This window comes from Antedon bifida, chromosome 2, assembly GCF_963402885.1.
Source record: "Antedon bifida chromosome 2, ecAntBifi1.1, whole genome shotgun sequence".
Lineage (NCBI taxonomy): Eukaryota > Metazoa > Echinodermata > Crinoidea > Comatulida > Antedonidae > Antedon > Antedon bifida.
The window spans coordinates 35,094,380-35,373,345 of NC_136227.1; the positions used below are offsets into that span (position 1 = coordinate 35,094,380).

At 34.2% G+C, this 278,966-nt stretch overlaps 16 protein-coding genes, 1 non-coding gene and 2 pseudogenes across 25 annotated transcripts; 7 read left to right on the forward strand and 12 right to left on the reverse strand.

Moving 5' to 3' along the window:
• Positions 1 to 11,403: 11,403 nt before the first annotated feature.
• On the reverse strand, positions 11,404 to 16,726 carry LOC144835676 (lymphocyte-specific helicase-like; annotated as a pseudogene).
• Positions 16,727 to 21,685: 4,959 nt separating this feature from the next.
• LOC144835677 (uncharacterized) lies at positions 21,686 to 86,550 on the forward strand. The gene is made up of 7 exons (XM_078690743.1): positions 21,686 to 21,695; positions 21,874 to 22,380; positions 22,489 to 22,554; positions 22,670 to 22,735; positions 83,118 to 83,174; positions 84,970 to 86,343; positions 86,513 to 86,550. The coding sequence occupies exons 1-7, from the start codon at positions 21,686 to 21,688 to the stop codon at positions 86,548 to 86,550; spliced, it is 2,118 nt and encodes a 705-aa protein (XP_078546869.1).
• On the reverse strand, positions 27,416 to 33,911 carry LOC144834693 (lymphoid-specific helicase-like; annotated as a pseudogene). The gene is made up of 10 exons (XR_013610997.1): positions 33,869 to 33,911; positions 33,394 to 33,519; positions 33,010 to 33,112; positions 32,617 to 32,775; positions 32,170 to 32,381; positions 31,561 to 31,782; positions 30,826 to 30,950; positions 30,419 to 30,530; positions 29,975 to 30,134; positions 27,416 to 29,264 (listed from the first exon to the last, which is right to left on the reverse strand). The product of XR_013610997.1 is annotated as a lymphoid-specific helicase-like (transcript).
• On the reverse strand, positions 62,218 to 69,422 carry LOC144834695 (lymphoid-specific helicase-like). Its single transcript, XM_078689588.1, has 12 exons — positions 69,366 to 69,422; positions 68,829 to 68,989; positions 67,717 to 67,831; positions 67,241 to 67,366; positions 66,856 to 66,958; positions 66,463 to 66,621; positions 66,010 to 66,155; positions 65,493 to 65,724; positions 64,994 to 65,113; positions 64,570 to 64,689; positions 63,668 to 63,827; positions 62,218 to 63,484 (listed from the first exon to the last, which is right to left on the reverse strand). Exons 3-12 carry the CDS (start codon positions 67,728 to 67,730, stop codon positions 63,198 to 63,200), a joined length of 1,467 nt encoding a protein of 488 aa, XP_078545714.1. The 5' UTR covers positions 67,731 to 67,831; positions 68,829 to 68,989; positions 69,366 to 69,422; the 3' UTR covers positions 62,218 to 63,197.
• Positions 72,282 to 73,350, reverse strand: LOC144836287 (uncharacterized). 2 transcript variants are annotated; one of them, XM_078691540.1, is made up of 2 exons: positions 73,255 to 73,350; positions 72,282 to 72,878 (listed from the first exon to the last, which is right to left on the reverse strand). In XM_078691540.1, the coding sequence occupies exon 2, from the start codon at positions 72,865 to 72,867 to the stop codon at positions 72,298 to 72,300; it is 570 nt and encodes a 189-aa protein (XP_078547666.1). In that variant the 5' UTR covers positions 72,868 to 72,878; positions 73,255 to 73,350; the 3' UTR covers positions 72,282 to 72,297. The 2 variants fall into 2 exon arrangements, with proteins under 2 accessions (XP_078547666.1, XP_078547667.1); XM_078691541.1 differs by having other exon boundaries at positions 72,282 to 72,875; positions 73,255 to 73,281.
• Positions 86,551 to 88,510: 1,960 nt separating the features above from the next.
• LOC144835678 (lymphocyte-specific helicase-like) lies at positions 88,511 to 90,318 on the reverse strand. The gene is made up of 5 exons (XM_078690744.1): positions 90,310 to 90,318; positions 89,942 to 90,100; positions 89,421 to 89,501; positions 88,977 to 89,136; positions 88,511 to 88,797 (listed from the first exon to the last, which is right to left on the reverse strand). Exons 1-5 carry the CDS (start codon positions 90,316 to 90,318, stop codon positions 88,511 to 88,513), a joined length of 696 nt encoding a protein of 231 aa, XP_078546870.1.
• A 71-nt stretch (positions 90,319 to 90,389) lies between these two features.
• Positions 90,390 to 97,627, reverse strand: LOC144835679 (lymphoid-specific helicase-like). The gene is made up of 10 exons (XM_078690745.1): positions 97,614 to 97,627; positions 96,571 to 96,696; positions 96,198 to 96,306; positions 93,630 to 93,788; positions 93,182 to 93,327; positions 92,729 to 92,960; positions 92,202 to 92,321; positions 91,812 to 91,892; positions 91,368 to 91,527; positions 90,390 to 91,188 (listed from the first exon to the last, which is right to left on the reverse strand). Exons 1-10 carry the CDS (start codon positions 97,625 to 97,627, stop codon positions 90,902 to 90,904), a joined length of 1,434 nt encoding a protein of 477 aa, XP_078546871.1. The 3' UTR covers positions 90,390 to 90,901.
• Positions 97,628 to 103,459: 5,832 nt separating this feature from the next.
• On the forward strand, positions 103,460 to 110,648 carry LOC144835680 (uncharacterized). Its single transcript, XM_078690746.1, has 7 exons — positions 103,460 to 103,708; positions 104,160 to 104,340; positions 104,749 to 105,249; positions 105,358 to 105,423; positions 105,538 to 105,603; positions 105,844 to 105,900; positions 107,654 to 110,648. The coding sequence occupies exons 1-7, from the start codon at positions 103,460 to 103,462 to the stop codon at positions 109,990 to 109,992; spliced, it is 3,459 nt and encodes a 1,152-aa protein (XP_078546872.1). The 3' UTR covers positions 109,993 to 110,648.
• Positions 110,649 to 110,667: 19 nt separating this feature from the next.
• LOC144835681 (lymphocyte-specific helicase-like) lies at positions 110,668 to 121,470 on the reverse strand. Its single transcript, XM_078690747.1, has 19 exons — positions 121,329 to 121,470; positions 120,638 to 120,795; positions 119,152 to 119,462; positions 118,723 to 118,902; positions 118,127 to 118,334; positions 117,876 to 117,940; positions 117,612 to 117,722; positions 117,127 to 117,246; positions 116,703 to 116,885; positions 115,996 to 116,210; positions 115,480 to 115,605; positions 115,098 to 115,200; positions 114,705 to 114,863; positions 114,259 to 114,404; positions 113,742 to 113,973; positions 113,305 to 113,424; positions 112,882 to 112,998; positions 111,946 to 112,105; positions 110,668 to 111,760 (listed from the first exon to the last, which is right to left on the reverse strand). Exons 2-19 carry the CDS (start codon positions 120,744 to 120,746, stop codon positions 111,474 to 111,476), a joined length of 2,952 nt encoding a protein of 983 aa, XP_078546873.1. The 5' UTR covers positions 120,747 to 120,795; positions 121,329 to 121,470; the 3' UTR covers positions 110,668 to 111,473.
• A 1,658-nt stretch (positions 121,471 to 123,128) lies between these two features.
• On the reverse strand, positions 123,129 to 137,167 carry LOC144834859 (neuralized-like protein 4). Its single transcript, XM_078689823.1, has 27 exons — positions 136,856 to 137,167; positions 136,087 to 136,435; positions 135,615 to 135,931; positions 135,180 to 135,291; positions 134,685 to 134,773; positions 133,840 to 134,113; positions 133,221 to 133,401; positions 132,899 to 133,047; positions 132,471 to 132,589; positions 131,854 to 132,016; positions 131,028 to 131,294; positions 130,785 to 130,863; positions 130,240 to 130,409; positions 129,821 to 129,925; positions 129,157 to 129,296; positions 128,545 to 128,754; positions 127,711 to 127,809; positions 127,316 to 127,450; positions 127,012 to 127,176; positions 126,670 to 126,828; positions 125,921 to 126,100; positions 125,741 to 125,813; positions 125,448 to 125,549; positions 125,137 to 125,281; positions 124,712 to 124,827; positions 123,925 to 124,066; positions 123,129 to 123,469 (listed from the first exon to the last, which is right to left on the reverse strand). The coding sequence occupies exons 1-27, from the start codon at positions 137,048 to 137,050 to the stop codon at positions 123,265 to 123,267; spliced, it is 4,440 nt and encodes a 1,479-aa protein (XP_078545949.1). The 5' UTR covers positions 137,051 to 137,167; the 3' UTR covers positions 123,129 to 123,264.
• A 266-nt stretch (positions 137,168 to 137,433) lies between these two features.
• Trnap-ugg (transfer RNA proline (anticodon UGG)) lies at positions 137,434 to 137,505 on the forward strand. Its single transcript has one exon. It is a non-coding gene; the product is annotated as a tRNA-Pro (tRNA).
• A 282-nt stretch (positions 137,506 to 137,787) lies between these two features.
• On the reverse strand, positions 137,788 to 142,178 carry LOC144834861 (inhibitor of growth protein 4-like). Of its 2 annotated transcripts, XR_013611014.1 has the most exons (9): positions 142,098 to 142,178; positions 140,995 to 141,066; positions 140,664 to 140,830; positions 140,247 to 140,361; positions 139,956 to 140,052; positions 139,690 to 139,840; positions 139,284 to 139,345; positions 138,088 to 138,787; positions 137,788 to 138,009 (listed from the first exon to the last, which is right to left on the reverse strand). XR_013611014.1 is itself a non-coding variant. In XM_078689827.1 (8 exons), exons 1-8 carry the CDS (start codon positions 142,132 to 142,134, stop codon positions 138,748 to 138,750), a joined length of 741 nt encoding a protein of 246 aa, XP_078545953.1. In that variant the 5' UTR covers positions 142,135 to 142,178; the 3' UTR covers positions 137,788 to 138,747. The 2 variants fall into 2 exon arrangements, 1 of the variants encoding a protein (XP_078545953.1); XM_078689827.1 differs by having other exon boundaries at positions 137,788 to 138,787.
• Positions 142,179 to 142,276: 98 nt separating this feature from the next.
• On the reverse strand, positions 142,277 to 161,850 carry LOC144834860 (phosphatidylinositol 4,5-bisphosphate 3-kinase catalytic subunit beta isoform-like). 2 transcript variants are annotated; one of them, XM_078689825.1, is made up of 18 exons: positions 161,836 to 161,850; positions 155,005 to 155,175; positions 153,563 to 153,791; positions 152,923 to 153,158; positions 152,127 to 152,294; positions 151,295 to 151,528; positions 150,808 to 151,050; positions 150,110 to 150,391; positions 149,764 to 149,940; positions 149,427 to 149,548; positions 148,798 to 148,941; positions 148,451 to 148,550; positions 147,857 to 148,035; positions 147,167 to 147,276; positions 146,671 to 146,749; positions 146,034 to 146,325; positions 145,622 to 145,770; positions 142,277 to 145,227 (listed from the first exon to the last, which is right to left on the reverse strand). In XM_078689825.1, exons 2-18 carry the CDS (start codon positions 155,149 to 155,151, stop codon positions 144,972 to 144,974), a joined length of 3,147 nt encoding a protein of 1,048 aa, XP_078545951.1. In that variant the 5' UTR covers positions 155,152 to 155,175; positions 161,836 to 161,850; the 3' UTR covers positions 142,277 to 144,971. The 2 variants fall into 2 exon arrangements, with proteins under 2 accessions (XP_078545951.1, XP_078545950.1); XM_078689824.1 differs by lacking the exon at positions 161,836 to 161,850 and adding an exon at positions 160,455 to 160,619.
• Positions 161,851 to 164,455: 2,605 nt separating this feature from the next.
• Positions 164,456 to 173,749, reverse strand: LOC144836288 (putative oxidoreductase YteT). 2 transcript variants are annotated; one of them, XM_078691543.1, is made up of 12 exons: positions 173,719 to 173,749; positions 173,096 to 173,284; positions 172,786 to 172,870; positions 172,585 to 172,658; positions 171,491 to 171,550; positions 171,086 to 171,250; positions 168,061 to 168,191; positions 167,742 to 167,796; positions 167,309 to 167,401; positions 166,880 to 167,107; positions 166,071 to 166,226; positions 164,456 to 165,514 (listed from the first exon to the last, which is right to left on the reverse strand). In XM_078691543.1, exons 1-12 carry the CDS (start codon positions 173,719 to 173,721, stop codon positions 165,389 to 165,391), a joined length of 1,365 nt encoding a protein of 454 aa, XP_078547669.1. In that variant the 5' UTR covers positions 173,722 to 173,749; the 3' UTR covers positions 164,456 to 165,388. The 2 variants fall into 2 exon arrangements, with proteins under 2 accessions (XP_078547669.1, XP_078547668.1); XM_078691542.1 differs by lacking the exon at positions 173,719 to 173,749 and adding an exon at positions 173,473 to 173,692.
• A 2,086-nt stretch (positions 173,750 to 175,835) lies between these two features.
• Positions 175,836 to 183,869, forward strand: LOC144834862 (uncharacterized). Its single transcript, XM_078689828.1, has 5 exons — positions 175,836 to 176,011; positions 179,829 to 179,957; positions 180,479 to 180,619; positions 182,369 to 182,557; positions 182,866 to 183,869. Exons 1-5 carry the CDS (start codon positions 175,955 to 175,957, stop codon positions 182,941 to 182,943), a joined length of 594 nt encoding a protein of 197 aa, XP_078545954.1. The 5' UTR covers positions 175,836 to 175,954; the 3' UTR covers positions 182,944 to 183,869.
• Positions 183,870 to 199,155: 15,286 nt separating this feature from the next.
• LOC144834863 (chordin-like) lies at positions 199,156 to 243,997 on the forward strand. Of its 2 annotated transcripts, XM_078689829.1 has the most exons (21): positions 199,156 to 199,413; positions 207,591 to 207,694; positions 223,257 to 223,395; positions 229,432 to 229,530; positions 229,892 to 230,003; positions 230,801 to 230,891; positions 232,326 to 232,467; positions 232,941 to 233,182; positions 235,630 to 235,777; positions 235,888 to 235,997; positions 236,401 to 236,514; positions 236,798 to 236,954; positions 237,594 to 237,820; positions 238,608 to 238,721; positions 239,078 to 239,257; positions 239,391 to 239,493; positions 240,020 to 240,073; positions 240,343 to 240,446; positions 240,762 to 240,927; positions 241,098 to 241,195; positions 241,450 to 243,997. In XM_078689829.1, exons 1-21 carry the CDS (start codon positions 199,263 to 199,265, stop codon positions 241,630 to 241,632), a joined length of 2,838 nt encoding a protein of 945 aa, XP_078545955.1. In that variant the 5' UTR covers positions 199,156 to 199,262; the 3' UTR covers positions 241,633 to 243,997. The 2 variants fall into 2 exon arrangements, with proteins under 2 accessions (XP_078545955.1, XP_078545956.1); XM_078689830.1 differs by lacking the exon at positions 240,020 to 240,073.
• Positions 243,998 to 245,566: 1,569 nt separating this feature from the next.
• On the forward strand, positions 245,567 to 253,584 carry LOC144836289 (uncharacterized). 2 transcript variants are annotated; one of them, XM_078691544.1, is made up of 10 exons: positions 245,567 to 245,609; positions 245,945 to 246,181; positions 246,616 to 247,595; positions 248,902 to 248,971; positions 249,449 to 249,529; positions 249,862 to 249,955; positions 250,239 to 250,460; positions 250,740 to 250,863; positions 251,023 to 251,123; positions 251,247 to 253,584. In XM_078691544.1, exons 3-10 carry the CDS (start codon positions 246,855 to 246,857, stop codon positions 251,476 to 251,478), a joined length of 1,665 nt encoding a protein of 554 aa, XP_078547670.1. In that variant the 5' UTR covers positions 245,567 to 245,609; positions 245,945 to 246,181; positions 246,616 to 246,854; the 3' UTR covers positions 251,479 to 253,584. The 2 variants fall into 2 exon arrangements, with proteins under 2 accessions (XP_078547670.1, XP_078547671.1); XM_078691545.1 differs by having other exon boundaries at positions 245,585 to 245,609; positions 245,990 to 246,181.
• Positions 253,585 to 254,705: 1,121 nt separating this feature from the next.
• On the forward strand, positions 254,706 to 262,374 carry LOC144836290 (guanine nucleotide-binding protein G(s) subunit alpha-like). Its single transcript, XM_078691546.1, has 13 exons — positions 254,706 to 254,726; positions 254,843 to 255,165; positions 255,598 to 255,670; positions 256,115 to 256,169; positions 256,833 to 256,952; positions 257,602 to 257,699; positions 258,028 to 258,082; positions 258,655 to 258,728; positions 259,281 to 259,339; positions 259,439 to 259,556; positions 259,798 to 260,024; positions 260,444 to 260,517; positions 261,020 to 262,374. The coding sequence occupies exons 2-13, from the start codon at positions 255,042 to 255,044 to the stop codon at positions 261,176 to 261,178; spliced, it is 1,236 nt and encodes a 411-aa protein (XP_078547672.1). The 5' UTR covers positions 254,706 to 254,726; positions 254,843 to 255,041; the 3' UTR covers positions 261,179 to 262,374.
• Positions 262,375 to 264,028: 1,654 nt separating this feature from the next.
• LOC144836292 (COP9 signalosome complex subunit 7b-like) lies at positions 264,029 to 267,514 on the reverse strand. Of its 2 annotated transcripts, none has more exons than XM_078691548.1 (8): positions 267,342 to 267,514; positions 266,800 to 266,986; positions 266,417 to 266,492; positions 265,990 to 266,138; positions 265,518 to 265,660; positions 265,109 to 265,214; positions 264,665 to 264,792; positions 264,029 to 264,430 (listed from the first exon to the last, which is right to left on the reverse strand). In XM_078691548.1, exons 2-8 carry the CDS (start codon positions 266,971 to 266,973, stop codon positions 264,397 to 264,399), a joined length of 810 nt encoding a protein of 269 aa, XP_078547674.1. In that variant the 5' UTR covers positions 266,974 to 266,986; positions 267,342 to 267,514; the 3' UTR covers positions 264,029 to 264,396. The 2 variants fall into 2 exon arrangements, with proteins under 2 accessions (XP_078547674.1, XP_078547673.1); XM_078691547.1 differs by having other exon boundaries at positions 266,800 to 266,990.
• Between the last annotated feature and the right edge of the window lie 11,452 nt (positions 267,515 to 278,966).

Below are 278,966 nucleotides of genomic sequence, written 5' to 3' on the forward strand. Positions count from 1 at the left end.
CTGAAATTACTAATCTGACAAAGATAATAACACAACTTTCTTCCACTAATTTTCAATCATTGAAAAACAAATATATATAACTGATATATTGTATTAACAAGATAATTATTATTAATTGCTTTTGGACGTGTAAAAATGAAGACAAACACATTTGCCAACTGAATTAAGTTTTCTCTTAACTCTGACGTATTCTTGAATGCTTGTTGTCTATCAGTAAGAACATTCTTGCACTCATTCTAAAAAAGAAACCAGAAACGTAATAATATACAGCATGCAGTAGGCCTAGTTGCTGCTAAAATCAGAATGTGAAATGTCTATATCAACTGGCCATTCTTCATTGTGCATTCACTATAATTTACATTTACAAATTGGTAAAAACAACATATAGTTGTTTCTTTACTCTGTATCCATGAGTGCTTACCTGTCAACAGCCATCTAGACGACAGTAGTTCTGTCTCTGTACATGGAGGTATATGTAGGTCTACATGGTCGTGGTGGAGGTATTATTATAATATAATAACTCTATGGTCTGTGTAGCAGCTGTTATCTTCACGTATTCAATTCAATTCAATTCAACTAAACATTTATTTCTTCCTTCAATAAAATTAGGTAATCATAACAAATTCAAGTAGAATATAAAACATGTCAATTGATAAAATTGATAAAAAAAAAAAGTATACAGGTATCAAAAAAAAAAAGTATACAGGTATGTCACGCACTGTCATCCTGCTGTGAGAAGAGGAGGAAAATTTAGATCAGACATTTCATGAGGTCATCTAGGTAGGGCCAGGCCTAGATAGTAGTAGGCTACTAAACTAGGCTAGTTCGAATTCACACTCCTCTCTGACTCTCCAGTTTTTGTGGGCTAGAAAAGGGAGAAAAGTGTGGTGGCTGGCTGCTGTGTGTTGGAGGGATAATTGATGAGTTCATAATTTTCACGTTAGTTAGGTGCCAGGCAGGCAGGCACCAGTAGAGTCTAGCGCAATACCAAATAAGAAACAAACTATAAACACCCAGCTTACCTAAGTTTTGTGTGTCTACTACAAACTACAAACGGCCTAGGCCTCCTACACCTTTTATATTAATTAATTATTATTCATAAAGGCCGCGCTGTGTGGATACCAAACCATTAACCACCTGCTCTATAGAAACCAAAGAGCGCCTTCAACGGACAACATGAGACCGTACTAGTTTTTGAAAAATAATTTATTTTACCAATTTAATTTTTCCTCACTATGTCGATGTGTCAAAATATAACCCAATTCGTTTAATTTTTTTCTACCAGCATTAAATACAATACAACAATAATTGTTTTGTAATATTGTCGGCAGTGAGATGCGATAATGCTGAGTCATCATGAGGACGGTACAAAGATGCATCAGCATAGCAAATAAAAACACTATAGCAAAAATATGTAAAAGGTATAAAAATGATGAATGCCGACTGGACAAAGAAAGACAATGGAAGAATATGAGAATTGTTTGAAGGTTTGCATGAGAAATCAAATGTTTATATAAAGTTTGCAGTACATCTCCAATTAGTTCTGAAATTAATGAATTGAGTTTCATCGACGTTTCAATCAATAGGCCTAATTTACTTTGATGATCGTCCTCTGAGAAAACAAACTCCTCACTCCTAAGGACGATCATAATAGTTATCATATGGATGGGACGATAAAAACATATAATTGATCAAAACGTCAGTTATTTTTAGAAGCAAACGTTTTATTTAAAAATTATATTACATATATTTATCCTCTTATACATTTAAACCGAGGGTTCTGTGTGTTTTTCTAAAAATAGTTTCTGTGTAATTTTGAGTGAATAAGTATAGACTTCAGTAATCCTATTGTGCTTCTACAGAAAGACCTGCACTAAACCGTGGAACAGCTTTTGTGACGTCACGGCCAAAGTCAATAGCGGCATGTGAATGTGATATTAAAATTGACCTAAAACGGTGCAGTTGCTTCCAAATGAATATTGGAATAATTGATAGTTCTTTTGCAAATTATATTTGTATAAGTGTGTTTGAGTAAAATAATCAATATACCTACCAGAAAAATCACAAATTGCAATTTTAATATTAGTGTAAGTCGGACGGATACATTTGTTTGTTTGTTTTATTCGGTACAATCAACATATTACCAAGGATTACCCTTAGATCTAGAAAAGCTTTCCAATGGGATCTTATAACAAAAACATAGAAACATTCACAAAAATATAACAACCGTTCACAATACATCAGTCTGGCTATGCACATTACTAACATAAAGCTTTATAACCCGTTTATACTCATTAGGTGTTTTTATACCTTTTATGTTTGATGGAAGATTATTCCAATCTTTAATATAGTATGGTAATAAAATGTTTTCGAAGCTAACACTTTTATATTAGGAATTACAAAATGTTCATTAATTTCCTCGTACAGTACATTATGTTGTTGTTTAGAAATATTTGTAAAATTGTCTGCTAAAAAAGTGGAATCTACATCATGGTATATCTAATAGGCGTGGGCCTATAATACCTGAAGTCTATTTTTGAAATTTAACTCTGTTGTTTATGTTCAAATAACCAACAGCTTTTAGTTGTTCGTGCCAATGTGTGCCCTAGGGACAATGTGTGCCCTAGGGGCAATGTGTACCCTAGGGGAAATGTGTGCCCTAGGGGAAATGTGTGCCCTAGGGTCACTGTGCGCCCTAGGGGCAATGTCGAGAATAAACTGTACAATTTTGTTTAGGGTTACCTGGAGTTTATTTTGAAGGAATGACGTTATACCAGAATACCAGTCTGTATACACAGAGCATAAAAGTTACTACTAGCCTACCTGTTGTACAGAAATTTCAATCTGGTGGTCGAATTTGCTTTTTTCATAATACATGTAAAGTATTCTTCATTTGAAATACAGTTATCAATTTGTAAACCAAGGTGCTTATGGAATCATGACTAAGGATATATCATTATAAAAGTGATTTTGAAATTCTCAATATTTTAAACTTTTCTTTCAACAAAATGCATTCTGTTTTTTGTGGGTGCATGGACAACTTATTTTGAACTACCACTTGTAACATAATTCCATACCATGACCTAGTTAATGTGAAATGATAATGGATCACGATGAGCCACCAATAAGGCACTGTCATTGGCATATAATAATAGTTTGCAATCATTATCAATACAAATAGACATATCGATAATATAACAAATAAAAAGAAGCGGGCCTAAAATACTGCCCTGTGAGTACATTGTAATGTTGGGGTAAAGTGTTATCAATACAACGTCATGAGGTAATTTCCCGATTGATCGTAATCAAAACGGTACTGGAGTCTGGGTTTGGTCTACTAGCGTTCCTGCGCCTAACTCGTCATCCATTCATAGAAGCCTTGATCAGGGAGGTATTATACCTCCCTGCCTTGATGAAGTAAGCCTACGTGGTGGTAACCATAGAACGGTCCCGAGATAACGACTATACTTCGGCTTTACAGTAGTCGATAGAAGATTGAAATATTGTTAGAGTAAAGTATACGATGTTTGATTATGTGTAGATGTGTGACTTGTTCTTGTTCTATTATTCAAATGATGTTCCGCATATAGGAGATGAAGATAGTAGTTGGGTGTAATGATTTTGTATATCATTTAATTATCCTAGACTGTATATTATGCGATAAATATTACTTTATATATATTTTTTAAATATTTATTGTTATGATTATAATATTAATAAAAAGATATTTGTTAGTAAAAATTAAAAAGCTAAAAAAAAAAAAAAAAAATTAAAAATAAATAGATATAAGAGGTGTAAAATGATTAAATAAATTTAGAGTCAGTATATGAATTATTGCACAAATGTAGTTCAGATACCAGATCAGAAGCAATATTACAAAAATAGTTATTAAAATGATTAGATATAGTACAAATATTAAAACAGTTAATGCCGTCTATATTTATACACAAATGTGAATTGTGTTTAAACCAATTCCCTTTAGGTGCTTCCATAACATTCATTTTGCAGTTTTTGAATATTATTTAAAAAGATTTTAACTGGTAATTTTCTAAAAATACTTTATATGGAATTTTGAATTGAACATTTATAGACGTCGTACGACGACGATATAATCGTGTACATTGATGTTTCAACAGAAAGACAGTTGGACCGTGGAAAAGTTTTTGTGACGTCACGGCCAAAGTCAATATAGCATACATATACCAGATTATGAATAATAATTACACAGAAGTTGACGTCAAAGGGAGTGGCGCAGTTGGTGGTACAAATCGTCACATTTAACTGTATCGGTATATTGATAGTTCAGATACGAGATCCAGTTACAGTCCAGTCTTAAGCTAATTTGTAAGTTTACACTAATTACACTAGTTGACGTCAAAGGGAGTGGCGCAGTTGCTGCTACAAATCGTCACATTTAACTGTATCGGTTTATATTGATAGTCCAGATACGAGATCCAGTTAAAGTCCAGTCTTAAGCCAATTGTAAGTTTGCACTAATTATACAGTAGTTGACGTCAAAGGGAGTGGCGCAGTTGCTGCTACAAATCGTCACATTTGACTGTATCGGTATATTGATCCAGTTACAGTCCTGTCTTAAGTTTACAATTTCAATTTAATTTGTTCGGAACATTTATTTGCAAAACAATAATATGAGAATGTAGGCATAATTTTGCTTCCATGGTTATTTGAAGTAGAGTGTGGGTTGTAGTAAATGTCTTGTTAATATCACTGAACGTACTATTCTGTGTACCACACATAGTCGTCAACAAACTTTCTCTGAGTAACAGAAGAATGCCATCACAATAAACAATATCATATTATAAGATAATTATATACTTGTAATTTTGACTAATATTCCATTAATGTGTGAAGTTACTTTGTGTTCAGTTTGTCACTGATGGTCAACCTGTCCTGTCTAATCCTAAAGTACGCGTGTTACTCACACGTGTTCAGTTTGTCACTGATGGTCAACCTGTCCTGTCTAATCCTAAAGTACGCGTGTTACTCACGTGTTCAGTTTGTCACTGATGGTCAACCTGTCCTGTCTAATCCTAAAGTACGCGCGGGTAGCAAGACATAAAGAACATTATATAAATTGCCCGGATGCTCCACACTTATTGACTATAAACAAACTGCAGACAGTTCAATCATTGATCTTATCGTTACATTGAACTTAGTAGGCCTATATGAAACGATCAGATATATATTTAGATATATTTGTGAATTATGATCCGATTTAACACTTATTTTTCAGAATTGAAGACAGAAATTTAAAAAAATGGCAACAGGTACACTGATAATGTATTCACTTTTAAAGACTACAATATTATAAACATATTAGTATAATAAGTACCGACATAAAAAAAGATTGGTCCGCTTTACATATATGATTATATACAGTAATCCTTGTGTTGCTATAAATAATAATACACCTTTTTAAATTGTTCTGTTTCCACCATTTCATAGATTTTGATCTGGATTTAGTACATTTTTCAACTTGGTATGATGAACGTAATCTCGTCACAAGGCTGAAAGTTTTGTACCAAGATTTGATTGCAGTAACGAACATAGACAGCGCCACCAAAACGATACATTTACTACAGGAATTAAGGACAAATGGACGTTTAAGTTCAGAAAATCGTACATTGCTAGACGATACAATAAAAGTAACTGAACAGTTTGGTGTCATAGATCGTCTCAAACATTCTTTTCTTGAAGTTCAAGAAATTACTAAGTTCACTCGATATCGATTACAAATTGTAGCATTCGGAAATGGACTTAGACAGGCTGATGTGGACAGAATCGATGCATTGTACAATGGTAGTGCGTTAAAGAATTACAAAGATGCCTGGAGTATGATTCTGGATTTGGAAGAGAGACGAATAATCTGTGAAGAAAAAATTGAAGAATTCATTAGCAATTTAAGACAAGTTGGACTGGAATCAAGAGTAACACTTCTGGCTGAAGGTAAGTTAGTGCGAAAAGCTAAAGAAACATTAATTAATTTTTAAAGAATTACCAGTATAGAATATCATTGTAGCCTAAATTCATGTTTTTCCTGTCATTTATTACAGGGCAAGTGGCGACCAGACGTAGTAATGAAGATCAGGGAATGCGAAAAAGATTTAAATCAGAAACAGGTCAGTTACTAATAATGAACCGTATAATTTTGCTCCCAATCGGTAGTTATTTAGGTAAAATAATAATAATTGTCTTTAATTTGTTTTTCGTATTATTATTATTTGATTATTACAGGACGAGTGGCGACTTGTAGTAATAATGAAGAACAAGGAATGCGAAAAAGATTTAAATCAGAAACAGGTCAGTTACTAATAATGAACCGTATAATTTTGCTCCCCATCGGTAGTTTTTTAGGTAAAATAAGTATTTCATTTTGTTTCTTATTATTCTGTTATTAAAATAGGGCAAGTGGCAACCAGTAGTAATGAAGGACAAGGAATGCCAAAAGAGGATAAATCAGAAACAGGTTAGTTGCATTCAGAATAATAATACAGTATTTAAACAAAATCCTTTTTGATGTTTAATTCCAATCCTGACCCACACAGAGAACGATATAATAATTAAGAAGCTTCATTGTTTTAAAAACGATATGTTGTTAACATCATAATAAGTAAGACTCGTATTACACATATTCTTATTCTTTGAGATCCAATAAGCTTAATTCTAATCCGCATTACAAAGTTTGTTTACTGAATACAAATAAAAATAGGTCTTCTAAAAAGTTAGATTTCAGAGTAGGCCCTAAATAATATGTTTTATCAATTTAGATGAATTAAAAATTGTGTTTGCCGCCCTCTATATTTCCGCCTGCGCTACAATTCAAAGAAAAACCGAAAGTTGCAACAATAACTTCATTAACCATAAAGTGTGTGATTAAAGTTTCTGATACTGGCGAAAAAATAAACAACAATAATATATATATATACATTGGCAAATTTGAAGGTGTATACTTGGCCTCGTACTACATTTCTGTAACAATCAAACATTCTTAAAGCATTACAAATATGAGATAAGTAGTAGTAATTAGTACGGTCTATTTTTTTAAATTTTTAATTCATTTATATGTAATTTTACTTTCTATGGACCAGAGATTCCAAGATAAGAGATTGAATGAATGATAAAATCACATCGTCTTACTTTAATTTTGCTCATTTAATAATAGTTAATTTGATAAAATGTCTTCGTAAAACAATTGATGAGATTTTGTAATCAAATTCAAAAATAGTAATTCACCGTAATATTTCATGTACTGTAGTTACAATCATCTTAGTTCAAATAACATTGTTAAAATTAATGCTATATTCTGTTTGCCGCCTTCTATAATCCCTTTTATTTTCATGGATACAGCATTAAGGCCTATAAATGCACAATTGTGTATGCCAATTGGCATAAAATTGAGGATAATCATAAATAAATGTGATTATGACGTAGATAATTGTTAATTCAGTTTCAATCATAAACATCTTACGTAACCTTTTAACCTAATAATAATTATAAATAAAAAACATGTCACACGCAGTGGTGGTGTATTCTCTTTTCACGAAAAACCAAAGAATAGAATACGTAAAATCAATACATTTAATATTGCAAACGCGTGTTTACAACAGCAGCTCCCCGATATTACCAGTTAGTTTTAATTTAGGATAAATGACAAGGTTTTAAATTAAATTATTTGTACACGAGTGCATGATTTCAATTTTGAATAAAAGAAAATTTATTTACAGTTTTAACTTTTCCTATTAAAATTAATTGTCAACACTATCACTTTGAACGCAATTTATATTATTTCTGTTATTTGTTATTGCTTTCGTATTAAGAAAAAAAGTTGTACTGAGATGCCTAAAAAGTCTTTAATTTGTTATACTAGTAGTATTTGTAATACTTTTTTATTTCACCTACAAAAAAGTGAATACATGCGTGTTACAAAGCTAATGTCGTAAAAGTGAATGTATAAAAATCAGCTTTCATCATCAATGACCACATTAGCACGTCACATTAGGTTTTACCATAATATAAGCGGTGGATTGCTCTACATTGAAACGGTTGTTACAATATGCTGGCGACCACCAGTCGTTCAACCGAGTTTTCTTTCTGATTGATAATAAATTGTGTTTGTCGCCCTCTATATTATTTACTCGGTTACTACTTCGGCGCGGCTCCAGTACTACCTATTGTATTACAGTATTAGAAATTGCAAGGCTCTTATTAAATTAAATTTAATTTACTAAATATTGTTTTTGCCATTTTTCTTCGCATCTAGACAAAATTGAAGAATATCTGGTTCAAAGACAAAGGGAATTGTGTATTCAGGCCAGTATATTTACACCAGCAACAATGCGTGATAGATACAGTGTTGACATTTCGCAGATGTTCACTGATTTGGAACTACGCAAAGAAGCTAAAAAGAATAATGGAAACAAACCAACAACATTAACAGAAGTGGTAGATGTTATCAGTTCCACACCTGGATGTAGAGCTCTTATAGATGGCGAGGGTGGGATAGGTAAAACTACCTTATTAAGGCATTTATCATACAACTGGGCTACGGCTACTCAATCAATTAAATCATTTGAAGGTAAAATTGTATTTCTTTTAAGTGTACGGGATTTAGATAAAGATGAAAACATCTTTGATTTATTTGTAAAGCAAATTGATATGACAGATTTCAATTTAGATACAGATCTCCCAAATGATCCACGATTAATTAAGAAATTCATAAAGAAACATGACGATAAAGTTGTACTGCTACTAGATGGGTTAGATGAATTAAGGTTTAATAATCCAAGCGTACTTAGTCTTTTCAAAAAGAACAACTTAAAAAACAGTACTGTGATACTTACTTCACGATCAGAAAACATAGATGAATTCGTAAAAACATGTGACGTACATGTAAGAGTTAATGGGTTTAACAACGAGAGCATAGGAAAGTATATTGACAAACATTTTGATTATTTTGAAAAACAACAATTGGGAAAATCCCTTAGACAAGAGTTAGATATTGACACTTATGAGTCGTCGTCGGAGGAGGAGGATTGCAAACATCCTGAAGCGTATGCAATGTGCAAAAACCCGATGCTACTTCTTTCACTCTGTATATTGTGGGAAGATAATCAAAGTCTCCCCGAAGATAAATCTGACCTATTTAAAGAACTATTTCGTAGTATTTTAAATCAGTTCAACAAACGAGAAAACATAACAAAGATTTCTGATTTTGAAAAAACACCAGTGAAGTATGTAAATGCTATGATTTTATTAGGGAAATTTATGTATGATAGCTTAAAAGTAAACCAACTTTCAATAAACAAAACAGATTTGACTGAACATTCGAACAAAGATATGGTTGATATGGCCTTAAAACTCGGGTTTGTTTATGAAGAAGCACCAACTTCAAAATCTAAATTTAATAAAATTTTTATGCCTCCTCACAAGTTGATAGTAGAGTCATTGGTGGGATTTTACTTGTGCAAATTTGGTGAAAAGGATGGTATGGAGAATGAGTGCTCAGATGTACGAACATTACTTACACCATTGGATGATGATGAGTGGGAGGTGATAGGAGAGAGTGAGCATTTATACAGAGCGAGAGAGTTTGCAATTGGTTTCCTTGGTGATAAAGCTGGCGATTTCCTCAAGCACTGGGTTACAGATCGTTTGTCAACATATCGCTATCTGCCGAGAAATGTAAACTTTGTTAAAAAACAACATAGAGATGCTGTGGTAAATGAATTAATTAATTACATGACAAGCAAAGATTTAGAAATAAATAATCATTTGGATGATATATCTACCTCTATAAGAATGTTTATTGATCACATTAGTCCAGGTGTACAATGTGATGGGCATTTTATACGTCTAATTATGCAATTGTATTGTATGCAATATGATGGTGATAGTGTCCGTGACTTTTGTAGTAAGATGGCATTGGAGCAAAAGGGAAGAGTTATTGCACATATTTTAGGCATTGAAGCTAAATGTTACTATGTTAGGATTCGGAATCTATCACGTGATGTATTTCATGACTTTGTATCAGAATGTTCTCTCAAACAAGTTCAATTACCATTAGAATATCTCGATATCTCTGGTAATAACCTTCACAACATTGATGTTAATTCAATGTCTTCATTTCTCATTATGTCTCCTAAGCTGGGGTGGCTTGACATGATGGATTGCAATCTATCAGGTGACGTCATCAATCACTTGGGTACAGAATGTTCTCTCAAACAAGTTCAATTAGCATTAGAATATCTCTCTATCTCTGGTAATAACCTTCACAACATTGATATTAATTCAATGTCTTCATTACTCATTATGTGTCCTAAGCTGTGGCAGCTTGGCATGAGGGATTGCAATCTATCAGGTGACGTCATCGATCACTTGGGTAGCAAGCAAGTTCAATTAGCATTAGATACTCTTGATATCTCTGGTAATAACTTTCACAACATTGATGTTAATTCAATGTCTTCATTTCTCCATATGTGTCCTGAGCTGAGGTACCTTTACATGAATGATTGCAATCTATCAGGTGACGTCATCAATCACGTGGCTGAAGAGTGTTCAAAGAGAAATATTATATTTAATCATAGTTAGTTTTCACTGATAACGTATGTTACTTCTACTATATAACAAACACATTTTTAAATCTCGCAGCAAGCAGGTGTCAATTTTTAATATCGCAAATAATTGTATTTCTAACATTAAATTTGTATTCAATATAAATACGACCTTTTTAACATAAATCGTATAGTAGATTAAATCAATATGATAATCTAAAACATTAGCTTTTATAAAATGTTTTTAAACATTTTATTTTGACATACTTACCTACCTTCATCGACGGAGCGCGCGCGCGTACTTCTGCCACACGCGGCACACTAGCAACGCAAGTAATAATTATTAACAGCTGTAGCATGGAGATAAACAAGAATGTTTGTTTCTTATTCATTATAATCTTTATATGAAAATTATTCTTTTATAATAATGCAATGTTTTTTACTTGATATATTGTATAGAATTGGTTGTGCGTGTTTTAAAGTAATTATGTGATAATATTATATTAAATGTAATTAATACAACTCTTTATAATTAGGTTGGATGGTTAAATACTAAAAGTAAAGTGGTACAACTTGAAACTATAAAACATAACATGAACATAATGATGAAACGTAATTTGTTATCAAAAGCAGTTTTATTAAATGAAAACGTAATTAGAAATATATTAACAAATAAAGACATTATGAGATGTCTTTGGCACAGTAACAACAACAGAACAAAGTTGTAGTAGAATTTGTAAAACTAAAACTAAAAATTACAAAAATCAAACAATGAAGACATTATATAATATAGTTTGACTTTATGATTTTTACATTTAGTTTCATTGGTGTGTTTTTAGATAATATTTTTTTAAGTAGAATTGTTTTTTCTATATGATGTAGAAATAGTGAAATATAATTCTGTATAAAATAAATTTAAAGTTGATAAATTATGAATTACCATTTTTGTTATTATATTAAAAGTTCTACTTAATGTTGAGATATATTTGTGTACAGTCTTTGATTTTCTTTATGTTGTAAGAGTAATAACACTTGGTGTTAACAATAGTTTAAACCTGAACACTGTGCTGACTTGTAATAACACTTGGTGTTAACAATAGTTTAAACCTGAACACTTTGCTGACTTGTAATAACACTTGGTGTTAACAATAGTTTAAACCTGAACACTGTGCCAACTTGTAATAACACTTGGTGTTAACAATAGTTTAAACCTGAACACTGTGCTGACTTGTAATAACACTTGGTGTTAACAATAGTTTAAACCTGAACACTGTGCTGTGCAGAAAACAACAGTAACTACTTGCATAGAAATAAATGTCATAAATACCATTAACAATCCCAGATTTCAATTGGTGCAATATTGGGTATACAGTATGTGAACCCAGTACTGTAGTAAATTTAAAGCCAGGAGCCATGGATTTGATGTGGATATTTTGATGGAGAATTGAATGAATATGCAGAGATCAAACTTGCAATAGATTGTTGAAGACAGGTTTAGTTATCCTTCTCTAGCTGAGATCTTTAACTCCATGACATTCTCATCGCAGGATTCCAGAACCTTAAACACTTCATTCTCCTTTACTGGTTTCAATTTCTTTCCCGCGTTATTCCCAACAAGGTCGCTGCGATCCAATAGGAGCTCAAGATCGGCGTCGCTGATGACTTGTTCTTTACAGTTTTTGATAATGCCAGAGTGATCAGTGGAGCGTAACACTTTTAGTAGTTCCATGGGATCCATCACAGCTTTTGAGTCTCTCACCATAGTTTTACTGCCTTTGAATTTACCTAAAGAACAAAATAAGATAATGAATTTTTTAAATGAATGAGAACAATCAATGCCTAGAAGTTTGCATACTACTGTAGAAGTGTATAAAACAATATGATTAATTTAACGTATTTATTTGAATAAAACGCCCCGGGCGTTTATTGTTCAGGAGGGTTTTTAGGGAGGTGTGAAAGACAAAACTGACCTTGATGAATGACCATCTTCTCCAGCTTCCTCTTTGCAGCTGCTCTCTCCACTATCTTCTGGTCAATGGTGTTAATGGTCACTAACCTGTACACAATCACTGGCTTTTCTTGACCAATTCTGTGGCATCTATCTTAGGCTTGTAGATCTAACTGTGGATTCTATAATACAACTATAAATGCTACTTTACAATGCATTGAAAGTCACTACACTAAAACATACATTACACCACCACAAGCTTGTGACTAATTATTAAAACATGGGTTCACGGATGTAGCCAATCAGACGTGCTGAAATGAGTCACGTGTGCGCTCTTTATTTTTTCACTATCATGCACTTGAGTGCAAAAAGTGCGCAGTAAAAAAAGCATATTGCACTCTGTGTGTAAATCGTCTGGCAGATTATTGATCACGCTGTAATAAAATGTAGTAATTATTTATTTAACTTGCCCAATCACTGTCATATATAATGACTGTGTCAGCTGTTGTCAAGTTGATGCCTAACCCACCAGCTCTTGTTGAAAGCAGAAAGATGAAATAATCAGGATCATTGCTGAAATTACTAATCTGAGAAAGATAATAACACAACTTTCTTCCACTAATTTTGAATAATTGAGAAAAACAAACATGATTTGTGGCTGCTACAAGCAACTGATAATAAAGATAATTAGCATTAGGTGGACATTTGGTAAAAATTAAGACAAACACATTTTCCATCTTTTCTCAGTAAAAACATTCATAATACTAATTAACATAATACAGCAGTAGTTGCTAAAATCAGAATGTGTGTATCAACTTAATTCAGTATCATTTATATTTACAAGTTCTTCCAAATAATTCTAAATTTCTTCTTCTTCACCATGCGGGTGCTTACCTGTTGTTGTCTCTCAGCAAAAGCCATGCTGCCATCTAGTTGTGGTTTCTTAAGTGGCAGTAATCTTCAAGTATGTCAAGCATTGAGGTCATCTGGGAAAAGATGAGGACCTATAGACAAACATATCAGACATTGAGTTCATCTGGGAAAAGATAAGGACCTACAAACAAACAGACAAACATATCAGACATTGAGGTCATCTGGGAAAAGATGAGGACCTACAAACAGACAAACAAATATATCAGACATTGAGGTCATCTGGGAAAAGATCAGGACCTACAGACAAACATTTCAGACATTAAGGTCATCTGCGAAAAAGATGAGGACCTACAGACAAACAGACATATAATTCAGATGTTTTTAAAAAATAAGCTGGTGCCAATTGCCAATTTCATTAACTTATTACATTCTTTTAAACTAACATGAATATTTAAGATTGATACCTTGTGTCCACGCTTCTTTAGTTCAGGTAACATTCTCTCCAACACTAAAAGCTTTCCGCATGACTTGACAAGATCCTCGTCAACTTTGAACTGTTGCGTGACCGGGTCAAGTGGATATTCCAGTAGGTAAGGATGGTTACAGCATTTTCTTAGTTGCATTACAATGTTTTGAAGCTTAATATTAACTACTGATTCTGTATTTGACGGGGTCTCACCTGGTGCAGTTGGTTCTCTGAAATAAATAATAAAAGGGGTATAAAGTAATGTACTCATGGATGTTGTACTGGTGGAGGTGGACATGGACACCCTCTCACCAGGTGCAGTCGCTTCTCTGAAATAAATAATAAAAGGGGCATAAAGTAATGTACTCATAGATGTTGTACTGGTGGAGGTGGACAGGGACACCCTCTTACAAAATAAGTGCTAAGCATCTGTTCAGACTACAGGATATTATAAGATATAACACTAACCAACACCATACTACTAAGACGAATTTCAACAAGGCACCCACCTAAAACCCTATGCCACCTGATTACAACAAAATATTTTTCCCATTCAATCTTAACTTGTTGGTACTCACGCCTAGACTTCTCTACTACAACTATTGTAAACTCACTTGGCAAATGTGTCTCTAATCTTTTTGTACCAATCTTCAACATCATCAGATTCCTCATTTTCATTAAATACAATGGAGTAGTCAACCTTTTTAGAGCATCCTCTCTTGGGTCGACCTTTTGGGGTCAATGTTACCTCTTCTTTTTTCTGTGGAACAAAAGGATGGCAGGTGACAACAACATTCTTTTTATATACATTTCAATAGTTTGGAACTTAATAACATAAGGCAGCTAAACAAACTATAGAAAGTGTGGCACTCAGGACTCGATTTTTTAACTTTTAGTTATCAACCAATCATTGGTTAATTCTTACTGCAATTTCTCAGCTGCAGAATCACGCCTCATTTATTTTAGCATGTGTTTCTAATTTCATGTTAACTAACACTCTGGCTTGTAGGCAGCTAGGTTGATTATAACAGAGCCATGGCACGTGATGCACTGTTCTTACCTTGGGTTTGACCTTATCAATAATTGACCTGTCTAGAGTTGATGCGTAGAATTCTTGTTGAATACTCGTCATTAGTGCGTTTATAATGATCTCTTTCTTTGGAGGTATTGTCAGGTCAACATCTGTCTTTAAGCATCGTAATAAAAATGGCGTCAAGATCTATAAGATACAAACAGTTTTAATACAGAATAAAATTATGCACAGAAAATATCAACATTAATCTGTGCATGCATTTAAGCCCAGTATAATCTGTTCCATTCTCATCGGAACTATAATTGATCGATTTAACGTTCGGTCTGATAGATGGAGCAATTAACGTTCCCTTCGTTTTTGATCTAAGAAACTGTTAACTGATTTGTTGGCAGTACCTGGTGCATCATGGATATAACATGTTGTTCTCTCTCCTTCTTCATCTTCGTTACTTGAAAATGAATTAAAATCAAACCAGGATTCAAACCTGAAAAATAAGATAAAGGAAATTTATATCCACAGCAGCTTTGTTCTTATACAGGGAAATTGCTTGGAAAATTGTGGGCAGTGATTGACATGTTTGCCTTTCACACCTGCTCCGGTTCCGGAAAACAAAAATCATGTCGCATTGTGTTTTGTTTTCACGACGCGCCATGTGCCAATCTTTTTTCTCGATATGCGTGTAGCTGCATGACGCGTCATGAAAACGCTAATTGATGAATGAAGTCGCTAATGCTAATACGACAGACAATTTGTTGCGAGCCTCAACTGGAGCAGGACCGGATCCAAATTGATAACAATTAATACTTACGTTTGTAGATCATCAAACACTTCTGGTAGTAAGAAGTTTAGCATAGACCACAACTCAGACAGGTTGTTTTGAAGTGGGGTACCAGTAAGTAGAAGTCTGTTGGCAGATTGGTACGTCTTTAGTTCTCTAAAATAAACATAGTTGCATACAAAATCAAACAATTTATCTTACCACCTTATAATTTAAATAGCTTGTATCAAGTTGGAGGCTAAGTTGTACTGCTATAAATTCATTACGAACATGTTAGGAAATTTCTCTAAACATGATGGTGTGTTCCAAACAGTGAAAGTGGTAGGTAAGACTAGGTTAAGAACAGACTTAAGTTGGTATGTGAAATATAAGCTGGGTAGAATCAATTTAGGTTAGGCTCAACTTCACTCAGCACAAATACTTCTTTACATATGACACTCTGTGTGTAAATCGTATGGCAGATTATTGATCACGCTGTAATAAAATGTAGTAATTATTTATTTAACTTACCCAATCACTGTCATATATAGTGACTATGTCAGCTGTTATCAAGTTGATGCCTAACCCACCAGCTCTTGTTGAAAGCAGAAAGATAAAATAATCAGGATAATTCCTGAAATTACTAATCTGACAAAGATAGTAACACAACTTTCTTCCACTAATTTTTAATCATTGAAAAACAAATATATATAACTGATATATTGTATTAAAAAGATAATTATTCTTAATTGCTTTTGGACGTGTAAAACTTAAGACAAACACATTTGCCAACTGAATTAAGTTTTCTCTTTACTCTGTCGTATTCTTGAATGCTTACATGTTGTCTATCAGTAAGAACATTCTTGCACTCATTCTTAAAAAAAAAACCAGAAACGTAATAATACAGCATGCAGTAGGCCTAGTTGCTGCTAAAATCAGAATGTGAAATGTCTATATCAACTGGCCATTCTTCATTGTGCATTCACTATAATTCACATTTACAAATTGGTAAAAACAACATAGGCCTATAGTTGTTTCTTTACTCTGTATCCATGAGTGCTTACCTGTCAACAGCCATCTAGACGACACAGTAGTTCTGTTTCTGTACACAAGGAGGTATATGTAGGTCTACATGGTCGTGGTGGAAGTATCTCCATGGATGGTTTGTGTAGCAGCTGTTATCTTCACGTATGTCACGCACTGTCATCCTGCTGTGAGAAGATGAGGAAAATTCAGATCAGACATTGCATGAGGTCATCTAGGTAAGGCCAGGCCTAGATAGTAGTATGCTAAACTAGGCTAGGCCTAGTTAGAATTCACACTCCTCTGACTCCAGTTTTTGTGGGCTAGAAAAGGGAGAAAAGTGTGCCGCTGTGTGGTGGAGGGATAATTGATGAGTTTATAATTGTCACGTTAGTTAGGTGCCAGGCGGCGCAATACCAAATAAGAAACAAACTATAAACACCCAGCTTACCTAAGTTTTGTGTGTCTTAGAAGAAACTACAACAGGCCTAGGCCTTGGCCTCCTACACCTTTTATATTAATTATTATTCATAAAGGCCGCGCTGTGTGGATTGATACCAAACCATTAACCACCTGCTCTATAGAAACCAAAGAGCGCCCTCAACGGACAACATGAGACCGTACTAGTTTTTGAAAAATAATTTATTTTACCAATTTAATTTTTCCTCACTATGTCGATGTGTCAAAATATAACTCAATTCGTTTATTTTTTGTTCAACCAGCATTAAATACAATGCAACAACAATTTTTTTCTAATATTGTCGGCACAGTGACGATGCGATAATGCTGAGTCATCATGAGGACGGTACACAAAGATGCAACAGCATAGCATAAAAACAATATCAAATGTAAAAGGTATAAAAATGATAAATGCCGACAGGACAAAGAAAGACAATGGAAGAATATGAGAATTGTTTGAAGGTTTGCATGAGAAATCAAATGTTTATATAAAGTTTGCAGTACATCTCCAATTAGATCTGAAGTGAATGAATTGAGTTTCTCGACGTTTCAATCAATATGCCGAATTTACTTTGATGATCGTCCTCTGAGAAAACAAATTCCTCACTCCTAAGGACGATCATAATATTTATGGATGGGACGATAAAAGCATATAATTGATCGAAACGTCAGTTATTTTCAGAAGCAAACGTTTTATTTAAAAATTCTATTACATGTATTTATCCCCTTAAACCGAGGATTCTGACGTGTGTTTTTCTAAAAATAGTTTCTGTGTAATTTTGAGTGAATAAGTATAGACTTCAGTAATCCTATTGTGTATCTACAGAAAGACCTACACTAAACTGTTGAACAGCTTTTGTGACGTCACGGCCAAAGTCAATAGAGGCATGTGAATGTGATATTAAAATTGACCTAAAAGGGTGCAGTTGTCCAAATGAATATTGGAATAATTTATAGTTCTTTTGCAATTTATATTTGTATAAGTGTGTTTGGGTAAAATCATCAATATATCTACCAGAAAAATCACAAATTGCAATTTTAATATTAGTAGAAGTCGGACGGCTACATTTGTTTGTTTTAATCAACATACCAAGGATTACCCATAGAGCTAAGCTATCCAATGGGGTCCTTATAACAAAAACATAGAAACATTCACAAAAATATAACAACAGTTCACAATACATCAGTCTGGCTATGCACATTACTAACATAAAGCTTTTTAACACTTTTATACTCATTGGGTGTTTTTATACCTTTTATGTTTAATGGAAGATTATTCCAATCGTTAATAGTATGATAATAAAATATTTTCGAAGCTAACACTTTTATATTAGGAATTACAAAATGTTCATTAATTTCCTCGTACAGTACATATGTTGTTGTTTAGAAATATTTGTAAAATTGTCTGCTAAAAAAGTGGAATCTACATCATGGTATATCTTATAGGCGTGGACCAATACCTGAAGTCTATCTTAGAAATTTAACTCTGTTGTTTATGTTCAGATACGGTAACCAACAGCTTTTAGCTGTTCGTGACCAATGTGTGCCCTAGGGGCAATGTGTGCCCTAGGGCCAATGTGTTCCCTAGGGGCAATGTGTGCCCTAGGGGCAATGTGTGCCTTAGGGGACAATGTGTGCCCTAGGAGCAATGTGTGCCCTAGGGTAAATGTGTGCCCTAGGGGCAATGTGTGCCCTAGGGCCAATGTGTTCCCTAGGGGCAATGTGTGCCCTAGGGGCAATGTGTGCCTTAGGGGACAATGTGTGCCCTAGGGGCAATGTGTGCCCTAGGGTAAATGTGTGCCCTAGGGGCAATGTGTGCCCTAGGGGCAATGTGTGCCCTAGGGGCAATGTGTGCCCTAGGGTAAATGTGTGCCCTAGGGTCACTGTGTGCCCTAGGGGCAATGTCGAGAATAAACTGTACAATTTTGTTTAGGGTTACCTGGAGTTTATTTTGAAGGAATGACGTTATACCAGAATACCTGTCTGTATACACTGAATTAATTAATGCAGAGCATAAAAGTTTCCTACTAGCCTACCTGTTGTACAGAAATTTCAATCTGGTGGTCGAATTTGCTTTTTTCATAATACATGTAAAGTATTCTTCATTTGAAATACAGTTATCAATTTGTAAACCAAGGTGCTTATGGAATCATGACTAAGGATATATCATTATAAAAGTGATTTTGAAATTCTCAATATTTTAAACATTTCTTTCAACAAAATGCATTCTGTTTTTTGTGGGTGCACGGACAACTTATTTTGAACTACCACTTGTAACATAATTCCATACCATGACCTAGTTAATGTGAAATGTATAATGGATCACGATGAGCCACCAATAAGGCACTGTCATTGGCATATAATAATAGTTTGCAATAATTATCAATACAAATAGACATATCGATAACATAACAAATAAAAAGAAGCGGGCCTAAAATACTGCCCTGTGAGTACATTGGGAAAAAGGTGTTATCAATACAACGTCATGAGGTAATTTCCCGATTGATCGTAATCAAAACGGTAAAGGAGTTTGGTCTACTAGCTTTCCTGCGCCTAACTCGTCATCCATTCATAGAAGCCTTGATCAGGGAGGTATTATACCTCCCTGCCTTGATGAAGTAAGCCTACGTGGTGGTAGCCATAGAACGGTCCCGAGATAACGACTATACTTCGGCTTTACAGTAGTCGATAGAAGATTGAAATATTGTTAGAGATAGAGTATACGATGTTTGATTATGTGTAGATGTGTAGACTTGTTCTTGTTCTATTATTCAAATGATGTTCCGTATAAGGAGATGAAGATAGTAGTTGGGTGTAATGATTTTGTATATCATTTAATTATCCTAGACTGTATATTATGCGATAAATATTACTTTATATATATTTTTTTAATATGTATTGTTATGATTATAATATTAATAAAAAGATATTTGTTAGTAAAAATTAAAAAGCTAAAAAAAAAAAAAAAAATTTTTTTAAAATAGATATAAAAGGTGTAAAATGATTAAATAAATTTAGAGTCAGTATATGAATTATTGCACAAATGTAGTTCAGATACCAGATCAGAAGCAATATTACAAAAATAGTTATTAAAATGATTAGATATAGTACAAATATTATAACAGTTAATGCCGTCTATATTTATACACAAAAAATGTGAATTGTGTTTAAACCAATTCCCTTTAGGTGTTTCCATAACATTCATTTTGCAGTTTTTGAATATTATTTAAAAAGATTTTAGCTGGTAATTTTCTAAAAATACTTTCTATGGAATTTTGAATTGAATATTTATAGACGTCGTACGACGGTGCCGATATAATCGTGTACATTGTGTTTCAACAGAAAGACAGTTGGACCGTGGAAAAGTTTTTGTGAAGTCACGGCCAAAGTCAATATAGCATACATATACCAGATTATGAATAATAATTACACAGAAGTTGACGTCAAAGGGAGTGGCGCAGTTGGTGGTACAAATCGTCACATTTAACTGTATCGGTATATTGATAGTTCAGATACGAGATCCAGTTACAGTCCAGTCTGAAGCTAATTTGTAAGTTTACACTAATTACACAGTAGTTGACGTCAAAGGGAGTGGCGCAGTTGCTGCTACAAATCGTCACATTTAACTGTATCGGTTTATATTGATAGTCCAGATACGAGATCCAGTTAAAGTCCAGTCTTAAGCCAATTGTAAGTTTGCACTAATTATACAGTAGTTGACGTCAAAGGGAGTGGCGCAGTTGCTGCTACAAATCGTCACATTTGACTGTATCGGTATATTGATCCAGTTACAGTCCTGTCTTAAGTTTACAATTTCAATTTAATTTGTTCGGAACATTTATTTGCAAAACAATAATATGAGAATGTAGGCATAATTTTGCTTCCATGGTTATTTGAAGTAGAGTGTGGGTTGTGGTAAATGTCTTGTTAATATCACTGAACGTACTATTCTGTGTACCACACACTAATCGTCAACAAACAGCGAGTTTCTCTGAGTAACAGAAGAATGCCATCACAATAAACAATATCATATTATAAGATAATTATATACTTGTAATTTTGACTAATATTCCATTAATGTGTGAAGTTACTTTGTGTTCAGTTTGTCACTGATGCCCAACCTGTTCTGTCCAATCCTAAAGTACGCGTGTTACTCACGTGTTCAGTTTGTCACTGATGGTCAACCTGTTCTGTCCAATCCTAAAGTACGCGTGTTACTCACGTGTTCAGTTTGTCACTGATGGTCAACCTGTCCTGTCTAATCCTAAAGTACGCGTGTTACTCACGTGTTCAGTTTGTCACTGATGGTCAACCTGTCCTGTCTAATCCTAAAGTACGCGCGGGTAGCAAGACACAAAGAACATTATATAAATTGCCCGGATGCTCCACACTTATTGACTATAAACAAACTGCAGACAGTTCAATCATTGATCTTATCGTTACATTGAACTTAGTAGGCCTATATGAAACGATCAGATATATATTTAGATATATTTGTGAATTATGATCCGATTTAACACTTATTTTTCAGAATTGAAGACAGAAATTTGAAAAAATGGCAACAGGTACACTGATAATGTATTCACTTTTAAAGACTACAATATTATAAACATATTAGTATAATAAGTACCGACATAAAAAAAGATTGGTCCGCTTTACATATATGATTATATACAGTAATTCTTGTGTTGCTATAAATAATAATACACCTTTTTAAATTGTTCTGTTTCCACCATTTCATAGATTTTGATCTGGATTTAGTACATTTTTCAACTTGGTATGATGAACGTAATCTCGTCACAAAGCTGAAAGTTTTGTACCAAGATTTGATTGCAGTAGGCCTAACGAACATAGACAGCGCCACCAAAACGATACACTTACTACAGGAATTAAGGACAAATGGACGTTTAAGTTCAGAAAATCGTACATTGCTAGACGATACAATAAAAGTAACTGAACAGTTTGGTGTCATAGATCGTCTCAAACATTCTTTTCTTGAAGTTCAAGAAATTACTAAGTTCACTCGATATCGATTACAAATTGTAGCATTCGGAAATGGACTTAGACAGGCTGATGTGGACAGAATCGATGCATTGTACAATGGTAGTGCGTTAAAGAATTACAAAGATGCCTGGAGTATGATTCTGGATTTGGAAGAGAGACGAATAATCTGTGAAGAAAAAATTGAAGAATTCATTAACAATTTAAGACAAGTTGGACTGGAATCAAGAGTAACACTTCTGACTGAAGGTAAGTTAGTGCGAAAAGCTAAAGAAACATTAATTAATTTTTAAAGAATTACCAGTATAGAATATCATTGTAGCCTAAATTCATGTTTTGTCCTGTCATTTATTACAGGGCAAGTGGCGACCAGACGTAGTAATGAAGAACAGGGAATGCGAAAAAGATTTATATCAGAAACAGGTCAGTTACTAATAATGAACCGTATACTTTTGCTCCCAATCGGTAGTTATTTAGGTAAAATAATAATAATTGTCTTTAATTTGTTTTTCGTATTATTATTATTTGATTATTACAGGACGAGTGGCGACTTGTAGTAATAATGAAGAACAAGGAATGCGAAAAAGATTTAAATCAGAAACAGGTCAGTTACTAATAATGAACCGTATAATTTTGCTCCCAATCGGTAGTTTTTTAGGTAAAATAAGTATTTCATTTTGTTTCTTATTATTCTGTTATTAAAATAGGGCAAGTGGCAACCAGTAGTAATGAAGGACAAGGAATGCCAAAAGAGGATAAATCAGAAACAGGTTAGTTGCATTCAGAATAATAATACAGTATTTAAACAAAATCCTTTTTGATGTTTAATTCCAATCCTGACCCACACAGAGAACGATATAATAATTAAGAAGCTTCATTGTTTTAAAAACGATATGTTGTTAACATCATAATAAGTAAGACTCGTATTACACATATTCTTATTCTTTGAGATCCAATAAGCTTAATTCTAATCCGCATTACAAAGTTTGTTTACTGAATACAAATAAAAATAGGTCTTCTAAAAAGTTAGATTTCAGAGTAGGCCCTAAATAATATGTTTTATCAATTTAGATGAATTAAAAATTGTGTTTGCCGCCCTCTATATTTCCGCCCGCGCTACAATTCAATGAAAAACCGAAAGTTGCAACAATAACTTCATTAACCATCAAGTGTGTGATTAAAGTTTATGATATTGGCGAAAAAAATAAACAACAATAATATATATATACATTGGCCAATTTGAAGGTGTATACTTGGCCTCGTACTACATTTCTGTAACAATCAAACATTCTTAAAGCATTAAAAACATTAGATGAGTAGTAGTAATTAGTACGGTCTATTTGTTTTAATTTTTAATTCATTTATATGTAATTTTACTTTCTATGGACCAGAGATTCCGAGATAAAAGATTGAAGGAATGATAAAATCACATCGTCTTACTTTAATTTTGCTCATTTAATAATAATTAATTTGATAAAATGTCTTCGTAAAACAATTGATGAGATTTTCAAATTCAAAAATAGTAATTCACCGTAATATTTCATGTACTGTAGTTATAATCAGCTTTAGTTCAAATAACATTGTTAAAATTTCGTTCTGATTAATGCTATATTCTGTTTGCCGCCTTCTATAATCCCTTTTATTTTCATAGATACAGCATTAAGGCCTATAAATGCACAATTGTGTATGCCAATTGGCATAAAATTGAGGATAATCATAAATAAATGTGATTATGACGTAGATAATTGTTAATTCAGTTTCAATCATAAACATCTTACGTAACCTTTTAACCTAATAATAATTATAAATAAAAAACATGTCACACGCAGTGGTGGTGTATTCTCTTTTCACGAAAAACCAAAGAATAGAATACGTAAAATCAATACATTTAATATTGCAAACGCGTGTTTACAACAGCAGCTCCCCGATATTACCAGTTAGTTTTAATTTAGGATAAATGACAAGGTTTTAAATTAAATTATTTGTACACGAGTGCATGATTTCAATTTTGAATAAAAGAAAATTTATTTACAGTTTTAACTTTTCCTATTAAAATTAATTGTCAACACTATCACTTTGAACGCAATTTATATTATTTCTGTTATTTGTTATTGCTTTCGTATTAAGAAAAAAAGTTGTACTGAGATGCCTAAAAAGTCTTTAATTTGTTATACTAGTAGTATTTGTAATACTTTTTTATTTCACCTACAAAAAAGTGAATACATGCGTGTTACAAAGCTAATGTCGTAAAAGTGAATGTATAAAAATCAGCTTTCATCATCAATGACCACATTAGCACGTCACATTAGGTTTTACCATAATATAAGCGGTGGATTGCTCTACATTGAAACGGTTGTTACGATTTGCTGGCGACCACCAGTCGTTCAACCGAGTTTTCTTTCTGATTGATAAACAATTGTATTTGTCGCCCTCTATATTATTTACTCGGTTACTACTTCGGCGCGGCTCCAGTACTACCTATTGTATTACAGTATTAGAAATTGCAAGGCTCTTATTAAGTAAAATTTAATTTACTAAATATTGTTTTTGCCATTTTTCTTCGCATCTAGACAAAATTGAAGAATATCTGGTTCAAAGACAAAGGGAATTGTGTAGTCAGGCCAGTATATTTACACCAGCAACAATGCGTGATAGATACAGTGTTGACATTTCGCAGATGTTCACTGATTTGGAACTACGCAAAGAAGCTAAAAAGAATAATGGAAGCAAACCAACAACATTAACAGAAGTGGTAGATGTTATCAGTTCCACACCTGGATGTAGAGCTCTTATAGATGGCGAAGGTGGGATAGGTAAAACTACCATATTAAGGCATTTATCATACAACTGGGCTACGGCTACTCAATCAATTAAATCATTTGGAGGTAAAATTGTATTTCTTTTAAGTGTACGGGATTTAGATAAAGATGAAAACATCTTTGATTTATTTGTAAAGCAAATTGATATGACAGATTTCAATTTAGATACAGATCTCCCAAATGATCCACGATTAATTAAGAAATTCATAAAGAAACATGACGATAAAGTTGTACTGCTACTAGATGGTTTAGATGAATTAAGGTTTAATAATCCAAGCGTACTTAGTCTTTTCAAAAAGAACAACTTAAAAAACAGTACTGTGATACTTACTTCACGATCAGAAAACGTAGACGAATTCGTAAAAGCATGTGACGTACATGTAAGAGTTAATGGGTTTAACAACGAGAACATAGGAAAGTATATTGACAAACATTTTGAGTATTTTGAAAAACCACAATTGGGAAAATCCCTTAGACAAGAGTTAGATATTGACACATATGAGTCGTCGTCGTCGGAGGAGGAGGAGGAGGAGGAGGAGGAGGAGGAGGAAAAGGATGAGGGGTTGGAGGAGGAGGAGGATGAGGATGAGGAGGAGGAGGATGAGGACGAGGATGAGGAGGAGGAGGAGGATGAGGAGTTGGAGGAGGAGGAGGAGGATCCAAAACATCCTGAAGCGTATGCAATGTGCAAAAACCCGATGCTACTTCTTTCACTTTGTATATTGTGGGAAGATAATCAAAGTCTCCCCGAAGATAAATCTGACCTATTTAAAGAACTATTTCGTAGTATTTTAAATCAGTTCAACAAACGAGAAAATATAACAAAGATTTCTGATTTTGAAAAAACACCAGTGAAGTATGTAAATGCTATGATTTTATTAGGGAAATTTATGTATGATAGCTTAAAAGTAAACCAACTTTCAATAAACAAAACGGATTTGACTGAACATTCGAACAAAGATATGGTTGATATGGCCTTAAAACTCGGGTTCGTTTATGAAGACGCACACATTTCAAAATCAAATTTTGATAACATTTTTATGCCTCCTCACAAATTGATAGTAGAGTCATTGGTGGGATTTTACTTGTTCAAATTATGTGAAAGTGAAGGTATTGAGAATGAGTGCTCAGATGTACGAACATTACTTACACCATTGGATGATGATGAGTGGGAGGTGATACGAGAGAGTGAGCATTTATACAGAGCGAGAGAGTTTGCAATTGGTTTCCTTGGTGATAAAGCTGGCGGTTTCCTCAAGCACTGGGTTACAAATAGTTTGTCAACATATCGCTCTCTGCCGAGAAATTTAAACTTTGTTAAAAAACAACATAGAGATGCTGTGGTAAATGAATTAATTAATCACATGACAAGCAAAGATTTAGAAATAAATAATCATTTGGATGATATATCTACCTCCATAAGAATGTTTATTGATTACATTAGTCCAGGTGTACAATGTGACGGGCATTTCATACGTCTAATTATGCAATTGTATTGTATGCAATATGATGGTGGTAGTGTCCGTGCCTTTTGTTGTAAGATGGCATTGGAGCGAAAGGGAAGAGTTATTGCACACATTTTAGGCATTGAAGATAAATATAGCAATGTTTGGATTGGGAATCTATCACGTGATGTATTTAATGACTTTGTATCAGAATGTTCTCTCAAACAAGTTCAATTAGCATTACGTCATCTCTTTATCTCTGATAGTAAACTTCACAACATTGATGTTAATACATTTTCTTCATTACTCATTATGTGTCCTAAGCTGTGGGTGCTTGGCATGAAGGATTGCAATCTATCAGCTGACGACATTCGTCACGTGTCTGAAAAGTGTTCAATAAGAAATATTACATTTATTCATCGTTAGTTTTCACTGATAACGTATGTTACTTCTACTATATAACAGACACATTTTTAAATCTCGCAGCAAGCAGGTGTCAATTTTTAATATCGCAAATAATTGCATTTCTAACATTAAATTTGTATTCAATATAATAACGACCTTTTATATATAAATCGTATAGTAGATTAAATCAATATGATAATCTAAAACATTATACAATGTTTTTAAACATTTTATTTTGACATACTTACCTTTATCGACGGAGCGCGCGCGCGTACTTCCGCACGCGGCACACTAGCAACGGAAGTAATAATTATTAACAGCTGTAGCATGCAGATAAACAAGAATGTTTGTTTCTTATTCATTATAATCTTTATAAGCTGTGCTGCCATGTTTAATGACAATGATTCTTTTATAATAATGTAATGTTTTTTACTTGATATATTGTATAGAATTGGTTGTGCGTGTTTTAAGGTAATTATGTGATAATATTATATTAAATGTAATTAATACAACTCTTTATAGGCCTAATTAGGTTGGATGGTTAAATACTAAAAGTAAAGTGGTACAACTTGAAACTACAAAAAATAGCATGAACATGATCAAACGTAATTTGTTATCAAAAGCAGTTTTATTAAATGAAAACGTAATTAGAAATTATATTAACAAATAAACACATTATGAGATGTCTTTGGCACAGTAACAACAACAGAACAAAGTTGAAGTAGAATTTGTAAAACTAAAAATGACAAAAATCAAACAATGAAGACATTATATAATATAGTTTGATATCAATGAATTTTGCATTTAGTTTCATTGCTGTGCTTTTAAATATATTTTTTGATGTAGAAATATTTTTTCTATATGATGTAGAAATAGTGAAATATAATTCTGTATAAAATAAATTTAAAGTTGATAAGTTATGGATTACCATTTATAGATTGGAATAATTAAAGGTTCTACTTAATTTTGAGATATATTTGTGTACAGTCTTTGATTTTCTTTTGTTGTAAGAGTAATAACACTTTGGTGCTAACAATAGTTTAAACCTGAACACTGTTAACTTGTAATAACACTTGGTGTTAACAATAGTTTAAACCTGAACACTGTGCTGACTTGTAATAACACTTGGTGCTAACAATAGTTTAAACCTGAACACTGTGCTGACTTGTAATAACACTTTGGTGCTAACAATAGTTTAAACCTGAACACTGTGTTAACTTGTAATAACACTTGGTGTTAACAATAGTTTAAACCTGAACACTGTGCTGACTTGTAATAACACTTGGTGTTAACAATAGTTTAAACCTGAACACTGTGTTGACTTGTAATAACACTTGGTGTTAACAATAGTTTAAACCTGAACACTGTGTTGACTTGTAATAACACTTGGTGTTAACAATAGTTTAAACCTGAACACTGTGCTGACTTGTAATAACACTTGGTGTTAACAATAGTTTAAACCTGAACACTGTGTTGACTTGTAATAACACTTGGTGTTAACAATAGTTTAAACCTGAACACTGTGTTGACTTGTAATAACACTTGGTGTTAACAATAGTTTAAACCTGAACACTGTGCTGACTTGTAATAACACTTGGTGTTAACAATAGTTTAAACCTGAACACTGTGCTGACTTGTAATAACACTTGGTGTTAACAATAGTTTAAACCTGAACACTGTGCTGACTTGTAATAACACTTGGTGTTAACAATAGTTTAAACCTGAACACTGTGCTGACTTGTAATAACACTTGGTGTTAACAATAGTTTAAACCTGAACACTGTGCTGACTTGTAATAACACTTGGTGTTAACAATAGTTTAAACCTGAACACTGTGCTGACTTGTAATAACACTTGGTGTTAACAATAGTTTAAACCTGAACACTGTGCTGACTTGTAATAACACTTGGTGTTAACAATAGTTTAAACCTGAACACTGTGCTGACTTGTAATAACACTTGGTGTTAACAATAGTTTAAACCTGAACACTGTGCTGTGCAGAAAACAACAGTAACTACTTGCATAGAAATAAATGTCATAAATACCATTAACAATCCCAGATTTCAATTGGTGCAATATTGGGTATACAGTATGTGAACCCAGTACTGTAGTAAATTTAAAGCCAGGAGCCATGGATTTGATGTGGATATCTTGATGGAGAATTGAATGAATATGCAGAGATCAAACTTGTAATAGATTGTTGAAGACAGGTTAGTTATCCTTCTCTAGCTGAGATCTTTAACTCCATGACATTCTCATCGCAGGATTCCAGAACCTTAAACGCTTCATTCTCCTTTACTGGTTTCAATTTCTTTCCCGCGTTATTCTTAACAAGGTCGCTGCGATCCAATAGTGTCGCTGATGACTTGTTCTTTACAATTTTTGATAATGCCAGAGTGATCAGTGGAGCGTAACACTTTTAGTAATTCTTCTCTCACCATAGTTTTACTGCCTTTGAATTTACCTAAAAACAAAATAAGATAATGAATTTTTTAAATGAATGAGAACAATCAATGCCTAGAAGTTTGCATACCACTGTACAAGTCTATAAAACAATATGATTAATTTAAAGATGTATTGTCCCTTGAAACACAAAAAATGAAAAAAAAAATTCTAAATTTAAATTGGCCATATCAAAGTAATATTAAAGTTATTCACTTTAAGTCGAAAATTCGAGCCAAAAACAACAAGTTTACGTAATTAACAGGTAAATTAATTTGATTACATTTCGTCTGGAAAATCATCACAAGCAAAAGTAAACAAAGATTTCAAACCATTAGTATGCATTATGCATGATGCTAATTAGGATTGTTTACAACTTGTCGCAGTTGAGAAGGTTTTTTCACACAGATCGCGAAGAAGTTTTATGAATATGCATACAGAGTAGCCAAATAAGCGCGTTGTATTATGAGATATGTTTTGATCGAAGTCAAACAAAGTTATTTTTTTAACAAACAAAAAAACGTCTGTATTTTGGTTAAATTATTTTTTTTCCGACTAATTTTTTGTGAAAGTTAATAACTATTATGATACTTCAAAATGACCCACTTTTTTCGAAATATTAAAAAAAAATTTGTTTTTGAATTAGTCAAAGGGACAATACATCTTTAATGTATTTATCCGGCGTTTATTGTTCATGAGGGATTTTAGGGAGGTGTGAAAGACAAAACTGACCTTGATGAATGACCATCTTCTCCAGCTTCTTCTTTGCAGCTGCTCTCTCCACTATCTTCTGGTCAATGGTGTTAATGGTCACTAACCTGTACACAATCACTGGCTTTTCTTGACCAATTCTGTGGCATCTATCTTGGGCTTCTAGATCTGACTGTGGATTCTATAATATAACTATAAATGCTACTTTACAATGTATTGAAAGTCACTACACTAAAACAAACATTACACCACAAGCCTGTGACTAATTATTATAACATGGGTTGAAGGATGTAGCCAATTAGACGCGCTGAAATGAGTTACGTGTGTGCTCTTTATTTTGTCACTATCATGCACTTGAGTGCAAAAAGTGTGCAGCAAAAAAGCATATTGCACTCTGTGTGTAAATCGTATGGCAGATTATTGATCACGCTGTAATAAAATGTAGTAATTATTTATTTAACTTACCCAATCACTGTCATATATAATGACTGTGTCAGCTGTTGTCAAGTTGATGCCTAACCCACCAGCTCTTGTTGAAAGCAGAAAGATGAAATAATCAGGATCATTGCTAAAATTACTAATCTGAGAAAGATAATAACACAACTTTCTTCCACTAATTTTGAATAATTGAGAAAAACAAACATGATTTGTGGCTGCTACAAGCAACTGATATTAAAGATAATTTGGTAAAAATTAAGACAAACACATTTTCCATCTTTTCTCTATCAGCAAAAATATTCATAATACTAATTAACATAATACAGCAGTAGTTGCTAAAATCAGAATGTGTGTATCATCTTAATTCAGTATCATTTATATTTACAAGTTCTTCCAAATAATTCTAAATTTCTTCATCTTCACCATGCGGGTGCTTACCTGGTTGTTGTCTCTCAGCAAAAGCCATGCTGCCATCTAGACGACAGTAGTTGTGGTTTCTTAAGTGGCAGTAATCTTCAAGTATGTCAAGCATTGAGGTCATCTGGAAAAAGATGAGGACCTACAGACAAACATATCAGACATTGAGGTCATCTGGGAAAAGATGAGGACCTACAGACAAACAAATATATCAGACATTGAGGTCATCTGGGGAAAGATGAGGACCTACAAACAAACAAACATATCAGACATTGAGGTCATCTGGGAAAAGATCAGGACCTACAGACAAACATATCAGACATTGAGGTCATCTGGGAAAAGATAAGGACCTACAAACAAACAGACAAACATATCAGACATTGAAGTCATCTGGGAAAAGATCAGGACCTACAGACAAACAGACAAACATATCAGACATTGAGGTCATCTGGGAAAAGATCAGGATCTACAGACAAACAGACAAACATATCAGACATTGAGGTCATCTGGGGAAAGATGAGGACCTACAGACAAACAGATCAGACATTGAGGTCATCTGGGAAAAGATGAGGACCTACAACAGACAAACAAACAAATATATCAGACATTGAGGTCATCTGGGAAAAGATCAGGACCTACAGACAAACAGACATATAATTCAGATGGTTTCATAAAATAATTCTGGTACCAATTGCCAATTTCATTAACTTATTACATTCTTTTAAACTAACATGAATATTTACGATTGATACCTTGTGTCCACGCTTCTTTAGTTAACATTCTCTCCAACACTAAAAGCTTTCCGCATGACTTGACAAGATCCTCATCAACTTTGAACTGTTGCGTGACCGGGTCAATATTCCAGTAGGTAAGGATGGTTACAGCATTTTCTTAGTTGCATTACAATGTTTTGAAGCTTAATATTAACTACTGATTCTGTATTTGATGGGGTCTCACCTGGTGCAGTTGGTTCTCTGAAATAAATAATAAAAGGGGCATAAAGTAATGTACTCATGGATGTCGTGCTGTTGGAGGTGGACATGGACACCCTCTCACCAGGTGCAGTCGCTTCTCTGAAATAAATAATAAAAGGGGCATAAAGTAATGTACTCATGGATGTTGTACTGGTGGAGGTGGACAGGGACACCCTCTTACAAAATAAGTGCTAAGCATCTGTTCAGACTACAGGATATTATAAGATATAACACTAACCAACACCATACTACTAAGACGAATTTCAACAAGGCACCCACCTAAAACCCCATGCCACCTGATTACAACAAAATATTTTTCCCATTCAATCTTAACTTTTTGGTACTCACGCCTAGACTTCTTCTCTACTACAACTATTGTAAACTCACTTGGCAAATGTGTCTCTAATCTTTTTGTACCAATCTTCAACATCATCAGATTCCTCATTTTCATTAAATACAATGGAGTAGTCAACCTTTTTAGAGCATCCTCTCTTGGGTCGACCTTTTGGGGTCAATGTTACCTCTTCTTTTTTTCTGTGGAACAAAAGGATGGCAGGTGACAACAACATTCTTTTTATATACGTTTCAATAGTTTGGAACTTAATAACATAAGGCAGCTAAACAAACTATAGAAAGTGTGGCACTCAGGACTCGACTTTTTAACTTTTAGTTATCAACCAATCATTGGTTAATTCTTACTGCAATTTCTCAGCTGCAGAATCACGCCTCATTTATTTTAGCAGGTGTTTCTAATTTAATGTTAACTAACACTCTGGCTTGTAGGCAGCTAGGTTGATTATAACAGAGCCATGGCACATGATACACTGTTCTTACCTTGGGTTTGACCTTATCAATAATTGACCTGTCTAGAGTTGATGCGTAGAATTCTTGTTGAATACTCGTCATTGGTGCGTTTACAATGATCTCTTTCTTTGGAGGTATTGTCAGGTCAACATCTGTCTTTAAGCGTCGTAATAAAAATGGCGTAAGAATCTATAAGATACCAACAGTTTTAATACAGAATAAAATTACTCACAGAAAATATCAACATGAATCTGTGCATGCATTAAAGCCCAGTATAATCTGTTCCGTTCTCATCGGGACTATAATTGGTTGATTTAACGTTTGGTCCGATAGACGGAGCAAAGTTTATGACGCCTCGCTCGGTTAATTACCGTTCCCTTCGTTTTTGATCTAAGAAACTGTTAACTGATTTGTTGGCAGTACCTGGTGCATCATGGATATAACATGTTGTTCTCTCTCCTTATCTACAATGGCTTCTTCATCTTCATAACTTGTAAAGGAATTAAAATCAAACCAGGATTCAAACCTGAAAAATAAGATAAAGGAAATTTATATCTACATCAGTTTTGTTCTTATACAGAGGGAAATTGTTTGGTGGGCAGTGATTGACATGTTTGCCTTTCACACCTGCTCCAGAAAATAAAAATTGCGTTGCATTTTGTTTTCACAACACGCCATGTGCCAATCTTATGTAACTGCATGACGCATCATGAAAACAAAAAGTAACTAATGCTGTATGACGAACAATCTGTTGCGAACCTCAACTGGAGCAGGACCGGATTCAAATTGATAACAATTAATACTTACGTTTGTAGATCATCAAACACTTCTGGTAGTAAGAAGTTTAGCATAGACCACAACTCAGACAGGTTGTTTTGAAGTGGGGTACCAGTAAGTAGAAGTCTGTTGGCAGATTGGTACGTCTTTAGTTCTCTAAAATAAACATAGTTGAATACAAAATCAAACAATTTATCTTACCACCTTATAATTTAAATAGCTTGTATCAAGTTGGAGGCTAAGTTGTACTGCTATAAATTCATTACAAACATGTTAGGATATTTCTCTAAACATGATGGTGTGTTCCAAACAGTGAAAGTGGTAGGTAAGTCTAGGTTAAGAACAGACTTAAGTTGGTATGTGAAATATAAGCTGGGTAGAATTAGATTAGGCTCAACTTCACTCAGCACAAATACTTCTTTACATATGACACTCTGTGTGTAAATCGTATGGCAGATTATTGATCACGCTGTAATAAAATGTAGTAATTATTTATTTAACTTACCCAATCACTGTCATATATAGTGACTATGTCAGCTGTTGTCAAGTTGATGCCTAACCCACCAGCTCTTGTTGAAAGCAGAAAGATAAAATAATCAGGATAATTCCTGAAATTACTAATCTGACAAAGATAACACAACTTTCTTCCACTAATTTTTAATCATTGAAAAACAAATATATATAACTGATATATTGTATTAAAAAGATAATTATTATTAATTGCTTTTGGACGTGTAAAAATTAAGACAAACACATTTGCCAACTGAATTAAGTTTTCTCTTTACTCTGACGTATTCTTGAATGCTTACATGTTGTCTATTAGTAAGAACATTCTTGCACTCACTCTTAAAAAGAAAACAGAAACGTAATAATACAGCATGCAGTAGGCCTAGTTGCTGCTAAAATCAGAATGTGAAATGTCTATATCAACTGGCCATTCTTCATTGTGCATTCACTATAATATAATTTACATTTACAAATTGGTAAAAACAACATATAGTTGTTTCTTTACTCTGTATCCATGAGTGCTTACCTGTCAACAGCCATCTAGACGACAGTAGTTCTGTCTATGTACACAAGGAGGTATCTATAATCTGTAGGTCTACATGGTCGTATTGGAGGTATTATATTATAATATAATAAGTCTATGGTCTGTGTAGCAGCTGTTATCTTCACGTATGTCACGCACTGTCATCCTGCTCTGAGAAGATGAGGAAAATTTCGATCAGACATTGAGAGGTCATCTAGGTAGGGCCAGGCCTAGATAGTAATAGGCTACTAAACTAGGCTAGTTAGAATTCACACTCCTCTGACTCTCCAGTTTTTGTGGGCTAGAAAAGGGAGAAAAGTGTGCCGCTGTGTGGTGGAGGGATATTGATGAGTTCATATTGTCACGTTAGTTAGGTGCCAGGCAGGGATTACGGTCGAAGCGGCCGCCAACCAAAGCGGCCGCTAGTTCAATAACGGTAATTTGTATGGAACGCCGTGTGCTCTTTGATTGTTGTTGGTTTGTAATGTAATCTTTGATTGTCATTGTTTCGACAGGTTTTCTTTACTCGGACGTAAATAACAATCTACATTATTGTAATGTAATTTATTCTCTTTATTTTACAGATTGAATGTGATACGTTCTTTTTAAACGAAATGGTGAATCGATGATTAGCCTACTTATTTTAACTAAATGATTTTAAATAAATGAAATATATGTTTAATAATAAAGTCAATAACATTCATTGTGGTGTTTGTATTGTATATTAATATAATATATAATAAGCCAATTATTAAGAATTATATACATTTTTTCAATAAAGTATATCACAATATATAGTTTTGTTATTGTAGCCTATATTAATTAATCAGTAAAGTAACTATACTTTAGTAGTTTCTTCTTCTTTCTAATTTTTTTTACAATATACATGATTTTATACCTTCAGATATATAAATCAATTTAAAATGAGTTTTAAATACTAATATAAGATGCAAGTGTCTGTACGGTACGGTAATTAATTACGCGAATTTTTGCTAATAACTCGACTGGCGGCCAGCAATAGTGCTGTAGAAGGTGCGCGTTCCTCTGGCGTTTTCGTCCCCACGTGGCTTTATTGAAAACACAAACAATGTATTACAATGGAATAACACTTAATGTAGAACACACCCTATTACTAATAATAAAAACCAAGATTCGACAATACCGTACGTAAATTATTAACGCAATACTGTATAACGATTCGATAGTAGGTAAATGAGATACAAAGATTCGGCAATACCGTACATAAATTATTATTGCAATACTGTATAAAGATTCGATAGTAGGTAAACGAGATATAAAGATTCGGCAATACCGTACGTAAATTATTAATGCAATACTGTATAACGATTCAATAGTATGTAAATGAGATATAAAGATTCGGCAATACCGTACGTAAATTATTAATTCAATACTGTATAACGATTCGATAGTATGTAAATGAGGTATAAAGATTCGGCAATACCGTACGTAAATTATTAATGCAATACTGTATGAAGATTCGGCAATACCGTACGTAAATTATTAATGCAATACTGTATAACGATTCAATAGTATGTAAATGAGATATAAAGATTCGACAATACCGTACGTAAATTATTAATGTATAGATTCGATAGGAGAGGGTCGAGAAACGTCGTGTCAGTTCAACGTTATATTTTCCCTTCACTACCAATATAATGAGATATACAAAGTACGTAAATTATTAAATGATTCGATAGTATGTAAATATTAAAAATAGAATATAAGATTCGATAGCATGTAAGTTAATATTAAAATACATATAAAATATACATTGATTTAACGGCCGGCAAACTTATTATACAACTTGTTATAGAAATATAAAGAAGAGCTGTAACTCAACTCGCTATAGGCCATGGCGTTGACAACATCAATCCAAGATTAAAGCGCACACGGCGTTCCATACAAATGACGATATTAAACTGGCGGCCGCTTTGGTTGGCGGCCGCTTCGACCATACTCCCCAGGCAGGCTGCGGCACCAGTAGAGTCTAGCGTAATACCAAAACAGAAACAAACTATAAACACCCAGCTTACCTAAGTTTTGTGTGTCTTAGAAGAAACAAACTACAAACGGCCTAGGCCTAGGCCTTCTACACCTTTTATATTAATTAATATTCATAAAGGCCGCGCTGTGTGGATTGATACCAAACCATTAACCACCTGCTGCTCTATAGAAACCAAAGAGCGCCTTCAACGGACAACATTAGACCGTACTAGTTTTTGAAAAATAATTTATTTTACCAATTTAATTTTTCCTCACTATGTCGATCGATGTGTCAAAATATAACCCAATTCGTTTATTTTTTGTTCAATCAGCATTAAATACAATGCAACAACAATTGTTTTGTAATATTGTCGGCACAGTGACGATGCGATAATGCTGAGTCATCATGAGGACGGTACAAAGATGCAACAGCATAGCATAAAAACAATATCAAATGTAAAAGGTATAAAAATGATGAATGCCGACTGGACAAAGAAAGACAATGGAAGAATATGAGAATTGTTTGAAGGTTTGCATGAAGAAATCAAATGTTTATATAAAGTTTGCAGTACATCTCCAATTAGTTCTGAATGAATGAATTGAGTTTTTCGACGTTTCAATCAATAATTTACTTTGATGATCGTCCAGTCTGAGAAAACAAACTCCTCACTCCTAAGGACGATCATAATATTTATGGATGGGACGATAAAAGCATACAGTCGGAAAGCCGCGTTGGTAACGCATCACTGATTTCATTCATTGTGAGGGCGCGCTTCGTGGAAAATGTTGGAATTTTTGCTATTTTAGTACACTTAGAAAATGGTATAATTTTGATATTAAATGAAATCAATAAACGTATTTCAATAGTTGAACTACAAGCGTAAATAATGAAAAAAACTGTGATCTAAATTCCACAGATTTTTTGTTTCAAGAAATATCATTATTTCATGTATAAACTTTTTTACTTTAATTTTTTTTTAAATGATGGTAAAAAATCATTAAATTTCATATTTTCTAGATAAGGTTTCAAAGCGAATTTAAAATCCTTTCAAGATAAACTATTAAGCTATCTATTAAAATAAAAATCTAATTTTAAGCTTTCTTGGGATGCAACTCCCACTAATCAAACCAAACCTACTACATTTCTGTTCTGTTTCGATCGAAAAATCGCCATTTTGAAACTTTGTTTACGTTTTACGAAGCTGGTACGAATCGTCCCGGACTGAATCGTGTCTGTGTTCAATACGGTTTTCATGCAGGCGTATTACGTCATAGGCCTAAGATTTCAATTTGCTCCCCGATTATTGTTCTATTTGGTTTCTGAGCTAGGAAAGGCTACCTACTATAATTACTTACTTGATTTCTAGCCTAGCTAGGCCTAAAAATAGTATTTTCTAGGCCTAGCTAGGCTGAGTAATTCTGATATAATAATACTAATATTAGATACACCCTAGTGAGTGTTAATAATAGTAGCTGGGTATTCTATAGTCTAGGCTGGTGGTAGGTCTATCCCAGCTCTGCTCATATACCAAGCAAGAAGAAGCCTGAAGGAGAAACTAGGCCCAGAACAAATAAAAAACTGTTAAAAAAACAATAAATGGAAAAATAAAAAAAAATAACCCATTTTCAATTTATATATGGGGAATGTTTTATAAAATCGGGCATGTTTGTTTCAGAGACTCAAACGTGTATTTTTATATGGTCATGTTTTTAAAAAAGATAATTATGGGCCCAGCTGAAACCAAGATATAAAAATATAAGTCCATCATTTACTTGAGTATTGTTACAGTGATTGGTTGGTACTCAGTATTTCAGTATCTGGCAGTAAATGTCACACTTGTATATAAATATTACTTTATTAGATACAACTTGCATTTCACACAAGCAACCAATTTTTTTTTTACGTATACAGAATGTGAAAAAGCAGTTTTTAATACAAATATCTTTCAAACAATACTGATATAAATAGTAAATACTACTACTGTATATATTATTTAAATAGCACCTTGTTCATCAAACATAACAAACTAGCTAGGCCTATATCATATTAACTTATGTGAGTCTTACGGTTGTACTGATTTTATGATTGTTTTATATGTTTATATTGTATGTATCTGTGTGACTCTGGTTAATAAAGTAAATCAATCAATCAATTGCAACTTAATTTATATCTTATCATTGACTGATCTGAAACGCTTCTAAAACTTGAATGCGTATGAATGTATATGTTATATTATTATTAGCGAATAAAATGAAAAACTATCAGCTGCAGCAATGATATTGAAATCGAAAAAACCATTACAGCTTCCACCGTCCAACCTCATATTGAAGAACGAGACAGAAAATCGTCGAGTCTTGATACCAACAAAAAACCTAAAATGAAAATGAAGAGCTGAAATGTAATGAATGAAACTATTTAAATAATTGTCACTATGATATGAACAAAACATTGCATCGTTATACAGTATAATTATTCAACAACCTGAAAACATTTTCAGATATAGGCCTACCATGAAAAAGCAGCAAATACAACATTTCCTTATGTCTGTTTATTGTAATAATTAATAATATTATAAATAAATTGTATCCCTCAGTTGTCAATAATTTTACTATAAATAAATATTTAACTATATAGAATAGGTAGGCCTATACCTGTATCAGGCTGCGATTTGCTTAATTATCTTTTTAAAACTTCCCAATGCATCTTCAATATAGAGTAGGATTGTAACGATACTTTAATAAAACTAAATTGTAACTAAAGTATTTAAATTATTAACAGAACATGTTACTAGGCCTAGGCCGATATAATACGACAACGATCCACCAGGTCGTGCATATACTCACCTACAACAACCACAATCAACACACCATGCACCACACACGACGGAACTAGTGCCGCGAGACGTAACAATATATGACATGAGGACCTTTTTTAAAATGTTCGCTATAGGAAGCTTAAATAGGGTTTCAAGCCAATTTTAACGTAAAACAGACTATTGATACTTACTCTATCCATATACGTCGGTTTTTTGGTAATTCACTGTATGGGATGCAAATCCCACTAATGGAAAATTTGTAAACAAACACCTGTTAGAAAACTTCAGTTTTGACGGACGCACACGAACTTTGGAAAGAAATTGTCGCTGACAACAAATCCAACAAATTATTCAGAAAATTAGGTGACCTGCGACATCTTAAACATATAAGGAACTGATCTTACCATATATGGTTAATTTTTCGCCTACTAATGTTTATTAAACAGCTATTAAATAACGTATACTTTATGCTAATGTTTTCGCGCGAAACGTTGATGCTTCTGTGCCGAGAGAGGGCTTCTAAAATTTATGACGTCATGCGAAGTCGAAAATTCAGCGATAACGGTCATATTTCCCAACGCGGCTCTCCGACTGCATATAATTGATCGAAACGTCAGTTATTTTCAGAAGCAAAAATTATTTAAAAATTCTATTACATGTATTTATCCTCTTATACATTTAAACCGAGGGTTAATTCTGTGTGTTTTTCTAAAAATAGTATCTATGTAATTTTGAGTGAATAAGTATAGACTTCAGTAATCCTATTGTGCTTCTACAGAAAGACCTACACTAAACTGTTGAACAGCTTTTGTGACGTCACGGCCAAAGTCAATAGCGGCATGTGATCGTGATATTAACGTTGACCTAAGTAAAAGGGTGAAGTTGCTTCCAAATGAATATTGGAATAATTGATAGTTCTTTTGCAATTTATATTTATATAAGTGTGTTTGGGTAAAATCATCAGAATACCTACCAGAAAAATCACAAATTGCAATTTTAATATTAGTATAAGTCGGACGGATACATTTGTTTGTTTGTTTGTTTTATTTGGTGCAATCAACATACCAAGGATTACCCATAGAGCTAAGCTTTCCAATGGGGTACAATCAACATACCAAGGATTACCCTTAGATCTAGAAGAGCTTTCCAATGGGGTACAATCTACATACCAAGGATTACCCTTAGATCTAGAAGAGCTTTCCAATGGGGTACAATCTACATACCAAGGATTACCCTTAGATCTAGAAGAGCTTTCCAATGGGGTACAATCAACATACCAAGGATTACCCTTAGATCTAGAAGAGCTTTCCAATGGGGTACACTCAACATACCAAGGATTACCCTTAGATCTAGAAGAGCTATCCAATGGGGTACAATCAACATACCAAGGATTACCCATAGAGCTAGAAGAGCTATCCAATGGGGTACAATCAACATACCAAGGATTACCCATAGAGCTAAGCTATTCAATGGGGTCCTTATAACAAAAACATAGAAACATTCACAAAAATATAACAACCGTTCACAATACATCAGTCTGGCTATGCACATTACTAATATAAAGCTTTATATATAGCACGGTTATACTCATTAGGTGTTTTTATACCTTTTATGTTTGATGGAACATTATTCCAATCTTGAATAGTATGATAATAAAATGTTTTTGAAGCTAACACTTTGATATTAGGAATTACAAAATGTTCATTAATTTCCTTTCTTTCAACAAAATGCACTCCGTGTTTTGTGGGTGCACGGACAACTTATTTTGAACTACCACTTGTAACATAATTCCATACCATGACCTAGTTAATGTGAAATGTATAATGGATCACGATGAGCCACCAATAAGGCACTGTCATTGGCATATAATAATAGTTTGCAATCATTATCAATACAAATAGACATATCGATAATATAACAAATAAAAAGAAGCGGACCTAAAATACTGCCCTGTGAGTACATTGTAATGTTGGGGAAAAAGTGTTATCAATACAACGTCATGAGGTAATTTCCCGATTGATCGTAATCAAAACGGTACTGGAGTCTGGGTTTGGTCAACTAGCGTTCCTGCGCCTAACTCGTCATCCATTCATAGAAGCCTTGGTGAAGTAAGCCTACGTGGTGGTAACGATAGAACGGTCCCGAGATAACGCCCTATACTTCGGCTTTAGTTGATAGAGGATTGAAATATTGTTAGAGATAGATGTTTGATTATGTGTAGATGTGTGACTTGTTCTATTATCCAAAATGATGTTCCGCATTTAGGAGATGAAGATAGTAGTTGGGTGTAATGATTTTGTATATCATTTAATTATCATAGACTGTATATTATGCGATAAATATTATTTTATATATATTTTTTAAATATTTATTGTTATGATTATAATAATAATAAAAAGATATTTGTTAGTATAAATTTAAAAAGCTAAAAAAAAAATAGATATAAGAGGTGTAAAATGATTAAATATATTTAGAGTTAGTATATGAATTATTGCACAAAGGGAGTTCAGATACCAGATCAGAAGCAATATTACAAAAATAGTTATTAAAATGATTAGATATAGTACAAGTTTTAAAACATTTATTGCCGTCTATATTTATACAAAAATGTGAATTCTCATTTCTTTTAGTATTTAATTAATTAATTAGGTGTTTCAATAACATTCATTTTGCAGTTTTTAAATATTATTTAAAAAGATTCTAGGTAATTTTCTAAAAATACTTTCTATGGAATTTTGAATTGGATATTTATAGACGTCGTACGACGCTGCCGATATAATCGTGTACATTGTGTTTCAACAGAAAGACAGTTAGACCGTGGAAAAGTTTTTGTGACGTCACGGACAAAGTAAATATAGCATACATATTATACGTGGATTATGAATAACAATTACACAGTAGTTGACGTCAAAGGGAGTGGGTGCAGTTGCTGCTACAAATCGTCACATTTGACTGTATCGGAATATTGATAGTCCAGATACGAGGAGATCCATGAGTTACAGTCCAGTCTTAAGCCAATTGTAAGTTTACAATATTTCATTAATATAGTTCGGAACAAGAATAGAGAAGTATAATTCTGATGGTTATGCTTCCATGGTTATTTGGAGGAGGGTGTGGGTTGTGGTAAATGTCTTGTTAATATCACTGAACGTACTATTCTGTGTGCCACACACTAATCGTCAACAAACAACGAGTTCTCTGTCAGTAATTGCCGAACCTAATCATAATCTTAAATGTAGCAGGACAGTATTGTTAATTGAAATTGGTTTCTAGACAAATCGTTGTGCAAGATAATTGACGTTTTTCGAGTCTCGAAAACGAAAAAAAAAATGAATCAATTTGGAATGGCGGAATTCCATGATATTTATCTTGGCAATTTTATGATGTTTGAACTTGCCTGTTTGCAGCCGGTTGTATAAATTGACGATCACTTTAAGCTTCCGTAGGTATGCATAAATTGGTAGTAACTTTAAGCTTCCGTAGGTATGCATAAATTGATGGTAACTTTAAGCTTCCGTAGGTATGCATAAATTGGTGGTAACTTTAAGCTTCCGTAGGTATGCATAAATTGGTGGTAACTTTAAGCTTCCGTAGGTATGCATAAATTGGTGGTAACTTTAAGCTTCCGTAGGTATGCATAAATTGGTGGTAACTTTAAGGTTCCGTAGGTATGCATAAATTGGTGGTCACTTTAAGCTTCCGTAGGTATGCATAAATTGGTGGTCACTTTAAGCTTCCGTAGGTATGCATAAATTGGTGGTAACTTTAAGCTTCCGTAGGTATGCATAAATTGGTGGTAACTTTAAGCTTCCGTAGGTATGCATAAATTGGTGGTAACTTTAAGCTTCCGTAGGTATGCATAAATTGGTGGTAACTTTAAGCTTCCGTAGGTATGCATAAATTGGTGGTCACTTTAAGCTTCCGTAGGTATGCATAAATTGGTGGTAACTTTAAGCTTCCGTAGGTATGCATAAATTGGTGGTAACTTTAAGCTTCCGTAGGTATGCATAAATTGGTGGTAACTTTAAGCTTCCGTAGGTATGCATAAATTGGTGGTCACTTTAAGCTTCCGTAGGTATGCATAAATTGGTGGTCACTTTAAGCTTCCGTAGGTATGCATAAATTGGTGGTAACTTTAAGCTTCCGTAGGTATGCATAAATTGGTGGTAACTTTAAGCTTCCGTAGGTATGCATAAATTGATGGTCACTTTAAGCTTCCGTAGGTATGCATAAATTGGTGGTCACTTTAAGCTTCCGTAGGTATGCATAAATTGGTGGTCACTTTAAGCTTCCGTAGGTATGCATAAATTGGTGGTAACTTTAAGCTTCCGTAGGTATGCATAAATTGATGGTCACTTTAAGCTTCCGTAGGTATGCATAAATTGGTGGTCACTTTAAGCTTCCGTAGGTATGCATAAATTGGTGGTAACTTTAAGCTTCCGTAGGTATGCATAAATTGGTGGTAACTTTAAGCTTCCGTAGGTATGCATAAATTGGTGGTAACTTTAAGCTTCCGTAGGTATGCATAAATTGGTGGTAACTTTAAGCTTCCGTAGGTATACATAAATTGGTGGTAACTTTAAGCTTCCGTAGGTATGCATAAATTGGTGGTAACTTTAAGCTTCCGTAGGTATGCATAAATTGGTGGTCACTTTAAGCTTCCGTAGGTATGCATAAATTGGTGGTCACTTTAAGCTTCCGTAGGTATGCATAAATTGGTGGTAACTTTAAGCTTCCGTAGGTATGCATAAATTGGTGGTAACTTTAAGCTTCCGTAGGTATGCATAAATTGATGGTCACTTTAAGCTTCCGTAGGTATGCATAAATTGGTGGTCACTTTAAGCTTCCGTAGGTATGCATAAATTGGTGGTCACTTTAAGCTTCCGTAGGTATGCATAAATTGGTGGTAACTTTAAGCTTCCGTAGGTATGCATAAATTGATGGTCACTTTAAGCTTCCGTAGGTATGCATAAATTGGTGGTCACTTTAAGCTTCCGTAGGTATGCATAAATTGGTGGTAACTTTAAGCTTCCGTAGGTATGCATAAATTGGTGGTAACTTTAAGCTTCCGTAGGTATGCATAAATTGGTGGTCACTTTAAGCTTCCGTAGGTATGCATAAATTGGTGGTCACTTTAAGCTTCCGTAGGTATGCATAAATTGGTGGTAACTTTAAGCTTCCGTAGGTATGCATAAATTGATGGTCACTTTAAGCTTCCGTAGGTATGCATAAATTGATGGTCACTTTAAGCTTCCGTAGGTATGCATAAATTGGTGGTCACTTTAAGCTTCCGTAGGTATGCATAAATTGGTGGTCACTTTAAGCTTCCGTAGGTATGCATTAAACTTTATTTTAGTGTACCATTATACAAACTACAGTACTCCAAATGTCTCCTTTTACCTCTAGAGGGCTCACTTCCGTGTGACAAACCCATCACAGGTTATTTCAAATAAAATAATGAACTACGCTCTTTTTTTTGGTTTACTTTATTTAAACTAACAGTATGAAAACCAACTGTTAATGTAATACATTACTCGTATAGGAGTTGATTATTCAATGAATAATTTTTACCCAAATGTAGTAATGCGTTGAACCATTGACAATCTTAAAAGAGTCGGCTTTGTAGTAATGCGTTGCACCATTGACAATCTTAAAAGAGTCGGCTTTGTAGTAATGCGTTGCACCATTGACAATCTTAAAAGAGTCGGCTTTGTAGTAATGCGTTGAACCATTGACAATCTTAAAAGAGTCGGCTTTGTAGTAATGCGTTGAACCATTGACAATCTTAAAAGAGTCGGCTTTGTAGTAATGCGTTGAACCATTGACAATCTTAAAAGAGTCGGCTTTGTAGTAATGCGTTGCACCATTGACAATCTTAAAAGAGTCTGCTTTGTAGTAATGCGTTGCACCATTGACAATCTTAAAAGAGTCGGCTTTGTAGTAATGCGTTGCACCATTGACAATCTTAAAAGAGTCGGCGTTGTAGTAATGCGTTGCACCATTGACAATCTTAAAAGAGTCGGCGTTGTAGTAATGCGTTGCAACATTGACAATCTTAAAAGAGTCGGCTTTGTAGTAATGCGTTGCACCATTGACAATCTTAAAAGAGTCGGCTTTGTAGTAATGCGTTGCACCATTGACAATCTTAAAAGAGTCGGCGTTGTAGTAATGCGTTGCAACATTGACAATCTTAAAAGAGTCTGCTTTGTAGTAATGCGTTGAACCATTGACAATCTTAAAAGAGTCGGCGTTGTAGTAATGCGTTGAACCATTGACAATCCTAAAAGAGTCTGCTTTGTAGTAATGCGTTGCACCATTGACAATCTTAAAAGAGTCGGCGTTGTAGTAATGCGTTGAACCATTGACAATCTTAAAAGAGTCGGCTTTGTAGTAATGCGTTGCAACATTGACAATCCTAAAAGAGTCTGCTTTGTAGTAATGCGTTGCACCATTGACAATCCTAAAAGAGTCGGCTTTGTAGTAATGCGTTGCACCATTGACAATCTTAAAAGAGTCGGCTTTGTAGTAATGCGTTGCACCATTGACAATCTTAAAAGAGTCTGCTTTGTAGTAATGCGTTGCAACATTGACAATCCTAAAAGAGTCTGCTTTGTAGTAATGCGTTGCACCATTGACAATCTTAAAAGAGTCGGCTTTGTAGTAATGCGTTGAACCATTGACAATCTTAAAAGAGTCTGCTTTGTAGTAATGCGTTGAACCATTGACAATCTTAAAAGAGTCTGCTTTGTAGTAATGCGTTGCAACATTGACAATCCTAAAAGAGTCTGCTTTGTAGTAATGCGTTGCACCATTGACAATCTTAAAAGAGTCGGCTTTGTAGTAATGCGTTGCACCATTGACAATCTTAAAAGAGTCGGCGTTGTAGTAATGCGTTGAACCATTGACAATCTTAAAAGAGTCGGCTTTGTAGTAATGCGTTGCACCATTGACAATCCTAAAAGAGTCGGCTTTGTAGTAATGCGTTGCAACATTGACAATCTTAAAAGAGTCTGCTTTGTAGTAATGCGTTGCACCATTGGCAATCTTAAAAGAGTCGGCTTTGTAGTAATGCGTTGAACCATTGACAATCTTAAAAGAGTCGGCGTTGTAGTAATGCGTTGCACCATTGACAATCTTAAAACAGTCGGCTTTGTAGTAATGCGTTGCACCATTGACAATCTTAAAAGAGTCGGCTTTGTAGTAATGCGTTGCACCATTGACAATCTTAAAAGAGTCGGCTTTGTAGTAATGCGTTGCACCATTGACAATCCTAAAAGAGTCGGCTTTGTAGTAATGCGTTGAACCATTGACAATCTTAAAAGAGTCGGCTTTGTAGTAATGCGTTGCAACATTGACAATCTTAAAAGAGTCGGCTTTGTAGTAATGCGTTGCACCATTGACAATCCTAAAAGAGTCGGCTTTGTAGTAATGCGTTGAACCATTGACAATCTTAAAAGAGTCGGCTTTGTAGTAATGCGTTGCAACATTGACAATCTTAAAAGAGTCGGCTTTGTAGTAATGCGTTGCACCATTGACAATCCTAAAAGAGTCGGCTTTGTAGTAAATGCGTTGCACCATTGACAATCCTAAAAGAGTCTGCTTTGTAGTAACGCGTTGCAACATTGACAATCCTAAAAGAGTCGGCTTTGTAGTAAATGCGTTGCACCATTGACAATCCTAAAAGAGTCTGCTTTGTAGTAACGCGTTGCAACATTGACAATCTTAAAAGAGTCGGCTTTGTAGTAAATGCGTTGCACCATTGACAATCCTAAAAGAGTCGGCTTTGTAGTAATGCGTTGAACCATTGACAATCTTAAAAGAGTCTGCTTTGTAGTAATGCGTTGCACCATTGACAATCTTAAAAGAGTCGGCTTTGTAGTAATGCGTTGCACCATTGACAATCTTAAAAGAGTCGGCTTTGTAGTAATGCGTTGCACCATTGACAATCTTAAAAGAGTCGGCTTTGTAGAATGGTAAAGAGTCGCTTGAGAATGGTAAAGAGTCGCTTTCCAATCGAGTTCGAACAATACCATGAAAGCCCCAGTGGTCTAATGGTTGGGACATCTGCATATCAAGCAGGCGGTCCGAGTTCGAGTCTCGGTTGTGGCGACTTTTTCTCATTCTCACTGATTTCCTCATCTTTATCGTTTCAAATTAATTAATTAAATTTCAGTATATCACCGGGCGGTTTAGAATTAATGTTCTTTGCCTGTTCTGTTTATATATATATATATATGCATGGGCGATTTTTTTTTTTTTTTCTCATTTTCACATATTTCCTCGCCTTTTATCGTTTCTAATTAATTAAATTTCTGTATATCACAGAGCGGTTTAGAATTAATGTTCTATGTCTGATGTGTTTATGCATATATGTATATATGCACATATTACTATGACTAATGTCTTTTACTTATTCACTTGATCGTAATATTTGATATTGAAATCAAGTTATTTGATAATTGGTATATCTTTCTTCATTTTAATACCTTATTATGTTATTACGACTACTATTCAAAAATTGTGACAATTGACTGCTCCAGGAGCAGCCCAGTTGGCTCTATCGTATACTGTATATTTCCTCTATGTTTATACAAATACTTTATTATATATTATTCTCTTTGATTTTCCACCTCCGTTGCGTTTATATATTTGGCTCTATATAATATAGCCTATATATATATACTCCATACTTTTATTTTATCATTACTATTTTTTACATTTTTGTTTTAATTTGTTGTTAAAACAAGTAGTACTATTATTATTCGACTAGTACTATCTTTAATGACTTTTCCAACATTTTGTTACTATTTTGTATTGCAATATTGCATTTGATCGTATTATTTAATACTCGTAGTAACTGGATATTGAAACTAAGGTAAATAATTGATTGTACTAATAGTATATATCTATTTATTGTTGACTATCAAGGCCCTACATAGCAATATTTACTACTATCAATATCAATATTTTACTCTATGAAACACGTACACCGTATTACAATTATTACTACTACGATATTTGTTTCATTGTAATTTAATTAATTTTTATTCACTGTACTACAAATATATAAATAAATAGTATAATTAATAGTAAACAACCAACCTAGATGCCTAAATTCAAAACTTCCATATTATGCAATTTAATGTATTGAATGTGCGATTATAGCAATATTACTCATTCTTCTGATAACTCGTACATTTAAAATCTTCAATATATTTTATGTGTGTACATGCATATGCATTAATTTAGTAATTACTATTTTTTTTCCTTTTACAATATCAACGTATATCAATGTTATGTATGTTTTGTAATAAGTGTTTAAGGGTAAACGACACACAAATCAACTGCGCTATTTGTAACATGCCCGCCCACTCAATTTGTTCTCCAACATCTCAACCAAATAGACATATCCCAAACGATTTTTATTGCTATAAGTGTCTCAGTGAAATATTTCCTTTCAATCACATAATCGAGGAAGACGAATTCAAACACGAAGTAAATCAACTTAAAAATGATCACATCATAAATTTCTTAAAGCTCCAAAATTTAAAAATTAATCCATTTGAAATAAACAACGATACTGACTATGATAATGATACAACAAACTCCAACGAAAAATGTGAATACTATCTAAGCGATACATTCAATGCCAAAACAAGTAACATAGATAACAATCTAAGTATAATACATATGAATTCCCGCAGTCTAACTAAAAACATAAACTCTATAACAAATTATCTTCATACATTAAACCATAAATTCTCAATCATCGCCTTCAGTGAAACATGGTTTGACAATAATAATACTCCCCCTCCCCTCACTCATATCAATGGCTATACTACTGTACAATCCGATCGCCTGCACGGTAAAGGTGGAGGTGTTGCCTTTTACATTTCAAACGAATTAAATTATAAAGTTAGAAATGACATAAGCCTACCATCTAGCCCAACATATGAATCTCTTTTTATAGAAGTCGATACGAAACCAAAAAACAGTATAGTAGGCATTGTATATAGACCACCAAGTAGCCCCACCCATCCATTCCTTGATAACCTCTCCAAATCTATAGACACTCTAAATAAAGAAAACAAGTATTCATTTATTTGTGGTGACTTCAATCTCGATCTTATGAAGCACAATATACATGGTCCCACAAACGAATTTCTAAACATTATGTACTCAGCTTCCTTCTACCCCCTTATTGACAAGCCAACTAGAATCACAACTAAATCGTCTACCCTAATCGACAATATTTTTTCAAACGTCCTCGACCAACAAATCACCCCAGGCATCCTTTACAATGACATTACCGATCATTTTCCAGTTTTCCAAATACTAAAAAACTCCCACCAACCAAATAGTAAAAAACAAAACATCACAAAAGAAAATTACTATTCTAGGAAAATCAACGAAAAATCTATTGCATCATTGGGAGTCGATTTGATTTCCACAAATTGGAATGAGGTGTACCGTAGTGATTCTGCTAACGAATCATATGATATTTTTTTTGACAAATTTTCCTCACTATATAATGCAAACCTGCCTATGACCAAAAAGAAAATTAACAATCGGAAACTAAACAAACCTTGGATTACAACAGGAATAATAAAATCAATTAAAACTCGAAATAAACTATATAAAAAATACATCAAATTACCTAATATAACTAATAAAACCAATTATGTTACATATCGAAACAAACTCACTAGATTGATCAAGGTATCTTGCAAACAGCATTTTGCTAACAAATTTAACAATTATAAAAGTAATATAAAAAAAACTTGGCAAACAATAAACAATATTCTTGGCAAAAACATCCACAAAAAAACCCCTAGTTTCTTCTTACATAATAACACTAAATTCACTGATCCTCTAGTCATTGCATCCAAATTTAACCATTACTTTGCAGAAATCGGCCCAAACCTCGCTTCTAATATTCATGCTCACTCTGGTAACTTTTCAGACTATCTTAAGAACCCAATTAAGAACTCAATCTTTTTCTCTCCTACATCTTGTAAAGAAATTCTTGAAATCACTTCCAAATTTAAAAACGGAAAAAGCCCCGGTCCTGATGACATCGATCCCAAAGTTATCAAAGATATTGCTCCTTTCATTATCAAACCCCTCTCCCATATTTTCAATCTTTCTTTGTCTTCTGGTACATTCCCGTCATCTCTTAAAACTGCCAAAGTCATTCCAATCTTCAAAAAGGACGATCCCCATTATTTTGCCAACTACCGCCCAATATCTTTATTATCTTGTTTTTCTAAAATTCTTGAACGGCTAATTTATAACAGACTCTACAACTTCCTCTCTTCTCACAACATTCTTCAAAGCAATCAATACGGCTTCAGGCCTAATCATTCTACTGAATTTGCACTTTTAGATACCCAAAACACAATTTCTTCCGCTTTGTCTAAAAACTACCACACCATTGGCTTATTTCTTGATCTGTCTAAGGCATTCGATACAATTGACCATACAATCCTCCTATCAAAACTTAAATATTATGGCATCCGAGGCATACCACTTTCTCTTCTTACGAACTACCTGAATAATAGAACGCAATTTACTTCCTATAACTCCCACTTTTCTGAACTTCTTCCTGTTACATGCGGCGTTCCTCAAGGATCCATTCTGGGCCCCCTTCTCTTCTTAATCTATGTTAATGACTTAATTCATGCTTCAAACTCTTTTTCATATGTTCAATTTGCTGATGATACCAATATCTTCCTTTCCCATCCTGATTTCAACACTCTTACAAGAACCTTCAACAATGAAATCAGCAATGTTTCAAACTGGTTCAAACTAAATAAGTTATCCCTTAACATCAGTAAAACAAACTACATTCACTTCTCCACTAACAAAAAAACTAATAACAATCCGAATGCAAATATATACATCGATCACACCCCTATCAAACAAGTTGAAAGCACATCATTTCTTGGCGTTCAAATAGACAACAAATTAAACTGGAAGCTTCATATAGCTAAAATCTCCAATAATATCTCCAAAACCATTGGTGTACTAAATAAACTGAAATCTACATTACCTCCTAAAATCATCACTTCTTTGTACAACACACTCATCTTGCCTCACCTCTTCTATTGTAACACTGTCTGGGCAGCAACAGATTCAAAGCATCAAACTCTTTGTCCATGGCTTAGTACTGAAACAACTAAACTTGACAGACTATTCAAACTCCAAAAGAAGGCAGTCCGTATATGTACCCAATCAAATTATCTCTCTCATACTAAACCACTTTTCCATGATCTAAACACCCTAAATATCTTTGACATAAACAAATTACAGACAGCCCTTTTCATGTATCGACTTTCCAATAACACACTTCCTAATACCTTAAAAAGATTTTTTCAAAAAAATAACGAGCTTCACAAATATAATACCCGAAATTCAAACAAATACGTCCAATCTAACCTAAATCGAAACTCTTCCCGAAATTCAATTATCCACACAGGCCCCTTAATATGGAACTCCCTTAACAAGTCTTTATTTGATTATAGTTTCATCATATTTAAATCAAAATACAAAAAATACCTAATATCAAAATACAAACCAACTTAATATTTCACCTAAATTTTGACCTATTTCAAACACCTCTTTTACCCTTATTTTTTTATTTTTTTGTTTGTTTGTCTTGTCTTCGTCCATACTTTGTCTCTTGCGTAGTGTATGTACCGTCTGTAACCCCTGTTTGTCTCTGTCTATGAACATTGATCCAAATTTTTTTATATAACTTTTTTCCTGGTGGAACCTGTCGTAAAGCTCTTTGAGCTTATTTGTGTTTTCTCCAGATACAATGCATTTATATTAACTTGATTCATATTTTGTCAACATATTTTGAAATTTGCTTTGTATAAATAAAATGAATGAATGAATGAATGAATGTAGTAACGCGTTGCACCATTGACAATCCTAAAAGAGTCGGCTTTGTAGTAACGCGTTGCACCATTGACAATCTTAAAAGAGTCGGCTTTGTAGTAATGCGTTGCAACATTGACAATCCTAAAAGAGTCGGCTTTGTAGTAAATGCGTTGAACCATTGACAATCTTAAAAGAGTCGGCTTTGTAGTAATGCGTTGCACCATTGACAATCTTAAAAGAGTCGGCTTTGTAGTAATGCGTTGCACCATTGGCAATCTTAAAAGAGTCGGCTTTGTAGTAAATGCGTTGCACCATTGACAATCTTAAAAGAGTCGGCTTTGTAGTAATGCGTTGAACCATTGACAATCTTAAAAGAGTCGGCTTTGTAGTAATGCGTTGAACCATTGGCAATCTTAAAAGAGTCGGCTTTGTAGTAATGCGTTGCACCATTGACAATCTTAAAAGAGTCGGCTTTGTAGTAATGCGTTGCACCATTGACAATCTTAAAACAGTCGGCGTTGTAGTAATGCGTTGAACCATTGGCAATCTTAAAAGAGTCGGCTTTGTAGTAAATGCGTTGCAACATTGACAATCCTAAAAGAGTCGGCTTTGTAGTAATGCGTTGAACCATTGACAATCTTAAAAGAGTCGGCTTTGTAGTAATGCGTTGCACCATTGACAATCTTAAAACAGTCGGCGTTGTAGTAATGCGTTGCACCATTGACAATCTTAAAAGAGTCGGCTTTGTAGTAATGCGTTGCAACATTGACAATCTTAAAAGAGTCGGCTTTGTAGTAAATGCGTTGAACCATTGACAATCTTAAAAGAGTCGGCTTTGTAGTAATGCGTTGCACCATTGGCAATCTTAAAAGAGTCGGCTTTGTAGTAAATGCGTTGAACCATTGACAATCTTAAAAGAGTCGGCTTTGTAGTAATGCGTTGAACCATTGACAATCTTAAAAGAGTCGGCTTTGTAGTAATGCGTTGCACCATTGGCAATCTTAAAAGAGTCGGCTTTGTAGTAAATGCGTTGCACCATTGACAATCTTAAAAGAGTCGGCTTTGTAGTAATGCGTTGAACCATTGACAATCTTAAAAGAGTCGGCTTTGTAGTAATGCGTTGCACCATTGGCAATCTTAAAAGAGTCGGCTTTGTAGTAAATGCGTTGCAACATTGACAATCCTAAAAGAGTCTGCTTTGTAGTAACGCGTTGCACCATTGACAATCCTAAAAGAGTCGGCTTTGTAGTAATGCGTTGCAACATTGACAATCTTAAAAGAGTCGGCTTTGTAGTAATGCGTTGCACCATTGACAATCTTAAAAGAGTCGGCTTTGTAGTAATGCGTTGCACCATTGACAATCTTAAAAGAGTCGGCTTTGTAGTAATGCGTTGCACCATTGACAATCTTAAAACAGTCGGCTTTGTAGTAATGCGTTGAACCATTGACAATCTTAAAAGAGTCGGCTTTGTAGTAATGCGTTGAACCATTGACAATCTTAAAACAGTCGGCTTTGTAGTAATGCGTTGCACCATTGACAATCTTAAAAGAGTCGGCTTTGTAGTAAATGCGTTGCACCATTGACAATCTTAAAAGAGTCGGCTTTGTAGTAAATGCGTTGCACCATTGACAATCCTAAAAGAGTCTGCTTTGTAGTAACGCGTTGCACCATTGACAATCTTAAAAGAGTCGGCTTTGTAGTAATGCGTTGAACCATTGACAATCTTAAAAGAGTCGGCTTTGTAGTAATGCGTTGCACCATTGACAATCCTAAAAGAGTCTGCTTTGTAGTAACGCGTTGCACCATTGACAATCCTAAAAGAGTCGGCGTTGTAGTAATGCGTTGCACCATTGACAATCTTAAAAGAGTCGGCTTTGTAGTAATGCGTTGCACCATTGACAATCCTAAAAGAGTCTGCTTTGTAGTAACGCGTTGCACCATTGACAATCCTAAAAGAGTCTGCTTTGTAGTAACGCGTTGCACCATTGACAATCCTAAAAGAGTCTGCTTTGTAGTAACGCGTTGCACCATTGACAATCCTAAAAGAGTCGGCTTTGTAGTAACGCGTTGCACCATTGACAATCCTAAAAGAGTCGGCTTTGTAGTAATGCGTTGCACCATTGACAATCTTAAAAGAGTCGGCTTTGTAGTAATGCGTTGCACCATTGACAATCTTAAAAGAGTCGGCTTTGTAGTAATGCGTTGAACCATTGACAATCTTAAAAGAGTCGGCTTTGTAGTAATGCGTTGCACCATTGACAATCTTAAAAGAGTCGGCTTTGTAGTAATGCGTTGAACCATTGGCAATCTTAAAAGAGTCGGCTTTGTAGTAATGCGTTGCACCATTGACAATCTTAAAAGAGTCGGCTTTGTAGTAATGCGTTGAACCATTGGCAATCTTAAAAGAGTCGGCTTTGTAGTAATGCGTTGCACCATTGACAATCTTAAAAGAGTCGGCTTTGTAGTAATGCGTTGCACCATTGACAATCTTAAAACAGTCGGCGTTGTAGTAATGCGTTGAACCATTGGCAATCTTAAAAGAGTCGGCTTTGTAGTAAATGCGTTGCACCATTGACAATCCTAAAAGAGTCGGCTTTGTAGTAATGCGTTGAACCATTGACAATCTTAAAAGAGTCGGCTTTGTAGTAATGCGTTGCACCATTGACAATCTTAAAAGAGTCGGCTTTGTAGTAATGCGTTGCACCATTGACAATCTTAAAACAGTCGGCGTTGTAGTAATGCGTTGAACCATTGGCAATCTTAAAAGAGTCGGCTTTGTAGTAAATGCGTTGCACCATTGACAATCCTAAAAGAGTCGGCTTTGTAGTAATGCGTTGAACCATTGACAATCTTAAAAGAGTCGGCTTTGTAGTAATGCGTTGCACCATTGACAATCTTAAAACAGTCGGCGTTGTAGTAATGCGTTGAACCATTGGCAATCTTAAAAGAGTCGGCTTTGTAGTAAATGCGTTGCAACATTGACAATCAATGTTTATATTTCTATTTGTTTGCAACCTTTGGGCTCAACAACAAAAGAAGCTATCAATATCAACGTTATGGTGTTCTACTCAATTGTTTAACTTCATTGTTATAAGCTGTTCATACGTATCTAGACTATGAACCCACGCCATGACTAACGCGTTTTAAAACTCACCTATGAAAAACAAATGTACTGGTTTAATGAACTGTGCCACAAGACGTTGCTGGGTATGGTAGATAATGTACGCCATTTATTTATTTATTTATTTATTTATTGACTTTTGACATTGGTACTGGTTTAATGAACTGTGTGAAATCAAATGACTTTTGACATTGGTCGAACCAAATAAAACATACAATGTGAGCATTTTCTATAAAACAATTTTTTAATCAAATAATGGTCTATTATGTTTATTAATAACATTCTGACATTGTCTACAATTCAATGTATGAAATAGGTAATAGTGACATTACAATTGAGTAAGTTATTAAGGAACTCATTCACTCTTCCTGGTATAATAGGGAATAGTGACATTACAATTTAGTAAGTTATTAAGGAACTCATTCACTCTTCCTGGTATAATCTAAAGCTTCTCTGTTTGAGTGGGTTAGTCGAAGATGGCGTCTCGAAGGCAAAAATTCATATTTTATTTAAAAAAAAAAGATTTGTGTAAAAACTAGCATGCTATCGAAGTTGCTAAATCAGTAAGAAGATAAGAAGGAAATTCGATAAAATTAAATTTATTCAGATTGCAAAATAAGAATTTTGTTTTATTGTTTAACAGATTCATAATGGATGGAAAAGATGTAAAATTCCAAACATTTCTGGGAGAACTAAGTGAACACTATTCTGGTGTAAAGATGCGATGGCTGAGAATGCTTCTATTTGGTATTTTACCCATTGGAACTCTTGATGAAAAATCAGCCCTAGATTTATTTAACCAACTGACTGAACGTGGATTGATTTCCAAAACTGATTTGAAGCTGTTGTCGGACATTGCTGAAGTAACCGAGAGGGCCTTAGCAACAGAACGCATAGACAAATATAAGAACACTATCCAAAGTAGCGATACAGCAGGTGTAGGATTAACAGCATATCGCAGAGCAATGTTTAATGTTCTAACTAACACTGACAACGACGATTTGATGAAGGTTATTGGTTTCTACACATTGAGTGACTACAACTATGACAATATATGGGATGTTGTATATCACATTGAGAAAGCCGGACGCTTGAAATCACAAAACGACCGTGACACTTTTGCAAAGCTTATAAACCAACATGCACAAAGTTTTCTAAAAGGTAGATCGCCACATTATTATGCATAATACACTTACTTGAGATCATTTAAATAGAACCTAATTTAATTACGTAATTTTGAAATGTGTATTTAACTATATTTCTCATTCTCACAGATTTCCTCATCTTTATTAAACAATAAACAAAATAACATAAAAAAAAGTCCGATTCCGAATAAAAATATATAATATATATATATACACAGTAGGCAACGAACATTAATTCTAAACCGCCCGGTGATATATACTGAAATTTAATTAATTAATTTGAAACGATAAAGATGAGGAAATCTGTGAGAATGAGAAAAAGTCGCCCCAACCGAGACTCGAACTCGGACCGCCTGCTTGATATGCAGATGTCCTAACCATTAGACCACTGGGGCTTTCATGGTATTGTTCGAACTCGATTGGATAGCGACTCTTTAACATTCTCGGCGTGGTACGGCGGAACAGCACTAGTCCTCAGTTGTACACACGCGCAACAGAGATCAAATTGATACGCCCTCATCTTACAGTATTTTTATTCACGAGGCGGGATCTCCGAAGAGATACTTTTATATATATAAACACAGTAGGCAACGAACATTAATTCTAAACCGCCCGGTGATATATACTGAAATTTAATTAATTAATTTGAAACGATATATATATATATATATATATTTAGAATTAATGTTCATTGCCTGATGAGTTTATATATATATATATATATATTTGAATTATTTGATGTATAGAACATTCATTGTAAATTCAGGTTTTTTATTTATATTTATTAAAACAGGTCAAGTGACAATAAGTAGTAGGCCTAATGAAGAACAAGGAATGCGAAAAGAGGTTAAATCAGAAACAGGTTAGTTGCTTTCAGAATAATAATATTTAAACAAAATTCTTTTTGATGTTTAATTCCAATCCTGACCACATGTAGAACGATATATAATTAGGAAGCTTCATTATTTTAAAAACGAAATGTTGTTAACATCATAATAAGTAAGACTTGTATTACACATGTTATTATTCTTTGAGATGCAATAAGCTTAATTCTAATCCGCATTACAAAGTTTGTTTACTGAATACAAATATAGGATTTTCAGAGTAAATATGTATGTTTTATTAGTATTTTAATACACTAACACTCGACCGCACGGTGTACGGCTCTGAAAATGTTTATTTTTCTGTTTGCTGCCCTCTGTTGAGCATATTTCGACAACCCCTGATGGATTAAAAAGTGTGTTTGCCGCCCTCTATAATTCCGCCTATACTTATACAATCAATGGAAAAACGAAGTTTCTGTAACAACAAAACATTCTTGCATTAACAACAATCATGATATTATCTAGCCCTGAAAAAACATAAATAAATAGTTTAATTTAGTAAAAATAATGCCTAATGGATCAATTGATAATCGGCAATGTAATAATATTAATAATGTTTTCCAAATAAAATATATTCAGAAAAGATAGAAGTAGTTATTTTTCCTTAAACAGATGAGGAAGTGTCGACGACTCTTAAAGAAGAACAAGGAAAGCGAAGAGAATATAATGACTCCGCCTCACGACGAAACAGAAAATCTTGGTTTGTTATCACTCTCGAAAGATTGGGCTTGAAAACTTCAGATTCAAGTGAGTTACTTTAGTTATGTCGTATGCATTACATAATAATATGGTATTTAAAATTAATAATAGCACAAAAAAAAGATCTCCTATTCAGAAAGTATATTAAGTAAAACTTAGTTTGATGGGTTTAGATAGATATAATTTATGTTTGAAGAAATGTTTATCAAACAAAATCACATCGTCTTACTTTAATTTTGCTCATTTAATCATAATTAATTTGAAAATAAAATGTATTCATAAAATAATTGATAAGATTTTGTAATCAAATTCAAATTAATAGTAATTGACCGTAATATATATATTTTATTTGCCGCCCTCTATAATCCCCTTTACTGTACAGATTAATTAGGGCCTATAACGCACAAGTGTATGTCATTTGGCATACAATATTGTGGACGATCATTAATTAATTTAATTATGACGTAGATAATTGTGAGTTTAGTTTCAATCATAAACGTCCTCCGCAATAATTAATGGCCTTTTAACCTAATAACTTAAATACACGACAGCAATAACAATAATATATTATATTATTGTTATTGTTGTCGTGTATAAGCAAAAGTTGTATTATACTGATATACCTGAAAAATATTTAATTTAATTCTTATACTACAATTAAATTTTTAATTCACCGTCTCACAACCGCTAATGTGAAACCCTTAATGTAGAAAATCCGCTTTACCTCCAGCTAACGTAGAAACACAGCTTATGTAGTAAATACAAAATCAACACCACCAGCGCGCTCGACATATGAGGTTTACTACTAAAGCGGTGGATTGCTACATAACGGCTACAATCAATCAGTTCTGGCGACCCAGTCGTTTCACTTTTCTTCCTTTTTGATTGATAATATATTGAGTTTTTCGCCCTCTATATAATTTACTTGGGTGTACTTCGGCTCTATTTTAACCACTACACAATTTGTATTACAGTTGAACCTCTCGTAAGAGGCCACCCTCAGGACCGGAAAAAGAGGCCGCTTACGGGGTGACCGTTCACGGGAGGTTCTGCCGATAGAAGGCCAATGTCACGTATTATGGCTATGCACGATATTTTTCGGCGTTCTTAACGCAACGGGCCTCTAAATTCTCCAGATATTAATTGTATTTTATTGTGTATGATCAGGTGGTTTAGTATTATTTATGATTTTCAAGACAAATTTTAAAAGCTTTTATCATATGAAAATGGTCGGTCAAAATCTGTATAGATTTCTCATCTCATCTAAAAAACACAGGAATGTTCTTCACAGACATGTTTTTAAAATCGCTTTGAAATAAAGCTAATAATATATAACGCACGTAATATATCAAAATCAAACACAATTGTATTTTTGGTGTCAAAAAAAGTCAATACGAATTTTTCGGGTGGCCGTGTACGGGAGGTAAAAAACATTTCATTTTTAGTAAAAAAAAAGTGGCCGCGGCCGTTTACGGGAGGTGGCCGCTTACGAGGGGTACCAATTAATGCACTAATTAGATAGGAAGAACAAACGGGCTTTGAAAGTGCGGCCGATAACGGAGGTGGCCGTTTACAGGAGGTGGTCGCTCACGGAGGAAATTGTAGGCCTTCTTAATTAAAAGTAACTTAAATCAAATAACTTTATCTTGAAAATATTTTCTTATTTTTTTCATTAGAAAAAATTAAAAAATACCTGCTTCAAAGACAAAAGAAATTGTGTAGAGAGGCCAGTATATTTACACCAGCAACAATGCGTGGTAGATACACAGTTGACATTTCACAGATGTTTACCGATATGGAACTACTGAAAGAACGTGAAAACAATAAAGGAAGCAAACCAACAACATTAACAGAAGTGGTAGATGTTATCAGCTCCACACCTGGATGTAGAGCTCTTATAGATGGGGAGGGTGGGATAGGTAAATCTACCATATTAAGGCATTTATCGTACAATTGGGCTACTGGTCTATCAATTAAAGTATTTCAAGGTAAAATTGTATTTCTTTTAAGTTTAAGAGATTTAAAACAAGATGACGACATCTTGGATATGATTGTAAAGGAAATTGATATGAAAGATTTTAATAGGCACACAAAACTTCCACAAAATTCAGAGTTAATTCAAGATTTTCTAATAACCCATGACGATACACTTGTATTTTTATTAGACGGATTGGATGAATTGCGATTTAATAATCCAAGCGTAATTAGTCTTTTCAGAAATAACTATTTAGAGAAAAGTAAAGTAATACTTACTTCACGATTAGAAAACATTCATGAATTCGTAAAAAAATGTAACGTACATGTAAGAGTTAATGGGTTTAACAACGAGAGCATAGGAAAGTACATTGACAAACATTTTGAGTATTTTGAAAAACCAGAATTGGGAAAATCCCTTAGACAAGAGTTAGATATTAACACAAATGAGTCGTCGTCGTCGTCGTGGGTCCAGGATGAGGAGGAACGAAAACATCCCGAAGCGTATGCAATGTGCAAAAACCCGATGCTACTTCTTTCACTCTGTATATTGTGGGAAGATAATCAAAGCCTCCCCGACGATAAAACGGACCTCTTTAAAGAACTATTTCGTAGTATTTTAAATCAGTGTATCAAACAAGAAAATGAACCAAAGATTTCTGATTTTGAAAAAACACCAGTGAAGTATGTAAATGCTATGGTTTTATTAGGGAAATGTATGTATGATAGCTTAAAAGAAAATCAACTTTCAATCAACAAAACGGATTTGACTGAACATTCGAACAAAGATAATAATATGGTTGATATGGCCTTAAAACTCGGGTTTGTTTACGAAGAAGCGCCAATTTCAAAATCTAAATTTGATAACATTTTTATGCCTCCTCACAAGTTGATAGTAGAGTCATTGGTGGGATTTTACTTGTGCAAATTATGTGAAAGTGAAGGTATTGAGAATGAGTGCTCAGATGTACGAACATTACTTACACCATTGGATGATGATGAGTGGAAGGTGATACGAGAGAGTGAGCATTTATACAGAGCGACAGAGTTTGCAACTGGTTTCCTTGGTGATAAAGCTGGCGGTTTCCTCAAGCACTGGGTTACAGATCGTTTGTCAACATATCGCTATCTGTTGAGAAATTTAAACTTTGTTAAAAAACAACATAAAGATGCTGTGGTAAATGAATTAATTAATTACATGACAAGCAAAGATTTAGAAATAAATAATCATTTGGATGATATATCTACCTCCATAAGAATGTTTATTGATCACATTAGTCCAGGTGTACAATGTCACGGGCATTTCATACGTTTAATTATGCAATTGTATTGTATGCAATATGATGGTGTTAGTGTCCGTGACTTTTGTAGTAAGATGGCATTGGAGCGAAAGGGAAGAGTTATTGCACACATTTTAGGCATTGAAGATAAATGTGACTGGGTTGGGATTTGGAATCTATCACGTGATGTATTTCATGACTTTGTGTCAGAATGTTCTCTCAAACAAGTTCAATTAGCATTACGTGATCTCATTATCGCTCGTAGTAAACTTCACAACATTGATGTTAATACATTTTCTTCATTTCTCATTATGTGTCCTAAGCTGAGGCAGCTTAACATGTTGTATTGCAATCTATCAGCTGACGTCATTGATCACGTGTCTGAAAAGTGTTCAATAAGAAATATTAGATTTAATCATCGTTAGTTTTCACTGATAACGTATGTTACTTCTACTATATAACAGACACATTTTTAAATCTCGCAGCAAGCAGGTGTCAATTTTTAATATCGCAAATAATTGCATTTCTAACATTAAATTTATATTCAATATAAAAACGACCTTTTATATATAAATCGTATAGTAGATTAAATCAATATGATGATCTAAAACATTATACAATGTTTTTGAACATTTTATTTTGACATACTTACCTACCTTCATCGACGGAGCGCGCGCGCGTACTTCCGCACGCGGCACACTAGCAACGGAAGTAATAATTATTAACAGCTGTAGCATGCAGATAAACAAGAATGTTTGTTTCTTATTCATTATAATCTTTATAAGCTGTGCTGCCATGTTTAATGACAATGATTCTTTTATAATAATGTTTTTTACTTGATATATTGTATAGAATTGGTTGTGCGTGTTTTAAAGTAATTATGTGATAATATTATATTAAATGTAATTAATACAACTCTTTATAATTAGGTTGGATGGTTAAATACTAAAAGTAAAGTGGTACAACTTCAAACTACAAAAAATAGCATGAACATGATCAAACGTAATTTGTTATCAAAAGCAATTTTATTAAATGAAAACGTAATTAGAAATTATAATAACAAATAAACACATTATGATATGTCTTTGGCACAGTAACAACAACAGAACAAAGTTGTACTTGTAGTAGAATTTGTAAAACTAAAAATGACAAAAATCAAACAATGAAGACATTATATAATATAGTTTGATATCAATGAATTTTGCATTTAGTTTCATTGCTGTGTTTTTAAATATATTTTTTGATGTAGAAATATTTTTTCTATATGATGTAGAAATAGTGAAATATAATTCTGTATAAAATAAATTTAAAGTTGATAAGTTATGGATTACCATTTATAGATTGGAATAATTAAAGGTTCTACTTAATTTTGAGATATATTTGTGTACAGTCTTTGATTTTCTTTTGTTGTAAGAGTAATAACACTTTGGTGCTAACAATAGTTTAAACCTGAACACTGTGCTGACTTGTAATAACACTTGGTGTTAACAATAGTTTAAACCTGAACACTGTGCTGACTTGTAATAACACTTGGTGTTAACAATAGTTTAAATCTGAACACTGTGCTGACTTGAAATAACACTTGGTGTTAACAATAGTTTAAACCTGAACACTGTGCTGACTTGTAATAACACTTGGTGTTAACAATAGTTTAAACCTGAACACTGTGCTGACTTGAAATAACACTTGGTGTTAACAATAGTTTAAACCTGAACACTGTGCTGACTTGTAATAACACTTGGTGTTAACAATAGTTTAAACCTGAACACTGTGCTGTGCAGAAAACAACAGTAACTACTTGCATAGAAATAAATGTCATAAATACCATTAACAATCCCAGATTTCAATTTGTGCAATATTGGGTATACAGTATGTGAACCCAGTACTGTAGTAAATTTAAAGCCAGGAGCCATGGATTTGATGTGGATATCTTGATAGAGAATTAAATGAATATGCAGAGATCAAACTTGCAATAGATTGTTGAAGACAGGTTAGTTATCCTTCTCTAGCTGAGATCTTTAACTCCATGACATTTTCATCGCAGGATTCCAGAACCTTAAACGCTTCATTCTCCTTTACTGGTTTTAATTTCTTTCCCGCATTATTCCCAACAAGGTCGCTGCGATCCAATAGGAGCTCAAGATCGGCGTCGCTGATGACTTGTTCTTTACAGTTTTTGATAATGCCAGAGTGATCAGTGGAGCGTAACACTTTTAGTGGTTCCATGGGATCCATCACAGCTTTTGAGTCTCTCACCATAGTTTTACTGCCTTTGAATTTACCTAAGAAAAAAATAAGATAATGAATTTTTGAAATGAATGAGAACAATCAATGCCTAGAAGTTTGCATACTACTGTAGAAGTCTATAAAACAATATGATTAATTTAACGTATTTATTTGAATAAATGCCACGGGTGTTTATTGTTCAGGAGGGTTTTTAGGGAGGTGTGAAAGACAAAACTGACCTTGATGAATGACCATCTTCTCCAGCTTCCTCTTTGCAGCTGCTCTCTCCACTATCTTCTGGTCAATGGTGTTAATAGTCACTAACCTGTACACAATCACTGGCTTTTCTTGACCAATTCTGTGGCATCTATCTTGGGCTTGTAGATCTGACTGTGGATTCTATAATATAACTATAAATGCTACTTTACAATGTATTGAAAGTCACTACACTAAAACAAACATTACACCACAAGCTTGTGAATAATTATTATAACATGGGTTAACGGATGTAGCCAATCAGACGCGCTGAAATGAGTCACATGTGCGCTCTTTATTTTTTCACTATCATGCACTCGAGTGCACAAAGTGCGCAGCAAAAAAGCATATTGCACTCTGTGTGTAAATCATATGGCAGATTATTGTTCATGCTGTAATAAAATGTAGTAACTAGAGGGTACTCCGAGAGTACAAACCTCCGTCTACTGTAAAATTCCCCGGAAAATATATATATATATTTTCTATTAGTTCTAAGTGTAAATAGTGTAAAATCTCAATAAACTGCACACTACAAAGTTGTGGATGAGAGTTTGGTGTAATGGTTATTTTTTGTGGACCTTGATCTTTGACCCTGACACTTCAAAATTTAACCACAATTATATCATGAGTCATTGATCATTGTGGCTAAGTTTGGGGAGAATCAGATAAAAATGTGGTCTCTAGGCAGTAAAATAGTTTTTTTGTTAGTTTTTCCCCTCAAAGTCAAACTCGTCCAAGCTTTTGGGGCATAGATCATTGTGGCCAAATTTGGGGAGAATCGGATGAAAACTGTGGCCTCCAGGCTTTCACAGACACACACACAAACACACACTACAGTGGTGAAAATATAACCTCCTTGGCGTAGGTAATTATTTATTTAACTTACCCAATCACTGTCATATATAATGACTGTGTCAGCAGCTGTTGTCAAGTTGATACCTAACCCACCAGCTCTTGTTGAAAGCAGAAAGATGAAATAATCAGGATTATTGCTAAAATTACTAATCTGAGAAAGATAATAACACAACCTTCTTCCACTAATTTTGAATAATTGAGACAAACAAACATGATTTGTGGCTGCTACAATCAACTGATATTAAAGATAATTATCATTAGGTGGACATTTGGTAAAAATTAAGACAAACACATTTTCCATCTTTTCTCAGTAAAAACATTCATAATACTAATTAACATAATACAGCAGTAGTTGCTAAAATCAGAATGTGTGTATCAACTTAATTCAGTATCATTTATATTTACAAGTTATTCCAAATAATTTTAAATTTCTTCTTCACCATGCAGGTGCTTACCTGTTGTTGTCTCTCAACAAAAGCCATGCTGCCATCTAGACGACAGTAGTTGTGGTTTCTTAAGTGGCAGTAATCTTCAAGTATGTCAAGCATTGAGGTCATCTGGGAAAAGATGAGGACCTACAGACAAACAGACAAGCATATCAGACATTGATGTCATCTGGGAAAAGATGAGGACCTACAGACAAACAGACAAGCATATCAGACATTAAGGTCATCTGGGGAAAGATGAGGACCTACAAACAGACAAACATATCAGACATTGAGGTCATCTGGGGAAAGATGAGGACCTACAAACAGACAAACATACCAGACATTGAGGTTATCTGGGAAAAGACAAGGACCTACAAACAAACATATCAGACATTGAGGTCATCTGGGGAAAGATTAGGACCTACAGACAAACAGACATATAATTCAGATGTTTTTATAAACCAATTGCCAATTTCATTAACTTATTACATTCTTTTAAACTAACATGAATATTTAAGATTGATACCTTGTGTCCACGCTTCTTTAGTTCAGGTAACATTCTCTCCAACACTAAAAGCTTTCCGCATGACTTGACAAGATCCTCGTCAACTTTGAACTGTTGCGTGACCGGGTCAAGTGGATATTCCAGTAGGTAAGGATGGTTACAGCATTTTCTTAGTTGCATTACAATGTTTTGAAGCTTAATATTAACTACTGATTCTGTATTTGACGGGGTCTCACCTGGTGCAGTTGGTTCTCTGAAATAAATAATAAAAGGGGTATAAAGTAATGTACTCATGGATGTTGTACTGGTGGAGGTGGACAGGGACACCCTCTTACAAAATAGGTGCTAAGCATCTGTTCAGACTACAGGATATTATAAGATATAACACTAACCAACACCATACTACTAAGACGAATTTCAACAAGGCACCCACCTAAAACCCCATGCCACCTGATTACAACAAAATATTTTTCCCATTCAATCTTAACTTTTTGGTACTCACGCCTAGACTTCTCTACTACAACTATTGTAAACTCACTTGGCAAATGTGTCTCTAATCTTTTTGTACCAATCTTCAACATCATCAGATTCCTCATTTTCATTAAATACAATGGAGTAGTCAACCTTTTTAGAGCATCCTCTCTTGGGTCGACCTTTTGGGGTCAATGTTACATCTTCTTTTTTCTGTGGAACAAAAGAATGGCAGGTGACAACAACATTCTTTTTATATACGTTTCAATACTTTGGAACTTAATAACATAAGGCAGCTAAACAAACTATAGAAAGTGTGGCACTCAGGACTCAATTTTTTAACTTTTAGTTATCAACCAATCATTGGCTAATTCTTACTGCAATTTCTCAGCTGCAGAATCACGTCTCATTTATTTTAGCAGGTGTTTCTAACTTCATGTTAACTAACCCTAGATACTCTGGCTTGTAGGCAGCTAGGTTGATTATAACAGAGCCATGGCACATGATGCACTGTTCTTACCTTGGGTTTGACCTTATCAATAATTGACCTGTCTAGAGTTGATGCGTAGAATTCTTGTTGAATACTCATCATTGGTGCGTTTACAATGATCTCTTTCTTTGGAGGTATTGTCAGGTCAACATCTGTCTTTAAGCGTCGTAATAAAAATGGCGTAAGAATCTATAAGATACCAACAGTTTTAATACAGAATAAAATTACCCACAGAAAATATCAACATTAATCTGTGCATGCATTAAAGCCCAGTATAATCTGTTCCGTTCTCATCGGGACTATAATTGGTTGATTTAACGTTCGGTCCGATAGACGGAGCAAAGTTTATGACGTCTTGCTCTGTTAATTACCGTTCCCTTCGTTTTTGATTTAAGAAACTGTTAACTGATTTGTTGGCAGTACCTGGTGCATCATGGATATAACATTTTGTTGTCTCTCCTTAGCTACAATGGCTTCTTCATCTTCGTGACTTGAAAATGAATTAAAATCAAACCAGGATTCAAACCTGAAAACTAAGATAGGAAAGGAAATTTATATCCACATCAGTTTTGTTCTTATACAGAGAAATTGTTTGGTGGGCAGTGATTGACATGTTTGCCTTTCACACCTGCTCCGGAAAATAAAAATTGCGTTGCATTTTGTTTTCACAACACGCCACGTGCCAATCTTATGTAACTGCATGACGCATCATGAAAACAAAAGGTAACTAATGCTGTATGACGAACAATCTGTTGCGAACCTCAACTGGAGCAGGACCGGATTCAAATTGATAACAATTAATACTTACGTTTGTAGATCATCAAACACTTCTGGTAGTAAGAAGTTTAGCATAGACCACAACTCAGACAGGTTGTTTTGAAGTGGGGTACCAGTAAGTAGAAGTCTGTTGGCAGATTGGTACGTCTTCAGTTCTCTAAAATAAACATAGTTGAATACAAATCAAACAATTTATCTTACCACCTTATTATTTTAATAGCTTGTATAAAGTTGGAGGCAAATTTGCACTGCTATAAATTTATTACAAACATGTTGGGATATTTCTCTAAACATGATGGTGTGTTCTAAACAGTGAAAGTAGCAGGTAAGTCTAGGTTAACAGACTTAAGTTGGTATGTGAAATATAAGCTGGGTAGAATCAATTTAGGTTAGGCTCAACTTCACTCAGCACAAATACTTCTTTACATATGACACTCTGTGTGTAAATCGTATGGCAGATTATTGATCACGCTGTAATAAAATGTAGTAATTATTTATTTAACTTACCCAATCACTGTCATATATAATGACTGTCAGCTGTTGTCAAGTTGATGCTTAACCCACCAGCTCTTGTTGAAAGCAGAAAGATGAAATAATCAGGATCATTGCTGAAATTACTAATCTGAGAAAGATAATAACACAACTTTCTTCCACTAATTTTTAATCACTGAAAACAAATTAACATGATTCGTGGCTGCTATAACTGATATATTAAAAAGATAATGATTTACCTCCGCCAAGGAGGTATATGTAATCGGTAGCGTGTGTTTGTTTGTTTTGATTACCCAAAAAGTACTTACAAGATCTTTACCAAAATGAATATACATGGTCCCAATTCTGGACCACTTTTTAGCATACTTTTCAGACCTGCTAGTGTTAAAAGATAGGACAGAATTTTTCAAAAGCCAGCGAGCAGTCTTAAAGTAACAAGTAAACTGAAATTGCATTTTCTTGAGAACTACTTGTCCAAAAAACTTCATTTTTGTACAAGAGGCAAGAGTTTTAATTTGTGATTTGTAATTTTAAAACATAATTTGATTTAATGTGCACGTTTTTTGATGCGAGTAGTTTAAAAAACCTATTTCTTTTCAAACTCGTTTGATTTTCGCGTTGCTGTTCTATTGTTAGTCAACTAAGCTATTGTTAATTGAAAGGCTTGTTATATAACCATTACACCAAACTCGCATGCACATGCTTGTAGTGAAATTAGCCTAAATCACAAACAGCATTAAGACATATATATATTTTTTTTTTTACCGGAGAAATCTTATGTAGGAGAATTTTACAGTAGGCCGAGGTATGCACTCTCGGAGTGGCTTTCTAGTTATTACTTTCTTTTGGACGTGTAAAAATTAAGACAAACACATTTGCCAACTGAATTAAGTTTTCTCTGTACTCTGTCGTATTCTTGAATGCTTACATGTTGTTTATCAGTAAGAACATTCTTGCACTCATTCTTAAAAAGAAAACAGAAACGTAACAGTAGGCCTAGTTGCTGCTAAAATCAGAATGTGAAATGTCTATATCAACTGGCCATTAATTGTGCATTCACTATAATTTACATTTACAAATTGGCAAACACATAGCTGTTTCTTTACTCTGTATCCATGGATGCTTACCTGTCAACAGCCATCTAGACGACAGTTAGTAGTTCTGTCTCTGTACAACATGGAGGTATGTGTAGTAGGTCTAGGCCATGTTCGTGTTGGAGGTACAGTATTATAATAACTACATGGTCTGTGTAGCAGCTGTAATCTTCACGTATGTCACGCACTGTCATCTGTGAGAAGAAGAAATGAGGACAATTCTGATCAGACATTGAGGTCATTTAGGTAGTGCCAGGCCTAGATAGTAGTAGTAGTAAGTAGGGGCCTAGATATCCTACTACTACAGACTACAGTACTAAACTAGACCAACAACTAGGACTAGCTAGGCCTAGTTACTAGTAGTTAGAAGTACAGTAGAGAAGTAACTCGGCGGCCCTCTCCTCCGACCCTGCCCGATCATGGAGGTACCCGGCAATTCTGAGCTGCTAGAAATAGGAAAAAGGTAAGGGATGCTCAGTACTACCTCCTCTAGTAGTTAGTACCACCCTGGGAAACATCTAGCTTACCTACTACTGTACTATTCTACTAACTGTACTACCAGTACCATACCTCCAGGCCATCCATGCTATAGAGAGTACCAGTACTACCTACTACCACCAAAAAAGAAAAGATTGTATAGCGGCGTATGAAACGCCATATGTGCCAAAATATATTTATTTTTTAACTTTTTGACATGGCGCCCTCCTTTAAAGATGTATTGTCCCTTTGACTAATTAAAAAAAAAATTTTTTTAATATTTCGAAAAAAGGTGGGTAATTTTGACGTATCATAATAGTTATTAACTTTCACCAAAAATTAGTCGAAAAAAAAATAATTTAACCAAAATACAGACGATTTTTTGTTCAAAAAATAACTTTGACTTCCAGTCAAAGTTTTCGATCAAAACATATCTCATAATACAACGCGCTTGTTTGGCTACTCGTATGCATAATCATAAAACTTCCTCGCGATCTGTGTGAAAACACCTTCCCAACCGCGACGAGTTGTAAACAATCCTAATTAGCATCATGCATAATGCCGCTACTCGTGGTTTGAAATCTTTGCTTACTTTCGCTCGTGACGATTTTCAAGACGAAATGTAATCAAATTAATTTACCTGTTAATTACGTAAACTTGTTGTGTTTGGCTCGAATTTTCGACTTAAAGTGAATAACTTTAATATTACTTTGATATGGCCAATTTAAATTTATAATATTTTTTTTCATTTTTTGTGTTTCAAGGGACAATACATCTTTAACTAAAGCTCTGTCTGCACTGTCAAACTTTATGTGACAAAAAATGTGATGTGCCCATATATGGACACGATAATGTCATAATTATCACTACCATATTTGGGCATATCACTACCATATTTGGGCACATCACACTCTTTTTGTCAAACTAGTTTGATAGTGCAGTAGACAGAGTTTAGCGAGTATTTTATCGTTTTAGTACAGTTTTTAATAATTACAGTCCACTCTCTCCAAACCTGGACTCCATTAAATTCTCATGTTGCCATGGTTTTATTTGTTTTTTTTAAGTAAATAACTATTTTTAGTATTCTTCATTATCTTATTTTATGTTTAAATTTCAGATGAAAATAGCAAAGAACCAAGTACATAATACCAAACATAATACCTGGACGCCATATTGTTTCTATAGAGATTGATGACCAAACATAATACCTGGACGCCATATTGTTTCTATAGAGATTGATGACCAAACATAATACATGGACGCCATATTGTTTCTATAGAGATTGATGACCAAACATAATACATAGACGCCATATTGTTTCCATTAATGACCGAAACATGGTTAATTTTACTTGAATACTACTGAGGATCTTAAAGGGACATTCATGTTAGCAGGGGCGGATTCAGGGGTGCGGGGGGCGCCCTCTAAATTTCACAAATTGTAATGCAAAAGATAGGACATCAAATTAAGTTCAGCACTTCATTTCCCTACTTTAAGCCCCTCCCCCCTATTTCAAAATCCTGGATCCACAATTGTGTACCTTTATACCAAGTTGCTTCTAAGTACAATGATTTAAATTTGTTTTTACATTTAATAAAATTAAGACGTTATCAGTGGATTTGCCCTTATTTATTCTACAAAATTAATATAAGGCAGGACATGAACCATCTTAGCTTGCTGTATTACAGTACATCAAATAATGTGAAAAAAATTAAACAAAACTATAGTGCTGTGTATTATTTAATAACTTTTTTTTTTGTAACAGCAGTTGGCTAAATTTAATACTAATTAAAACAAGTTGTAAGTATAATTTATACGCTTAATTTTATTGCAACACACTTTGTGTTCAGGTAGCTAGCTTGTGGCACCGTAGCTTGATTACTGGCATGCATGCCTATCCATTCAAAAGCTCTTGGTTTGGTCCTGACCCTGATCAGGTCGGACTAGAATTGTTTTATGCCCATTATGTTTAAGACTATGGGTTATAATACTGAATATTATTGGTGACCAACAGAAACATATGAGCGTACGCGACCAGATTTACTTGCTTACTCGATAGGCGTTAGTTTAGATACGCGCTAGTTTAGATACGCGCTAGTTTAGATACGCGCTAGTTTAGATACGCGCTAGTTTAGATACGCGCTAGTTTAGATACGCGCTAGTTTAGATACGCGCTAGTTTAGATACGCGCTAGTTTAGATACGCGCTAGTTTAGATACGCGCTAGTTTAGATACGCGCTAGTTTAGATACGCGCTAGTTTAGATACGCGCTAGTTTAGAAAACAAATATTCAACCATAGGACGCAACCTTTCAATTAAAACACATATCCCGCAAACACTTATAATGCGAAGATTATTGCCATGATACATAGGACAGTGATGCTTACTGATGCAAAATGTGTCGTTGGTGTTGAAGAAACCGGGGTGTTTAGGTCAAAGGGCAAGTGAGATGAATCTTTGACACACCGCTCAATTTCATCGTCTGCTTGCTTCCTTGTAAATGAACAAACAACTGGTATCAGCTCATCAAATATTTTCATACTTTTCGTCGATTCTTTCTTCCAACAACCAGTTGACCTCAGACATGTTTTGGTGACGTTGTACACAACTTGACTCAGTTTTCCACTCATTTCAGTGACGTCAGATAAAGATACACCAAAAGCAGACAACCGGCACTTGTCTGTGATGAAGTCGCTGGCGCATTTTTGTAACGAACCCTGGAAAGTGTCGCAGTTAAGGCCGTTGTAGATTTCTCCAGGAACCTGGAAGGGTTGAATAAGTGGACAGCCGTCTCTGACGTACATCTTTGGCCTTCCCATTCCATACTTTGATATCATTCTGTAACTACTCTTCTTGGGCATGTTCGAAAAGTAACTACAACGTCCGCATACTTTGATTACTATGATACCGTTGTCAAGAAGTGGTTGAATGTGTGTAAACAAGTTTTGTACGTCTCCATCTTGTTCAACGAGATAAGCAAGAAAGAATGTTACAGATGCGCGACTGCCGTGACTCACAAAGTTAACTAATTTCTTAATTGATGCCTTGGTTGGAAGGTTACGTGAGAAGAAATGAATATTGGTTGGTACTTGTCCGTCATTATATTGAGAGTACCGACGCCACATTGTTGGTGTAAAGCTCGACTTGCTTTTAAGTCTGACGACGCCGAAGCATCACCGGACGTGTAAATAAAATTGAATGGTCTTGATGTCTCATCTACTGGTTCGCAAGGATCGAACTTTATTTCATATCCAGCATAATCAAACGTGATGACAGAGAAGTCTGACCCGTCTTCATCCAGGTCCATAAACTGACCGCATAGGTACAAATCCATATAGGTCCGGTTTGCATCTAGTCCAGGCAGACTATCGGGAACGTCTTGCAAGTGGACATTGCGAACCTGCTGCTGGGGATCAGACGAAACATCAGAAGACGGTTCTGCCGTACCGATGCTGTAAGATTCATCTTCGGAATATTCTAACCACGAAAACAGGTTCTGGTCGGAATCTGATGAGTAAAAGCTATCGGGAAATTGTTGAATACTAGTTGATTGATGGACGGCTAAAAGCAGTACCAACAAGTGTTTCACCATCATAGCAAACTCTGCTGAAAAATATATAACGTTATTTAACAATATTAAATATTAATATTAACAAAATAAATTAAACTGAAGCCGTGGCCATCATTTTGAGGATCAATTAAATTCCTTTCAACATTTCATTAGAAAGATACAGTAGCAATGACATAAATGTAATGTCAAATTTATATAGCGCTTTTAACAGATTGTTCCAAAGCGCTTAACAATAAAGATGATGAAAAACGGATAAATACACTGAAACAGAACGAATCGACACCAATACCTAGTTAAAGCGAAAACAACAGCAAATTGTGATTTGTACAACAATCTACATTTTTTGAAGAAAGATGAATAAACAGTATAAACTTTGTATACTTTTTCAGATTGTAACCATCTAGTACTTACCACTCGACTACTTACGCTCCACAGTACGTTATTACGGTATAGTGTGTATATAATAAATTATAGTATTACAAAAACAAGACTTCGTTATACTGCAATCATCGAAGGTTAAGGAACTGAAAACGGAAATATTAAGATTATCTGACTCGGCAGATTTGCCCCTATGACTTCACAAGTTTCCAAACTCAATTACAAAAGAGACAGTTGATTATTACAGTATAAATGGCAATTGACACAGACGAGCGGTAACGGTAAGCGGAATACCGCGTAGCTTGTTCCACGTAGAATCTGATGATCCTCAGCGGAAACCGCCCGTCCGCTCCGCGCTTTGTGTAAATGGTCATAAGAAATAAAATAGATTCTATATTTATATTTAACCGTTACCGTTCGTGTGTGTAAATGGTCACTAATAACAAGATTCTATTTGTATTTAACCGTTACCGCTCGTCTGTGTAAATTGGCCTTTAAGGCCCGTTTATACTATTGACGATAAAAAACGACGGTAAATAGATAAACATACATTTTCAAAGAAATTAGAAAATTGTTCATCTTAGAACATAATAGTTCATGACAAACAAAAGAACACAAAACAATAGGTTAAATTGAACAATGCGGAGGGTTAAAAACAAATCAACTGAATAACTGACCATAATATGCAAATAAATAGAATGCAATAAACAGAGTAATAAGTACAGGTGTTACCATGATGGGGAAAATAATTATAATCTATTTATTATTATTGTATAACTAATGTGGATTAAAAATTTAACACCATTTAAATGCATCAAAATACTGTATAACAAATACATGTTAGCCTGACAAAGCTTGGTATTTCTATCTGGCTGTTTTCTTTTACGTTTTGATGATTAGCTATTTTTATATATCTCAATTGAGATCCAGCCACTGTTACTCGTAGCATAGTAAATTGTCTTTGGATAATATATAACAAATATGAATAAATAATATGACAGTACTTTTTAAATTATTTATGGTATTAGTCAACGTTTTACATCAGGTATAATAATACTAGCCCAGCATTGCCTACCTACTTTTATAATGGAAGAGTCAATAAACACCGCAAAACTCACGCTGGTGGTTATGAAACAAACAAGTGTTTTTAAACTACTCATATATAAAAACACAAACCTTATTCTAAAATATATTTACAAATTACAAATAAGTAATCATAACTCTTATCTCTCGTACAAAAATGAAATGTTTTGGACTGGTAGTTCTTGAGTAAATAAAAAAATTCTTTAGAACTAGCTGATTTCGGTCAAGCCAAGTCACTGTCTCATTAAAAGGGGTGTTCCAACGAGCACTCTGAACCAATCAAATTACATTTTATGTTATTAGAAAGCTTGATTGGTCAGTTATTGCACAGTGAAACAGCCATCGTAATCGGACAATGATATCAGAAGTTAGAGACGATTCAGTAACCCTATCTAAAGATTTTATAAACAGGCCTATACTTAAACCATAGGACGATTTTAAATGGTGTTACTTTAAAAAATCCCTCCGACGACGTTTTGAGAAATTACAAATTAAAAAATAACATGAGGTTGTAGGTTAATAATTAAGGAGAGCGTTGCAAAAACAGCCATAAGAATCGGTCAAATATTTTTTGAAATACACTAAAAAACTACCGTAAAATGGCTATTTTTTCCATCGATTTCGTGCCGTTTAGCGCTTTCCTCACACTTTCAACATGTTTTTATTTTTTGTTTTTTTTTCTTATGCAGTAGGCCTAAATTAAGTTAATTGCATCGTTTTGTACGATTAATTTTAATCTTTGTACAAACAACAAACTATTTTTGTTACAAAAACGGTTTGTTGAAAAAACGAATACAAAAGTTGGATAATGTCAAAATAAAAACGTAACCGTAACAAATTGAGTGCGACACCAGGCCTCTAGTTGTGATTGAAGTAGCCTAGTAAGTCAATGATATGCGATCGTTCAGGCCTAGATGTGATTGAAGTAGTAAGTCAATTATATGCGATCGTTCAGGCCTAGATGTTATTCAAAGTACTAAGTCAATTATATGCGATCGTTCAGGCCTAGATGTTATTTGTGTGGTGGGACAGACAGAAGTGGGGGAACAATAGAACTGACTACGTGCAGTCCTCAGTCATCCATACAATGGTGCATTTGGCCTACTAAAAGATAACATGTTATTTATTCAGTGATTATCTATTTTATTCAAACAATATCACGTCAGGTATGAATGTCATACTTTGCTTGTGACCAGCACAGCGCCCTCTGTATCGGATATACCTGGATATACCTCGTTAATTGAGCTCATCATACGACCGCCGAGTTTTGAATACTTAATACTTAATTAAAGACACGATTACGATATCTAAAAAGCTAACATAAATATCAATATTCTTTGTTGGCATAGGCCTGACACTATGACATTATAAATAATATTATAATATACAATTACAATTACGGACTAATTACACTGTAAAACGGGTTTGATTCTAAATAGTAGACTGTACTTCCCACTTTTCCAACACGTTTAGCCCGGGGTTTAGCCTGATAGGCCTACATGTTTTTTGTTAATTAAAAGTTTACTTTTCTCCAAGTACAGTAAATTAAATGCATCGTTCTGTACGAGTAATATATATTTATTGTACAACAATCTAAATGATTAATTTGTTACAATGTTTTGCAGACAAAATGAATACAATTGGAAGTTTTTTAACAGAAACTTCCAAAGTAACTTTCACAGATTGAGTCTAACACCAGGAATTATACTGTAGTTGTGATTTGTGTGGCGGGACAGCAGAAGTGGGGGAACAATAGAACTGACTACGTGCAGCTTACAGACAAATTGGTACATTTGGCCTACTAAAAGATAACATGTTATTTATTCAGTGATTATTTTATTCAAACAATATCACGTCAGGTATGAATGTCATACTTTGCTTGTGACCAGCACAGCGCCCTCTGTGTATCGGATATACCTGGATATCCTCGTGATTGAGCTCATTCGAACGCCGAGTTTTGAATACTTGTTAGAAAATTAAAGACACGAAATTTAACAGAAACTGCCAAAGTAACTTTCACAGATTGAGTCAAACACCAGGAATTATACTGTAGTTGTGATTTGTGTGGCGGGACATAAGTGGGGGAACAATAGAACTGACTACGTGCAGGCCTCAGTCATACAATGGTGCATTTGGCCTACTAAAAGATAACATGTTATTTATTCAGCAGTGATTATCTATTTTATTCAAACAATATCACGTCAGGTATGAATGTAACCTTTGGTCGTATTTTGCTCGTGACCAGCACAACGCCCTGTGTATCTATTATACCTGGATATACCTCGTGATTTAGCTCACTCGTTCCTCAGCTTTCAATAACTGCTGTAGCTCATCACTTAACTACAGACGAAGTTTGGCTTTGTCTAAAGAGTGGGACTCAACACCGAAAGTGTAATATCATCGCCGCATGAGTGGTAAACTGCATTATCATTGTCCAATCAGAAGAAACTGTAAAGAATTGTAAAGCAACGCTGGGAACTGAGTTAAGAAAACTGTTCACTCTACCAGATGACGTCACCGTATACGCCAGATAGCAGAAGACGTCACCGTTAAAAACCGTGAGTTGCATATAAAAATTGAAATAATAATAGTACCATTAGTATATTACTTGCATTGGTTCCTATAGTTACAGCGCAGTCGTTGATAGATGCGATTAAGGCGTAGACTGCAGAATGTAAAACAGGTATATTTTACCTGATTGTGAAATGTTGTTAACATGATTATGTAGTAACAAGAATGTCAGCAGTTCATGTTCCGGGTCCTTTGAAATTCTATTAAAAATATGGCATATAAAAATAATGAATGACCAACCATACAGGCGATACAGTACATGACGTCACATAATTGATGGAAAAATCCTGCTGACTACATTCATTTTTGTTGCATCGCGGCGCGGTCACTATACTGATGTTTAACGCTCGTATTCTTAAACCGAACTTTAGTCGTAGTTCAAACTTCGACTTCAAAAAGTGCTAGTTCCAGCTATTACTTCAAATTCTATTCATAGAAGTAGTCGAAGTTTGCAGTTCGACTTAATGAAGTCGAGCTTTTATAGTCTATTTGTTACAACTAAACTTTTTCAGCATCAGGACTACACTGTATAGGCCTATACATGAAAATTTATTGTAATCGTTTAATATTGGAACAAGATCAGTATTAATTTAACAACAACAAAAAACTTCAAATTGTGTAAAGGAACCATGGCGATACGGTAACTTTCATATTTTCTAGGCCTCCAACAAAGTATGATCGCGTCGAACCACGTATTTCATAGCGTGAACGGCCAGAAAGAGCTAGGCCCCCTAAAAATTATATCGCGTGGTGAATTTCCGCATTTTCCATATTGTCGCTATGACATGACGTAGTCCAAGTCGGACTTGCTTCAACATGTTTAAGGCAGTGGTGGCGCCAGGATTTGCCCGACGGGGGGGCCGAATTCCCCGACGGGGGGGCCGAATTCCCCGACGGGGAGGGGGGGCGGGGCCGTACGCGCGAAAGAGGGGGTGGGTTTGGGAGGGGGTATCCCCCTCCTGAGCCTCAGAAAATTTTGAAAAAATAGATGCTTACACACTGTTTAATAGGCTAGAGCAACTAGTTTCCATTACATTTAATAACAATGTCACATAATGTAAATTTAAATAAATCCTTCCTAAATACTCCAATACGGATCTTTTTCGACGAACTAATAATAAACTTTGATCGAAAAACACTTCAAACAAAATGAACATTTAGTAATGCGGCACTCCGCAAATGCCTCGATAGTGCATGTGTTTAGTGTACGACTGTGCTTTGGTGGTCTGTTAACCTCAGATAAATACCCTATAGCCGGGTGAATAACTCAATGTAATTTAGTATACAATGATTGCCGTAATCGCCGTGTCTATAACACAAATCAATAAAATGCCAAATACGCCACACACGTTTTTTTCGGCCGTGTACATAGAACAAGACATTTCATGTTTATGTTATGCCTATGAAATAATAATAAAAGAACATCATGTTTCTCGTTTTTTATCGTTTATACTGCATACCATTATATAAAAAACCTTCATACGCGAGAAAAAAGTTCACGATATTACACTCTACTCTGTACAGGGGTGTAAATATACAGGTCCACGCTAACGCTTGCACACGGACCAGGGCGGAAAATGGTGTATTTTTGGAGAGTGATGACGTCAGCATTCACGCGAGGAGCGAGCTAAGACAACGTGATGCTGGTAGTGGGAGTGCATGTGTTTTGAAAATAACTCGGTTGTGGGTATTTTCCGAAGATTTTAAATCACGTTTTCTTTTTAAACTCTTGAATTCATAAATAGTAATTAAACTCTTAGCTCTTTCACTCAAGTAGGCCTATTTACACAACTATTGCCTACTCTTCTTAATTAAAAGAGTCAAGTGCGTCGAATCCGCGTTTAGCGACGGTCGCGGGTTTGGTGCATCTTTATTTTCCCTTTAGAATTAAGGTGGGTGGCTAGCCACCCCCCTAGATCGAGATTTATGCACGAAAAGAAACGTGATCAGACCCTGTTTTATGGTTCGGGCCAACCGCTTCCTCTTTCCCAATCGAACCCCCACCCAAACCCCTTTAATCGACAGCGAACATACACGCGGTACACCAATGGTTATTGGTAAATTGAAACAATTCGTAAACTCAACCGTGAGAACATAACATGTAACTTTATCCCTGTATGAACGTACGTCGATGCGTAGTTGCAAATGAATCTCCGATTTTCGCCTGGAATCTGGAAAATACACATTTTGGTCCCTGGATGCAATATGATACAGCCCAGATATGTCGACGCGTATACCGCAGTGAGCCGGCCGGGCCATGAAAGATTCGTACAAAGAGACACCGCCAGACAAATGCGTACCACATACTGTTTACTTCGCTGTCAGTGTATCGTATGTACGTCAAAAATAGAATGCCGCAGTTACTTAAAATATATAGTAGTACACTTAATAATGGTTTTATTTTTTACCAGAAAAGAAATAATCATATTTTTCTCCCCGACAATTTGGCCAATACTCCCCGACGGGGGGGCCAGCTTTCCCCGACGGGGGGGCCCTGGCCCCCCGGCCCCCCCGCTGGCGCCACCACTGGTTTAAGGGCCTTTCACTCCTGTTCCGACACGGTTCCGGCGAATCGAACGCCAATGTTTGTTTTCACGACTCTCCACGCGGCTATGCACCGATCGATATGCGCGTATCCGGATATTCACCCCATGGACATTTACCCCCCGGAAAACTACCCCCCGGACAACCACCACCTGGACAACTACCCCCTTAAGACAACTACCCCTTTAAGACAACTACCCCCCGGACAAATACCCCCCGGACAACTACCCCCTTAGGACAACAACCCCCTTAGGACAACTACCCCCTGGACAACTACCCCCGGACAATTACCCCCTAGGAACAACCTGACTCTGCAACAGTGTATAATAGGTAGTTGACCGGGGGGTAGTTATCCTAAGGGGGTAGTTGTCCTAGGGGGTAGTTGTCCGGGGGGTAGTTGTCCGGGGGGTTGTTATCCTAAGGGGGTAGTTGTCCTAAGGGGGTTGTTGTCCGGGGAGTAGTTGTCCGGGGGGTAGTTGTCCTAAGGGGGTAGTTGTCCGGGTGGTAAACATCCGGGGGGTAACTGTCTAGGGGGTAGGTGTCCTAGAACCCGATATGCGCGTACAAACAAAACATTGACGTTCGATTGGATTTGCCATCGCCGGACCGGAACCGTGCCGGATCAGGTGTGAAAGGCTCTTTAACCATGATATTTATGCCCTCTACGGCGAATAAGTAACTAGCTTTTACGAACGCTATAAAACTTGACCTACTTAATTTTTTTTTAAATATTTTGGTATGGATCGATGACCCTTGACCTACTCTACCATTTTCCACCGTAGTTCCGCGAACATTTTTTGCATATACGCCCTCTACGGCAAATAAGTAACTATCTTTACGAACGTTATAACACTTGACCTACTTAATTTTTTAAAAATATTTTGGTATGGATCGATGACCCTTGACCTACTCTACCATTTGCCATCCTAGTTCCACGAACTTGTTTACATCTACGCCCTCCACGGCGAATAAGTAACTAGCTTTACGAACGTTATAACAAGACATACCTAAGACCTACTTAATGTTTTTTTTTGTTGAGTCGATGACCCTTGACCTATTTTACCATTTGCCACCCTATTTCCGCGAACTTTTTTGCGTCTACACCCTCTTCGGCGAATAAGTAACTAGCTTTACAAATGTTTTAACAATTGACCTACTTTCAAAATATTTGGGCATGGATCGATGACCCTTGACCTACTCTACCATTTGCCACCCTAGTTCCGCGAATTTGTTTGCGTCTACGCCCTCTTCGGAACAATTGACCTACTTTCAAAATATTTTGGTATGGATCGATGACTCTTGACCTACTTTACCATTTGCCACCCTAGTTCCGCGAACTGTTTTACATCTACACCCTCTACGGCGAATAAGGAACTAGCTTTACAAACGTTATAACAATTGACCTATTTATTTTTTCAAAATATTTTGGCATGCATCGATGACCCTTGACCTACTATACCATTTGCCACCCTAGTTCTGCAAACTTGATGGCGTCTACGCCCTCTACGGCGAATAAGTAACTGGCATTACAAACGTTATTACAATTGACCTACTTAATATTTTCAAAATATTTTGGTATAGATCGATGACCCTTGACCTACTTTACCATTTGCCACCCAAGAACTTTTTTGGCATCTACGCCCTCTACGGCGACTAAGTAACTAGCTTTACAAAAGTTATAACACTTGACCTACTTACCTACTTATTTTTTTCAAAATATTTTGCTATGGATCGATGATTCTTGACCTACTCTACGATTTTCCACCCCAGTTCCGCGAACTTTTTTGCATCTACGCCAACTACAGCGAAAGTAACTATAGCTTTAAGAACGTTATAGCACTTGACCTACTTAATATTTTCAAAATATTTTGGTAGAAGACAAGATTGTCTACTCTAACGTTAGAAATCAAGTGTTCGCGCTGCCGTCGTGATCGTTTTCAAACGAATGTCGTTGAACTTTTAACGATCAACGATGATAGCGTCGAATAACGTCGACTGAAAAACAGTTTTTACACAAAGACAAACATTCAATTAAATTCTTTTAACATTATAATTAATTTAGTTTGACTTACACTTGTTATTTTGTAATATCAGACCTAAAAAGTGTACAAAAAAGGTGAAAAACATCATCGCGTTGTAAAAATTCAAGAATTGTCAGCGCGTACATATTTTTTCACAAACTGCAATGACGTAATTTGTGAACCATTTGGTTCGTCAGTTTTAACGATCGTTGAAGTTAAAGTCGGTTCAACTTCAACGATTTTTAACGTTGATTTTTACCCCATTTCCCTGTAAAATCGTTGAACCTGTCAACTCAACTCGCTGTAACGTTACGTCGACAGGAAAACAGGTTTTATATTTGTTGTTTGTGCCACTAATTTGTTGATTGTTGATATCCACTAAATTAAAAAAGCATTATATTATATGAATCATTTGTTTTATTTTCATATTTACAGCAGGTCGAGACGAAGCTGATTGTGGAGATATTGTACATTTTTGGTCGAACCGAATAAAACATAAAATGTGAGCATTTTCTATAAGACATTTTTTAATCGAATAATGGTCTATTAGGCTTATTAATAACATTCTAGCATTGTGTACAATTCAATATATGAATAGGGACTAAGTTATTAAGGAAGTAATTCACTCTTCCTGGTATAATCTAAAGCTTCTCTGTTTGAGTGGGTTAGTCGAAGATGGCATCTCGAAGGCAAATTTTAATATCTTTACTTTAAAAAAAAGATTTGTTTAAAAACTAGCATGCTATTGAGGTTGCTAAATCAGTAAGAAGATAAGAAGGAAATTCGATAAAATTAAATTTATTCAGATTGAAAAATAACAATTTTGTTTTATTATTTAACAGATTTAAAATGGATGAACAAGATGTAGAATTCCAAACATTTCTGAGAGAACTAAGTGAACACTATCCTGGTGTAAAGATGCGATGGTTGAGAATGCTTCTATTTGGTATTATACCCATTGGAACTCTTGATGAACTTGATGAAAAATCAGCCCTAGATTTATTTAATCATCTGACTGACCATGGATTTATTTCCAAAACTGATGTGAAGCTGTTGTCGGACATTGCTGAAGCAACCACGATGGCCTCAGCAACAAAACGCATAGACACATATAAGAACACTATCCAAAGTAGCGATACAGCAGGTGTAGGATTAATAGCATATCGCAGAGTAATGTTTAATGTGCTAACTAACACTGACAAGGATGATTTGAAGACGGTTATTGGTTTCTACACACTGAGTGACTACAACTATAACAACATATGGGATGCTGTATATCACATTGAGAAAGCCGGACGCTTGAAATCACAAGACGACCGTGACACTTTTGTAAAGCTTACAAACCAACATGCACAAAGTTTTCTAAAAGGTAGATCGCCACATTATTATGCATAATACACTTACTTGAGATCATTTGTTTTCAATAGAACCTAATTAATTACGTAATATTTTGAAATGTGTATTTAACTATATAACGAAGTTATTAGTTATAATATTATTATAAAACGGGTTTATAAATATTTGATTTACATATACAGTACACAATATAAAGATGTTAAATCAGAAACAGGTTAGTTTACTAAAAATATACCGTATAATTTTGCTCCCAATCGGTAGATTTTTATTAGGTAGAATAATTGTCTTTTATCTATTATTCTGTTAATAAAATAGGTCAAGAGGCAACCAGTAGTAATGAAGGACAAGGAATGCGAAAAGAGGGTAAATCAGAAACAGGTTAGTTCCTTCAGAATAACAATAATATTTAAACAAAATCTTTTTTGATGTTTAATTTCAATCCTGACCACAGTACGTACAACGATATAATAATTAGGAAGCTTCATTGTTTTAAAAACGAAATGTTGTTAACATCATAATAAGTAAGACTCTATTACACATATTATTATTCTTTGAGATCCAATAAGTTTAATTCCAATCCTGACCACATGTAGAATGATATGAAAAGCCTCATTGTTTTAAAAACGAAATGTTTTTAACATCATAATACGTAAGACTTATATTACACATATTAATTATTATTATTCTTTGAGATCCAATAAGTTTAATTCTAATCCGCATTACAAAGTTTGTTTACTGAATACAAATTAAAAAAGGTCTATAGGCCTATACTACTACTTCAAAAGTTAGATTTTCAGAGTAATATGTTTTATTAGGACTGCACTTCTGTATCATTTAGTGGCGATTTTTGTGGTTGTATCTTTGATATTTAAATAAGAGATGAGGCTCAGACAAGAATAGCCACATAGCGCGGCGACCCGCATATTATTTTCAGAGGCCAAGTTACTTACAGTCACATGGACATACTTTTTGCATTAAAACGTTCTAGATTAGCCTATTATATATATCGTAAATATATAAATATATAAAAATATAATATATAAATCTTAAAAAAGATTGAATGATTAATACAATCTCATCGTCTTGCTCATTATAAAACCATAATCAATTTGAAAATAAAATGTCTTCATAAAACATTTAATGAGATTTTGTAATCACATTCAAAAATAGTAATTCACCGTCAAATATATTATAACATTGTTAAAATTTCTTTCTGATTAATAATATATTATGTATGCCGCCCTCTATAATCCCTTTGATTTTCATGGATACAGCATTTATTAAGGCCTATAAATGCACAATGGTATATGCCATGGAGGTATTTTTATACCTCCATGGTAATAGTATTACGTAATATCAATGATATTATTGCAAACGTGTGTTTACAACAGCAGCTCCACGATAATTACCAGTTATTTTAATTTAGGATAAATGGCAAGGTTTTAAATTATATTAATTCGTACACGCGTGCAATATTTAAATTTTCAATAAAAGCAAATTTATTTAATTTTTACTTTTCCTATTAAAATTAAATGTTAAAACTATAACTTTGAACGCATTTTCTATTATTTGTTATTGCTTTCGTATTAAGAACAAAAGTTGTACTGAGATGCCTGAAAATATTATTTTGTTATACTGTACAACTCATTTTTTATTTCACCTACAAAAAAAATGAATACATGCGTGTTACAACGCTAATGTCGTAAACAGTGAATCTAGAAAAATCAGCTTTAGTAAAACTTCCAGCTAGCAGAAACACACACAGCTTATGTAGAACAGTCAACAGTTAATGGAGAAACGAAATTGCCTCACGCTAATGTGTTTTACTATCGACAGCATAGAATTATTATATTTTTTACAAAATTGAACCTTTGTTTAAAAAAAAGCGACCGCCTTGCTTTCTTCCTATAAGCGGCCATCATCAATGACCACATTAGCTGGAGGTTTTAGCATAAGCGGTGGATTGCTCTACATTTTAACGGTTGTTACGATTTAACCGAGTTTTCTTTCTGATTGATAATAAATTATGTTTGTCGCCCTCTATATTATTTACTTGGTTTATTACACTTCGGCGCGGCTCCAGCACTACTTTATTGTATTACTATTGCAAGGCCCTTATTAAATAAAAGAAATGTATTAACTAAATATTGTTGCCATTTTTCTTCGTATCTAGACAAGATTGAAGAATATCTGCTTCAAAGACAAAAGGAATTGTGCGGCCAGGCCAGTATATTTACACCAGCAACAATGCGTGATAGATACCGTGTTGACATTTCGCAGATGTTCACTGATTTGGAACTACGCAAAGAATCTAAAAAGAATAAAGACTGCAAACCAACAACATTAACAGAAGTGGTAGATGTTATCAGTTCCACACCTGGATGTAAAGCTCTTATAGATGGGGAGGGTGGGATAGGTAAAACTACCTTATTAAGGCATTTATCATACAACTGGGCTACGGCTACTCAATCGATTAAAGCATTTGAAGGTAAAATTGTATTTCTTTTAAGTGTACGGGATTTAGACAAAGATGTCTTAGGTTTAATTGTAGAGCAAATTGATATGACAGAGTTTAGCATGCACACGAAACTTCCACAAAATCCAGAGTTAATTAAAAATTTTCTAAAGACCCATGACGATAAAATTGTACTGCTTCTAGATGGGTTAGATGAATTAAGATTTAATAATCCAAGCGTACTTAGTCTGTTCAAAAAGAACAACTTAAAAAACAGTTCCGTAATACTTACTTCACGATCAGAAAATATAGATAAATTCGTAGAAGCATGTGACGTACATGTAAGAGTTAATGGGTTCAACAACGAGAGCATAGGAAAGTACATTGACAGACATTTTGAGTATTTTGAACAACCACAATTGGCAAAATCCCTTAGAAACGAATTGTGTATTGACACTTATTATTGGGCTTGGAGAAAACATCGTGAAGCGTATGAAATGTGCAAAAACCCAATGCTGCTTTGTTCAATCTGTTTGCTGTGGGAAGGCAGTCAAAGCCTTCCTACAGATAAAGCTGAACTTTTTAAAGAAATATTTCGTAATATTTTAAATCAGTTCAACAAACAAGAACAATTCGCCAAGCTTTCTAAATTTGAAGACACACCAGCAAAGCATGTAAATGCTATGATTTTGTTGGGCAAATGTATGTATTATAGCTTGAAAGTAAACCAACTTTCAATAAACATGAAAGATTTGAATGATAAACATACGACTAAAGATTTGGTTGATATGTCCGTGAAACTTGGATTTGTTTACGAAGAACCACCGATTTTAAAATCGAATTTTGATAACATTTTTATGCCTCCTCACAAGTTGATAGTAGAGTCATTGGTGGGATTTTACTTGTGCAAATTATGTGAAAGTGAAGGTATGGATAATGACTGCTCAGATGTACAAACATTACTTACACCATTGGATGATGATGAGTGGAAGGTGATACGAGAGAGTAAGCATTTACACAGAGCGACAGAGTTTGCAATTGGTTTCCTTGGTGATAAAGCTGGCGGTTTCCTCAAGCACTGGGTTACAGATCGTTTGTCAACATATCGCTATCTGCCGAGAAATTTAAACTTTGTTAAAAAAGAACATAATGATGATGTGGTAAATGAATTAATTAATCACATGACAAGCAAAGATTTAGAAATAAATAATCATTTGGATGATATATCTACCTCCATAAGAATGTTTATTGATCACATTAGTCCAGGTGTACAATGTGACGGGCATTTCATACGTCTAATTATGCAATTGTATTGTATGCCATATGATTATGGTAGTGTCAGTGACTTTTGTAGTAAGATGGCATTGAAGCGAAAGGGAAGAGTTATTGCACACATTTTAGGCATTGAAGATAAATGTGACTGGGTTGGGATTTGGAATCTATCACGTGATGTATTTAATGACTTTGTGTCAGAATGTTCTCTCAAACAAGTTCAATTAGCATTACATACTCTCTATATCCGTGATAGTAAACTTCACAACATTGATGTTAATACATTTTCTTCATTTCTCATTATGTGTCCTAAGCTGAGGGAGCTTGACATGAGGCATTGCAATCTATCAGCTGACGTCATTCGTTACGTGTCTGCTGAAAAGTGTTCAATAAGAAATATTAGATTTTATCATTAGTTAGTTTTCACTGATAACGTATGTTACTTCTACTATATAACAGACATATTTTTAAATCTCGCAGCAAGCAGGTGTCAATTTTTAATATCGCAAATAATTGCATTTCTAACATTAAATTTGTATTCAATATAAAACGAACTTTTATATATAAATCGTATAGTAGATTAAATCAATATGATAATCTAAAACATTATAAAATGTTTTTAAACATTTTATTTTGACATACTTTACCTTCATCGACGGAGCGCGCGCGCGTACTTCCGCACGCGGCACACTAGCAACGCAAGTAATAATTATTAACAGCTGTAGCATGCAGATAAACAAGAATGTTTGTTTCTTATTCATTATAATCTTTATAAGCTGTGCTGCCATATTTAATGAAAATTATTCTTTTATAATAATGCAATGTTTTTTACTTGGTATATTGTATAGAATTGGTTGTGCGTGTTTTAAAGTAATTATGTGATAATATTATATTAAATGTAATTAATACAACTAATTATAGTTAGGTTGGATGGTTAAATACTAAAAGTAAAGTGGTACAACTTGAAACTACAAAACATAACATGAACATAATGATGAAACGTAATTTGTTATCAAAAGCAGTTTTATTAAATGAAAACGTAATTAGAAATTATATTAACAAATAAACACATTATGAGATGTCTTTGGCACAGTAACAACAACAGAACAAAGTTGTAGTAGAATTTGTAAAACTAAAAATGACAAAAATCAAAGAATGAAGACATTATATAATATAGTTTGATATCAATGAATTTTGCATTTAGTTTCATTGCTGTGTTTTTAAATATATTTTTTGATGTAGAAATATTTTTTCTATATGATGTAGAAATAGTGAAATATAATTCTGTATAAAATAAATTTAAAGTTGATAAGTTATGGATTACCATTTATAGATTGGAATAATTAAAGGTTCTACTTAATTTTGAGATATATTTGTGTACAGTCTTTGATTTTCTTTTGTTGTAAGAGTAATAACACTTGGTGCTAACAATAGTTTAAACCTGAACACTGTGTTAACTTGTAATAACACTTGGTGTTAACAATAGTTTAAACCTGAACACTGTGCTGACTTGTAATAACACTTGGTGTTAACAATAGTTTAAACCTGAACACTGTGCCGACTTGTAATAACACTTGGTGTTAACAATAGTTTAAACCTGAACACTGTGCTGACTTGTAATAACACTTGGTGTTAACAATAGTTTAAACCTGAACACTGTGCTGACTTGTAATAACACTTGGTGTTAACAATAGTTTAAACCTTAACACTGTGCTGACTTGTAATAACACTTGGTGTTAACAATAGTTTAAACCTGAACACTGTGCTGTGCAGAAAATAACAGTAACTACTTGCATAGAAATAAATGTCATAAATACCATTAACAATCCCAGATGTCAATTTGTGCAATATTGGGTATACAGTATGTGAACCCAGTACTGTAGTAAATTTGAAGCCAGGAGCCATGGATTTGATGTGGATATCTTGATGGAGAATTTAATGAATATGCAGAGATCAAACTTGCAATAGAGTGTTGAAGACAGGTTAGTTATCCTTCTCTCGCTGAGATCTTTAACTCCATGACATTCTCATCGCAGGATTCCAGAACCTTAAACGCTTCATTCTCCTTTACTGGTTTCAATTTCTTTCCCGCGTTATTCCCAACAAGGTCGCTGCGATCCAATAGGAGCTCAAGATCGGCGTCGCTGATGACTTGTTCTTTACAGTTTTTGATAATGCCAGAGTGATCAGTGGAGCGCAATACTTTTAGTGGTTCCATGGGATCCATCACAGCTTTTGAGTCTCTCACCATAGTTTTACTGCCTTTGAATTTACCTAAAAAAAATAAGATAATGAATTTTTTAAATGAATGAGAACAATCAATGCCTAAAAGTTTGCATATTACTGTAGAAGTCTATAAAACAATGATTATTTTAACGTTTTTATTTGAATAAAAGCCCCGGGCGTTTATTGTTGAGGAGGGTTTTTAGGGAGGTGTGAAAGACAAAACTGACCTTGATGAATGACCATCTTCTCCAGCTTCCTCTTTGCAGCTGCTCTCTCCACTATCTTCTGGTCAATGGTGTTAATGGTCACTAACCTGTACACAATCACTGGCTTTTCTTGACCAATTCTGTGGCATCTATCTTGGGCTTGTAGATCTGACTGTGGATTCTATAATACAACTATAAATGCTACTTTACAATGTATTGAAAGTCACTACACTAAAACAAACATTACACCACAAGCTTGTGACTAATTATTATAACATGGGTTAACGGATGTAGCCAATCAGACGCGCTGAAATGAGTCACATGTGCGCTCTTTAATTTTTCACTATCATGCACTCGAGTGCACAAAGTGCGCAGCAAAAAAGCTTATTGCACTCTGTGTGTAAATCGTATGGCAGATTATTGTTCACGCTGTAATAAAATGTAGTAATTATTTATTTAACTTACCCAATCACTGTCATATATAATGACTGTGTCAGCTGTTGTCAAGTTGATGGTGATGTCAGGATCATTGCTGAAATTACTAATCTGAGAAAGATAATAACACAACTTTCTTCCACTAATTTTGAATAATTGAGAAAAACAAACATGATTTGTGGCTGCTACACAACCAACTGATATTAAAGATAATTATCATTAGGTGGACCTTTGGTAAAAATTAAGACAAACACATTTTCCATCTTTTCTCAGTAAAAATTTTCATAATACTAATTAACATAATACAGCAGAAGTTGCTAAAATCAGAATGTGTGTATCAACTTAATTCAGTATCATTTATATTTACAAGTTCTTCCAAATAATTCTAAATTTCTTCTTCTTCACCATGCGGGTGCTTACCTGTTGCTGTCTCTCAGCAAAAGCCATGCTGCCATCTAGACGACAGTAGTTGTGGTTTCTTAGGTGGCAGTAATCTTCAAGTATGTCAAGCATTGAGGTCATCTGGGAAAAGATGAGGACACTGTTCTTACCTTGGGTTTGACCTTATCAATAATTAACCTGTCTAGAGTTGATGCGTAGAATTCTTGTTGAATACTCGTCATTGGTGCGTTTACAATGATCTCTTTCTTTGGAGGTATTGTCAGGTCAACATCTGTCTTTAAGCGTCGTAATAAAAATGGCGTCAAGATCTATAAGATACAAACAGTTTTAATACAGAATAAAATTACGCACAGAAAATATCAACATTAATCTGTGCATGCATTTAAGCCCAGTATAATCTGTTCCATTCTAATAGGAACTATAATTGGTCAATTTAACGTTCGGTCTGATAGACGGAGCAATTACCGTTCCCTTCGTTTTTGATCTAAGAAACTGTTAACTGATTTGTTGGCAGTACCTGGTGCATCATGGATATAACATGTTGTTCTAACAATAGTTTAAACCTGAACACTGTGTTAACTTGTAATAACACTTGGTGTTAACAATAGTTTAAACCTGAACACTGTGCTGACTTGTAATAACACTTGGTGTTAACAATAGTTTAAACCTGAACACTGTGCTGACTTGTAATAACACTTGGTGTTAACAATAGTTTAAACCTGAACACTGTGCTGACTTGTAATAACACTTGGTGTTAACAATAGTTTAAACCTGAACACTGTGCTGACTTGTAATAACACTTGGTGTTAACAATAGTTTAAACCTTAACACTGTGCTGACTTGTAATAACACTTGGTGTTAACAATAGTTTAAACCTGAACACTGTGCTGTGCAGAAAATAACAGTAACTACTTGCATAGAAATAAATGTCATAAATACCATTAACAATCCCAGATTTCAATTTGTGCAATATTGGGTATACAGTATGTGAACCCAGTACTGTAGTAAATTTGAAGCCAGGAGCCATGGATTTGATGTGGATATCTTGATGGAGAATTTAATGAATATGCAGAGATCAAACTTGCAATAGATTGTTGAAGACAGGTTAGTTATCCTTCTCTCGCTGAGATCTTTAACTCCATGACATTCTCATCGCAGGATTCCAGAACCTTAAACGCTTCATTCTCCTTTACTGGTTTCAATTTCTTTCCCGCGTTATTCCCAACAAGGTCGCTGCGATCCAATAGGAGCTCAAGATCGGCGTCGCTGATGACTTGTTCTTTACAGTTTTTGATAATGCCAGAGTGATTAGTGGAGCGCAATACTTTTAGTGGTTCCATGGGATCCATCACAGCTTTTGAGTCTCTCACCATAGTTTTACTGCCTTTGAATTTACCTAAAAAAAATAAGATAATGAATTTTTTAAATGAATGAGAACAATCAATGCCTAGAAGTTTGCATATTACTGTAGAAGTCTATAAAACAATGATTATTTTAACGTTTTTATTTGAATAAAAGCCCCGGGCGTTTATTGTTCAGGAGGGTTTTTAGGGAGGTGTGAAAGACAAAACTGACCTTGATGAATGACCATCTTCTCCAGCTTCCTTTTTGCAGCTGCTCTCTCCACTATCTTCTGGTCAATGGTGTTAATGGTCACTAACCTGTACACAATCACTGGCTTTTCTTGACCAATTCTGTGGCATCTATCTTGGGCTTGTAGATCTGACTGTGGATTCTATAATACAACTATAAATGCTACTTTACAATGTATTGAAAGTCACTACACTAAAACAAACATTACACCACAAGCTTGTGACTAATTATTATAACATGGGTTAACGGATGTAGCCAATCAGACGCGCTGAAATGAGTCACATGTGCGCTCTTTAATTTTTCACTATCATGCACTCGAGTGCACAAAGTGCGCAGCAAAAAAGCTTATTGCACTCTGTGTGTAAATCGTATGGCAGATTATTGTTCACGCTGTAATAAAATGTAGTAATTATTTATTTAACTTACCCAATCACTGTCATATATAATGACTGTGTCAGCTGTTGTCAAGTTGATGGTGATGTCAGGATCATTGCTGAAATTACTAATCTGAGAAAGATAATAACACAACTTTCTTCCACTAATTTTGAATAATTGAGAAAAACAAACATGATTTGTGGCTGCTACACAACCAACTGATATTAAAGATAATTATCATTAGGTGGACATTTGGTAAAAATTAAGACAAACACATTTTCCATCTTTTCTCAGTAAAAATATTCATAATACTAATTAACATAATACAGCAGAAGTTGCTAAAATCAGAATGTGTGTATCAACTTAATTCAGTATCATTTATATTTACAAGTTCTTCCAAATAATTCTAAATTTCTTCTTCTTCACCATGCGGGTGCTTACCTGTTGCTGTCTCTCAGCAAAAGCCATGCTGCCATCTAGACGACAGTAGTTGTGGTTTCTTAGGTGGCAGTAATCTTCAAGTATGTCAAGCATTGAGGTCATCTGGGAAAAGATGAGGACCTACAGACAAACAGATCAGACATTGAGGTCATCTGGGAAAAGATGAGGACCTACAGACAAACATATCAGACATTGAGGTCATCTGGGAAAGATGAGGACCTACAGACAAACAGATCAGACATTGAGGTCATCTGGGGAAAGATGAGGACCTACAAACAGACAAACATATCAGACATTGAGGTCATCTGGGGAAAGATGAGGACCTACAGACAGACAAACATATCAGACATTGAGGTCATCTGGGGAAAGATGAGGACCTACAGACAAACATATCAGACATTGAGGTCATCTGGGAAAAGATCAGGACCTACAGACAAACAGACAAATAATTCAGATGTTTTTATAATTGCCAATTTCATTAACTTATTACATTCTTTTAAACTAACATGAATATTTAAGATTGATACCTTGTGTCCACGCTTCTTTAGTTCAGGTAACATTCTCTCCAACACTAAAAGCTTTCCGCATGACTTGACAAGATCCTCGTCAACTTTGAACTGTTGCGTGACCGGGTCAAGTGGATATTCCAGTAGGTAAGGATGGTTACAGCATTTTCTTAGTTGCATTACAATGTTTTGAAGCTTGATATTAACTACTGATTCTGTATTTGATGGGGTCTCACCAGGTGCAGTTGGTTCTCTGAAATAAATAATAAAAGGGGTATAAAGTAATGTACTCATGGATGTTGTACTGGTGGAGGTGGACAGGGACACCCTCTCACCAGGTGCAGTTGGTTCTCTGAAATAAATAATAACCCAAAACCCCATTCCACCTGAATACAACGAAATATTTTCCCCATTTAATCTTAACTTGTTGGTACTCACGCCTAGACTTCTCTACTACAACTATTGTAAACTCACTTGGCAAATGTGTCTCTAATCTTTTTGTACCAATCTTCAACATCATCAGATTCCTCAGTTTCATTAAATACAATGGAGTAGTCAACCTTTTTAGAGCATCCTCTTTTGGGTTGACCTTTTGTGGTCAATGCTACCTCTTCTTTTTTCTGTTATAAACAAAAGGATGGCAAGATGAGTAACGACAACATTCTGTTTATAAACACTTCAATAGTTTGGAATTTAATAACATAAGGCTCCTAAACAAACTATAGAAAGTATGGCTACAGGACTCGATTTTTTAACTTTTAGTTATCAACCAATCATTGGCTAATTCTTACTGCAATTTCTCAGCTGCAGAATCACGCCTCATTTATTTTCTAATTTCATGTTAACTACCCCTAGACACTCTGGCTTGTAGGCAGCTAGGTTGATTATAACAGAGCCATGGCACGTGATACACTGTTCTTACCTTGGGTTTGACCTTATCAATAATTGACCTGTCTAGAGTTGATGCGTAGAATTCTTGTTGAATACTCGTCATTGGTGCGTTTACAATGATCTCTTTCTTTGGAGGTATTGTCAGGTCAACATCTGTCTTTAAGCGTCGTAATAAAAATGGCGTCAAGATCTATAAGATACAAACAGTTTTAATACAGAATAAAATTACGCACAGAAAATATCAACATTAATCTGTGCATGCATTTAAGCCCAGTATAATCTGTTCCATTCTCATATAGTCTAGGACCTGGGTCAGATTTGTATGCATTTAATTTAGGAGAGAATATCTCAACTATAGGATAATTTGACCCCAACGAACAACATGGAATGTGTGCCAAATTCGCTATCCGGGACGAACATGCCCAAAATCGGGGTCAAAGGTTAAAAATGTGTGGTTCTTATATCTTGACAACCACTTGTCGTACAGATTTGCTTTTGGTGGCAAATTGTTCAGAATATACATATTTATATTCGGTCTAAACAACATTTAGCGAAAAAATGACCGGAAATGCTTTTACTGACCTTTGACCCAAAAATGACCAAAAAACACATTTTCGGGTTAAATTATTCTTTAAAATGCCAATGGACAAACTGTATGGTATCAAATGAAAGCATACACAATATGCTACCTATTGCTACCCAACTTGTATTGAACATTTTTAATTATGAAGCTAATTGTATGGAAAATGTGCATATTTTGATTATTTTTATATAAAAAATGAATATTTGGTAGCGTAATTGTTATGTTTATTTATATAATATTAAATAATTTAAGTGTTTGGAAAAACTATTTGGTATCAAATGAAAGCCCATAAAATATTCTATCCATTGCTACCCAATTTGTATTAAGAATCTGTAATTATGATCCTAATTTTGTTTAAAATGTGCATATTTTATAATTTTTTTACAAAAATGAGAATATTAAATAGTGTAAATTTATTTTGGTTTATTTATAATATTAAATAATTCAAGTGTTTGGAAGATCTTGGTAAATTTACCAAGCATTTTGAACCAATTTTTAATGTTTTATCACTTTTAGATATTAATTATGTTGTATTTTTTTATATCTAGGCTGAGGGTAGTCTAGATCAAATTATCCTATAACAGTTGAGATATTCTCTCCTAAATTAATGCATACAAATCTGACCCATGTCCTAGACTATATGACATTAATTTTAACTAAAAATATTATTCATATTGGGTGTTTGTCCAATATGTTACATTTTTAAATAAATAAAATATGCACATTTTGAACAAAATTAGCATCATAATTACAGATTTTTTAGGGTAGGTTGGGTAGCAATGGATAGAATATTTTATGGGCTTTCATTTGATACCAAATAGTTTTTCCAAACACTTAAATTATTTAATATTATATAAATAAACATAACAATTACGCTACCAAATATTCATTTTTTGTATAAAAATAATCAAAATATGCACATTTTCCATACAATTAGCTTCATAATTAAATACAAGTTGGGTAGCAATGGGAGCATATTGTGTATGCTTTCATTTGATACCATACAGTTTGTCCATTGGCATTTTAAAGAATAATTTAACCCGAAAATGTGTTTTTTTGTCATTTTTGGGTCAAAGGTCAGTAAAAGCATTTCCGGTCATTTTTTCGCTAAAAGTTGTGTTAGACCGAATATAAATATGTATATTCTGAACAATTTGACACCAAAAGAACACATGAATTATTTAATGTTATAAATAAACCAAAATAAATTTACACTATTTAATATACTCATTTTAGTAAAAAAATAATAAAATATGCACATTTATAACAAAATTAGCATCATAATTACAGATTTTTAATACAAGTTGGGTAGCAATGGATAGAATATTTTATGGGCTTTCATTTGATACCAAATAGTTTTCCAAACACTTAAATTATTTAATATTATATAAATAAACATAACAATTACGCTACCAAATATTCATTTTTTGTATAAAAATAACCAAAATATGCACATTTTCCATACAATTAGCTTCATAATTAAAAATGTTCAATACAAGTTGGGTAGAAATGGGTAGCATATTGTGTATGCTTTCATTTGATACCATACAGTTTGTTCATTGGCATTTTAAAGAATAATTTAACCTGAAAATGTATTTTTTTGTCATTTTTGGGTCAAAGGTCAGTAAAAGCATTTCCGGTAATTTTTTTGCTAAAAGTTGTGTTAGACCGAATATAAATATGTATATTCTGAACAATTTGACACCAAAAGCAAATCTGTATGACAAGTGGTTGTCGAGATACAAGAACCACACATTTTTAACCTTTGACCCCGATTTTGGGCATGTTCGTCCCGGATAGCGAATTTGGCACACATTCCATGTTGTTCGTTGGGGTCAAATTATCCTATAACAGTTGAGATATTCTCTCCTAAATTAAATGCATACAAATCTGACCCAGGTCCTAGACTAATAGGAACTATAATTGGTCAATTTAACGTTCGGTCTGATAGACGGAGCAATTACCGTTCCCTTCGTTTTTGATCTAAGCAACTGTTAACTGATTTGTTGGCAGTACCTGGTGCATCATGGATATAACATGTTGTTCTCTCTCCTTCGCTACAATGGCTTTTTCATCTTCGTGACTTGAAAATGAATTAAAATCAAACCAGGATTCAAACCTGAAAAATAAGATAAAGGAAATTTATATCCGTTTTGTTCTTATACAGAGGGAAATTGTTTGGTGGGCAGTGATTGACATGTTTGCCTTTCACACCTGCTCCGGAAAATGAAAATTGCGTTGCATTTTGTTTTCACAACACGCCATGTGCCAATCTTTTTGATCGATATGCGTGTAACTGCATGATGCACTAATGCTGTATGATGAACAATCTGTTGCGAACCTCAACTGGAGCAGGACCGGATCCAAATTGATAAAAATTAATACTTACGTTTGTAGATCATCAAACACTTCTGGTAGTAAGAAGTTTAGCATAGACCACAACTCAGACAGGTTGTTTTGAAGTGGGGTACCAGTAAGTAGAAGTCTGTTGGCAGATTGGTACGTCTTTAGTTCTCTAAAATAAACATAGTTGAATACAAAAAAATTTATCTTACCACCTTATTATTTAAATAGCTTGTATCAAGTTGGTGGCAAAGTTGCACTGCTATAAATTCATTATAAACATGTTAGGATATTTCTATAAACATGATGGTGTGTTCCAAACAGTGAAAGTGGTAGGTAAGACTAGGTTAAGAACAGACTTAAGTTGGTATGTGAAATATAAGCTGGGTAGAATCAATTTAGGTTAGGCTCAACTTCACTCAGCACAAATACTTCTTTACATATGATTATTGATTATTGATCACGCTGTAATAAAATGTAGTAATTATTTATTTAACTTACCCAATCACTGTCATATATAATGACTGTGTCAGCTGTTGTCAAGTTGATGCCTAACCTACCAGCTCTTGTTGAAAGCAGAAAGATGAAATAATCAGGATCATTGCTAAAATTACTAATCTGAGAAGATAAGAAAACAATCTTCCACTATTTTTGAATCATTAAAAAACAAATTAACGTGATTCATGGCTGCTATTATTATGAAAAAAACAAAAAACCAAACATGGTCTGTGGACTTCCACAAGTCCAACTGATATTATTGTATTAAAGATAATTATCATTAATTGGATGTGTAAAAATTAAGACAAACACATTTGCCAACGGAATTAAGTTTTCTCTTTACTCTGACCTATTCTGAAATAATTACATGTTGTCTATAAGTAAGAACATTCTTGCACTCATTCTTCTTTTAAAAAAAACACAGAAACGTAATAATACAGCATGCAGTAGGCCTAGTTGCTGCTAAAATCAGAATGTGAAATGTCTATATCAACTGGCCATTCTTCATTGTGCATTCACTATAATTTACATTTACAAATTGGTAAAAACAACATATAGTTGTTTCTTTACTCTGTATCCATGAGTGCTTACCTGTCAACAGCCATCTAGACGACAGTAGTTCTGTCTCTGTACACAAGGAGGTATCTATAATCTGTAGGTCTACATGGTCGTATTGGAGGTATTATATTATAATATAATAACTCTATGGTCTGTGTAGCAGCTGTTATCTTCACGTATGTCACGCACTGTCATCCTGCTGTGAGAAGAGGAGGAAAATTCAGATCAGACATTGAGGTCATCTAGGTAGGGCCAGGCCTAGATAGTAGTAGGCTACTAAACTAGGCTAGTTAAAATTCACACTCCTCCAATAGGGTTGGTGAAATCTGTCCACTCCACTCCTCTGACTCTCCAGTTTTTGTGGGCTAGAAATAAGGGAGAAAAGTGTGGTGGCTGGCTGCTGTGGTGGAGGGATAATTGATGCGCCCGCGTAATTGATGAGTTCATAATTGTCACGTTAGTTAGGTGCCAGGCAGGCTGCGGCACCAGTAGAGTCTAGCGCAATACCAAATAAGAAACAAACTATAAACACCCAGCTTACCTACGTTTTGTGTGTCTTAGAAGAAACTACAACAGGCCTAGGCCTCCTACACCTTTAATATTAATTATTATTCACAAAGGCCGCGCTGTGTGGATTGATACCAAACCATTAATCACCTGCTCTATAGAAACCAAAGAGCGCCCTCAACGGACAACATGAGACCGTACTAGTTTTTGAAAAATAATTTATTTTACCAATTTAATTTTTCCTCACTATGTCGATGTGTCAAAATATAACTCAATTCGTTTATTTTTTGTTCAACCAGCATTAAATACAATGCAACAACAATTGTTTTGTAATATTGTCGGCACAGTGACGATGCGATAATGCTGAGTCATCATGAGGACGGTACACAAAGATGCAACAGCATAGCATAAAAACAATATCAAATGTAAAAGGTATAAAAATAATGAATGCCGACAGGACAAAGAAAGACAATGGAAGAATATGAGAATTGTTTGAAGGTTTGCATGAGAAATCAAATGTTTATATAAAGTTTGCAGTACATCTCCAATTAGTTCTGAAATGAATGAATTGAGTTTCTCGACGTTTCAATCAATAGGCCTATTTTCAACTTTGATGATCGTCCAGTCTGAGAAAACAAACTCCTCACTCCTAAGGACGATCATAATATTTATGGATGGACGATAAAAGCATATAATTGATCGAAACGTCAGTTATTTTCAGAAGCAAACGTTTTATTTAAAAATTCTATTACATGTATTTATCCCCTTAAACCGAGGATTCTGACGTGTGTTTTTCTAAAAATAGTTTCTGTGTAATTTTGAGTGAATAAGTATAGACTTCAGTAATCCTATTGTGTATCTACAGAAAGACCTACACTAAACTGTTGAACAGCTTTTGTGACGTCACGGCCAAAGTCAATAGAGGCATGTGAATGTGATATTAAAATTGACCTAAAAGGGTGCAGTTGTCCAAATGAATATTGGAATAATTTATAGTTCTTTTGCAATTTATATTTGTATAAGTGTGTTTGGGTAAAATCATCAATATATCTACCAGAAAAATCACAAATTGCAATTTTAATATTAGTAGAAGTCGGACGGCTACATTTGTTTGTTTTAATCAACATACCAAGGATTACCCATAGAGCTAAGCTATCCAATGGGGTCCTTATAACAAAAACATAGAAACATTCACAAAAATATAACAACAGTTCACAATACATCAGTCTGGCTATGCACATTACTAACATAAAGCTTTATAACACGTTTATACTCATTAGGTGTTTTTATACCTTTTATGTTTGATGGAAGATTATTCCAATCTTTAATAGTATTATATAAAATGTTTTCGAAGCACTTTGATCTTAGGAATTACAAAATGTTCATTTAATTTCCTCGTACAGTACGTATGTTGTTTAGAAATATTTGTAAAATTGTCTGCTAAAAAAGTGGAATCTACATCATGGTATATCTTATAGGCGTGGACCTATAATAGTGTAATCTACATCATGGTATATCTTATAGGCGTGGACCTATAATAGTGTAATCTACATCATGGTATATCTTATAGGCGTGGACCTATAATAGTGGAATCTACATCATGGTATATCTTATAGGCGTGGACCTATAATAGTGTAATCTACATCATGGTATACCTTAAGGCGTGGACCTATAATAGTGTAATCTACATCATGGTATATCTTATAGGCGTGGACCTATAATAGTGTAATCTACATCATGGTATATATCTTATAGGCGTGGACCTATAATAGTGTAATCTACATCCTGGTATATCTTATAAGCGTGGACCTATAATACCTGAAGTCTATCTTAGAAATGTAACTCTGTTGTTTATGTTCAGATAACCAACAGCTTTGAGTTGTTCCTGACCAATATGTGCCCTAGGGGCAATGTGTGCGCTAGGGGAAATGTGTGCCCTAGGGGCAATGTGTGCCCTAGGGGCAATGTGTGCCCTAGGGTCAATGTGTGCCCTAGGAGCAATGTGTGCCCTAGGGTCAATGTGTGCCCTAGGGTCAATGTGTGCCCTAGGGGCAATGTCGAGAATAAACTGTACAATTTTGTTTAGGGTTACCTGGAGTTTATTTTGAAGGAATGATGTTATACCAGAATACCAGTCTGTATACACTAAATTAATTAATGCAGAGCATAACAGTTTCCTACTAGCCTACCTGTTGTACAGAAATTTCAATCTGGTGGTCGAATTTGCTTTTTTCATAATACATGTAAAGTATTCTTCATTTGAAATACAGTTATCAATTTGTAAACCAAGGTGCTTATGGAATCATGACTAAGGATATATCATTATAAAAGTGATTTTGAAATTCTCAATATTTTAAACTTTTCTTTCAACAAAATGCATTTTTGTGGGTGCATGGACAACTTATTTTGAACTACCACTTGTAACATAATTCCATACCATGACCTAGTTAATGTGAAATGTATAATGGATCACAATGAGCCACCAATAAGGCACTGTCATTGGCATATAATAATAGTTTGCAATCATTATCAATACAAATAGACATATCGATAATATAACAAATATAAAGGAGCGGGCCTAAAATACTGCCCTGTGAGTACATTGTAATGTTGGGGTAAAGTGTTATCAATACAACGTCATGAGGTAATTTCCCGATTGCTCGTAATCAAAACGGTACTGGAGTCTGGGTTTGGTCTACTAGCGTTCCTGCGCCTAACTCGTCATCCATTCATAGAAGCCTTGATCAGGGAGGTATTATACCTCCCTGCCTTGATGAAGTAAGCCTACCTGGTGGTGGCCATAGAACGGTCCCGAGATAACGACTATACTTCGGCTTTACAGTAGTCGATAGAAGATTGAATTATTGTTAGAGTAAAGTATACGATGTTTGATTATGTGTAGATGTGTGACTTGTTCTTGTTCTATTATTCAAATGATGTTCCGTATAAGGAGATGAAGATAGTAGTTGGGTGTAATGATTTTGTATATCATTTAATTATCCTAGACTGTATATTATGCGATAAATATTACTTTATATATATTTTTTAAATATTTATTGTTATGATTATAATATTAATAAAAAGATATTTGTTAGTAAAAATTAAAAAGCTAAAAAAAAAAAAAAAATTAAAAAAAAATAGATATAAGAGGTGTAAAATGATTAAATAAATTTAGAGTCAGTATATGAATTATTGCACAAATGTAGTTCAGATACCAGATCAGAAGCAATATTACAAAAATAGTTATTAAAATGATTAGATATAGTACAAATATTAAAACATTTATTGCCGTCTATATTTATACAAAAATGTGAATTGTGTTTAAACCAATTCCCTTTAGGTGTTTCCATAACATTCATTTTGCAGTTTTTGAATATTATTTAAAAAGATTTTAGCTGGTAATTTTCTAAAAATACTTTATATGGAATTTTGAATTGAATATTTATAGACGTCGTACGACGACGATATAATCGTGTACATTGATGTTTCAACAGAAAGACAGTTGGACCGTGGAAAAGTTTTTGTGACGTCACGGCCAAAGTCAATACAGCATACATATACCAGATTATGAATAATAATTACACAGAAGTTGACGTCAAAGGGAGTGGCGCAGTTGGTGGTACAAATCGTCACATTTAACTGTATCGGTATATTGATAGTTCAGATACGAGATCCAGTTACAGTCCAGTCTTAAGCTAATTTGTAAGTTTACACTAATTACACAGTAGTTGACGTCAAAGGGAGTGGCGCAGTTGCTGCTACAAATCGTCACATTTAACTGTATCGGTATATTGATAGTTCAGATACGAGATCCAGTTACAGTCCAGTCTTAAGCTAATTTGTAAGTTTACACTAATTACACAGTAGTTGACGTCAAAGGGAGTGGCGCAGTTGCTGCTACAAATCGTCACATTTAACTGTATCGGTATATTGATAGTTCAGATACGAGATCCAGTTACAGTCCAGTCTTAAGCTAATTTGTAAGTTTACACTAATTACACCGTAGTTGACGTCAAAGGGAGTGGCGCAGTTGCTGCTACAAATCGTCACATTTAACTGTATCGGTATATTGATAGTTCAGATACGAGATCCAGTTACAGTCCAGTCTTAAGCTAATTTGTAAGTTTACACTAATTACACAGTAGTTGACGTCAAAGGGAGTGGCGCAGTTGCTGCTACAAATCGTCACATTTAACTGTATCGGTTTATATTGATAGTCCAGATACGAGATCCAGTTAAAGTCCAGTCTTAAGCCAATTGTAAGTTTGCACTAATTATACAGTAGTTGACGTCAAAGGGAGTGGCGCAGTTGCTGCTACTCCAGTTACAGTCCTGTCTTAAGTTTACAATTTCAATTTAATTTGTTCGGAACATTTATTTGCAAAACAATAATATGAGAATGTAGGCATAATTTTGCTTTCATGGTTATTTGGAGGAGAGTGTGGGTTGTGGTAAATGTCTTGTTAATATCACTGAACGTACTATTCTGTGTACCACACAGTCGTCAACAAACAGCGAGTTTCTCTGAGTCAGAGCCATATATAGAGAGAGTTACGACTTCGAATGGATTAGAAGCCATGTTTGTGTCCAACTAAGGCTATGTAGCGTATGGAGTTGAGTCTTTTGTTTTGAAAATGTATAACGTTCAAAAGGCTTTAATTATCGAATTTAATATCAAAACAATCAATTTGTTTAAAGGTTTTTGTTAAAATAATAAAAAAATTATAAAGTTACTGCGAACATGATTTTAAACAACAAAAATAGCAATTTCGGAACGGCTCTGGTTGTGCGCTCCATGCACGCTCTACGCGTGCGCGTTTAGTTTGTACAGCGATTCTCTATAGTAATGCATTGTTTTTACATTTTGTTGTTTAAAATCATGTTCGCAGTAACTTTATGATTGCGTTATTATCTTAACAAAAACCTTTAAACAAATTGATTGTTTTGATATTAAATTCGATTTTTAAAGCCTTGTGAATGTTATACATTTTTTAAGCAAATGACTCGACTCCATACGCTACATAGGCATAGTTGGACACAAACATGGCCGGCGTGCACACCACGTGACTTTCTAAAATCCGTGAACGCAATGCCGTAACTCTCTCTATATATATGGCTCTGCTCTGAGTAACAGAAGAATGCCATCACAATAAACAATATCATATTATAAGATAATTATATACTTGTAATTTTGACTAATATTCCATTAATGTGTGAAGTTACTTTGTGTTCAGTTTGTCACTGATGCCCAACCTGTCCTGTCCAATCCTAAAGTACGTGTGTTACTCACGTGTTCAGTTTGTCACTGATGGTCAACCTGTCCTGTCTAATCCTAAAGTACGCGTGTTACTCACGTGTTCAGTTTGTCACTGATGGTCAACCTGTCCTGTCTAATCCTAAAGTACGCGTGTTACTCACGTGTTCAGTTTGTCACTGATGGTCAACCTGTCCTGTTTAATCCTAAAGTACGCGTGTTACTCACACGTGTTCAGTTTGTCACTGATGGTCAACCTGTCCTGGCCAATCCTAAAGTACGCGTGTTACTCACACGTGTTCAGTTTGTCACTGATGCCCAACCTGTCCTGGCCAATCCTAAAGTACGCGTGTTACTCACGTGTTCAGTTTGTCACTGATGGTCAACCTGTCCTGTCTAATCCTAAAGTACGCGTGTTACTCACGTGTTCAGTTTGTCACTGATGGTCAACCTGTCCTGTTTAATCCTAAAGTACGCGTGTTACTCACACGTGTTCAGTTTGTCACTGATGCCCAACCTGTCCTGTCCAATCCTAAAGTACGCGTGTTACTCACGTGTTCAGTTTGTCACTGATGGTCAACCTGTCCTGTCTAATCCTAAAGTACGCGTGTTACTCACGTGTTCAGTTTGTCACTGATGGTCAACCTGTCCTGTTTAATCCTAAAGTACGCGTGTTACTCACGTGTTCAGTTTGTCACTGATGGTCAACCTGTCCTGTTTAATCCTAAAGTACGCGTGTTACTCACGTGTTCAGTTTGTCACTGATGGTCAACCTGTCCTGTCTAATCCTAAAGTACGCGTGTTACTCACGTGTTCAGTTTGTCACTGATGGTCAACCTGTCCTGTCTAATCCTAAAGTACGCGTGTTACTCACACGTGTTCAGTTTGTCACTGATGGTCAACCTGTCCTGTCTAATCCTAAAGTACGCGTGTTACTCACACGTGTTCAGTTTGTCACTGATGCCCAACCTGTCCTGGCCAATCCTAAAGTACGCGCGGGTAGCAAGACATAAAGAACATTATATAAATTGCCCGGATGCTCCACACTTATTGACTATAAACAAACTGCAGACAGTTCAATCATTGATCTTATCGTTACATTGAACTTAGTAGGCCTATATGAAACGATCAGATATATATTTAGATATAATTATTTGTGAATTATGATCCGATTTAACACTTATTTTTCAGAATTGAAGACAGAAATTTGAAAAAATGGCAACAGGTACACTGATAATGTATTCACTTTTAAAGACTACAATATTATAAACATAATTATTAGTATAATAAGTACCGACATCAAAAAAGATTGGTCCGCTTTACATATATGATTATATACAGTAATCCTTGTGTTGCTATAAATAATAATACACCTTTTTAAATTGTTCTGTTTCCACCATTTCATAGATTTTGATCTGGATTTAGTACATTTTTCAACTTGGTATGATGAACGTAATCTCGTCACAAAGCTGAAAGTTTTGTACCAAGATTTGATTGCAGTAACGAACATAGACAGCGCCACCAAAACGATACACTTACTACAGGAATTAAGGACAAATGGACGTTTAAGTTCAGAAAATCGTACATTGCTAGACGATACAATAAAAGTAACTGAACAGTTTGGTGTCATAGATCGTCTCAAACATTCTTTTCTTGAAGTTCAAGAAATTACTAAGTTCACTCGATATCGATTACAAATTGTAGCATTCGGAAATGGACTTAGACAGGCTGATGTGGACAGAATCGATGCATTGTACAATGGTAGTGCGTTAAAGAATTACAAAGATGCCTGGAGTATGATTCTGGATTTGGAAGAGAGACGAATAATCTGTGAAGAAAAAATTGAAGAATTCATTAACATTTTAAAACAAGTTGGACTGGAATCAAGAGTAACACTTCTGACTGAAGGTAAGTTAGTGCGAAAAGCTAAAAAAACATTAATTAATTTTTAAAGAATTACCAGTATAGAATATCATTGTAGCCTAAATTCATGTTTTGTCCTGTCATTTATTACAGGGCAAGTGGCGACCAGACGTAGTAATGAAGAACAGGGAATGCGAAAAAGATTTAAATCAGAAACAGGTCAGTTACTAATAATGAACCGTATAATTTTGCTCCCAATCGGTAGTTATTTAGGTAAAATAATAATAATTGTCTTTAATTTGTTTTCGTATTATTATCATTTGATTATTACAGGACGAGTGGCGACTTGTAGTAATAATGAAGAACAAGGAATGCGAAAAAGATTTAAATCAGAAACAGGTCAGTTACTAAGTTTTATTTATTTTAAAAGGCCAAAACTCGATAAGCGAAAGCTTTTTTTTTGGTCTTTTGTCTTTAGTTTTGATTTTATGTATATGAAAATGAACAAACAAGAAAGAAAGACAATAAAGATTATATACTAATAATGAACCGTATAATTTTGCTCCCAATCGGTAGTTTTTTAGGTAAAATAAGTATTTCATTTTGTTTCTTATTATTCTGTTATTAAAATAGGGCAAGTGGCAACCAGTAGTAATGAAGGACAAGGAATGCCAAAAGAGGATAAATCAGAAACAGGTTAGTTGCATTCAGAATAATAATACAGTATTTAAACAAAATCCTTTTTGATGTTTAATTCCAATCCTGACCCACACAGAGAACGATATAATAATTAAGAAGCTTCATTGTTTTAAAAACGATATGTTGTTAACATCATAATAAGTAAGACTCGTATTACACATATTCTTATTCTTTGAGATCCAATAAGCTTAATTCTAATCCGCATTACAAAGTTTGTTTACTGAATACAAATAAAAATAGGTCTTCTAAAAAGTTAGATTTCAGAGTAGGCCCTAAATAATATGTTTTATCAATTTAGATGAATTAAAAATTGTGTTTGCCGCCCTCTATATTTCCGCCCGCGCTACAATTCAATGAAAAACCGAAAGTATAATAACTTCATTAACCATCAAGTGTGTGATTAAAGTTTATGATACTGGCGAAAAAATAAACAACAATAATATAATATACATTGGCAAATTTGAAGGTGTATACTTGGCCTCGTACTACATTTCTGTAACAATCAAACATTCTTAAAGCATTAAAAATATGAGATAAGTAGTAGTAATTAGTACGGTCTATTTTTTTTAATTTTTAATTCATTTATATGTAATTTTACTTTCTATGGACCAGAGATTCCGAGATAAAAGATTGAATGAATGATAAAATCACATCGTCTTACTTTAATTTTGCTCATTTAATAATAGTTAATTTGATAAAATGTCTTCGTAAAACAATTGATGAGATTTTGTAATCAAATTCAAAAATAGTAATTCACCGTAATATTTCATGTACTGTAGTTACAATCACCTTAGTTCAAATAACATTGTTAAAATTAATGCTATATTCTGTTTGCCGCCTTCTATAATCCCTTTTATTTTCATGGATACAGCATTAAGGCCTATAAATGCACAATTGTGTATGCCAATTGGCATAAAATTGAGGATAATCATAAATAAATGTGATTATGACGTAGATAATTGTTAATTCAGTTTCAATCATAAACATCTTACGTAACCTTTTAACCTAATAATAATTATAAATAAAAAACATGTCACACGCAGTGGTGGTGTATTCTCTTTTCACGAAAAACCAAAGAATAGAATACGTAAAATCAATACATTTAATATTGCAAACGCGTGTTTACAACAGCAGCTCCCCGATATTACCAGTTAGTTTTAATTTAGGATAAATGACAAGGTTTTAAATTAAATTATTTGTACACGAGTGCATGATTTCAATTTTGAATAAAAGAAAATTTATTTACAGTTTTAACTTTTCCTATTAAAATTAATTGTCAACACTATCACTTTGAACGCAATTTATATTATTTCTGTTATTTGTTATTGCTTTCGTATTAAGAAAAAAAGTTGTACTGAGATGCCTAAAAAGTCTTTAATTTGTTATACTAGTAGTATTTGTAATACTTTTTTATTTCACCTACAAAAAAGTGAATACATGCGTGTTACAAAGCTAATGTCGTAAAAGTGAATGTATAAAAATCAGCTTTCATCATCAATGACCACATTAGCATGTCACATTAGGTTTTACCATAATATAAGCGGTGGATTGCTCTACATTGAAACGGTTGTTACAATTTGCTGGCGTCGTCGTTCAACCGAGTTTTCTTTCTGATTGATAATAAATTGTGTTTGTCGCCCTCTATATTATTTACTCGGTTTACTACTTCGGCGCGGCTCCATTGCAAGGCTCTTATTAAATAAAATTTAATTTACTAAATATTGTTTTTGTCATTTTTCTTCGCATCTAGACAAAATTGAAGAATATCTGCTTCAAAGACAAAGGGAATTGTGTATTCAGGCCAGTATATTTACACCAGCAACAATGCGTGATAGATACAGTGTTGACATTTCGCAGATGTTCACTGATTTGGAACTACGCAAAGAAGCTAAAAAGAATAATGGAAGCAAACCAACAACATTAACAGAAGTGGTAGATGTTATCAAATCCACACCTGGATGTAGAGCTCTTATAGATGGCGAGGGTGGGATAGGTAAAACTACCTTATTAAGGCATTTATCATACAACTGGGCTACGGCTACTCAATCAATTAAATCATTTGAAGGTAAAATTGTATTTCTTTTAAGTGTACGGGACTTAGATAAAGATGAAAACATCTTTGATTTATTTGTAAAGAAAATTGATATGACAGATTTCAATTTAGATACAGATCTCCCAAATGATCCACGATTAATTAAGAAATTCATAAAGAAACATGACGATAAAGTTGTACTGCTACTAGATGGGTTAGATGAATTAAGGTTTAATAATCCAAGCGTACTTAGTCTTTTCAAAAAGAACAACTTAAAAAACAGTACTGTGATACTTACTTCACGATCAGAAAACATAGATGAATTCGTAAAAGCATGTGACGTACATGTAAGAGTTAATGGGTTTAACAACGAGAGCATAGGAAAGTATATAGACAAACATTTTGATTATTTTGAAAAACAACAATTGGGAAAATCCCTTAGACAAGAGTTAGATATTGACACTTATGAGTCGTCGTCGTCGGAGGAGGATTGCAAACATCCTGAAGCGTATGCAATGTGCAAAAACCCGATGCTACTTCTTTCACTCTGTATATTGTGGGAAGATAATCAAAGTCTCCCCGAAGATAAATCTGACCTATTTAAAGAACTATTTCGTAGTATTTTAAATCAGTTCAACAAACGAGAAAACATAACAAAGATTTCTGATTTTGAAAAAACACCAGTGAAGTATGTAAATGCTATGATTTTATTAGGGAAATTTATGTATGATAGCTTAAAAGTAAACCAACTTTCAATAAACAAAACAGATTTGACTGAACATTCGAACAAAGATATGGTTGATATGGCCTTAAAACTCGGGTTTGTTTATGAAGAAGCACCAACTTCAAAATCTAAATTTAATAAAATTTTTATGCCTCCTCACAAGTTGATAGTAGAGTCATTGGTGGGATTTTACTTGTGCAAATTTGGTGAAAAGGATGGTATGGAGAATGAGTGCTCAGATGTACGAACATTACTTACACCATTGGATGATGATGAGTGGGAGGTGATAGGAGAGAGTGAGCATTTATACAGAGCGAGAGAGTTTGCAATTGGTTTCCTTGGTGATAAAGCTGGCGGTTTCCTCAAGCACTGGGTTACAGATCGTTTGTCAACATATCGCTATCTGCCGAGAAATTTAAACTTTGTTAAAAAACAAAATAGAGATGCTGTGGTAAATGAATTAATTAATTACATGACAAGCAAAGATTTAGAAATAAATAATCATTTGGATGATATATCTACCTCTATAAGAATGTTTATTGATCACATTAGTCCAGGTGTACAATGTGATGGGCATTTTATACGTCTAATTATGCAATTGTATTGTATGCAATATGATGGTGATAGTGTCCGTGACTTTTGTAGTAAGATGGCATTGGAGCGAAAGGGAAGAGTTATTGCACATATTTTAGGCATTGAAGCTAAATGTTACTATGTTAGGATTCGGAATCTATCACGTGATGTATTTCATGACTTTGTATCAGAATGTTCTCTCAAACAAGTGCAATTACCATTAGAATATCTCGATATCTCTGGTAATAACCTTCACAACATTGATGTTAATTCAATGTCTTCATTTCTCATTATGTCTCCTAAGCTGGGGTGGCTTGACATGATGGATTGCAATCTATCAAGTGACGTCATCAATCACTTGGGTACAGAATGTTCTCTCAAACAAGTGCAATTAGCATTAGAATATCTCGATATCTCTGGTAATAACCTTCACAACATTGATATTAATTCAATGTCTTCATTACTCATTATGTGTCCTAAGCTGTGGCAGCTTGGCATGAGGGATTGCAATCTATCAGGTGACGTCATCGATCACTTGGGTACAGAATGCTCTCTCAAGCAAGTTCAATTAGCATTAGATACTCTCGATATCTCTGGTAATAACTTTCACAACATTGATGTTAATTCAATGTCTTCATTTCTCCATATGTGTCCTGAGCTGAGGTACCTTTACATGATTGATTGCAATCTATCAGGTGATGTCATCAATCACGTGGCTGAAGAGTGTTCAAAGAGAAATATTATATTTAATCATAGTTAGTTTTCACTGATAACGTATGTTACTTCTACTACACTATATAACAAACACATTTTTAAATCTCGCAGCAAGCAGGTGTCAATTTTTAATATCGCAAATAATTGTATTTCTAACATTAAATTTGTATTCAATATAAATACGACCTTTTTAACATAAATCGTATAGTAGATTAAATCAATATGATAATCTAAAACATTAGCTTTTATAAAATGTTTTTAAACATTTTATTTTGACATACTTACCTACCTTCATCGACGGAGCGCGCGCGCGTACTTCTGCCACACGCGGCACACTAGCAACGCAAGTAATAATTATTAACAGCTGTAGCATGGAGATAAACAAGAATGTTTGTTTCTTATTCATTATAATCTTTATAAGCTGTGCTGCCATATTTAATGAAAATTATTCTTTTATAATAATGCAATGTTTTTTACTTGATATATTGTATAGAATTGGTTGTGCGTGTTTTAAAGTAATTATGTGATAATATTATATTAAATGTAATTAATACAACTCTTTATAATTAGGTTGGATGGTTAAATACTAAAAGTAAAGTGGTACAACTTGAAACTATAAAACATAACATGAACATAATGATGAAACGTAATTTGTTATCAAAAGCAGTTTTATTAAATGAAAACGTAATTAGAAATATATTAACAAATAAACACATTATGAGATGTCTTTGGCACAGTAACAACAACAGAACAAAGTTGTAGTAGAATTTGTAAAACTAAAAATTACAAAAATCAAACAATGAAGACATTATATAATATAGTTTGACTTTAATGATTTTTACATTTAGTTTCATTGGTGTGTTTTTAGATAATATTTTTTTAAGTAGAATTGTTTTTTCTATATGATGTAGAAATAGTGAAATATAATTCTGTATAAAATAAATTTAAAGTTGATAAATTATGAATTACCATTTTTGTTATTATATTAAAAGTTCTACTTAATGTTGAGATATATTTGTGTACAGTCTTTGATTTTCTTTATGTTGTAAGAGTAATAACACTTGGTGTTAACAATAGTTTAAACCTGAACACTGTGCTGACTTGTAATAACACTTGGTGTTAACAATAGTTTAAACCTGAACACTGTGCTGACTTGTAATAACACTTGGTGTTAACAATAGTTTAAACCTGAACACTGTGCCAACTTGTAATAACACTTGGTGTTAACAATAGTTTAAACCTGAACACTGTGCTGACTTGTAATAACACTTGGTGTTAACAATAGTTTAAACCTGAACACTGTGCTGTGCAGAAAACAACAGTAACTACTTGCATAGAAATAAATGTCATAAATACCATTAACAATCCCAGATTTCAATTGGTGCAATATTGGGTATACAGTATGTGAACCCAGTACTGTAGTAAATTTAAAGCCATGAGCTATGGATTTGATGTGGATATTTTGATGGAGAATTGAATGAATATGCAGAGATCAAACTTGCAATAGATTGTTGAAGACAGGTTTAGTTATCCTTCTCTAGCTGAGATCTTTAACTCCATGACATTCTCATCACAGGATTCCAGAACCTTAAACACTTCATTCTCCTTTACTGGTTTCAATTTCTTTCCCGCGTTATTCCCAACAAGGTCGCTGCGATCCAATAGGAGCTCAAGATCGGCGTCGCTTATGATTTGTTCTTTACAGTTTTTGATAATGCCAGAGTGATCAGTGGAGCGTAACACTTTTAGTAGTTCCATGGGATCCATCACAGCTTTTGAGTCTCTCACCATAGTTTTACTGCCTTTGAATTTACCTAAAGAACAAAATAAGATAATGAATTTTTTAAATGAATGAGAACAATCAATGCCTAGAAGTTTGCATACTACTGTAGAAGTGTATAAAACAATATGATTAATTTAACGTATTTATTTGAATAAAACGCCCCGGGCGTTTATTGTTCAGGAGGGTTTTTAGGGAGGTGTGAAAGACAAAACTGACCTTGATGAATGACCATCTTCTCCAGCTTCCTCTTTGCAGCTGCTCTCTCCACTATCTTCTGGTCAATGGTGTTAATGGTCACTAACCTGTACACAATCACTGGCTTTTCTTGACCAATTCTGTGGCATCTATCTTGGGCTTGTAGATCTGACTGTGGATTCTATAATATAACTTTAAATGCTACTTTACAATGTATTGAAAGTTACTACACTAAAACAAAATTTACACCACAAGCTTGTGACTAATTATTATAACATGGGTTAAGGGATGTAGCCAATCAGACGCGCTGAAATGAGTCACATGTGCGCTCTTTATTTTTTCACTATCATGCACTCGAGTGCAAAAAGTGCGCAGCAAAAAAGCATATTGCACTCTGTGTGTAAATCGTATGGCAGATTATTGTTCACGCTGTAATAAAATGTAGTAACTAGAGGGTACTCCGAGAGTACAAACCTCCGCCTACTGTAAAATTCCCCGGAAAATATATATATATATTTTTTATTAGTTCTACGTGTAAATAGTGTAAAACCTTAATAAAATGCACACTACAAAGTTGTGGATGAGAGTTTGGTGTAATGGTTATGTATCAAGCCTCTCACAGTTGAGATCGCTGGTTCAATTTGTGGACCTTGATCTTTGACCCTGACCCTTCAAAATTTAACCACAATTATATCATGAGTCATTGATCATTGTGGCTAAGTTTGGGGAGAATCAGATAAAAATGTGGTCTCTAGGCAGTAAAATAGTTTTTTTGTTAGTTTTTCCCCTCAAAGTCGAACTCGTCCAAGCTTTTGTGGCATAGATCATTGTGGCCAAATTTGGGGAGAATCGGATGAAAACTGTGGCCTCCAGGCTTTCACAGACACACACACAAACACACACTACAGTGGTGAAAATATAACCTCCTTGGCGTAGGTAATTATTTATTTAACTTACCCAATCACTGTCATATATAATGACTGTGTCAGCTGTTGTCAAGTTGATACCTAACCCACCAGCTCTTGTTGAAAGCAGAAAGATGAAATAATCAGGATCATTGCTAAAATTACTAATCTGAGAAAGATAATAACACAACCTTCTTCCACTAATTTTGAATAATTGAGACAAACAAACATGATTTGTGGCTGCTACAATCAACTGATATTAAAGATAATTATCATTAGGTGGACATTTGGTAAAAATTAAGACAAACACATTTTCCATCTTTTCTCAGTAAAAACATTCATAATACTAATTAACATAATACAGCAGTAGTTGCTAAAATCAGAATGTGTGTATCAACTTCAAATTCAGTATCATTTATATTTACAAGTTCTTCCAAATAATTTTAAATTTCTTCTTCACCATGCCGGTGCTTACCTGTTGCTGTCTCTCAGCAAAAGCCATGCTGCCATCTAGACGACAGTAGTTGTGGTTTCTTAAGTGGCAGTAATCTTCAAGTATGTCAAGCATTGAGGTCATCTGGGAAAAGATGAGGACCTACAGACAAACAGACAAGCATATCAGACATTGAGGTCATCTGGGAAAAGATGAGGACCTACAGCCAAACATATCAGACATTGAGGTCATCTGGGGAAAGATGAGGACCTACAAACAGACAAACATATCAGACATTGAGGTCATTTGGGAAAAGACGAGGACCTACAAACAAACATATCAGACATTGAGGTCATCTGGGAAATGATTAGGACCTACAGACAGACAGACATATAATTCAGATGTTTTTATAAACCAATTGCCAATTTCATTAACTTATTACATTCTTTTAAACTAACATGAATATTTAAGATTGATACCTTGTGTCCACGCTTCTTTAGTTCAGGTAACATTCTCTCCAACACTAAAAGCTTTCCACATGACTTGACAAGATCCTCGTCAACTTTGAACTGTTGCGTGACCGGGTCAAGTGGATATTCCAGTAGGTAAGGATGGTTACAGCATTTTCTTAGTTGCATTACAATGTTTTGAAGCTTAATATTAACTACTGATTCTGTATTTGACGGGGTCTCACCTGGTGCAGTTGGTTCTCTGAAATAAATAATAAAAGGGGTATAAAGTAATGTACTCATGGATGTTGTACTGGTGGAGGTGGACAGGGACACCCTCTTACAAAATAGGTGCTAAGCATCTGTTCAGACTACAGGATATTATAAGATATAACACTAACCAACACCATACTACAAAGACGAATTTCAACAAGACACCCACCTAAAACCCCATGCCACCTGATTACAACAAAATATTTTTCCCATTCAATCTTAACTTTTTGGTACTCACGCCTAGACTTCTCTACTACAACTATTGTAAACTCACTTGGCAAATGTGTCTCTAATCTTTTTGTACCAATCTTCAACATCATCAGATTCCTCATTTTCATTAAATACAATGGAGTAGTCAACCTTTTTAGAGCATCCTCTCTTGGGTCGACCTTTTGGGGTCAATGTTACCTCTTCTTTTTTCTGTGGAACAAAAGGATGGCAGGTGACAACAACATTCTTTTTATATACGTTTCAATAGTTTGGAACTTAATAACATAAGGCAGCTAAACAAACTATAGAAAGTGTGGCACTCAGGACTCGATTTTTTAACTTTTAGTTATCAACCAATCATTGGTTGATTCTTACTGCAATTTCTCAGCTGCAGAATCACGCCTCATTTATTTTAGCAGGTGTTTCTAATTTAATGTTAACTAACACTCTAGCTTGTAGGCAGCTAGGTTGATTATAACAGAGCCATGGCACATGATGCACTGTTCTTACCTTGGGTTTGACCTTATCAATAATTGACCTGTCTAGAGTTGATGCGTAGAATTCTTGTTGAATACTCGTCATTGGTGCGTTTACAATGATCTCTTTCTTTGGAGGTATTGTCAGGTCAACATCTGTCTTTAAGCGTCGTAATAAAAATGGCGTAAGAATCTATAAGATACCAACAATTTTAATACAGAATAAAATTACTCACAGAAAATATCAACATTAATCTGTGCATGCATTTAAGCCCAGTATAATCTGTTCCGCTCTCATCGGGACTATAATTGGTTGATTTAACGTTCGATCCGATAGACGGAGCAAAGTTTATGACGTCTCGCTCTGTTATTTACCGTTCCCTTCGTTTTTGATCTAAGACACTGTTAACTGATTTGTTGGCAGTACCTGGTGCATCATGGATATAACATGTTGTTCTCTCTCCTTAGCTACAATGGCTTCTTCATCTTCATGACTTGTAAAGGAATTAAAATCAAACCAGGATTCAAACCTGAAAAATAAGATAAGGGAAATTTATATCCACATCAGTTTTGTTCTTATACAGAGAAATTGTTTGGTGGGCAGTGATTGACATGTTTGCCTTTCACACCTGCTCCGGAAAATAAAAATTGCGTTGCATTTTGTTTTCACAACACGCCATGTGCCAATCTTATGTAACTGCATGACGCATTATGAAAACAAAAAGTAACTAATGCTGTATGACGAACAATCTGTTGCAAACCTCAACTGGAGCAGGACCGGATTCAAATTGATAACAATTAATACTTACGTTTGTAGATCATCAAACACTTCTGGTAGTAAGAAGTTTAGCATAGACCACAACTCAGACAGGTTGTTTTGAAGTGGGGTACCAGTAAGTAGAAGTCTGTTGGCAGATTGGTACGTCTTCAGTTCTCTAAAATAAACATAGTTGAATACAAAATCAAACAATTTATCTTACCACCTTATAATTTAAATAGCTTGTATCAAGTTGGAGGCTAAGTTGTACTGCTATAAATTCATTACGAACATGTTAGGATATTTCTCTAAACATGATGGTGTGTTCCAAACAGTGAAAGTGGTAGGTAAGACTAGGTTAAGAACAGACTTAAGTTGGCATGTGAAATATAAGCTGGGTAGAATCAATTTAGGTTAGGCTCAACTTCACTCGGCACAAATACTTCTTTACATATTCCACTCAAAAGTTTGATTGCAGTGGGTGATATTGTAGCTGGGTAGAAGGAAGGGTACTGTGGTATGAAACTAAGCTTAAACAACTATATTTGCAGATTTTCAAAGAACTCACTTGATCAAACGACAGTTCATATTCTTGATTCTGTGACCTTCGTCCACTATTATATATTTCCAGAGGTAATGGTTCAGGTACTTGGAATCTCGCATTGCAATCTCAAATGACGTAATCACAACAGGCTGTGTACCAAACTCATTCTTTTGTTTACGAATATAATGGCGCTTCTGCTCACGCTCTTGTATTGATCCGTGGTATAGAATAACAGGGACCTGGGAGGAATATACCAAAGTTATAATAACAGGGACCTAGGAGGAGCATACCAAAGTTATAATAACAGGAATCTGGGAGGAGTATGGAAACAAAAAGTTAAAAGGGACCTGGGAGGAGTATGGAAACAAAAGTTAACAGGGACCTGGGAGGAATACAAAAGTTAACAGGGACCTGGGAGGAATACAAAAGTTAACAGGGACCTGGGAGGAATATACAAAAGTTAAAAGGGACCTGAGAGGAGTGTGGAAACAAAAAGTTAAAAGGGACCTGGGAGGAATACAAAAGTTAACAGGGACCTGGGAGGAATATACAAAAGTTAAAAGGGACCTGAGAGGAGTGTGGAAACAAAAAGTTAAAAGGGACCTGGGAGGAATATACAAAAGTTAACAGGGACCTGGGAGGAGTATGGAAACAAAAAGTTATATGGAGGAGTATAACAGAAAGTTACAATTCAATCAAAAACCTTTTCCAAACAATTTCCTAAATCTTACCTTTGGTGCAAACCTTGAAAACTCGGAGACCCAATTTGGCAGGGTTGACAGAGGGGCACATACCATATAAGGACCTGGAACACCCATCTCCAACATGTGACTAAAGAGGGCGATGCACTGGATGGTCTTGCCCAACCCCATCTCATCACCAAGGATACCGTTGACACCATTCTCATACAAAATCTAAAATAAAAAATGATGTTTCTGATGTTTTTTTAGTCAATTGCAGTATTAACTGATGAACTAGGTGAGCGCCTTGTCTGCCAGATGCTGGATACGGCTGTGCAACAGTTATTTTTATAATTTTGTTTATTTCAACCATGTTTAAAGAGGGTAATTGGTTTAGCCCAGTGAGTTACTGATATTCAGTGGCCCTTGTTTTCTGTCACTAACTGTACATATTTCTTTATTATTTTTGTCTTACCTTTAGCCATTCCAAGCCGTCCAATTGATAAGTTCTCATAACACCACCTGTAAACAGCTTTGGTTGTCTGTCCGACACTTTCTGACCATTTATTCTTCTTTTAAATGTGTCTTTGTAGTCCTGAAACATAAAAATCATACAACCAATTTTTTTCACTACTTGACCCTCAATGGGGGTAAATACAACCGGTTTATGAAATTGACGCATTCAAATGAGGGAGTTTTCTATTATAAAATGTTTCTCCGTTGAGGATATTTAGTAAACATAATATTAAAAACTGACTGACAACAAGCTTGCATTAACAAGTGCTATTCATATAAAAAAAAAATGCAAATGACTCATGTGACTAAAGGTCAAGGAACTACATTTTCAGCCAATTTATTCAAATTCTTTATGTGATGGCTTATAGCCACACCAGTATATTTATATATGACAAAATCAAATAGATTATTTTGTTTATATAAATTGAATATATTCAGACTTACTTTAGTATCAATGTTTTCCTCATTTTTCATCAACTCTTCCTTATTTGCTTCTGTTTGTGTTTCATTTTTCAAGACAGATGGATCAGGTTTCAGTTTCTTTGCTGCCAGTTTCTTAAGAGAAAAACAATTTTATTACAAAACATTCTAATCTACAATATGTATATTTGAGAAATCATTGGCTGGTTTCTTATTTTGGGGTAATTCTACATTTGACGTAAGGTAAAAATACAGTAGTATAAACACATTTAAACAAAGCATGTTTACCTGCTTGTCCAGGTAGTCTGATATATTATAACTTTCATTCTTTCTCTTTCTACCTCTTTTTGCTGCTGAAAAGCCCAAAGAAATAAATAATACCAATATTTCTCTTCACATTAAAAAATGAATCACAAATTGTCTTCTTTTAGTTTAATATTAGTACTTATCTTTCTATTGTATGAAGAACATAGGTGTATATTATCTAAAACAATTTTAATTAAGAGGAGACAAATTTTAAAATGTGCTGTGAAACTTACGTTTTTGATTTTCAGCTTGTTCTGCTTGAGTAGGTTCAGTTGACCTTTGACCTCTTTTAGATTTTCTTACATGAGTTGTCTCTGTTTTTGCACTAGGACTATCTGTTTCAGATTGACTACTGTTGGCAGAATCTGTTTGTTGTTTTTCTTTCCTCCTGGATTTTCTGGTTGTCGGGGACAACACTTCTGTGGTGGCAGCAGTAGCAGTCTAAAAAAGATTACATTAGAAAAACTGATGTGTTAGCAAAACTGTATGCCATTATTAAAAATAAAATGTAAAAACATAACACAACATGATTAATAAAAATGGCATAAAAAACATTGCAATAAACACTACTAACCCTGTCAGTTTTGTGCTATTTTGTATGATTTCTGTATAAAATAAATACTCTCCAAATACTCTCTGAAAACCAGAAACGTTCCCAAACCAGACTTTTTTTTATGTCCAAAAGAACCCAATTTTTTTTTTACCATGAACATTTGGAATACCAGAATTTACAGAAAACTAGATATATTAGGCCGTCACACAGTGTCACAGGTGTCCAGTATTGGGACAGTTGACTGTATCTTTTTATAAATGTATCAACGTTTAGTACCTTTGCTTGCGTTTCAAGTGCCTTTTTCTTTGCTTGTTTTTGTAGACGTAGTTGTTCTTGTTTTTGCTGTTGTTCCATCTTTGCTAACAGAAACTTTGAGTAAATATTGCTTTTTTGTAGTAAATGTTGTAGTCGCTTGTATCGTTGCTCCTCCACATCTTGTTGCCATTCACTCATAGCCTGATGATAATCAACAGGAAAACATTAGTAAGACTCTTAACTTATTTGCTTAAGACAGCATTTCATCTATTACTGGAAGCTATATTTTAATATACTTTCTTTTGTACGTTAAAAGTTAATTTGTAAATGACTCTCAAACAAATCATATTACTCAAGAACACTTAGAACAAGGCAGTCATTATTAAGAATAAGGTCAAAGTTCAACAGGCAGATAAATATAATGATCAATACATTTGTTTATTCTTTTACCTCTTCTCGTCTTTTTTTCTCTTCATTCTTGGTCTCATTGTGTAATTTCTTTTCTTCTTCTAGCATGTCTTTTGTTATAAGTCCAGAATCTGGCTGTACATCCTCCAGGTAGTTATCATAATGGTCCCCTCCATCTTCATCTTTCATCTCAACTTTGACCTCAGGCTTTGAATTGACCTCTGGCTTGCAATTGACCTCAGGCTTCGAGTTGACCTCAGAGTTCAAATCAACCTCCATTTCAGTTTCTTCTTTTACTTTTTCAGAAGTAGCTCCAGCTTCATTTGACCTCAGATTGACCTCTTCATTCTTTTCTAGAAAGTAAATTTTAAAAGTGTATTAACACAACAGTTAAACTGAGCAAAATTGGTGAGCTAAGCTTAAAGATCTTCCTGGACACCGTCGAACAATGTAATCAATAAAGCATTTTTTAAAATAATTAAATTTAGTGATTTTCAATGAATGCTAGCCAGATAACTATTTCTTATAAACATAGTAATTTCTGTGTCGAACTGAATGTTCTTTCAATCCTCAAATTGACATGACAGTCACTTTTGGTGAACCTTATACCATTAGAAAAAATTCCTGCAGCATATTACTATAAAGTATTTTTTATGATACTTGTTCTGCTTTAGCACTGACAATAAATAAGTGGAATTTTTATCAAAGTTTTTTCAAACGGTTTGTAATAAATAATAGACATTTTAAATGCAAAGCTCTGGGAATAAACATGATAATGTGTAAACTCATTTTGATTTAATTTTTAGCAGAGTTTATTTAACCTCGATCATAAAAAGTTAAAAGAATTACATTTTATGACCAGCCCTGACCTGTGAAAGTTTAGCTTGTTTTGCTCAATAGACATGTCAATAATGCATTCCTTTAAATTATCTTAATTTGTGTGCACAACAATTCCTGAATATTTGTGCAAATCTGTTCTGTTGTAAATTACAATATACTGGTTAGTAGGCCTACTGCATATTTTTCAGAGATCAGGCCTTGTCTTTTAAGGCGAGCGAGTGGGATCACTCACCTAACACACTCCTAAACTGCACTTGAGGAGTGCGATTTACAACACGCTTAAATTTGGTAAACTTTTACACACGAAAATACAAACAGCACACCTACAGCACCCCTGAATATATTGAGGAGTGCAATTTGTAGCACACCTATGATTTTCAAAAGACAATTAGGCCTGAGAGATGACCTATCATCATCATATTATTGATCTTATGCTTATAATACTGTGTGTAACAGTAAAAATTAATATCTTAATAACCATGAAAACAAATTAAAGTACAAAAATAACTATAAGAGACATTTGTCACTGACTTTTTATACTACTGACTGAATTAAAAAGATGAGGTGGTGGTCAGCTGTCTGGGCTTAGGATTTTGTAACTGTGAGACCTTTTTATGCATCTACCACAATTAGAACATTTGAGATAACAAATAAATGTGATAATAAAAATGTATTGGTATAGGCCTACCCAGAGGAGGTTTCTTGAGTGTGCAAGCTGCAGTCTCCGATGGCTCTGTGGAATCCATCACATCTGGTTTTACAGGTGAATCAGAACGATTACCATCAGAATTACCCATTACTTTTTTCTTCAAAAAATAGTTGAAGCAATGTTGACTTGGTGGAGGTCTTGAAATTGAATATATTTAAAAACAAAAATGTTCTTACTAACTAGGGCTTTAGTTTCTTACTAGGTTTAGCTACACAACATTATTAGGCCTGGGTTAGGCCTAGGCTATAATAATAATATCCTGGGCCTAGCCTAGGCCTAGGCTAGTAGTACAGTAGCCTTAGTTAGGCCTAAAAAACTAGGCCAGCTAGCTAGGCCTAGCTATTAGTAGGGCCTAGAGGCCTAGTAGCCTATATTATAATCCTAGCCTAGCTAGCCTTAAACTTAGCGCCTACTACACAGTAGGTCTAGCCTAGGCCGATATAGGTAGGCCTACTACTATAGCCTAGCTAGGGGCCTAGGCTAGGCCTAAGCCTATAGGCTAGCCTACTACTATTTCTACTAGGCCTAGGCCTTACTCTAGGCTAGCCTAGCCTAGGCCTAGGCTAGTACTACTAGCTAGAGAGGCCTAGCTTTGTAGTAGCTAGCATGTACAACAACAAAAATGGGTAATTGTATTTAGCCTAGGGCAAAACAGTATAATTATAGCTACCAAATCCAAATGTGTTCAAAACGATAAACTAGGTAGCCTAGGCTAGGTAGTGACACTAACATCACACGCAACCAAACGCATGCAGACACCGCCGCGGCAAAATCACAGCTGTATCTCATCAACTTTCCCGCGCTAAGGTTGTCTGCGTCCACTGGTCTTTAACTATCACGTGATCATAATAAATGGGCGGAGTCTAATCTGAAAAATGTGTACACTCTGGGCACTCGATCTGGGACAATCTTCACAGGTCACCGATGGAGAATACTATTTAAATAATATTTTATCATTATATTTTAAGTCATTTTTATATGTGGTTTTTATATTGTAAATGTTGTTTGATAATGTAATAATATCTTTTATCCTTGCTTGATCACCATGGAGGTAAATAAGAAATACAGGTAGTAGGATTTACGTAGCCTACTAGGGAGTATTGTAAAATGATAAGATCATTCCAGCTTTTTCAAGTAGAAAAAAAAGTTATTAATTGTTAAAAAAATAGCTGAAGTTGCATGACTTTTTGACAGAACCACACACATTGCAATCACTACAATTAAATACGATTTGCGATCAGTAACCATAGACCATTTAATACATATACATTTCAATATTAACATTGTATTTTTATAAACACGTCACTTGCCTCATTTTGTATGCGTTATTATAAATATGCTCCCAGGAAAATATTCATTCAATACCTGACATAGTAATGATAAGTTGAAGAGCTAAAGCATAGAAATGAGTAGCTTTGTGAGATCTATTACTGTAGTGTCATACTGGGTAGTATGAGACTATGCTACCAATTTGGTACATATCTTTAGATAGTATGAGACTGATCTATGCTACCAATTTGGTACATATCTTTAGATAGTATGAGACTGATCTATGCTACCAATTTGGTACATATCTTTAGATAGTATGAGACTGATCTATGCTACCAATTTGGTACATATCTTTAGATAGTATGAGACTGATCTATGCTACCAATTTGCTACATATCTTTAGATAGTATGAGACTGATCTATGCTACCAATTTGGTACATATCTTTTACTAAACTAATTGCTTGTTTGATTTTACTTGACTTAAAAATTTGTTTAAAATTACTTACTAGTATGATTGATTTAGAAAACAATACATTGTTCATAATTACATGATTCAATAGAAGTTAAAGCAAGAATGGTTTTAATAATAGTAACAGGCAAAAATAGAGTTAAAGCAAGAATAGTTTTAATAATAGTAACAGGCAAAAATTAACTTAATGCTTTTTTAAAAGACTCAAGGCAGCTAACTCTGTCTACACTATCAAACCTTATGAGACAAAAAAATGTGATATGCCCATATTATATAGACATGATGATGTCACGTCACTACCATATTTGGGCATATCACTACCATATTTGGACACATAACACTTTGTCAAACTAGTTTGATAGTGTAGACAGAGCTTAAGAAGAAAAAAAACATGTTTTAAATAACTTTGTAGAAGACTGTTAAACAGATTTGTGATCTGGCATCACACACACAGAAAGGAAAAAAAAAACCAGAAAGACAAGGTAACATTAATTACGCCATAATTTATCTTTTACTTTTATTATAAAAAAATCTTTCCATGATTGAGAGTTCATAGGTAATGGCAGAAATATTGAAACGTAGCAGAAATATTGGAACATGGCAGAAATATTTTAATTGTAACAGGGTAGAAATATTGCAACAGGGCAGAATTGTAAAAAAAAAAAATTAAAATAACGCATTGCGTTGCAATTTATTTTTGTTAATTTTTTATTTTTCGCTAAAATAAATCTGCCAGCACCTACGAGTTTAGACTTATTATGGCGTTTAATTTATAATTTCAATAGTTTTAAATATATTCTATCTTTATTGGTCATTGTTTAGACTGACCAATTAAACTATCAATCGATACCAATAAATAATAATCAATCAATCAATCTTAATCAATAATGCATATGGAACAACAACAGACTTCTCTTTGCAAATCCATTGTATTTCTTTATTGTCAAAATGTGCGTCTATCTGTTGATTTGCGCCGATTCGTTCTGGGCCGACATCGTAGCTGTCGGGCTGAACACGAACTTGAAATGCAACTTGTGAATACTGTGTTGTGCCACTGATGACATCATGATACCTGAGAAAACATTAACAAGAAAGAAAAACTGAGATACAAGAAAGATACAAATTGTCTCAAAACTAAACAACTTTGGGATTGCCCAAAAAGTTTGTGGAAAGTTTTTCGAATTTAAAACATTTGGGACCATGGTTTTAGGAGTTTTCAGGTCATCTGGTGATGGGAGACAGGATTGTATACAGACTAAATTGGCCCTTATTTAAGTCATGTGACGACTACTATAGTATAGGTATAGCATAGTTACAGAAATATGAGATTTAATGGCATTGCACTCAAGGCTGCCCCCTGCTACATAAGGGTAAAGAGAGACAGTACATAAGCATTGACCACATGAGGGGGTAGTTTTTATCTCTTTAAATATAAACTAGCATTGACCACATGAGGGGGTAGTTTTCATCTCTTTAATACAGTACAACATATAGAGTGTCACGCATCTCTTTTAATGTAATACTTACTCCATCCTCCTAATGTTGCCATGACTAACACAATATTTCATGCTTGGAGACAGCAATATCTGATCTATCGTTGTATCTTTGAACTTTAACCTTTCACTTGATAACATTTCTTTACTTAATATTCCACCAATCATCGAGTCACCTTGAAACATAAAAAAAAAAAGATTTACATCAAGCGAATCTGTACTAAGACACCTTTCACATTGCCATGCAAAACGACACAAACGCTGGACTGTAGTAGTTGTAGTGTGTGTAGTTTTGTTGATCGATGTGATAGGGGTATAAGACAGTTATCAATTGTGTGCCAACATTTACAATGCTCACTCATCAGAACTTTAATCTAAAGAGCATAGAAACCATCATAGTAATGGCATGTGACAATAGTTGCAGCAAGATTTGTCATTCCTCAACAAGATCAGCATACTATTATATTAGGTGTTGCCATCAGTAAATACATCAATTCCATCAATTTATAGTATCTCTTTAATATGCATATTTTAAGATTTGTGCAGAGAACTTTAAGCTAACATGCCTTATCCTAATTACAAGTAAAAGACTTAAGCACTGGTGTACAAGTAAAAGACTTAAGCACTGGTGTACAAGTAAATGACTTAAGCACTGGTGTACAAGTAAAAGACTTAAGCACTGGTGTACAAGTAAATGACTTAAGCACTGGTGTACAAGTAAAAGACTTAAGCACTGGTGTACAAGTAAAAGACTTAAGCACTGGTGTACAAGTAAATGACTTAAGCACTGGTGTACAAGTAAAAGAATTAAGCCACCTTACCTTTACATAATAAAGATCCTGAATCTAAGACTTTCCTGACTGTGTTTATATCAGTTGTATGATATGCGACGTGACAGTTCTCAAATAAACGCTGTGTGTCAACTCTAGGTGGCAGCCTTAAGTGAAGAAAAACAAACATTAATATCAAGATGGTCAAGAGGTATCAAAATGTTTAAAATCTAAAGCGTGCAAAGTGCTGTCTTGTGTAATCACAAGTGGGAACCGACGATGCAACAGTGCTCCAAACATCACAGGTTTGATTTCACGCAGGTGGGGGCAAACACAATTATTGGAAGAGCATTTTCTTACATTGTTGTAGGTTGTGTTATGTTACATGATTAGTGGGAACCATGCTTAAGGTTTGAGTAAGCCACAGGTCGCATGATGGTTATTTGTAACAATCAATAATTGTTTTTGTAACTTACCTGAGAGCAAATTTACACCATCCTAAAGGTCGTGCGTATTCCTTCGGTGGTTCTCCATGCGAATTGTACGCTTCATCGCCTCGGTGTTTGTAGCAAGAATCACAATAGCATTTATTGTATTTAGGATTAACTTCAAAATATCCACCTGAAAAAATTTGTTGAATAGAAATAATTTTGAAAATTGTTTTTTTTTTAATTGTTTTTGACCCCCAGCTCTATGACGTAGAAGAGGATCCCATATGTATATATTGAATGTTTTAATCTATTTTTAAATACAGAAAAAAAAAATTAAATGTTTGACATAAACGTACGTGGTAGGGCTAGCATGGTTTGAAACCGCCGACACATTTCCTGATACTCGCACCGCGGTGTCAAGCTCAACTCTGACGGCAGACGGCAATTCTCTTTCAAACCTACAAATAACAAACAAAATGGCTTTTAAATCCAAAGAAAATGATGTTTCTAATTAAAGACCAAAATTACTGAAGATAACTAAACCTAAGTCAAAATTATATTAGATATTTTAATTAATCTTTCACAACTTATAATATTTTCTTGTCTTATTTTGTTTTATATAAATAATAATAATAATAAACAAACTAACCATTTTCAAAATCAGCTTTCTCTCTTTCCTCTTGTATTCCACCACTTGCAAGATCACCTCCAATTATCGAAACCTACAAATAATATTTGGTTTATTAGACTTCAAACTAAAAAATGTTTTTCTTCAAAATTCATAATAATTTGTTTAAATTGTTTAATCAACAATTAATCTAAAACTCACTTGTTCACACTGTCCGTAAAGGTCAACGACCGCATGACAGTGATGTGGAATATCTTCTGCCACAATGCCATGGTCTATTCCATTTACCAACAGGTGAAGACAGCTTTTGTCATCTATCAGAATGCCCACTGTACAGCCTGTCTGTAGCTTGTTTAAATCAGGACCTATCTTGTCTTGTACCTATTAAACAAGGTTTAAGGTTAGATAGTACAGTATTTTAACTAATAGTAGAAACTCTATTCAGGGGACACCCATATTAAGTGGTAATATATGTTGATCAAAGTCTAGGTTGTTACCACCTATATTGTCACACCTATTGAAACAATGGTACAGTCTAGGTTAGATAGTATTCTAATTAATTGCATTGTATCATAGCTACTGATCATAACTGGGACCTCTGGTTGACCATTCTTTGACAGAAGAGGTCACCCAGTATTTCCTGGTGTACTAGCACATCATAGCTACTGATCATAACTGCGCCCTCTGGGAGACCAATTTTTGACTGAAGAGGTCACCCAGTGTAAATAACTAATACAAATATTGCACAAAATGAATAGTACACTTATGACTAATAAGCTATAGCACATGGGTTTAGCTATAGCACATGGGTTTAGCTACAGCACATGGGTTTAGCTATAGCACATGGGTTTAGCTATAGCACATGGGTTTAGCTATAGCACATGGGTTTAGCTATAGCACATGGGTTTAGCTATAGCACATGGGTTTACAGAAATCATCCTTGTGTTTACCTTTATTGTGTTATGGAATAAGGAGTCACCTGATATTATCCACACATTCTTTTTTATTGATGTTCCAGACACAGGAAATATAAACTTCTCAGGTGACTGACCTATGACCCCAATCTGTATAGAAGATGTCCAGCGAGAACAGAGCCTTTCTAACTTGACCTTAAGATAAAAATAAAAAGATATGATAGAAAATAATTATATCAACTGTGATTTTTCATGTAAATTATTTTAATTCAATCTAGAAATTTAAAAGTTAGAAATAAAAAAAAAAAAAAAAATTAAATGTAATGATGACAATCTTGCCCAAAACAGCACCACCGTAAAGTTCTGTGGTTCACTAACCTCAAACTTCTGTTGCCGTGCCAAAGGATGCAGTGATATCGTAATTCCTTGATTGTAACTCCCAGTCCGTCTTGCCGTAACATTCCCACATGAAAGACTAATATTTTTACCATGATTTTGATGGAATTCTGTTGAGTAGTAGGTATGGGAGGCCACAGATTCTTCCTGTCAAAAAATAATGAATAGTTTGATAATCCACAACAATTATTTGATTTATTCAAATTAGTCTTCTAATCTTAATAAATACAATTTAAAATAAATATTATATTGGACAAAAAATAGTAAACATTTAAATATAAAATACCTCTCTATCTGAGCTTGCTTCACTACAGGATGAGATCGAGGGCGCTCTAATTATTCCGCCAATGTCTGGTTCTTTGCTAACAGCAGTTACACTTTCTACTGACCCACAGAGGTCAATTATTGCATAAACATCCTCCTAAAACAATACAAAAATGCAATATTTGTTATGGATTTTCAAAACTATCCTACTGCAGTTTACAGTAGTAGCTACATACTGCAGTACAGTAACTACATACTGCAGTACAGTAACTACATACTGCAGTACAGTAACTACATTTTGTTCACTACTGTTTATTTCAATATCTAATAACATCAACCTCAAATCACCGAAGAGAATACTTCTACTAAAAGTAGCCAAAAGAAAATGGTGAATACAGAATGATTTGAACCAGTCACCTTGGGTATATTGGTAGCAGCAACACCAGCATCTTCACCATTAATAATAATATGCATACTGTTGTCAGCTTGCCTCTGAACACCAATTGTATTGCCAACCTGCAAGACAAAGGTTGTTTTGTTTTTTCTTTCTGTAGGTTTGTTGTGACAATGTCAATTAGTTTTTACATTCATCTGAATGATGGACGAAACTAAGCCAGTACTTTGATTGGTCGTAACATTGATCAAGGCATGGGCAAATACGTCTGAGGCAGATACTAGATGCAGGGGCTGCCATAAGAGTCAGCAGTGCTGATTTAAAATGCCCAGCTCCATATACAGCACCCGATATTCCCAGATATTCATCCAAGCTCTAACCAGGCCCAACGTTTCTTAACTTTGGTGATCAGACGAGAACCAGTGTTTCAATGTGGTAAAGTCGTATAAGAGAAAGGTAAACAATACAAAACTACTGTATACAGTAACAGATAAACAAAATAGCAATTTACTGTTTATTTTCAATAGCAATGCTGCCATTTGGTTAAACTGTAATTGTTCTTTGACGACAGAAAGAAAATTAAACAGCTACAATTTAGCAGTTTTTATTTTTGCTTTGCTATTCAAGCATGTTTCTTGCACTGGAAGTTCATAAATAACAATTTATTTTCAGTTGATTTCCAGATAAAATAATAAATATAAAAATAATAATCCCTGTTTTCAGTTGTACTGTAATTATGATGTACTGTAATTGATGACTAAATAAATGTGGAATAAATGAAATGAAATTAGTAATTTTGTTTAGCTGTCTAGCTTTGATGACAGAAAAAACAATTAGACAGACTTCATTTCTCTTACCTCTAGTCTCATGACAGATCCTGTGTAGTTCTCCTTGACAACCACTCCATTCCTTTTGACATCTGTTGCCTGTAGCAACCAAGTGACACTAGACCTCATGTCAACTGCAAAGCTTGGTAAAATGTGAGATGACGGCATCTCGGGAAGAAATGATGTTAAACCAATAACAAGACAACCTGACCACTTCTGATCAACACTTTCAACCTCAACCTAAGGAAAAGAATTAGAATTAGTAGAAAAAGGATGAGAAATTGACTGAGTAAAGCTCTGTCTACACTATCAAACTCGTTTGACAAAAACAAGTGTGATGTGCCCAAATATGGCAGTGATATGACATCATATGTGCATATATGGGCACATCTCACCTTTTTGTCACATAAAATTTGCAATCTATTTTTGCAATGTGATATTCTCAAAACTTTCTACTCATATTAAGCTCTGTCTACACTATCAAATGTGATGTGCCCATATATGCACATGATGATGTCATATCACTACCATATTTGGGAATATCACTACCATATTTGGGCACATGACACTCTTGATAGTGTAGACAGAGCTTAAGGTTTACAGTAAATCTATTACATTGAATCTTAGAATAAGCAGAAATACCTCAAAAGTTTCACCAACTTTCAACGGCTTAGAACTAAACAAAATTGAATCCAAACAACCTTTCTGGCGACAAGCTGTACTTCCCAAATTCTTTATCGTAACATTCTTACCGCAACATTCACTAAAAAAATGTTTCATTCCTGAAAAATGGTAACATTAAAAACTAAAAAATACATTGTAAACAAATTGTGTAGAGAATGTGATCAAAGGGTAAACAGAGAGAATGGTAAGTCATTTGTATAATCTTTTCAAGGAAAAGGAAGCACAGACAGACAAAGAAAAGATAAAAGAATCTATCTGCATAAGAAAAAGACTACATAACATCAACAGAGACATTGGTGGGTATGACCTCCGGAGACGGTCTACCATCAATACCAACCAGACGGCTGGTGGCGCTGTTCAGCATCACTTACACAAAACCAGACCATTCCAACCCAGGCTTTAGTCTGAAGCAGCTGACAGATTGTCGACGAAACGTCACGAAGGTAATTTTTTCCTTATCGTTTCTTTGGTTCAACATAAAAGTAAAATCCACAAAAATAAAAAAAGTTGATGATCTGGTTTTCAATGATGCTTTTTGTTTTATTAAAATGATTCATAATTGTATTCCTGTTTTTAATCTGTCTTTGTTTGTTTTAATCAGTAAAAGAAAGAAAGAACTCACTAAATTGCACTGAACTTCCATTGTTTGAAGCTTTGCTTTCCACGACAGAATGGGCAAGAGAAACACGGGAACACTGTCCATACAAATCAATAATAGCATATACATCTAAGAAAATATATACAAAATTTATTACTCAACTTTATTATTTATAATATTGTATATAAGAATGCATTATTGGTTGAAAGTAAGCCCCATGAAAATGCAAATTTTTTAAGTACTCACTAGGACTGATGTTGGAGCAGGCCACGCCCTGGTCAACACCATTATTGTAGAAGTGAAGTGTATTACACTATTTAAGTACTTACTATTACTAAACTTACTAGGACTGACGTTGGAGCAGGCCACGCCCTGGTCAACACCATTATAGTAGAAGTGAAGTGTGTTACACTATTTTAAGTACTTAGTATTACTAAACTTACTAGGACTGACGTTGGAGCAGGCCACGCCCTGGTCCACACCATTATAGTAGAAGTGAAGTGTGCCATCTGCCTTCCTCATAATGCCGACCTTCTGAGTGACCTCTAGGACATCTAGGTCCATGGCATAACCATTTTTTATAGTGTTCCCATTTGTGAGAACAGACGAACCACTAAATCAGAATGAAATTACAATTTTTATTTGTGGCCAATCACAGTAGATATTATTCATATTCCAAGTTTGCAACAATACACATTACAAATTAAATTATGATAGGAGAAAACACCACCACCTATCACATACAGGTGTTAATATCAGGGATTATAGTAAAAAACACCACCACTTATCACATACAGGAGTTAATATCAAGAATTGTAGTAAAAACACCACCACCTATCACGTACAGGAGTTAATATCGAGAATTGTAGTAAAAAATACCACCACTTATCACATACAGGAGTTAGTATTAAGAATTTTAGTAAAAAACAATTAAAGAATCACAACGTTTCTTTTGAAAAGTGCAATAGTGTTTAGCTTTTACACCGACCTTAACATCCAGGTGTCATGGTCCAAATCCGTCATTGTGCCTGGAAATGACATTTCTTCTGGTGGAATAACCGTCACACCTAAACAAAATGCAAATTTAGATTTACATATTTGGTTACATACAACTACTTACTGGTTTTGAATATAATCCCATTGAGGGAGTGGGCTTATATACCTGGATTAAGTGTAGTATGTTATTGTTTTCATTCATATAGATGACTGTTACTTTTAACCTATGACCTACCTGCTTCTATTGACCCAGACCATCTGTCAACCATTTCTTCAATTCTTATCTCAAAAAGTTCATCATCCCTCAACGGACGATTGCTCATAATAACGGCATCATTAAATTCTCCACGAGCATTTGGACGCATTGCCGACTGACCCTGGCTTAAGATACGGACATTACGACCATGAAGATGGTGGAATCGGAGGTCAGAGTTCATGTCAATTTCTGAGTGTACTTTGTTAACAGTTGCATTGTCTACTTGAACTGTAGATTCACCATTGTCTAAGAAGAAAAATAATAAGAATGTAATTGTGCTTGTAAGCATAAATGGTTGGTGAATTGCAAAATCTACTCATTGCTACTTATGTATGCCATATGTTTATAGAGTTCTGCGGTGTGACGTCACAATGATAGATGGCGCTGTATGGTTGCTAGCCAACCAAAAAATGCGTTCAACGCTACTATGTTGATAAACTGTAAAAACCTGTATTTCTATCAGATTATGTATCTTAGCTTGATTTTTTTTAACTTAAACTGTAGTTGAAGAATAAATAGATTATTAAAAACAAATATTTAGTAATCTTTTGAAATTTTAGTTTGTTTTTATTGAAAATGTTTAAGTTTTAAAATGACTACTTCAATAAGCCTATTCCAAACCATTGGTGACCTTGGAGTCACTCAGGCAGGTTGAATGAATGTTTTGGTTGGCTAGCAACCATGCAGCACCACCTACCGTTGTGACGTATTCCAAAGGCAAAAGAAAATAACACAATTTAAATTTCCATTCCAATCTTAACATTTAGAAACTACAGTAAATTCAAATGATTGAAAACAAATTAACCTGATTGGTCCAGTATTGTTGCCTGGGCAGCTTGTCCATATAAGTCAACAACAGCAAAAACTTTTGGAGGTACGTTCGGGACGGCCATACCCTGATCCTCACCGTTGATAAAAAAGTTAAGGTTGCCATTTTCTTTACGCATCACACCGATACGATCACCCTCCTGAGGTCATGAAAAAGATGACACAAGAACAAAGAATAAACAAGTAAACTAAACATTGCAACACTGTCTATTATAGAAAAATGAAATGTATAAAGCTATGCTACACTATCAAACTAGTTTGACAAAAAAGTGTGATGTGCCCAAATATGGTACTGATATGTCCAAATATGGTAGTGATATGACAAACATGTCCATATATGGCATGGCACATCACATTTTTTTGTCACATAAAGTTTTGTTGTGCAAAAACATTTTTAGTCATCCTAGTATGTACATACTTTTAACTGTAAAATTGAAGAAAAAAAATAGATAAGCAGAGAAAGATAAAAAAAAATAGGATTGATGCAGACGACACCAGGGAACACTACATGTTTTCATTACATTAGATAATAGGCAAACAGACCTGGAAATGACAATAAGTCAACGTTTAAGACAAGACGCAAGAACAACATACCTTTAAACGATCTAAGTTGTATCCATAGTTGTCCATGATTGTCGTACCATTATGCATCACCCCTGTACCCGTCATCATCCATGTCCCACTCCTCACGTTTGTCATTGTCGTAGGAAAATCTACGAATGAGTTTGTAGTTTGAAAAAAATATGTTTTTTTTCCCTAATATATGCAATACTACAAAGTTTTTTGGAAGTGGAGTAGATTTATTTCAAAAATAAAACTTTAAAAATAGCTGGTATCATACAGAATTTGGATCTAGAATCCGGAGGATTGTACTATAAATTAAACTTAATCTTTAACCTTTGTGGAAAATTACCATGCAAATTACAATGTGTAAATACAGTAGTTGATATGATGTAATATTTACAACAAATGAAGAACAACAGAAAGTTTTAAGATTTTGTGAAAATAGCAGCAAATGTTACCTAGTTCAAACGGTGAGTGTGTAGTGACTCCTATCTCTATTGATCCTGCCCACTTATCAACAACTTTATCAATTCTAATTTCAAACAGTTCACCGGATTTAATATGACGATTGCTAATGACAACACCATTGTTGAAATCTCCAAGAGCACTGAAAAAAATATAATACCTGTGATATGAAGATTGCCTTTTCAGTAATATTTATTTTAATGTGTAGAATTTGGCACCTAATATTGTTAGAATATACCATTTCTCATATTTGGAAACCAACTATATTTGAATATTAAGTGTAGGCCTACTAATTTAAATTTACTCCGAACTCACTCTGGTCTGAGAGCTGTTTTCCCTGAATTAACCACTTCAGCGTGTGCCCCGCATCTAGGGTAGAATCTTAAAGGCTCGTTGGGAGGGGCTGGCACCGACGTTAATGTTCCAAGTTCCGGCACACTTTCTACCGACAAGTTCTGAGAAGGTTCAGGGGGAAAATCCAACTCTTCTGTGATTTCTAAATAGAAATGAAAACTGTAATAAGAATGTACAAAAGTCTGGATACCTTAAGAAATCTGGTCAAAGTACAACAATGTTCATAATAATTTGAATATTCAAAATTTATACCTTAAAGATTGTCCCCCTGAAAACAATTTTTAAAAAGACATATTTGTTTTTAATATGTCAATTTAATGTCTCATAATAGTTATTCACTTTGACCAAAAATTGGTTTAAAAAAATGTACTTACCTGAAAAAAATGTTATTTAAAGAAAAAAAAATTGAATTTAACCGTTTATTTTAATAACCATCTTACATTTTTTGTTTATAGAAGTGATTAACTTTAATAAAACTATAAAATCCAATTTTATCAATCTTCATATTTTTTTTGGGGGGGGGGGGATACATCTTGAAAGTTTCATAAAAGGTTTAAAAGCTTGATCTTAAAATAATTACCATTATACATGTTAGGAAACTGTCTAATGGCTAAAGCACGTAGCAAATTGAGATGAGCTAATCGCCGATCCAGGTAATCAATCCCAAGCATGTTTGAAACGTGTGGATCTTGTGCCAACGGTACAATAGTTACTCTGACGGCCATCCCGTAAAGGTCAACGACACCGTATACATCCGCGGGCATGCTGGACGCAGCCAGACCCTGGTCAACGTTGTTGATGTAGAAGTGGAGATCTCCATTTGATTTCTTCATTACTGCTATTATATCTCCTTTCTATAAGAATAATTAACAAATCATAATATCACATATCAACAAAAGCAATGAATTTCAAACAAAAGCATGGATGAAATTGTACTGGTGAGAGGTGCATGGGGACACCCAGTCTAAAGCCCTGTCTACACTATCAAACTAGTTTGACAAAAAAAAGTGTGATGTACCCACATATGGTTAGTGATATTCCCATGGTAGTGGTATGACATCATCATGTCCACATATGGGCACATCACATTTTTTTTGTCACATAAAGTTTCATAGTGTAGACAGGGCTTAAGGGTTGCTTTAAGATATTCCACCCAGTCTATTACAACATATCATTCATCCATGAAACCTCTGGGTACCTCAAAGATTTTACCCACCAACCTTTGACTTTTTGCCACCCACCAATATTAGTGCAATAGAACAAATAATTTTATTCGCTAAGAAATATTTGATCTATTTTCATCTTTCACCTCATGAAATTATTTGTACCAATGCACTCAAAAACATTCATTATTTATATACTATAGTATTACCCACCATGTGCTAATAAATCATGTTGTATAAATAAATTGAAATAAAATCTTACTTGTAATTCATCTAGGTTGAATTGACCATATTCCCTGCGAGTTCCTTTACCATTCGTCAGAATACCGCAGCCACTCATCATTGTCGTACCTACATAACAAGAAGTCAACTAAAGTTAAAAAAAAAAACAATGTAGCGAATGAATGTTATATGCCTCACGCTTTTGGGAAATTAAAAAAAATATGCCTTGCATGTCTCGCACTTTTAGAAATGATAAAACGATGCCTCTCTTAGATATTGCCTCGCTGCCTTGAAGGATCACTTTAATTCGTCTAGAGTAATCTTGTTGCATTCATGTAGTTAATGTGGAACTGAAATGAATACTCTATAAAACTCTGTCTACACTATCATTATCAAAAGTGTGATGTGCACAAATATGGTAGTGATGTTCCCAAATATGTTAGTGATATGACATCATCATGTCCATTATATAGGCACATCACATTTTTTTGTCACATAAAGTTTGATAGTGTAGACAGAGCTTAAGACATCTTACCAGATCGTAAGTTAGTCATCGTAGCTGGGAAGTCTATGTTGTCAGGATTGTGTGTTGTGATTCCAATCTCAATAGATCCTGACCATTTATCTATTAATTTATCAAGTCGAATCTGTGATACAAATAATAGAAAATAATAATAATTACAAAAATAAAAATATTATTTCAAATATAAATGCTATTTACATTACTACATTATTATTTATTGTTCATTAAAAATATTTTTAATTGCACTGTGCCAGCAATAAACACTAAAGATGTAAGCAGTAGAGGAGAAACAAAATGTCTGTTGTGATAGCTTCTGCAACAACCACAATTTCCAATTTTGGTTACTGAAAACCATCACAATGATTAGAGTACACGAAAGATGTTTGCACTGCTCTGTTAAAACTGCTTTTATTTTCAGATGACTTACTGCAACATCGCTTTACTTACTTGAAAATATTCATCATTTTGAAGAGGTCGATTGGTCATAACAATCCCGTTATTAAACTCGTCCATCGCATGCATTCGTTCGGCCGTTCTCCTTCCGTTACTCAACTTTATCAACGTTCCATGCTTCGTATGGAAACAGAGGTCATCTGAGCTAGCAGTATTGTTGTCATTGTAATTAACCGAAGCATCCGCGCCATTAACGGAGCAATTGTCATTAAAAGTGGCTGCTAGTGCGCTTACTAGCAATGAGTTGTTGTCTATATTGTTATCTAGAATTGGCAATGGTATAACTGGGTTGTTTTCCATTGTTGGTGTACCTAAAAAAGTGATTTTAAACTATGTATTATATTTTGTAGTAGATATAAAGAAAACGCTTTAAAGGCACTGAAAAGTAGAGAATGTAAGTGGTTGCAGTTTTAAGTTTAAACATAATAATAAAAAATTAAAATTAAAATCAGGAGATTTTGCTTACAATTTCTATCTACAGCACTAATCTGGGCACACTTGCCGTACAAATCAATAACCGCATGTATCGGTCTATCAGGCGGAATCCCTGTAGCGGCCACTCCCTGGTCGTTATCGTTTAAATAAATGTGCAATTCCCCGTTAGCACGTCGCTGAACACCAATCACATCGCCTTCGTCGCAGAGTTCAAGGTCACACGCGTAGTCATCACGAATGGATGCCCCATTATGTAGCACGCTACAACCATTTAGGATCCAGCACCCATTGTGAAGCTCTGTGGCGCTACTTGGTAAGGCCATGTTGGACACATCGCAGCTTGTTATGCCAACCTCAATAGAGCCACTCCATGAATGTACCTAAACGGAAAAATAAATAATGATAAATATTAATAAACATAATTATAAACATAAACAATGACATATTTGAAATTTAGTTCAGTTCTAGTATTAAGTGTGCACATTTTTATTATTATGCGTCGCATGGTGAAAAATCATTACTTTGATATATTTACATTTCTCTTATTTAGCCATGATGCATGATAAATTGGCTACCTACTATTTACACAAACAGAACATGACAGAAAAATATTTTGAATGTGATTTGAAGAATGGCTTGCTACACTGTCAGTGTCAGTCTGACTGGTGTATTCTTGTTTTATATTTAGTTGTCATACAGTATTACTAGGCCAACTACTCAAGATCTAGACTAGCTATGTAAAGGCTCTAGGTCCTAAGGTAAGCAGAAAATAAGAATAATAAGGGCTGTTATCTTCTGACCTTCTTGTCGATTTTTATTTCGAATATTTGATCGTCTTCAAGAGGCTCACAACTCAAAACGAGTCCATTGTCAAACTCAGCAGAAGGCAGGTTTCTCCGAGCTGTCCTTCTGTCATTTTCTAGAATAATTAAAGAACCACATCGTCTATGAAATTTTGGTTTTTTACTTCTAGACCTTCCTCCAGTTGTCGCCATTTGTAAAAATAGACAATATACTGCAATTTACTTTAATAATTGGCAATTTACTAGCCTAGTTGGCCTGGCCTAGCCCCACCAGAAAAGAGGATCATGTTTTTCTTTCTTGTTTATTGAAGCGCGCCACCTACAGTATTACCTTCTTCAATGAACAACAAAAGAAAATAAGAAGCATTTAATTAGACTCTTAGCAGTCGTTTGTGTTATCTGAAATACAATTTCTACAATTAAAACACAAAAGTAAACACTATTTCAACATAAAATATTAGATTAAAGGCAATAATGACATGATATATTGAAGTTATTCATAATTTTACTCGTTATCACAAATATTTAATTTTTATCACAAACAATATTATAAATTTCAGTTCTTTACTCATATCGGCTCGTTGGTCTAGTGGCATGATTCTCGCTTTGGGTGCGAGAGGCCCCGGGTTCAATTCCCGGACGAGCCCCGTTGTTTTTTTTTTTTTTGTAATGTGATATATCTAAGAAGGAACACAGTTTATATTAATATTTATTGCTTTATTTACCGTATTACTTAAAGTTTTAATAAAGTTAATCATATCGACCAAAAACTCATTGACTGGCAGCCTATTTTGAAATTAGTTTTTCAAAAACATTTTTCCAAATTTGAATTTTTAGTCAAATTGAAATACAGAGTACCTAGTTGACAGTAAAATGGCATCAACAACAAAAATTATAAAAAAATATTATTAAAAAATAAAACAACCATCTTCAATGTTTCAATACTAAAACCTTTATTTACATTTAACTTGCTCTTTATTAAATAAAAGCATATTAATTATTTACGATGTACAAAAGTAATTTGAAAGTTTTCACTATAAACAACATACGGACAGGGGTACAAGCAGCGCCCTCACAATACGGACAGGGGTACAAGCAGCGCCCTCACAATACGGACAGGGGTACAAGCAGCACCCTCACAACATATATCACTACATACTGACAAGGGTACAAGCAGCACCGTCACAATACAGACAGGGGTACAAGCAGCGCCCTCACAACATACGGACATGGGTACAAGCAGCGCCCTTACAACATACGGACGTGGGTACAAGCAGTAGCAGTGCCCGCCACATTTAGGAACAGAGAGGTGACCGCCAATATAAGTACCCATCGAAATATTCCTGAATTTCCTAAAATGTAGAGTGAGTTCACACCCCTGTCAGTCAGTGTGGTAAAACACATGATATTTACTAACAGTGGTACATCTAAGATTCTGAAAAGTGATAGGAGCAGCCAGCAGGTAGTTATAGAAATACTTTTAAATACGATTTTATTTTACTTTATGACATTACAACACAAGGAATTCCTTAAACAATACCTTAAATACATTTGATATTAAACAGTAATAAAATGTAAATGTTAGCAGTAACATTTCACTGTTTAATTATTCGTTATTTATATTATTTATACAGAATTATATTAGGTGTAATTTGCCATTTATCTTCAGAAAAAAAAATGACAGAAAATGTATTTTGTTTAACTCTCAAAAAGAGTAGTTAGCAGTCACATACTGAATATAGCCAGTGACATCACAAAAAGTGTTTGTTCACAGGAGAAAATATACTTTACATAACCAAGAAATGGGAATAAGATTTGTTCAGCCCTCTAATCGTACATTTTGTTTATACATCTATTCACACACACTGTTGATTCTTTTTCACTGAATGCTATTTCTTCTTTTTCTCTGGCATACATCGAGGACAGAACCTGTCAATTTGAAAATGTGGTATATTTAATATAATAAAATAAAGATATAGGCGTGGCACTGAAGGAGGTTAGGAATAAGCAATTGGGTATAGGCGTGGCACTGAAGGAGGTTAGGAATAAGCAATTGGGTATAGGCGTGGCACTGAAGGTTAGGAATAAGCAATTGGGTATGGGCATGGCACTGAAGGAGGTTGGGACTAAGCAATTGGGTCAGTTATTTTTCATCAGAAATATACGATACTGGTTGCTCTTTTTTTTTTTTTTTTGGCACAAAAACATTCCAACAGGAACAAAGTTCCCTCTTACAGGCAATGTTTTACAACAATATTTTTACAAAATAAAACAAAATTGCAAATTACAGTGTAATAAATAATATTTCATTTCTATTGAAGAGTTTGAACATACTGTATACTAATAAATAAACAAAAAAATCTTCAGTAAAGATATTTTAAATATTATTAAGTGACATTAATTATAAACTATTTTAAAGAATTACCATTTTCCTTTTGGCTTTGTTGTCAATCCAACACAGGCAAAATGAAACCATTCAATTGGACACTGAAAAATAAATAATAACAATTAACACTTGTATTCCAACGATCACTGTTGACTTAGATGACCCCCACAGCCTTCTCCCTAAAGGTCACATCATGTCTGCCAATTCAGGCGTGTTGTCATCTGTCCACAACAGTGGCTCTGTTAACAAGTACACCAGGATAACCCCCTACTCGTTTCAAAATACGTACTAGGTTCTTTAAAGTACTTTGAAGCCTTGCCACAAGGCTATGGATTACGGTTCATTGTTTTAACTACTTGGCTCATAATTATAGGTTAAACACATTCCTAGAAATAGTTTGAACATTTTGAGACTATTTATTCATTCATGTTAAACAAGCACTTACATCTGGGTTATCACATCCTATCATCTCTCCATAAGAAACTTGATGACACAAACAATATGTTGGTTCGTTTGGATCCACGGGCATGTCAAGCACATCAGAGGGGGTGGTGATAACAGATGGAAGAATTAGTGTTGGTGTCACAGCTTCAACTCTGTTTGAAAAACAAAAACATTTGTTAAACTGTTGTACATGAATATAAGAGGGGGTAATGATGAATGACGTAAGAATTAGTATTAAAATACAAACTGTTTGGAATTTCAACTTACAGCTGTGTTTTCATTTTCTTTCGCGACGTTTTTGGTATTTCATCATCGGATATTGAACCTTTTTTCAGTTTTTTCTTTTCTTTTTTCCTTCCCTTTTCTGAAAGTCAAAAGGAGATTTAATAAAAATAACAAGTACTTTTCATTAAGATTTGCTAGGATTTCTGTGGATTTGTAGAGTAAACATGTCATAGGTCAAATAAAATGTGCAGAAGGGTTAATGTATAGCCTAGGTCATAGGTCACTATCAATTAAACAGTGTATGTGAAACGAGAATAATAACTAATAACTCACTATTTTTTTCTGCTGAGCTGTCAATGTGATCAGGTGTTTGGTCCATTTGTCTTTCTTTCAACTCCATTTCAAATCTAGCAAGATCAGAATCTAACCTCCGAATGTGCTTGTCCACCTTAAAGATAATTTGTTTTGTTCTTAAGCCTACACTATCAAACTTTATGTGAAAAAAAGTGATGTGCCCATATATGGACATGATGATGTTACATCACTACCATATTTGGAAACATCACTACCACATTTGGGCACATCACACATTGTTTGTCAAACTAGTTTGGCAGTGTAGACAGAGCTTTACCAAAGGGACTGCTAGAAAATGAAAGAAACTACCAGCAGGAACTGAAGTTTAATTCTACAAGTTGAGTGTGGCAATTATAAATGGAATGATAACTAAATCTTTTAAAATAAACTTCATACCATTTCATAGGTTTGCATAGCTAGCTGAACTTTATCATCCCCGAATTCACGACTCTTGGAAAATGCATCGTCGATCTTATTCAGGAGGTCGTTGCGTTTAGTTGGTGTCAAGGACTTCACCGATGTAATGTACTCTTTTGTCATGCCATCAATCTCCTTTGATAAGTCTAAAATAAAAAATTAAAATAAATATAATTTAAAACAGAAGTCAGATTGAAAAATACAATTTAAATTGTTTGTATGTACGGTACAAGCGGGGAGATGTAATTAAATTATCCAACTCCCTGGTACAAGTAACAAGAAATAATATAAAAATCTGTTAAATTCATACCTTGAGATCTCTGGTCCAAATCTCGCATTAAAGTGAAGTTTCTCTGTAATTCAAATGGCAGGTTCTCAATACCTGTGAAAAGGAAAACACACAAACACATGCACTGTATAATCATAAATAAACTATATTTATTTATTTTTATTTGAACCAATATTTAATGAGGGTGATCCATCCAGCAATTGCTAATCTACCACTCACTGTTTTCCGTAAAAATATTTGAATAAGGAAGAGAGCCTTAATAATATTTAATATTATTATTAAAACGTCAATAATGTTTATCGCAAATAGCTTGTAACGTCATGCATGATGGGAAAGGTTTGGGAGCAAACTTCATGACGTGTACATACAAACAACAAATTACGTACATGCGCGTTGTGACGTTTGCTCCCAAACCCGTCCCAGCATACGTGCGTCGCGCACGCTATTTGCGATAAACTTTATGACCATACCAAGTAGGCCTATCATTATCATAATAGCCTATTATTTATATTAATTATGTATACTATAGTGACATGCCATTATTTATCATGACATTATAGGCCTAGGCCTAGTTTCTACTTACTAGGCTAGGCCTAGTAGTATAGTATATATATGGTGGCGGGATGGAATTCCCTAATACCACCCTGCATTCCATTTGGCAAATGGAATGGGGATCCTATTGTTTTCTGTTCAGTGTACACTTTCTCCATTCGCGCCACCAGCAAACTGAGTTGATGAATATGCAACATATGATAATTAGTCGTGCCCTTATGGTAGGCCTATGCAAATTCAGCAAAAATGTTTACATTGTAACAATGCTCTAGTTTGCGGGACAAATATTACGCTCGGCTAGACCTAGTATAGGCCTACCTAGGCCAAAAACTAAAGCGGACTTCAATCACCCGCGAAACCATTCAAACGTTCACACGTCACACAGCGGCCTTCGAAAACTCAGTCAGGCGTGAAAAGATACCTAGCCAAAACCGGAGTGAAAATAAGCATATTTTGATTACAGAGAGACAATTAAACTGCATTTGACAAACACCTAAGTAATTAAGGAGTATTATAAATTAGTATTAATATCTTTTAAATGCTTAATAAATTGATTAATCTATGTTTCTTACTGTCTAAGTATTGCTCAAGGTAAAGTGCCATCGCCATCTTTGCAGGTTCGGTATCTTCTTCTTAGCGTACTGAGCATAGATGTCAAAGGGCACGACTAATTATCATATGTTGCATATTCATGAACTCAGTTTGCTGGTGGCGCGAATGGAGAAAGTGTACACTGGAACAGAAAACAATATTCAATATTTATTCATATAATTTATTTACGAAGAAAAAAACAGAAAATACAATATTGTCTATAATAAGAAAATGATTCTAAATAATACAAAATAAGTTTATCTGCAAGTTAAAATTAAAATCAAACAAAACATTCACATATTTTATAAAAAACTAATAGTGACAAAAATCACACAAACAGAAAAATGTCTTATTTTCCATTAATACATACATTTTCTTCATGATTTGGTCCAAAAATATTAAATTAAGATTTAATCAATTAAATATAAATTAAATTCAAGAGCTGCAAATATAAATTAAAGCGTTTAGACACACACGAGGAGAAAGACAATCGTCTTACTCAGGTATAAGCCCACCCTGGTGTATACACTCTAAATATCTTTTAATAGTAATACTACACACATCAGTAGTTGTGACATTTTACATGTTTTTACACACAACTAGACAATACACTATAAATTAACTATGTCATTCTTAATTGTTTATAAACACATATTACCAAATCAAATTATTTGTTATAAATTTCTTTTTACCAATCAAATTCTAATACATTCTTATAAAAATAATAAGTTATGTTTTCATGTCGTAGACTTGTACTGCAACATTTGTACTGTTTTATCAAGTTGGTTATATAATTTGTTATGCATGATAACAATGATCATTAGTGTATTTATATTAGTCCTTCCTCCCAATGTTTTATGTTACAAGTGGAATTATGTATATTGGCATTGCAATCTATTTATATAAACGTTTAAAATTCTACAATTTTACTTAGGCTCTGTCCACACTATCAAACTAGTTTGTGACGTTCCCATATATGGACACAATGATGTCATATAACTACCATATTTGGGCACATCACACTTTTTTTTAGGCAGAAATAATTAAAAAATAAACACTTCTGAAATGAAATGTTTTTTCCAAGAAAAAATATGATTACACACAAATTATTTTCTTTAAATTATAGTTATATCAGGTAGATATTTTAATTTTTTAATTTTAGTGAAAGAGAATAACTATTATGTGACAATAGAATGGCATATTCAACTGAAAAAAAAACACCCCATATTTTTTTAAGGGGACAATATCTTAACCATCTCATCAGTTTTTTAATTGATACAGTCAAACACTTGATTTTAGAAACACACAGTCACTCTACGTTAATTGAAACATGTTTCTTACCAAATACGTCTACAAATACACCGTAATGGTCTACTTTATGTTACAGCCATGTCTGCATAGCCGTCAAATGCATAGCAATGTTTTGGTCCTGACAACACATAGTACTATATTTACATAACACAAGTACTCCATTTAATATCATAAAATTCAGTCTTTTTTGCATAAGCGTGGAATTGTGAAGCATTCTTTACGATACTTATTAGAAGTTGAAAAAAGAAAAATACAATTTTTTGTGGAAAAAAAAATATTTTGAAAAAAAAATTCCAAATTTAATCTACATAAATTATATAAAATTCTTCAAATACTAAAAAAAGCAGAGCAATTATAATTTTCTTTAAATACACTTATTTAGGCAAACAAAAATACAGTATATAAAACTGAAAATGAAATGACAAAACAATGTATTAAGCACATTTAATCTTGATAAAAAACAAGTTTGTGGTACAGCACGTTATATAGTTCTGAAAAGAACTGTTGAGTTTCCCTGAAAAAACAGTTGAGTTTCTTTTCAGAACAATTTGTGGTGCACCGCAGACTTTATAATTATCATCAACATATTGATTTCGCCAAGCAAACCTTCAAACAAATATATAATTTTAATCTTAATACCATATAGAAAAAAAGTATTCTTGAAATTTAAAATAAAAAATGCTGCTAATTTAGACACATTATTAAAATATAGTAATGAAGCACGCTTACGAAAATACAATTATCTAAACAATTTAATACTTGTATACAAATAATAATAAGCAAATTATCATGAATATAAAATAAATAATTACCTAATTTACTAAGAGTTTGTCACTCCCCTACTGTACCACCAACCAGTGGTCACAATTACATTTTGTAACGGTCAGAAACTAAATGCCCCTTTGTCTGAGAGTCAATGTTGTTAATCCGAGCAATAAGAATCACTCCATGTTTTACACAATTTAAAATTAATCAGAAATTATGCTAATAAATATAATTCGATTCATTGAGCTATCTCGGAGCATATATACAAAGTATACATAGAATGATATAGAAACCAGATTGTGTGTATTACACTCCATAACTTGGAGTTGTAATAACGTTATTTATAGGTGTATTGATAGGTGTAAACAGATTACTGTACACAAATGAGTATTTCATTATAAAAACAATATATTTCACAATTATTATACATTAATTAATTGGCATAAAGATAATTTCATCTGTGCAATAATCAGTTTACATTAATATTCATGAGATAAATGTGTATATTCATATCCATTCATTGTATACCTAATACACTGCATATTCATAAGATATACATAAAATATTCATTCATTGAATATCTAATCCACTGAATATTCATAAGGTATACATAAAATATCCATTCATTGTATATCTAATTCACTGCATATTCATAATATATGTTAATATTCATTGAATATCTAATCCACTGAATGTTCATAAGATATACATGAAATATCCATTCATTGTATATCTAATTCACTGCATATTCATAATATATGTTAATATTCATTGAATATTTAATTAGCCATCACATGGGCCCACCAATTGACACTTGTTTTCCACGAATTCTTCAAAGATTCGTCAAATTTATTTTGAAAGTGTTTAAGTGCTTCTTCCTCAGACTTATCGAGTAAAAGCGTGTCTCGCAGGTATGTGAGCGTTTCAGCCGTCAGTTCGGGGATTCCGCTCGATAACATCATGGCAAACAAACTGATTAGTAATTTACCTTGACGACGAAGAACAAGATATGCATCCTCGCAGCAACGTCTAAATCTGTGTACGAAAAGAACATTTTTTATTAGTGAAATAGATCAAAAGGAATGAAATACAGAGATTTCATGAAGTCTTCTCGGATAAGGACTATAAACCAGAGGTTCAGTGTACACATCTAGCTCATGTGAACTTTAAAGAACCTAGTACATCTTTCAAAATGTGTAGGGTGTTACCTCGGTGTACACACACAACCCGCTGATCATATCTGGGCCAACTGGGAGACTGAAAAGGTTACCCAGTATAAATAAATAACAAATTCTTTGATTTAGACGACCATTTAAGAAACATTTAATTTTAATTAAATGGTCTCATAAAGCATAATTACAATTTTTGAAATTATTGTTAAAAAAAATAATCAATAATTTAGATTTTTTAAAAATAAACGTCTACTTACTTTCCAAAATCAGTGCTGCCACTTTGCTGTTTGCCTCGGTTAATCACGTGAACGAAATCAGTTGCGAGAACAAAAGGTACGCGCTCTCGTTTAACGCCAAACTTAACTTTAAATTTTCCAAGAAAATGTCCAAAATCAACATGGAATAACTGAAAGAGAAAGAAAATGTATTATTTGTTGGCAAAACGTTACATAAAAAATGTCATCAAAGTAGCACATTGGGAGAGTTTGAATCCAACATTCTATTAGTCAAGACACAACTTTGCGCTGATTACTAGCTGCATTATGGGAGTATATTTCCATTCGCGTTTGATCAAAAAAGGACTGGGGTAATTATGTGAAGCACTTTGTACATTAAACGCTATATCAGAACAACGTATTATTAAGAAATATGTTCTAAATATAAACCTACTTGGCCATTTTGTTTAACCATAATATTGTCGTTATGACGATCCCCGATTCCTAGTACATAGGTGGCGACACAGTACCCAGCGCATGAGTATGTAAAATTATTAATTGCTTCGTTGAATTTCATTGGTCCTGTGTTCTGGTCTTCGAGCCATTGGTACAACGATGCCTTGCGGAATGTGGCACCGATTCTCCTGGCGTACATCTTCTGTATATTAGCTATAGTCTTTGCTTCTTGCACTATCTCAATAACTCCAACTTTGTGGCCGGTTGATAATGTTTTGTATGGAATCACTCTGAATAAACAAACAATCATTTATATCAAATACAGATATGATTTAATTTTTCTATTCAAATAAAAATTTAAACTTAATTTTCATTCATACACACTGCCTGATATAGCATCAATTTTTAAACTTTGTGTAAAGCTCTGTCAACACTATCACACTTTATGGGACAAAAAATGTCATGTGCCCATATATGGACATGATGATGTCATATCAATACCATATTTGGGCATATCACTTCCATATTTGGGCATATCACTACCATATTTGGGCACATCACACTTTTTTTTTTCAAACTAGTTAGATAGTGTAGACAGATCTTTAGTAAGCAGAAGTCATTGTAAATCAACTAACTTGAGATCTAATCCTTCTGCTTGCCATAAATTATCCATGATCTGTATAACTTGTAACGTCAACATATCTTGCCTTAAATCTGAAAAAAAAAAAAACATTTGTAAGTACAGTTTGGTCAAATATTATTTTATTTATGAAACTGTCCCGTAACTATCTACATGATTGCATCAAACAAGATAACAATAAATCATGATGTATGCTAACAAGTCATAATATCTTTATTGATGCATTTTCCAGAATGAAGTAAAATAACAAAACAGGACTCGGTGTGGTTAACAAGTCATGTGGTATAGTAACAAGTCATGTGGTATGGTAACAAGTCATAATATTGTTTTGAGGTATTTTTCAGACTGATCGTAAAATAAAAAATGGTTCTGGGTGTAGTCAACAAGTCATGTTGTATGGTAACAAGTTGTAGTCACACTGTATGGTAACAAGTTGTAGTCACGCTGTATGGTAACAAGTCATGCTTTATGGTAACAAGTCACAAACTTACCATCACCATTCTTAAACATGAGCATGATGTCATCACCATGAGCATCCTCATTCTCAAAGACTAACCATAGAGGGCGCATCTTTGAGGGCATGAACTTGCATTTGTCCAGCCTAGATAAAACAAATGATTACAAATATGTAGTAATAATGAAATGAAAAAAAATTAGATAAAGGTGCTGTCTTGTATTGATTTGGTAACATGAACATTGCTTTGTCCTTCAAATGAGACATTGAGCTCTGTGTCCAAGGCACAAAAACAGCTTTACTTATGGATTTCTTTACTTAAGGAAGTACTGTACTACCAGTGACAATCCGAATATTTTGAAATATAGGAGTGTGGAGAGAGAGGACAATGGCTTAAAATGTGTACATTTTTTTGTATGTATTTAGCTAAGGATTACTAATACTAAATTAATCAGATACGTGGGCTATTTTGTGAACCAGTACACCGGAGTAACCCCCTACTTGTCTCGAATGACGAACTGGGTTCTTCAAAGTGCACATGAGCCAGATGTGTACACTGGACTTACGGGTTATAGTCCTTATCTGAGAAAAGTTAACGCTTATGCTATATATTTATGACATATTTTTTAAGTTCTTCTGTTTTAACTCCTCTTTTTTAATGAAAGTTGGGGAAGAGGGAGGGGAGGGGAGATTCACTCCGCATTGGGCCCCTTTCTTGAATACTTACTTTAAACACTTAAGTCTGAACTCTGGTTGTAAAGGAGAGCAGAATGATGAGAGAACTTCTCGGTACGACTCCTGATCTAGAACCGTTCTCATCATCTGTTTCGCTTCATCTGGATTCTTTGTCAACTGTCGACTCTTAATTAGTTCATTTACTGATTTTAGTTTATTTAGACTTTCAACCTGAAACAAAGACAGATTATTAATAATAAATGAGGGTACATTTATTGTAAATAAATGATACAAAAATAAAGCTTAAAAAGAACGACGTTTCAACTCCATCATGGGGTCATTATCAAGCCAATGAACTGATCTTTTTTAAGCGTTATTTTCCTATTAATTATTATTAGATAGACTCAGCTTGTACTATGTTGGGTTAATCACATATAGTGAGCCCTCTATGTTTTGTTGTTGAAAAGAGGAAATAAATGCACAACAAACAAGGAGGTTATTGCAACAGTAAACCTGTAACAGAAGTCAACAAAACGAGGAATGAGGAGTATAAATTGATTGAGTTAAAAAGAGGAAATGAAGAGGTGTTTTGTCAGATCTGTGTGTAAATTTCAATTAAATTGTAATTAATTGTAAACAAACAAACCTGTTTATGTAAGCTGTCCATATGTGCAACACTCCCCCAGCAGTAAGCCTCTAGCATCAAGCCAAACCGTGTGGACACGTTCAGATGATGCATTTCAGCCCTGAGAATAGTCAAGTTTAAAAATATAAAGCTAAAAAAAACTATGTTATTTATGTCAGAACTTGAATAAAAGCTTAAAACATTATAACCATGTAAATAAAAAATCAATAAATCTATTTCGAAATTTAACCAAAAAATAAAAGTTCACAAATGTTATATTAAAAAAAATTCAATTTTTTGAACCCAGTCTAAGTAGCTGTTTACACTCCATACAGCGCTAAAATGACAAAAAGTGACAATGACTTTACCTTAAGTGCCAAAACAAAAAGTGACCAATCCTTTGGTTGGCTAACGCCCTTCTGAGCAAGAAACGACAAAGTTCACAATCTAAATGCGACTCGTACTTGATTGCTTGCACTACCTGTAAAAGGTACTGGGATAACTGGTCATCTCTACAACAAAAGAAATAGAATCTTTAATAGTAATGGATTGTTTGTTTTAGCATGTATCAGTAGGTGGTTACCCTGGTGTACTGGTCCACCTCAGGCCCCGAAAGAGGGCCATTTGGTGGCAGCTGTACAACACTGTCTGTCTACATTATCAAATCAGTTTTTGAAAAAAAAAGTGTGATGTGCTCAAATATGATGACATCGTCATGTCCATTTATGGGTATATCACATTTTTTTGTCACATAAAGTTTGATAGTGTAGACAGAGCTTTATAGGAGAAAAAGATGTAGTATGTGCCATCCACATCTAATATGATGTGCACATCTGTGTGCCATTCAACTCAGTAGGTTGTTAGTCGCATGTTATACCCCACATGGACATACCCTCTAAACTATTTCACCTTTATCATAGATGCTTACTTGTACTAAACCTATGTTTTATCTTCCTTTGTTTATTAGAACATTTTGTTTTATAATCAAGAAACTTACGTAAGCCTGTTGAGACACTCGACAGCAAAATTCCTAACCATCATGTCAGCGTAGTTGTAATCCAGTAACAGAAGCGCTTCTTCCGGTTCTAGGCGTGGCCAGATCTGAAGAAGGGCTTGCATCTGTTAAGAAACAATTAAGACAAAAAAATGATAAAAAAAATCTTAATGGAAAAGCACTTTAGTTTATCAATAAGATAGTTAACATAACATGTTGTACAGAAAAATTATTAGAAGTTATAATAAAAATAAACAATCAGTCATTTTGTGTTCAAGCTAAGTAGTTCTACAATTCCTGTTTTTCCAGGCATGGTTTGTTGCTGAAAGTTTGTGATTACCTGTGCTACATCACTCCTTGAATTCCAGCGTACACATTTGATTAACCGGGGTAACGAGTGGGGAATGTGATCTCTACAATCCTGGCGGCTCATCCACACTTGCCGGCTTTCTTGTTCCGTTAGCGGCTCAAGCGGATCACGTTCAACGACCTGTTTTAACTCATCAAGTTGCTGATCCTAATATAATTGAATTGATCAAAATGTTACATTTTCTCAAAAATAAATTATCCACAATCTATTATTTACTATATTCTGAGAAAAATCCTATCCTCAGCAGAAACTGCCCGTCTGTTCCGTTCTTTGTGTAGATTGTCATAAGGAATTAAAAATGTGAAAATGATCTTACTGTGATTTGTTCTGGATGTAAATGTTGCTCTTCTTTCGCAATATTCGCTGCGTATTCCAACACTTTCTCAAAGGGCGGGTACGAAATAGGTTGATCCTGGTAGCGGTTAAACGATATGGTCAACGTTGTCGCATCTACATTCTGATTACTTTCGATCGTCCCTAGAGGGTTTAAGTCGACGTCGTCTGATGCGGGCCACATGCGTAACTTAATTGTGTCCATTTGTAATTGTGAGTTGTAGTCGAAAAATGTAGTGTTGCACCAGGCAACTGGTATAATCTCCTAAAAGATACAATGAAGAAATCTATATTGTTAAAATAGTGTAAAACAGACCCCTCAACTTGGAGAAATGAAATATCGGGAGGTTTTAACGAAATCATGTTCAAACTATAGAGGGCGATAAAATGTTTCAAATACATCAAACCATAGAGGGTGCTATTAAAAATGTAAAGGTGTTGGTATTTATAATAGTAAACATGGGGGATAATACGATGCCAAGTCATTATTTCACTTATTAAACAATACATGAATTTATTACAAACATCTTGCAAACCGATATTTAGCATCATTTTTTTTTTCTTTATCTAGTTTAAATTATAGAAAATTGTGATACCTTTTTGTTTATCCATTAATGTTAAACAAACAAGAAACAAACATAATACTTGTTACATAATCTAAACAATTTAAATGTTTCTTACTCTTCTTTCATTTAGTTTTTTATTTTTCTTTGCACTTTCTTTTCCTTTCTTTCCTAATTTTCGGTCCCATGGCGTGTACAACAGGATGCATAACCGCGCCATTCTTGGAAGGTCACACACACGGAGGTCAAAGATCATTGAGTGGTTCCATTCGGATGAATATTTACCAGGCTTGCTGTCTTCAGTGGTTTCGTAATTGCACAAGATATCGTCTCCATGGTATATGCCAGCTTTTACTCGCACCTGAAAAATAGAGTGTAGGCTCATTAGGAGTACAAATAGAAGAGTCTCACCCACCACCAACATGTGACAGTGATGAGGTGTGATTGAGAGTAAAAAACTGACTTTCAATATCAGACTTAATAACATTAAATAATGGCGTTTTATCATCATATTGTGATATAGAGCTACAGAGATCATTGGGTTCAAAGTTGAAATGATGACAATCGCACAAAAAGACTATCACTACAATAACTGTTGTACCAACCTGTACTTTCTCAGCTACATTAACATTAACCGCTTTGTCTATCGTGATCTTGACTGGCGCTTCTACATCCCAGCTAAGCGTTCTAATTTTCATTGGAATTGGGGGCGCTTTAACTTCGGTTTTTAACAGACCCTTTATCATTGGTTGGTCGAACGAGTCTTCAACTTTCAACTCTGACTTTTTCATCAGTATTAACTCTGGATAAAGCCCTTTGCTCCTTGATTTTCTGATTGCCTGTGTAAAATAATATTGTATTGAAATTTAAACATTGGAATTGAATAATAAAGTAGGAAAACATGGGATCTATAAAAATCCAGGTTGACCTTAAATTGACCCCAACATGCAGACATTATGGCCTATAAGGTTGCAGATGGTTTGTTGTTTAAGCAATATTTTTTAATCTAGCAACTTAAAGATGTATTGTTCCCCAAAAACATGAAAAATGAAGATTAATAAAATAAGACTTAAGGCCATTTTGTAGTTTTAACAAAGTTAATCACTTCCATAGAAAAAAAATGACAACAGACAAAATAAACAGTTAAGTTCAACTAAAACCCCATTGATTTCCTGTCAATTTAAATATTAAACAAATTTAAATTACAGTTTTTCCAGGTAAATATTTGTTTTTGTGATCCAATTTTTGGTCAAAGTGAATAACTTTAAACATTAAAATGGCATATTTAACAAAACATTTTTTAAAAAATTATTTTTTTCGGGGGGAAAATATATCTTCAAAGATTGATTTATAATTCTAAAATTCATATTTTATATAATAACATTACAACGATTTTGTTTACATTGATTCATATTAACAATCTCATATACATCATACCTTAAATTGACTGATTGGATACTCTCCCATTATAAATTCATCATGACCTCTGACCTTCAGCACACAGTCTTCTGCATCTAAGTCAGTCACAGGACGTTTTAAAGCTTTTTCTACCAGACTTATCGGCCACTCAAAGGCACCCACTTGAACTAATGTGTGATTAGCATCCTTGAAGAAATGAAGAAAATATTCTAAAGCTCTGTCTACACTAGTAGACAAAAAAAATGTGATGTGGCCAAATATAGTAGTGATATGTCTAAATATGTTTGTTTACGGTTTGTTTACGTTTTTTTTTTTGGTTTGTTTACGGTTTTTTTTTTGGTTTGTTTACGGTTCGTTCACGGTTTGTTTACGGTTTGTTTACGGTTTGTTCACGGTTTGTTTACAGTTTGTTTACAATTTGTTTACAGTTTGTTCACTGTTTGTTTACAGTTTGTTTACAGTTTGTTTACAATTTGTTTACAGTTTGTTCACTGTTTGTTTACAGCTTGTTTACAGTTTGTTTACAATTTGTTTACAATTTGTTCACTGTTTGTTTACAGTTTGTTTACAGTTTGTTTACAGTTTGTTTACTGTTTGTTTACAGTTTGTTTACTGTTTGTTTACAGTTTGTTTACTGTTTGTTTACTGTTTGTTTACTGTTTGTTTACAGTTTGTTTACAGTTTGTTTACAGTTTGTTTACAGTTTGTTTACAGTTTGTTTACAGTTTGTTTAGTGTTTTTTTACTCTTTATTTACTGTTCTTTAATATTTTGTTTACTGTTTACTTTGTAGTATATAATCACTTTATATATACCTGTGCAATTTCCTTGGAGTATTTTATATTAACTATACATTCATTGTTGGGGAATTGATCTCGAAGGTGGTCAGGAATCTCCATAGAAACCTCAAGCTGCGGAGGGTACAGGTACTGGGCCTTCTTCAACCAATCCCATGTGTTACGTTTCTTTTGGATGTTCAATACCATTTGTTTCATCTTGGTACGGAAGTCATTCACTTCAGGATTTTTCATGGCATCAAATTCATACAAAGCTGAAAATGAAAATTAAACTGTCACCCAGCACATGTAACAATTTCATTTTAAATCATAAAAAAACATGAAATAAGAAATAAAATGGAGGATGTATAACAAAAGCAAAGCCTGACAAGATACCTTTCGTTAACAATGTGCACACAAATATTTAAAAAAGTAAGTATATACTTAACAGGAACAGTTTTAACTGTTGTATTTCATTACGCAAGCTGTTTACTGGCAAACTTGTCACAAGAAGGTGACAAGCCAGTTTTAGCTGTTTTATTTCATTAGGCCAGTTGGTGACAATCCATTCAAATATTACAGATATGGACACACACAAACATAAGTAATCTTGGTACCCAAGTCATTCATCATTGATAATCAACATTGATACAACTCTACAATTAAATTAAAGCATTACCTTTGCCAATCAACATTCCAATCTTTGAATTTAGAAGTTTCTCCTCTAAATCGCCAGCTTTTCTAACAACTTGCAACATTGGACAGAATGGCATAACATCACTGATACGCCGCTTCTCGTCCAATAACTCCTCTCGCTCCGCGTTCTGGTTGATGCACTGGAAGACATAGAAGTTAAGATCGTGCAGCTTGTTGAAGAGTGGGTATCTACTAGCCTCTTGCCACAGCTCCTGTGAAGAAGAACAGTTATAATACTGGATTATGAAGACTAGGTAATGTAAAAATTCATTATGAATAAGAAACTCATAATTAATCAAAAAAAATTCAGTAGAAAAAAAAATTTTGGTAAAAGTTTTTTTTACCCCGAGTCAAAATCTACCTTGAATAAACAAACAATTTAATATGTGATAAAATCAAAACATACTAATAAATTAAATATTTATAATAAATAAATAAAAACAAAACTACAAAAAAATTCTTGAAAATAACATCTCGTTAGCTTACCAGTACCTACTGTATTTCCTCTAAGAATACGCAAATTATGTGTAAATTTTGCAATCTACCAAGCCACTAATCCGCAGACTGCCCCTAACGCACCTGTCTACAATTGCACTGATTCAACGCATTATCTTATAAATACCAAGGAAAAACCCATGAGAATCAACACCCTAGAAAATCTGTTTTTTCCTGTAATAAGTTGAAGCATCTTTCAACAACTTTGTATATATGTATGCTAACTCACTGAATTATTCATAATACAGGAACAAATATAATGTTTCACATTGATCAATTGTAGGTTATGGTGTTATTTTAATTCTAAAGCTCTGTCCACACTATCAAACTAGTTTGACAAAAGTGTGATATGCCCAAATAGGGTAGTGCTATGACATCATCATGTCCACATATGGGCACATCATATTTTTTTGTCACATAAAGTTTGATAGTGTAGACAGAGCTTAATGTTTTTTCCAAATTTTTAATATACAACATTGATGAACTCTCCCAATTACAGGATTGAATATGATTTACCATGATGATAAACTACTGTAAAGCTCTGTCTACACTATCAAACTTTATGTTACAAAAAATGTGATCTGCCCATTTATGGACATGATGTCATATCACTACCATATTTCAGTATCACTACCATATCTGGGCATATCACTACCATATTTGAGCATATCACACTTTTTTGTCAAACTAGTTTGATGTGTAGACACTGACCGAGAGTCCCATTTTGAAATGAAGTAGAAACAGATAGAACCCTGACCTTTGACACTAGGTCAGGATTGAACCCTGTGATTGGAAGGCAAGCACATTAACTACACCAAGCGCAACAGCTGCACTACTCTTTCATCATTCACCCTATATATTCTATTTCTTAGTCTTCTATGTACTACTTTGTATAAAGTATAATTCTGATAAATAATATCCAAATCTTACCCTTTTTATTTGTGTGATTGTTGCATTGCCACTGCACTTAAGTTGTACAAGAATGCCGGTTGGCATCAGGCAGTCCAGCATGATCTCCCCCGTCTGACCTCCGTGTGACTGCCATATGTCCCCGCTCAAAAACCCCGCAGGGGGCATTGTGAATGTTACAAATCAAAAAACCTAATAAGAAAAAAACAACTGTTGTTAATTTATCAAAGAGTAATGGTTTATACTGTACATCACTAGCAAGTCTCATATTCATACAATATTCAATGTCCTCATCAATATTCATGATACGCCCTCATCAATATTCATGCTACATCCTCATCAATATTCATGTATATTTTTATATATATATATATAAACACATTAGGCAATGAACATTAATTCGAAACCGCCCGGTGATATACTGAAATTTAATTAATTAATTTGAAACGATAAAGATGAGGAAATCTGTGAGAATGAGAAAAAGTCGCCCCAACCGAGACTCGAACTCGGACCGCCTGCTTGATATGCAGATGTCCTAACCATTAGACCACTGGGGCTTTCATGGTATTGTTCAAGCTCGATTGGATAGCGACTCTTTAACATTCTCGGCGTGGTACGGCGGAACAGCACTAGTCCTCAGTTGTACGCACGCGCAACAGAGATCAAATTGATACGCCCTCATCTTTCAGTATTTTTGTTCACGAGGCGGGATCTCCGAAGAGATACTTTTTATATATATAAACACATTAGGCAATGAACATTAATTCGAAACCGCCCGGTGATATACTGAAATTTAATTAATTAATTTGAAACGATAAAGATGAGGAAATCTGTGAGAATGAGAAAAAGTCGCCCCAACCGAGACTCGAACTCGGACCGCCTGCTTGATATGCAGATGTCCTAACCATTAGACCACTGGGGCTTTCATGGTATTGTTCAAGCTCGATTGGATAGCGACTCTTTAACATTCTCGGCTTATTTATTTTTTATATCTTTGTTAATTTTGTGTTTTTATAGTTTATTTTGTATTTACTGTTTGTTTGAGGGTCCCTAATGATCAGCTGATGCTGGATGGACCACCCTCATAAAATATTGTTGAAATAAAAAATTAAAAAAATGCCATGTCCTCATCAATATTCATATCAAGTGCTCATCAATATTCATGTCATGTCTTCATCAATATTCATGTCATGTCTTCATCAATATTCATGTTTTGTCATCAATATATCTGCAATGTTCTCAATAATATTCATGTTTTGTCGTCAATTTTTTCATTCTCATAAAAACTGCTTTTTACTACACTTTAAATTAGGTTTATAAGCATGAAATGATGGGAAAATGAAACATACTGTATTGGTAAAAAGAACACAATGACACATTGTAATTGCAGGAACAAAGCACAACTTAAGCGTTATACCAAGTGTCTTGTCTAATCTTTAAATTATTTAACAGCAGAAATAATAAATGCTGTGTAAGATCATGGACTCCATGGTGAGATTAAATTATGCATTGAAAGTAAGTACTGGACTAAATCACAGTTGACGCGAACTTATTAAGGACAGCATCAAGGCCCGAAAAAACGTCTTGACTAGTCGGTGCTGTCCTTGTTGAATCCCGACAAGACGAGTCGTCTTGAGATAGCGTCGGGTATAGTTTTAGGTCGTCGGGAGAACTTTAAACACGTTTAAGTTTCTTCCAATGAGACGACTCGTTGGGCCTCATCGTACGACGCTGTCTGAGTTGGCCTTTACACAAACTCCACAGCCCTCCCCCCCCCCCCCAATTTACCACACTGTAAATATTTAAATAAAACTGTATTGAGTGTGAATAAAATCAGCTACATGACTCAAATGTTGTTTTGAAGAACTCGCAAAATGGGAAAAAACAGTTTACAGTATTAGAGTTTTGAATGAGGAAGCATTTAAAAAAGGATATCTAGAAGGTCATGCATCACCGCCCATGACAATATCGAGAGTAAAACCACCTTTGATTGTTTGCTTAAGCCGAAAAGTTAGTTTTGACAATAACATGCTGAAAATATGTTTGTGTGAGGATGTTATGATTGCTTTCTATTATAGCCAATCAATTGTGTTATCTATAAGTTTGTAAATTAATAATGTAGTTCCTGTTTTGGGGAGGATAGCTGTAATTAGATACAATTGTCAGTGCTTCAATGAGAACAAAGAACAATGTATAAAAACTTTCAGTTTCATCATTTTTTTTTTCTTTTTAAAACAATAGTAATAATACCGCAAATGGAATGATTATAGCCATGTGTGTACAATGTTCAATACATCAATTCTATTAATAATAATAATAGCTTATAATTATACAGTGCTTTTCTAATTTAATTGATCAAAGCGCTTCACATCATAATTACACTGTAACATTTATTGATATGATAGATATATAAAAATATAAGATCACAATTTAAAAATTACTTATAATTAAGTATTAATTAATTAATATTAATAATAAATAATTGATTGTCTCCTCTTTGCACTAAAACACACTTCTTTTTCTGGGAGGGGGAGAGAGGTGTTAGTAAAAGTGTACATATGCTTTATCCATAAAGATAATTCACCGATAACAAATATTAATATTGAGATTTAAATTTTTTTTAAATAAAATTTATCCAATAGAAAATCTGTCATGTGACTCAAGTTTTGTTTACCAGAGTGATCGAAGGTCACGGAAAGGTCACATATGTATCATATTGATTGAAACCAATAACAACCTGAACCTAGTTTAAAAACAAGGTCAGACAAATAAAATTTAATTTGTTGGAAAAAAAAATGTGGACAAAAATAGGTTTTAAAAATGTAGATATTTCTGTTACAATGTTTTCAGCTCTGTTTTGACTTTTGTATCTTAATTTTTTTTTTTAACTCATTATTAAGTCATCTATTTAGTTTTAAGTTGAGTCAGTAATTAAAGGAAGTTCATACACAGTTTAAACTATAAAATAATACCTGGTACATTTATCATAGCATTGAGTTGGGCTAACTTAGGTTTTATCAGGGCGAAAGAATTTTGACAAAAATGGTGCAGCATCATTCAATGACCTAAAACTGAGAAGACAGACAGATGGACAGACAGACAGATGGACACACAGACGGACAGACAGACCAACCATTTTTCATTGGAAACTACTCTGAATTTAGAGGAGGGAGTTTTAACTGTGCAACACATTTATTTGCATTATTATAATAACTCAGTCTTTAGAACAAATAACAAGCTTGTTGAATATTTCCCATCTGTTAGATTGTAAACAACACAATTGGTCATGCTTCATCGATTCTTAAACAAACACTTGATACCATCATATCATACCACATCAATAGTTTCTTCCAATTGGACGATTTGTAACAACAACAGATCAAGGAGGTGAAAAGAGCGAATAGAGTGATAACATTCTGAAAGGGGAGAGGAAGAAGGGGGAAAGAATGGACATTAATATGAATATGATGAAAGAGAAGTAGGTACTGTACATGGAACTCTAATTTATACTTATAGGTCCTAGGTACAAACAACATTATGAAAGTGCCACTCTATGTAAACCATACCACGCCATTCTGAAAGGGGAAAGAGGGGAAAAGAATAAACATCAATATGAATATGATGAAATTGAAAGAGAAGTAGGTACATGGACTTATAATTTATACTAGGTCCATGGTACAAATAACATTATGAAAGTGCCATAGAGATATTATAGTAAATATCTCTATGATGTATAGACAGTGGATACAACCATCATTGCAATGGTGTGTGCAGTATTGTTTGTATTGCCCTCTAGCCATGGACCTATAGGTCCATGGCTCTAACCATATTTCTTTTTAGATTAGGAAAATTATTTTTCTCCTTATAGTGTCCAATGTTGCTTTTAAGCAGGACATGATATTACTAATACTATTATTCTGAAATGCAATAATCGCTCCAAACCAAGTAATAAAGAACCATAATATTGTCTACGTTGTTAAAAGTACAGAATTTAAAACACTTGCATTAAACACCATGCCTTTCTTTCCTTGGGTCTAAACATCAGACACAACATGAGTGACTGAACCAAACCAATAACATGTTTTTGAAGTTATTCAAGTTATTCCAGACAAGCTTGTGATTCACTAGTATTTTTATTAATTTAAATTTGGGTTGTGGGCTATGACCCATATGAACACCATGAACAAGAAAGACAAAAACATGTTTTGATGGTACTGTACTGTACTTATATTGTGATGTGTGTGAGTTGTGATATGTATCTGCTGGTGACTTTCTCAAGATAAACAGGAAGACCTATTTCCTAGAAATAACCAAATAATATTAACTTATGTAAAATGAATACCATCAGTGGCTAAGACACGAGAATGGGGGAATGGCTTTTCATTCATAATTTAACCAAATAAAACAAATTTGTTTGAATGAACAAGAACCAATGTCTTAAACATATCAAAAAGGCATGGCTATTGAATATGGATGTTCTACCAAAAACAAAACATTATAAGTACTTAATGTAATTACTGGATAATTTTGAATTGTAATACGCCCTTTTTACGAACGTGCAACAATGATGCGTAACCAACAGAAATAATATAGCGTTTTCGGGGGATTTCAGGACACCATGTTAATTGATTAACTATTACTTTATAACTATAAAATGTTCTTAAAAGATTCTAATTTTTTTCAATCACACAGTTATGTAGGCTAATCTTTTAAGAACATTTTACAACAAAACTTTTGTTCACTGTCTGTTGAGGAGTTACGAATTTTTAAGTAACTTGTCCTCCGAAATAAGCTTAAAACGCTAATGTTATTTCTGTTGGTTATGCTTCGTTTCACGGCATTGTTTGTCTTAGATTGAAGATGTCTTCCGTTTCGTAAAAAAGGCGGATTGTTTTATATTATTGTATATTTATTATTAGAATGCACAACAGATTGGTTTGTGTCAATGTTGCAATAAGCATTATTCCAATATATGATCAAAAAAAGTTATTAATATAAATATAAACCTCCCTATCGACATATTTGTAATATCCGAGCTAGGCCTAGTAGTAGTAGGTCTAGCCTAGTAACAATTTATTATAATTTTTTAATATATTAAAAGTTTATTTTTTACTTTCTAGCTTATCCTACTGTAGTAAACTATTATTATTTTTTTGTTCGTTCTTTTGTAGTAGAATGGTCCTACTCACTGTGTATTATATAGGTTTTAGGCCTTCTTTCCTGGCCTACAGTACTACAAACTAGGGTAGGCTAATTAGGGATAGCCACCACGGACTATAGTCTAACCTAGGCCCTACGTATCTACCTCTGGCCTAGAGGAAGGGAGCCTAGGCCTAGTTAGAGCAATAGCATAGCCTTAAAGTTTAGGCCTAGCTGTACCTAGCTACGCTAGCGGCTAGCCTCCCTAGCCTAGGTAGTCACTTCGGTTCCTTCCGGTGTGTGTAATAAATGGAAAGGTAAAATGATCTTACCTAAATCAAAACCAAATATGAAATAACTTGTTCGTTAAGTGAGGTCACCTTTGCAACATATTATTGTATGTATGTTTAAAGTCTTGTGAAAACACTAAAAAAACACAAACAGGCAGTACCCGGAAGCATCAGGCTCAAAACACTTCACCGTTGTTGCATTTTAAGGCCTAGCGATGATGATGTGAGAGATAAAAAGGAGGGCGATCGCCGACGACGAGCATTTCAAAATCACAAACTTTTTGAGGTATATTCAGAGCGTCATTCTGACGACTGGAGCATTCTCTACTTCTGTACGGAGCGCCATTTATGCCTTTATTAACTTCAATAATAGAAATAGTACTACGGTAACTGCTCAAGTGGACCCAATTTAGCACCAGGGTAGCACAGTGATATAAATAGAAATAAAAGTCACTACTTTTAATATCGTTTCGTATATACCCATATTACAAACTGATCAACAGAAACATCTTGGCATTCACATTGATTCAAATTTATCTTTTTCTTTTCTTGTAAATAAACTCCGTTCCAGAGAGAGCACTTCGCATTATCTTTAAAGACAATTTGGTACCAGGGGAGCAGTGATATAAAATAGAAATAAAGTTTCAATCTTTTCGTATGTTAATACACTGTGCTCAAGTGGACCCAATTTGGCACCATTAATGGAAAATAATGAATATTGTTTTTCTTTTATTTTGAAAGAGAGATATTTTGAGGATTGTAAATGTCAAGTGGAACTTTTTTTAAATCAGAAACAAAGTTGCATGGCATTATTTTCCATTTTCCAAACTGCCATAAAACCTCGAAAAGAAGCCCATGTGCTCCTTCATTTTTAGTACTCTTGAGTGGGCTTCTTTTCCACATGGAGTTCTTTTCAAGATTATTGCTAGCTTCCCGCCCGTAAAATATTTTATTTACATGATTTGAAACATCTTCTAATGTAAATAATTAACAGCATCAAAATTTAACAGTGTGGCGTGTTGACCGCGAATGACTAACAATACCATCTTTACCATAATACACCTGCACAGACTCATTTGCATAACAACGCACGCACATACCAAACTGTTTAAAATACCCGAAAATGACATCTATTATGTTTTCAAACAACAAGCATAAGAATCTTCAGTACCCCACCATGCTTGGGGCTGAGCAAAGACAATTTTGAAAAAAAGAGCTGTATACAGTAGGTTCCCGCCCGAAAAAATGGCGTTACATGATTTGAATGAAACAAACTATATAAGAATCACCAGGACAATATATGAGCTTGTCCCCGTAAAGTGCACCTATTCATTGAAATATAAAATTAAATATTAAGTCTCCAGTACTAGCCCATCCATAGTTGAGGCAGAGCAATGAAAATAGAGACCAGAAATGCACTTACTTATACTTATTACTATACATAGTCACCTATGATAATTATGATAATGTTAAAATTTCAATATCCAGATGCGACTTCAGCATTTTAGGTGAGGTTTTCAACTTCTATGGCCTAGCCCGGCGGCGGAATTAGTCTAAGCTTCGAAATTGGTCTGGAAATAGGCATCTTTGCAAATGTTCTATATTTGATCTTATTTCACTCTCCATTAACCTCATATAAAAACCATCGGAGATTATATGTTTAAAACATGTTTATTCTGGGACGGCGCGGCCATACACACCAACTACTATGAAGAATCGGACATTTCGCTACCAATGTTGCAACATTGATTAACAAAATCAACATTTAACGGTGGGGCGCGTTGACCGCGAATGACTAACAATACCATCTTTCCTACTACACCTGCACAAACTCATTTGTATAAAAACGAACGGCATACCAAACTATGATGAGAGATACATTCTCTTCTCAACACGTAACGCGTAACGAAGATAATTAATTCCTTTTTTACATTAAAATTGAAGCCGCTAAACATAAAATTTACGAGATCAAATACATGTAGCGAAAGCCCAAAAAAAAGAGTAAAAATTCAAAAACTCATTTGCATAACAACGCAGGGCTTACCAAACTGTTTAAAATAGCTACAAGGTCCCCAGAAATGACACCTATAGTATTTTGAAACATGATATAATTAGGGTCTTCACTACCCCACCATGATTGGGGCTGAGCAAAGACAATTTTGAAAAAACATTTATTGAAATATGAAATTAAAATATTAAGTCTCCAGTTAAGCTCACCATGGTTGGGGCAGAGCTAAGAATGAAAGCTTAGTCCTCGGAAATTATGAAATGAAATATAAAAGTCTTCAGGACCAAAAGGCTGCTTACTAATTTTAATATTTCTATAATTTAGAAAACAATTAGAATTATCATATCACCTTTGATAATTATAATGTTAAATTTCAACTATCCAGATGCAAATTTTAGGTTGGGTTTTAAAAAAACTCGACTTCATAATTTATTATGCTTCAATTTCGAAGATCTGCTTAAAACATATTTATTTATTTATTCTACCATAAACTTTTATTCACAACATATTAGTAGGCCTACAATACAATATCTTGCATGAAACGGATATTTAAAAGTACACTATAATGTGTAACGGTAGAATTACAATTCTAATGTAAAAGATTAACAAAATAAAAATTGAACAGTGTTGTGTGTTGATCGCGAATGACTAACAATACCATCTTTCCCACAGCACATGTGCACACTCATTTGCATAACAAACGCACGGCATACCAAACTACGATGAGATAAAATTAATTAATTCTCTTCTAAACACGTAAGGAAGAGAATTAATTCCCTTTTTTTTACATTAAATAAATTGAGGGGGCTAAACATAAAATTTAAACCACCAAAGCAGTTTGCGAGAGCCAAAAAAAAAAAAAAAAGATGGTAAATGTGCTCTCCCTGCCTCAGCACTAAGGCCCTGCCACAGCCTTTTGGGGTCGTTTCCACCACATCACCAGATGCATTGATGTTGTCGCCTCATGATGTGTGGTGGAAAGGGGGACGTATGATCTGTGAACCCCAAACACAGTGGCCGCATGCCTTTAACTCTATTCCACCGACCAGCGTGGGAATCGAACCCACGACATACGTGTTGTTAACACGACGCTCAGACGACTGAGCTAACTGATCATTTTGGTTTTAGCAAGTTTAATAGGATATTTATGACGTAATGATCAATTACGTAATACACGTATAAATAGACTATTATCAGCTTTTCAGTCATGTACTTGGTGGCGTAACGGGTAATGCTCAGTTTTGAGTGCTATCGGCTGAGGTTCGAACCTCAACGGATATTTTTTTTTTTTTTTTTAAATTTTTTTTTTTTTTAATAGAGATATGTGACACTGTATTGTCGAACATGTATGGTACCATACCGGTAGGTATTCAAATATGCTTGGAATAAATTTCAGTGACTTATTTCTATTTTATATCACTGTGCTCCACTGGCTCCAAGTTGGGTCCACTTGAGCACAGTGTATTAGCATACGAAAAGATATTAACATTCAATGACTTGTTTCTATTTATATATCACTGTGCTCCACTGGCTCCAAATTGGGTCCACTTGAGCACAGTGTTTTAACATACGAAAAGATATTAAAATTAGTGACTTATTTCTATTTTATATCACTGTGCTCCACTGGTGCTAAATTTGGTCCACTGAACCAGTTACCGTAGTACTATTTCTATTTCGGAAGTAAATAAAGGCATAAATGGCGCTCCGTAGAAGTAGAGAATGCTCGATCGTCGAAATGACGCTCTGAATATACCTCACTTTTTTTAGCGAAACCAGGAAATACAATGGCGCCATCTATATGGAGAACATTTCGTGTTCACAAAAAGTGTTAAAAATCTCCGATGTTTTTTTAACCATTGCGATCCCGGGTTCGAATCCTTACATTATGATGTTGCTTTTTGAAGGTGGTAATAATAATGTACATAGGCCTAGTTAAGTTTGTTCTCTCAAAATGGAAAAATACTTTACTATCTGGTAGTTGTTTACTTTACATCGATAGCGGAAAACAATAAATTTGTAATTAAGAAAATAAACATACAATGTGTATATTTTAATAAGAATACTAAGAAATATTGCATTAATTAAAAATGGAATCAAATATTTTAAAATTATACAATTATGTCATACAGAATGAGATTTGAACGCAGTACGTACAATGATTTAAAAAATACAAATCTTCATATCTTTAACTATAAGCATAATAGGCCTAAAATATTATACAATATTCATGTTATCAATAAAGTACTTATATTAATAAAATAAATCTTGTAGTCCATGGAAATTGTTACATCTACATCTCTTATATTATATTCCTTTGGATTGACAAAACACTTCCCAATATAAAACAGTTAATCATTATCTAAACAATATTTAGGAGTTAGAAGTTTATTGTAAAATATAAGGATTTCAGTTCAAAATCTCAGGGTTCAAATATTGACTGCCTCTCCCATTTCACTCATTCTCAATTTCCTTATCTTCAAGGTTTTTAAATTAAGTTCCAGTTTATCACCAGGTGTTTAGATTTTCATACAATATATATCTAAAACATCCATTTTTAAAATACTGTGGAATACGGAGTTCTTATGCGAAGCACACTACTTTTAAGCACTCTGTATACTATTCATGTATATGTTTATATATGACCTACTGTATATGTTTTAATTGGCTTTTTTATATCAATAATGTCATTCAATTTTATAATATATTTAATTTTTTTATCAGTGCTTTACTTTACTTTACTTGCTCTACTCTATGACTGATACTGTAATCAGATTATATTATTATATTATATTTCAATAATATATTATTATTTAAAAACTCATTTATTCAGCAAATTTCAGGATATAACGCTCCTTTGATAATTTTTTGTTTGTTTAATCGCCACAATGTTCTTGAATATTATAATATATGTTTTGTATGAATAAAAGATTTTGTTTAATTAAACATTTCTATAAAGAGACAATGATGATCAGACTATGACATCTTCTGGTAAGACAACACGGCCCTCAACTCTTGCTTGTTCCGCCCGGAATACTAGTAGATGGCTTCTGAGGGATATGTCAGCTCCCGTCACAACTTTAGACGGATCGTTTTCCTGCAATTCAAATTTACAAAGTTTGTAAAAAGTGCCGCAATTATAAAACCAATACATTAACATATTTATTAAAATGACATTTCTTTTTTATGAATAAATTTTAACTTTTCGGTAAACAAATTGGTTTACCAATAAGTTAAAATTTATTCATAAAATATTAATTTGAAACCAGATGAAATTTTTCGCAGGTTTTCTTATAATAATAATATTATAATATCCTGGATTTATATAGCGCCTAATGTTGTGAAACCTCTAAGCGCTGAACAAATTTTACCCTAATCATTTTTTTTGGATCAAACACATATGGAAACATACTCCCATAATGCAGCTAGTAATCAGCGCAAAGTTGTGTTTTGATCTAACCGGGTACCCATTTATACACCTGGGTGGAGAGAGGCAAACGTAAGTAAAGTATCTTGCCTAAGGATACAAGCAATGCGACGAGAGTTGGATTCGAACCTCGATCTCACGATCAGTAGTCGAACGTCCAACACACTGCGCCACATTGCCCTTATCCATTGAACTGTACAATCAAACACAAATGATTTGTACTTACAGCGAGTGCATGAACAAAACTGTTGATTAAATGATAGTCAGCTCCACCATGACCACCGAAACTGCTAAACGAACACACTGGCTTGTGTATGAATATCTCCTTTGAATTAAAATCAAACCTAGAGATGGGGCCTGACCCATTGAAAGTTAACTCGCCCTATAAAACAAAAGGAAAACAAAATAAAACATTTTCACACAAGGAAAAAAAAGGTAAGTGATCATTGAGGAAAAAATTTGTAATATTGCATATATTCATTTATTTCCAGAAAACATAAATAACAATAAACACAGTGGTTAACAAAACAAAAAACCCAAGACACCATTCTGGCGGATTGTCAAAAAGCAATAAAAATATCGCTGTAAACAGACTCTCCTAATGGTTGACATAATTAAGCAACATTTAAACATTTACAGTTAAATAAAAATTATATTAATCAGAAAAAAATTTACTTAAAAATTTAATATAAATTTAATTTATTTAATTATCCAGATAAGTAGTTTAAAATTAGGTAATTAACATAACAACCACCATAGTAATAGATTCATGATAGCTGATAATGATGAAGAAATAAACAGATGACTCTTCCAATACTGTACCTACTACCAGACTCTCTGAAAACTGGAAAATCTCCTAAACCAAATTTGTATTGAGGTCCAAAATACCCAACATTCTTTTTTTGCCGTTTAAAATGCATTCAAAATACCATAATTTCTAGAAATACAGTAATAAGACCAGGCCAAAAAGGTATACGGTATTGAAGGGTTGAGAAATGATTACTGCCTCTAGGCCAGCCCTTACGATGCACTTACCATAGTACCAAACACTTTAACTTGTCGTTCACAGATTTTTTCAGTGAAAGCTACCATAGAAAAAGTGGCTGTCTGTCCGTTTTCAAATTCAAAATTGACCACTTGATTGTCGCAGACATCATTGTCCGAATCGTAGACACATCTACCATATGGACCGTTCCTTAAGGCATCTGTCACAGATTCTACAGACGGTTCATCACAGATGACCGATGACCAGCCAACATAACCCTACCAAAAATGTTGTCAATATTACATATATACAGTCATACAAAGTATTAATTTAATGCAACACTCATCTTTTTCTTTTTTTGCAACGCATTACAGGTCACACCTTCTTTCCAGTTAAAGGATCAGACTACTCCAAATCTAAATATTTGATCTAAACCTAAATAATTATCAAATAATATTAGATAACATGTATAAACTTACTTCTTTTATGGGATCTAAATACATAGTCTTAGCAGAATAAGGACACTCCTTCTCAACACTGCAATCCATACATCTAGAACTAGCGCCCTCAGGCTGTGTAAACAAACAATAGATATACATTAACATTATGCATTTGACCAGGGAAGAGTTAAATTACAAATGAATTTAACTCTTCCCTGATTTGACATCGAGACAGGAAGTTACAACAGATTTGTTCAGTGAAAGCTACGTTTTTAACTGTCTCTGCTAAACCACTGTCCACTGATACACCATACGTACATATATTAATTTATAAACAGAAAAGATGAAGAAATGAGAAAAACCTGCCCTAACAGAGATTTGGACCCGGAGTCTGTTTGATGTGCAGATCCTACCATTGGCTTTAATACACATACAGTACTAGTAATATTATGTTTTATAAAAGCTAAAATACCTTTTTTTCTTTTCTGAACTGAAAGAGTGATCCAAACGATGAAACCTTAGTACACCTGTAAAACATAATTTTCTGTTTGAATATAGCTATCTACATATCTATCATATCACTACCATATTTGGGCATATCACTACCATATTTGGGCATATTACTACCATATTTGGGCATATCACTACCATATTTGGGCATATCACTACCATATTTGGGCATATCACTACTAGTTTGATAGTGTAGACAGAGCTTAATGGATTTTGGATGAAATGTAATTACCATCATCATATTACTATAAAGACAAATTGATTATGGAGATAAAACTAACCTTTGACCTTCAAACCACCAAAGTAAAAGGTCAATGTCATGGCAACACTTGGCCATCAAAACAAATGTAGATTCATCTTCATTCCTCCAATTGCCTCGGACATACGAGTGAGCAAAATGGTAGAACCCAACCTACAACACAAGGAGTCAACGTTTCAATTCTGTATACTGTACCATCAAATTCTGTATACTGTACCATCAAATTCTGTATACTGTACCATCAAATTCTGTATACTGTACCATCAAATTCTGTATACTGTACCATCAAATTCTGTATACTGTACCATCAAATTCTGTACACTGTACCATCAAATTCTGTACACTGTACCATCAAATTCTGTACACTGTACCATCAAATTCTGTACACTGTACCATCAAATTCTGTACACTGTACCATCAAATTCTGTATACTGTACCATCAAATTCTGTATACTGTACCATCAAATTCTGTATACTGTACCATCAAATTCTGTATACTGTACCATCAAATTCTGTATACTGTACCATCAAATTCTGTATACTGTACCATCAAATTCTGTATACTGTACCATCAAATTCTGTATACTGTACCATCAAATTCTGTATACTGTACCATCAAATTCTGTATACTGTACCATCAAATTCTGTACACTGTACCATCAAATTCTGTACACTGTACCATCAAATTCTGTACACTGTACCATCAAATTCTGTACACTGTACCATCAAATTCTGTACACTGTACCATCAAATTCTGTACACTGTACCATCAAATTCTGTACACTGTACCATCAAATTCTGTATACTGTACCATCAAATTCTGTATACTGTACCATCAAATTCTGTACACTGTACCATCAAATTCTGTATACTGTACCATCAAATTCTGTATACTGTACCATCAAATTCTGTATACTGTACCATCAAATTCTGTATACTGTACCATCAAATTCTGTATACTGTACCATCAAATTCTGTATACTGTACCATCAAATTCTGTATACTGTACCATCAAATTCTGTATACTGTACCATCAAATTCTGTATACTGTACCATCAAATTCTGTATACTGTACCATCAAATTCTGTATACTGTACCATCAAATTCTGTATACTGTACCATCAAATTCTGTATACTGTACCATCAAATTCTGTATACTGTACCATCAAATTCTGTATACTGTACCATCAAATTCTGTATACTGTACCATCAAATTCTGTATACTGTACCATCAAATTCTGTATACTGTACCATCAAATTCTGTATACTGTACCATCAAATTCTGTATACTGTACCATCAAATTCTGTATACTGTACCATCAAATTCTGTATACTGTACCATCAAATTCTGTATACTGTACCATCAAATTCTGTATACTGTACCATCAAATTCTGTATACTGTACCATCAAATTCTGTATACTGTACCATCAAATTCTGTATACTGTACCATCAAATTCTGTATACTGTACCATCAAATTCTGTATACTGTACCATCAAATTCTGTATACTGTACCATCAAATTCTGTATACTGTACCATCAAATTCTGTATACTGTACCATCAAATTCTGTATACTGTACCATCAAATTCTGTATACTGTACCATCAAATTCTGTATACTGTACCATCAAATTCTGTATACTGTACCATCAAATTCTGTATACTGTACCATCAAATTCTGTATACTGTACCATCAAATTCTGTATACTGTACCATCAAATTCTGTATACTGTACCATCAAATTCTGTATACTGTACCATCAAATTCTGTATACTGTACCATCAAATTCTGTATACTGTACCATCAAATTCTGTATACTGTACCATCAAATTCTGTATACTGTACCATCAAATTCTGTATACTGTACCATCAAATTCTGTATACTGTACCATCAAATTCTGTATACTGTACCATCAAATTCTGTATACTGTACCATCAAATTCTGTATACTGTACCATCAAATTCTGTATACTGTACCATCAAATTCTGTATACTGTACCATCAAATTCTGTATACTGTACCATCAAATTCTGTATACTGTACCATCAAATTCTGTATACTGTACCATCAAATTCTGTATACCTCAGCTCTTTTTTTTTTTGTCTTGTGTGAGTTCACCTCACGTTTATTTAAATTCTTAGTGGTGAATATATTATATACATATAAGTACATTTGTGACAATTAAAGTAAGTATTTAAAGTAGTTAAAATACAGGTATATTTACATAATAAGATGCTTGAATTCAGTATTAACCTTATTTGTTAGATACGATGTAATTAAAATGTAAAAATGAAAAATGGCAGTAAAATACATGATTAAAATTTTCTTGTTAAACTATCTTATTTGTGTTCGAGTAATTTGTATACCTCAGCACAGTATTGTTGGTATTACCTACCTTACCAAGATGAGGTCCGTGTTCTGTTGTTAGATTGCCTAGCTCTAACATCACCATGTTTAGAGACTGGAAATAACTTTGATACCCACAGGCTGCTTAGTTTACACAGGCCATAGGTTTTGCATATAGTACATAAAACAGTCAGTATAACTATAAAATGTCTTCAAAGCATTTGCCAATGTAATTTTACTAGTATGCTCAATCCATTTGATGAGATCCGTGTTCTGTTGTTAGATTGCCTAGCTCTAACCTTACCATGTTTAGAGACTGGAAATAACTTTGATACCCACAGGCTGCTTAGTTTACACAGGCCATAGGTTTTGCTAAAACAGTCAGTACAATTACAAAATGTCTTCAAAGCACTTGCCAATGTAAATTTACTAGTATGCTCAATCCATTTGATGAGATCCGTGTTCTGTTGTTAGATTGCCTAGCTCTAACCTTACCATGTCTAGAGACTGGAAATAATGTTGTTACCCACAGGCTTAGTTTACACAGGCCATAGGTTTTGCTAAAACAGTCAGTACAATTACAAAATGTCTTCAAAGCACTTGCCAATGTAAATTTACTAAGTATGCTCAATTCATTTGAAGCAGTAACAATTCAAATTACTAGCATGTCCGAGGTAAAAAATAATTCTGAGAAGCCTTACTGGTTCATGGAGGTGAATGTTGACAACATCACCAATGATACCACTGTCTATCAGCTCTTTCAGTTTCTGTAACGGTGGGTAGTACCTCAACACATGTCCAACGGACAATATAGTATTGTTCTTCTTACAAGCAGCAACAATCTCTCTACAGTCCTTTTCCGTTACCTAATAAGGAATGAAGAATTCAATATATGTGTGTGGGACCAATGAATGAATGAGTAGAGAATGGTGCAGTATGTTGATGCGAGACTTTGTTTACTGTTGCCAGGCCAGTGTGGTTAAATATTGTTGTTAAATTTTCACGTGACAAAATTCAATTAAAAAAAACATTTATTTAGGTCCAAAAGACAAAAAGCCAAAAAAAAAACAATAATGACCAGAGATAATTGAGAAAAGCCTACTTACAGCCATTGGTTTCTCCAGCAGAATATGGTAGCCTTTATTTGCAAACCCTACGGCTGGTTCCTTGAAAAGAAAACAATTTGAGAGAGATATGTGATAACAACTCTAGCCTTGTCTACAATATCAAACTTTATGTGACAAAAAATGTGATGTGCCTATATATGGACATGATGATGTCATATCACTACCATATTTTACCCATTCCACTACCATATTTGGGCACATCACACTAGTTTGATAGTGTAAACAGAGCTTTAGTTAGAGATTTAAATGTTAAGAACGGCCAGTGCACCTGAGTTTATCAGTAGTATGTCCTACTGACTATTGTAGTGTGCATGCCATAACTTTCCCTTTCTTTTCATAAAGATGTACAGTATTGTCCCTTTGTCAAATTCCCAAAAAATAAAAAATAAAAGATTTCGAAAAAAAGTGGGTCATTTTGAAGTATCATAATAGTTATTAACTTTCACCAAAAATTAGTCGAAAAAAAAATCATTTAACTGAAATACAGACGTTTTTTGGTTCAAAAAATAACTTTGACTTCCAGTCAAAGTTTTCGATCAAAACATATCTCATAATGCAACGCGCTTATTTGGCTACTCTGTATGCATAATCATAAAACTTCCTCGCGATCTGTGTGAAAACACCTTCTCAACCATGACGAGTTGTAAACAATCCTAATTAGCATCATGCATAATGTATACTCATGGTTTGAAATCTTTGTTTACTTTCGCCCGCGATGATTTTCCAGAAGAAATGTAATCAAGTTAATTTAGCTGTTAATTACGTAAAATTGTTGTTTTTGGCTCGAATTTTTGACTTAAAGTGAATAACTTTAATATTACTTTGATATGGCCAATTTAAATTTAGAATATTCTGACCTTCATTTTTTTGTGTTTCAAGGGACAATACATCTTTAAGCCTTGTCTACACCTATCAAACTTTATTTGTTAAAAAAGTTTGATGTGCCCATATATGGTAGTGCTATGCTTAAATATGGTAGTGATATGACATCATCATGTCCATATATCACATTTTGTTGACATATAAAGTTTGATAGTGTAGGCCTTATAAATTGATTTTTTTTAGTTACAAACCTTGTGTAGTGCATCAGGAGTGGCTATGACAACACAATCAGCAAGCTTCTCGAGTTTTAAAATATCGTTAAAATCTGAAAATATAGATTTTAAGAAATGGATTCAAAAATAGAAAATAACTGACAAGTTTCAGCCACTGATACCCACAGTCATTTTTTAGTAATTTAAATTATCCAGAGTTTATTTTATGAAATGAAATACCTTCAAAAACACGGTCGTCTGTTAGTTTATATCTCTTCTGAATATAGGTCCTAGCAAACTTTTTGGGATCAGCAACTGCAACAACCTGTATATCAAAAGGTAGAATAACTACATTTAAAGTTAAATTTTATTAAAAATTGAATTAGTTAGAGGAGTAGAAAAAAGAGGAAGAACAAATGATGTTAATGATAATTCAATGGTGTTTGATGATGATAAAAATATACTTTCTTATGTTATTCAGCATACATTTGACCTCTTACCTCTGACCTTAAACCTTGCTCATACATCTGACATCTTACCTATGACCTACCTTAAACTTTTCTGGATGTATTCTAGAAAACTCAGCATACATCTGACCTCTGTTGCCAGCTCCAACAATCACAGCTGTGATGATCTTTGTTTCCTCAGCCTCAACTTCACTCATTTTATCAATATTATTCGACTCTTCTCGGTTGACGACTGTAGTAGTAGTAGGCCTACGAGTAGTATTATTATTGCCCTACAAAAATCATATAAAATCAGAATCATTAGTGTCTATTAATATTCCTTCCTGCAAAAAGGCATAGGCCTACTGTACTGTATAAATTAAATGCACATAAAATCATAGGCCTAGGCCATTATCCCCTAATTCTTCCTGTGTCAGTGCACGGAACTATTATATTATGGTCAGTGCATAGAGGTATATACCTCCATGGTCAGTGTAGTGTCGTCGGCAGCAGGATAGACAGCAGAGAACAATATTAATAATGCTTCCTGCTGCTCTGCTCTTCTTCCTGGACCTAGCTAGTCTGACCCGGTGTCTTGTCTTATTTGTCCATGGTTAAATACAACAATATATTCGTCAATACTCCTCTCTGGGTCTGTTTTTTTAAAAAGAATAAATAGGTCCCAATCTCCCTCCACTATCTTTGCTATTCGTATTGTTTACCATACCATTTGTTTACTTGTGTCAGCTGGAGGTGAGGAGTCCACGACAATTATCTGCTGCCACCACAACCTCACAGTTTACGTACGTTCACAGACACACTCGACCTATACAAATTGGGCAGATCATTTTTTTATAATAATTATCATTATTTTTATCATACAAGGCCAGCTGTTTGACAATCTTCTTTTTTTTAAATTTTTGCAGAGAGAGCTAATTAATGAATACAGTTTTCCTAATTAATTAATATATTTTTTTGAAGGTGAAAATGAAATGGCGAAATCAATATTTTGACTTAAAAAAAAGTTTGCGGTAGGCCTTACCAACATCATATATAAATAAATTAAATTTGTTTTTTCATAAATAATGTGAGACTAACTGGATAGATTTGGAGGTCAGAGTCTTGAAGACCTCCGCCTCCTTGGTTGGGTTGAAAACCGCTAGGTTCTCGGAAATCGCACTATTTTTGACTTTTAGAATAACGGTAATTGGGAAAAATATGCCTATTAGATAACGCATGCGACCAGTACCTCAGTTAAAAAAAAAGTTACGGGGCGCCGTTCGGAATTGCTAATTTTGTCAAATTAATACAATAGAATCAATTTTGTTTCACATTGTATGCATGTTGTGCAGGTTAGGGAGGTCTGACAATATTGTCATAAAATGTATTCATGAATTTGCTTTTCCTTCATCCACTCTACGTAGTAGATGGATGAAGCTACTGTATAGTTCTAACCACGTGTCTATGTAACGTTGGTTTTTTTTTTCTTTCTTTATATATCTACATATTTATATATATATATGTGTATTCGTTATATTTGTTGCTGAACTATGGAGAATTTTTTTTTCCGAAATAAAAGATGAATGAATGAATGAATGTATGTCGAAAAAATTAGCAATGTCTCAAATGGCGCCCCGTAATCAACACCGTTCTAATCAAGCCCGGAAATTCCCCTTCAAAAACACAAACAACATCCGTACATACCACCACTACTATCTTAAGTTGTGATATAAATGATCATTTGGCGTACTGAATAATATTTAATAACGGTTCACATGAATTAGTTTAGTTCGGTGATTTTATTTTATATATACTATATATTTTGAAAAGCGAGTCAAATTAGGATTGGGCGGCGGGACACAATACCAAGCGGGAAAATGCCGTCGAAATCGAGAGAGTTGGTAGTGACGATGGGATCACCTCAAATTCAGAGAACAAGTTTCGCTTGAAAACTACGTTTTTTTTATAAATCACCACCTCACGGCCATTATGGGCCCGTGGTTCGATCTTCTTTCAATCAATGCGAATTGTTAAAACGGTATCATTTTTGTCCTCTAATTCATACCTCACTTTTGACCAATCAAGAAGCAGGAATTTGTTCGCGCACATCAGTTAATTGGTTCCCTAGCGACACAAAGCACGTAATGCAACAACGTAAGTGATTTCAGTGGCTTTCCATTGGTCAACTCACTTGCGTTGCGCGTACGTCCTTGCGTTGCGTCTCTAGTGGGAACCCACCAAGAAAAGATAAGACGGGGACAAGGGCGGGGACAAGGGCGGGGACAATAGAAACAAGTAATTTTAGTTCCTCCTCCTAACCCTTGCCCTGAGTGAATTGTAATATTACAGAGCAAAGAAACACACATTATTAAATAGGTCATTACATAGATCATAAAAGGTATAACAGGTGGCCCTGTAAATTAATAATAATAACCAATATATTATTTTCCTACCTGCGTTCTAAATCTTGTTTTTCTTTTACTTCAGCAAGTCGTAACAAGTACAGTCAACGGGTTACCGACAACGACTCATTGAATGACGTGTATGTATTCCCTTTTGATCAAGCTTTTGATATATCGTCATAGACAAATACAGTTTCTATCTATAGTAGATTACGGTACTAATAAATGATATAAACTGTAAAGCGCATGTGCAGTGAGTGTATTCCGCATGCTATACAAACAAGAAGCGACTTGTATCGTATTTCTCACACTCAACGGGATCCCGCTCTTCAGCGTGGGTTTACAAAACAAACCAATCAAAACAAAGAACGTAGTAAAGATAACCAATCAATAAACAATATGATATGACGTCGTGTTGGCTTATTAACATGCAGCTGTAGAGCAATCTCACTTACTTCCCGGTGTATCTTTGTGTGTGTTGGAGGGTAATTTTGTTGTCAGCGAAACACCGCTATTTTCTTGCTTTTTTACCTCTTTTTTGAGCCGTAAACCTAAGTAGCAATGGCCGATGAACAACCACAACTCAAAAGAGACGGAACTATGCAAGTCACAGCAAAGGTTTGTGCAGTTTTATCATTTTTTGATTAAGAAAATGATGTTGTTTTTCTTTAAATTTATGAGTTTTCTTTGTTCATTCAACAGTGAGATGATAAGAAGCATGTTCTGTCATTTGACAAAATAATTTGACGTTTTACATAAAATACGTCATTTCGCAGCGTTGGGATTTATTAACCATTTGGCAAATTCTGTAATATATTTTAATCACATTATAATTTGTGAAATTACGCGTACGCGATACAGATTTTATTTTTCAATTTGTATATTCGGCTTACTTACTTTAATTTGACACTGATGAAATTCGGCGCGCGCGTATAGTTTATTTGTACGCGGTACAGTTACTGGTGGTATCTGGTAAATTTTGATAAATCAATGTGAAGTAATAAGCACATTCCTATAAGTCTGTCTGTTGGCCTTTTGGTTACTTATCACATTGCTGAATTTGTGCCAATTATAAATTCATAATCACATTTAATTCAAATAGCAGAATAGGTTCAAGGAACTGTTATCAAAATTCATAATTCAGACTCTACCATTTCATTATGGGGGTTACAGCAATATATTAAATAATTTTGTGAAATAATTTACCCATATTTGCTACCAATTTATGTGTTCAATTTCCCAGATTTATTAATTAATTAACTAGATGTGTATTAAGTAAACTGTATGCAGAACTAGATATAAATTAATAATTAATTTGAATGTTTGATTAAATGTGTTTATTTGGAATAATCCACATTCAGCAGGTGATCACTTTATTGTGACATTTTACCTGCTTAGATCAAATAATGATTATTTATAAAATCTCTGTTTCCTTGGAAGTGAGTAGATAAAAATAATACAAATTACAATAATTATAATATACTGTACTTTAAATCGAGTTATGATTTGGTAAAACATTTTATTTGGAACCAATCAGTGACACTATCCGATATATAGACTTTAAACATACATACTTATTGTTATTGCTTTACCTTTTTACATTACATACAAACATGTTGTCAACTAATCTAATTTACATAATTGACTCTGACAGGTGTAAACTTTCATTTCTAAATGAGCTAATTAAATGTCAATATTAATTAAACTGAAGGAAATCCTGATTAATTTAAAATTATTTATTTAGTGTTCTAATAACGGAAGTTACATTTAAACATTATTATTAAAGTTTCATGAATATTCATTAGTTAAATAATAGCTTCATTTAAATAATATATTGATTTATTATATAATGGTCTTAATGCTTTATCTTTAAATAAATAAAGCAATTGATTCTTTACATTAGCCTTCATAGTGCTGTGCAATAAATATGTGTTCTAAGGGAAGTTATCGCTATGATTAGACTCATGAATATTCATTAGTTGATCTGCATTGTTTAAGTTTCTTTTAAATGATATCTGGTCTTATGCTTTGAAAATGATTGCAGTTTATGTTGTGTACTGTAAGTACACTATATACTGTACACACGGTACAGGCAGACCAATCACATGTACCCATTTATTCTCCTGTGTGTGTGAGTTTTTATTCACTGATGAAATAAAGTACACAGGATTTTGTCATAAACAAGAATATTATTAAACATAAAATAAGAGGGATAAAAGGTGTAATTGTGAATATACAATTGAATCATCAATATTATTGACGTTTTTGTCATCAAAGGGATTTAAAATTCTTTTAATATATATTTTATTACATCTTAAAATATCAGTTTAAAAAATAATCAATACCAGTATTAAATAAGATTTAAGTTTTTTAAACACAAAGAACATACTACTGTACTGGTATAGACTGTGGTTAGGTGTATAAGGATGGGTGACACATTTTTGGGGGATTTACCAACTTTTAAACAATTTTGACTTAAAATTACGTCATACAGGCACGTCGAATTGGATAATTTACGTGCATTTTTGACGAAAAAGTTCAAAAATTTGTCAAAATTATGCCTTATGCCTACAGTCGTAGTTTATAGGTGTATAAACTATAAGGATGGGTGACACATTTTTGGGGGATTTCCCTTTAATTTCCCAACCATAAATTAAAACTCTAAACTTTCTGATAGCTTTTATAGGATGTTGCAGGGCCTTATTCTACAGTATACTGTACCTGTGTGTTTAATCTTCCTTTAAACTTTAGTTATCATGTTGGTATTCACAGTATTTAATACTAAATACAAGCACTTATTTTTATATTATAAAAGTCTGTTTTTTATTGTCCTTTTAAAGAGAAAATTAATAATTTTACAACCTGTTAGTGGTTGTAAATTGTTTGTTGAGCCAGAATGTGATTTCTTTGAAGTTGTACTTTGGTGGTGGTGTTATGTTTATATTTCAAACAATGCAGAAGGTTTTGGAGGGCAAGGTTATTTAATACACCAATTATACACACTTTACTTTGGTATTTGAGACAAAGAAACTACAACATGTGTAAAGATGCTGAGAACCTCTTTGTTATCTGAAATGTACTACAGTATTTTCTAGAATATTTCTAGAATATTTTTTTGTAAATAAATTAATAATTTAGAACTTTTTATTTCCCTTTTTCAGATTAGTCAATTACATTTTCTTTAAAAAAAAATACACTTTACCAATAATTAGTAAAATATTTTCAAATTTGATGAAGATTTTATTTAAAAAACATTGAACTTTGGTTTCCTCATTTATATGATGCTGCTCTGTTGCTAGGCAACTACTTGCCTGGAATTTGAGTTCTACTCAGTCAATGAGAATTTTGACAGACATTGGTTACCATGGTGATGCAGTTCTTTATGACCATTGGTGGAAAAGCTTATAAAGCATCATACAAATCACAAATTAATACCATTAGTAGTGTATGCCATTTACCAGAATAAATAATTCTGCTACAGTAATAAGTAATAGTAAATATATAGGCTACATTATTTAATTACCTGATATAAATGTTATGCAAAGATTGTTTAGATTTAATATCAACCTTATTGTCATATTTTATGCCATTTTACTCTTTTATGGGCAGGACAGTTTTGTGTTGTTTAATTTTCTTTTTAACTTTTGTGATCCATGTTATTTGTCTTGATCTTCTTACTTTTCTGTTGAATTTCTTGAGTGCAATATTTGTAGGAGCCTTATCGGATGAATCTTAACATAATTTAATACTAATAGATTTTTTTTAAAATTAAAATGATTATCCAGCACACAACTATATTTTTCTTCAACCTTGTATAATTTAATAAATGACTTGTCCTCACCTGTACCCACCCATGCTGTGTTTATTTAGATAGAATCCTCACTTGCAACCCTTTATTCAAATTATTATTATTGAAACTAAATAAAATCTAGTCCATGCTTAATTCTAAAAATTACTAAAATCTTGCAGACCATTATATTTATGTTTCTAATGTGACCGCATTCTTTGAAATTACTAACTTCCTGGTTTGTGTGAACTGGTCATACAAAGAACTTATTGTTGTTATTGAATTATACTGTGAATTCTACTCAAATAACCTTTGACCCAGGATGACAATAACAAATCATAATTGAAATAAATTGCTTAGAATACATCTTTTAGGGTTCATTTCTCTTGCATTTTGTTGGTGAATATCATTATTGTTGATTCTAAAACAGGTAATTATGAGGGACATGCTTAGAAATGCGAGAAAATGATTATTATCACTTTGGAACTGTACAAGAAGGGATCAGCTCAAAATGTTTACATTGCACACAAATTTAATTAAAGAGTACTGTACTGTAGAAAGTTAGTTAACACTCCAGTTCTATATATTATTAGACAGACTCACTGAGAATAACATTTTATTGAATTTCCGAATTTATTTATTTTACAGGAAGGAATTGAATACTTGAAGAGGGAAGGGAAGGAAGATCTTATACCAGAAACAAACAGCAATGGAAACACACCTGACGACGACAAACCAGAAATACCTCGCGATGGAACAATGCAAGCCACGTTGAAAGTAAGAAAAACCCTGTTTTCCTTTTTCTTGTCTTTTTGTATTTGTATCGTTCCCGTTTTTTAAGTGTTGAGGGCCTCATGCATGTCAGCCCCGGCTGTTTTGAGTCACCCTCATTAAATCAAACTTTATGTGAACAAAAAAATGTGATGTGCCCATATATGGACATGATGATGTCATATCACTACCATATTTAGGCATATCACTACACAAAACAAAACCAAGCTCTGTCTACGCTATCAAACTTTATGTGACAAAAAAAATGTGATGTGCCCATATATGGACATGATGATGTCATATCACTACCATATTTGGGCATATCACTACCATACTAAAGCATATCACTATTATATTGGGGCACTTTTTCAAATTAGTTTGATAGTGTATAGACAGAGCTTTAGAACTAATGATATATAAATATAAAGTGCTAAATAGGCTTACGTCACTTTGCGGTTTCTCAATTAATCGCCTTAGCATCCATTGTAAATCAAATTATTAATATTATCAATTTTGTTTGTTTAAAGGACGGTAAAGAATTTCTTGAAAGCACCGGTGGTCAGTTACCGGAAGAAGTAAGGACACGTGGAGATCAGGAGAAACTGGCCGAAGCAGAAGATGATGTACCCGCAGTAGTCAGGGACAATACTATGGTTGCCACGGCAAAGGTTTGTTATAAAATATCTATTCATAGACTAAACCAATTGAAAACTAGATTTGAACTCGTCACTACGGACGAGTTAGGTTATCCGCAGCGCAAAAGCCACGCGCACGTCATACGTTAGAATATTGCGCGCAGAAAAACGATTATGCCATTGAAAAAATGTTAGTGCGCCCTCTATTTTGCGTCACGTCTGAGTATATACGGTATACACTATATACTGTATACGTACTACATACAGTGCAGAATAGGTGAAAAGAAGTGACCAAAGTTATTGACGCTTTTGAACATGATGACGTCATAACAATTTTAAAAATTGTAAATCATGCGAAAGATAATTGATTGACCTAGACAAAATAAAAAAATTGAGGGAAATGGAATATGGATAAGTAGAGATGCGCTCTAATAAATTTGAAGAGCTCTGACGAAAGAGAAAAAAATCCTATATTTTATATTCGGGTGGCCATACGATGACGTCACAATGTCCGGTTAGCCATATCAATGCATGATTCGAGAAATACAACTCATCTACTTCCAGAATATGTAATTTAAAAAAAGTTCACCACGTAGTTTAGAATTTATGACAGTTTAAAAAAAGGTCTAATTTTGACGAATTTTTGAAGTTTTTCATCAAAAACGCGCGCAAATTGTTCAGTTCTACGTGCTCGTATGACGTGATTTTAAGTCGAAATTGATTGAAAATTGGTAAATTTACTAGAAAAGGCTGAAAAAACAAAAATCAAGCCAAAAAAACATGTTTTTGCGCTACGTGCGCACGCGCGCGTAAAAATATTGCGCACGCGTGGGAATTTTTGAAATGCTCAAAATGACATGAAACGCGTAGAAAGTTGATTAGAAATGAATTTTGCGCATTTTGAAATTTTGACCGCGCGTGCGCGCGTAACTTTATGTAAAAAATGCCATTTTTAATCCATAGAAAGTTTGCGCATGATATAACTTAAATTTTCACCAAGTTTCAATACAAAATGACTTTTGGTTTTCAATCTATGATCAATCATTGAAATACATAAAATCGCGCGTAACTTACGCTGCGCGACTCGCAATTCATAAAAAAAAGTTTCTTGCACATCTACAGCTACAGGGCAATCTTATGACAAAGTTATAGAATCTTATGTTGGCTAGAATTAGAGATACGCTGCGAACAAAAATCGTGGAAAGAAAGAAGAAAATAGAAAAAAAAAGAGAAAAATAAAAAAAAAAAAAAGATCCTGACAATAACAAGGGGTTATCCGCCAAGTGCGGATAACCAATAATTGCTCATATAGGATAGGAATTCAGATTTATTTGGTCCTTGCGGAAATTCATGACAGGCACAATCGCTCACATAAAAATACAATGACATACAAAATAATATATAAGTAAACATAAAGATAAACAAGTAAAGAGTTGTAAAAAAGATACACTACACGGTAGATAACAAGGTGATTCAACAGTATTTGTCATTGAAAGCACGGATGGAAAAAGGGACGAATAAATATCTGTTAGTTCTACATAGTGTGCTACGTAGTTGCTTTCCTGACCTTAACCATACATAATCTTGATGTAATGGATGTTTATCATTGAGTATAATGTACTAGTATTTAAAGATGAAGTTGACAATTCCTTATAGAATGAATTTTATTCTCTTTGTAGTCTGCATTCCTATTGTCTGCATCATCAATGTTCTATGTTTGCATCATTGTTATGAACTTTCTGTTTCTTAAGAAACATTCCATTCATTTTTTGATTACCGTAGGCCGGAGATGAGTTCCTTGGAGAAGATAAACCATTAGGAGAAACAAGGACACAGAGTAAGGCAATCGCTGAAGCGCAAGATGAAGAGAATGGTGAGGAAGATGAAGATGAAGACAGCAAGGATGGAGAGGAGGAGGAAGACGAAGCAGTCGCACTCAAACGAACACACACAATGGCCGAGACATTAGAGGTTAGTATTTTACTATTTCGTTTTAATTTATCCTCACATGATTTACTGTTAAGCACTTATTATTTTTTGACAGATGTCTAAAGTAAATAATATGCTCATAATCGAAGCAGAGAGGACCGGCCTGGCACACTCTCAATTTTGAGGCTCCCGATTCCTCACCTTCTCCTCCCCCACCCTCCCCTAAGTCAAAATCCTGGTTCCGCCACTGATACTCCTTAAACTTAACGTATAACATTATTTGATAAGTCACATACAGCATCAATGTATGGACAATAAGTGAAGTTGTATCTATATTTTTTTTTTTACAGGAGGGTGAAGCCTTCCTAAAGAAAAAGAAAAGCAACGGCGATTCACCTGTTGAAGAAGAGGTCAAAGCGGACTCTTGAAGACCGACGTGAATGCTGCCTTACGAGTGAAAGAGTGAGTGCGAGAAACGGCGTGCAAAAGAACGGCAACTTTAGTCGCTATCATTGTTCGTAGTGCTTAGGAGAAATTTTCTTGTAGTTATTATGTTGTCCAGTAAAAACCCATTATTCATTGCTTCAGCGTAACCATTGTACAGAAACTCATCGTGGAATGCTTTTAGAAAAAACGAGTTGAAAAAAATAATAATTATCGGTGACCAGGTTTAAAACTGCGAGGGAGGACCAGTCTGTTAATGTGTCTTAAATTAAATGTTCTGATATTTGCTAAGTTTTAAACTTTTATATTATAATAAATAACAGTTTTAAAAACCTCATACATTGTATAGTGTAAAATAATTAAATAATAAAATTTGCCAAAATACAGATTTTGGGGTAAAAATCAGTTTAAATTGTGGAATCTGTGTTGATCTCTCTTTGTATTGTTATGTATATCTTGGCTTAAACGGTAATTTTGTATCAAATTTTACAAAATAATAACTTGAAATATGTATAATTCCATTAGGAATTATTTTAAAATACAAATGTCTGTTCATGTTATTTGTTCCCCAAGATTTTTTACTATAATATGGAGTTTGTCTAAAGCAGAATATATTATGTACTAACTTTTAAAAAAACCTATTTTATTATTTTTAAAATTGATGATGTACCTTGAGAAAATTGGTTGAAAATTATGTTGAAACAGATTTTGTATTTTTGTATTTGTCTGCATGAGTGAGGTTAAACAAAGGAATATTTTGGAAATAGTTGTTTTTTAAAACCCATTTGGCTTCTGTTCAGAAACTCTGTGTTCTCTGTTGTTTTTGTATCCCTTGTGTAATGTGTTAACTATTTATAAAGGCATTACTGGTACTTGCGTAATAAATCTACCAGAGTAGGGTGAAAAGAAAGTTTATTGGTGTGTTTGCTTTTTATTTCAATTGTAAATCAGGTTTTTAAATTGTGTGTGCCATGATGTGTTCAAACTTACATCTTTAGAATGACTTGTAGTAATCCATAATACAACTATTCATCGAATGAGGGCGCAGTGTGACTTTTTTTTCTCCTCTTCTTTTTTGTAGAGGGCTCACTATAATTTTTTTTAAATGTCACGTTGTTTCAGATCAGCCTGAGACCACAATAATAGTTGATATTGTTGTCTCAGGTTCAGTAAGGTAGTACATAATTATTCATTAAAAAATATGCAAAATGCGAGGTAAATTGAAGTGTGTAACATAATATTGATTTTGATTCGGGTTTTTTCACTTGATTTATGAATGAGCAGTTTATTGCCAAAATACCTAGTCAAAAAAACCGTTCGTGAATGTGCTTCGATATGATGACTATGTTGGTGATGCACTTGGCTGGCAGGTGGAGCATGGAGGTATGGCTGGAGGGTGGGGAGAGAACCAGAGGATAAACATAATTGTTTTATTATATTGATGATTTGATATCATCAATATAAACAAAAACGCGCGCTCGAGTTGTGGACGGTGGAAGGGCTACGTCACACAAAGCGAGTGAGTTGACGAATCATAAAGCGATGATCCATCGCGTCATACTTTCTACTTGTATTTGGGTACAGTGACCGGGTTGGTGCATCCAAAACAGAATACTACATGATTCGGTCAAATTACGGTTGCGCTTGCGTTCTTATGGCGCGTCGCCAGTAATTTGGGTGATCTTATCTAACAACTGCAGTCTTACAGTACATTATCAATTTTAAAAGAGAACACATAATTAGGATTTTGTCGTGAATACGTTATCAACATGACATATTTGATAGCAATAAGGTTACGTTAATACAATAATTATATTAAAATTGTTCTAAAAACAAAGTTAATTAAAATTAATTTGTGTATGATTTATGTCCACACATGCCCTTCAATGTGTTGACGACGGGAAGAATGTCGATCCCCGTGGGTGGAAATGATATTATATACACCCTATTAAGCCCTTGTTAGTTAAAATGATATTATAAGGATAACAGTTGCAATCGTTCAGATCATCAAGAAGGATTTCGGTACTAAAGCTCTGTCTACACAATCAAACTAGTTCGACTAAAAAGTGTGATGTGCCCAAATATGGTAGTGATATGCCAAATTATGGTAGTGATATGACATCATCATCATTTTTTTTTTGTCACATACAGTTTGATAGTGTAGACAGAGCTTAAGAATTACCGAATTTGGAACGTAGGAGCTGGTATAAGGACGGTATTCGTCAACAGGGATTATTGTAACATGTTAGATCTACCTTACTGGCCTAAATTCGCATTTTGTGGGTGGCAGACGGTCGTCGGTGGTTCAACATAGGGCATATCCTGCCTACTAATAACAATGCTGCTGTGGATAACATTCAGCATCATTCATGACTGAAATGTTGTAAATTGAATGAATCCAAATATATTATCATTATTATTGTTACAGGATAGTCAAGATTATAGGGCTGGGGGTCATGCGGAACCCCTGTACTCTCATATGATCCGCCCGGCATACTGCACACAATTACTGTATGAATGCGAGTTCTGTCACACGCCCGAAAGTGACAATGTTGGGTGGTGGTGACGAGTACAGAATTAGTTAATTTGAAAATCGGTTGATAGTGAAAGTTGATGTGTGAACGAGAGAACTACGTACACGATAACTCAAATTAAATTAACAAATTCCAAGTGATTCTGTAAATGTTGAGCAAGTGTTTAGACAGCTAGTAGTATTATATTATTTCAGTTAGTTATTTAATTATGACAAGGAACAGTATTTTTTTTTCAAGAAGAGAGTTATTAATTAAATCATATATTCAACGACCTTGGGCAGTTTAAAGCGAGCATATTATGTTCCAATTATGACATTAAAATGTTTACCCGCTTCATTCATCACTCACGTTAGCCCCGTTTGTCACCGCATGTATGACACCAATTATGTCATCAGTTCATCGTCACCCAAAAACTTTCGTAAACCAACTGTTATTGTCGTTAAAGGTTATGGTATAGATAAGTCATTTTATTTCAGAGGAAAAGTTACATAGTTGTGAACATTGTAAGGTCTTGTTTATACATTTGTTCTAGATAGATTTTTTTTGGGTATTTTATATTTATCTGTGTATAAGCCTAGAGCTTTTATTTTTTTATATTTTGATATTATATACCGTACTTTTAGTTCGAGCTGTTAGGGGGATTGAGTGTTTTTGAGTTTATAGAATAAAGTTAGAGTTCAACCAAATTTGTTTATTCGTACTGTTTTAATATTTTGCTATGAGTTGCTGACCGGAAAAGTTGGGGGTGGGTTACTATTTTCAGGTGCCTAATTTAAGATTAGTAATAGTAATTCACTCCTCTAATAGTAACCCCCCTTCTAATAGTAACCCCCCTTCTAATAGTAACCCACCCTAAAAAACAATCAAAGAATAATATACGGTACTGGTTTTATATGTCGAGCGCCCTCACTTTACTTTCAAAACGGGTACCCTACATTTCTCCCTATACTATACTGTATATACTCTTTTGAAACGGCACACACAGCCATCAAACACTGCACTATTCCCTAAATAGTAAACAGCCTTGCATGACACCAATATTAAAGTAGGCCTATACGGCGTCAGATCTATCCATTAATTATTTTAGAAATAGCAAAAATTATCAATTAAATTAGCCTTGAATTATCACTAATGTTTATTCCCATAGGGACCATACTAAATTTCGGATTCAAAACAGTTATAATTTAGGCCTAAGATATAACTGCAATATAGGCCTATTAATATATAATTATATATCATAGCGTTTTGAATATTAGATCATGGACCCCATTGGAAATAATTGACACCGTATTTTTAATTGTCGACTTTATGGGTAATCCAGGTATTCTTTTTAAAAAATATTATTTGTATCAAAATTGATTTAATTAAATAAATATTTTTGAAAAACTAACTGGTTCGAAAGTGTGTATTTAAAAAAAACGAATTCCCATAATAACGCATTGGCGTCAACAGTAAACGCAAAACGCGTGGACATTCTCCTGTAATCAAGTTCTTTTTGCAATAACAGCATGCATGGCATGGGTATGTGAGCTGTCTGGCTAGCCGAGGCTAGGCTACTTGCATACACTTCGGTTTGTGTTTAGTTAGGCCAATTTGCCACTCAACAGGTACGTGTATTATGTTATTTTATCATTTCACGAATGAACAAACGTATAGGCCTACCCCTATCAAATATCATAATTATTTGCTAGGCCCACTTTTTGTTTGGTTAGGCGACCACAATTCAGTGTCGGTGTACACGAGGCGGGCCTGCCATGCACTGCACTGGGCTTGAACTGTGTTAATCACATTGCATGCTGACCTGATCATACAACATGATGATGAATCACATTGTTTCTCCATACCAGAATTAAAATGGAGTCAAATCAAGTTTAGTTATTTGACGCCATCCATGATGATTGATTGGGAGTTAATGCCTATAGGGTGGAGGGTGGTCAAGCTGTGTGGGGCGATTTTTTGTGCCGATCAGAATTCGGGATCGTAAACGTAAAGGAGATCCTTGTACGTAGGCCCACGCCGCGCCTACATCGCCTACATATCCATACAGTACAGAGGTCATAATATTCACGGAGAAGGGGCCTAGTTCTATGGATCAAAATGGTGGTGATGATGAAGAGCGGCCTAAATGTCATCAGCCCGAATAGGCCTACTTACTTAAATAATCGTTAATTATTTAAGTAAGCTACTCTATCAACGACAACACATGATGTATCTATAAATCACATTATTGTTTACATTTGCCATAACTTTACATATTTTTTTTGGAACATTAATAATTGAGGCGGCGTTGTGGAGCCAATGGGTTTGGACCAAATCCGAGAATTGTGATTGCATAATTTGATGTAGCCCATGACACGATATTGGGCGTTGTGCCTTGTCCTTACTTTTCAAGTTGTTAATTTTCCTGGTTTCAATCTCAAGTTGTTAATTTTGCTGATATTTCAATCTCAATTTCCTAATTTTGCTGATTTAAATCTCAAGTTCTTAATTTTGCTGGTTTCAATCTCAAGTTCTAGATTTGGACGATTTCAATCTCAAATTCTTAATTTTCCTGGTTTCAATCTCAAGTTTTTATTTTTTTTTATTTCAATCTCAAGTTAGTAATTTTGCTGGTTTCAATCTGAAGTTGGTAATTTTCCTGGTTTCAATCTCAAGTTGTTAATTTTGCTGGTTTGAATCTCAAGTTCTTGATTTGGATGATTTCAATCTCAAATTCTTAATTTTCCTGGTTTCAATCCCAAGTTTTTAATTTTTTTATTTCAATCTCAAGTTAGTAATTTTGCTGGTTTCAATCTGAAGTTGGTAATTTTCCTGGTTTCAATCTCAAGTTGTTAATTTTGCTGGTTTGAATCTCAAGTTCTTAATTTTCCTGTTTTCAATCTCAACTTTTTAATTTTTTTAATTTTAATCTGAAGTTCTTAATTTTGCTAGTTTCAATCTCAAGTTGGTAATTTTGCTGGTTTCAATCTCAAGTTCGTATATTTTTTCTTAATCACAGCAATCAAGCGATTTGAATGAGACAATCAGGAGGGGGTTATCGGTGAGGGAGGGGGAGGGGGGGGGGGTGTAATTAGATGCTTACAATGTAAGAGTCATAATTCCGTGGGATTTAGATAAAAAGGAAATTAATAGATGTGATGACATACACATTCTTTTATTAATTATGATGACCAATGAATCTGTCATCTATCGAACCAAGGCTTGCATCGTTTGATAACTTTTGGTAATGATAATGAGTATCATCCGCTTGATAATGGGAGCAGTCCTAGTAGTATAGGAAGTCCGTCTCAATTATTCGAAAATTCCAAGTATCATAATGTCTTGTAATAATATCTTAAGGATGAAGTTATGTTCTAAGGGGTGAGTAGGGAATATGTTAAACGTGTCATTTTTAGAAGCCAATTTGTCAATGACGCGGAAAATAACACGAGTCGCGCGTTCAAATACTGATAGTTCAGCATTTGTACGCGCGCGTCTTTCATGTCTTCGTACGCGGTTGATTCATAATCCAAACAATGTGCATTTGTATGCTGTACGAAGTTAAAGGAATCACGTCTGCGGTGTGCGCCCAGGGACATTCACTTGATTGAATTATTACAAGATATTTGACACAAGAAAGGTCAGCAGAGTCCTCGTAATTAGGATAAACACCTAATTGTCATTTTTGCGAGCCTTTGGTAATTAAAAAGGTGTAAAAATGTGAAGAATTATGACTATTGTAAACATCTTACATGTTTTGACCTCACTAAAGCAATTAAATGCGGCACATTACACATAACATGTAATAAATAGACAAATTAACAATCACATACCGGTAATTTGAATTGATAAACACATACAACGCATTACTTTGACGGAAATGCTGTCATATATAAGACAAAGATAAATCTAACAGGTAGTAGGCCTACAGTTATAAGAGGCATATTGACAGTGATATCACAATTAATATTGGTTCCCACCCTAGACGCGACACAACGATGTACGCGTGCGTAACGCAAGTTCGTTGACCAAACATAACGCGATGGATCATTCGAAATGTCGCTTTGATTTAATGGTTAACTGTTATTACGTCTGTACGATACGTCCCGTGGGAACCAAGCTGTAGCGCGCGTTACGCATTTTTAAACTTGCGAAATTTCGGTTATCGGAAGCACAATTTGTTATACGTATTTAAAAACGAAACAAACAATCTTAACATACACTGCAGCGTAGGCCAAGTGAGGTTATTAACGCCGGTTTAAGAAATTAACTCCAAATGTTGGCATACAAACAGCTGATACAGATGAATCCATTTACTTGTCCAGACTGTTGTCGCTGTAGTAATTCCCTTATTTTTTTCTTTCAAATAAAACACCAGGTTTAAGTACTGAGAGGATATTTTAATTCAACTTCATTCATTCTATCAATTATGAATGCTGTTAGTGTTAATAGTTGAAAGATCTGTAAAAAAAATATGTATTTTTGCGATATTGTATCAACAAAATTGACAAAAAAGATGTACTAGTACTACGTAGATAGTTCTACCGTAACATTGAAGTTGACACGCACGCACATTTTACAAATGATATAATAACTATTATTAATATCATGGTTTGAACGCGCGTACGTAATACGCACACCATCGTGATGTCACGGACGGCATCCCGTGCGTAACATTATGTGGGTCAAACGTACGCAACATCACTAACCATTCCCCTGAGACTAGCCAATCAAATAAAACAGCCGAGTCATAATTATTGTTATGATTTTAGGAAAACAATAAACTGCACTTATATAAACTGTATAAGATGACTACGAGACGAAATCATCAATTTCAGCCTTTTTGTAACCAATAAAAAAAAAGAATCGAAGTGAAATATTAGATTAAGAAAAGTGGAGAGTACATGAAATTGTTCATAATATAATTTTTTTTGTTCACTGTCAACTCGTTCTCATCATCATCAGACAATAATTTATGTCTCTATTCACAAAACAATCACGACTTGTTTAATTGTCGACGAATTGAAAATGTCTGCCGAGAGGAGTACCCCAAATTTCCTGTTACCATAACTCTGTTCAAATGTATTTATTTTAACTGGGTTATTTTAAACGACAAACACATGTGACCCATATTAATAAGGATCAAGTACTTTTTTTGTTATTTTGAAGTCATTGAATTAGTGGGTGTAATTTAACCATTATAAAACACTAATTGAGAGTTGTTGCGGTTTCATGTTTATAATGTTTATGGCTGATTTTACTTTTCAAATCCTTAAGATGTATTTTCCCCCAAAAACATGAAAATGATTAATTAAATCAGACTTTAAATAGGTTATTTTGTAGTTTTAATAAAGTTAGTCCCTTCTGTTCTGTAAAAAAAAAATAGTGTTATCTCATATAAAAGGACAAAATAAATGGTCAAATTCAACCAAAAACCCATTGGCTGGCAGCCGATTTGACAATTTTTGACTTTAAATTACAGTTTTTTCAGGTAATTTTTTTTTTCGATTCAATTTTTGTTCAAAGTGGATAACTATTATGTAATAATTAAAATTGCATATTCAAGAAAAACAATTCAGGGGGCAATACATCTTGAACTAGAACGCCCACACCGCCTACTGTGTTATGAATTCCGATATTTTGAGTTGGAAAATGATTTTTTTTTAAATAAAACGCTTTTCCAATATTTAGAAAGCAGTATGCGTCTGGAATTGTTACTAGGCCTACTTCTGAACGATTCGACAATTATGAACTGCAACATGGCCTGACCCTCATCTGCTGCAACATGGCCTGACCGGCCTGACCCTCGTCTACTGCTACATGGCCTGACCCTCGTCTACTGCTACATGGCCTGACCCTCGTCTACTGCTACATGGCCTGACCCTCGTCTGCTGTAAACGTTCGAAGGGTAATTTGACAATTAACCGTCTGAATACCTTCTCGTCTGCAAAAAATTGAATTCATCCCGTTACACTTTTATCTATTACTGAGGCGTCAAAAGTGTGAGCGGAGTCAATTGTTAGTAAGTTGTAAAACGGGTTTGGGTCGAATCTGTCCCATGGTTTGTTCTGGTTTTCAAGTTGAAATGTATGCAACATGATTTTTCTAAAATTGTATAAATAAATTACAGAATATCATATATTACCAAATACTATATTTTGTTTATACTCGGTCAAATCCCAATAACAAGAAAACAGGAGTATGTCTATCACGAGTTGCTGGTACAGTATTCAGTATATCGTTACTAAAGAGGAAAGTCCAGCAGCGCCCTCACGATAATACGAATCGCCAGGCAATAGTTTAAACAGGTTAACTTCGATGATTATTGTATTATTAAAATATAATATTTTCAATATTTATATGCTGTAGTCTCGTGGGCACATTTAACATAAAATGAAGCATTTTGAAACGTATAAAATACCACGGTCCGTTTCCGCAATTATTGGGTTACGTCTGATTGATATGACAAGCAGCATTTCCAAGTGCCATATATTATTTTGCACATTAACATTTAGTTATGTCAGTAATCCTGTAGCTAAAACGACCTTTAACTCGCATTGAAAACACATTTTTACCATGCAAGTTAATTGGTATTGCTTCTTGTAGTAGTATGGATGAATTGGAACTAATTCCACAATGACACTGCGATAATAATAATAGCACGTCAACCATTGGATTCAGTTCGTTATAGAGCGTTCAGCCTAGGCCTACTTGTTTTATTTCTTTCATATTGCTATTGGGTTATAATTAAGGTTCTTATTACCTTTAAATAACCAGTTATGTAATGTGACATTAAAGATAGAGAATTGAAAAATGTTTACCAATAACACGTCAGATTAACCTTATTCCTGGCTTTGATGGTATAGACACCCGTAAGAAAGTCCTTGTAGCGATCGATTAATCGAGTCTGAACCGTTGATCGATTTGATTGAGTTTAATCGAGTTGTTCCGATTTGATCTACACCAATCAACAAGAAATCCTAACAGTGCATGGTAAGATTTCAACAACTCCAAGCGCGCGAGCTCCGAATTCACGTCGTCACCGCGTTGAAGTAAATCGACTCGCGTCACATTCGATTTGATGGTCACACACCCACACACTGTAAATTGTTCATCGCGTCAAATATTACGTATTTACGTGAGATATGACGCTTGCCGCGTGTCGCTTCGCGTGTGAAAATGTTCAGTATACACCGGCCTTTACCCCTTGATGGCTTTCATCCAGCATTCAAAATCAATTTCAAATTACATTAATGTTAATGACTTCTTGTATATTTTATTTATATTTAATAAGTATTTAAAATTAAGGAAGTTATAATTAGGTTAAAGATCTACGGCGACTGTTTCACCTCAGCACATATATCGTGACATTTATTTGTGATTCATTGTGTTGTCACATTTATGAGACGGAAGAGAAATCATCCTGTATTTGCTTAATGTAATATTTTGTTTAATTTTAATAACTAATATAATTATGTCACTTTAGTATTGTCGCTTTGAGTATTGTCACTTGTCGTAAGAATAATGTCATATAATTGTAAATGAGTTAAAATCGGCTGAGTGCGTGTTGAATGGAAGAAGTCTGAGAAACGGTTAGGTTTTGAAAACAAAAATTCCTTTCATGCTTTTCAAAGTTTTTGACGAAGTAACTGTATCTATACTGTTATTTATTCGCTAAGTAAACTGATACGGTATTCCGAAACTTCTTGGTGATTCACTAACACAAATGAGAGAAATGAGAGTAAATTAGTAAATAGACATTTCGTCCAAAAGTATATTTCGGAGAAAGATACGAGCATGCACAGAAGAATGATACTCGATGCGTACCGGTAGTCGCGTGGCGCGTCATACTATTAAGCTCTGTCTACACTATCAAACGTTGTGTCATAAAAAAAAATGTGATGTGCCCATATATGGACATGATGATGTCATATCACTACCATATTTGGACAAATCACACTACCATATATGGGCACATCACATTTTTTTTGTCAATCTAGTTTGATAGTGTAGACAGAGCTTTAAAACAATACCAATTACCAAACTACTTATATATTTCAAAGAATATGCTTATACGACCATGATGACAGATTGATAAAATACGCAATTTTCATTGTTAAAAAATACTCAAGATTATCGATAATAATATATACCTACTTCTGTCAATTGTAATAGGCCTACTTGATACTAAAGGGTCATTGTATTGAAAGCGACGTATGGTCATCCTATTATGGACAGGCAAAAGTGAATTGGAAAATTAAATGTCAAAATATGGGCGGAAGGAAAAACGACTTGAAGTACAAATTATGCGATTTAAAAATGTGTTAATCAAGCCAAAATATTAATAATAAGAACTGACCAGTGCAACTTTTGGACTGTCTGATTGGAACTGAAAACAACTGAAAAGTCATAATATTTGTGCATTTCAAAGTTATTCGCTTAAATCAGAATAAACTGCATTGCTTGGCTGACTGTAGATTTTACTTACAACAGACATAACGCGTTTATTGAGATGCCGATTTATTATTGTTTAAATTGAAGTGTCTGCCTCACATTTGAAACCCAGATTACATTAACTATTATCACGAAATCGAGATCCCATCCTTTTGTATCCATGCTTAATTATTTATTTATTTATAAACCGGACCTATCTTGTTTTCGGTACTTTTATATTTCGTATTACTTGTTATTGTACGGTATATATAATTTAATATACTTTATTGTATTTATTTATACGAGTGATTATTATCAGTTTTATATCCACACATAGTCAGTTGTATTTATCCTGCTATTAACTCCGGCTATTACGATGCAAATCCAATGAACACGTCACGGATATGTACATTGTTTGCTATGCCCTGAAGCAACTTGTTCTTCACACCTGTATCAATCGTGTCGGCTCGAGTACAACCTGCCACCTCCGCTGCCAAATCCTAATCTCTCTTCTGTAACTTATGGACATTTAATTGTTCCAATTAGCCTAGCAATATGTGGAGGATGACGATTAGTGTGGTCTTCGTAAGTCCGTCTTCAAAGGCCAGCCATGTTCATTCTTACCCCACATTTTCACACGTTTAAAAAATGTTACAAACATTTTTTTTTTAAATAATATATCAAAAGAATAGCTAGAATAGCATCCACATCTCTAATTAAATCGGCAAATACAATGCAGAAAATATAGTATTTACATTTATTTATTATTATATTTATCATTTTTTAAGTATAGTTTATATCAGCTGCTGCTGTTACGGATTTTTTGAGAGGTTTTCAAAACTTCATAAGTCCTTGATTGACACCGAAATGTATAATATTTATTAACATTATTATCCAATATATTGGTCATAAACTGCTTACTAAGTTTTTAGAGGAGTTTCATGTGCACACTCCTGTATCTTATCATTCGTTGAATCACGACTGTGTGTATTTCACAGAAACAACCATAGTAGACCTGTAGTTCGTTACTTTACAAAGATTTTTGTTAATAATATGCCAACAAATTTCACAACCTCAACTTTAAAATTACCATCATTGCTTGAACCTTGAGTAGAAATAATCAGTAATTAATTCACGATGATGGTTAGTGCATACGTGATTGCTGCTACTACGTCTCTTTCTCTAATCATTTTTCAATAACCAGTTTAAAAAATTCAAAAAGTTCATGGCCACCAACAGTAAGACATACAACATTATTCATGTGCGCTATAGACCGCGAAAACGAGTTTTGACCGTTTAATAATGAATGTTGTTAAGCCAGCCCGTGCATTCTGCTAGCTATTATTATTTTATTTGATGTCTTTAGAAGTGTAACTTTTCAGTTAGGGTATTCTGATTTCACCTGCAGCAATCATTATTGCGTAGACCATCTGCGCACCAACCCATTCTATGTTGTGATAGCTTCCATAATGAGTACAGTGCTCATATTTTGGGATTTGGTGTTATAATGCAACATAATTTGTTGGCACCGCGTAAAGTCGAATTACTGCCGCCGAGGAGGAGTGGGTGAGGTGTCGGTATGTGTAAAGTACCGATACTGTACTATACTGGTTCGTTTGCTACAGTTTTTGGCCAAGCGTTTGTAGTGGACAACATTTGCCAAGCACCCACATATACGCATTTAATGCGTATATGTGGGTGCTTGGAGAAGGACTGCATATTTGGAGGAGGACTGCGTATGAGGATTGCGTAGTTGGAGGAGGACTGCGTATGAGGACTGCGTATTTGGAAAGGGTCTGCGTATGAAGACTGCGTAGTTGGAGGAGGACTGCGTATGAGGACTGCGTATTTGGAGAGGGTCTGCGAATGAGGACTGCGTAGTTGGAGGAGGACTGCATATGAGGACTGCGTAGTTAGAGGAGGACTGCGTAATTGGAGGAGGACTGCGTATGAGGACTGCGTAGTTAGAGGAGGACTGCGTATGAGGACTGCGTAGTTGGAGGAGGAAGACTGCGTATGACACACATGATATTATATCTATGTATAGATTACGATAAGTGCTGTTTCAGACTAGGATCTACACTCTCATTATTTCAAAATGTGAAACATATTTGTAACCGACTACCATCCGGACGACAAGGTGTCTTATGTTTCAGTAGTAACTAACCGGATATCATTACAGCATGTTGAACGACGAGTATAATGTCATAAGATGTTCCATCTAGTTACGTCTAATTAATCAAAATAATGCTTCGTCAGCATGTGGTCGAGTGGTCGAAGCCAAATACAAAGAAAATGGACGCATTTCATACTATGCATCCACATTCATCGAGAGAAGTATTGTACCCATTACGCACCATTTTGAACGACCGATGGATTGTTTGAAAATACAAACAGTGCACAAATTACCAATTACCAATCCTGTAACCAGGCTCTTTACAGGATTCTATAGAAGAAAAGTTGTCTTGCTAGGATAGAAGCCTTAATTGCTCACTGCTGCTGGTAGCCTCTGTTTAAAATATAAATTGAGAGGGATTTTTAAACTTTCGAACCACGCCCATTCCTCACTCCCTATATTAGCAGTCCCTTACAGTAGTCTATAGCCTGTTATATTACTAGTAGTACAATATCTTGGCTATTGTTGAATCTATATATAATATATATAGTTTTGTCGATATTTTATAATTTTGGAATGACGTTTATTGACGAAGATGTCGTCGCCAGCTCACACGGAATTTATAGAAAGTTCAGAAAACTGATACAGATTGAACGATAGGATAACAATAAGGATCATAGAATGTAAACATATATTGGCCATTTAGTAAATAATACCATAGAGTATCAATACCAAAGAAGTAATAGCTGCGGGCTTATATTCACCCTCCGAAAAGGAAAGCGGTTGGAGCTGTTTATGAAAAAACGTGTTTTGTTACTTCTAAAGAAAAGGTTAAATCTGTGAAGAGTGTACACAGTACAGTTTAAACAAGAATTCAGTAAATCTCTTTAGAAGGAGTATTAACAACTGTCAAAATGTGCATTTAAGTTGCTCGCTCAATAGGTAGTGTAATTCAGTACACCTGGGTAAATACTAAGCCATGAAAAGAAGACAGTTAATTCCCTGCACATTTATTATTGCGCATTGTCCTCCTCAATGAAGACAAAATAAAACAATTACTTTCCCTTATTGGATCGTCTTGTTGGACAAATGACGAATATGTCATCAGGTAGATGTTAATGGACATTTTCACAAATTATCAAAGAATACGTAATTATGCATTAGCTTTCAAATCCTAGATCTCTTGATTTAAAAAAAAAAATATTTATTCGTTATGGAAGCAGCAAATACATAGATTTCTTTAAAATGTTTCAATATTAACCGTAGCAATCCATATAATGACGTACAGTACATAATCAGTCGGATAAAACTCGAGAAAAAAAATTGTATTCGACGGACAGCAGAGAGACATGCATTCATTTAAATAAGAACATTTAATTTTTTACTTGCACTAGATTTTCTCTTGAATTTTGTCTCGTCTATTCTCATTAGTGAAATATCCATCACTCTCAATATATTATACGATGGTTTATGCAGGTAGCTTTCCGTCTCCATGTATCCTTTCATTTCTAAAAAAAAAATTAAAAGGAAATTTTGTATCATGATTAAACATTTGAGACACGTACGTTTGTATTTACATTTTATGTACGCGCAAGATAGAGAACGCAGAGATACGCGCAACGCAATGGCATACGCGCAACACAGATCGACGTACGCGCAACACAAAGAGGTACGCATAACGCAGGTATTTACGCACAATACGCGCGCAATAAATTAAATTTCGTATCATGATTAAATATTTAGGCCGCGTACATGTACCGTAGTATATTTTAAAATATTGTTCGTACGGATAATGTATCGAAATCTAATGTATCGAAATCTAATGGTGAATAATAATGTATTTTATTTACGATCCATTAATATTATTTCTGAAAAAAAAATTTATTTTAATATTTGGCATGTCTTAATTTATCATTTTGCAGACTATATATATTTAATGCAGTAATTTACATAATTTTGAATTCAATCAGGTATAAAAACCGATAAATACTTTATGAAAGTTAAAATAAATTAGCAATTACAAAGAGAGGCCTGCGCGGGGAAATTCTTACAATGAGATCTGCAATTGAAATTATACTAGAGTTGTGGAATGTTTTGTAGTCCATTGCAAAGTCTATGTTGTTAATGTTTCCGACTAATAATATAATCATAGTTAATAGTTTATTATACAATTTTAGATTTTAGCCCTACTATAAAAAAACACTCCTGCGTATAAAAAGTAAAGTAGCGCTCTGACGTCATAGTGTCAGATTATATAATTTCATACTTGTTTAACGTTAGCTAATTTTATAATTACATTTTTATTAGAGTAAACAGAATAAACAAGTTGTCTATAAGCACTTTGCCTCAGAACATTTAAGGGTTAAGGACAAATTAGTTGTAAACTGTAATGTAAAGGTCAATTAAGTTCATTCACCTTCGACACATATCTTAATTTAAGCCATCCCTAATGTGAAATATTTGTTATGAAATCGAAACTTACATAAGTATAAATTACATTTTCCAATGATCCTAAAAGTAATACATAGCAGCAATGCCTTTTGTGACAATGACATACTATACGAACGATTGCATTTAATGTATGAAATAAATTAGACAGCGCCCTCGCCCGTTTACGTTCGATCAGCTGAGTTTGTCGTCGTGCAGCAGGCCATCGTCAATCATTCATTGTCATTTTGTCATGAGCATCATAATCATTGAAATTATTATCATAATCAATAGGCTATCAATCAAAGCATCATTGTAATTGTTATTATAAAAATGATCTAAATTCAAAATTTGATGTTAAAAAATATTAACGGAAACCGCAAATGAAATAAAAAAATGAAACAAAAAATAAAATAAGAACGTTCTTAAAAATAGCAGTAATGTGATAAGAATCTATGATGTATGTAATATGTAGGAATGTCCTGGGTGGCATTGACCCACCCAACCCCACCCTAGTTAAATAGTAGACTTACTTGATACAGTGCTAATAATATTAATAAGCAATTTGACTACAGCTTTGTAATGTTGTATAGCTGTCAATGTTGGCAAGATCACGTCGTGAAACTAAGTAGCCAATCAGCATCAAGACACGTTCTTTTGCTTTCACGGCGGCCGGTGGGAAGAAGAAGTTCATTCGTTCTAGATTGTGTGTGCGGAAAGGAGCACTGTGTGTGTGGCTTGGAAAGCTAGGCTATGTGACACGCAGTATCATTAACTAATATTGTGAACATTATAACGAGGATTTAAAAAGAAGATGCTTTATGAAAGAGGTTTATCCCGTTGGATTATGTTACTATTATCGTTGTTGTTGGTAGGCATAGCCGAGGCCGGTAAAAATTCCGGCAATAAGGGACATATTCCGCTGAAAGCTGAGAGGAATCCTCCGCATTCCAAAGGAATACCCGGTAAGTTAGATCACACAAATCGTCTGTTCTTTTATACATATGTCAATCATTATTTTATTAATTATATGCGATGATTTAAATAATCAAATATTGGTAAGTGCAAGCTTAAGAGATACTTCAGTTTACCATCAATTCAAGAATAGTTTAAGTGTGTTTTGATATCTTTACGTGTTTTTCTCAAAAACTATTTTGTCAATCCAAAGTGTAGACATTTAAACAAGATTTGTCAAGTGTTTCATTCATAATAGTATTTTTGAATGGTGATAGTATTTTCTGATCTTTCAATCAATCAAGGCTGTTGTCATTACGTCGTCCCAAATCAAAAGAAAATATTGAGACGAATTAATGTCGTATCACACTTTCACCGATGACCACTTAAAATTCCATTTAAAAAATATTTATTCAATTTAATTTAGTATCAGTGAATAGTACACATTTGAAATAACACGTGGTGATGTTATCAGTGACATTGATAGGCACATCTTTCAACGTGTGTGTAGTAACGACGCGTCGTATGACATAGTAAGCGCGTGTTTGTACGCGCGCGTCAGTTTTGTGTTTAGCTGTGATGTCACAGAAAATGTAGAAATAATTTTTTAATCGAATACGGTATTGACCTGTTGAGATTCATAGATCGATTTTTGTTTTTTCAATTATACTAAAGTAGTTCTTGTGGCAACAAATTTATCGATGAAAATATTACAGAATATTAGATAATTTTAATTGGTTAGAATCCCATAATTAAATTTATCAAGTTTTCGTAGAAAAATATGCATTATAAGTACATTATATTAGATACAAAATAGAAGTCATTCGTTGAAAACAATCGCTATAAATCGCTTTTATAAATGGATACACCTTCGTCAACTTTAAATCCACCTTAGAGACTGGACCTTTGTAGTCATTCATTGTTAGTTCATTTAAAATTATTTTAATTGTCATAGTGTTATAATACTAACACTTCTTAAAAAAACCAATAGGCCTATATTACAATAAAAAATAACGACGAAAATCCTGCTATATTGTAAAATATTGAAGAATCCATTTTTACCGTCTGTAACTTCACTTTTGGAACTTGGAGATAAATTGAGTGGGCTAACGAAGCCCTTCAGGATGGCCAATACTTGGCCCCATTGTCCACCTCTTTGTATCTCGTCACTGCGTGTGAACCGGTGTTCCCGAACGCTTTTGTTAAAGTGTTAATTGGTTGTTGTTTAATTAGAACACTAGCAATAAGGATAGGTGGAGATGTTCTTTCTAAAGGTGTTGGCTGATCAGTATTCATCTGGTAATCACTTGCATGTATCGTAATTCCTTTTCATCAGTATTCTGTATTATAGTTTCTAAACTCTGTACTGTACTACCTTGTATACCGATATAGCTATTATCTCGCCAAGTTACTTATGAGAAATAACAAAGCAGAGTAAATTAAAACAGCACAGGTGTACGTTTCTTTAACATGGTGTTAAACTACTTAAGTCCACTTTGACAGTGAATCCGGCTTATTTTCAGCTCTAACTAAACAGTAGGCCTACTAAACAGTAACACGCACTCGATTTAAGAAAATATTCATAGAATAACTTATACTGTACGGTAATTGAATTATTTTAAGTTCAATCAATCCCAGTGTACTAACTTATTATATCAGTGAAAACCTTTTGTAACAATGATAAAACATGTACATTAATGGTATTATTTACGTATACAATCATTATGACATTTAAATAACTATGACATACCTACACACTCATAGAAATATTTAAAAATTAAAATCGATTATTTAAATTTTATCCGACTTAATACGAAATATCATTTCGGTTTGAAATTTATCGAATTCATCTACCCTCAGAAAGGTGCGCGCTACTGTATTTGAAATTGTACATCGTTTAGTATCAGACGATGAGCTTATGTAATTTACTACACGTTCTTAATTTTTCTAAATGTCACAATCATTCGTCAACTGAATGTTAAGGTAATGTAAAGTACATGAAATATGTTCATTGATGAGAGAGTAATGTTGTTGTACGTATGTGGATAGAATATTTGAATGTAAAGCAACAACTGGAGAAGACGAAGGGAAGTGGCAAGTGGAAAGAAACCTGAAAATGCGTCTGATGATTTGGCAGTGCAGACAGTCATAAGTCGCCAAGATGTTTATCAAGAAGTTCTCATGGTATTCTTCTCTGCCATGATATGAGGCAACACGTATCCTTGCTGATGAGGTGACTTGATAGAATGATGATTTTGTTTTAATCCGGACGTATTTATTGAACATATTTGGAGATTTCCGCAAATGTTTTTCAAGACGTTAAATCGTACAAAATCTGCGACAAAGGGTGTAGACGTCAAGGTACAAACGTTGACATGAGGAGAAGATTGATTTTCTTCAAGATTGGACGCATAACGCAATAATTTACGCGCAATAACGTACATACGCGCTCTACACAAGGATGTACGCGCTACACAGGCACGTACATACCGTATGAGGAACGCATAGATGTACGCGCAATGCGTGGTGGTGCATGGTGGTATGCGCAACGTAAAGTAAATTTTCCAATCAAGCACGCGTTTGAACAATCGCCAAAATTTACTTGCGTCCTTAGGTTGCTAATGGTAACCAAGCTTAAACTCGTAACGAATATCGTCAACGTATACATACACCCATGTAAAACGGAAATATGTAGATTGGCGATGAAACGGAGATACTCTTGAATCTTGTTTGCGTTCAGAAGGAGTAAACACATCAACGTAGCTATTGCAGTTTGCAACTTACAGTAATAACGTAGCCAATCAATTCATTTGAAAAGAAAAGTGATAATACAAGAAAGTGTTACAACATTCAACCTTTGCGTGAACTTACTGCGTGTGGTCGAAATGTCTTAAAATCAACTTGGATCTAGGCATCTGTTGGGGTTTTTCTACAAATCCGATTGAATCAAATCTAATATCAGATCATGCACATTTTATGACGCGTGTGGTTTTGCAGACGACAACTCGTGTCTATCAATTTACGTCATCACGTCAGTCAAATAATGTTTACGTGTGAATAATAGCGTCAGTGATGCCACCACCACCGCACACATGCTGTACGCACGCGTACCATCAATTGTTGCACGCGTAGACGATAGGTGTAATATTCACTGTTTTTGTATATTGTATATGCGATCTAGAATGAAAAATATAAAATACTGGTAATTAGTATATACAGTATATACATAGTATATGTCAAATATATACGAGCTTGTAACATTTGAAAACATATTTTCCAGTTTAAATTTGATACGTTATTGAAATATTTTCTGGTCATAATTATTTCAAGGATTCTTTATTTTTTGTCAGTGAGTGACGATGGTTAAATTTCAGTCTGTAAAGCAAATTGAAATGTTATGGAAATAGTCCTTGCAAGGCGTATGCATTTAGCATTTCAATTAGAAATACCTCACCTTTCAGTCAAGTTCGGGCATCGTATTTGAATTACAAAACAACTTGGCAACAAATACGTAAGTCATATTTACCAATATCCCAAAGGGCCTACTTGAATATAGGAAAGGACAATATGGAATTTAGTATCAATAGCTTAAAACTTCTAAAAAACCACAATTGATTTGATTTAGTATTACTTCTAATATTACCGTACACTATACATAAACTATATTGAAATTATGTACTTTTTCAGTTGAATCCGTAAAATCTGTATAATTGTTCAGACAGTGTGAAGAATGACTTTTCGACTTGTAGCGTAGTTCGCGTTGCGCTTCGTAAAAACGCAAAGTTGATATGCTTTGTCCGATTGTGCACACAACTTAGAACACACAACTTAGAACACACAACTTAGAACACACAACTTAGAACACACAACTTAGAACACACAACTTAGAACACACAACTTAGAACACACAACTTAGAACACACAACTTAGAACACACAACTTAGAACACACAACTTAGAACACACAACTTAGAACACACGATTTTTTCAGGGAAGAATGCTTCCCTGGTTTGATCTAAACACCTTAGTTACCTCTCATACAATTATTCATTAATTAAAACTGATTTTTATTTAGTGATTTTAATAAGCCGAGTCTTGTAGTATTTACGGTTTTGTAAAATACGATACGCGTGCTTGCTTTATCCACTACGTACGTGAAAAACCCATCACGAATCCATGCCAATTAGAGTACCAATAAAAGTCATTATTCTACGGATGAGTTCGGTGAAAATTTGATCAGAATGTCTGTCACTAATAGATCTATTATAATGTGTGATCAAATTACCTGATACACGCCGAGTGCAGTATACAGTTTGTCGTACTGTACGGTTGTATCCATATTGCAGTTGATAATTGGCACGCTTCGCCACGCTTAAAAAACATTCGATTCGACCGCAACAGTTTTGTCAATTACACGAAACAAAGTAGAACCAATCCCGAAGAGGTACTGCAAATGTCCTTTTAAAACATTGTATTGATTGTTTTCATTACAACGTAACACTCGTGTGGTTTGGTAAACAAATATTTAAAATATAATTTAATAAGAATTGGGAAGGTTTTAATAGTCAAAATGCAATAACGGATGCTTTGAATATTATTTTTAAATGGGAGCAACGGAAATATGCTAATGGTTGTTAATAAAGTGTCATTTCGATAAAGTAGTATAAAGAGTAATCTTATTTGTGTTTAGTGCAATAACCCTCGTTATAAAGATATTATATGGATGCTGTTCATTTCTGATAAGGGAATGGTATAGTCCACCATAAATTATCAAAGAAATAAATCATGTTAGATTTCATTTCTCTTTCTGTAATAGATTTAATACTACAAGAACAAAAACAAGTACGTACGTTGTACACGCAATTTCTCTGACGCGACAGATGATATTATGTTGCTTGCTTGCGATTGGTCAACATTATTTTGCGTTGCGCGTATGTTCTTGCGTAGCGACGTTTCCTAGCTGTGAGAGAGAGCTTATTTCGTCACATTTCATAGCGTAGCCGAAACTTATCATGCATGCGATCATTCATACAACTTTCCAGAATTATAAAATGATATTTTATTGAGTACATACATAGTTATGGAAATATCGACTCGTGACTAGCGTTCATTTTAAATGTACAATAAGAAACCGGACGTTGGCAAGCGCTAGCATGGCAACGACCAGCGTTCCCAGAAGGCAATGGACTAGAGACACCTCTCTGACTGACTCATACCCTGGTAAACCGTTAGGCCTAGCTATCACAGTATAATAACGTGATCACCGGAAATTAATATTAAGGATTCCTTATATGTATCAACCTATAGAAAAACATGGAATATTTACTGCTAAACATCAATGTCACAAGCAATACTATCCGAAGAGGAGAGACGAAACAAACAGAGGCTCAGGACCGTTTAGGAGTCAGTTTCTTGTTTATAAGTAGTAGGGCTACGCCTATTAAAACACAAGAACTAGGTCCCTTCCTTACTGCTAATTGAACCAAAGAAACTAGGGTATGCAGGCAAGGCAGGGCATGGTCAACTAGGGACTTGGAATAGTGAGAGATCTCTAGGATGCACAGCAGATTTACCTAGGCCACAGGAAGTGAATATCCTTCTCTGCCAGTCGTTATGCCGTCTGCTTGTATCCAGTCGCTTCGTTGTCTGGTGGTTATGCTTATTGGCATTTATACACATTTTTATGTTAAAAGAGGTCGTTAGTCTTGATTTATTGGACATGTGCTTGAGATTATTAATCATAAACATTTACATCATTTGAAGCTGGATGCAAAAGTAAAACGAAATTGATTTTTAAAATTGTACCGCTTGCTTTTAGCTGGTTTTATGAATTGTAATGTATTGAGATATTAAAAAGGAAAGTATAATGTGATTTCCAAAACCCGGAACTCGTGTCTAGTTATCGTAAACTAACGAATTATGTGGAGGAAATATTATCTGAGCTGTCTCAGATATAATCAGGTATTTTGGCGGATTTTGCTTTCCATAGTAGTCATCCAATTGACTATCAAATTGAAGTATTCGCTACAAATATTAGGATTTCGCCCTAGCAACTAGTGGCCGGTCACAACCGTGTTCACGCTAACACCAACAAACTGTTGATCTATCCATGGTTACTGTAATGTAACATTGTAAACTAATGGCGAAATGGTATTTTTTTCCAACTTTACAGTAGTTTTCAAATGTAGTTTTAATCCAATTTCACGGTATACCGTTAAGCCAAATCTGTCATACACACGTACTGTTAAGTATTATAACATCACAAGAAATAGATATACTAATTAACTATACACGCGTCATAAATTAAACAATTAACATAATCAGTAGAAATACATGATTCTACATCGTGTCCATCCACAGGTGTCAGTAATTCATACTCAACAACTGAATTGTTCATCGAATTTTCTTGTAAAATTAATTTATATGTCAACAACCGGAAATATGGTTAATATTTTTACATGGTCAATAAGTTCCACTGGCTAAAATGTTAATCTTTTTCTTAGTCAAATAGATATTCTATTTTTAGCTACTTATTATACGCCATAATTAAACCATGCACGATAGATGGCTGCCAGTGCCAGTGAGGTTAACACACAAGTCATGACGTCACCAACATTAGATATATTTTCGTATAGGATTGTATGGAATGATAGACCTATCAAGGATCGTTTAAATTTAGGCCTAGTAAACGGGCCAATAAAATCATTTGATAACGGACCAATTGATCGATTAGAAAGCGCGTGTGGAGCAGTGTGTTGGACGTTCGACTACTGATCGTGAGATCGAGGTTCGAATCCAACTCGCCGAATTGCTTGAGAGTGGTTCACACTAGAACGCAGCTGCATTATGGGAGTATGTTTCCATATACGTGTTTGATAAAAAAAATGACTGGGGTAATAATGTTCAGCGCTTAGAGGTTTCACAACATTAGGCGCTATATAAATCCAGGATATTATTATTATTATTGTTTGCCCCGTTCTTAACCTTTTTGACAGCGCCTTGAAATAAAAATATGGGTTTCTAAAATGATATCCTGCAGCTGCCTGGCGAAATTAACAAGATGATTTTTTAAACATGTGCTTAATAAACTTGGATCGTTTGCAAATATTCTAGGCCGATTTAATGATCAAGGTCCGAGGAGCTATTTTAAGATAAAATTACTACAGTATAATTATAATAATTAATATATACCTTAATTTTGTGATTTTGAAACAAAAACACGTATTGTTGGCACAAATTGCACATTCAAAGATTATACCGCGGCGCACCTACGAGCCTCGAATCAAAAGCCAATCATATTTCCCACATTTTGCAATGCATAAAATGCGCAACAACCAACCAGAATAGGAATGTTAGATTCGCGTGAATTCTAGAAATAATTATATAATTCCCAATCTATTGGATACAAAAAGCTGAATTTATGAGACCGATCACCCTCGTTGCTCGAGTAAAGTTGGTTCCATCAACAATCTAACAACATGATGAGCTTTATTAGATCAAAGGTGTTTGTTTGGTTGCGACACGATCAATGTCCCCTAAACAGAAATCGAAATTATACTTGGTATATTGTAACTATATTATGACTTTGTAGCAGCCAATCCTAATATCAAGGAACAAGTTCCATCTTTGCAAGGCAAGCGCGCCTTGGTTCTATGGGCTAATTATCGCTAATAATTAGTTTGTTTGTTTGGTAGATTTATAGGCCTGTGGAATGTTACATGCCACTACCTAACTAACATGCTCCAATGTTTACATCATGCCATCCAACATTGTTTGATGACATCAAATGTCCATATTGCATTGGCCACATTATATGTGGGGTGTACAAATCAAATGAACAATTCATACCAACAATATAATGAGTTCATCATCATTTATTCTGTTACTATGAAAAGCGAAGAATACCATTTATATTGGTTTGTTATTAAGCAATATTTAGTGACCATGCATAATAGAACCTACCTTTATTCATACAATCACAGCATACTTCGTTACCAGGTATACCCTGTACTGTACTTCTGAAACTTGACCAAACAAATTACCAATGATAATTATTCTCAGATTATATCACAATGTTCCACTTTTTTACGAAATGAATGTAGGCCTATGTACAAATATGAACTTTCTTTCAGGAAGTAGAAATCAAGTTATCACGAACAATAATATCATTAGGTTCATGTCTTTTTTAGGTTGTATTTTTGGTGGAAAAGTTTACGATTTGGACACAAGTTGGCATCCGAACCTTGGAGAGCCGTTCTTTGAGATGGTCTGTATGGACTGCCATTGCATTCCAGTAAGTTGAAACATTTGGTTTTTTTTGTAGAAGCAATTAGCTCACAACATAATTCATTAATCAAGCACAGGTCTTATTGCATGCTTAGTACCTGTACCTACTCTGTATAAGATCATTAAAACGGAAAATAAATTATTTGGTGGCGTTAATATAGTACCAGACGGTTACTGCACTATCGTATTGAATCTCTGCAGGCCTAAAGGGAGTGTTTTTGTCGCCACTCGATGCAGGTAGGCCTTCGTGTAAGCGGTAAAGAATTCAGCACAACATCGTCTGCGTTTCCATTTAAGTTAAGCGAAACATAACTTGAATACTTTAAAACTTTTAGCTCGTGATAGCATTAATCATAATACACGTTCATAAACAATGACGTCATCTATATAAGTCCTGTCATAAATATCATTCGTCAACCACGTGTTATGTCATAACAAGTTTGTTATGCCTGCGTGCGCGCGCACAGGTAGCAGACGAATTGATATCTCAGCGCGTATCACGAATGTCGCGCGATTACCAATCGGTAATATCTGTACTAATACCATAGAGATATTAAAGCTCACTATACTGTATTATATAATTTCCCTTATTGGTTCTACTCTACCACGTGCATTCGAACGTGTGTACTTTGTGCTGTTTCACATGTAACTACCCTACTTCCTTTTTGGGCTATAATAATCTAACCTTAAGCTCTGTCTACACTATCAAACATTGTGTCAAATGTGATGAACCCATAATGGACAAGATGATGTCATATCACTACCATATTTGGGCACATCATACTTTTTTAGTTTGATAGTGAAGACAGAGCTTTAATAGAATCATGTATTATCCATAATTAATATCCGATATCAACTTGATATTCACAAAAAGGAAAAAAAATATGAATAAATAATGAATATAGAATAAAAGATTAATAGCAAGAAAGACGTCTAGGATTGGAACAGATAGTGTAATTTGATATTGAATGATAAAATAAAACTAATCTTAACCTTATATTATACAGATCAAATAAAGCGAGAAAATCAAAGATACGACACGCGATTAGAATATATATGAATATTTGTGTCCATACCATCGATCTGATTTTGTTTGCGGCTGTTTTATTTATTATCATTGACGCCTTTGTAAGTCCTATTCAAAGTGTATATCCGTCGATTTGACGCCAGTATTATTATTACTAGTGTATTTTTTGTTATTATATATTGAGGGTTAGCACAAGAAACCAACTTCATTTGCCAAGTTTCATTTCAATCATAACTCTTTTGATTCTAAAGTTTCACTATTGGAACTCGATCGTGATCCAGTCATCACTATCGACACCGCAAATAACACAAATTTGACGCGCGCGTAGAAACATTGATAATATCAGTACGCGCGCGTCACATCAGCAAATGACGAAAATTAGACGCACCCGTATAAACATTAATAATATCAGTACGCGCGCGTCACATCAGCAAATGACGACAATTAGACGCGCGCGTATAAACATTGATAATATCAGTACGCGCGCGTCACATAAGTAGCCTACATCATGTGTCTATTACGACATTGCATTGATTTGTATCACGAGCCTGGAACATTATATTTGTAAATAGATTCTTTGTACTTTTCGATGTCATTTTAATGTAATTATTTAAAAATAACTATAGTGTCTCACCACCCGCACTTCGTATCATAAAACTCCATTTTATAGACTGAAACATGAAGGTATGCTCTGAAAGAAATATGTTTAAATCTGATTTAAAGAAAATAAATGTTTATTGTTAGTGCATACGAAAATAACTTGGTACTCGACAGAATATTCTTAGGCCTGGTCTACCACGCTTGGAATTCAGCAGCGTTATTGATAAAGTGATTTAGTTTAACGAAAAGTTTAATGGAATTGGCCCTTAAAAACCTAATACCTCACTCCAGTTTGGAGGTCAAAGGTTAAATCTTAAACAATAAACTATTTAAAATACTTTCCATCGATTGTGGATTGTTCTGCTTGTTATAAAGTATATAATGTGTACGGGAGATAATCATCTACATTCCATAAGACGTGGTGAGAAAAACAGTGTAAAGAAAATAGTTTGATTATAGACAGGCTGAGGAGCTGAGCTAACTGTTTATCAAGCAATTCCTTATTAATAATCCTGTTTTGTTGGTGGATTTTATCTATATCAAATCTTAATTGTTTGCATAAAGGATTGTTGTTCACAAGAACACAGGTAAATTGTTTCTGAATAGTATTTGAAGACATGCCTTTGTATTTTGCTTACATTTACCAAAACAACCAAATACTCCTCCAAAAGCTCATTAAAAATCAGTCACATGATATTTCATATTGCATTAACAAAAATAGCCTGTATATTATAATATATTGTAAGTTTATGTTTCTTTAAAGCGTGTCTAACCTTCATAATAAAAATATGTAATTAAATTGTTATGCATGTTAACGATACTGCACCACTGAAGGTAAAATATAATTGAAGCCCCGTCAAGTAATTTGACCAATCACAAGCGATGGCTTATTCGAACTGTCGCTTGTCATCAGTGGTCAACTTGTTTGCGTTGCGTCGCTATGTCCTTGCGCTGCGTAATTGTAGTGGGAACCAAGATTTACCAATAAAAAGCGATGATAATCCATTGCTTGTGATTGGTCGAATTAATTACGTTGCGCTTACTTCCTTGCGTTATTGTCAGACATTATGTGTATTGCAGTTAAATTTTATATCAAATACAATGTAATAAACACTTCTTAAAAAACATGTCGAGATTTAAGACATGAAAATATATTATGTTCAGATGACTTCACAAGGTTGTGATATGTAAAAAGATTGTGATGTTAATATATTATTATTATAGCAATGTCAAGAACAGTAATAATAATTTGAATTATAAGACGAGTTTTTGTAAAACGTTAGCGCGTAAGTTTAACTGTTCTTGAGAAATCCCCTTCTGACATTCCATTCATAACATAATAGGGATGTTCTGAACTTATGTAGTGGACATGTTGGTATCTATAGCGTTCCATACTTATGTAGTGGACATGTTGGTATCTATAGCGTTCTATACGTTAGTCTATTTTTCGGTATGACGTAACGACAACGTCAATAAAAGTGGACACGAATCTCGTGGACGATGTGTCCACCTGTTGTGGACTGGATTTTATGGCGCTTTGGGCATTTCTTCAGGATCCTAGCCCACCTTTGACATTGTGGTCAAAGATGGTATTCAAAAACTAGATAGGCGCGCCTACTAAGGATAGTTTGATTTTGAAATAATTGTGAGGCCTAGGCCTATATATAGGTTTTCGATGTATTCAAGAATGCGCTGTTTTGTGAAGCCAGAATTCTAACTTCTTGATAGATTCTCAATAAGTCATGTAAACACATTCTTCTTGTTTTGATGTCACCAACAAGTGTGTGTATAATGTGTACCTTCTTCACGGTACACTGACAACAGGTGTTTCTTGAAATTGCTCGGTAACATTTCCCAAATACTTCTGATATCGTAGCAACCGTTAGGTTTCGTTGCGCACGATTTGATACAGCATTTTACTGAAATTAAATAAATTCAGAATTATTATTATTTTAAAGTATATGCTTTGAATACCATGTTAAGCCTTCCAAACACAGAATAAAGTATGATGTGTACTGAGAGACGCGCGCGTATAATGCGCGAACCAGAATCTAGTACGCTCAACGCAGTCACGTGGCAATTGTTTCTTTCATCACCAATCGATCCAATCAAACATAACACTTAACTAAACATATTCTTAAAAGTAAAAACACAATAGGCCTAATGAAAATTCAACTCGATGATTTTGAATTTTTGTCCAATTTGGTTGATTATTATGTAAAAGAATAGATTTTGACGTTTGAAGTATGAATTAAGATTGGATATTAAGATCAGCGTTACCTTGGCTTATCGTAAGTATATTCCTTAATTAAAATGATATTTAGATTCTGTATTATTACATCGGTGTACTTCAGAAAACACAGAAACACAAGTCACGTTCTCAAATTGGAAAGTCAGAATTTGGAAAGCATTGATGATGACGATGATGATGAGATGATAAGATGATGACGACTATGATGAGATGTTGATAATGATGATGATGATGACGATGATAATAAAGTTGATGATAATGATGATGATGATGACGATGATAATAATGTTGATGATAATGATGATGATGATAATGATGAGGATCGAAATAAGTCTGGTTTTGATATGATGAGTATTTTATGATGATAAATATGACGAGGCAGGGTGATAATGATGACAATAAATGATAAAAATCAAATTCTGTAGATAATGACGAAGATGATAGTAAATGGTCATTTTGATAGGCCTAATGATTATGCTGATGTTGAAGCTAATGATAATGACGTCAATATAAGACGAGGCTGGTATTATAGTGACAATAGACCATGATCATTATAGGTGATTAAATCAATTAAGTTTGGATTGACTAATTAATTGATTGCTAGTGTCGTTTAGCACTTGCTTTGACAACTATGTGTTTGGTGCCAATAACATAATTATTTAGGTGTCGGATAATCATTCGAAAGAATGTTTTTTTCTTGCAAATATTCAGAAAAACAAAGTGCAAATCGTGCCTTGGAGCCGCTTACATTGCTCCAATTCAGTAGTTCTTGATGATCAGTGATATACTGTAGGCCTAACCTAATATAGCTAGAAAAAACAGTTATGACAGACTCGTCCTTTGGGGACAATCAAAGAAATCATAATTTCCGCTGCCCTAAAATAGGTGACCTGTCATCCCTTACGGCCAGCACATTTTTTCAAATGAAAAATACAAATTGATGAGGTAACCTTAGCTCTACGGCATTTGAAAATAGCTAGTTCGTTTGATGATCTTCTTCTTTATCATTTTTATTAATCAATTTGTTTAATTGTGAATTTCAGGTACATTATGACAAACATTTGATGCGCGCGTACAAACATACAATTGTACAATTTACGCGCGCTTGTATTTTGTAAATCTCGTATTAGAAATGTGTGGTTTGTTGTGCAGACGAAAAGAGTCACGCGTTATTTGACGCGCGCGTGTAAGAACTGATATTGTAGTATGAAATCATTGATCATACTGCATTAAATATGAGGCAAAAATGAGTTAGGGCCTACTGTTTGTTAAATTCCAATTTGTTAGAGGAATAACAATGTTATAATGTTTATTATTCTGCGTGTATGGCTTGCTATTTATATTTAATATGTTGGCTCTTTGCCTTTGATTAATGAATCAGAATTTGCCTTGTATTCAGTTGAATGTTAAATATGATGACCCCCGGGAGACTGTTCTTGCCCGTAGGTCATATCTTTCACGAATGGTTATGGATTGAGACAACTGGGCTTAGCTTAATTTACCCGTTCAGGTTCAGTTTGATTTGCTAGTAGGTTCCGGATGCATAAATGCTAAATACCACCCTGTTTGCTCCAGGTATGTTGTGTAGGGCCTAAAATACAAACATCCGTCTCGTTAGTTTTAAAAGCACGTGAGGTTTAGGATTATGTTATGATTAGAATTGGAAAAAACAAAAACAAGGCAACGCAGGAGGAGCATTATGGGAGAATCATGGATGGATATACTTAACTGTGCTCGCTCGGCGCTTCATACTTTTCACGCGTATTTATTATAAACGGTATATTTTTAGATTTTCTAGAATCATATTTTATATTTTTAAAAATATCTATTTATATCATACTTATGCTCTAAAATTATCATTTGAATTATGAATTATTGTTTTTATTATCATCATGGGATTTATATTTATACATTTATTTCGATTGAAAGTTATTTTTAAAGTTTTCTATTATTGATATAATACCAAACAACCCACTCGTGTAAATACTGCTATTTTTAATGTTGTCCACTTCAAATGTATAAATATAAATTAGTTCAAATTATTACGCATTAAAAGTAATCCTCGCTGCGGATTTAAATCATAAAAATCATATTAATGACACATTTTGTCTCGAGAATCCATTACTCAGTATAATGATCGGATGACGTCATTTATGAACTTTTGTCGGCTGACTTTAGTGTCAAATACAATTATGAATGCCGTTGGTTATTTTTAGTATCATACAGTGTGATATGTTTCCCTTATGAGTATATTGGATTTTTAAAAATCTAAAAAATCGTTTTCTGACATTAACCATTTTCAATATTATTTATTGTGTATTGTAAAGTTGTGGTTGTTTTCAAATAAAAAAAAAAAGTGTATAAGTATTGATAATTGTGGTAGGTGTTATACGCACGCGTAAAAACAATGATACTCTATTTGTACGCGTGCGTCAACTTCTGTGTGTTTACGCGCAGTGACTAGAATGGTGAACTTCCGTTTTTGCGACGTGCCACAAGACTACGCAACTATTGAGTTGTATAACAGTTACACGCGCATGCGTTTCTGAGCGTAAATGACTTTTCGACTTGACAGCTGCGTAATTAAGTTGTGCGTCATGAAAACAAAGGTCGCTATTGGCATGGCGAGGGAGATGCATGTTATCCAGGTAAATAAACTTCAAAATATTCTATACGAGAGGAAGTTGTCTGAAATAGCAGAAAGTCCCCACAGACAAAAGGATATATCCTATTTATGTTTTCATAAGAGATATAAAATGAAATGCCATGGGATGTTTTCTTTACAATAAAAATATTAGGTTTGATGATTGGCAACGTGGTAGTGACGACGATCCGCCTAATGCTTTTGGTTCCAATTAAATCAAACATTTGCATCGAGCTAGCATTAAAGTAGACCTCTCGTAAAGACACCGTATCACAGATTGTTGACCCATACATGCTTAATATAATATTTTAAGTGTGAAGTTAATGTAAATTATGCTATAACAACTGATGTAACATAATCCAATTATAGACAACCATGATTATTTAATATAATTATCAAAAATAGAATCAAAATGTAGATATAACGAGATAAAAAAAAAACTAACATTGCGAGGTCGATCCCAGGAAGTACACAGGGTACACTGGGAATAGTGTTCGACATGGATGTGCTTGGAAACAATGTCCATAAGCCTACTCTAAATTGTTACCAGAAAGTGAGATCTATCATAATCTCACTCTGCGCTTACGGCTCATGTATCTATCAATTGGGAATATCAATCAATCATACGTCATTATGACATGTCTTTAAGTTATACATTGTTGTGGAATCAGCCAAAAATGTAACTTTTTAGCTGCCGTTGATTTTCTAGACTTGCTGGTATTCTGGTTGGCACTTAACCAATGCAATACGGTGTATTAAGCGTGGTTATTAAATTGGACGCCATGCGCGCGATAAGGACATACGCACAGCGTAATAAATACGTATGCACAACGCGATAAGGACGTACGCACAACGCGATAAGGACGTCGTTGCGTTGCGTCTTAGTGTAAACGATACTTTACATTTTCCTTATTTTTCACCAATTGTGCTAAAAAGGGGAAGTTCTTTACCCCCATCCTTGAATAATGTAATGCTGGATTGGTTGGCACATGCAATAACATAAACTGTATCCCAATTGACCCCATTTGACCTCATCGACAATATGTAATGACATGCAATAAGCAATTAGGCAATTAAAATCAAGACAAATTATGAATCATTATTTTATTTCGTTTTAAAGTAAAATTATGGTTATGCAAAGTTGAGATTTTGGGCGCCATTTGGAGGCTGATTCTGATCCATCATGGATCGGTCAAGGCAAAGTAAAGGGGTAAAAATAATTTAACACAGCACGCTACGTTTTGTACAGAATTAAAAATGAAGTTTACAGTGTTTAACAATTATTTGTTTATGGCGCATGCGTTTTGAATCTATTTAAAAAAACCCGAATACATAAGGGTTTATTGTACCTTGTGTACAACAGATTAAAGCAGCTATATACCAATCGCATATATTACAAATCTTGACGTCATTATCTCTTTTATAAATCGTGTATCGTCTCTAAATCCTACACTAATGTTTTCACAGTGTTTAGAGAGTGACCCGCTGCTTTAAAAACATTTTATTTTCCGCAAGACCCTCGACAGGTATCCGACACTTCTCGCATTGCCTTGGCTACCAGGTGTCAAGCATGCACCTGTTACATGGATTGTGATTTGAGGGTAAATACTGATCAGCCGGCCAAAAGGTCTACAAAGTTCAACGACGATCAATTTCAATCAAGTTCAAATTATTTTGCCAAATAGGAATTGACATTTCAAGCAAATACATAAACATTAATGTCTCTCTATTCTTCGAGATTTTAATATCGGACTCCTCACATTTTATCAATTTCTCTCTCTTCTCTGAGATTTTAATATCGGTCTCCTCATTTAATAATGTCTCTCTTCGAAAACTTTGAATCGGACTCTCTCTCTTGTATTCCTCGCCATATATTGTCTTGTGATCAATATATAATAGCTGAAGAAAATTCATATTAAAAGAGGCTCATATACTGTCCTAATTTGACCAATTGCAAGCATTGGATCATTTTGAAATGCCGCTTGTGATTGGTCACAAGTCGCTTACGTTGTGTCTACCCCCTCCTTGCGTTGCGTCCAAGCTTAGTTCTGAAGCTAGTTCTAACCAAATCATAAGCCACGATAGTCTTTGTGTAAAACGGAATCCTGAGGCTAAATCTCACGAGCTTACAAGCATTGTACAATTGCAATACTTAAAATTGTTGAAATCTTTATTTTGTGCTCAAATGGATTAAAAACTAATATATTACTGATAACATCTAAGTAACAGCTTTGTACATTCCTTAACGACAATGGACTTTGAATTCTGAGTTTAGGTTTAATGTTAATTATTCGGTGCTTTATGTTCAAGTATTTATCTTTCTATATTTGTGTAAAGTTTGTTTTTCTTGTTTGAGGCTTACTGATCATTGCAGATTACGCTATGTAACATGTTTTACTTATTGGAATAGGCGACGATTTTAATCTGAAGAAGTGTTAAAGAAATCTTTACGTAAACACCAACATTGAGATAATCATCTGCAACTATTTTGTGAAAGCAGTGATTTCAAATTTAGTTTGACATCGCATTTTTCAATCGCTTAGAAAATTTATCAGAGATAGTTGTGAACGTTCTCACTTGCAGGATTAATTGTCTGTTTGCTCGATATTTCGTTTCCAAGGAAATACGCGCAACCAATCGCAACGCGATGGGTCGTCGATTGTGATTGGTCAATTGACTTTCCGCGTTGCCAAGCAAGCTTACAATAGCACTGGCTGAATGTGCGTGCACGTAATTGTAGTTTTGTATATACTTCCATCCATCGCTTAGTGTTCCTGTCAAAACACCTGTACATGCCCCGCAAGCAACATCATTTAATCGATTACATTATGCATTTTAAAATGCGATTCTGAATCTTCTTTTAACAAAATTGAGAGCTTTAGCAGCACTTGAAGAAAGGCTATGTTAATCGTACTTGATAGTGAATTATAATGTAAGAATTATACTTGTAAATAAATATTATCCTTTTACACTGACGGTGATTGAGTGTGTTTGCCAACAGGCATAGATGTACATGTTAGTTTGCAAATCCAGTACTGCGCATGCTCACTGCTGATTAACCGTTTGATATGTACTTATATATCGAGTAGATTGATAGCTAAATAAAGCTATGCACTGTGTATTGATCATTTTGCAACACATAACAGAAATTTTGACGTTTAATTTAAAATGTTTGTTTCTTCATGGTCTATTTTTTTACTGTACTGGTATAAAGAAAAACTTGTAGGCTGTTTACTTTTCCTTCTTCCACTTTTTACGTCAACTTGTAAGTCAGATCTCTCACATCTCACCCCGATACACGTTTGTACCCTATTTCACTTATGGACAATCAATTTAATAACGCGTGCAAGAAGTTTGGTTCAAAAAGTTGATCAGATATCATAATGTCTCACCTTTCGTAAGATGTATCTTCCATTCGTCTGGTGGCGGCATTTAATAAACGCGTTCTTTACAAAGCAGTTGAACGCGTAACGAACGAACAGACGCTCTATCAATGAGGTGTTTTAAAATGAGTAACAAATATGATTTAAACGTGAAAACGTTATGCCAACAAGTGTACATGGTTATAAACCAATAACCCTATTTAACTGGCCACCAGGTCATGTACTTTTCATGTGTTTATTATGATTCATGTTGTATGAATAAGGCGGCAAATAGTCTAAGCATGGTGAGTCCCTCTTGTATAAAGGCGGGATGCAGACGATACAAGATGTTGTGTAACATTATGAGATTTAAAAAATGAAACTTTTTCGCGTTTCTTCATCATCATGACAAAAGTCAGTCAGTATTTTCATTCTTTCAAATCAAAAACAATAATATGTAAACAAAAAAGATGTAAACTCGTCACTGTGGCGAGTTTGGTGATGCAGACGCGCATATTACAGATTATAACGCACTTATCTCTACCATAAAGGTGTACAAGTTCAACATATATAGGCTAATAATTATGATTCTGGATTGACCGAATTTCATCAACGACTTCTTGACGTTTGTCTGGCAAATAATGGTTAATGTAATTGATTAATAAGAAATTGGTTGAAGAATAAGTAAGGTGTTAGGCAAAGTATAATGAATTGGAAAGACTATGTGATTTGTGTGAATTATTAGCAGAAAAATGGAAAATGCATTTCGGCAAATTAATACAACAGCAGAGGTTGTGAGAAATGGGGTTAATACTGATAGAGTGCTATCACGTGATGTGCTTGCCTGAAGTAAACATTCGGTTTTTTGTTTTAGTTTGTAAAGAATGTGATAGGAATAATGTATTTATGGCAGCTAGGAGGAAACGTTACAGTTGGATTCAAACGCGATAAATTGTGTCAACTACTTTTTAACACAAACGTCTGTCAACACAAGTACTTCTGTGTGTTTTATGTAACTTTACGTAGCGTTTAAATGTTGATACAGAATCTTATATAAGGTTAATCTCAGGTTCTTTATAGCCCATAGGCTATCCAGGGTAGAATGAAATACACATTTATTTGTTGGCGTTTAAAACCTGTCTTTTGTTTTGTATTTTTTTTTCTCCTAAAAACCGCCAATAATTTGCATTATCCCAGTTTAAGCTTTTATGGTTTGCGCGTACTAAAATCGTTATGCAGTTGCTATGGGAGGAAGGCTATTTTTTAAAGGCGAAGGTTTTCATATTTTTCGTGTCATAAACTAATAGATGGGTAATTTGTAACAGATGATAAATTTGATTTGAATGATTCTGCTAATGTAATAAAAAGTACACTCTCTCATCATGATCCGATGTCGTCATCATTAGTTGGTAGTTTAGTATCTATTACATTTTGGGTTCAGGTGTAGTCGTATGTAAATTATGCTCATTACAATAATTTATTCATTGACAAGTCAATTGTAGATGTTATGATATTGACGATTCAACACCACAACGTTGTGGTAAACCAAAGAGTCGAGCGTAAATTTAAATAAGATATTGCTTAACCACAAATACCGGCAATTAGTTACATTGTATATACGAATTGGATTTAAATCTGTTTGACCTTATTTAATTATACTTATAAAGTATTTTGTTCTTAACAACCCGTTACCAATAAACAAATTAAAAAGAAGGAGAAAATAATAGGCAATGTAGGAAACATATTTAGCCTCCTGAGCCTCCAGGCCTATAATGTGCTTCGTATCGACTTGATAGTCTGCTAGGCCTATAATGTGCTTCGTATCGACTTGATAGTCTGCTAGGCCTATAATGTGCTTCGTATCGACTTGATAGTCTGCTCTTGATTGTACCACCATGTACTGCTGTTCTCGACTATATACTTTGGTACTTTCGGCAATTCAACTGTATTGGTACAAAGATGAACATTTTGACACACACGGCGTGTCATACGTATAATACTTGACTGACAAAAATCAAAACGCCGACTAGAAGTGGTAAAAGTATACATAAAGGATCACTAAATAACATAAATAAACAAGCCAAATTGGAGGCAATTGGGAGCTGAGGTTTACCTGAGATGTTCAGAAATACGTAGATGTTGGAATCACGTTATGTTTACTATACACAGCATTACAATAATAGTATTTATACGTTAATAGGAATTTACTAACAATTTTGGAACAAAATTGAGGAAAAAGAATGTTTATTTGATATTGATGCGTCATCTATGATTTATATTGAATACTTTCTCAAAGTTTTGATAAATAAATCATATTTGAGTTATGAAGGGTTGACCCCGTGAGTAGATCCAAAAAGCAAACAGTTTTGCACTATAATCCTTGAATACAGTTATCATCAATTTTGCAACATCCAGGATTGGATACATGGAATTTTTCTGTGACGTCACACTATTACGTTCATGTTTCTCTTGTTAATACAATGTCTAGTATGTTATATCTTGGTTATTAGTGTGTTAGTATATGTTTACATCTTTGCCATCACCTGTGCCAACAGAATTAGCATAACTATCTAGGTCTAACCATTGTTTTTGCCAAATCTCTAAGAATTCATGTGATAACGTGTTTATTTGTTTCTGATTTATATTTTAAAAAAAAACGATAAACTTTTAGGCCTACATTGCTGTTAACAAAATGAATTCATTTATGTGACGTTAATGTAGTTTCCAAAGGTTTGTGATATTTAAAATGGGACTTATTTGATTTTAAACTAGGCTGAAAAAATGAATAAAAATAGAATGGACAGAATCCGGCTCATGATCATTAATCATAATTGGCATTTTTTTGTCGTCATTAAATCTCATTGTATTTGAATTATAAGATTGTAACAGCTATTAAATCATCGAAAACGACCACCTGTTTATGCAGACTTTGTTGACAGGGTTGCCAACGAAAAGCTCTTCAAATATAATAAGCAACATTTGTTGGATTTAAGTCGACAGACCGCCAACGAAAGAAAGCGGCCCGACAAAATACTCCTGGTAAATGATTATTACACACAACAATGCCTTAATGTTATAAGCATGATATTTATTATATTAATAATGCGCATGCCTCGTTTATGTGTGTGATTTGTATTAACATAGGTGCGCATGCACGCACACATCTGGATTTGTCTGTGTGGTGTGTACCGTACGTGCGCGTACCGTACGCGCATCTTTCATACAATATCATTCACGGCCTATAAAATGATATTAAGTTCTTCGAATTGATAAGATAAAGTTTATATTGTCTAAACGTTATAACTTAACGTCTTCACCAACTAACTTAATTATAAAGCACAACCGCACTCAGCACGCCTTCAAGATGAGAAGTTGTAAGTTGTTCAATTTCATGAGTTATTGAATTACAAGTCATGAATACAAACAGGTGTACTGACTAATGATAATCAACAACACACCTGAGGAGTCGACGAGGTTCATCATCATTATGATACGTTATGTTATTAAAGTAAGGAAATCTATACTTAAAAACGGAAGCACTTAACTATAACCAATTTAGATCACTCGACTGTTGATAAAACTGATCATGTCACACGTACAAGTATCTCAAGCGTTGCTTTGCTATTTATCAGTAATACATTGAATTATTGTGTGAACTCTAACTTCAGTAGACGTCGTATTTTACCCGATTCTCGCGGTATTATGTTTAAAGACAATAAACAGTACAGCCGTTTCTTCTCTCCTGACTACAAACCGTTGTACATCCCACGTATACAAACATTGCCTCTTTTTCAAATACGGTGTCTGCGCCTTTTTTTCTTTTAGTCATGCATGACACCATACGATAGCTTGCATACTTACGTACGATATGACCACTTCACCGATATAGTTTTATGTGTAAACTCGCATACTTTAAAATAAATCAATTCATACGCGTACACATTAAGTTTTAAGGGCTTTCTAGTGTGAACGCATGCTTAAATAGTGTTTCACTTATTGACTATTTAATTTAGATTTAGCAAATTTCTGTCCGGGTACCAAGACAGCTTAAACTACAAAATATACACCAAGGAGTCATTAATCGACTTGTTTAATTACCTTAATTACAGATTCCTACTTAACCCTCTGCTTCCTGAAATCCATTCAATTTATAGTATATCGGATTTACTTCTTCTCGGAATATTTAATGTATAGTCAAAGAGACCATTTACTTACGATTAACAAATTTAATATTCAACTTGATCGGGAGAGAGAGAGAGATGTTTTCAGTATATCAGTAATACATGTATAGCCAAATGGTGATCAAGATCCATATACACTACCGGGCATGAGGTTTATAAGAGAGGAAGAGAAGGGCCAGAATTCAGGAGAATCTGAATGCCATAAAAAATTGCTTTTCCTCCAAAAAAAAAATAACAAAAAAAAACCATGTGAACTAAAATTTGCAGTATAAATAGGCTAGCCTACTGAGTGTTAATGAATCAAGACACATTACTAAAGTAACCCGATTTGTAAGGGATGCCGGGAATGTTCACTTTAACGTTGATGCTCAAAAGAGGTTTACAAGAACACATTTCAAAGTTCTCAATTATTTAAAGTGTTTTTTCTGTGGTTGTAAAGACACTTTTACCAACAAAAACTTTTAAAATAATACAAAAAAAAAATTGAATCTATCAATGAAATTATTTTATACAATGAAAAAAACATACGGCACATCCTATTTTTTTGTAAAATACGTTGAATAACAATTTAACAGTAACTGGAAATTCGCGATACTCAATTGAACAAAAGTACAATACAAAAGGCCACGTAAACCTTTTGATATTTATTAAAGAGGCCTCAATATCGACTAAGGGGTTCTAATAGAAGTTGCTATAGCCAAGTTCAATAGTAACAAACAATCCTTTATCGCCACCTTAGATAGCTTTCAATGGGTTGACTCGACTATTGAAAGTTGAATGTACAGACAAAGCCAGTGGTATGCTATCAGGGTGCTAGGTCCGCGACGCCTACCTCCCGTTAACATGAAACAAAGATTCTGCTAAACTATTAAGTCGCTATCCTCACTTACATCGTCAATTAGCTACATGGTGAATAATCCGTCCTACAGTTGGTCTAAGTTGTATGATTACTGGGGTCGTATCACCAGGAACCCTCTGTACTTTGCCTAATCGTGTCGCTCATCCACGCGTGCTGTGAATACATCTCTGCTTGCATCCTGTTTAGGTTGACGGCAACTCTTATTATATTAAAGACACAAACCCACTGGAGATATGACCTATTTTGTGAATATTGGGCCAATAAACGGGATGTTTTTTACGATCTTCTTCAATAAAGCAATCTATCTTACACACGTATCTTTTGCATTACACTACATTTAATTGAAGTTACTATTACAGTTGATTTGTCTCTAACTTGAATATTATATCATATTTATGTAATATTCCTATCACCACTGAATGGCATTGGCCCAAAATCACCGCTTTTTTTCGAAATGATTTATACAAAATTGAATTAGATGAAGATTAAACAAATTAAAACGGTTTGAGTCGTAAAACAATTTCTGTTTCGGTAGAACATCCATGGCTAGAGGGAGGAAGTCCATTATTAGAGATTTCACTGTGCTTATTACGTCATACCTTCTAATTGATTTCGAATTATAGACTTTTTTTCATTTTTTTACAGATTGTTGTAAATGATACTTTAGTAGGAAGGGTATCTTGTGAAGATGTGAAAGGCAAGTGCGCAGACGTGGACGTGTGTGGGAACGGCGAAGATCCTGTCCAGCAACCCGGACACTGTTGCAAAACATGTCCCACTGATGGTAAGATTATTATCTTTATACATTCATGTTTTTAATGAATGGGTGATTGATATCCTTTTGTGACGTAGTACCACAATGCTACTAAAACACATCACAGATGCACATTTGTGACGTCACAATTCGTCATAATTATGATTTTATATTGAAGTGCATTAAGCACAGGAAGCATTCGGATCAAGTGAATGCTTAGAGTGAATTGTATCATTTTGAAGAGTTTGCCTTCAAAATGATTGTGCAAATTTAAGAGGGATGCTGAGTAAAAAGAGAATAGTAAAATGCGTATTAGATTGGTCACTCACTCGCAAACACCTCACAGTGATCAACTCCCATTGCTCAGATTTAAACATAGAGGATTTTGAGGAGCTAGATCACAAAAACAGCCAGTCGAATACACCGCATACAGAGAGTAAACTAGAATCAACTAATACACACACCATGTTATTACTCAATTCGTTGTCAGGACAACATGTATTACTAATTCTGCACTCAAACCGGGACTCAAACCAATAAAAAAAATCTATGACCGATTACGAAACACTAACTATAAGTATAAAAGGGAAATGTCTAGATTTAAAATTATGTTTGGAAAGATCCTGTTGAAATATCTTTACTAAAAGCATACTAATGTGAGGGGAACAAGATATCAGTAACTAAGGAAGGGGAAATGTGTAAGCAATGTGTAGAGTAGTCTAAACCATGTGGAAGCCGTGTTCCGGTTGATGGCCGGGCCGGCTGCTACTGTATCAGAAGGTCACGCTTTACTAGGCCTGTCCATGTTTTCAATACGCTACATCTGGAGTTGATCAGACAAGGGCTCCGCCGTGGATTTGCCCTTTCTACTCGATCGGATCATCAGCGTAATCAGTTTTAAATCCTAGATTGCTTTCTCAAAGCAACACCAAGCGTGTAGTAGGCCTAACATGGGGAAACGCACTTTATTTTAGGGATAAGGTAACTATGTAACTTGCTGCCGGGACACTTACAGGCCACCGTAATTATGTGATGCTGAAATAAACGTTTAATCAAATCAATGGGATAAGCCTACACAGAAATTCAATACATTCAATTGTTCCTTTCATGAATCGATTTCAATATTTTAATTCCTTCAAACACATTAAATGTTATCAATAATGACGTCATCTAACTTTCAACCAATTACATGTCTGGTGAAGTCGGTTGGTGGATCTTAAGTTATGTGTTGAGACAGCAATCACGTGATGATGAATGTGCTTTGGGAATTCCAAACGGTTTTGTACCTTAGCAATATTCTCATTTATCGTTACTTCCACAAATGTATTCAGCGGAGATTGTCATTATTATGATGACCATGGTTTAAAACAATTTGTATAACCAGATATTTTACAGTTGTAGGAAATGACTGATGGACGTGCATCATTACATTCTCGCCATTAAAAACACAAAGGAAATACACTATGTTGAATATAATCTAAGCCTGTCCTTAAGCTCTGTCTCACTATCACACTTTATGTAGCAAAACAATGTGATGTGCCCATATATGGACATGATGATGTCATATCACGACCATATTTGGGCATATCACTACCATATATGGGCACATCACACTTTTTTGTCAAATTACTCAAAACTAGTTTGATAGTGCAGGCAGAGCTTTATAAAAAGCAAATAAAACCCATAAACAATCAATCTTAAATGTAAAACAGAACAGAGCAAGATTATGGAATGAATATTATAAATATTCAGTTTTGTGAGACAATATTAACAAATTGAAACATTAACGTCGCCAGGCTGAATTAAAGTAAAAATGAATTATCTGAGCCTAGGGATATAATTTAGTTCATTCGTGTAAAAAAATAGAATTATGTAAGGCAAAAAAGTATGTAGGCCTAGCGATAATTTGATGTTATTTAGCAAGGCCGTATGGCTCATGTTAGGTTGTGACGTCATCGGGATGATGGTGCCTTATAATCTCCTTCCGATATTATACAAATCAGAAGAAAAAAAAACTAAAATCCTTGATTTGAAAATGGAATAGATGGCTGCCAGTGGGGCAATTATACCGAAGGTCTTTATTGATCAGGGGAAAATATTAACTAAACGCCACGAGGAAAATCAGCTGAGGAACGTGCTTGCATCTATAGCACTGCTTAGGCGCAATACTAACGTTCTTATCGTACATCAATATATGAGAATAAAAATAATAAATTGTGGGTTCTGAAGATTAAAGATTGTAGATTGATGTGGAAGAGAAATGATTATGACAATTTTTTAATAAGTGTACATGTATTTGATTGTCCTTGTAGAAAAAGAAATAGGTGTGGAGATTTTATTCCATTCCACAAAAAAATTGAATCACAATCATCATGGAGGGGAAAAAGAGATATTTTTAACAAAAATGAAAATATTATCGTGGTAATAAATAAAAATTCATCATATTATTTCATCGTAATAAACATTTAGGTTAATTTGAGTTCACACTGGTGCTGTTACCCGGCCCAGTTTATAAAATAAATCCTTACATAGCGAAACATTACATTTAAATAGTACGTGCATTACTATCGTAAATCTTACATACAATTAAATGTCTTAGAGCATTCTCGTCGATCGTCCAGGTAATGCACACGTTTTAATAAATTATGTTGCATTGAGATCTCGTCTAAAAATAGAACGTCATTGATCCGACATTAATGTTATACACATTTCGAGACTGTCTGTATTCATGTTTAGTGTCGTGTGTTTTTTTAATGTTCAGGTTTTGAGAGATCAAATTAATAAATGATTTATGATGAAATTGTCTCGAAAGAGCCTTTTATCATGTCACGCATGATTCTCCTTCATATATATTCTGTCACTTAATATTATTTAAATAATATTCATAATTTATAGTAAATTATCGTGTTTATTTAGTAGAGTAAGATCATTGAGGCGCGCTAAAATAGATCGTCTTTGTCACGCGCTATGCGCCCTATTGATGATGGATCGAGATTAATACGCACAACCTTGATTCGCGTACGTAAATCATCAATATCTGATTGCCAACTTTCAATACCACAAACACCTAACCGGAAAGACGAGATATTGGTGAATGTTACCCTCTTCCCGTTTGTTAATTTATCAGAATTCTCGATTTGTTTAATTTAACACCGAACTTGGTGTGGTAAATTATTGTTAATTCTCTCAGTAGTTTATAAGCATATTGGTTCCCAGGAAATGTTCTTGATTTGATAACGAAGTGGACATCGAGCTTACCTGCAATATTATAGTGCAATTTGTGTCAACGCGTCTCAATGCGTCAGAATCTGACGCGTTATTATAAGGCAGATTGAGACTTACTATTGCCACAATATGTATTATTATTAAAGTTTGCAATTATTATGACCCATTTACGTCAAGTACACAATTTAAATCTAAATGCCCAATAACAGTTGCGTGAAAACATTACATGAGACTTAAGTTAAAGTTACGTTGGTGGCACACAAGAATGTCAACATAGTTAACATTAATGTGTTAACATAATGTGTTATGTGCTTGTTTGATGAAGAACGATCATAAATCATTTGTTAGTATGCGGGTGTACTTGTTTTCCTCAACATGTTCTCACGGACCACTCGATATTTCCGTTGACATAATTCCAGTCCAAGTTAAAAACTCCAATCGCGAAAAATAAAAGTAAGCTTGCAGTTGTTATAGTCCTGGATTTCCTAAATAAAGATAAATACAATTATTTATAAGTGTCAATGTAGGTTTACTTCTACTATAAAGCTCTGTCAACACTAAAAAAAAAAGAAAAAAGTAATCAATAACGGGTAAGATTTGCCTTTTTCGCATATAAAAAGAGAACTTAAATTATTTTTCTGTTACACTGCCGTACTATTTAAATTTTATAATATGTATTATTTTCTATTATTGCACTTGGGCCAGTGGCCTACATACTATTGAATGAATGAATGAAACTATGTAACAACAAAATGTGATGCGCCCATATATGGACATGATGACGTCAAATCACTGCCATTATGGGTATATCACTACCATATTTGAGCAGATCACACTGTTTTTGTCAAACTAGTTCGATAGTGTAGACAAAGCTTTATAATGGTGTACAAATTGTAATTGAATGTAGACGCAGGGTTTTGAAAGATACTCACATATATAATTGGCAAACAAATCATATGACTTCTGTAGAGTGAACGCCGTAGAAAAGAAAGATTTATACGACGGAGTGTTTTTTTTTCTTTAAAATGTTGTCGGTTCGTTCATCGAGTTGATGCTTTAGGCCTACCACTATAATTTGACAGCTCTCTAAATCCATTATTAAGACTATTAAAAAGCAATCAATGCTTGAAGTTGTGAGAACATTGTTTAATTTATTTCTTTAAAAAAAGATCATTTGAACATTTTAACCCACAAACGTGTTTTTGTCATATTTTCTGGTAACTATCAAACTAGTATTAACTTGATACCTTCGCAATTCATTTCCCCTTCTCTCGTTAATTTGGTATAAAATGTCAGCCAAACGACAACCTGTCTCTGAAGGGATCAAAAGTTATTTAATGTATTGTGTTTCCTGTCATGTTGTTTTACCATATAGTAATCCTGCCAATTCCATTTGAGCCTCTCCAAAGAAAAAAAACCAGTGCAGAGGTTCTGTTAGGCCTATATCAGGTGGCTTAAGGTAGGCCTAGAAAAAAGAATTGGACACCTGTTAACCTTGCCTAACAATTTGTTTGCTGCCCTCTATAGAAATATAGTCTTGTACCATAGAGATATTATAGTTTGTTGGAAAAATATCTGTTCGCAACGCTTTGGCGCCTCATACGTAATTTGTAGTTGACGTGAATTAATCGACCTGCTTCATATACCTAAAGGTTGTTTTCGTGATTAATGCTAGGCTTGTTCTTTTTTTTTGGGAGAGTCTGTTTGAAATATTTATGGTAATCCGACAGCTTAAATGTTTCATCTCGCAACCTCCGATGGCCTTGTCCTCCTGGCCTAAGATCTCGCAGGAATAATTTATTTTCTTCGTTCAATCTGACTACAAACATTTTTTTTAAACTACAGACTAATTGTTTTTAAAAAAACGAGATATAGTTGTATACAGAGCCCATCGTATTGGTTGGCCTGGGCCGGCCAACGACAACGAAAATCGTCCTATACGAATAGTGTGCAACGTGCGCGCGCGTGATGCGTGTGTACGTCATATTGTGCGCTCTCAACGGTACGAACACAAAATGAATGCAATTTTTTAAAGATGTAGATCTATAAAAACCTATGAAACGGAAATATTATGTAGGCTTACCTTCCGATCTGCTTTCCATGTTTTTTCCACTCTTTTATATAATGTTAGTTTATAAACAAATTCACTGATAATAATTACAGTACCATTTGACATAAAATAAACAGAAAATACCTTGTTCATAAATAAACTTTAAATTAACACCTTGGAATTTTTTTTTTAATTTAAGATTTTTTCGGTCTATAAATCTCTTTATTTTATATCCGCTCTGTGGTCCACCGAGAGTGACCAGAAGATGGTTAATCTTTTAAGAGGGCGCCCTTTTGACTAATTTGATAATAAAATGGATCTGATTTCCATCTGTTGACCCGATACCAAACTGTTGCTGTTGCTGCCACTCAGAGCAGCAGAATATTTCTTCAAAACATTGTATTTTATACCGAGTGTCAACTCAAATGCTTATTCATCCGAAGTTTGGCTCCCAGTTTGACGCGTACGCGCGCGACCAATTACGACGCGATTGATCATCGTCTTTTTCGCCTCGTCTCTCCCACTTTGACACGTACGCGCGCGACCAATTACGACGCGATTGATCATCGTCTTTTTTTCGCATCGTCTCCCACTTTGACGCGTACGCGCGCGAACAAGTACGACGCGATTGATCATCGTCGTCTTTCGCATCGTCTCCCACTTCGACGCGTACGCGCGCGAACAATTACGATGCGATTGATCATCGTCTTTCGCATCGTGATTGGTCATTACTGTTGCGTCTTAAGTAAATCATTATTTAGGCCTAATTCATATGTATTTTGTTTCTTCAGCACAAATGTCAAATTCGGGAGAACCTGTTGAGAAAGACACTCTACTGGATGGCCGTTCAGATGAAGAGGTTTTACCAACCGAATCGAATCAAGGATATAGTAAGATTGAATTGCCTTCCTTTGGCCTAATTTATTGTCTCAGCAACAAGAAACAAACAAACAAAGTTACTTATAGTAGTAGCGATAGATATTTCAAGACATTTCTACTCAAATCAGATTTCATTTAGAGACGGCTGAAAGAAATTAAATGTTTATTATTCTAAATAAAAAACTTTCTATGATTTTGAAAACAACATTTAATATAACCAAAGAGAACTTGACATATTTTGACAATTGAAAAATTGAAGATCCACCATCCTATGCCAGCTCGCTCGGGAGCCCAATTTTCTTTATTCTGTTTCCATTTAACAATTGTTTCTAATTTTCTAACTTTTTTATTTATTTATTTTTTTGTTTTTAGATTTTGTTGCATTGTTAACAGGAACATCGATAGCAGTTAGGACGAATTCGGTTGCCAGGGCAACATTCACCCTATTAGACGATACGTTGAGGTTCACAATCAACTACGAGAAGTAGGTGACATTTTATGAAAATTAAGTATTTTGTGAAAGTAGTCGATTTCACGACTTTACTGCTTCTCTCGACTTGCACCGGAAACCATCCCTTTGTTTTCAATTTCATCTCTAATGAAATAATCCGTTCGTGTCGATATTCAACTAACCGTATCCGTCGTCTGCATGTAGATAGAGTTTGAATGCGGATCTTAGTGACGTCACAATATTCTGAGATCCTCTGCCTAATGGACGTTAATAACTGATACAAGTTGAAACTTAATTCAGATCTATATAATTATCTACATCTGCTGCTTAAGTTCAACCGAAGGTGACCATTGGAAATAATGTATTATAATTAATGTGAATTTTATGCTGCGACTTTTCCACATTTAACTGATGTGCATAACATTAAATAGGTTCAAATTCAAAACGATTTTTTAAACATAAAAAAAAGATTAAAGCATCATTTTCAAGATGGCGTTTTTCCTTTTTAAAGGTCTGTCTACACTATCAAAGTTTATGTGACAAATGTAATGTGCCCATATATGGAAATGATGATGTCATATCACTACCATATTTGGGCATATCTGAACTACAATATTTGGGAATATCACACTTTTTTGTCCAACTAGTTTGATAGTGTAGACAGAGCTTTATGAATATAAATTATCATCATGACGAAAGCTGGATATGTAATGGCTTTCTCTGTCATTAACTGTTTAATAGGAAGAATGAAGAAAACTCAGACTTAAGTTATAAGTGTTATTTTGCCCCATCCATAAGCTGCTTATGTTAACTTCTATTTTTCTTGTTAGAATGCAGAGGCCTGTATTAATCCGCTTCACCAACGCCCTAAACGACACGGTGTTCGAGCACGACCTACATGGGAGCAACCTCGATAACAAGGTATGTATGATAATGTTAAATAACAAGAATTACGTCATACTACGTCACAGCGTTCAATAATTAAAGATGTATTGTCCCCCTGAATTTTTTTTTGCGAAAGTGGTCAACTTGATTAAAACTACAGAATTGCCTATTCAAAATCTGATTTTATTAACTTTCATTTTTCTTGTTTTTAAGTGACAATACATGTTTAATTAATTTTTTCGATGATTTCTAAACTTTTACTTGTGAAGTTACATACAAAATTAATTTACAATTTACCGGTACTCATTATTTATTTTATCAATTTCGACAGTAAAAAATATAAAAAGTAGTAAAGTTAAAAAAAAGACAAGGCCGAAGAAAAACAAAAGCAAATTAAAATGCTGTCACCTGTAAGGTTAGACTTGCCCCAAGTCTGTAATTATTGTCTTTTTTATGTTAGTCCGTTTCGATTTATGTCTGAATGCGAGCTCATGTATTATACGTATGAAACGCCATATGTGCCAAAGTATTTTTTTTACTAATTTCGGTCTAAAACCTAGACTCATTTTGTAGGTCCTCGTGAGAGAGCCACCCAAATAGCGAACCAAAACTTATGGTGTGAACGTTCTACTGAGGAAATCCAATAGGCTAAACTTAGCTTCTAGCCTACCGTAATATCACGTTTTGATAAGCCAAATGTTAAAACCATAAGTCTTGTATTTCACGATGTGTGTCACTGGGGGCCTATATTTATCTACAGCCATTACATCCACTCTGGTGCCAATAATTGTCACTATATTTTAGAAAAGGGAACAGTCAAAAATAAATCTGTTAGTAGTTGTTTAATTTACTGTCTATGATATATTTTCGTTGCCAAATAATAACGATATTTTAATATTATGTTACGGTATTATGAGTTACCAAGGCCAATGGTAGTGTCAGGTTTGCCTCAGTGCCAACCCCTTTATGAAGGGTAACTAACTTTACCACCATGGAGTAAAAATAGTCTAAAAGTCCAAATCTAGATTTAATCTAAAATGATTACATATTGATTGTATACAGCAAATTCTCTTAATGACTTTTTCTTAAGTTTCTAATTATTTTGTTCTTAATACCAGAAAATCTATTGATTCTTGAAAATAATCAAATATATCGAAAGCTGCAATTCTCAAGTCCTAAAGGCTAATTTACACAGACGAGTGATAACCGTAAGCGAAAACCCGCGTAGCTTGTCCAACGTAGGATCTGTATCTATCCTGGGCGGAAACTGCTGGGCGTTGTGTGTAAATGGTCATATAATAAGGAATAACATAGATTCTATATTTTTATTACCGTTACTCGTCTGTGTAAAATTGACCTTTATGTGGAGTCGCTCCCACTTTTTGTTCTCATTAAAAGATATAGCACCACGATCACTCGATTGTCGTTATATTTGAAATCTCTAATTATTATGTGAACATCTTTTTGTAGGTTTGTGGTGTTTGGCGAAGAATATCAGGAATATACCAAAAATACCTTCACAGCAAATCATTATTTGTAACGTTGGTAACCAAATCAAACGAGAATGGGTTGGTACGAGGAAGAATTCTCGGCCATCGTGCGCTGAATGAAGGTAGGCATAGAAACGTGTATATTTAACTTAAAGCTCTGACAAAAAAATGTGGTATGTGATATGAACATGATGATGTCATACCACTACCATTATTTGGGCATATCACTGCCATATTTTGGCATATCACCACCATATTTGGGCATATCACCACCATATTTGACCATATCACTATTGGACATATCACTACCATATTTGGGCACATCACACTTTTTTTGTCAAACTACTACGATAGTGTAGACAGAGCTTTAGATGACGAATGCCATCATTCCACGATATAAAAAGAACTTGTTTGATAAGATTAAGATTTGTACTTTATTATTTCTTGAATGACTTAAGCAAAAAGTACCAGCTCAGATAATTATGTAAATGCTTATTATACAACACCTACGAACCTATAGATTGGAATTATCTCTTAAATCTAGATATCTAGACTTGTCATTATTAAAACGTCATTGTTTTGGTATTACTATTAGAAACTTTTAGTTCACTTATGAGCACCAAACGTACACGGAAGGGGATAGCGGTGGCTTCCCCAATGGGTTATGGTGGAATAATGATGCTGAATGCGGCACACGATGGCCGGACAATAAACTTTGCAGTTTTGATGGACGGACTTCTTGAAAACTCTGGCCATGTCCTGCCAACCACCGTGATCGTTGAACTGCGTAAACGAAATGACGTAGTGAAGGAATTGAAAACAACTGTTGGAATGAACGTAAGTTACAATCAATTGATAACCAAGGCAATCTAACAACAGGAGTTCAAAGGGTTTGTCTGTGGCTGCGACAAGATCAGTTCCACGTGCGCCCCATATGCAGACACCGCGCGCCGCGGAGAATATGTATAATGGTACAGTACTGTTGGTATTTATCGCAGTCAGTTCCTATCCTATATTGGCAAAGCGAGCTCAGTGTCTTGTTGAATTGCCTTGATAATACTTAAATATTTGTGTTCAGTACGGTAATTTAGCAATATAGCATGAATAGCGCAACATAAGTAATTTTACCAATCACGACGTAATATATCATCATCCATCGTGTCGTGATTGGTCAAATTACTTTCGTTGCGCTTTCATCCTTGTGTCCTAGTGGGAACCAGGCTTTAAATAATTCGTCCCAGAATGTGACGTCATATCTTTTTAAAACATGTTCTAGACATTCTTACATGTAGTCTATTATGCCTCATTACCAGTGCACGTGACATTCTTGACTAATTCACTTATAACGGATAAAAACCAAACAATGGCGGCAGTGAAACTTGTGCCCAATAAGATTGTTAAGTTATTTAAGTCCAGACTTGAAAATCCAAAAGAATTTAAGCAAACAAGAACTTGATGGTGTCCATAAGTACTTTGATTCTTGTAATGGGTGCGTGTTACATTCCTTTGAATTTTTTTATTCACTCTTCTGTGATTTTATAACAAATATTTTTTTTTAACTTTGAAAGTAGGACACAATAGAAACATATGTAATTTTGTTAGTCTAGGTTCTATTAGTAAAAAGATAATTATTTTGGCACATATAGCGTTTCATACGTATAATACATGAGCTCGTATTCAGACAAATATCAAAACGCCGATTGACGGACTAACATAAAAAAGACAATAACTATAGACTTGAGGAAAGTCTATAATTTTGTATAATATATGCAATCATGCCAATCTTTTGAATCGTATTGTTAATATGCATATATATATATATATATATGTATATAATGATATTTTAATTATATGAAATCGAATACAGAATCGAATTAGACCTACGTTTAAATAAATGTTTTTTTAAATAAAATAATATGACGGAAATAGCAGAAAATATAAAACATTACTAAACCTGTACGGTACTTTAATCCGTTACTTATAGTTTATCCGAGATAATTTGATAATCCGTCATAAATCGCATTTTCAATAAGTCAACTAATGCCTAGTTTACCCTGCATTAAGGAAGGAATTTTACTTAATTTTCAAGGTAACATACTTATTTTATATTTTCTGTAACTCGCCTCAAATAACGGTTACTTCCTACGATGCTCTAATTTGTTGAAATATAATTGCAAAGTAAATATCTTGTTAACGTTATCGCCTTCAAATTGCGAAGAAGAAGAACTTAGTTCACCTTTCAAGACGAGTATGGGGTTAGCCCGGTGTACTAGTACATCAGCCACTGTCACAGACAGACAGTGTCACAGACAAACACTGTCACACACAGACACTTATCATAACTCATCAAGATGGCCCCTTGATTGTCAGCGTACACTGTTTAGGGGCACCCTCTATAAATAAGATGAAATAAAAATAAATAAATAAAATAAAAATCATTTGTTTCAGACGTCTGTTTCAAACATGGATGGAATCTTATTTATTTCCTTCATGTTTCAACAAAACATAGCTTTTATCTGATAATGTAATAAAGTGTGAGGTTACTATTATATCACTACAATACAAAAAATAGTAGACAGTTTAATAGTACACTGTGGTATGCAGTTAACGCTGAGTTATTACCACCACCAACGAAATATATGTCACATTAAACATTATAAATCATCGTTACAGTGATTCATACATTTGGCATTTGGACAATCTCACATTTAAATTAAATGTTTGCTTGTAATTTTATCGTTAAAAACCAACCAAAATGTCACTTTCAACTCATATTATTTAAAAGTACATTACTAAACAAACACTAACCACCAACACTTGTGAATTGTGATTGGTTCAATCACTCGTGACGTTGCGTGTGTGCGTAATTTAAAATTGAAATTCATTTTGTATGGCAGCGTATATAATATTTATTTATTATTACTGTATTACCAACAATACACTTCATCATCGTTAAGCTTTGTCTACACTATGACACTTTTTGTGACAACAAAGTATATGGACATGATGATGTCATATCACTACCATATTTGGGTAAATCACATTTTGTTGTCACATAAAGTTTGATAGTGTAGACAGAGCTTTACACATAGCGCGCTCTATCAATTATTCCAGCCAGTTTAGTCATCATTGTTGTTGTCCATTGTTTCTTCGGTCTTCCAACGGGTCTCTTTTACTATCTTGTAAAAAGGAAAGAAATTTATATATTTATTTATAATTATCATAAATAATATAACAAGAATGTAATATTTATTTGATGTTCATTTGTTTTTTCTTGACGACAGGATATTGAGATCGTTGGTGTGTGGAACGGCGTATCCAATCAGCACCAGAAGTGGCTGGCGCGCGGTAATTTGAATATTAGAATACGCGACGAAGATGGCGTATTTCCGGAACTCAATGGCCAAATAACACCACGACCCTCATGTGATAGTAAGTAGTTCTTTCTTTAAATCACCATCACCAACATTGGATGTTGGTAAATACTCTTTTTAATCTTTTAGGCAAATAGCAATGTTTAAAAAATGTATCTGTCTTTGCAGCCCTGCAATGTGTTCTTTCTGGTGGCGAAGCGATTGATCGACCAAAGGTAACTGGGGCTAGCGGTTCAGCTGTGTTGCACATAGACAACGAAGGCAACATCAACTACCGAGTAAGTTATCCTCATATACGGGGCAAAATTTGGAATATACGTGCGCACTTTATAATAATTATTGTTAATTGGGTGCACAAACACAGTTATGAACTTATTGTACATTAAGCCTTGTCTACACTATCAAACTTTATGTGACAAAATAAACGATGGTGTCATACCACTACCATATTTTAGCATATCGCTACCATAGTTGGGTACATCACACTTTTTTGTCAAACTAGCTTGATAGTGTTGATAGAGGTTTAGGATGATGGGTAATGATTTTAAATTGTAACAGTATAATATGATACATAATAGGCTTATATTCATAGCGACTCAATAATTGAAGAAAAATCTTTATTACTGAAGCCTGACATTTCTTCATATTTTTAAATTCCATTCATTATGTCCCTATACCCAGGTTCAAGTTACTGGATTACAAACGGACGTCATAGGGCTAACTTTGGAAGGAAAAGTTCGACGAAATCGTCGAAAAGTTATCGCTGATCTGTTTGGAGATTATGAAAATGGCATCGTAAGTTCAATATAATATATATTTTCATTGACTAACAATAACCTGTAAGCCATAATGTAATGATGTTCATCTCTGTATGATCGAGTTTGTTGTTACTGTGTTAAATCTATGTCATATCTACCAAAAGATAGAAAATGTCATATCTCTTCGCGCGAAACAAATATTCTTGAGCTCTGATTTTACGCATCACAAAAATTAGTGCGGAGCCGAATACGCCTATGCTCCTAGTGGATCCGACGTACCGTCTAATGATATTCATGTTCATCTCATTTGCATATTCTAGGCTATAGGAACATATAGCAAGCCAAACGCCAAAGAGATCCAACTTCTTCTCAAGAACAGTCTATTCATTAATGTTGCAACGGAAGCGTACGAAAAGTCCGAACTACGTGGCCGGATTACTACTCTACCTTACCGTGGACATATTACACGTCATGCTGGTAAATATTGATCAACACCTCCAATTAAGACCCCCACTTTTGGTAGTATTCACCTTAAACTTCTACCCCTGTTAAAAAAAAATATTGTCACTTTTTTTATGTCTAGCCTAAATGAATTAAAAATGTTTATCCCGAATTCTTTGTACTGTATATACTGTAATAGCATTTTATTGTAATTGGTGATTTTCATAATTACTAAATTTATATATTTTTATATTGTATGAAGGAATTACAGACTCTTAGTGGCCTAGGTCGCTTTTGTTTTTCCTGACATGATTATATTGTTGTTGTTTTTTTTGGTAAAATAAATAAATGAAATGAAATCATGTTGTATGGAAACATCCATTCATCTTGCGTTTACAAAGGGTGTAGGCCTGGATGTTAGACGCGTCTAAAGCTCTGTCTACACTATCAAACTTTATGTGACAAAAAATGTGATGTGCCCAAATATGGACAAGATGATGTCTACCATATTTAAGCAAATCACTACCATATTTGGGCACATAACACTTTTGTTATCAAACTAGTTTCATAGTGTCGACAGAGATTTATTTATTACTTGACGCTATTTATTGGGTTTAAACATTATATAAAACAAAAAATATATGTATAATATTTTTTAAATACCACTTTGTTTAGGTCTACCGATCCCGCTATCGGGACGAAATCTCGACCCACCGCAAGTGACGGGAGCGGCGGGCCAGGCGTGGCTTTCAATCGATAGGGAATGTGACCTGCACTATGAAGTCACCACTGTAGGTCTGAACACTGGTAATGACGGTAACCATGCTTACGCAAAGCTTTTGATTTATGACGAAAATGACGAACCCGTATATAAACTACTGAGCGCTTTCCAAGATGGCATCGTAAGTAATGTAGCGTAACGTAACGTAACTTTGAAGTGAAGGAAACAAATGATACCACTTTCATTCGTACCAAAAAGAAGCGATTAAAATGTACCAAAATAAGCCTCTTTTCCTATCAAGCTAAATAATATTTTCAAATGAAAAATCGTTTATATGAATAATATTTTTCCAAGGACAAAAAATCAATAGTATTAATATCAAATGTCCAGATAATGTTATAAAACAATCGAAACATACAAATAAATTAGAAGAAATTGAACATCTGTGGCATTACATCTGTCGGGACTTCCCCTGCTTACTTACTCATAGAAATGCGTCTGTATGAGTCACAGCTTTCTGACGCAAGGAACTTTTGATTATAATAATTATATACGGTACTCTACTAATTTCTTTTTCCAGTTATTGCCCTATGTATAACGTGTTGGTGAACATTAAAACCTAGTTTACACTAGAAACTTTGCCAAAGTTTTAAACTAAAGTGTGCTAGTGTAGACTTCTACAAACTGTAGGAAAATTTGGAGTTTGCTCAATCGAGTTTTCAAACAAAAGTTTGCTAGTATTTTCTTCAGTTTTCCGAAGTTTGTCAACTGGTCTACACTAGCGAACTTTGGAAAAACTTTTCTTGAAAAACTCGAACTTTGCTCGGTTGAGTTTGCTAACAAAAGTTTACCAGTGCAGACAGGAGGCATGCGATTCATTTTTCCAAAAACAAATAAAATATCAGATGAATGTGCTTAGTGGATTCTGTTAATAATAGTCGTTATTTGTTTTACACTAATTGTTTTAGGCTGCCGGGACAGCTAACGACATCAGTGAAGACTTTCTGCTGGATATGAACGAAGGAACAGCCTATTTGTTGATAACAACTAAGCAGCATCGTAACGGAGAAATTCGAGGACAGGTACATTACACTATATTATATATTTGCATAATTATTTATAAGCTAAGTTTGTGTTCATACACATAGAAAAGCAAGTAACTCATGGTCAGTTACAGGATGAATAAACTATATCATGCTTATGTTTCATGTTTGGCTAAAAAAAAAAGGACGTAAGCGCAACGCAAGTGAGTTGACCAATTACAATCGACGGATGATCCATCGTGATTGGTCAACTTGCGGTGTGCTTACTTCCTCTGTCGTTGCGTCCTAGGAGGTAGAGTGAAAACACTAGTGAGCGCTATGTTACCTTTTTGGTTGTTAAGCACGTTAACAACCAACTCACAGTTAGCTCCACTAACACCAACTTTCTTTTCTAGATTCTGCTGCCAAATAGTTGTAATGGAAATCCAAGCAATAGAATTGATCTATCACATGGTGTTATTGGCGTTAGTCCTGAGACAGATCCGGACTCGTGTCTATTCGAGGAAAAATGGCGGGCAGATAATTCACTCTGGTCGCCTGATTATGATCGCACATGCACGACATGCACATGTCGGGTTAGTAGATATTTATTTCTAATATTTGTTTAATTTTTAATATTCGATTTCCCACTTTTTATCTCTGTTCTGTGTGCAAAAAATTCGATTTAAAATTTGTTAAATATAATATTTTTATTCATAAAATATTTAGAAGCGCACAGTAATCTGCGACCGTGTCGTCTGCCCAATACTGACCTGTCAATCACAGGAAACATGGCCTGGCGAGTGCTGCCCTGTGTGTCCACCAGAAAAGGGTTGGTTTTTTATTTATTTATTTTTGAAGACTTTATCATGAAACTACCACTTTACTTTTACACTGACTTATCCATCCAGATATCTTTCGATATCGTTAATGCAAGTTTTGCAGCAGACACTTGCTAAACTACCTTTCTTCTATAACTCTAATACCAGTAATACAGTTATTCTGCGGTTTTGTTAAATTTACAGTATTACTTACCTCTTTTAAGTGTCTTTCACACCTGTTTCGGCACGGTTCCAGTCCGGCTCCGCCGTCAAATCCAATCGGACGGCAATGTTTCGTTTTCACGCGGCTACGCGCATATCGATTGGTGTAAGTAGCCGCGTGGAGCGTCGTAAAAACGAAACATTGATTGATTTTTCGGCGCCGGACTGGAACCGTGCCGGAATCGGGTGTGAAAGACACTTTAGTCGGGGTGGGGGGTTGCTGGGACAGGGAGGGATACCCAGCTTGCTGTAGGCCTACTATCATCCATTATTAATGCATGTATTCTTCTCTTACAATCTGTCATTTCTTTGCAGATAGCTCAACTCAGTCGCCTGCCGGTAAATTAGCTGATAACAACGCTGGCAATTGTAAGCATGTTTTCTGGTTTCATTCTTCATAATCTACTCAACTATCTGTCAGCATGTGCTTTTTTAAAGTTCTTTTTTCATTGTTGAAATTCTGTTTAATTGTGAAAAGTACTGTAGACGCCATTTTTGCTAACCCGGATGTTGGCAATGCACGAACGATTTACTAACAACAATTTGTTTAGGCGTTGCCTATTGACAGCAATTATGTCACCAATATTAATCTAATTGTTAAAATAATGTTTTATTTAAATGTTTTGTTTTTAATTTAGCTTGCTACTTCGAAGGCGACCAAAAGTTTCACTCAGTTGGTAGCACTTGGCATCCATATTTACCGCCATTTGGATACGTCGTCTGTGCATTCTGCACGTGTGAGGTAAGATAATGGACACATAATCATTTTAAGGTTCCCCACTTAAACACAACGTAACGTCGTACGCGCATCGACACGTCGTCGTAATCGCAACGCCATACGCGCAACGAAGCGTCGTACACCCGACTCAACGTCGTACGCGCAACCAAACGTTGTACGCGCAACGCAACTTTATTTTATTGGCCAATCAAAAACGACATCTATCGAAATACTATAGAGTATAGAGTGTAATGTAAATAGATTTAAATTTATCTATAATAATACAGTTATACTCTCCTAATACATGAATGTTAACATTATTGATTGTTTATTTTCTAGCCGGATTTATCTGTAAACTGTACTCGTATGAAGTGCCCTCCTCTTGAATGTGAGCGGCCGATTAGACTGGATCCAGACGACTGTTGTCAAGTCTGTCCATCTACAACTACACCAGAACCACACCTCACTACATCCGCCCTCATACTCGCCGATGAGGTTGTACGAGGTATGTACATTGTCTTTTGCACAATTCTATTTTTATTTTGTTCTGAAATCTGAAAAGGCGACCATGAACTTTTGGAAAAAATATCGATCCTTTAGTTTGAGATTTGTTTTTTTTGGTGAACTTTGCATAATTTATCATTCAACTAACTATTTTAATTTGTCTTAATTCAGGATGCTATTTCGGTGATAAGCTGTACAGACACGGCGAGGGGTGGAACCCAAATATTTACTCATTAGGCGTTATGCCATGTGTCACGTGTCGATGTAAGGTAAGAACTGTCTGTTTTTATATAGTGTTTCCCTTACTTGTCACTATGGTGACATGCACGTTAGAAAACACCATCGTCTTTTTGTCACCAGATAGATCAATGAGTTTTAATTCGGTATATGGCATTTTTTTGCAATTTTATAATTAAAATTTTCTTAATTATGCCAATCAACATGAATTGTTTAAGTAGACCAATAACATATCTTGAATCTTGAAAGACAATACGAGTAACCATAACAACTTTTGATTTTGTAGAATGGCCAACCACAATGTCGAAAAGTTGAATGCGCTCCATTGATTGGCTGTCAAAAGAAAAAGAAGAAAGCAAGTAATGAATGCTGTGACGTATGCCTGGACCCAGTCATTTCGACGACGCCCTCTAGTCGGACATCGTCAAATAAAAAAACACGCTCAAAAAATCGACGATCAAGTAGATAAATATTATTATATATAAATGGTTGAACTGCAACCTAAAGAGGAAATACGTATTCCGACCAAGTGCGTGCGATTATACTATATAGCGACTTATTGCGTTGCCTAGAAACAACTTATACGCGTATCTAGTTGCCGGGGTGACACATGATCGGCGCCTATGAGCGCGAAAAGCTTTAAGTGCTTATAGTCTGACTCTCCAAAATAACGCCATCATCGTTCATTGGTTATAAAAGTTAATTAATAACATTAGTTGTGACAGTGATCGTACAATCTATATGAAAATTGCTTTCCAAAAAAAAATGCTTTGCTCTGAGCGCATGTTTAAAAATAAGATATCCACCACAAAGGGTGGATGTGCAGTAAATGGAATAGTAAAAACTCCCTATTGTTCATAGTAGTGTTTCACCCGTATTGCAATCTAGCAGCAGGTTATCAATATTATATCTATTTGCTTGATAAATGTTATTTGGTCTTTCATGTCATACAAACAAATACATATATCATTGTTTCAAATTTTTTTTACAAATACAGTATATACAAAATAACAGTAATTATGATGACGTAAGAGAACCATTAGGCCTATAGGGAATTTTCGATTGCATTCTACGCGCGACACGCTGAGGTTATGGAGTACGTGCATATTATGTACATTAGTTACATATTGTCGATATCCATACTTCCCTGGTTTATCAGAATAATTATGCAGGAATGAAGAAGAAAAATGCTACTTTGCAAAATGTTCTTGGATTTGAATACTAGACGAAATCAACCAATCAGAACAGAAAGATTATGTAACGTCACAGATATGGTATAATATAGGCAGACAGAGAAGAAGAACGTATCGACAACTGCGAGTGAAAATCAGAAATGAACCTAAATAAACTTCGCTATTATTATCAAATCATAGACTGGATATGTAAGTTATATCATGATAATTTGAGAAGTTTATTACTGTAAAATATCGGAAACCACTGTAGGATTATTCATAACTTTAGGCCTAAATCAAGTATTCCAACTAGGGGGCCTAGCTAGGTTATCGAAGGGACGAGATGCGCTCTACATGCCTTTGCATTTGTTGCCTTCCTCTAGGTGGCGCGTAGTGTCCAATCGAAATTTCCCTATTTTAACGAGACGGATTGTGTGTATACAACTTGACATATTTATGGTTTGATTTTATATTACTTGATATATGTTGCTATTCCGTCCTTATTTAAAGTATTGTAAATATTGTCAACGTTCAGTAGTGTGGACAAGGGTACGCAAGAGTACGCAAAAGTGTTACTTTTTTAAAATATAGAATACCGTATCTCTTGAATTGTTATATTATTATTATAAATATGTATCTCATTTTAAAAATTACTTGTGTAGATTATTATATATAGATGGGATGTTGTGGTCATTTGTTTCCAAGGGAAGAATTTTTATATAAAGTGCAATCCATTCGTCTATTATTCACGTGACCAGGTGAGAACACACGGATCACGTGACCAATAGTATATTTTTTAACTTCTGCTAAATGTGGAGGCTTGAACAATTTTTATAATTCGTTCCTTGATACATTTGTTTTATTTAAGTTATTGTTTTAAATCCATTTAACAAAAAATAGTTTTGTACTGTAGTATGGAATTATATGAAAATTAATTAAGAAAATACACAAAATAGAGACATTATGAATACTACTGGAACATTAGGCCTATCAGACAAAATGATTTTAACGTATGTTGCATACCAAGTGAACGTATTTTATCAAAATATTGTATTAGCAAATAATTATTTCAACAATCTTATGTTAAAGTCGTATGTTATAGAACTGTTGACTTTGTTTTTCTGGTGTAATATAGCTATTTTAATATATTTGATATTTGTAAATTGCTTGAATACAAACAAAATTATGCATCTTGTGTTTGTTGGCTTTTAACCGATCTTGATTATTAACCATTCCCAAATAAAATATAAATTATATAATATATATTCCTATAGTTAAGTAATTCCATCGTAGGTATACATATAATGCAAGATTTACCACCATCCGCACGCCGACATATGCATTGAATATAAGTATTGTCCACCAATATCGACTTGCATTGAAACTTGTATGTTGTTAAGCGTTAATATAGCGAGCGTTTGAGTTTGTTAGCTTTAAAATATGTTATCAAGCCAAATAAATCACATAATTATGCTAATGAGATACTGACGTCACAGATTGTCTGTGTGAGACGGTGGAAGCGGCAAAAGCAACGGAGGGAAAAGGTTGTATATTGTTAATGCTATTACTATTTGCTGCTGCTACTTGTAAGACATTTTGTAAAAGAAAAAAAAATGTTTTTGTCGTAATAAAACAATAAAAAACAACCAATAAAACCTAAAACACTGTTTTTCTTTGTATTTGAGAGTTCAGCAGCAAGCAGCTAGTTAATGAACTAAGTTGTACAGACTGTAGCAAAGTGGTGACAGAGTTCAGCAGCAAGCAGCTAGTTAATGAACTAAGTTGTACAGACTGTAGCAAAGTGGTGACAGAGTTCAGCAACAAGCAGCTAGTTAAGGAACTAAGTTGTACAGACTGTAGCAAAGTGGTGACAGAGTTCAGCAACAAGCAGCTAGTTAAGGAACTAAGTTGTACAGACTGTAGCAAAGTGGTGACAGAGTTCAGCAACAAGCAGCTAGTTAAGGAACTAAGTTGTACAGACTGTAGCAAAGTGGTGACAGAGTTCAGCAACAAGCAGCTAGTTAAGGAACTAAGTTTTACAGACTGTAGCAAAGTGGTGACAGAGTTCAGCAACAAGCAGCTAGTTAAGGAACTAAGTTTTACAGACTGTAGCAAAGTGGTGACAGAGTTCAGCAACAAGCAGCTAGTTAATGAACTAAGTTGTACGAACTGTAGCAAAGTGGTGAAAGCAGAGTTCAGCAACAAGCAGCTAGTTAATGAACTAAGTTGTACGAACTGTAGCAAAGTGGTGAAAGCAGAGTTCAGCAGCAAGCAGCTAGTTAATGAACTAAGTTGTACAGACTGTAGCAAAGTGGTGAAAGCAGAGTTCAGCAACAAGCAGCTAGTTAGAGAACTAAGTTGTACAAACTGTAGCAAAGTGGTGAAAGCAGAGTTCAGCAACAAGCAGCTAGTTAGAGAACTAAGTTGTACGAACTGTAGCAAAGTGGTGAAAGCAGAGTTCAGCAACAAGCAGCTAGTTAAGGAACTAAGTTGTACGAACTGTAGCAAAGTGGTGAAAGCAGAGTTCAGCAACAAGCAGCTAGTTAAGGAACTAAGTTGTACGAACTGTAGCAAAGTGGTGAAAGCAGAGTTCAACAACAAGCAGCTAGTTAATGAACTAAGTTGTACGGACTGCTGTAGCAAAGTGGTGAAAGCAGAGTTCAGCAACAAGCAGCCAATATAAATTCATTTTTTATAATTTTATCCAAGCAGCTGATTTCAATATTACCGGGAAATTATCGCATTAAATAACAATACGTTCTGATACGGATTAAGCACCTTCTCATATCGACCACGAACATATCAAGTACGACCATTTATAACACATACCATTATGTAACTTATATTGCAGATATATTTATACTCTTGAGATAATTTCAAAAGGGAAAATATCGTGTTGTATTTACGCCTACACTATGGTCGATACTTTTTTTATTCGATTCTATTATATTAAGGACACAGGAGCCATGAGTGTTCTTGTGAAGCAGGTTTTGCAAGATTTACTCTAACCAGTATTAAAAACGAAAATTATCCAAAAAAACATTTATCTAGTCATTCAAAACTAAATTTTGTCAATTGGATAGACAAAATACTTGAAAAACTTGACTTTGTTGTATAATAGTAGATTAGTTACTTATGATATTAATAATGTCTATATTGGAAGAAAACTGCAGGAACGGAATAGATGGAACATGACGATTGGATCCCACTTAACAAGGATGCAAGCGGGCCGCGCAACAAGTAAAAAGTAGTGGCAATCTTTGCGTCTGTACAGGTAATGTTAGTTACAGGAGTTTCATTATAACATTTTGATGATGTATTTGAGTCCCTTTCCTTATCCCGACAATCTTAAGATAAGATCATATTGATAAAGTACCTTAGGAGCAATTGAGACCGCAAACGCAATCATTTCCTGCTGAAATTGTTTTCCCAATTTATATACCAGATTAGTATTTATTAATTGTAGTTTCAATTTTTTATCTTTTACAATAAATGTGTTTAGTCGAGTCCGATATCTTTGTAAATTGTGAATGCATACCTACCTACACTATCTACTGATACTGTACCTACAGTATTAGTCATATTCATTCTTATTATTTTATTTTTTAGAGCATGTTTCCTAAGATTACGTAAGTCTTTTCAATACTGATCTAGATATTTATACCACGTGATTTCATAAACCACTTGTATTGGTTAAACATGAAATCGCGAGCTGAGTGGTTTGAGTGGCTTCAGTTGATACAAAGAGTGAATGTGTTCTTGTAACGTAATTATGATGTGATTCATCTCAACAACGTAGGCCTACCAGTTTTCCAGTATTGAGAATCAGACAGGCAAGTTTGGTTGGTAAGTATACTCAACTTGACCGCTAACTATTCTTTATTAGACTGTCACATTAAGACTTAACCATAAATGAAAGGATACGGGTTTCAATTTTCGATTTCAAACTTCGATTAGCGAAAGCTATTTTTTGGCTCCTTTTCACATATTGTACTGTATATTATTATGTATATGTGAATAAAGTTGAATGATTGAATTAGGTCTAATGGATTATCCGCACTCATTTGAAATTGAGCTGAAAATAGTAACATTAAGGATATTTTCCAATAATTATAATATCATACAATTTGCTAATTAAAAATACCCTTAAAGCCAATCTAATTTTCAAATACGTATATAGATAACTTGATTAAATATTGTACATCTTAGTAAATTGTTAATTTAGACTAATATTGATTTGTTACCATAGAATATTATAGGCCTATATATATTTTTTTCAGAGCAAACAGAACAAAACAGAAATGCAAATTTAGATCATTCGCTAACCAACTGTGTTTATACTTACGGATTCCATAATTGATTTTCATATTGTGCGATGATTTGCTTCAACCTAATCTCATCTCTGGTTCTCAAATCCAATTATAAACGACTGTAGAAATTAATAACCCATTGCATTATGTGTACTTAAGATATTAAGGTCATTCAGTTTGTTTGTGAATGGTCCAGATAGCTTGACACGATGTCCATGTCAACAGTTGTTGAAAAGGCTCATCAGAGATTTCGCTTTTTACGAGAAACTAGAGAGGAACGGGCGAAAGAGAACCAACGACAAAGTTCAACAGATTTCCCGCCAGTTTTCAACAAACGCCTGTTCATAGCTAAATCAAATAGTATAATTATTACGCGTGAGGCGCGTAAAATTCTAGCGCGAAATCGTGAATGTATGGAATTGAATGCTTGCAGACGATTAAATGATCACGAATTACGTCATATGAGTTATTTGGTTGAGGTACTAAGCCTGATACATCACAATCTGCAATATGTGAAAGAATGTCTTAGTTATGTTGTCACGTATGCAACGCATCAAGCGCGTCAGTATATTGATAAACTGGATCGGGAAGACTGTTTATCATGTTTTTACATCGTCACCGGACGAGTGGAAGTGACTTACGATCGTATAAGTCTTGACGCATCTGTGCATGTCCACGAACGAAATCTGATTTACACGCACGGACCCGGCGAGTATTTAGGCCTGGTATCCCACGAAGGAGAGCATCGAGATCTTGAGCCACCGTCTACTATGTATACATTGGAACTTTGTGAATTCATTCGAGTTGATCGACAGAGATTTCATGATACAATGGAGGGTTTACATTCAAAATACACACAAGATAAGAGGTCATTTATTAACCGACACCAACTCCTTAAGAAGCTACCAACTGTTGATAAAGAGCGACTAATTCCAGGTCTTGTTAAACAGGTAAAGGATTATTATTATATTTGTTTCTAAATGAAGTAAAGCTCTGTCTACACTATCAAACTAGTTTGACAAAACAGGTGTGATGTGCCCAAACATGGTAGTGAGATGACGTAATCATGTCCATATATGGGCACATCACATTTTGTTGTCATATAAAGTTTGATATTGTATACAGAGCAGCTTAATTATGGTAAAATATTACAAGTGTATCATTTTCATACCATGAACAATTTCATTTCATACCTCTAAATTCATATATTGTAATTTACTGTATCAATTTTAATCTAACACATTTCTTTATGTTTGATTTACATATAAGGCACAGTAAGCAAAGTAGTAGAAAATTACAGTTACAAATCTAGATAGCTTTAAATCGATTATTTGTTAATGTTCTAGTAGTTTTTTTGTTTGTTAAAGGAGCATATCGTACCTTTCAAAATACCAATTGAAAGCAGGTGTTTCAGCGGATGCCATTTTACACTTGAATTATTCATATCTTAATGTTTGAACAAAAGAAACTGTAGAGTTCATTAGATGCACTATCGTAACTCAGACATGATGGCTGAGAGCGTAGGCGCGCGCAACGCAAGTGAGTTGACCAATGACAAGCGACAGTTCGGATGATCCATCACGTCCGCGCGATTGGTCAAATTAATTGCGGTGCGCTAGCGTCCGTGTGTTGTGGATCCAAGGCAATTTGTTAGACTGCCTTGATGAAACCAAGCGTTATTAATGTTACCGTACGCCAAAATAGGCTACCAATGAAACAGACCCGTGCTTATAGGCCTATTGCCATAATATTTATTGCAGCATATTATTCTTGCTTCTATTTCATAAAAGCGTTAACAAATTGCTTTGCAACGCGTTTCTGACGCATTGCATAATAGGAAATACGTTTTAAGTAAGAGATAACTTCAAGAAATGCATAGATCACCTATGGTGCAATAAATCATGAATAGAGTTTGACAGGTGGAGAATTATAGCACTGGGAGACAATATTAAAATGTCATTCATTTTGCATCGACAACAACAACAGTAAACGAAAGCATAAGTTATTTTCCACACACAAAGAAATCAGTGAAAGAAGAATATTTTTAGAAAATTATACAGAGCAAAGAATCTTTAGTTATTTTTGTTTTAATCCATTTTTGTTTATATTAATAATATACTGTAGGCGTTATTCTCTGTTAGGCCATTTTAATGATAAGTAAAGACTGCAAAGGGTAATATTACTTTGACTATTTGTATTGAACAGACCATCTCTGTTTTACATCACGTTTCAGTAATATAAATGTATGCTTTACAGATTTACCCAGCAAATAAGGTAATCTTACGACAAGGCGAGATGGCAGACTCAATATACTTTGTATCGTCAGGTAAGGTATTATTAAATGTTTGGTTTAGAATAGATATTTTTGTATAGGTTCCAGTGATAACCAATAATTCAGCTTTAGCCCATTGTCCAGTGATAGCCCATAGTCCAGCGGTAGCCCATTGACCGATCCAGTGATATCTCATTGTCCAGTGATATACCATTGTCCAGTAGTAGCCCATTGTCCAGAGATAGCCCATGGTCCAGTAGTAGCCCGTTGTCCAATAGTATAGCCCATAGTCCACTGATAGCCCGTTGTCTAGTGCTAGCGCATATTTCAGTGGTAGCCCATTGTCCAGTGATAGCGGCATTAGTCCAGTGGTAGCTACATTCAAGGTAGCACAATACCCTTCAAATTAATTAAATTGAATATCATTGGCCCTCTGGCAATTTAGAAGCGAAATCATTGTATTCAAACAAGCAAACATTATTATACCAAACTTATTAACGTATTGCTTAATTAATAATTTTGCTTTACCAGGTCGATGCCAGTACTTCCGCAAGTTGTATTTGAAACAAACCGGAAAGAGCGAGCTTTTTAAACTTGGAGATATAGAAGAAGGTTGTATATTTTATTTGTGTTTCTCTTTCTTGTTCTCCTCGGGGAAATATGTGATTTTAGGTGAATGATTAATAGATTAGTTGATCATGGTTGTTAGCAAGGTGATTATTCATACAATTCAGATGAATTCTCATAATTAATACTTATAATAAGAGATATTAAACTTCAGTACATAAACCTTTTACGCGAATGTATGTAGCCTAATTTTCACCGTGCACGCTACGTTGCACTTGTGCCAACTCAACATGGTGACGAGTTCCAATAACCTGTTTTGCAATATTATGTCTATGGAAACCTACACAGAATAAAATAATAATTTTACGTCATGACAGGTGATGTATTTGGTGGTGAAAGCGTTATCAGTGGTATACCAAGCTCATTTACTGTCTCCAGTGCTGGCATAGTTACGTGTTACCGCATTAATACGTAAGAGTTATTTCTAAAAATCCTCAATATCACAATTAATTAAATTAACATACGCAGTTTGGAAAACTCTGCATAGGCTAGGCCAACAAGTCTACTAAAAATGAAATGTCGACGATAAAACTCTTAACCAATGAAAGGCAAGGCTATAGTGACGTCACTCATGGTATCGATCCTGCATCCGCACTAAATTGTGTTTTACGCTGCGCACAAAAGTACTAACGTGTCTTAATTCATTTGGGTATCAATAAACCATCTTATCTTGAGAGTACTGTTACTATTGTAGGATGAATTTCAACATGACAGCTCGAGAGAACCTCATCCATTTGATTGTAAAGCAGCCGAAAGCATCAATAGACGACAGAGAGATCCGAGATAGAGGCTCTAATTGGACTGTTTGGCAAAACTTTAGAAGAACAAAAGTTGTACAATTACTGAAAGAATCTGGATGTAATCATCTGATAAAAGAAAACGTATGGTTAAAGAGGCGACGAATACACGCAGGAAGGTTGGTATGGAACGCTAAAGACGCTCAAGTAATGATAATAATGATGGTGATGATGATGATAGTTGATATGATGACGATACGATAGTTAGATGATATGATGATGATATAATGATAATGATTATATGATGATTGTGATGATGATGATTATGATACGATGATGATATTGATGATGACGACGATGATGAGATGATGTTAATATAATGATGACGACGATGATTATGATGACCATGATGTTGATGATGATAATGATGTATTGTATTTCTTTTTTTTTAAATATAGACCACATACTTGCCAGACGCCTCGACGTGTTCTAAGACTTCAAAGTCCACAACGATCCAGATCCGTCCCAGCAACTTTTACACAAGAACTTCCAGGTATTGAAAGACGTCCAGAGCATCGAGAGGTAAGTAAAAAGATAAGCATTGGAGTTAATACAACAAGAAATAACAAATAGATAGAGTAAAATAACTGTCTTATAATTATAACGTTGGATTAAGGAATTCCATGTTATAACTAACTATCATTAAGACCGTAAATTAGCATGTTTGTTACTTTGTTCAAGCATTTTGAAGAAAGCATCGACTGTACGCAGGTTCAAGATGAACAGATTCGTCAAGATGACGTCATTAAGGATGAAAACGATAATACAAACGATGATGGACCGTACGTACTACATTTAGCATAAGATTGATTGTACAATACTTTTGTTTCGTTTTTCAGCTTGCCTATTTTATTTTTCTTTACATGATGAATAAACTATAACTAGGCCTACTTCGTATTTTTCAGACGTTCATGTGCAATTTATGAGGCATACGAAAAGTCAAAGGAAGATATAAGTATTTCTAAATTTAGAATGAATTGTCTTCGAAAGATATTACGGGGAAGAGAGGAAAAGCGGCAAAGATCAAAGGGACATAAATATGACTTGCATTCTGATGAAACGCCACGTGATGATGCATTAGCCAATCAGATACTAGGTCTAACTATAGACAAATTAAGAGAACGGTATGACCTATGAGCAGGATCAGGTTGAAACTACAAAGTACTAAAGGACAGGAGAGTTACACAGGGGATATACGCGCAACGCAAGAAGTAATTAGCCAATCACAAACGACAACTTGGATGTCCGTCATTGTGATTGGTTTAATTCAATTATTTGCGTTTGTGTTTCGTTGTCATTGCGTTGCGTGCCTAATCATACCTCTCTGCCTACATGAAGTTGGACTTCTCGCATTTATATTAGGCCTACTTTTTTTAAACAATATTGTTTAATATTGATTATAAAAGAAATACACATTAAATTAAGTTAATTGTAAGAATTAAAGCCATTATTTATTATAAACAACTGACTTCCACCCTATCATTGTAGCGCGTGGAGCTGTGAAGTGCGTTGCCGCGCGGTACGCGAGAAAATGATAATTGTTGTTGGATCAGTAAATAGTACACGGTAGTTATACCTATTAATCAGTGTATAACTACTGCCCTCATAGAAATAATAATATTTCTGGTATATTAACCAGAGGGCGTACAATTATTGATACATTAACTGCACTTCAGAAAGGACTCTTTAAACAATTAGTAAAAGCAACCATTGACCACCACTGTAGGCTAAGGTAAGACAAAGTATGTTACAGCTATTAAGGGAATAGATTTGTTATTAAACTATTTGAACTGTTATTGTATATTGCATTATTATGCTGTGTATACCATTAGCAAATAACTGTGTAGTTTACTTAACGGATAGAACAATTCGATCGAATGTATTTATAGAAATACTGGTAGATTAATTAATTACGTATCGACTGTTTTAAACAATGTTTTGGTAGTTGTCATTTATCGATATGTATTCAAAAAATCTACCATTCGGTTTAAAATCATCATTGTCCATGTACTAGATAACAGAGATCGGTGTAACCTTATTTTCAGAGATAATAGTTATTAGGTATGTACCACGTTCAGTGATACCTGTAGTATCAACTATTTATAGACATCAATTAGGTAACATCAGGAAGGAATTGTTATTATTATTGATGGGCGTTGAGATATATTGACGAGGAAATCGACAATCTCACAGCATCATAGACTCTATACATACCAGCCCATTTATACATGACTAAACACTACGGGAAATTTGAATATCAATATTTAGCCTACTGTATAAAAATAGTCATTTTGTAGAAATCATTTATATTATTTTACGTATCATTATTTAGTTAATGATGTGCGCCAAATAATTGATACATTCTAGCAACATACAGTATTGATTTACGTTAATGTCATGTGCGCCAAATAGTTGATACATTAGGCCTATATTAACATACAGTATTGAAATGTAAAAATCCGTGCGAGAACAATGTTGACGCTACTATAATATGAATGTGGTTACTAATGAATCATTGGTCTGTTACGGTCCAAAGATCAATGGAACCGGTTTACCTTTGTACAGGTGTGTAGGTTTATCAAGATGTCGTCCCTACTGCCTAAAAGCAATGCATAGTACATGCAGTCAGGTCATTGTTATAAATACAACAACAAAATGTTATATCTTCTTTCTTTTTTAAAACTTGCTTTCTTTTCTTTTAAAAGTAAAATGAACGTTTAATATAATATAAAGAGGGAAATGTTGTTAATAATGAACTAATTTGAAAGACTTTCAAAATTGCACTTATAATGTGACAGCCATTTTATTTATTATTTATGTTTAATCTATATTTAACACGTATGACAACAAGAGTCGGTTGTCTCTTTGGTTCATCCTGTACAAAGATCATGTTATGTATTGTAGTAGCTATTCGTAGTCGGTAGACCTAAACCTGTATACTTCTAATGTAGGCCTATGTATTGAATGAAGAAACGAGTATTTAACAGAAAATGTATCAAAGGACAGGAATATAGGAAAGAATGGAACAATTAAAGACAAATATTAAAATTTATTAATTAAAATTAACTTATGAAAGGCCTTCATGCATGCTAATTTATAATTATGGAAAACGCACGAAATTAAAGCCAATGTATGCAAATGAGGTGGATGCATGCTTCTACATAAAAGGTCATTTAATGGGGATAGTTTATTGATCACCTTTCGCATAAAAGGTCCAATAAATATTCTATTTGCAATTATTGACATTGTTTACCTAAACGTTATATTGATTTGAGGATTTCAAGGGCAGTTGAACACATATGACGTTAGTATCTCTGAAGCGTGGTTCCCACTAGAGACGCAACGCAAGGACATACGCGCAGCGCAAGCGAGTTGACCAATGGCAAGCCACTGTTCTAATCATTCGCTTATGATTGGTCAATTCAGTTTGCGTTGCGTTACATCCTTGCGTTGCGTCGCTAGTGGGAACCACCAAGCTATTATTAAGTTATTGTACGCACGAAAAACGCAAGTAATTTGGAAAGACAGTTCAGATCGCTTGTGATTGGTCAAAATATGTGCTGCGCGTACGTTATGTGTTTTGTCTGCTGAACCACTCACTACGAATCTGTGCGTGAGCATTCATCGTGTTCTGATCACGTTGACACAACATTTGGTTATTAATAGAAATATATTACGACATTATTACTGTTATTTTATGGTACTAATTTTAAATATTTTTATCAATCAAGGTTGCATGTTATATTAATTTAATTTTCGATGATTCTTACACTTTTTAATATTTAAACCACTCTGGCGACCGCAATGATTATGTTGAGTGGCATACGTTATGATTTCTTTTGTGTCAAATTGTATGGTAGTGTGTATTGATTTCTTATTGTATTGTGTCAATTCGTACGACGATTGTCTTTGAAGCTCAAGTGCGTACGCCTTGGCGTCTGACGTAATTCAGTCAATGAGTTACGCGATGACGTCATTATCTGGAATACGTACACTCTATAGCACTTTAGTTATGGTCAAATAGATAGACATAGTGGTTGAGAAGCATAGATATGCTAGAACAAACAGTATGAATGCTTGTAGTAGGATATAACAAACCTAGTAATAACAATATTTGAAGAGGGTAAGTCATGATACATATTTATATAAGGTTAAAGACCTAATTATTTCGCACTGACACTGCGGGCTAAGTAACAATTTTCCAACGAATGGTTACTAATTGTACTTTTATTTACGCTAATGTAAACACACAGAAATACTTTCACACTTGACAGAGTTTTATTCAAGTTTTTATAAAGGTAATATTATAGCATTGTGCTATTTATAAAGGTAAGGTTTTGAAGTTGGTGTCTAAGTACAATCACTACAGCACTGGTAATAGACAGGTAGGTATTATTTTTATTTACGTGATGTTATTACGATTGAGAAATCATATTATTTTGTTTCTAATATTATTTCTTATCCAAGGTATATCTATCAAATTAAGTGATTGTTTTTCCAGGTTTTTCCTAGATTTTATCAAGTCACAAGAAGGAAGTGACGACGTTTAATTATGACAGCTTGCTTATAGGCCTATAAACACTGGGCTGCTTCACATAAGGAATACGTTCAGAATGTCTGGAATACACATAGGCCTAATTTTGAAAACGTGACGTATACCATTTTCGAAGTTATTGCTCTGAGTAGTATATACATCAGGTATGGCGGGCCGATTGGGTCATGATGAAGCTTATGAGAGAAATAAACAAATAGAAAGACAATTGAAAGATGAAAGAAAAAAGTTTAAAGATAAAGTTCGGAATACAATGAGACTTGTTTTAGTAGGTAAGACAATTTAATTATGTTCATTTCGCAATAAAAAATGACTGTGTTATAGAGCCTACAATGTGTGTTATGCCGAGTCGAACGCTACACCCTACAAACCTAATACTGTAAAGGAAGTAAAAATGCTGCTCTGATTTTTTTCAGCAGCACCAACACATGAAACTCCACTAATAAAAGCGAATGCTGTGGGCTTAAAGGATAGGATCTCCTTCCTCCCCATAAAACGTTGTTCCCACTAGCGACGCAACGTAGATATGGAACAAGCGAGTTGACCAACAGTTTGAATAATCTCTTATGATTGGTGAAATCACTTACGTTGCGCTTATTTCCTTGTATTGTCTATCTAGTGGGCCCAAGCATCATAATCACTATGCCGGCCATTAACCACAAACGACCATTACTCAATTACAAAACTTGTTATAATACTTGTAGGTGCAGGAGAGTCCGGAAAAAGTACAATTGTGAAACAAATGAAAATTCTTCATAAAGGTGGATTTCCCGACGAGTAAGTTTATTTCATTTTCCGGGTAAATCTCTGCTGGAGTGCACTATTCGATATACTAGTTTTACTAAGCTGGAATTTAAAAATGAGAAGGACGGGGGATGGGTTGGAGAAAATTCTTAGTACCTTTACAATCCAACATTACTTTTTATATTTTTTTCATAATTTATATAAGTATGTTTTTTTGGGTAAAATTTGTTTCTAAAAACGTGAGAAAGTGTAGCTTCCAAATAAATTATAATTAGCTTAAACTTTCATACAGCAAAGTTCAATGTTCAAATATGTCACAAGTCACACATTTATAAATTAATATTCTTTCATGTTCTTCTGATTAGACCCAAAGTACATAAATGCTTTATTTTTGTTTTATTAAGGCCTAGGTAATAATAATTCATATAGACGTACTCGTCACACACTCGGTCAGCTTTGTTTGTGTTCTTTTTTTAGAGAAAGACAAGCGAGAATTCCCGAAATCAGAAGTAACGTACACGATGCTATTCTAGTAAGTTCAGACTTATATAAACTGCAAAAACAGCCCAGGGCTAGTAAGCACTATGATCCATTAAATTGATGACGACATTCCAACGATTTAATGTAGTCATAAATGGATTGTTTACTTAAATTATATTTGCTTTACATTATCAAAAGACGTGTAAAGTTCAAAGTTAATTTGCTCTTGGCCTGGTATTATTGGGCATAAATCTGTACCAAAGATCGGTAAGGTTAATTGGGAAGTTATTCTAATATTAATTTCAATAAATTGAACTTTTTATTTTATACTTTTGGCTTTAATAAGTTCTGATCCTAATTCCTGAATCTTGGTTTTCAATTTGGGAAGTGGACGCAACGCATGAAGGACGTAAGCGCGCCGTAAGTAATTTGACCAATCATGACGGGATAAATCTCCAGACCAGATCGACCTCTCGCTTGTGATTGGTAAATTCAATTGCGTTGTTACATGAGACGTCGTACACGCAGCAAAAGTAATTTGACCAATCAGAAACGTTGGATCGCCAGAATTCTCACTTGCTTGTGATTGGTAAACTCAATTGCGTTGTTACGTGAGGCGTCGTACACGCAGCAAAAGAAATTTGACCAATCAAAAGTGACGTGGATAAATCTTTAGTTTTATTTTAATTTACCTGTGATGTTTCCTGCATTTCAGACTATTGCTGGAGTTATGAACACGTTAAACAACCCAATTGAACTTGAAAATCCTGAATTAAAATCAGCGCTTGATTACATTCTTGACGAAGCAAGTGCACCGAACTTTGAATTGAATGAGGTAGATATCAATCAGTTTTGTAATGTCGTTAGGTAATGAATCGTAACGTAAAATACAATGTAACTAACTAATCGTAACGTAAAATTTCAGTCTTTGACTGTCGTTTTGTAATATATTTTTATATACCGATTAAATAAAAAAAATAAATAAATAAATAAAAAATGCTTTCTTTAATCTCAATAATGTTAGTTAGCTGGAAAGTTTTTGTGATACAAGTTTCTTTGTTATAATTGTGGTTAAATTCGTCATACTAATACACAGTATAATATATTCAATTCAACATTTATTTCGACCAAAATCAGAAAACATCAACAAAAAACAACAAAGTATCATTCCTCTTATACCATCACTTAGACTTGCCCTAAGTCTGTATTTTAATGTCTTTTTTTATGTTAGAACACCAGTCGGCGTTTATTTTTATATTTAAGTAGAATATGTATGAAACGCCATATGTGCCAACATATTTATCTTTTTACTTATATTATTAAGTCAAAGCTGCGTCTGGAACCCAGACTAACCATCTTTACATAATAATTGTATACATTTACCGTATCAAGCGTCTTGTCTTCATTCAATAATAGGCCTATGTTTGAAAACAATAATGAATCCCAAATTACCATTAATTAATATATAAACTTTTATTTTTCAGCAATTTTATGACGCAGCGACCGCTCTGTGGGCAGATGGTGGTATCCAATCTTGCTATAGTAGATCCAACGAGTACCAACTTATAGATTGTGCTAAATAGTAAGTTTATTGTGTTATAAATTAGTAATGTTTTACAAAAACAAGTGTTGAAATGGTGACACATCAGTTAGTTAAAACTGTTTAAAAAGTAGATGAACAATCCGTCCTTCTGCATTCAATGAGTAAAAACATTATTATTGTACCAAGCAGATCATCAGTACATTACAAATCTTAAAAGTCAAATTTCCAGTTAAAAAAAAGCAAATTAAGTAATAAATATATTGATTATATTTTTTGTGAATTGACTAAACTAATCTTTAACGTTGCTTATACTATTTTGTTTACAGTGTAATAATTACTGTTATCTTCATTATATTTTCAATTTCAGTTTTTTAGACTCATTAGACAGAGTACGGAAGAGAGACTATGTTCCTACAGATCAGGTAACTATTTTTTAGTATTGACAATAAAACATCAAATTTGGTTTATTGCAATGGGAAGCCTATTACTATGTACTATATTACTTTTGTATCAATTTAGCCCTACAGTAGTAGTAGCAGTAGTCTTCGTGGTCTGACGATGAGTTTACAAGAATAAACCCAACTTATGATTCATTCATTCATTTATTTATTTGGTCAAAATCACAAATTTCAATACCAAGATATGATGAAATAAATAGACATAGATCCATTTAACTACGGTATTTATTTGAATGAATACGATTTTAATAAGCGTCCCTTTCCCTCGAATAACCGACCGGGGCCTTTATTTTTTCCCTCGAATAATCGACCGGGGCCTTTATTTTTTCCCTCGAATAACCGACCGGGGCCTTTATTTTTTCCCTCGAATAACCGACCGGGGCCTTTATTTTTTCCCTCGAATAATCGACCGGGGCCTTTATTTTTTCCCTCGAATAACCGACCGGGGCCTTTATTTTTTCCCTCAAATAATAAACGCACTGCCATGCATATACATACACATTTCTATTTACGGTGATACGGTATATTTTTTGTAGGATATTCTACGATGTCGTGTAATGACAACTGGCGTTCTAGTTACAGAGTTTCAAATTAAGAATGTTAGGTTTCAGTAAGTTGATTGTTATTTAACTATGAAATAATTGTAAAGTAATATTGTGACGAACAACAAAGCATCATGGTATTGGGTTTCTGATGATAATATCGAATTATTCTTAATTTAACATGTTTTGCTTCGCTACTACTGAACCTAAATCAAAATTCGATGTGATGAAGGAAAGATGGAGGCGATCTTATTACTGTTTAAAGGGTCTTTCACACCTGTTCCGGCACGGTTCCGGTCCGGCGCCGGAAAATCCAATCGAACGTCAATGTTTCGTTTTCACGCGGCTACGCGCATATCGATTGGCGCATAGCCGCGTGAAAACGAAACATTGATGTTCGATTCGCCGGACCGGAACCGTGCCGGAACAGGTGTGAAAGGCCCTTAAGTCTAGTCCTAATATAATGGGAGCTTTACTGTACATGGATTTGTTTTTGAAAATCAAGAAAGCAAAGTTAAACAGTGCGTCTAGTAATTTAAATACCGGTACTAAGTTAATATAATTTGCTAAATAAATGAGTATATAAAAGATGTTTTATGTATTGTTTCACTTAATTTTAGTTTACTCGACGTTGGAGGCCAGCGAGAAGAACGAATAAAATGGTTACAATTATTTTCTGGTACGTATAACAACGTTTTATTCGATTGTATTATTTATATACATAATTATACATCTTTGAGGAATAAGAGTACGCAATTATTACAATGCTTATTTTCAGATGTGACTGCGATGCTGTTTGTAGTTGCAGCTAGCAGCTACGACATGACACTAAGAGAAGAAAATAAAAATAGATTATCAGAAGCATTGGATCTTTACAAATCAATATGGAATCACAAGTAAGTGCTATCAAAGAAAACTGTTAAAAGTTGTACCAGAATTTGCAGTCGGTAAAAAGCTTCAAAACTTACTACTGCTTAAAAGAGTCTTTCACGACTGTTCCGGTTCATGTAGATTCTTTCATTCTGTTTATTGTGTGACGTGTTTGAAAGTGATTCTCGCCAATTACTACAGATCATTGTTATGTGAACTTATAACTTGATCACGTCGACAGAATAACAATTGTGTTTATTCCTGCAGATATCTAAGATACACGTCGATGGTCCTCTTTTTAAACAAACAAGATATTTTAGCCGAGAAGATCAAATCCGGTCGCACCAAGTTAGGGGACTACTTCAAAGACTATCAGGTGTTCTCAAAGAAATCAATGATTCCTGATGAAATTCAAAGTGATCTTCGCGAATTACAACCCGGGTGCTGTGGCTTGTCTCCTCACAAGGACTCGATAAAGAAGATTACCGCATATGGTAAGGAAATTATACTGACGGAAGTGAGTTGACCAATGACAAGCGACAGTTCGAAGAATCCATCGCTTGTGATTGGTCAAATCTAGTCGTCTCTAGTGATGGGAACCACAAAGCATATTGTGGACACGTTGGAGGGCTCTATTAAAAGCTACTTTGTTTTTAATGTTTATATATACATAGTCCTCTTCATGGACCTTGTTTTGATATTGTAATCTATTGTTACTATTTATTGATACTGTAATTATTTAAGCATCTGTATTTCTTTTTATCAATGGTTGGAAAGAATTTGGCGATAGTCAGAGGTTTTGTATCTCTCCCCAGTTTACCATTATATATATATATTCACCGAATGCAATAAAATAAAAATAAACAATTTTATTAAGGTAAATCTAACCAGAATTGTTACTTTTAATTTTTAGAGCCTGAAGGTCTGACCAATCATCAACGAGCAGAGTTCTTCCGGGTAAAGATGTACATCAAAGCACAGTTTGAGGTATAGACATAATAGACGTATAGCATAATACTAAAACTAAGTTTAGTTCCTATCTATCCATCCTTCTTGTAATGAACCTCCATTCATTCTTTCTTTCCTTTCTCGCATATACATGTCTGTATTCTTCAACAGTGAAGCCTGTAATGATTCTTACTGAGTCTTACTTCCTACTTCCTACTTCCTGTGTTTTTTGCTTCTTTCATTTATTATAATCTATTTACCATATTATACATTATGATTTATTATTATATTTCTCAGAAACAAAAAGAAAATCTCGTAAGAAACTTAATTTTAATTTATTTGATTTATATTCGGCAAGAAATCCACAATGTTAGCGCTGGTCAGTCTTCCATGATCCATTTCCCCTGGGTTCCAGGTCACCTGGTCACCAGGTCATCTGCTCACCTGCTCACATGGTCAGCAGACACTCTTCCCCTAATATATTTATTTACTTTTTAATGATCTTTATAGTTTATTTAAGTACACACAATCTCATTCACAGGAAATAAGCACCTCGAAATCTGAAGATCAGAAGTTTCGCAAGAACTGTTATCCACACTTCACATGCGCAGTAGATACAGAGAACATTAAACATGTATTTGACTCGTGTAGAGATATGATACAAAGGTTGCACTTAGCTAGTACAGGTATTGTACAGTAAGATAACCACAGTAGAACTACTTATACTAGTAAACCTCAAGAAAACAGTCAGGAATGTATATATGCAGTGTTATGTTTTTATATATTTCTTCACAACCTATTCTTATTGTGGGAAAGCCATTGCATCATGTTGTGGCTTACCTAAACGCGAATGGAAGGAACCAAATAATATACACAGCATTATTCCATCGGAGGCAGACACAGCAACCACATACACAATCCTGACTCGGTTCGTTCGACACATCAACTACATCACGTGGCATAATTCTTTTTGATCGTTCATGGTAGTTATTGAGCTTCTTGATAGTCATACTCACTACCAGTATTATGAAAAAATATTGTAACAACTTTGTAGATATTAATTAGTAATGTTATTAATCTATTCAAAAACTGTTTGAATCGTTTTCGAAAGCCATCCTAATATAAATAACATTGCAAATTGTATTCAAAGAAAACATAATTATGAATATATATAAGTCGTTAAAATGGTACTATTGAATATAAAGCGGAGTACAGCCAAGAAGAAATAAACGATTCGTCAAATATGGTACTATTCAACGAACAGAAATAAATGAGTCGTAAAATGTAAGGAACTATTCAATGCAGAGCGGCGGTGTAGCCAAGAAAATAAAAAAGTGTTTAATGTAAAGCGGAATAGCCAAAAGGAAATAAATGAGTCGTTGAATATATATGGCACTATTTTATGTAAAGCGGAGTAGTAAAAAAGAAATACATGATAATATGTTACTAATCACTCTTCAATGTATACTAAAGCGGAGGAATACGTACATGAATATTATTCACGGATAAGCAATGCAAAGCAAAGTTGCCAAAACGTTTTACGTTTAAGTATAAATGCTTTTTGAAAACGAACATTGAAGGGGTTCGATATTATGTAACTTCCTAGCTAACATTCCAAAAAATATTTTGAATAAAAGACAAACTCAGACAACATGTTGTTGTTGCCTAAAATGTCTACGTTACTTTTATTTATGAATCGAATCTTTTCGTATGGCCTATAATGTTTAAACTATAATGTAGTCTTTTATATTAAGTTCCACATCGTTAACAAGTTAATAGTGATAATTCTTTATTTAATTTAAATGCAATATTGATGGTAACTAATACATTAGTATATAAAGTAGGACTACTAATAAAGCTGCAGATTTTATACAAAATAAAAGTATATACATTTATTTCAAATCAGTTGTTGTCCAATGTTTTGGTTGGTACTGTATCCAATTTGGTTATAATGATGACAGTAAAAATGTTTTGTTTGCTGGATTTTGAGGATGAAAGGTCACTGTGGGCGAGCTGGTGTTTTTGGCCTAGTTTGTGGGCCTATGTTTTTTTGTTTAATGCATTTGTTTTACTGTACTGTGTGCCGCCTGTGTAGTAGTCCTGAAATGTTAGTGTCAGTCCTCACTCTCACAAGAGTATAATTAAGTTATACAATTACAACAATAATAATTAATAATACAATAATATAAGAATAATTGTTATTATTATAAAACATTCATTCATGTGTTTTTTTTTCAATTTACTATAATATGCATTGGTAACAAAAAAGAAATAAAGTGAAAACAAATAATTTCAGAATGGTTTATAAAAATCCCATAATGCATCGTAATTTAACAATAAACTCGCTCCTTTTCTTTTTGTGCAAAATGTCGTGCAAGCAAGAGGCGGTACTATACAAAGTGCTGTGAAGACCTACTCTAAGGCCTAATCGAGAAGTTTATAGGATGAGTAAGGAGCTTTTTTCAGACGGCTGGAGCTTGTACTTATTCAAGGTAGGCCTACGTACTTTAGGCCTAGAGAATTTTGATTAATTTATATTACTGATTCACGGCTATGGGCTATCGTTTCAAACAAAATTGGTACAACAATTTTTGTAATGCAACAGCATATTTCAAAACAAAAGAACACGTATCTTTAAACATCTGTAATGTTTACTTAGTTAGACAGTGCAAAGAAGGAGTATTGTGGCAGAGTTAGTACGTACACTCGAATGGAATTTTTATTTTAATAAACATGTACATTATTTATTTATTATTTATTATAGAGCACGTTTATGATTTTCTTTAGCAAAACTAGCTAGTAATTAAATGCAAAATGGATCATACTCAAATCGTCTTAGAAGTCCCACAATTAGAATATATTATATTTAGAGATGACTTATATAAATGAACCGATTTTGGAGAAACAATTTGTATGAAAAATATAACATTAACAATGGCATCACTATAGGAAAAGAAAAACAAATTAAAAAATAATGTTTTCACTTAGTAAAACACAAAAATAAACGGTCAAATTCAACCAAATTATTTAAAAAAACAAACAAAATCAGGGGGACGTCACTGTAAATAAAATTTACAAACTTTTTCACTGCTGATTTTTTTTTATATGGCGCCCTCTATAGTTATCGTTCATTGTTTTTAATTGTTATACTGGCCCTGTATTTGTGTATGGCCACTGAAGTTATATGCTAATTTTGTATACTACACAGCCGCTCTGTAATAAGTGACTTCTTATGTAAATGTAATTGAGAGTGTTCTTTTGATTTAAACATTTAAACAACAGGAAAGGTATTTTACTTATAATATATTTTGACTACATTGGCTGAAACATATGGAACAAAAACACTATTTTGACTTAATAGTATTTTTATTTATACAGCTACCACACAACTGCATACCGATATATTGACAACTCAGTTGTTAAAGGGTCTGATCCTCTGTCCAAATGACACAAGCTAGTAAGCAATTTAATTAATTTGATGGCATCCATATTGATGACCAGCTATTTAAAACAAAAGTTTTAAAATATTTACAAAATAATATAAAAATAATAATTAGAAAATCTGTTTATTTGGATAGTTATTTTTCAAAACTACAGTAATATCTTGTATTGAATCCATATGATTGATGAGTTATTACCATACAAGACACTTTCCATTTGTCTAGGATACAAATAGTTTGACAAAAAAAGTGTGATTTGCCCACATATGGCAGTCATGACATCATCGTATCCATTACTAGTTAATTGATAGTGTGGACAGAGCTTTAGACCACTATTAGCAGTATGTATGTATAATCAATGTTTAGTTTATATTCTTGTTTATATCCTGTAGAAAGCCATTTTGATACAGGGTGTGATTCCTTGAGTTGCATTCTCCTTCTTCTCCCCATCTTCTTCCTCCTCCCCATAACAAGTTCTTCATTTATTCCAGAACTTCCCACTTCCTCTTAATCTACAAGACAAAAGAATTTCAAATGTTGTTATACAGTAATTATTATTATTATAGTTCTCGGACAAATTTGGACAATCAGTTATTTCAAGCAAAACAAATGGTTATTTAGTTAAACTCATATTAATCCAGGATTAATACACTACAATACTGTATCTTGTATATTCTTCTTATATTTCTTAATTAATACCACCATATTCATATTTACAACCAACCCAATCCATAATAAATATTTACCCTTTCATCTTTGATTGTTTTTTTGCAGGTTTTGAAGGCTGGATGTCAGCTTCTCTTGTGTCTGTTGACATGTGCTGTTCATCTATGTCTTGTGAAGATGCCTTGATTGCTTTCTTGATGTTTATTACCTTCAAATCAAAACGATTACATTCTCAAATTTGTTTTTATACAGAATTGTTACCGGGTATTAACAAAACCCATATTCACCAATTACCAATGAGATATTTTCCTTAAATATTAAGTATTTCACTTAACTCAATAATTATTTATTTCCCTTATATAGGAGATGTTTAAATTTGAATAGTAGGTCTTTCCTTTAGCCTAAGTCTGAATTGTGAATATGGCCACGTCTGGTATTTATTTAGCTAACTTTGTCAATGGCATCATATCCATAACACATTAATACTGCAGTTACTGCAGCTATAAATTACTGTATTCTCTTACCTCTGTTTCTATTTGTTGCCGTTTTTTAATACAGTTGTCTTTGTTTTTGTTTGCTCTGATGATCTGTTCTTCAATATTACTTAATACTGTCTCACAACCATCACACCTAAATGATAATATCAAAATAATTAGTTTTTTATTCTACTCTTTACAATCATCCATTTTAAAGTAAAGGATTGTCTTTAGATGGGACATAAAGCCCATGTACATAGTGTACATTAAGAACTTGGTACACTATTTGCAAAGAGTTAAAGGATCGTCTCCCGGTGTGCTGATCTTGTAGGAACTGCACTGCTGGCAGCTGAGGGTCCATGGAGGGCCTAATCCGAATTTCTTCAGTTTCCAGTTAAGTTTGAGGACCAGTATTACCATTTTAGAAACATCATTTCAACTTATCCCGTAGACTAACCATTGTTGTAGAGTGTTAACAATGTCAACGATAGCCTCCTGCCTCATGTCTCTACCAATTGCATAGTCTACTTCTAATTGCTGGTTCTTTTGGTCTAATTTTCCTTCTATTACACCAGCATAAATTGTTTCAATAAATAAATCCTAAAAATAAAAAAAATATGATTGTGTATATGTATATACTCATTTTAATAATTCATTTTGTGCAATTTCATTCTTTTTTCATTATGTGGAGTTAAAGTGTCACACCACTCCTTAGTGATAGTTCTTCAACCTTCTCAACACTCCACATTGTATTTTTTATTTTTATGGGTTTGCTGAAGAAGTAAAATAAATATTTTTAGTTTTAAAAAGAAACGTTTATATGGTGAAGAATGAATAGTGTAGTGATTGTTAAATAGTTTAAATTGAAAAAAAAAAGGATTCAAGTAGTAAATATTAAATACTTAATTGCAAACTTAGCACATGCTTACTTCTAATTCTCTTAAGTTGTTCACGTCCAGTTCCTGTTGTAGGAGTGTGTATGGAATACGTTTACATTTCGCTGCTATGGATACTATCGTCAGGTGCCGCAGTTTTGAGATCGCTTGTTTTGAGAGTTCGGGAAAATTACTGGGATCAGCTAAATAAGGAAATAGGATTTATTAACAGAAGATTTACAGAAATAATAATTATACAAATATATATATATATATATGAATTTGCACTGATGAAGGGCTAGTGTTGCCCGAAACTCTGCTAACTTTTCTAGCTGTTTACTTTATCGTTTTGATTTAGCTTTTCGCTTTTTTATTTGTATCTCCATTGAGATCCAGCCACTGATACCCAAAGCATTGTCATTTTTTTCAGTAATTTGCCTTTGGATTTATATATATATGAATTAAAACAAAGTTCACTCACCTTTGTAGTCTTGGTAGGTACCATAAGCAAACAGGGTCAACAGATTGTGAGACTTTTTGTGAGGCCCCTCAGCTAACTAAAACAAAATTCACAATGATAAGTTACTTATAGTGATCAACCCATGTGCGACTATACTCAAATGAGGTTCTGCACAGTGTGAAGATGATGATGAGTTACTAAAGCTCTGTCTACACTATAAAACTTTATGTGACATAAAATTGTGATGCGCCCATATATGGACACGACATGCCATATTACTACCATATTTGGCCACACTTTTTTGTCAAACTAATTTGATAGTCTAGACAAAATTTACAGATAATATTGCATTTTGTAAGTGCAGAATAATGAATAAACCATTACACATGATATAGTAAATATACCTCTTGGACATTTGGCATTTCTAGCAGCTCTCCAAAGACATAAACTCCAGGAGCCTCTACAACCTGCATGATCAGGGCTGTCATGGCGCCAGCCTTCGTACCCTTTGCTAACAGAAGGAACTGTTCAAGCCCTTGGTTTCCAGCATTCATTGGTTTTCCTGGTGTTTCTGCCATCTTGAAGTTGGTCCTATCTTAAATTTAATGATCAATAAATCTTAACAAATAATAGGCTAGGCCTCCCAGTTATTGAATTGATTGAATAAGATACTTTTAATTAATTAAAAATTTGTAAAAAATGTTAAAATGTACGATAAATAATATTAATGTGCCTTATTAGCATTTGTTTTTATATTTTTTTTGCATGCACGTCACATGCACTACCGGCTTTCGGAACAATACTTCTAGCTAGTAGGCCTCATCCATGTTCAATCATGACTACCACCACCACCACCCACCTACTAGGCTAGTACTGAAGTAGGCAGGCGACAAATAATAAAGAGAGGCTTGCTTGCCTGGCTGGCTGGGCCTGGCGTTCTCCTTACCTTTTTAGAGCTGAAATTTATCAATTAGAGCACGAAAATTATCAACTCGTTTTGTATTTACAATACTAATAATGCAAAGTTACAAATCAAGTAAAGATATGATCTTATATGTAATCAAAATATATAAAAACTACAATTTTGTATAGGCCTAGGTCTTTTAGCCAAGGTAAAAATCATAATATTGAGGTATATTCAGAGCGTCATTTCGACGATCGAGCATTCTCTACTTCTACGGAGCGCCAGTTATGCCTTTATTTACTTCCGAAATAGAAATAGTACTACGGTAACTGGTTCAGTGGACCAAATTTAGCACCAGTGGAGCACAGTGATATAAAATAGAAATAAGTCACTAATTTTAATATCTTTTCGTATGTTAAAACACTGTGCTCAAGTGGACCCAATTTGGAGCCAGTGGAGCACAGTGATATGTAAATAGAAACAAGTCATTGAATAGTATTGTTAGTCCTACGCGGTGAACACGCCACAAAATAAAATTTAAATATTAAATTTTGATTTTGTTAAACTTTATTAGAAATTCAAATCATGTAAAGATACAATTTTCCGGGCGGGAATCTAGAAACTCCCCTCCTTTAGTTTAGTGATATAAAATAGAAATAAGTCACTGAATTTTAATATCTTTTCGTATGTTAATACACACTGTGCTCAAGTGGATTCAATTTGGAGCCAGGGGAGCACAGTGATATAAAATAGAAATAAGTCACTGAATTTTAATATCTTTTCGTATTAAGCATATTTGAATACCTACCGGTATGGTACCATACATGTTCGACAATACAGTGTCACATATCTCTATTTAAAAAAAAAAATATTAAAAAAAAAAAAAAATATCCGTCGAGGTTCGAACCTCAGCCGATAGCACTCAAAACTGAGCATTACCCGTTACGCCACCAAGTACATGCCTGAAAAGCTGATAATAGTCTATTTATACGTGTATTACGTAATTGATCATTACGTCATAAATATCCTATTAAACTTGCTAAAACCAAAATGATCAGTTAGCTCAGTCGTCTGAGCGTCGTGTTAACAACACGTATGTCGTGGGTTCGATTCCCACGCTGGTCGGTGGAATAGAGTTAAAGGCATGCGGCCACTGTGTTTGGGGTTCACAGATCATACGTCCCCCTTTCCACCACACATCATGAGGCGACAACATCAATGCATCTGGTGATGTGGTGGAAACGACCCCAAAAGGCTGTGGCAGGGCCTTAGTGCTGAGGCAGGGAGAGCACATTTACCATCTTTTTTTTTGGCTCTCGCAAACTGCTTTGGTGGTTTAAATTTTATGTTTAGCCCCCTCAATTTATTTTAATGTAAAAAAAAGGGAATTAATTCTCTTCCTTACGTGTTTAGAAGAGAATTAATTTTATCTCATCGTAGTTTGGTATGCCGTGCGTTTGTTATGCAAATGAGTGTGCACATGTGCTGTGGGAAAGATGGTATTGTTAGTCATTCGCGATCAACACACAACACTGTTCAATTTTTATTTTGTTAATCTTTTACATTAGAATTGTAATTCTACCGTTACACATTATAGTGTACTTTTAAATATCCGTTCATGCAAGATATTGTATTGTAGGCCTACTAATATGTTGTGAATAAAAGTTTATGGTAGAATAAATAAATAAATATGTTTTAAGCAAATCTTCGAAATTGAAGCATAATTATGAAGTCGAGTTTTTTAAAACCCAACCCAAAATTCGCATCTGGATAGTTGAAATTTAACATTATAATTATCAAAGATGATATGATAATTCTAATTGTTTTCTAAATTATAGAAATATTAAAATTAGTAAGTAGGTTTCTGTGTGCTAGCTCTGTTTGTATTTCATAATTTTGTTTTGTTGAATTACCGTCACGGCCGCGTGCATTGCATGTCTCACACTTGGGAAACAATCACCATTGTATGGCTGGTTCTGAAAACTTGTATATTTCGTTTCATAATTTCCGGGGACTAAGCTTTCATTCTTAGCTCTGCCCCAACCACCATGGTGAGCTTAACTGGAGACTTAATATTTAATTTCATATTTCAATAAATATTTTTTCAGCCCCAATCATGGTGGGGAAGTGAAGACTCTTATATATCATGTTTCAAAATACTATAGGTGTCATTTCTGGGGACCTTGTAGCTATTTTAAACAGTTTGGTAAGCCCTGCGTTGTTATGCAAATGAGTTTGTGCAGGTGTAATGGGAAAGATAGTATTGTTAGTCCTACGCGGTGAACACGCCACAAAATAAAATTTAAATATTAAATTTTGATTTTGTTAAACTTTATTAGAAATTCAAATCATGTAAAGATACAATTTTCCGGACGGGAATCTAGAAACTCCCCTCCTTTAGTTTAGTGATATAAAATAGAAATAAGTCACTGAATTTTAATATCTTTTCGTATGTTAATACAAACTGTGCTCAAGTGGATTCAATTTGGAGCCAGGGGAGCACAGTGATATAAAATAGAAATAAGTCACTGAATTTTAATATCTTTTCGTATTAAGCATATTTGAATACCTACCGGTATGGTACCATACATGTTCGACAATACAGTGTCACATATCTCTATTTAAAAAAAAAACAATATTAAAAAAAAAAAAAAAATATCCGTCGAGGTTCGAACCTCAGCCGATAGCACTCAAAACTGAGCATTACCCGTTACGCCACCAAGTACATGCCTGAAAAGCTGATAATAGTCTATTTATACGTGTATTACGTAATTGATCATTACGTCATAAATATCCTATTAAACTTGCTAAAACCAAAATGATCAGTTAGCTCAGTCGTCTGAGCGTCGTGTTAACAACACGTATGTCGTGGGTTCGATTCCCACGCTGGTCGGTGGAATAGAGTTAAAGGCATGCGGCCACTGTGTTTGGGGTTCACAGATCATACGTCCCCCTTTCCACCACACATCATGAGGCGACAACATCAATGCATCTGGTGATGTGGTGGAAACGACCCCAAAAGGCTGTGGCAGGGCCTTAGTGCTGAGGCAGGGAGAGCACATTTACCATCTTTTTTTTTGGCTCTCGCAAACTGCTTTGGTGGTTTAAATTTTATGTTTAGCCCCCTCAATTTATTTTAATGTAAAAAAAAGGGAATTAATTCTCTTCCTTACGTGTTTAGAAGAGAATTAATTTTATCTCATCGTAGTTTGGTATGCCGTGCGTTTGTTATGCAAATGAGTGTGCACATGTGCTGTGGGAAAGATGGTATTGTTAGTCATTCGCGATCAACACACAACACTGTTCAATTTTTATTTTGTTAATCTTTTACATTAGAATTGTAATTCTACCGTTACACATTATAGTGTACTTTTAAATATCCGTTCATGCAAGATATTGTATTGTAGGCCTACTAATATGTTGTGAATAAAAGTTTATGGTAGAATAAATAAATAAATATGTTTTAAGCAAATCTTCGAAATTGAAGCATAATTATGAAGTCGAGTTTTTTAAAACCCAACCCAAAATTCGCATCTGGATAGTTGAAATTTAACATTATAATTATCAAAGATGATATGATAATTCTAATTGTTTTCTAAATTATAGAAATATTAAAATTAGTAAGTAGGTTTCTGTGTGCTAGCTCTGTTTGTATTTCATAATTTTGTTTTGTTGAATTACCGTCACGGCCGCGTGCATTGCATGTCTCACACTTGGGAAACAATCACCATTGTATGGCTGGTTCTGAAAACTTGTATATTTCGTTTCATAATTTCCGGGGACTAAGCTTTCATTCTTAGCTCTGCCCCAACCACCATGGTGAGCTTAACTGGAGACTTAATATTTAATTTCATATTTCAATAAATATTTTTTCAGCCCCAATCATGGTGGGGAAGTGAAGACTCTTATATATCATGTTTCAAAATACTATAGGTGTCATTTCTGGGGACCTTGTAGCTATTTTAAACAGTTTGGTAAGCCCTGCGTTGTTATGCAAATGAGTTTGTGCAGGTGTAATGGGAAAGATAGTATTGTTAGTCCTACGCGGTGAACACGCCACAAAATAAAATTTAAATATTAAATTTTGATTTTGTTAAACTTTATTAGAAATTCAAATCATGTAAAGATACAATTTTCCGGACGGGAATCTAGAAACTCCCCTCCTTTAGTTTAGTGATATAAAATAGAAATAAGTCACTGAATTTTAATATCTTTTCGTATGTTAATACAAACTGTGCTCAAGTGGATTCAATTTGGAGCCAGGGGAGCACAGTGATATAAAATAGAAATAAGTCACTGAATTTTAATATCTTTTCGTATTAAGCATATTTGAATACCTACCGGTATGGTACCATACATGTTCGACAATACAGTGTCACATATCTCTATTTAAAAAAAAAACAATATTAAAAAAAAAAAAAAATATCCGTCGAGGTTCGAACCTCAGCCGATAGCACTCAAAACTGAGCATTACCCGTTACGCCACCAAGTACATGACTGAAAAGCTGATAATAGTCTATTTATACGTGTATTACGTAATTGATCATTACGTCATAAATATCCTATTAAACTTGCTAAAACCAAAATGATCAGTTAGCTCAGTCGTCTGAGCGTCGTGTTAACAACACGTATGTCGTGGGTTCGATTCCCACGCTGGTCGGTGGAATAGAGTTAAAGGCATGCGGCCACTGTGTTTGGGGTTCACAGATCATACGTCCCCCTTTCCACCACACATCATGAGGCGACAACATCAATGCATCTGGTGATGTGGTGGAAACGACCCCAAAAGGCTGTGGCAGGGCCTTAGTGCTGAGGCAGGGAGAGCACATTTACCATCTTTTTTTTTTTTTTTGGCTCTCGCAAACTGCTTTGGTGGTTTAAATTTTATGTTTAGCCCCCTCAATTTATTTTAATGTAAAAAAAAGGGAATTAATTCTCTTCCTTACGTGTTTAGAAGAGAATTAATTTTATCTCATCGTAGTTTGGTATGCCGTGCGTTTGTTATGCAAATGAGTGTGCACATGTGCTGTGGGAAAGATGGTATTGTTAGTCATTCGCGATCAACACACAACACTGTTCAATTTTTATTTTGTTAATCTTTTACATTAGAATTGTAATTCTACCGTTACACATTATAGTGTACTTTTAAATATCCGTTTCATGCAAGATATTGTATTGTAAGCCTACTAATATGTTGTGAATAAAAGTTTATGGTAGAATAAATAAATAAATATGTTTTAAGCAAATCTTCGAAATTGAAGCATAATTATGAAGTCGAGTTTTTTAAAACCCAACCCAAACTTCGCATCTGGATAGTTGAAATTTAACATTATAATTATCAAAGATGATATGATAATTCTAATTGTTTTCTAAATTATAGAAATATTAAAATTAGTAAGTAGGTTTCTGTGTGCTAGCTCTGTTTGTATTTCATAATTTTGTTTTGTTGAATTACCGTCACGGCCGCGTGCATTGCATGTCTCACACTTGGGAAACAATCACCATTGTATGGCTGGTTCTGAAAACTTGTATATTTCGTTTCATAATTTCCGGGGACTAAGCTTTCATTCTTAGCTCTGCCCCAACCACCATGGTGAGCTTAACTGGAGACTTAATATTTAATTTCATATTTCAATAAATATTTTTTCAGCCCCAATCATGGTGGGGAAGTGAAGACTCTTATATATCATGTTTCAAAATACTATAGGTGTCATTTCTGGGGACCTTGTAGCTATTTTAAACAGTTTGGTAAGCCCTGCGTTGTTATGCAAATGAGTTTGTGCAGGTGTAATGGGAAAGATAGTATTGTTAGTCCTACGCGGTGAACACGCCACAAAATAAAATTTAAATATTAAATTTTGATTTTGTTAAACTTTATTAGAAATTCAAATCATGTAAAGATACAATTTTCCGGGCGGGAATCTAGAAACTCCCCTCCTTTAGTTTAGTGATATAAAATAGAAATAAGTCACTGAATTTTAATATCTTTTCGTATGTTAATACACACTGTGCTCAAGTGGATTCAATTTGGAGCCAGGGGAGCACAGTGATATAAAATAGAAATAAGTCACTGAATTTTAATATCTTTTCGTATTAAGCATATTTGAATACCTACCGGTATGGTACCACACATGTTCGACAATACAGTGTCACATATCTCTATTAAAAAAAAAAAAATATTAAAAAAAAAAAAAAAATATCCGTCGAGGTTCGAACCTCAGCCGATAGCACTCAAAACTGAGCATTACCCGTTACGCCACCAAGTACATGACTGAAAAGCTGATAATAGTCTATTTATACGTGTATTACGTAATTGATCATTACGTCATAAATATCCTATTAAACTTGCTAAAACCAAAATGATCAGTTAGCTCAGTCGTCTGAGCGTCGTGTTAACAACACGTATGTCGTGGGTTCGATTCCCACGCTGGTCGGTGGAATAGAGTTAAAGGCATGCGGCCACTGTGTTTGGGGTTCACAGATCATACGTCCCCCTTTCCACCACACATCATGAGGCGACAACATCAATGCATCTGGTGATGTGGTGGAAACGACCCCAAAAGGCTGTGGCAGGGCCTTAGTGCTGAGGCAGGGAGAGCACATTTACCATCTTTTTTTTTTTTTTTGGCTCTCGCAAACTGCTTTGGTGGTTTAAATTTTATGTTTAGCCCCCTCAATTTATTTTAATGTAAAAAAAAGGGAATTAATTCTCTTCCTTACGTGTTTAGAAGAGAATTAATTTTATCTCATCGTAGTTTGGTATGCCGTGCGTTTGTTATGCAAATGAGTGTGCACATGTGCTGTGGGAAAGATGGTATTGTTAGTCATTCGCGATCAACACACAACACTGTTCAATTTTTATTTTGTTAATCTTTTACATTAGAATTGTAATTCTACCGTTACACATTATAGTGTACTTTTAAATATCCGTTTCATGCAAGATATTGTATTGTAGGCCTACTAATATGTTGTGAATAAAAGTTTATGGTAGAATAAATAAATAAATATGTTTTAAGCAAATCTTCGAAATTGAAGCATAATAAATTATGAAGTCGAGTTTTTTAAAACCGAACCCAAACTTCGCATCTGGATAGTTGAAATTTAACATTATAATTATCAAAGATGATATGATAATTCTAATTGTTTTCTAAATTATAGAAATATTAAAATTAGTAAGTAGGTTTCTGTGTGCTAGCTCTGTTTGTATTTCATAATTTTGTTTTGTTGAATTACCGTCACGGCCGCGTGCATTGCATGTCTCACACTTGGGAAACAATCACCATTGTATGGCTGGTTCTGAAAACTTGTATATTTCGTTTCATAATTTCCGGGGACTAAGCTTTCATTCTTAGCTCTGCCCCAACCACCATGGTGAGCTTAACTGGAGACTTAATATTTAATTTCATATTTCAATAAATATTTTTTCAGCCCCAATCATGGTGGGGAAGTGAAGACTCTTATATATCATGTTTCAAAATACTATAGGTGTCATTTCTGGGGACCTTGTAGCTATTTTAAACAGTTTGGTAAGCCCTGCGTTGTTATGCAAATGAGTTTGTGCAGGTGTAATGGGAAAGATAGTATTGTTAGTCCTACGCGGTGAACACGCCACAAAATAAAATTTAAATATTACATTTTGATTTTGTTAAACTTTATTAGAAATTCAAATCATGTAAAGATACAATTTTCCGGGCGGGAATCTAGAAACTCCCCTCCTTTAGTTTAGTGATATAAAATAGAAATAAGTCACTGAATTTTAATATCTTTTCGTATGTTAATACACACTGTGCTCAAGTGGATTCAATTTGGAGCCAGGGGAGCACAGTGATATAAAATAGAAATAAGTCACTGAATTTTAATATCTTTTCGTATTAAGCATATTTGAATACCTACCGGTATGGTACCACACATGTTCGACAATACAGTGTCACATATCTCTATTTAAAAAAAAAAAATATTAAAAAAAAAAAAAAAATATCCGTCGAGGTTCGAACCTCAGCCGATAGCACTCAAAACTGAGCATTACCCGTTACGCCACCAAGTACATGACTGAAAAGCTGATAATAGTCTATTTATACGTGTATTACGTAATTGATCATTACGTCATAAATATCCTATTAAACTTGCTAAAACCAAAATGATCAGTTAGCTCAGTCGTCTGAGCGTCGTGTTAACAACACGTATGTCGTGGGTTCGATTCCCACGCTGGTCGGTGGAATAGAGTTAAAGGCATGCGGCCACTGTGTTTGGGGTTCACAGATCATACGTCCCCCTTTCCACCACACATCATGAGGCGACAACATCAATGCATCTGGTGATGTGGTGGAAACGACCCCAAAAGGCTGTGGCAGGGCCTTAGTGCTGAGGCAGGGAGAGCACATTTACCATCTTTTTTTTTTTTTTTTTGGCTCTCGCAAACTGCTTTGGTGGTTTAAATTTTATGTTTAGCCCCCTCAATTTATTTTAATGTAAAAAAAAGGGAATTAATTCTCTTCCTTACGTGTTTAGAAGAGAATTAATTTTATCCCATCGTAGTTTGGTATGCCGTGCGTTTGTTATGCAAATGAGTGTGCACATGTGCTGTGGGAAAGATGGTATTGTTAGTCATTCGCGATCAACACACAACACTGTTCAATTTTTATTTTGTTAATCTTTTACATTAGAATTGTAATTCTACCGTTACACATTATAGTGTACTTTTAAATATCCGTTTCATGCAAGATATTGTATTGTAGGCCTACTAATATGTTGTGAATAAAAGTTTATGGTAGAATAAATAAATAAATATGTTTTAAGCAAATCTTCGAAATTGAAGCATAATTATGAAGTCGAGTTTTTTAAAACCGAACCCAAACTTCGCATCTGGATAGTTGAAATTTAACATTATAATTATCAAAGATGATATGATAATTCTAATTGTTTTCTAAATTATAGAAATATTAAAATTAGTAAGTAGGTTTCTGTGTGCTAGCTCTGTTTGTATTTCATAATTTTGTTTTGTTGAATTACCGTCACGGCCGCGTGCATTGCATGTCTCACACTTGGGAAACAATCACCATTGTATGGCTGGTTCTGAAAACTTGTATATTTCGTTTCATAATTTCCGGGGACTAAGCTTTCATTCTTAGCTCTGCCCCAACCACCATGGTGAGCTTAACTGGAGACTTAATATTTAATTTCATATTTCAATAAATATTTTTTCAGCCCCAATCATGGTGGGGAAGTGAAGACTCTTATATATCATGTTTCAAAATACTATAGGTGTCATTTCTGGGGACCTTGTAGCTATTTTAAACAGTTTGGTAAGCCCTGCGTTGTTATGCAAATGAGTTTGTGCAGGTGTAATGGGAAAGATAGTATTGTTAGTCCTACGCGGTGAACACGCCACAAAATAAAATTTAAATATTAAATTTTGATTTTGTTAAACTTTATTAGAAATTCAAATCATGTAAAGATACAATTTTCCGGGCGGGAATCTAGAAACTCCCCTCCTTTAGTTTAGTGATATAAAATAGAAATAAGTCACTGAATTTTAATATCTTTTCGTATGTTAATACACACTGTGCTCAAGTGGATTCAATTTGGAGCCAGGGGAGCACAGTGATATAAAATAGAAATAAGTCACTGAATTTTAATATCTTTTCGTATTAAGCATATTTGAATACCTACCGGTATGGTACCACACATGTTCGACAATACAGTGTCACATATCTCTATTAAAAAAAAAAAAATATTTAAAAAAAAAAAAAAATATCCGTCGAGGTTCGAACCTCAGCCGATAGCACTCAAAACTGAGCATTACCCGTTACGCCACCAAGTACATGACTGAAAAGCTGATAATAGTCTATTTATACGTGTATTACGTAATTGATCATTACGTCATAAATATCCTATTAAACTTGCTAAAACCAAAATGATCAGTTAGCTCAGTCGTCTGAGCGTCGTGTTAACAACACGTATGTCGTGGGTTCGATTCCCACGCTGGTCGGTGGAATAGAGTTAAAGGCATGCGGCCACTGTGTTTGGGGTTCACAGATCATACGTCCCCCTTTCCACCACACATCATGAGGCGACAACATCAATGCATCTGGTGATGTGGTGGAAACGACCCCAAAAGGCTGTGGCAGGGCCTTAGTGCTGAGGCAGGGAGAGCACATTTACCATCTTTTTTTTTTTTTTTGGCTCTCGCAAACTGCTTTGGTGGTTTAAATTTTATGTTTAGCCCCCTCAATTTATTTTAATGTAAAAAAAAGGGAATTAATTCTCTTCCTTACGTGTTTAGAAGAGAATTAATTTTATCTCATCGTAGTTTGGTATGCCGTGCGTTTGTTATGCAAATGAGTGTGCACATGTGCTGTGGGAAAGATGGTATTGTTAGTCATTCGCGATCAACACACAACACTGTTCAATTTTTATTTTGTTAATCTTTTACATTAGAATTGTAATTCTACCGTTACACATTATAGTGTACTTTTAAATATCCGTTTCATGCAAGATATTGTATTGTAGGCCTACTAATATGTTGTGAATAAAAGTTTATGGTAGAATAAATAAATAAATATGTTTTAAGCAAATCTTCGAAATTGAAGCATAATAAATTATGAAGTCGAGTTTTTTAAAACCGAACCCAAACTTCGCATCTGGATAGTTGAAATTTAACATTATAATTATCAAAGATGATATGATAATTCTAATTGTTTTCTAAATTATAGAAATATTAAAATTAGTAAGTAGGTTTCTGTGTGCTAGCTCTGTTTGTATTTCATAATTTTGTTTTGTTGAATTACCGTCACGGCCGCGTGCATTGCATGTCTCACACTTGGGAAACAATCACCATTGTATGGCTGGTTCTGAAAACTTGTATATTTCGTTTCATAATTTCCGGGGACTAAGCTTTCATTCTTAGCTCTGCCCCAACCACCATGGTGAGCTTAACTGGAGACTTAATATTTAATTTCATATTTCAATAAATATTTTTTCAGCCCCAATCATGGTGGGGAAGTGAAGACTCTTATATATCATGTTTCAAAATACTATAGGTGTCATTTCTGGGGACCTTGTAGCTATTTTAAACAGTTTGGTAAGCCCTGCGTTGTTATGCAAATGAGTTTGTGCAGGTGTAATGGGAAAGATAGTATTGTTAGTCCTACGCGGTGAACACGCCACAAAATAAAATTTAAATATTAAATTTTGATTTTGTTAAACTTTATTAGAAATTCAAATCATGTAAAGATACAATTTTCCGGGCGGGAATCTAGAAACTCCCCTCCTTTAGTTTAGTGATATAAAATAGAAATAAGTCACTGAATTTTAATATCTTTTCGTATGTTAATACACACTGTGCTCAAGTGGATTCAATTTGGAGCCAGGGGAGCACAGTGATATAAAATAGAAATAAGTCACTGAATTTTAATATCTTTTCGTATTAAGCATATTTGAATACCTACCGGTATGGTACCACACATGTTCGACAATACAGTGTCACATATCTCTATTAAAAAAAAAAAAAATATTAAAAAAAAAAAAAAAATATCCGTCGAGGTTCGAACCTCAGCCGATAGCACTCAAAACTGAGCATTACCCGTTACGCCACCAAGTACATGACTGAAAAGCTGATAATAGTCTATTTATACGTGTATTACGTAATTGATCATTACGTCATAAATA

Coding starts and splice junctions, on each gene's coding strand:
- LOC144834859 (XM_078689823.1), bottom strand. CDS start 137,050: ATGGCGACAACTGGAGGAAGGTCTAGAAGTAAAAAACCAAAATTTCAT. Junction 127,451..127,710: donor CTGCTACCAATATACCCAAG/GTGACTGGTTCA, acceptor GTATTGTTTTAG/GAGGATGTTTATGCAATAAT. Junction 124,067..124,711: donor AGGATCTTTATTATGTAAAG/GTAAGGTGGCTT, acceptor TTATGTTTCAAG/GTGACTCGATGATTGGTGGA.
- LOC144834860 (XM_078689825.1), bottom strand. CDS start 155,151: ATGCCCCCTGCGGGGTTTTTGAGCGGGGACATATGGCAGTCACACGGA. Junction 152,295..152,922: donor ACTCCAAGGAAATTGCACAG/GTATATATAAAG, acceptor CATTTCTTCAAG/GATGCTAATCACACATTAGT. Junction 145,228..145,621: donor GGCAGCACTGATTTTGGAAA/GTAAGTAGACGT, acceptor TTTCGTACACAG/ATTTAGACGTTGCTGCGAGG.
- LOC144835681 (XM_078690747.1), bottom strand. CDS start 120,746: ATGGGTAATTCTGATGGTAATCGTTCTGATTCACCTGTAAAACCAGAT. Junction 113,974..114,258: donor ATTAGAGACACATTTGCCAA/GTGAGTTTACAA, acceptor TATTTATTTCAG/AGAACCAACTGCACCAGGTG. Junction 113,425..113,741: donor TAAAGAAGCGTGGACACAAG/GTATCAATCTTA, acceptor GTTTGTCTGTAG/GTCCTCATCTTTTCCCAGAT.
- LOC144836289 (XM_078691544.1), top strand. CDS start 246,855: ATGTCCATGTCAACAGTTGTTGAAAAGGCTCATCAGAGATTTCGCTTT. Junction 249,530..249,861: donor ACTTGGAGATATAGAAGAAG/GTTGTATATTTT, acceptor ACGTCATGACAG/GTGATGTATTTGGTGGTGAA. Junction 251,124..251,246: donor AATACAAACGATGATGGACC/GTACGTACTACA, acceptor CGTATTTTTCAG/ACGTTCATGTGCAATTTATG.
- LOC144836290 (XM_078691546.1), top strand. CDS start 255,042: ATGGCGGGCCGATTGGGTCATGATGAAGCTTATGAGAGAAATAAACAA. Junction 255,671..256,114: donor AAAGGTGGATTTCCCGACGA/GTAAGTTTATTT, acceptor TTCTTTTTTTAG/AGAAAGACAAGCGAGAATTC. Junction 260,025..260,443: donor AAAGAAGATTACCGCATATG/GTAAGGAAATTA, acceptor TTTAATTTTTAG/AGCCTGAAGGTCTGACCAAT.
- LOC144834695 (XM_078689588.1), bottom strand. Junction 66,156..66,462: donor TTGATAAGGTCAAACCCAAG/GTAAGAACAGTG, acceptor TTTGTTCCACAG/AAAAAAGAAGATGTAACATT. Junction 63,828..64,569: donor TTATATATGACAGTGATTGG/GTAAGTTAAATA, acceptor GTTATATTATAG/AATCCACAGTCAGATCTACA.
- LOC144836287 (XM_078691540.1), bottom strand. CDS start 72,867: ATGATGGTGAAACACTTGTTGGTACTGCTTTTAGCCGTCCATCAATCA.
- LOC144835679 (XM_078690745.1), bottom strand. Junction 92,322..92,728: donor TAAAGAAGCGTGGACACAAG/GTATCAATCTTA, acceptor GTTTGTCTGTAG/GTCCTCATCTTTTCCCAGAT. Junction 91,189..91,367: donor GAAGATGGTCATTCATCAAG/GTCAGTTTTGTC, acceptor TATTTTTTTTAG/GTAAATTCAAAGGCAGTAAA.
- LOC144835680 (XM_078690746.1), top strand. CDS start 103,460: ATGGTCAACCTGTCCTGTCTAATCCTAAAGTACGCGTGTTACTCACGT. Junction 104,341..104,748: donor CAATCCTAAAGTACGCGCGG/GTAGCAAGACAT, acceptor ACCATTTCATAG/ATTTTGATCTGGATTTAGTA. Junction 105,250..105,357: donor AGTAACACTTCTGACTGAAG/GTAAGTTAGTGC, acceptor CATTTATTACAG/GGCAAGTGGCGACCAGACGT.
- LOC144835678 (XM_078690744.1), bottom strand. Junction 89,502..89,941: donor TTGATAAGGTCAAACCCAAG/GTAAGAACAGTG, acceptor TATCTTTCTCAG/ATTAGTAATTTCAGCAATGA. Junction 88,798..88,976: donor GAAGATGGTCATTCATCAAG/GTCAGTTTTGTC, acceptor TATTTTTTTTAG/GTAAATTCAAAGGCAGTAAA.
- LOC144836288 (XM_078691542.1), bottom strand. Junction 171,251..171,490: donor TGCTGGAGAAACCAATGGCT/GTAAGTAGGCTT, acceptor ATTCCTTATTAG/GTAACGGAAAAGGACTGTAG. Junction 168,192..171,085: donor ACATTCACCTCCATGAACCA/GTAAGGCTTCTC, acceptor CTTGTGTTGTAG/GTTGGGTTCTACCATTTTGC.
- LOC144836292 (XM_078691548.1), bottom strand. CDS start 266,973: ATGGCAGAAACACCAGGAAAACCAATGAATGCTGGAAACCAAGGGCTT. Junction 266,493..266,799: donor AAATGCCAAATGTCCAAGAG/GTATATTTACTA, acceptor ATTTTGTTTTAG/TTAGCTGAGGGGCCTCACAA. Junction 264,793..265,108: donor GGCAACAAATAGAAACAGAG/GTAAGAGAATAC, acceptor TTTGATTTGAAG/GTAATAAACATCAAGAAAGC.
- LOC144834863 (XM_078689829.1), top strand. CDS start 199,263: ATGCTTTATGAAAGAGGTTTATCCCGTTGGATTATGTTACTATTATCG. Junction 230,892..232,325: donor GGAGCAACCTCGATAACAAG/GTATGTATGATA, acceptor ATCTTTTTGTAG/GTTTGTGGTGTTTGGCGAAG. Junction 240,074..240,342: donor TGATAACAACGCTGGCAATT/GTAAGCATGTTT, acceptor TTTTTAATTTAG/CTTGCTACTTCGAAGGCGAC.
- LOC144835677 (XM_078690743.1), top strand. Junction 22,381..22,488: donor AGTAACACTTCTGACTGAAG/GTAAGTTAGTGC, acceptor CATTTATTACAG/GGCAAGTGGCGACCAGACGT. Junction 83,175..84,969: donor AGAGGGTAAATCAGAAACAG/GTTAGTTCCTTC, acceptor CTTCGTATCTAG/ACAAGATTGAAGAATATCTG.
- LOC144834862 (XM_078689828.1), top strand. CDS start 175,955: ATGGCCGATGAACAACCACAACTCAAAAGAGACGGAACTATGCAAGTC. Junction 176,012..179,828: donor CTATGCAAGTCACAGCAAAG/GTTTGTGCAGTT, acceptor TTTATTTTACAG/GAAGGAATTGAATACTTGAA. Junction 180,620..182,368: donor CTATGGTTGCCACGGCAAAG/GTTTGTTATAAA, acceptor TGATTACCGTAG/GCCGGAGATGAGTTCCTTGG.
- LOC144834861 (XM_078689827.1), bottom strand. CDS start 142,134: ATGGCGATGGCACTTTACCTTGAGCAATACTTAGACA. Junction 139,841..139,955: donor AAGAAAATGAAAACACAGCT/GTAAGTTGAAAT, acceptor TTTTTCAAACAG/AGTTGAAGCTGTGACACCAA. Junction 139,346..139,689: donor TAGGATGTGATAACCCAGAT/GTAAGTGCTTGT, acceptor TTTATTTTTCAG/TGTCCAATTGAATGGTTTCA.